This window comes from Sinohyriopsis cumingii, chromosome 13, assembly GCF_028554795.1.
Source record: "Sinohyriopsis cumingii isolate HCF-2022 chromosome 13, ASM2855479v2, whole genome shotgun sequence".
In the NCBI taxonomy this organism is placed as follows: Eukaryota; Metazoa; Mollusca; class Bivalvia; order Unionida; family Unionidae; genus Sinohyriopsis; species Sinohyriopsis cumingii.
This window is the reverse complement of record NC_142973.1, coordinates 67,337,434-67,598,460: the sequence shown is the minus strand read 5'-3', so window position 1 is coordinate 67,598,460 and position 261,027 is coordinate 67,337,434. Positions and strand designations below refer to the sequence as shown.

Below are 261,027 nucleotides of genomic sequence, written 5' to 3'. Positions count from 1 at the left end.
GCGCTTTTCCGTCTCTCGAATGGAATAGTACTTTTCAGGGTTGACTAAGGGTGGTGAACTTGGTTTAGAGGGTTCGGATTCTGGTTCACTCATGTCTTCTTCAAAATCACTGGCATGAATTTGTGCCAAGATTTCAGCCCTGGTTCGAGGCGATAGATCACGTTTCTGCCTCTTACTTTCTTCTTCTTCTTTCTTCTCGAATGAATAGGATCGTTTCATCGTGAGTGCAAAACGTCAAATGACTCAAGTTTAAACACTATAAACTAATTTTTAGTCATGGCAGACCAGCGTATATAAAAGGGTGTGTGTCTTGTCCTTTCACTATTCATTTCACTCTCAAACCGAGCACAACGATGGAAGAGACTACGCAGATGGAACGTTTCGTCAGAGCTTTGCGAGGGGTCATTAGAAAATTCTCTTCAGACCAGCCCACGGACTACTCTCCTTCCTTTCGAGATAAAAGTTAAGATACTTGCTATATCTGTCAGAAGAAAGGGCATTGGTCTTCAGAGTGTCCAGACCGTCAAAAAAGAAAAGAAACAGGGGCTAAAAAGGACAAAAGTCAAGATACCTGTTATTATTGTAAAGAAAAAGGACATTGGTCTCCAGATCGCCCAAAAAAGAAACAAGAGGAGTCAGAAAAAAAGAAGGATTCTTCAGAAGAAGAGAGGGATTCTTCAGAGGAAGAAGAGGAAGAAAGAAGACAATTCTATTTACAAGAGGCAAAGAAACAGGAGAAGAAAAGAAGAAGGGAAGAAAATGAGGAAAAAACGGTGAAGAAATTCAAAAAACAGAGAGACTAAACAAGGAGAAAGAAGAAGTCAATGAACTTTTTATTAAAGTGTTGTGTTGTGAATTGTGAATTGGATTGTAACAATGGAGAAAAGAATAAATGAATGATATAAGGTAAGTGTCTTTGAGTTTTGATTTTAAAATAAGAACGTACACTCACGCACTCATACACAGACACGTACTATAAGGGTAAAAGGGGTGGGTTTTTTTTTGAGTTATTGGCAAATTGAAATTGTATTTCTTTTCGAGAAATGTGGGTGGCCCTGAAAAGGGCCTTTTTCTCTTTATGATGTAGGGGTGAGTTTAAGCAATCAACTTTAACTGCCTTATGCCTTTGCCACGGCCAAGGCCTACTTCTGGACTGCGTAATGTTGATGATGATGATAATGATTGGGTTGAAATCACTAAGGGTGGTACGGTAGGCTTAGTCACAGGGTTGACGTGTTTAGCTCGGGAAGGTCGTATTCTCTTCGGTCGTGATAAAGAAGTCTGATACATTTGTTTCAGACTTCTTAACTCCGCTAAAATGTCCAACAGTACCGTGACCGTTTGATTTTCACCCTCTTGTTTCTTTGCTGCTACTTCTTCTTGCTGTTGTTGCTGTTGTTTTTTTCTTACCTCTTCTTCTTCTTGCTGCTGTAGGAGAAAAGCTTGTTCCGCTTCCTTTTGTCGTTGTATAAATTTCTCCAATTCTTCTTTCTGTCTCTGTCTAAAATTCTCCACTTGCGGTAATGAAGAAGGTAACGAAGGTTCCGGAACAAATTCTTGCGAGGTAAGAAAATCCACAAAATCCCAATTCACCTCTTCTGAAAGTAAGTCCGAGTTCCCTTGGGCAGTCTCCCCTGCTGGTGCACCCCAATGGATCGTTTTCTGAGTTTCCGTCATGTTGAATCACTGTCGCATAGATTGACTGCACACAAGCGCTAGCGAATCTATATAGACCACGTGACGTCACAAACTGCTCTCTTCGGATTGGATGCGAGCTGACTGAATTTTGTAACGCGTGTTCGGATTGGTGAATGAACTCAATCCGTTTCAATCCTTCCTGTACCTATAAATAAGCGCAGTTCACTACATTGATTCACCTGTTCTCGTCGCTTCAAGATGTGGACCACAGTTGAGTCATCCACCCTTGTGTCTTCCATGATGTTTAGGACGGACATGCTCATGTATGTCCGGTCCAAGTGGACTGTTGTTGATAGGACAGATACTAGTCTATGGATGAGGAGAGTTTACATAGAAAGACAAGGATGTCTCAAGAGGGTACTTGTGTATGGACCGGCAGTTAGAAGGAGTTTAAGAAGAAGAAGAAGATGTGACAGATGCCATCTATGTTAATATTAATATTAACATAAACCCAAAGGCCCTTTTCAGGGCCAGCCATATTTCTCCAAAAGAGATAGCCTTTCCATTGCCTACCCCTTTTTTAAATTTAAATTTAAAAAAAAATTTAAAAAAAAAAAAAAAAATCCCTTTGTCCCTAGACAAACCCAAACTCTATTCCCCCCCATGTTCAATTCCCCCTTGTACGTAGAGTGACCCACGATTTTTTTTTGCCATGTTCAATTCCCCTTGTACGTAGAGTGACCCACGATTTTTCGCCATGTTAAATTTCCCTTGTACGTAGAGTGACCCAGGGTGGTTTGTAATGCTAATTCCCATTGTACGTAGGGTGACCCCATTTACTACTCTTGTTCGGTATAATTTTAAACAAAGTTCACCAATGTCGATGAGAGTACGAAAGCTTGCTGGTGTCGCTAAAGATTTCTCAAACATGTGAAATTGAAATATTTACCAGCGACAGGAAATGTCAAAATTAATTTTCAAAAACAAATTGGATTTCTCTGAAATAGTTCAAAGAAAATTATATCCTGTCAGATTTCCCTATTTCTTGTAACGACTATATGGTCTTAAACTAAGTAACAGAAAGAAGTAAAATCAAAACGTTTTGTAAAACTTAACAAATAATTTAATTTTAAGATCAGAATTCAAAAGGAACTTACAGTATGGTGAATTAAATCCAACATAATAAAGGCATAGCACAAGTCCAAACGAATATAGTAATCCGAATGAATTCCAGGTCTTGAATGTGATGATGTACCAATAGCCCAGAATGTGCTGAAGTATCAACAGTCTTAATATATCACAATAGCATTGTCCGATGTGTTTGAATGAATTCACAATCATCCCAAAATGCTGTTTAGTCCAAACATTCATGTGAGCGCTTTATAATTCTAATAAATAATTAAAATAAATGATTCCTCTCAAATTAAATATAAGCACAACATTAAATAATTATGCAGACTGACAACAAAATAAATAGCAGTAATAGGAATATGAATGAATTTTGGTTTATTTCTTCCTATTTATATAAATCGCCACGATTTTATTACGACTATATTTCACAATACATTCATACTCTGATCTATGTCACAATATCATCCCACCTGATTTATGTCGTAGTTCCCAATCATACCATGAAAAATAACATCAAACTGAAAACAGGTTCATTATCAAGGCTGGGCTTAGAAATAAGATCCAAGTAAACAATCTGATTATAGCAACAATATAATCTACCTAACATGAACAAAACTTAGCTATGTAATATATTGTTAATAAATGATTATTTGTATACTCTCTTACTCAGTAAATTTCTTTCCTTCGTATGGTTTTAAATCTTTTTATTTTTAGAGCATTTTCTTCTAAATACTCGCTCCTTATATTGGCACTCAGTTATATACCTCGTCAATATCTTTTCCTGACTTTAATATTGTTCTCCTCAACTCGATACTTACTAATAGTCTTGTACCGTGGGATTTTTTGAAAACCTTTCAAAAATATGGAGAGGAGGAGCACTCATGGGAATCAGCATAATTTTAAAAAAAAAAAAATGGCGGCTTAATATTGACCAGGCATGTATCAAAACGTTCCTGACTGCATCCGTTCCTGCGAAACATGTCAGAGACCTGAACGGTTAACATGCCAGAAGATTATCGATTTTTTAAAAATGATATTATTACCCCAAAAATCGTCATTGAAAATGTTTTGTGAAGACGACATCTTACTGAAGAAAGTTCTGACTTTTTAATCTGCTCTGCACAAGAGCACATAAGCTAAATTTCTTGCATTTTCTAAAGAATTACCCAAATCGGCGTAATTCATTAGATTGTACAAATTAGATTCATAGTCACTAACTTTACTTTTTTAAGGGGGGGTGTGTGTGAATTTTATGTTAAAATTAATGATTTCCTCCATGGTTTTATTTCGAATTTCTGCGCAGCGAAGGTTTTAGGGCTGTGGGAAGCCCAGTGTGAACTGAGGATAATGGGTCCCCAAAATCTAATTTCTATATCACTGAAGACATTCTGTGAAATATTCATAGAAAAATATAATTTCGTTTTCAAAATAAGTTTATTTTGAAATAAGCTGCTTTAATCATAATCTGCTTTAATCAAACTCACAAATTTTCGAGCCGTCCTGGCACATTCGCTCCTGGCTAAGGCTGCTCATGTTATGTGAACTTAATTTTAATCCTTGCTGAACGTATCATTTTAGTATTCTGTAATGCATACCATATTTTTTTATTCATTAAATTAGGTACTAATATTGCTCACTCTTCCAGTTTCTTATTTCAACCAAAATAACTCTCCTGATAACCTGTTTACCAATCATAGATTACATTGATTGCTTCAGGTGTTACTGGATCATCACTCTGTGTATCATGTGATTCTTACGGATTTTTTATTTATAGATTAAAATCTAAAAATGATTATGGAAGGTTATCATCAGTAATATTCGATATTTCATCAATGTTTATATTTTTCTGGAACAGCCCATTTTAAAGTTTTATATGGAAGAAGTTATGCCATTAACCAGGAATATAATGCATCTGCATCAGCTTCAAGGCATATACTATACTAGTATACGAAGACGGTCTTGTGGCATCATAAACTGGCACATGTTGATTATTTCCGATTTGCGTTGGATGCTAAATCGGGACCGGTGTCTGACTGGAGACGCAATTCACATCACCGAACTCAGCTCCTTTCTGTACACCGTCACATGAGATTCAAGATAAGGTACACACATGGAGTCAGGGGATGTAGCTTCTCAGTGATTTCAGTCCCAGGAAAAAGCGACCCTTTATATAAATAACTTGGAATTGCGGAAAGTGTTCCTATCTTTACAGGAGTGTGTCAGCCGCATAAGGCATCACTGAGCTATGGTCGTCTCAAATAAAATGTTAGTAGTAGCGTACTTCGTTGTGTTCCTTCTCTTTGCATGGAAGTCTAGAATCTCCTCCGACGGGCAACCTCAGAGGAGATCACTCTACGAGTCCGCCATTTTCTGGGCAAGATGAATATTATGAGGGGATCATGTGGTTCTACACAGCATCACCCGAAGGCAATAGTAACGAGTGGACTCCGTCTAACCCGAAGGCAATAGTAACGAGTGAACACCGTCTATCAAGGACTATATTAGCAGGAACTCCACGCGTTACTCTTGTCTTGGGATGATGCTGCTTTCTATGCATGTGTCATCAATTTTAAAAGAAAAAGGCAACATATGATGGATAAACAGGTGTTCTCTTCTGTTAGGGATTACTACTAAAAAAAGCGATTGTTTTTAAGGGTTTAATGTTATGGGTGAAAAGAAGAAGGATTTTACTTACAATTCGTATGCAAAGGGCAGTCGAAATAAATTTATTAGGTAGTCCGAAAGTGTTTCTGCGGAAAGATACCTTGTGAAATGCTTACTCGCCCACTTGGTCTTCGCTACCAGAAATATCAGTGTGTATGTGTGTGTGTGTGTGTGTCTGATTTTGGATTTTTAACGTAGCTTTAACAATGTTTCAGTCATATCACTACGATGTCTGCAGTGTGACAGTTTATTGTGATGTCTAGCACTGGGGCATCATGCCGCAGACATGTGGCATGATGTCCCACCCAGACACATTATCCTCACACCAGGCCGACCAGTCCTAGCACTAACCTCTTAATGCTGAGCACCAAGCGGGGCAGCTGTTAGTACCATTTTTGTAAGTCTTTGGTATGATTCGGCTGGGGATCGAACCTACGACCATCCGCATCCGAGGTGGACGCTCTAACCACTAGGCCACCGGAGCGGTCATATACGTCTAGTAATCTTGGGGTCAGTTTAGTGCCGAGGTCTCAAACTCAAACCAACCTGAGGGCCGCATGAGGACATTTTCGATGGCCCAAGGACTGCATCATCTTTATCTCTCATGACACCTTGTGACGCCAATCATTTTGCGGGCCACGTGTTTGAGACCTCTGGTTTAGTGGGACCCGACAGTCAGTTCTCTATGTAGTTTTAATCTCATGTGCCACCTAGTGCAGCGGGTCCCTGATGGATCACCTTATATTATTGTTGTTAAAAAATGTCGGGGGTGGGGGTAAAATTAGTTACATAGTTTTCTGGAAGTTATATTGATCCAGTTTTTGTCACATTCTGTGGCTTGGCCTGATGGTCTGGACTTATGACCACCTTACACTACTTAAGTGTTTATATAGATTCTAGATTAAATGGGTAGTTTAATTTGGGCATGACACCGGTACCAAAGGGGAGATTGGGTTAATCTGGCAAGTAATCTGAAACATGTTAATTTGTTTATTGTAGATTGAGTTAATAAGTTGATATATATGGTTGTTTTTATTACTGAAAAAAGTAGTTTGTTTAATACTGTTTTTATACGACAGTAGGAGAATTTTAGTGTGAATTTGTATTAGTTGAGAGAAGTGCCCTCGTAGTCTAATTTAATGGGATCAGGAGTATCCTTCTACATCAGAGTTACGCTCATGCACACCTCCGCTGCTGTTCCTAGTAGACAGCCCGCGTTCCCTACCGCGTCAAATTGGTTCCCTCTAGTACCACCTAGACCGGTGGGAAATATCTCAATTAATAATTTTGTTGTGTAGGTATTGTTTTTATTTAAGGTTGTTTTGTTGTTTTGCTTAGTTATGGTTATTGTGTTATGGCTGTTTTCCTGTTTTCCCTATCTCTGAAATGAATTCCAGGAGGCAGGATATTTTGGTATATCTTGTCGATACTTTTAGTTCCTGGTTTAAGGAATTCAGGATAGGTCAGTGGCACCTTCGCTAGCCAAAGTTCCGATATATTAAACATATATACACCTTGGCAGATCAATCATATATTTCTAAGATTCGGGTAAGCGAATTTCACTGGATGCGGCGGCACTGTCAAAATACAACTTACTCACTGCAAGATAATGAAGATATACAAGTTCTCGATGAATATGATACCTGTTTACTTGTAGAATCGATCCTTGATTTAATGTCTTTGATAGGAACGATTTTCATATTTCCATCCAAGATAGCAAGCAAATTGGAAGAAAAGTGATATTGTTTAGTTGTCTGAAGAAAACAAAACATTTGAAACTGATTTCGGACGGTATTGGGTCAGTACACTTTGGGAGAAAAAAGTTTAGGTATATTTCAACGAATGACTGGGAAGAAGACAGCGAATAGAAATACTGAGTAACAGCTATTTAAGTTAAAGATCCAGTGCTTGCTCGGAAGAGTTAATTGTTACGTATATTGGATGTAATTTATATTTGATTTAATTTAATTGTTGGTAAGTTTTTTTAATATCTTCTTTATATGTCTATGGAATGTAATTTTGTTTACTAGGAATTTTATATTTTCCAGAAAATTCAGTTTGACCTGACTTATTTCATGAACGCCTAATAATAGAAACACTATTTCTATTTTTGATCTAGTTCGTGGCCTTGATTGAGGATCAAGTAAACAACTTTTTTAAAATTCATTTTTAATGTGTGAATGATAATGGTGAAATCGAGGCAGTACTGGACTACGTGCCATTAGACTTGTATATACCTTCTAAATCTTTCTAGAATGTGATCACGTGACCCTCATCCGGGAATCTGTTTTGCGTCTCGAGTTACTGTATAATCTTCGTTCATAGAGATTTTTCTCAGTCTGGGCTTAAAACACCTGATGTCAATGTGTTCGTTTGTTTGTGACCAGTTTGGGAATAACATTTTAATGTTTATTCGAATTATTTGGATTCAAAAGGATTAATTCTTATTCCTAGAAAAATTTGAGTGTTCATACAGAATTCTTGGACAAAGACATTTCATTAATTCAAACACCGGCTTATTGTTTGTGAATAACACAGAACTGTAGACCTTACAACACCACAAAGGATACAGTATACGTCATCGCTTTTCATCTTGGATTTTTCGTCGGGACTCGAACTTGAATTCATTAGAACAATTTATTATTAGGACTTCTAAAATTTAATTCGTGGATTATTCTATGATTATTTTTGGATATGATTCTTAAAACACAAGGGGTTTTTTTTCTTGATTTTTACAGTATTTTCCAGGGAAATAAATTATTTGTTAAATGTTTCAAAGCTTGTTGTTTTCATTTTCTTTTGTTACTGTTTATTCGAGCCTAAACATGTAACAGAGGAATTGACGGCTCGTCCGGGATTTTCGAATTTTGGCTCAAATATTTCAGAAAACTTTGGGGTTTTTCTTAATTTGAATTCCCCTTGTTTTTGAAAACCTTTCTTTCAAGTCCTACCCAAGGATCAATTAGACCTTTTGAAAAAAGATGAATTAGGTTCAACTTGCCAGAAAATATGATCTTTCTGAGGTAAAGGCTTCCTTAAAAAGGCAAGAAATAAAAAATATTGTGGTTCAGTACTTGGTAGAAAAGAATGTTTTGGATAAAAGTGCTTTAGTTTCGATCAGTAAGTCTGTCTCAGACTGACATTAAAGTAAAAGAATTAGAATTAAAATACAAAATGGAATTGGAGTTAAGGAAGCAGAAACTTCGAAAAGAAAAAAAAAGAGAAAGACAAACGCGAAGGTGTAAGACTTCGTCTGATTGGCTGATAAAAGTACCGATTATGGTAATAGCAGAAGGTAGAAATTTTTACAACAGCAGAAAGAAAGCAGAACAAGCTTTTCTCCTCCAACAGCAACAGTAAGAAGAATAGGCAAGAAGAAGGAAACGACAAGAAGAAGAAGCAGCTGCAGAGAAAAATCAAGGTCTAGGAGAGAAGGAGGACAGTGAAAGTCAAACGGGGACGGTACTCTTAGACATTTTGGCGGAGTTAAGGAGTCTGAAACAAATGTATCAGACTTCTTTAATGCGACCCAAGAGAAATAGACCTTCCCGAGCCAAATATCCCAACCCTGTAACTACACCTGCGATACCACCCCTAGTGATTTCTACCAAGTCATCAACGACAGGAGCAAGTCCAGAAGTAGGCTTTGGCCGTGGCAAAGGCTTAAGGCAGTTTAAACTGATTACATCACATTCCTGTGTTTGTTTTTTTTAAAAAACAAATACCCAACGGTCCTTTTCAGGACCTCCCACTTCTCTCGAAAATAGATATTATTTCAATTGCCAAAATCAATTAAAACACAAAATCTCTTTTTTCCCCATGATGTACGTGTGTGTGTGTGTGTGTGTGTGTGTGTGTGTGTGTGTGTGTGTGTGTTTGTGTGTGTGTGTGTATGTGTGTGTGTGTGAATGCGTGAGTGTAGGTTCTTATTCTAATAAAATCAAAACCAAGAGACACATTTCCTGTCTGGTCTATTCTGGTACAGATTTTACAATTCAATATCACAACACACTTTAAAACGTTCATAGATTTCTTCTGTGTCTTTTGTTTACTGCCCCTGTTTTTTTAATTTCTTCATTTTCACAAGTTTTTCCTCCTCTTCTTCCTCAATTTCTCCTGGTCTTTTTTTCTTTTCTTTTTTCTCTGTACGTGTCTGGGTTTTTCCTTTGGGGAGGGTAACTCTTCTTCTTCCTGTTCAGAACCCCTCTCTTCCTCTTGCTTCTGTTGTTTCTTAGGGCATTCTGAAGACCAGTGTCCTTTCTCCTGACAATGATAACAGGTATCTTGACCTTTGTCACTTCTGACACCTGTTTTGCTTTTTTCACGGTCTGGACACTATGAAGACTAATGTCCTGTCTTCTTACAGGTATACCAAGTATCTTGACTTTTATCTCGAAAGGAGGGGGAGTAGCCCGCCGGCTTGTCTGAAGAAAACTTTAGTATGACACGTCGCAAAGCTCTGATCAGAAGTTCGATCTGTGTGGGTTCTTCCACCGTTCTGGTCAGTTTGAGAGTGAAATGAATACACATGGCGTTTAAAATGTAGCCATTTGACTCTTTCAGTCAAGATCAAACAATCGCATCATGTCTTAGAGAAAGTTGAAGAAAGTAAGAGGCAGAAACGTGATTTGTCGTCTCGTATAGCAGCTAACGTTTTGGCACAAATTCATGCCAGTGATTTTGAAGATGAGAGTGAGTGAGTCCGAATCCAGACCCAGAGATTATACACACAACCAAATTTCAACACCATTAATAAACCCTGAAAAGTACTACCACATTCGAGAGACGGAAAATAGCTCCTCTAGAAAATTTAGAACGTGGCTTACACGTACACAGTGAAGTTTAAATATTTCAGGTCGCACGTACCGCTGGAGAAAGCAGAAGGGTTCATCACTTACGTGTGGGATTCTTTGTTAACCACACTGAAACAGCAATGTCAAGCCAAAGTAGACGATCGCTTGAGACTTTCCATTCATCACGAGAGTTTGAAGTACCTCGTTTGGATCGAGTTTAGCAGTCCGTCAGAACTGTCACCTTCCAAAGTCATCGACAAGATTCAACACGTGCAACAATCCAACGACTAGTTTCACATCACCGATGTAAAAGCCTCACTGTTCATGACGCACATTTCTCTTCCCCAAGGGACTGGACAAAGAAAAAGGTGTTACTGGTGGACAGCCTTCGTAGTATCAAGCGTAGCCTCGTTCAGATTAACAATCCTCAAGACCATATGTGTTTAGCACGTGCCATCTTGGTGGGACGAACGTATGCCGACAAGAACGACACGTTAGAATGAAAAAGAGCCTGGAAAACGCAATTCAAAAATCGAACGGAGCCAAACAACGAAGAGAAGCAGAACTCCTGTTACAGCAAGCTGGCCTGTCCAAAGACACACCCTGTGGCATTCCTGGAATGAAAAAATTGCAAGATGTTCTGGCTCCACGCTACACCATGAAAGTGCACCCTCAAGAAGTGCGCGGACCTCAATTGTTTCGAGGCAAATATTTCAAAGACGGAAAATACATTCACGTCTATCATCACGATGAACATTTTGATGTCATTACCAGTATCACTGCATTCATGGGATACAGTTATTACTGTGAGAAATGTGACTATGGCTATAACAATCGAGAGCAACACAAATATTGTGGATCGAAATGCTCAGGATGTTTGGCCTCTCAACCCTGTCCGGACGAAGGCATGAACGAGTGCATTGCCCTGCTTGTCAGCGCACTTTTGTTAGCCCTGCATGTTACCAACAAAATCGAAAGACGGAAGGTTCACTGAGTTTGTGTCCTACTTGTGGACAAGTCATACGTACCAACAATGCCAAAGGCACACGTATGTTTAGGGAAGAAACGAGGTCACATTTGTCACCAAATCGTGGACAAAAATACCATTCCAAACAAGAGGTGGAAGATGACCAGAAGAAAAGGAATTTCATCTTTTTCGATTTCGAATGCATTCAAGAGACCGGCATTCACATTCCTAATTTCTGTGTGGCTCATCGAGCGTGCGAGAAGTGCATCCAAGAGCATACATTTAGTCGTTGCCCTCAATACAGCAAGATTCCTGGAGGACGTGAAAAAATCTTTCGGGGACCGACCACGCTAGCCGATTTCGCCCAATGGATCTTAGACCGCATCAAAGAGACGTGGAGCCAAGAGGAGATAGAACGTTACGGAGATTGTCATCGCCATGTTACGGTGATGGCTCAGAATTTCACGGGATACGATGGGCAATATCTTTTGAGATACTATACGGAACCAAGTACCGAACGTCTGAAAGTGACTTTGAACGGAGCCAAAATCATTTCCATGCAAGTGGGTCAAGTACAGTTTAAAGATTCGATGAGTTACTTGGCCGTCGTCATGTGAAATGGAAAAGAATTTCCAAGAATTATGTCAAGGTGAGAGATAGCATAGTTTCTGCAACTGTACTAGTGGTAAATAAAGTCTACGCGTACTTTACAAACTTTTCAGTTGAACATAATGTTTATTGTCGATGCGTGGGACTTTTAATTACTTTTTCCAGCTTTACAATAGCAGTTATTAATATTACACCTTACTGAGAACTGTTCAATCTTACGGAAAAAATCAACTGCCTTACTGAGACGGACTCGTCAGGGTTGGCGGGTCTGGCAAGGCAAAGTATCGCACTCAACTTGAGAATTCCCAAACTTGAATGATGTCTGTTTAAAAGGATCTTTCCCGTTTGGTCTTGGTAGTTTCAATGATTTTTATATACTAAAGAAATATCGACGTGTCCGTACGGCAAAGTGAAGTGGTTGGGAAGCCGAACTCTCTTCTGTTACACGATTTTAAAAATTTTTTCCAAAGGCCGACTGACGATTTGGTGTGTGGGTAAACGTACAATCTTGATTGGTTTGTAGGTGGTCACTTTAAAGTTTCCATCCTGTCCAGACTGCAAAGCTTCTTTCAGCACACCAAAGTTCACCACTCGACTGGTGCGATAATTCAGAGTCAATCCTTTCATTTTACACTCCGTGTCCACTTCTCTTTGTGGTTCCCAGTATTCGTAGCCGTAATTTTTAGGACCGCCACTAGCAAAACTTAAAATCTTCTCGTCGGGGTGTTCGTCTGTCCAGGCTTCTAAACGGTCTCCTTCGATGTTAGGGTGTTGCTGACCCATGCGATCGATGTAGATGCAACTGTCCGTGTCAAAGTACAGGACGCGACCACCTAACATTGACAAAGCTTCGTAAAATTTTAAGCGAGCATGGGCTGTCATGTAGGCCGCAATGATGACATTTCCAAATTCGTCGGCTTCTACAATGTCCAGTTCTTCTTCGTAATTGACTAAGATCAAATCCTCACGAACGACGTCTAGGTGTTTCATGTATTTGGTTTTGTCGTGAAACATCTGAAAGTAACGAGAAGGTTCTGTCAAATACTCCGTCTTGGGTAAACACAGTCGTTGTGCCAATTTTACCCCACTAGCAATTCAGCAGCAGTTTGGAAAACGATCACCTTCCTTCGTTTTTCTCCACGTGGTCTCAAGTGATGCCTTCTTGCACCCAGTATTTCTCTTTGAATTTCATTTGGTCTTCGGGAGTGTGGCGGCAGGAAGGATAGCCGCTGATTTCTTGTTTTATTTTCAAAAAAGCATCCACGTAGTCTGCTAAGATACCTTTATGAGTCTCGTCGCCCTTGTGGTATTGTTCTGTCTTGGGAAAGTGGTAAATTTCGTACACTTCTAACAGTTGGTATCCCATGTCCAGAGCTTTAAACAATTCCACGCTGACCCACGTTCCCGTCAAGGAGCGTTCTTCCTGAGTGTGCTCACAAGGCTGCTCTTGGCTGCACGTTTCCGCACAAGTACAGCATAAGGGAAACATCACTTTTCCTTGGCAATGGTGAGGTAAAACTGGATGGTACAAGTCCGTGGGAGGCAAGACTTTGCACTTGATCAACCCTTCATATTGTCAAGTATTGTCCTGGTCGATGTGTTCCGCCAGCAATTGCGGTTGCCCTGCGAAAAAGCGACAATATTTGCACACCTATTTATACAGCAAACACACGTCCAAGTATTTGATTTCTTCTCTTCTCGGGATCGGTTTTGAAACGGTGATCGTATTCATGCTCCCACATTTCAACCACTTGGTATCCTTGCTGTTCTAACTTAAAACTCCGATGACAAGTGACAAGTCTTCCATGGTCCGTTGTAAAAACTGTTTTTAGTGCCACGTTGATGGTAGCAGAGGGGACATCCGTGAAATAAGCATCCGTTAAACTCGTACACGATGTTTGGGTTTTCTAAGTCTCAGCCATCAACCAAATACGGTCCGATGGTCTTTTCGCTTCCTCTGTTTCGGGCCTGTCGAATCCATTTGTCTTCCTTGTCGCACAAGTAGTATAGCCAGCGTAGGGCTTTGACCAAGTATTTGACGTTTGACAAAGTTCGTCTTTTGAGGACTGATGACAACCAGGGTGTTTTCGGGCATGAATCGTTGGCGGTATACTAAGGAACACGCTTTGGCGATGGTGCAGGCTTTTTTCAAAGGGTCGATCCCTCCGTACTCCATGAATAGTTCTCAGAATTTTCCACAACAAAACCGTAAATGTCCACGTCAGAACGACAATACTTTAACATTTCTTACTGAAAGTCGAAGGGGTCCTAGACGTGAGCCTGGAAACAAGCGTAGAAAGCTTCCCGTTGTTTGGTACGCACGTTCTCGGTGTCGTAGTAGTGAGCCTCAGGCAAATGGGATAGAACAACGTGTTGATTGGCTTCGGTATTGAAAAAGTGCGGCAAAATAGAATTTGATAATTTTTGTCATTCCTAACGTTTTAGGCATTCGACTCAATGGAATGGTCAATATATCTCCCGCAACGGGCCATACTTATTAACTTGGCACGTGATGTCCAATAAACGCAATTGTGTCCTTTCCAGCTTTTATTCACAAGATTCTGAGTACTCCTTTTTATTCTTCTCTCTCGATTATTAATACTATTCTTGAAGCTTTTTTTCCCTTTCGTCTTTCTGGACGCCATTTTTAAAAGCTCTATAATCAACGGTCTGATCATGGAGACCCTTAGCATGAACAAATAGGTGCAGTTTAAAGTGTCTGAGATGCTGCTCTAAACTTAGTTTGGTTACCTGACTAATTTCCCCAATTCTAAGATGAAACCCGGATCCAAATATAACAAGGATGAACCAATTATCCGGATTTTGCGGCAACGATCATTTTCCGCTGTTTTGTTAGTATTCCGTAAGTCCGTATTTTAAAGGTAAATTTCGTAAGACTTACGGCAAAATCGTAAGAGTCGGCAGGTCTGCCTTGCGATGAGAGCGATGCTGTACGTTGTGACCGCAGCGATGCAGTACCACATCATGGGAACTTTGCTATGACTACTACTACAATACCTTCCATGGAAAGGGATGTTGTACGTGTCAAACCTGACCGATGTGAAAGCGATGCCACTCGTTATCGTAAACACTTTACTGGTTTTTATTGTGGATGTCATTCTCCACGTGACACAATGCAGCTACCACCCTACGGATGTCATCCATAACTGAGTAAACTCCTGCGGATTTCACCCTACCCGAAATGAACCTGTGAAATACGAATACTCATTCCCTGTGTGTTTGCCTGAATACTGTGACTTTGAAAGTCGATTCCAAACCTTCCATAGAAAATGGCCTAAATATCTGGGAGGACCTACCCCCGAAGAATTTACCAGAACCGGATTTGTCAACTTGGGCACAGTGTTTCAGTTGCGGTTTGTCACTTCACGAGTGGTAGTAGAAATATTCGGCTTACCTAGAACATATTCGATGGCCTACGGATTGTCACTACCTATCTGTAGTGGGACCTAGTCATTGAAGTGGTAGACCATGTCGTTTAAGAAACCAGCTTAGCTAGGAGTCAAACGTTGGACAACACCTAGACAAGTATTTCACCCCCATATAAAAAATAATATTCAAGGTTTACCAAAAGAATTGCAAGAGAAGATCTACAAGGAAGTTTGACAGGGAATTGCCAGAGCAAAATCTCAACTGGTGACAACCACTCCCTTCAGGACCGGACTGTCATAGACATTCCTGAAAGACCATTCTGTGAGGACACCTGTGTAACTGAACCCAATGTAGAGACTGTAAGAATATTACACATTGTCCCTGGGACACCTTGGTTACGAAAAACATGTTGTACAGTGACATGTTTATATTCCACTTTGATCGTTTTGATGTGTTTCTTATTGCTGTACTTAACCCTTTGGCTTCTATGTACTTTGTCTTTCGTGTTGTTCTATTTTAAAAAAATAAACGTGTCCTGAAAAAGTATAAAAACTCTTGTAGTGTCTGTCTTCGTGTCAAACGTGACATTCCCTAGACTTATTGCTACCTCTACTATCTCTGCTCCCTCTTCCTCCACTTTCAAAGTCATTGACGAACACGTAGATCGTGCCAGTTGGGACGCCTTGTATCTTCGCCATCCCTTGAACATATTAATTGATGGACCTAGTGGTTCAGGCAAAACCGAATTTGTCAACCGTTTGATCGAACATAAACATCATTTAATCAATCGTCCACCTCAGCGGATCGTGTTGTGTTACAAAGTGTGGCAATCGGCGTACAGCCGCTTGCTAGAAAGTCAAGGCGATTATATCGTGTTTGTGGAAGGCATTCCTAGCGAAGACGACGGAATCGTGTCTGACCCCAATCAAACCCATCTGGTCATTTACATTACCCAAAATTTGTTTCAAACCCATCGCACCATCAGTCTCAATGATGATTACGCGGTCTTGTTTAAAAGCCCTAGAGATAAATCGCAAGTGCAAGTCTTAGCCAAAGAGTTAGAAACGCCTTAACTGACTCATGCGTAGGACGATGCTACTCAACCCCGAGACGTCTGTTTACTCATGGAATTAACTAACACACACACACACACACACACACACACACACACCCCGCTTATTTGCAATTTCGTGCCCAACTGTTTCACCACTGGTGCCAAGACAGAGGGCTTGTTTTGTACACGTCCTCGTCGTGGACTAAACAAAACAATCTTTAAAAACCTCGGACACTTTGGATCTGTCTCACATAGCGTAAACATGACGTCCCTTCAGTTTCATCTTCCGGTCAAATTGATTCGAGCCTTGTACGGCATCAGTCGTGAAAAAAATGCACAAATATGTGCTCGTGTCTTAGAAGCCAGTCTCAAAGAATTTTTACTATGATTTATGGTGTCAGAACGTCAATTACTGCAAGGTATCATTGTGATGTTTTACCCCAACCCCTTGTATTATACATGTATTTATAAGTCTGTAAGTTGGCTGATCCTCTTACGTAACCCAGTCTTTGTTTGAGCTCTTGAGTGGAAATCTGGCGGGAATCTTTGTACATGGGAACACGTGACGTAGACAACTTCAAAGAGCCGGAAGCCGACAATGGTAGGCTGGACAGTACATGGGGACACACAGACTGACATTTTTATGATTGACAGTTCGATCAAATGACCAGAGTCCGTCGCCATCCAATCGGGATGCGTTGTAGGTGGGACTTGATTCGAGAAACTGGCATAAGACTTGTACAAGCCTGAAATTCGTCAGTTGGTGTTTAAGAGTCGCAGTGACACACACTCCGTTAGCCATTCGTAACAATTGGCGGAATTTAGGAAATTCATGAAATAGCTTCGATCAGGAAGCTTTCGGGGGACGAAAGAATTTCAGAGAATTTCGGGGGACGAGAGAAGTTCAGAGAATTTCGGGTGACGGTGAGAGATACCGAGTGAATTTCGGGTGACCTCAAGGGATACCGTCAAGGGTTCCGGATACTAGAAGAGGAACCGGAAGTCAAGATAACGGCAAGGAACAAGGATTATAGAAGAGGAAGCGGAAGTGGAGATCACGAAAGGAGAGAAAGACGAGGGAACGAAGAGATTTAGATGAGTAGCACTCAAGAAGGGAAAAATCTCCTCACACTGTGAAATTAAATGATCATCAAAGGGATCATTGGGTGAAAGAGAGACATTGATTACTTTAAATTCTTTTAAATTTCATTTATTAAATTGTTATTGTTTAAATTTCATCTTTGTATTTCTTTTAATTTAACTGTCGGCATTGCTGACTGGGGGCTCGTAGCCATAAATATATTTAGTCCATAAATAATATAGTGTCCAGAATTAACCTTCTGAATAAGGACCAGGGGAACTTCTCATAACTCGTTAAAGTCTATAAGAAGAACCCCACCCCTAGACAACCAGGACACCCCCACAGTGGGCGCTTCGTCCGGGATATGAATTAGACATATATATTATTTTGGGACTTAAAGTTATTGGTAGAAGTATTAGTGAACAGTGTGAGATATTTTCCATTCTTTGTATTTGAAATTTTGTGATTTTCTCATCTTGTATTTTATTGTCATATGTGCAGGCTTTATAGATCTTCCATTCATAGCAGTACGTGTGAAGCAGATATCGAACAAATATCTTACCTGAACGAAACTAGTTGTTGTCGACAGGTAAGTATTTAAACTGGTATTACAAATATCTGTATATTGTTTGAATTTTGAGACAAGGTATCACTTTACATTAGTATAATGGCTACCGAACGACAAATGATAAAGGAATACCGCGCCATGGGGTCGGAAGATCTGGGATACGAGGGAGATCGCCTGGCAACCTTTATAGAAGAAAGGATCAAGGAATGGAAGGCCGAAAAAGCAGCGGAAAGAGAAGCCCAGAGAGAACTAGCCAAGATAGCAGCGGACCAAGAGTTAGCCAAGATAGCAGCGGACCGAGACGCCCAGAAAGAGCTGGAGCTAGCCAGACTCGCTCACACTCTGGAGATGGAAAGGGTCAGAGTTGAAGCTAGGACCAACGGACGGGACGACGCCAGTACAAGCTCTGGAACAACCGGCCGACCTTTCATCGACCACCGGATAGTCCAGATCAACATGTCACGCTTCAATGATAGGGAGGAGGCTATTGACGATTTTCTCGTCCAGTTTGAGAAACTCGCACGCGCTCATCAGGTCCCTGAACAGCACTGGGCCATTAATGTCTCAGCCTTCTTGCAAGGTGCAGCTCGGGAAGTCTACCACGGCTTAATTGCAGAAGAGGCTGATGACTACACTGCCCTCAAGAAGGCGCTTCTCTGCCATTACCGGCTGACCGCCGAGACTTACCGGAAACTTTTCCGGGACTCGGTGAAAAAGGTAACAGAGACCCACTCTCAATTCCACAACCGTGTTCGAGGGTTATTTGAGAAGTGGATGAAAATGGCCGAAGTCGAACGCACGTACGAAGGGCTACGCGAGGTAATACTCAAGGAACATGTCCTGGGTACTTACCGTCGCGAGTTGACAGTTTTCTTAGCAGAAAGAGAACACCGGACGCTCGAAGAGATCTCTAACATGGCGGAGCGATACGAGCAGGCGCACTCGAAGAGTGGAGGTTCCGGGGTTGCTGACCGACCCCGACCCTCTGAGTCGCGTCGTATGGGGGAGGTTGAGCCGGCTGTCCGTAACCGTCAGGGCGACGGGAAGGTCGGAGGGGCACCTACAGGTAGGGCTGCCGCCTATCGACCTGGACAGGCCTCACCCACGAAACCAGGACTTGCAAGTCGGCGAGGGCCGCCGACATGTTTTAATTGCAAGCGCCTGGGGCATTTTGCCAGGGACTGTCCCAAGGGCAGGCAGACCCAGGTGAATGTCGTAGCTAAGAAGGAATGTGTGCCGGAAGCGAGTCGCAACCCAGCCAACCTTGCGGCCGCAACTGTCAATGGTGAAGGCGCCACCATCTTGTATGACACTGGGTGTAGCGTCCCCGCGCTTGTCGACAAGAAATATGTCAAGCCGGAGGACTATACAGGGGAGGTGATAGAAGTTCAGTACGCGAACTGCGCGCGTGACTCATTACCAGTAGCTGTCATTGACCTCGATTCACCATACGTGAAGGGGAAAATTGAAGCTGCTTGCTTGGAGGGGCTATCACATGACGTCATATTGGGTTGCCGTTATGTGTTACCCCAGCCGAACCCCGAAACCTGCACACCTATGCCAGTGAGTGCTGTTGAAACCAGGGCCATGAGTCGACAGCCGAAACAAAAGCCAATCCAAGTTACATCGACACCGGTTAGTAATGTTATTCCAGCGGAGTTAAGGAAGCTGCAACAGGAGGACGCAACTCTGGCGCAGTTGCACAAACACGCAGAAGCGGGAACAGAAAGGGAAACTCCGAACGGCGCGGTGAAGTTTGTCTACAAGAAGGGAATCTTGTATCGCCACGCCAGGAAACACAACGAACACTTCAAGCAAGTCGTCGTGCCAAAGGAAAAGCGTTGCGAAGTACTGAAACTTGCACACGAGAGTCTCATGGGTGGACACATGGGAATTGCTAAGACGCGTGACCGTCTTGTAAAAGAGTTTTACTGGCCAGGGGTCCAGGGAGACGTAAAACGGTTCTGTCTCTCCTGTGACAAATGCCAGAGAATGGCACCGAAAACGGATCAGCGACCCATCCCTTTGGGGAGTACGCCCCTTATCGATGAACCATTTAGACGTGTTGCCATGGATTTAATCGGACCGATAAAACCCGCGTCTGCGCACGGAAATCGATATATTTTAACGGTTGTCGATTATGCTACACGTTATCCGGAGGCCGTTGCGTTGCGTAACATTGACACGGAAACCGTCGCGGAAGCTCTGTTTGCGATCTGGTCAAGAGTCGGAGTGCCCGACGAGATCTTGACCGATCAAGGAACACAATTTATGAGTCGGGTGATGGCGGAGGTGAATCGTCTCATGTCGATTAAACACCTCACGACTACACCGTATCACCCCCAATGTAACGGATTGGTCGAACGGTTTAATGGGACCTTGAAAAACACGCTCAAGAAATTGTGCGAAGGCCGCCCCAAGGATTGGGACCGGTATATTCCGGCCATGCTTTTTGCATACCGGGAAGTACCGCAAGCGAGTTTGGGGTTCTCTCCCTTTGAAGTCTTGTACGGGAGAACCGTACGCGGCCCAATCGCCGTACTGAGACAGCTGTGGACAGACGACCACGCTGTAGAGGAAGTACGCACTACCTACCAGTACGTCGCGGACTTGCGCAACAAACTGGAAGAGGTTTGTTCTCTCGCGCAATAAAATCTCAAACGAGCTAAGGCGCAACAGGCGAAAAATTACAATAAGCGCGCAAAACCACGTCAGTTTGAGGTAGGGGACAAATTGTTGTTGTTGTTGCCCCAGGAACACAACAAGTTGCAAGTTTCCTGGAGGGGTCCATACGTCGTCACCAAGAAGGTCGGAGGTCAAACCTACCGGATACAGCTACCGACGAAAGAGAAATTGTACCATGCCAATTTGCTCAAGAGGTACCGGGAAAGGGAGACCGCCAGCGATTTTGTTGTCGCAGCGATAGTCACCGAGGATATCGAAGGCGATACGGAAGGTGCTAACACTGTCCCGAGCTGTCCATTAACGAGGGCCGAGACTCCGTCGGACGTGGAGTGTGACCCCATGTTAACTGAAGGGCAGCGGAACGAGATAGAGACCTTGCTGGCCGGATATTCCGACGTGCTAACAGAAAAACCCGGGAGGACGACGCTTGTCGAGTTCGGGTTAAAGATGGTGGACGACCGACCAGTTCAGCGTAAACACTACCCCTTGCCCCACGCGAAACGACAAGTTGTAAGGGAAGAAATCGAGCAGATGATTGCTCTGGGAGTAATCGAACCTGCCGACTCTCCGTACAGCTCACCAGTAGTCTTAGTGCAGAAGAAGAACGGTACCCATCGGTTCTGCGTCGACTACCGGAAGCTGAATCAGGTGACAGAATTTCAAGTTGAAATGCTACCTGACCCCGAACATATCTTCGCTTCGGTCTCGAAAGCGAAATATTTTTCCAAACTTTTTGTCCAAGGGGTATTGGCAAATTCCGGTAAGGAAAGAGGACCGACCGAAGCTTGCTTTTGCTACTCCCGACGGGACATACCAATGGTTGGTGATGCCGTTCGGGGTACAAAACGCGCCCAGCGTCTTTACCAGAATGATGCGGAAGTTGTTGGAGCCCTTGCGCGATAGGGGTGTCCACAACTTCATGGATGACCTCTTGTTAGCTACAGAGACATGGGGTGAACACCTCGCTCTGTTAGCTGACGTTTTGGAGCGGCTACGTCAGGAGGGCTTGACAGCCCGCCCTTCCAAATGTCACCTTGGTTTCAGGACATTAGACTATTTAGGACATACCCTGAGCCAAGGCACGCTGTCTCCAGAGAAGTCGAAGGTGGAGCAGTTGAGAAACGCCGCACGCCCCACCACGAAAACGGAAGTGAGGTCATTCCTGGGACTGGCCGGATATTACCGGAGGTATGTCGCTAATTTCAGCGCGATTGCGGGCCCGTTGTCTGACCTAACCAAGAAACGGACCCCGAGTAAGTTCGTTTGGACAGATGCGTGTGAGCACGCATTCCAAACGCTAAAGGATAGACTTACATCCGACGCAGTTGTTCGTCTACCGGACTTGGATAAAGAATTCGTTCTGCGCACCGATGCATGCGACACGGGACTGGGAGCAGTACTGCTCCAGGAGCATGACAAGACGCTTTTTCCTGTCGCATACGGCAGCCGGAAGTTGTCTGCTGCCGAGAAGAATTACTCAGTATCGGAGAGGGAATGTCTCGGAATCGTGTTCGGCATATCACGGTTCGAGCGATACCTACATGGACGTAAGTTCATATTGGAGACCGACCACCAACCACTCGCCTATCTGGCGCAGGCAAAGTTGTCCAATGGTCGATTGATGCGATGGTCGCTGTTTTTACAGCAGTACCAGATGCAGATCAGATACGTGAAAGGATCTGAAAACGTAGACGCAGATTTCATGAGTAGAAGCGCCGAAATGATATAGATCATTTGTTATATTTTCGTGCTCATACTCAGTTTAGCATTTAGTTCATTTTGCTGATTTTGTTCTTTATATCGTGTAACACTTTTGCTTTTTTAGTTTGAGTGAATAAAATCCTGATTTTATTCTCAAGCGTGGGGGGATGTGATGTTTTACCCCAACCCCTTGTATTATACATGTATTTATAAGTCTGTAAGTTGGCTGATCCTCTTACGTAACCCAGTCTTTGTTTGAGCTCTTGAGTGGAAATCTGGCGGGAATCTTTGTACATGGGAACACGTGACGTAGACAACTTCAAAGAGCCGGAAGCCGACAATGGTAGGCTGGACAGTACATGGGGACACACAGACTGACATTTTTATGATTGACAGTTCGATCAAATGACCAGAGTCCGTCGCCATCCAATCGGGATGCGTTGTAGGTGGGACTTGATTCGAGAAACTGGCATAAGACTTGTACAAGCCTGAAATTCGTCAGTTGGTGTTTAAGAGTCGCAGTGACACACACTCCGTTAGCCATTCGTAACAATTGGCGGAATTTAGGAAATTCATGAAATAGCTTCGATCAGGAAGCTTTCGGGGGACGAAAGAATTTCAGAGAATTTCGGGGGACGAGAGAAGTTCAGAGAATTTCGGGTGACGGTGAGAGATACCGAGTGAATTTCGGGTGACCTCAAGGGATACCGTCAAGGGTTCCGGATACTAGAAGAGGAACCGGAAGTCAAGATAACGGCAAGGAACAAGGATTATAGAAGAGGAAGCGGAAGTGGAGATCACGAAAGGAGAGAAATACGAGGGAACGAAGAGATTTAGATGAGTAGCACTCAAGAAGGGAAAAATCTCCTCACACTGTGAACTTAAATGATGATCAAAGGGATCATTGGGTGAAAGAGAGACATTGATTACTTTAAATTCTTTTAAATTTCATTTATTAAATTGTTATTGTTTAAATTTCATCTTTGTATTTCTTTTAATTTAACTGTCGGCATTGCTGACTGGGGGCTCGTAGCCATAAATATATTTAGTCCATAAATAATATAGTGTCCAGAATTAACCTTCTGAATAAGGACCAGGGGAACTTCTCATAACTCGTTAAAGTCTATAAGAAGAACCCCACCCCTAGACAACCAGGACATCCCCCACAATCATTCACATTCCTCAAAACAATGCAGCATTAACGCAACTGGCTGATCCCCTCATCGACACTAAAACCAAAAAGCAAATCATTTTAAAACCCGGATGTAGCGGTTCTCTACGAGTTGTCATCATTCGCTCCCTCTTAAAATGGGATCCTAATGCCCCCAAAGTTCTCCCCCAAAGCTGTCGTCACCCTCTTCGATGGCTAACCGAGAAAGGCACCGAATATTTTAACCAAGCTTTCCAAAACGAATTAAAGAAACGTGACTTCATTTTTTCACAACGAGAATCCCAAAACCAAAGTCAGCATCGTGGAACGCTTTCAACTCACCTTGAAATAACGCATGTGGACATATTTTACGCATCAACACACTCTCAAGTACATCGACGTCTTACCACACTTGGTCCAAGAGTACAACCAATCTTACCATCGAAGCGTTGGACGTGCCCCCAAAGAAGTGACTCCCGACAACGAATTTCTCGTTTTCCAGCGTCTATTTGGTACGTCCCCGACAGTAGCTGTCCCCAAGAAAAGTGGAGTGTTGTCGGCAGCAGACTGGGTGCGCATTGCCAATACCAAACGCACTTTCGATAAAGATTACTTACCCAATTGGACCACCGAATTGTTTCGTGTCACTGGACGAGTGCTTGGTTGTCATCCTGCCGTCTATAAATTGGAAGACGTGAACGGGGAAGTGTTAAAAGGGACGTTTTACTTGCCAGAGTTACAACGCGTAACCAAAAAAGAAGACAAAGTGTACGCTGTCGAAAGCATCCTCGAACGAAGAACCCGTAAAGTGGGAAAAGGACGTGTCAAAGAAGTCAAAGTACGTTGGAAAAGATATCCTCCCAGTTTTGATTCTTGGATCGACGCTTCGTTAGTCATTGACTATAAAAGGAAGTGATGATCATACCCTTTCACACAGCTTCAGCTACCGTTACTATTGCAGTGACCGCTCCTTCACCGACTTTTTCTTTGCAAGAGCTACAAAAGCAACCTTTGTGGGTGTGGTGTGGAGAACGTGTGCCTAAAACGCAAATCGTCATTTCTGCCAGATCTTTATGGTGTATCGTGTCATTGGTGCAGCCATTGCCTATCTGAGTTTGCAACTAGGAGACAGACAATTGTGGACTATTTTACTGAGTAGTTGAATCGGTTACCTTCTTCCCAATCATTCCCTGAAATAGTCCTCGAACGGGAACAACGGGAGCCTTGCGTTGGTCACCACCCCAATAACAACAACAACATTTTGGACGGAGACACTGCTCTGACTTCGAGTGACCCCTCGGACAGCAAGAGAACTCTGGAATTATGAACAACAACAATTTTACTTGACGCTACCCAGTGACAATACCATGGAGGTGTTTCCTCACAATACTTTGTGTCGTTATACGGCCAGATTACCTCAGGCCATCCAATTAGATCACGAAGCCCATTGATAAGTGGCTTTGGTAGAAATCCATCACCCTACAGAAATCAAAAACATCACTGAAAATCAAAACAGTTTTGTGGTCGAAGTTTATGACGTTCAAGTGCAAGAATACTTGATCATTCACAAATCTGTTTTAACTTCAGCTGGTGCTATGATTGATCCAACGAGCTCCAAAATTAAATGGTATAGCTATATGTTGACCATTCCTGCAGACTATTATTTTAGCGGTGAACCTTTGGTGAACGCAAATGCTACCAGGTTTAATGCCGTGTTTTAAAGCTTTGGAGAGTGCCAGAAGAAGTGTCACTATCGAGTACCATAAAGTGGTTCGTCACCTACTGATATCATTTCAGGATCACAAAGTGATAGGTATTAGATTTTGTCCTGAATTGTTTGATAGTTTGTCTGGAGACACCAAGATGCTCAAGAATGGAGCCATACCAACCATTACCGGCAACGTGGATTTTGCAAAACATTTTCGAATCCCCGTAGAACAGAACCAAGGACTGAATTTGATCTTTGTGTACTCCGATGTGGTGGAGTACAGCGTGGTGGGACACACCTCCGTACCGTTGCTGCGTGTCATTCCTTTCAAAGTGGATTTTGCCACGAACGCTGACGAGGAAGGTGGAAACACCTATTACGTTCACCGAGAATTTGTACATACTCATTATTTACCCGTCAGTACGTCGTATTTTGACACTGTCAACATTGCTATAAAAGGAGATCTGAGACAAAATATTCCATTTACCAAAAAGAAAGTCACGGTGAAACTCCGTTGTCGAAAACGATTCTCTAACCACTCGTAAGTCATGTATCCATTATACCGAGGCGTCGCTCGACAGCGAGGACATGGTTTAGGAGATATGCTGCAATTGGCCTTTCGTTCGGTGGCCCCGTGTTAAAACCTATAGTTACCCGAGGATTACACGCTATCAATTTGTACTTGAATAACAAACTGGTCAGTAGCAGCATGGATACGTACCCTTACCAAGCGTACCTGGAAAATCTCTTGACGTACGGAATAATAGCCAAGAACACTCATCTGGATGCTTGCGTAGTATGGAAACCTGACACAGCAAACATGTTTGACGACACAGTCCTGGCTGAAGAGAAAAATCCTCACAATTGAGGTTTTAACGATCGTCAAAAGACGCAGTTTAGAACTGATGGATCGTTTGCATTTGGATATGTGGTTGCAAGAAAAGTATTTGCTGAACGGAGTGGATGTCCGCCTTAGACTGAATCTCATCAGCGCCGCTTTCCCTTTGATGGCTCGTGCCAACGAGTACAAAACCGTCATCCAAGAAGCCCGACTCTACGTACGACGCGTGGAAGTGTTACCTAAAGTGGGAAACGACATCAGTCACACTTTGAGCAGAACGAACGCCAAGTATCCGATACGAAGTGTGGAAGTAAAAACTTTCACCATTTTCGCTGGACAGCACTCTATGATCGAAGATCATCTGTTCCAATGACTGTTTCCCAAACGTTTAATCCTTGATATGGTGCGCAATGTAGCTTTCAAAGGAACCGTCACTGTCAATCATTTCGAGTTTAAATATAACATCGTGTCCAAGATCGAAGTCAGTCGCGATGGCAAAACCTTGTGTACCGGACCTTTCGAACCTAAGTTTGAGAAGAAGAATTACTTGAGATCGTATTTGTCCCTGTACGAAGCCACCGGACAGTTAGGAACCAACAACAGTAACGGTATTATGTACGACGATTACGCAAGAGGATATGCTTTGTGGGCTTTTGGTTTTACTCCGGACCAAGGCAGCGACGAGGCACATTTCCACCCTATAAAATCCGGACAGATTCGTGTGGAACTTCAGTTTTCTTCACATCTAGACCACACGGTGAACGTCATCTTGTATGCCGAATTTGATACTACCACAGAAGTCAACAGTTTGAGAGAAGTCATTCTAGACTATTCGAAACTATGGAAGACTGTAATCCCTCTTTGAATAGTGGAGAATCTATGGAAATGGAATGAGAGGAAACCGTGGAAACAGTACCCCAAGACAAAGACGAAGGGGTTATAGTCATGAAGTCCAGATGGCCAGAACAAGAACAACATTTAGAATATTGTTTTGCCAAACACTTGGCAGAAAAAAAAATTACGGAATTGATCCAGAAATATTGCTATGGATGTCAAAACGATCATCCCAGTCAAATTCAGCATGATAAATGTATGATGATGAGTCAAGTAGAAAAAATGGACGAGTCTTAGCGACCTGAATACTGGGCAAAGATATCTGTCTTAACATTCAGCCAATTAGGGACTAATCTTCGTCCTACAGCCGTCAGTTAAAGAGTGCTCCTTGAGCACATAAAAGCCTGGGGGAAGTGGCTCGAATTCCTTTTCCCAGGAGTAATTAAACAGCCTGCTGTGCATGCATAAAACAGTGGTACTTGCATGGCTGTGCGAAAACCACTTTAATCAAAAGTAAGTAATTCTAACCATCCATTGTTGAATCATCCTCCTATGAAGATGTGCTCAAGACTAACCAAGCTGAACGAAGCTTACGTGAATTTACATCGTGTCAGGAAAAGCCTGATACCGAAGCCTGAAGAGATAGAGAATGTCAGAATGTTGAAAGTGACTGAAGACCTGATAGAAGAGCTGTTCAGAGAGGAAATCAAGAAAGAAAAGGAAGAATGGACGGAGAAGTATAAACTTCAGAAGCAGAGAGATCAGCAGCAACAGCAACAGCAGCAGGAACCAGACATAGGTTTTGTCGACTGCCGTGTAGACGCGAAAAAGTTCTCCTTCTCTTTCCGACGAAGCAGACCCTATCCTGTGGGAAAGCCGGCTGCCAGACAGGGGCGCAATCTTAGACGATAAAGTTTGTCATAACTCCCTGCCCACAAAATAACAGCCCTTTGCAGGGCTACCCAATATTCTAGAAAAGAGATACTATTTCAATTGCCAATGGTATGTTAGTAAGTTAACAAATATAAGTGTGTGTATAAGCACTTTGTTTCCGTTGTTTGTCAAACATTAATCCGTATGTGATTGTGTTTGTAGTTAGTGATTGTAAGTAAAAAGTTGAGTGAGTGTTTCTTTTAAGTCCGCACCTTCCATATTTTTGGAGTAATGATATGGGTCTTGTACGTTTGGTGTCAGGGGTGTTTTCCTTCACATCCGTGTTTGACACGTATAAAGGAACGCTCGTCAGTCTGGCTACCCTGCGTTGAAACAGATGGAAAAGTGGGTGCGGAGGTAGTATACGGTTTACCGCCCGAGTAGGTGCGTGTACCGCGAAACGCGGGCTGATGCTACACCTGCACCCATCATTCACTACGGCACCCTGGATGGTTATACAAGCAATGCATTTTAGTGACAGATTCAGAGGAAGGACTTAGCAAATACCCATCTATACAATATCTGATTATTACATTACCGGGCATCCTTCTTGAAGCGACTGGGTGGGAAATTAGGGGCGGGGCTAGCATACGGTTTACAGCCCAAGTAGGGGAGTGTTCCGCGTGAGGCGGGCTGATGCTGCACCTGTACCTAACACCCACTTCAGCACCTTGAATCGTCCAAATGTATCATCAGTTAAGCAATGCAATAGGTGATCGGTAATTAAGTAACCACCATATTCTTAACAACATCCATCTGCTCTATCCTACAACTTAACAAATGATGAATCATCTTAATATACATGAATTAAAATTGGCCAACAAACTTAGATATTTTAAGGTGGCTTAAATCCCAGCCATCAGGGCACGCATGCACAATGAGGCAACAAACTGATTCATAAACTGATTAGAAATTAAAGCAAGAACCCAAAATTAAACCTTTACGGTGGCTAATAACCCAAAGTCATCAAGACCAGCTATACAAGGTGGCACCAAATTACATAATTAGGATATATGTCCTTAAAAAATTAAACTATAATGTAACTAAATCCCAGTCATCAGGCACCTCGCACAAGGCGGAAATAGAATTATTAGAATAGAAACCCAAAATATTATTCGATTAAATGACTTTTCCCTTAACATAGACTAGGAGATTCATCATTCCATCTCTACCTATTCCTACAAACAGCACAAATCATTTTCCAAATTACTAATACGGCAAAACGACGCCATTTACTATTCAGAAATTGGGGTACAAAAATCGATCCCGGATGTAGGGTGCATCCCTTCCACTCAGTCCGTCATGCCTTTGCCACTGCCAGACATGTGCCATATAAGTGAGTGTGTGTGGGCCATTCCCACTCACCATGAGTCCGGTGAGACATCAATGTCTCAAAATCGGACTAATCAAATAGCACTTCCTAAGTGCATTAATGCGTTGGGGGAAGTGGCACCATTCCTTCCCCTTCGAAAAAATCATTTATTCCCAAACAGGAAATTAACTAGTCGTACATGCCCGTAAGGGCGAAGACGACTTTAATTGAAACGACCGACCATCTGGCTACCCACGGTTGATTCATCAGCTGTGAAGAATGAGCAGCAGACTCACAAAACTGATGGCACTCCAGATGCACCTGGAATATGCCAGGCGACTCCTGGATGAGTTGGCCATAGAGGCAGTCCAGTCCAGGAAAGGGCTAGGATAGAAGAGGAGGAGAGAAAAATCAAGAAACAGGAGGAGAAGGAAAAGAAAGAATTATCATGCCTGACTTGATGCTAAGACAGAGCTGTGAAGTTATGCCCATGGTGAGGACACCTCCACAGGCAGAACCAGCACCACAACCACAACCTCTTCCACCAGTACAAAGGACCGTGAACCCTCAGACAGAAAACTGGGAGGAGGAGTTCCAAGCAACCACCAGAACCAAGGCATCCACGGGTCTGGCACAGGAGCAGACAGAGGGAAGTCTTCAGGGTCCCGCAAACTGAAAATTGGGATGATGAGGCCACAAAAGCTTTCTCCGCATTCCCATCAGCTACAGTCAACTGGGACAATGACTGGAGCCGCCGCTGTGTCTGTGGTTCCCAGCCTGGAAGGTGTCACCATTATTCACGTGCATCTGGAGTTTAAAAAAAACAAAAAAAAAAAAAAACAAAACAAAAACAACCCTTCTCAGCGTTACCCAAATCTCTAGAAAAGAGACTATTCAAGTTGCCAATTTGAGTGAGTGTGGGGCAGTGTAATTATAAACACTCACTCCTTTACTGATGTGATTGTGTGTGCGTGTTTGTGTGTGTATGTGTGTGTTTGCATAAGTGCGCATACGTTTGTGTGGATAGTAGAGTGTGTGTTTGCATAAGTGCCCATACGTTTGTGTGGATAGTAGATATTGTGGTTTTTTATAGTATAACTTGGGTTTGTTTTTTCTCCTTCCGTGTGTGGGCAGTGTATTTTGGTTTTGTGTTTTCTCCTTCCCCGTGTGTGGATAGTATATTTTGGTTGTGTGGATAGTAAATAATATGTGAAAGGAGTGTAAGGGATGTTTTCCTTCACGCCCGTGCTTGAAAAATATAGAGTCAAAGCCATCGTCGTTCGCGCCATTCAACATTGAATAAACAAAGATGGCAATAGAGTTGTTCAACGAATTGAAGGACTGTTGGTACTGGGTCATGGATGCAACCAATGTGGTGGAAAGACTTGAGAAGGAATGGAAGTATCCAGGTAGTCTAGACTTTGTGACTAGCCTGAAAGTAACCAGGGATCTGGTACAATGTATGATAGAGGAGGAAGTAGAAAAGAGGTTTCATATAGAAGAAGCCAAAGGCCCTTTTCAGGGCCACTCATATGCCTCGAAAAGATTTTATTTTTATTTGCTTAATATTTATTTAGTCGGTTGTATGGTTGTTTGTGTTTATATGTTGTTTGTGTCATATATGTATCTGTCCCGCTAAAACGTTCAAGTTTTTTTCCCCCGCTCTTTGGTCCCGATTGAGGTCAGCCCCTTGCTACATTGTTACCAGTCTTCAGTACTGTGACGTCACGTTACCTGTAATGTATTTTCCCATTGTCGCTATATCGCCCCCCTTCACTACTAACGTCAAGCATCCACCCTACACACACACACACACACATATATATATATATATATATATATATATATATATATATATATATATATATATATATATATATATATATATATACGCGCGCGCAATTATGTACATGGATGGAGGATATTGGGAAATAAGGACTCTACAAGTTAACATGAAAGCTTAATATTTTTTTACATCCTAGATGATAAGTAATAAAAATGAGCATTATGATATCAATGTTTAAACCAGGGACATTCAGTGAAATTTGTAACCGTAAACCTAAATTGCCGCTTACTGTTAATTCGAATGACACACCTGACCTGTCTGTCACTGGATATTTCAAATGGTCTTCTTTAAGGCAGTATCAAAACAGGCCGATAAATCTGCCCCTCACCCATGATGATGTTTATTTTCGGGTATGGGGCTGATATCAACTATTCGTTGTAAGCTTCAATTAGTCGCAGCCATTTTTGTCTGTACACATCGGTGTACATTTTATGCACTTACCGGTATTTCTTGTGGCTGTGGAGTTACCGTAGCTGAATGGTTCTTATGGTGACATGTAGATTGTATTTCTGGAGCAATTTCTTTGTTTAGTGACTTGTAAATCAATGTGGAATAGCACAACCATCTGTCCTATGGCCATTTTAAATTTCGCGCTAGATCTGGCTATTACCAATTACCGGTATGTGTCTAAAGTGTACGTATGATTGTTCCGGAATGATTTGCATGCAGCAAAATTGCAAATTTACAGGTGACATCAAACCGACATATCGTCCATCAAGTATAAACACAGATGTGGTGGTGGGGTTTGATTTATCGGACTATATCAAAAGTTTCCAGAAATGGGATAGGGATCCAACATGTGTCGCCTTTATATTTAAAGGTATAATTTGGTTATTGTTCAGTAATTTTAAATATTGAAGCCTGTTGTAATAATATACAATGTAGTGGATTTTACTAAAAGTATACAAGACAACATCATTTTTGATAACATGAATAATCGAATCGTTCTTTTAATATATCTATTGCATAAGCGCGGTGAACAAGTTCGACTTAATAATTATTGCCATGGAAAGTTAAGACCCTTTCACAAGTATTGCATGCAGCCCCGGTTTATTTGTCTCCTTTTTTCTTCGTCTGGTTTTACAACCCAAGCTTTTCCGTGTCCATTTCAATTATTTGGGTCTGCATCCGATTAAACTTTGGCCAGCTCGTGTTTCTCGTTCAGGTGCAAAGTGATCGCACGTCCCTCCAGTTTAATATCGTTTCTGCGACAATGGCACCATCTGATTTGTGGGTGAGTATTATGCTTACGATTGGGATTATATGTAATGTTTTATGATGATCTCCAGAAATATTGTCTCTTGCATGGTCGAGCGAACACTTATCTGGTCTTGTTAACCCTCCCCGTCGGCGTCGGTCTAGATTGAGTTTTGTTTGGTTTTAATGGTACTTTAAAGACATTAATGGAATAGTGTGCCGAGGAAATAGGAGCTGAGTGCTTTTGCCAAGGTTACACCGAGGCAGCCGACCAGGGCTGGTCTGGGCGCATATTGAACCCGCAACCCTTAGATTTCGAGTATGACGCGCTACCAGCAACTGTGCTACCAGGGCTCTGCCTCCGTTAAGACCCATATCCTCAACTAGTCCAACAATGTAAGACATAGCACATGTTGTTTTTGTTTTAGTGCTATTTCTTACTACCCAAATAACGGCATTGTATAGCGTGTTCCGATGTCGGTTGACATCGGAAGGAGTAGTCATAGTCAAAGTTTCAGGAATATCTCTCACACTTGGTAGCTTATATCAACACTTTTCCATTAATTTATGTGTGTACTTAATATACTTACTGTGCTGTCTTTATCCTGGCGGAATGAAAATATGACTCTAGCAAATGGATGTATTTTCTTGTTCCGTTGACATACATTTCAATTTGTTGCAATGTGACGGTAGTTAAAGTAAGCCGAAGTATATTTAAGTAGGTTCATGTGGGGGATATGTTTCTTGAATGAAACGAAAAGTGCTTACAGTTCCAATAGGCATAATATATTTTTTATTCATTTTGTTAAAGAATAATATTTCAACTTAACCCAAGTTCTGCATTCCCGGCTTTCATCACTTTCCTGCCAACTGAAATATATGCCAACAAAACTTGAAAACAGGTCCATTTCTTTTGTGTATATTTGAATTTATTAGAGAAAAGACATCAGGGTAAGAAAAGTCGACAAAAACAGAACTTTACTTTGTAGAAAGCGTTGTTATAGGTTGCCAGTTGTGTGTGATATTCCTGAAAATTTGACTTTTGGTACACTGTTAGTCGACATCAAAACACGCTACACAGAGCCGTTAGTTAGGCAGTAAGACGTGTCACCCACCAGAATAAAAATATCAGGTGATGTGTCTTACACTGTAGGACTAATCCTCAACCTGTCTTTTTTATGTGTTATTGAGAGACTGACCATTTAATATTGGAGGGTTGGGGGAGTGAATGAGGTCCTTGGATATCTTTTAAACCAGGATAATTTTTTTTTTAAATAAAATAAAATGAATGTTTTTACTAATATAACGGATTTAATTGGGAGTGGATAAAATAACCATAATAGAGGTCATCGCAGAAACATTGATTTCTACATTTATGCAAGTTGTTTCTAGACAACATTTAAATTTTTTATTAAACAATATGATAGATCTTATTTTATACAAAAATAACTTTAAAATTGTGTTAATAAGAATATAATTACTGAAATAGCTGTTTGCAGTTCATACGTTGCAGAGAGAAATTCAACATTCATTTGAACTAGAGCTGGGTACCGCAAAACAATTTTGTACAGTGTTATACTGCAGTATTTCTGAATATACAGCGATGCATTCCATGGTATATTGCATTTGTATTAGGGACTAACAATTTAATATTCTGGGGTTGGGGTCTGACACTCTTTTAAATTTCTGTCAGTCGATAGTTGGAAAAATACCCTGGGCTGATTTAAGCAAAATCATGACATTATATCCATTATATTATTTGGAAAAAATTGTTTACTTGTATGGGAACAAAGGAAAATAACATCTCGGCTCAAAAGGAAATCGCAGCTACTCCTCCACCTCAGAAAAATAAATGGTTAGTACCTTATAGAAGATGAATTTTTGAATAAGTTGTAACAAAAAAAATCTGTAACTAATGTGATAAATAAGTTTACATTACATCTGACATCTCACGAAAGACAATGTGCTAACATTAGGGAGCATGTTGATATATTAGGAAATGCTGACACTGAAGCTACAGTTTGGTAGCTACAATATAATATAACAGGCAGGGAATACCCAGACGATATTCATCAGAGAGGGCAGACAAATATAAACGACTTACAAATGAGAAAATATTTGCTTCACTTGAGAAATTATGTGAAATCCACACAGAAAATTACTGCTTTCCTGAAATTCAAAGCAATATGTTTATTTGCCCCCCCCCCCCCAACAATGTTTGTTTCCTATTGCACTGGTTTTAAAATTAGGGTAGATGGGTATTTTTTAAATAAAAAATATATAGTATAATGATTAGTATATATAATGTTGTAAGCACTTTTAAGTATTGGGCTAAACAGGCTAAATTAGATGCACAAATCAATTTTCAGGATTTTGTTTTAAAAATTGTTTTATATAAAGATCGGATATATTATAATGATTACTATATATAATGTACTAATCTCAGTTAGATGCAGAAATCAATTTTAAAACATCTGTCTTTTTATTTTATTTTTATCCTGGGAGGAAAAAGTGCTAGGCTCAACACTGAAAAACTTGGACAGTCAGCTGACTGGAAATGCACATTTTTTGGCCTTAACAAATTAACATATGGTCCATAAATTGGGATTTGGCCTGAATCACAATATCCCATTTGGCAACCACATTGGCATAAGTAACACATGCCAAATATGAGATTAAAGGATCATATAGTTATATTCATAAAATTAAAAATTAATTTGTGACCAGTACAATTGTTTTGTAAAATTATTTGAATTCATCATGAAAAATGAAAACATGCTGTTAAGATCACTTAATTTGTAGCCAGATTGCTCAGGAATTTCTGTAAATCCTCATTGATGGTACTCTGAAGAAGTACTTTCGTACAACAACAAAAATGCAGTGGTAAACAGTAATACTTAGCACCTCAAATTTGAACTGAAGACAGATGCATATTGATACTCCATGCTGTCTATATGCTTATGCCACAAGATTTTTAAATTGAAACTTTGCCTAATTATGAAATGTGCTGAAAATCAAAGTGGGTGGAAATATATTGAAAGTGATGATGTGTGCATGGTAGTTTTCTCAGTTTGCATACCAAAGAACATTAAAGGGAGAACAACTATGGGTGTACAGTCAATTAAAAGATAAGTAACTTTAAAGATGAAAAAAGTCCACTTATATCATTATTTATGGTCCATTCTGATGATTGTTTACACAAAATAATTCTTTCCTTTTTTTTCATAAATCAGAGCAATAGTAATTTTTTAAGCTAAATTGGGCCAGAATTTGCTTTTAAAGAAATCCCCTCCACAACTTCCCCCATGTCAAAAATCAAATGGTCAGTTCCCAAGATTCATTGTAGCACTTTGGTCATTACACGGATGTACTTCATCCATATGGCTTCAAAGATGTTATCGACTCTGTGGTAAAACAGCCCTAAAAGTTCTATCACAAGTCCAGTGTATGACGTTCCGATTGATTTCCAGTGGTATTTCAAAAAATACCAAATGTGTGTTGATATGTGTGCAGTTTTGAATGTGCTTATGTGCATATAGCCTGGAATGTGGTGATGTGTTAAGTCTTTTGATGTATCACAACAATATAATCCAAAATGTCCTTATCTAAATTCACTATAATTCCAAATTAATGCTTTAGTCCAAGAATATTATTGAGCACTTTGTCATTCCAGTAAATAATAATTTGAATAAATAATCCACCCAAATTAAAAACTGAACACAACAATGATTCTGTTTCGGATGTTAAGCCAAGGATGAATAATCCTAATGTAAAAAGTTTTTAAACCACTCTACTTGGACTTGATATCAGTTACCATTTTCTGGAAATACTGTCAACTTTGTGGGAAATTTCCTTTTTGGAAGATTCCAGGGTCAGAATCAAGACTGTATCTTTAACTCAAACTGAAGTAAACATGGTTACACTTAATAATTGTCGACTATTTAATCCACACTCATAAAGAAATATTAGCTATGTATGTTGTTTACAAAATAAATGTCGCTGGTCAGGTACACCATTACTTGATTTTGGACAACGGTCATGGTCTTAGGTCAAGTACCACATAAGTTTTAACAGATGGTAAGATTGATTTATAGTAATTGTGTATGAATATATTTAATAAACTGCCACTAGACCAGAACAAAAAATTTCTTTTGCAATCAATAATATATTACTTGTTACTGTTGTGTAGGTTATCCTTTTCTGATACGGAAAAATTGGAGAATGAACCACCCATTTAGTATGTATGCAAAAATCTGGCAATGTTTGACCTCTCCCCACTCCCTGTACATGTGCATACTTTTTTACACACACACCCACCTGAATATGTACACTTGATCCCCCCCTCCCCGAATTTTATAGAATGGCCTATATTTAATTCACACAGAAACGACCAAGGATTAATGATATTGATGTGTTTAATAAAACAGATAGTCCACTGATATTGAATATCTGACTGCATCAAAGAAATAAGCTGCATAACTTGAAAAAGAACATTGACTGAACCCAGTCAAACAGGTTACTACGTATTAGACAAACTGTTATCGAGGTTTCATCTCCCCTGTTTCCTATGTGTATGTATATTATCAGTAGACCCACCCCATATGCAAGCATGTGCATTTGAATTAACCCCCCCCCATGCTTACATACTAAATGGATAGCCCTGAACATGTACCTCACAGATCCAGTCTGACTGCACATCATAGACCCAGTCTGACTGCACATCATAAGACCCAGTCTGACTGCACATCATAAGACCCAGTCTGACTGCACATCATAGACCCAGTCTGTCTGCACATCATAGACCCAGTCTGACTGCACATCATAAGACCCAGTCTGACTGCACATCATAGACCCAGTCTAATTGCACATCATAGACCCAGACTGTCTGCACATCATAAACCCAGTCTGATTGCACATCGTAGACCCATGGATAGTAACGCTCTTCATTCTTTTCTGGACATCTTGGAAAATTTCTCACTGATGAAAAAATACATGCCAGTAGTAGTTGGGGCTATTTTGGATCATAGAATATTAATCCCTCTTCTTTAGCAAGCATTAGTCTCAGTACATTAGTTTTCCAAAATGTTCTTTTTATAGCTTGATGTGTATTTTGAGTTATTGTTTAAATGCACCTGATCCACCTACCCTTTGTAGGTCTGAGTAATTCTCGGCATAGAATTTCAGCAGTCTGTTCAAGTTACATTACTACTGTCTTGATATTCATGTTGATGAGTTTGCTTTCAATGCTGTGGTATGTGGTTACAACCTTAGACATTTTTTCCGTTTAGTCCAAAAAGTATATTTTTAAACTTGTGTGAGAAGACAGTATGCAGTGTCTCAGTCAATTTTGTAGATAATGCATGCTTCTGTTAAAAATTTAATCAATGGCTCAGATAAGCAGTGTTCACTCAATTAAAACATTTAAATACTCAATTCTTTCTTCCACTTACACAAGCATTTTTCTTTCACTCAAAAGATTGATCAAGGATTCAGATAATATCAGACAGATGCGAAGATGATCGGAAATGGGAGAATATCAATGAAGTCTGAAAGTCTGTTGAACAATTGCTTTTTCCAAACAGTTGACAGTAAGAAACGTGATTTGTGGACACATTTGTTACCATGCTTGGAAGTAATTGATACAAGTAATAAAGAGAAAAGGCTGAGATGTACCAAATACAAAGTGAAAAATGTTTGCTCTGGTGAAGGTACACCAAATGTACAAAGAGAGGTACTTGTCAAAGAGATCAAGTTTCCATGGATAATACAAGTACAGAGAAATTAATTGTACTTGAGAACATAATAAAATCATTGGATAGTTTTCAGTTTTAAGTCTTCATTTAAAACTGAAAAATACCCAGTTTAGTAAAAATTTAATTTTATGAGTAAAATACACACAGTACATGTACTTCACTCCCTCAATAACTCAATGCCCTGATAACTTGCAAACCCACTTATAATGTGGGGTCCAGTGTAAATTTCATTTATTTTAATAGAATTGACCTCTGTTTATTGACTGTGAAGAAATTTGCAATCAAAATTGGTAGCTGAAACTTTGATATATCACTCATTAGCAGATAGTACCTGGAAATTTAACTCAACATTATCAAGTTCTCAGCTTTTAATAAGAAGTCATATACAGTGAAACCCCACTTTAGCAAGGTTTGTTACAGCACAGATTCAGATAATTCACAATTGTGGCTTGGCTTCTGAAATTTCATATGTTTTATTTGTACACATTTTTTGTTTTAATGTGTAAAAAGTTAATTTTCATTTTGGGGAAGTCATGTATGAATTTGAATGTAACATGAATGTGGCATGATTCCTGTAATTTTACAATAATTTCACCAGGTTCTTGAAGTTTTGTTCCAAAATAAACAAAAGTTTAATAATTTGGCAGAATATGTTGTATTCTGAATGAAAAAGTGTTTGATTGCATCTTTGTTTATATGAAACAAGGTGTTGACTCCTTAATCCCTGGAGATTTTTGTCATTTACGCCTGAATGGGAGTAGGAAATGCATTTTGGGGGCTAATTCTGAATACATCCAAATGCAGCTGCTTCCAAGAGATTTTCCTTTAGCCTGATGCCTAGTTGTGTTAGAAACTTTGGTTTTCATTGGCTATTTTGCTCGCACATGTGCAGAAGGGTAAAAGTTGGAGTTCTTGTAATTTTGTTTGCTTATTGGACTAGTCTTTTTTGTGTTCTGACCACTTTTTACTCAAAATCCCCAACTTAACCTACTTAGTGCAAAGGTTCACCTGTCTGTGTGCAGTTCAGACCAGTCTGCCTTAGATCTCAGGCCAAAAAGTATAAAAGCCAGAAACAAAATCTGATTTAAACAATGGGCAAAGTTTTGTTGTAAAACTAAAAGCAAGGTCTAAAACACGTTTTTCCCTCAGCATTTTGTAATGCAAGCAGAAAGTCCAGAGCTTCATCTATGTACTTTTCTGTAATACCACTCACTTTGGTGTATCTGAAATGACCTTGATGCTAAAGAGCTTGGAAGTAGGGTACTACTTCCTGACACACAAATGTGGTACAAGGAGTAAATGAGTTAAACATCTCTATTCCTTTCAGATGTGTCAGTACCATAATGACTAAATCTTGGGATACTATAAGTCCTTGGACAACTAAATTTGATAAATTTTAACAGTATGGAATTTATACGGACACCATTTATTGACCTTTAGACATGCATATGCACACATACTGAAATGTAAATGTGCTTCATCTTTCATAACATAATTTTGCTATTATTTTTTTGCATTAAATTCAGACACATGTGACAAAATTAGTAAATATTATACTTTTGTGTGCATATTTTCACTGGGATTATTATGGATTCACTCTTGCATACCATGAGATCAGCTGACAAGTACACTACAGTTGTATTCATGCTATACATTAAAGATGTACTGTATATAGATGTACAAATATGTGGTTCTCTAAATAAAGTAAAATATTGTTATGTATATTTAATTTGCTTTGTTTCTTAGTTACTTCATTACATGCTATTTTAATGTAACATTGTATGATGGACTTGACCGATTCCAAATTTGAGTTAATTTCAGCTTGACCCAAATTGACATTTTTTAATTTTATTCATTGTAAACAACTAATACATAGCTGAATTATTCTCTATATTTATGGGTTTCAAATCAGTATTATTATTATTAGAAGAAGTAAATATGTTTATTTGGTCTAAGTTTTGGAATTTCTTGAGTGTAATTCAGGTTATGGTTTTGATTTTGTAAACATCAGAATCATTCCAGAAGGTTATATTCTATTAGGTAATGCTTTTTTTTATAAAATGCTAATTGTGACCTGAGGTCAAGGAGAGAACTATATATAGTGTAACAGGGGATTTTATCAGTTGCTTTTAAGATCTAGCACTTTGAAATTGTATTATATGTTGTGTCTAGTATTTGAGCTGGAAGTTTTATTTCTTCAAATTATTAAATTCAAGTGATTATTTTCTCTGAAAATACAAAAGATTTGGCACATGAACACACTAGAAGCTATAACAGACATGTCATCGCCTTCAGTTTTTAGATTTATTCAGGACTTGTGTCTGTAATTTTTGGATTATTTTGGGATTTAATTCACAGTGCCGTTAAGTTCTATTTTTCTTCTCATTTTCACTCTATATTCTAGGGAAATAAATTACTTGTTAAATTTTACAGAGCTTGTTGAATTTCACTCTTTTCTGTTATTTTAAGAGCATAGACTAGTAACAATATTATATACACAATCTCGGCTTTCACTATGTATATATTTTTCATTTAATATGCATTGATGGTAACTGTGCCAAGTAGGTTTTCTGTCCACTTTCATTATACCCCAAACCAACCGCTCGTGTGGCCTAGTGGTTAGAGTGTCCGCCTTAGATGGGGGAAGTCATGGGTTCGATCCCCGGCTGAGTCATACCAAAGACTCACAAAATTGGTACTAACAGCTGTCTCGCTTGGTGCTCAGCATCAAGAGGTTAGTGTTAGGACTAGTCGGCCTGGTGTCTTGATAATGGGACTGGGTGGGACATCATGCTACATGTCTGCAGCATGATGCCACATTGCTAGACATCACTATAAACTGCCACCCTGCAGATATTGTAGCGATATGACTGAAAATTTGTTAAAGCTACATTGTAAAAAAATCCAAATCACACACACATACACCCCACACCAGCAGTAAATATTTTCTACTCTAAGGTATTATCATGTTAACTTTGTTTTTGTATCAAGTTTTCTGTATATCCATAATTTCTGTAAATTTTATTCATCATTGTAAATTGTATTGAGTATCTATAGCTGAAATTTCATACGAGCATAGATTCTATTTTAAGATATTAAGAACATAAAATTGTGTAGGATCTATAAACTGATGTTTACCAACATGTCAGCAATTACTAATAATAATATATATAATAACAGTGACAAATTTTGTATTACATGTACTGATTTAAAGCAACATTTTTATGTTATTTGTACATTCTTGGTGGAGAGTTGGCTTTAATTCAGTTTATTGGCACAATGTATGCATATTGTTTTATATACATATAATCATAAAACATGGGGAGGAAATGTATCTTGATGGTTACAATGTCCTTGTCACATAGGTACGTCACATTGGCTATGTCATGTTTTATTGACCGAATAATTTTGTAATTCTCGTAATTACTTCATGCCTGAATCATCAAACTAGATAGTCATATGCTTCTCTACCACACCCTTAAGTTCTTTATGCACCTTATCTACATACTTGTAACCATAAAACTGACTGAGAGTATGTATCTTGACCAGTACTATACTCTTATCACCAAAGTAGGTCACTGTAACTCGTACGCTTCATTAACTTCAAATTGTATTTCAGATTTTTTCTCAAGCACTGTGCATGCTAAAATCATTAAACTAGATAAGAGTGGTCCTAATATAGGCCTGCATGCCAAATGTTGCCTGCAGGTAATATTTTTTGGTGGCCTGCACTTGTACAAATAGCAAGTTCTATTAATATACATGTTGTATGGCTCATGAACTTGACATTTTTGGTCCATGTATCCCATGATGCTGAAGATGTTGCATAATGTTGGACTCTCTTGGTATTGTACTGTACCACACCCTTACATCTTGCATTTTACTGGTTTTGGTTAAATTATTTTAATTAGCTCATTAAGACAGTCAGCAAATAGTTTGTAATTCCAATGAATAATTAAAATAACTTCACTCAAATTGCAACTTAAAATAACTAAAAGTGATAACACTAGAAGGATATTAAAATAGAAATTAATAATAATTGTGATTATCAGAACCTTGTATAAAATTCTAAGAAACAATAAAATGACCAGGTAGCAAGTGAAAAGTTGGCTTCCTGAACCATGTAAACTTCTATTTAAAAAACCCAAAACAAACTAGATCTTTAACTCAAACGTCAGTAAACAATCTATGTATAACTTACCAAGACAAAAACAAGGTATGCACCACAACTCTATCCTCAATCAAGCACACAAAATAAAGATACGTAACAGAATGGTCTACATTTATTTCAAGTGAGGCTTTTGTTGTAGTGGCTAATCAAGATTATTCCTGAACTGCTCCGGTGGCCTAGTGGTTAGAGCATCCACCTTCTGTGCAGGAGGTTGTGGGTTCAAACCCCGGCCGAGTCATACCAAATACTTTGAAAATGGTACTAACAGCTGCCTCTCTAGGTGCTCAGCATTAAGAGGATAGTGTTAGGACTGGTTGGCCTGGTGTGAGGATAATGTGACTGGTTGGGACTTCATGCTACATGTCTGCAGCATGATGCCCCTGAGCTAGACATCACTATAAACTGCCACACTGAGACATAGTAGTGATATAACTGAAAAATTGTTAAAGCTACATTTTAAAAAAATTCAAATCCAAGACAATTACTAATCTACCCATCTGCTCAACAATGTTAATCAGGTACAGTGGCTATTCTGGCAAGCGTATAAACACAGATGAAAGACCAGGATCTATGAACACTTGTGTCAACTATTTCATTTATAAAATGAACCAGAAATTTATTGGCAGAATGATTTCAAATAGTATATAAGTATGTCTGCAGTTTTTTTTTTTGTTTTTTTTTCAAATATTCTATTGCAGAACACTGAAAAATCAAAATAGTCTTTGTTTAAAGAATTAATAAAGGACATCTCAGTAGCACATTTTTTATAGTCTTCTTTTAATAGTAAACTTTTATATTAAGGACATTTGTCGTAAAGGATTTTTTAAAAATAAATCACAAATTGTATTATATAGAAGTAAACATGTTTGTGTTAAAAATGATCTTTCTTTACCAGCTGAGCAGCTCCCCCCTCCATTGGAAATGGATAAAAAGAGATGAGGTGTCACTTGTATTAATCAGATTTCTCTTCCACAATACTTCTCTCCAGCAATCTGCCCCAAAATACTAGGGTGTGGATTTATTGATCAGAGAGAAAAAATCCTTAATAAATATTTACAAACATTTTGTTGTAAAAGGGTTTGGGTATGCTTGTCATCAAGCATGGGATTATAACTGGAGAAACGGTACAAGAATTTAGTCACCTTACACTATACATGTACATGAACCCATGGTCTGTTTGCACCTGCTACGTAATGCATGGTGTACTCTGGCTTGATTCAGTATATATGAATATTGAGTTATCCAGGAGCTTTCCTTTAGGTATTATCTAATAGCCCTTTATTAAAGCTTTGATGTGAAGTCGATGAGGAGAATTGCCGGCAAAAACATCTATCTGAATTAAGCTGCAGCACTCCTCCTCTCTAGGCGACGCTGTGTGTCATTGTGCATAAAGCACAACACCTTTGACCAGTCTAGCTGAGCGATTTCATCATGACCCGTTACGTGATATTCGTAAGTAGCAGGTTCTATATAGTAGATCTAAGCCAGTGACCTTGAGTTGTTGTAGTTCATGTACTGTAGAGTTGGAATGGTTGAGTAGCTGAGGATGTCAACTTAAACTGCACGTGGTATTGGCATGGTGTGATCACAGGTGGTTGAAGTATATAGGTTTTACTTTTTTTAAATTATTGAACTGTACCCTCTATGGATTACACCGCAGTCCCAGGACCTTGACGTTAGATAGTGTTGGCTTTTTCAGGATTGTACCCTATTGAATTTGACATTGTTCGCATGAACATGCGACATCTAAGATGCGCTCTGCTATACATCAGACTTGTGTATAAAGTTTTAATTGTTATAAGTGACCCTGTAGCTTACAAGTTGAATCCTGTCTAAATGTGAGAGGAAATAACTACATGCAGGTGTATCTGTCAGCCTTGTACATGTATGCAAGCCTTTACAGTCTCTTCATATAGCCAAGTAGATTATATAAAAAATAATGCATCAGCTTATTTGTGCATAATGGCATGATGGTGCACCTTTCTGGCTTGAGCAGCAGAATATTTGTTTCCAGCTGCTAAGGGGGCATGGGCCAGTTTTTATGTAAAAATTTAATGCCACAATCAGCGACCTAGTATAAAAAATCAAATACACAAGTGAGGTAAAAAAAGGTCCATATTTTTAGATAGCTATATTAAAACAAAGCATAAGAATAGTATCCACTTGACCAGAGAAGTCAATGGCAGTTCATAGCAGAAGAAGTTTATGCACCCCAACCCCTATTTTATACATGCATTTTTCACATCCAAAGTCCATTTTTGACAGCAATTGGTGCTCACAGTGCAAACACAAGCCCTTTCCCTGGATGAAAATTTTGAAAAACACTTTCTACTAAATAGCTTGATGCAATTCAGAATAGTTGTCATCCAAGCCGTTTTTGAGATACTGAGACTACTTATCTTGAACCTACGTGTTGACTGCTATGGGAGGCTAGCTCTTCTTCCTAGCCGACTATTGGTATTTCACTATCAACATACTGCATAGCAACTATGGAAGGTGTACATGCCTGACATCAATTTCAAGAACACAAGCCCGAAACAGTGAACAATAATAGCTGAAAAGGTCACACCATAGCCTTAAATTAAGAAATTTGCCAGGGGTCAATTTACGAAACTGGACCCTGCCACCTGAGGCAAAAGGGGACAGAAAAGGCATGTCTCCATTTGTGCTTCCATCCATGTGCCTTGTGAAAGATGAATAAGGCTTCACAAAAACAACAGCTCTGTGCATTCAGCTGTTTTGCCCATATGTTCTCAGACCAAGAACATCTGGAACACTGCTGTTCCCTCCCCTACAAATGTGCGTTGCCAGTAGGCTGACAGTTCCTGTTTTGCATTTCCGACCTTGGTACTTTTTCCCACCAGGGGAAACTTCTTTTTTTTTTAAATTCCCAAAATTGATTTGTACATGTAATTGAGTCAGTTTAGCCCAGTACTGGAAGCATTAAATACATTATAAATATTAATCATTATCATACAAATGTTTAAAAACAATCCTACCTACCAATCCTAATTTTAAAATCAGTGCTATAGGAAACATTTGTTTTTGGCCTTGTCTGGTAAACCAAAAATGAACAGGTCCATGGAATTTTCTGTTACAGATCTTTCATTTAACTTTTAGTGTACACTTGATCATTATCTACCACAATTTATTATAATAAATAGCTATATTTTCTGAATTAATTTTCTTTCCAAACTAAAGAGTCAATGATTCCACGACAAATTGTGTATTTGCATAAGTAAAGATACTTTTGTCAACCTCTAAACAAATTTAATATTCCTTGGTGTATGGGTGACTTTTACCTCAATAATGCATTACACTAAAAGCCATCAAGCACCTTACATTGCAACTCTGCAGACTATTACAAATTTTGAACCTTTTCATTACCAGATACATTGTTTTAGCATATTAAGGCCCAAAAAATGTTTTCAGTTGCACTGGTTTTAAAATTAGGTTTTATTTTAAACATTATATATATATATATATATATATAAACGTAAGTATTTCAAGTACTGGGCAAAACTGACACAATGAGATGCACAAATCGATTTCAGAAAGGGGTCCCGAGTGGTCTAAAGCGCTCTCCGTTACGGATCACTGCCATCTCACCTCTGTCTACATGGGTTCGAGTCTCAGATTTGGCCAATGTGGGTATGTGAGAAAGCTTGCCAGTAGCTTCTCGAGGGTCGGTGGTTCTTTCCGGGGATTTCCCGGGTTCTTCCTCCACCATTAATACTGGCTGCCATGTATAGCCTATCGTGTGCTGAAAAATGGCGTTAAACCCTACAACAACAACGATTTCAAAAGTTTTAATTTTAAAAAAAAATCTTTTATCAAGTTTTTTTTTACCCAAAGGGAAAAAAGAGCTAGGGATGGCACCAAAAAAACATGGATGGTAAGCAAACTGGAGACATATTTTTTTGTGTGCCTAATTATCATTTTACAGTTTTATCACCTTTTTGTGACTTTAGACATTGCTAGCATCATCAGAGACGTGGGTGTTCATCCACTAATGAACAGTTGAAGGCATATTTTTTTGTTGGTGAAAAAGTATGACCAAGAGAGCACACATTTTTCAAGATTTGGGGCACATGGGATGAAAAGTCCATGAAACCTGCCAGTTTGTAGTGATTCAGTGACGTGTTCTATACATATTTCTTGGAGTTATGGCCCCTGATGGTCTTAAGAATTGCTGATGCATTACCTAATGGAAACACTTCAGCTTCCACAATTATTGATTTTCACAGATTTGCTTGGAAGTTTCTTATCAGCAACAGCTCAAAATGAGCTTGATGATGAGCAGGTTCTGTACATATTTCTTAGAGATATGGCTCATGATTGCTGATGCACAGGCTTTTTGAAGCTTTATTGCAACAGGAGCTTGCATAAATTCTATCAGGGTTTGACACTAACTTTTTTGAGTAGGAAGCCCACAGGACGTCCTGTTTTTCAAAACTGGTGATACTTCTGACTGATAGAAGGTACTTCTCCTTTACAGTTATACATGTACTTAATGAAAAAAATGTGTAATCTATTCAATAAAATAAAACACTCATACAAGGTTATTTTATTACAGTTTACATTGAATTCATCAACAGTTTATATGCTTTGTTTTGTAATGCTAACAAATCTTGTGTATGGTATTTATCATTGTCTTCAGCAGCATCACTATCACTGACACACTGTTTCCATTGCAACAATCTTTTTCATTCCAATACTTCTGACATAAGGCCAGCCATATCATGACTGATGGTTTGACTCTCTACAGCATGTACAATTTTAAACCAATAAAATTAGTTTAAACCTACGAAGAAATAGTAAATGACTGAATTAACAAAATTAAATAAACTAGAATGGATATGAGGTTAAATTCGTGGTTTAAGAGTTTACAGTATTATAAATGGAATGGATCTAAATTTAAATTTCTGGTTTAATACTTTAAGTTCAATAATATCAAATGAAAGTCAATAACATTTACCTTGCACTCAAAAGAACATATACAATTTCTGCCTTTTGGAAGAGGTGTCAGTGAAGCCATCACTAATGACTAACAAAAACTGACTGGAGGAAATGATGTGGTCCTGTTCTGACTGAGTATCGGCATAGCCCAAATAAATTTCTCACAATATTTGTCCATCAGGTAGGTACTGCCATTTCCAAACATTTCACGTTGTCAAACTCACATAATTTCACATTATTTATGATTATGAGCATCCATGTTTCACGACAAAATGAGCATTTTTAAACATGACAAGTAGTTTTACAAGGCTGCCTTATTTATCAACATAATGGACTTCTCACCTTTAGAAGAATCGGGGGCTGCCTTTTCAGCTTTCTTTTTAAGCTATTCTGTTGTGGCTCTCTGATGTGTCATGGGTTCCGACTGTACAATTTTAAATATTTTGCAGCCAACTACAAATGTTCTTGATTGTATTATATGCAAACAGGTTTTTGCATCATTCTTATCGTGGTTTAGCCACAGAAATTCCTGCTTCCAGGTATCTTGAAATTTTTGGGTTTTTTGCTTTTATCGTAGACGCGTTGTCCTTTGAGTTTCACATATTTTTTTTTTTTTTTTTTTTTTGTTTTGTTTGGGGCGGTGGAGAGACATTATCAAGAAATCTCGTGTTTCAAGCACATGAAACCACACAATAAAAAGTCCCACAATAAAAAGTCCATTTCATGAATGCTTGATGCTCTTAACAAAGTAAATGCCCAACCAACAAATTACAGTAAGTGCCCAAACGACAAAGATTATTTGGTTTAAATGGTGTGGGCGTGATCTTTGTTTTGTTTTTAACTTTGTTTCTCTGTCGAGTTTCACAGTGTTTGATATGTTTATAATTAAAAGAAAGATTTATTTGATCCTATAACATAAGGTGGATATTTTTTTTAATATCCACAAGTTAAAATAAAAGGCCCGACGGACCACCCAGCTGTAGGAAGTGGTGGTCCTTCTGGAAAACAGGTTGCCTTGGGCCAGTTCACCTGTGATAGTGTTGAATCCTGTCTATGATGAGCATGTTCTGCACATATTATTTAGAATTATTGCCAGTGATACGTTCAGTGCATGGCTATTACCAATACAGAAACTTGTGAATAATCTTTCTTCTTCATTTATGATAGAACTGTTGCAGATTTGCTGTCAAGCTTCATATCTATAAGCTTTTGGATGAGTTCGGTGATAAGCATAAATTAATGCATGTGCCTGCTATGTCCAGTCTCAGATGAATTCTCAATTTAAAAATAAAAAGGCAAATGACTGATAATTATTCATGAATAAAGTAATTTGTATAGGGTATTATCATTTTTATATAGATTCTTCACCATCAGTATTGATATGAGTATCAATATGTACAAAATATAAATTAATAGCTTCATCCCTGGTCATCATCAACAATGTGCACACCGTCAAATCAATCATGTTCCCACAATTTTTGGCTCACCTCGATGCAAATATAAGCTATTGTACTACCCCCAGTGTTGGCATCCACATGGATAAAAGCATATAAATATGTACCGCATCACAGAATCTGAACCAGTCTTATTCCCTAGGTTCTATGTTTGGGGGGAAGGAGGCTAATTTTGTACATAGATATACATTACTTGAATATTCTTGATTGAGGTTTTGCATTTAGATGGGTGTTTTACACACTGTAAATACATTTATATCTGGAATCAAGAGACTTGGCAAGGAGGATGCATCTTGATGAGTTTACTACACCCACATCACAAAGATTCATGCTTCATTGACTTTAAATTTTGTGTTTTAAGTTTATTTTTCAAGTCCTGTTTATACTAGGTCACCCATTCAGGATCAGTAATTTTCTGTGATATCAGATCTGTACTACATGTTTTGTCATTTTTCATTCCATTTTTATTTATGAATTTGGTGTATTAATACATGTAATTACTGGCAAAATCAGTTAAATAGAATTTTTAATTCTTTTTTAGAAAAATGAAAAATAATTTTAAAAAAGTTCTTTCATAAGAAAAAAATGAAAGTATAAAAGTAAGTTATTTCATTTTGGATTGACAGTGTACTAAAAGTGAGAAGGTATGAAAAATAAGAGCAATGGATATTTCCAGTCATCTTTGAGCCTGGTTTGCATTTGTTTTCTTCATGTAAAGCAGATATATTATAGACAGCTTTAAAATAGTAAATATATTTTTTAACCAGATTTTGTTACGGTTAACATGTGATTTTATACCATTTATAATATTATATCCAGACAATTCATTACATTATTTTCAACTTTAGTATGATAGTTTCATATTGAAATGCAAAGCATTTGATGGGTACTGTAGTTACTCGTTTAATACGTCAAGTCCAACTGCAGACAGCATCAACCCAGCCCAACAGTCAGCTACATAATGCACCATCAGATCTGTATCTGATCAGTAGAACAGTATAGGTCCAGATCTGCAGGTGCAGTATGTGATGGCAGATCAGGGTCTGTGTTGCTTGCATTACGATAAGACTTATAAGCAAGTAAAGATGGTACAACTATGGGAAGATTATATATACATGTATAAAAGGGACATGCCCAAATGGATGTGGGGAAATATTCTGACATGGCATATAAATCTCCAGTAACCTCCATGTTGCCATAATACAGTGGGCCCTGGGTGGCCAAGTGGTTTAAGGTGCTCATTTTTACATATTACTAAATGGCATTTCTGACCGCACAGGTTCATGTTGCAGGTTTATCAAAAGGAAGGTATGCAAGAAAGTTTGCCACCACCTACCTATGGGTCAGTGTTTTTTTTTTCTGGGATTTTCTTTGGTTCTTCCTCCACCCAATATACAGGGCATCATCTAATGCCTATCATCTGCTGACAATGGCATTAAGCCCACAACAACCACCACCATTATCAGTTTTGCAGATCCATCATTGGTTATGTGTTTGTTTCCTGTCCCTGCAACACACTTGGGAGATAGATGTACATGTTTTGTTCACCCTGTAAGTAGGGTATCCTATTAAACTATTGATCCAAACAAGACCAAACGTGGATATTAGATACCTTAGGTGGGTCCCAAGAACTGGTTAGATTCTGGTGACTAAATGTTTTTTTCAAAGATCATGGCTTTGTGTTATGATGATGGGCATGGTTGATAGAAAAGAAACCTGTTTTTGCCAGAGAAAAATAACAAAATTGGGCTGAAATTGTGTAATGCTTTAAAACTTAAAAAATTTTGTTAACAGCTTGAAGAATGCTAGAATGTATCTGCCCACATACTTGTACATGTGAACATGAAGAATGAGTCATACCTTTGCTTGCTAGACTGTTTACAGCTAAAGCCATTCATATTTAGAGAGGTACAATACAAGTACATTTCAAAGATCCTTTCATTTAAATAAATTTTCCCCACCAATCTAAAAGAATTAAAAAAATTTTTGCCCCAAGTGGAGTAATTTTTCATAAGAGCTTGACCATGCAGCTGAGAATGCTAACTTGATAAGTTGGCACAAAATCAATTTTCACCAGCTGGCCTGGGTTTGATTTGTTCAGAAATGAATTAACTGGGGTTACAGATATGGGTATCTATGGTAGATGTGTTGTGTATTCACATGACTGGATATAGCTGTGTCTGGCTGACAGATACATCCAAAACTTGGAAGGAATAGCCATGGACTCAATCTGGGTACGCATTTTTTTAAAGATATTTCTGTCAAGTAAATTTCATGTTAAAGGGGAGTTATGTGTGTGTCATGCTTCAGTCGGCAGTTGAGAGGATTTGTAAAATCAGGCTGAATGGCATACAGACATTGCCATGAGGAACATTGTATCATACAATACAGGTTTTTTTTATTTTATTGACTCCACTAATCATTTAATGGGGTAATGTAAGTCAGAGCATGTACTGTTAAGGTTTTTCACATCTTAGTGTATCTATTTAAATAATTTTGAAGGTTTACCTCATTGTCAGACGCCAAGAATGTAAAAAAGGTTTGATGCTGTCAAGGTGAATAATGGAGGCAGGAGCTGCAGTCACTCATTGTAGTCGCTGTATTCCTCTTGTATGTCTGCTGTGTTCTCATCATTTAACTGTTGTCAGATTTTGTTTGTAAATACTGTTTTTAAGGAATCTTTGAAACACGATTGAAATGATATCCACTTAACATTGCAAATCTCAAACTTGATCAAATAAAACTTAAGCAGCTGACTTTACCATAAATGCGTAGCATAATTTGGTGTTTCGTATGTTTTCAAGATATTAAATCTGCTCGTTTTCCATTAATTATAAATTCTTTTAGCTCTGTCAGGTAGAGGTAAGCAGTTGTACAACACCCTGGTGTCAGTGTCAGCATCTGCACCAATTGAAGCATATATACCCAAATGTCAATTCAGCATCTGTACAGATAAAAGCATATACACAATGGTATCGGTGTTAGCATCAGCACAGATAAAAGCATATACATCTTCTTGTTGGTGTCATCATCAGCACAGATAGAAGCATACACCCATGTACACCCCAGAGGTCTTGCTAGGATTTTAAACTACGAGTCCAGGACTCCGATTTTGGTAAAAATAGGAGTCCCACCATCAAAAGTTGCAGTCCCTTCTTTCCTACAGAATTTCAAACCAAAACTGTTTCTGTCAGCACAGACTTGTGTAATTTGGAAACAAAAAGATGCCAATGATGAGTGAAATGTTAAAAAGACTGCTATTATTGTAGACAGTACAGTCTTATGTACATAATGAGGGGCATTGTTGTGTTATGGATAGCTCACACAGGTAAGAATAAAAGTCAATACTTTATACTGTATAATGCAAGGTACTGAGTGCTATAACTGGTAAAATAAAAATAAAGGGGATGAAATTAGTCACTGTGACCTACATTTTATCCTTTAATAACAAAATATTTCTGTTTATGATTATGTTGACTCATCCATACTAGGCCTGTTTACATCCTAGCCATCTCAAAGGCCATTTTTGACCACTGAAGTTGGAAGTAGGAATAAAGAAAGTTATGTAATGGTAGATTTTCCATATTCATGACAATATATTGTATGTTGTGATGTGTTAACCACTAGAGGTTAACCAGTATTGTACATGTGAATGGGCATTTCATGGGATGCCTTGCCTATAGTGGTGGCTGTCACTCCAAGGTTGCTCAGCTTGAGACTTTCATCCATTATCGTGTTGTTTCTAGGGGATATACAATGACAATAGCTTTTTGAGCCAGTCCTGGTGGCCCAGTGGTCAAAAGCTCTCTCAGTTACTGATGGCTGACATCTCACCCCTGTCCCTGTAGGATTAAGTCCCGGGGCTTGGCCAATGTGGGTAAGTGAGAAAGCTGTCAGTCGTGTGTCATGGTTCTTACCTGGGCTTTCAGGGGTTTTATACTGACATGTATAGCCTATCTTGCACTCTGAAATGGTGTTAAACACAAAAACAATGATTGTAAGAACAACTGTTATAAAGAGTAATAAAAGAACATTAATCTTTTTTCTTATCAGCTTATTGCTTCTTTGATATTATAGAAATGGATGTTCTTTTTGTTAAATTCTTTGTTACAGTAGGTAGGTGGTTGCATATGAAGGTAGGTAGATGGTTTTAGAATATATTGGCCTCAGTACTGACCATACAGTGCCAATTAAAAGTTAAAATTTCCAACTTTTAAAAAATGATTAAAAGTTCCAATGTTTAGATAAAAGAGGGCAAAAGTAATCTTGATTAGAAAAGGAGCCAAAATAACTTTAGTCCATATACTTTCTGTATGATATTCTTGACAATGGCTGCTGGTAATTAGCGAAAGTAGAGCTGATCAATGTAGTGAATGATTAGTTACACTTAAGTTAAAAACAATACATTTGAATCATCAGTATTGTTGTTGGGTGAAATTTGAAAGAAAAAAGGATTTTATTAAGTAATTAGTTTTAGAGGAAGCCAGTGAATCATAGAAGGATAATGCTAATAAAAAAAAGCAGAAGCAAATCCAGAAATGGAACAGTCATTACCATATATACATGCTTATAAGATGAGCCCAACTGCAAACTGCCTAGACCTAGATCTGCTATCACATAATGTGCTGGCAGATCTGGGTCTGTGCAGTTTGATAGAGTAATCAGAACAAACAAGATAGACCCAAATCTGTAGGTGCATTCTGTTACAGCAAATCAGGATCTTTGTTGTTTGCAGTTTGACTTATAAGCAAGTATATGTGGTACATTTAATAATTAGGTATATCAGTCTTTTCTCTTTTTTTGGCACAACTTGTTTTATTTCCATTTAATGTTTTCCATTGAATTTCACCAGTATATGACTGCCACAATAATTTAAGGGAAAAACATCAACATAAACCATTAAAATGTTGCAGAACATGTTCAAAGATGAAAGGTTTGACCAGCACATGCTGCAGTCAACCTGACATTGGTCATAGGATGTCGGAGATATATCAAATTGTCTGACTTATTTACCCATTAAACTGTTGAAGAAGAAAAACAACTTGACAAAATTAAATATAAAGGTCACAGGGTCTAATTTACAGATTAATTCTTTGTCAGACAATCAATAAAGATGATGCCAACTAAGCTTGATTCAAAGGTGACTAGGTCTAGTTCATATGATTCTTTGTCAGACCATCAGTAAAGGTGTGCAGAAAGCTTGTTGGGTTTTCCCAATTGTTTTAAACACTCATTAGCAACAAGCACAAGATAAAAGCAGTGTGAAAGCTTCTCTCCTGGATTTGTGTAAGAAAAAACCCCATAATTAATTGATTGCCCCAGGGCTTGCACTCTACATCACTGTCCTATACATTGTTCTTAACTAGATTGTGTGGTGGTATGTCAGCACATTTTATTTTCAGAATTTTCTTATAAAGCTTCATATCAAATTAACCCTTTACCTTGTAGAGCATATTTACAAAGTGCAGCGCGCTATAAATAGAACACCTGTTACCTAGTCGATTCCATATGCATACGGTTGCCTGTGAACTGTTAAGTAATGTAGTGTATGTTATGTTTAACAGCAATTTTAACCATTTTACATTTTTGGTACACATCTATTACGTGTGGACAAATTTAAGAGTAAAGTCCGATTGTTATAGCTGTGTAATTATTTTTCATGGAAGAATTTTTTATGTGCTTTAAAATCTTGAGAGAACTCATTTACCGTCATGTCAGTGAGGCCGCGTGACCAACTATTGCTGCCATTTCTCATACTCGAAATTTACAAGTTTTTCGTCAGTGTCTACATCACTAAGACATCTGAATTTGATCATTTATAAAAACTAATTGCTGCCTACATCAGTATCAGAGCCTTTACCTAGGTTATTGAATCTTTCATAAGTAATGAATGAAATCCACGACCGCCAATTTGGAGAGTGAGATTACGACCCAGTGACTTTAAATAGCAGATATCGACCAGTGCATAAACAGTGACCACGTGATCTGACGTAATTGTCATTCGCTGAAATGAATATAGTATCTAATAGGGGGTTTTCCCCGAAGGTGGCGCTACAAAAACCAGCTCAGAATGGCTGATGTTTACAGCCGATGTCAAAAGGCGCTTCGATGCAAATGGTGTAGAGGCATCTAAAGACGCTTGCATGGGGTAAAGGGTTAAGGACAAATGATACTAACAACAGTAGCTAACACTTTTTGTCATCCTTCAATACTTTATTGAGGAACTGATGAAATAAATCTTCACCATAGACGACCAGAAATGGCTGTGAATTAGGTGTTGAGTATTTTCTCAGGTAGCAAACCTACTTCGAAATTTCAAATAATTTTAAAAAACTGAAGACTGCAATAAAATCTTCACATGAAATTCTCAAATATAGTATTTTGAAAGAACGTTTTATGAATAATTAGTTTTGAGAGGAAGCCAGTGAATCATGGAAGTGTAATGCTAATACAAAAGCAGCAGAAAAAAATTCAGAACTGAAAGTGGTAATTTTCCAGTACATTTAAAATTTTTATATATGTCTTTTCTTTTTGTCACAGCTTGTTATATCTCTTGTTTATGTTTTGCACACATAAAAAATGTAAACCACTCTGGTGGCTTAGTGGTTAGAGCATCCGCTTGGGATGTGGGAGATCATGGGTTCAAACACCTGTCAAGTCATATCAGAGACTTATAAAAATGGTACTAACAGCTGCCTTGTTTGGCGCTCAGCATCAAGAGGTTAGCATTAGGGCTGGTCGGCCTGGTATCAGGATAATGTGAATGGGTGGGATATAATTCTACATGTCAGCGGCATGATGGCAGTGCTAGACATAATATAAACTGCAACACTGCAGACATTGTAGTGATATGACGATAAAAACCAAAATCATGCGCACACACACACACGTGCACACACACACACATAAAATATATGGCTGGCACATTAATGTTTGTGGAAACCATGTCATACAGAAGCCATTCAAATTTTATGATCCCTGATATGTAGATTTGTACCTAATCAGTACATTTTTAAAAATGGCATAATGAACAGTCCATTTGTCTAACCCTTCAGTTATATATTGGCAAACTTCCAAGTACATGTAATACTGTTTTATTCTTACAGGTATTTTATGTAGTTGTATGCTGTTGTAAATTGGAAACTCTTTTCATCTGTTCTTTTAAGGTAGTTCACTTTTGTAAGATCAATGCTTTCTGCAAAGCTGGAACTGATTCATTGATTACATTATGACATTTGATGTGACAATCACTTTTAACCAGGGTACATTGTAGCACTGTTAATGATGGGAGAAGCTACAAATGACAGGGTTATGACTTATGGTTTTTGTTTTTTAGTAAAATGAAACAGAAAATTATTGTACCATTATTGATAACTGCAATAAGTCTTCAGGCAACATATAAAGTCAGCGACAAATAAATCATTAGTGATTTATGACCTGGCATACATTGGCCACGCAGGCTTTACCGGGTACTTTCTTTGTTGATTTGATAAGAGGTTCTATTATCTTTAAGTGAATAATTAAATACAGCTATTACTTTATTGACATTAGTGACAGGGTAGTTTTTTCCCATTCTCTTCTATCTGTTGGTCTGTACTTGGGGACAAATATTCAACTATGAATAGTACCAAAAAAAGGATACCCAACTTTACATATTGAACTTAATTGCACCAGGAACATTGGAGCAGATTGCTCTTATGCTTGCTTTCCATTGTGAAAATATTGTTAACACTGCTGTAGTGTTTAAATGTGGTAAAATTTGTTTTTTTTATGTTAAACTATCCCATTTTATTTGGGGGCCCTCTTTAGCTCTAAGGAACTTCTAAGAGAGTGACAGCTGTAAGGTGATGTTGGCATACCTCTTTTCTTTCATCTACTGTGGCTGAAATTATTTTTGGGATATTATACTAGTGGAAATTGCACACGCTCTAAGCACACAGCTAACTAAAATGACTGCTCCCATGTGTTCATAAAATCGGCCTGAATTAATCTATAGTACACCATCTTTAGCAGTTATTAAAATAGGGAAAACAATTTTTTCTAGACTAGACAATACCAGCTGCTGAATGTGCAGTGAATAATTTTACAAAATATATAAAATGTAAAAACTGTTATCAGTTCTTTTTTTTCTCTCACAATTTACCTCAGAAGACCAGTAAGAGAAAATGACTAGGCAGAGCTACAAGTTTTGGGGTTGATGCACATCTGAAGAAAGGCCAAGCTCTGTATACTTTAATACTAATGCCAATATTACACCCATCAATCACAAATAAAGGAAATTGAAAGTTCTTCTACTAATGCCGAAGATATAGTCTTTTTTTTAAATCACTAGTATAACCAGAGAAATTCTTTTTCTTTCAAAATCTGACCCTAGCATAGTCAAAACTAGTGTGCCACCTTTATTAAAGTAATTTCCAAGTGTTTGTCTAATTTCAGGGTATATCAGCAGTAGTGGGCGTGGTTGTAGTGGCAGCAACTGCTGTACTTGCCAAGATCTTTCTTTTTGGAGACAAGAAGAAAAAGGCAGCACCAGTGACTCTTCAAGATCCAGACACAAAATATCCGCTGAAACTTATCGATAGAGAGGTAAATTGATATAATTTTGTATGGATTGATAGGTAAATTTATATAATTTTATATGGATTGATGGAAAGGTAAATTGATATCATTTTGTATGGATTGATAGAAAGGTAAATTGATATAATTTTATATTAATTGATGGAAAGGTAAATTGATAACCATTCTGTATTGATTGATAGAGAGGTAAATTGATAACCATTTTGTATGGATTGATTGAGAGGACAATTGATAACTATTTTGTATGGATTGATGGAAAGGTAAATTGATAACCATTTTGCATGGATTGATAGAAAGGTAAATTGATATAATTTTATATGGATTGATGGAAAGGTAAATTGATAACCATTTTGTATGGATTGATAGAAAGGTAAATTGATACAATTTTGTATGGATTGATATAAAGGTAAATTCATATCATTTTGTATGGATTGATATGTAAATTGATATCATTTTATATGTATATGGATTGATAGAGATGTAAATTAATATCATTTTGTATGGACTGATAGAGAGGTAACCCAATATAATTTTGTATGGATTGATAGAAAGGTAAATTGATAACCATTTTGTATGGATTGATAGAGAAGTAAATTGATATATTTTTATATGGATTGATGGAGAGGTAAATTAATATAATTTTTTTAATGGATTGATAGATAGGTAAATTGATATAATTTTATATGGATTGATAGAGAGGTAAACTGACATCATTTTATATGGACTGATATTGAAGTAAATTGATATCACTTTAAATGGATTGATAGGTAAATTGACATCATTTTATATGTATTGATAGAGAGGTAAATTGATATTTTTTTATATGGAATGATATTGAGGCAAATTATTATCATTTTGTACGGATTGATGGAGAGGTAAATTAATAAATAATAGAGAGGTAAATTGACATCATTTTATATGTATTGATAGAGAGGTAAATTGATATTTTTTTACATGGAATGATATTGAGGCAAATTATTATCATTTTGTATGGATTGATGGAGAGGTAAATTAATAAATAATAGAGAGGTAAATTGACATCATTTTATATGTATTGATAGAGAGGTAAATTGATATTTTTTTATATGGAATGATATTGAGGCAAATTATTATCATTTTGTATGGATTGATGGAGAGGTAAATTAATAAATAATAGAGAGGTAAATTGACATCATTTTATATGGAATGATATTGAAGTAAATTGATATCACTATAAATGGATTGATAGGTCAATTTATATCATTTTGTATGGATTTATAGAGAAGTAAATTGATATCATTTTGCATGGATTGATGGAGACGTCAATTAATATAATTTTTTTATGGATTGATAGATAGGTAAGTTGATATACTTTTATATGGATTGATATAGAGGTAAATTTACATTATTTTATATGGATTGATGGAGAGGTAAATTGATATTGTTTTATATGGAATGATATTGAGGCAAATTGATATCCTTTTGTATGGATAGATAGGTAAGTTGACATTCTTTTGTATGGATTGATGGAGAGGTAAATTGATCTCATTTTATATGGATTTTGTGCAGGCAAGTATTAAATGTACAGAATGTGCAACACCTGCATTGACATGAACAATACATACATTGCCTTGATAGTTACAAATGACAATGAGTGGACTAGAGGCGGGGGTGAGGCAGATAGGTCTGAAGCTGGTAGTCAAATCATTCAAGCCCATATGGATTTTTTTATTTTTTAATCATTGAGCTTATGTTATTACCTATTTATTACTTGCTATCTGTCCTTTAGTACAAAAGTAATCACTACTGCTCCTCAGCTGCTTGGAAGGTTGTCATGAAACTTTTCACACACCTTCATTCCATGGTCTAGTTGATTCTAAATGAAAATGATGCCATTCACATATCAAGTATGGCCAACACAATGTCCATCTTGAAAATCTTGAAAATGGTATGGCATACATAGCCACTTCCCCTGCCCTGCCTCAAGATCACGCTTATGGCAGGGAAATGTTATTCTCTGACTTGCTTTCTTGTTAAACTGTAACTACTGAATTTCTGATGGAAACATCATCATATTTGGAGTGCAGTATACATATTTATCACATAGTAGGTATAGTTTTCCTATAGTATGTGCAGTTTCATATTTTTTATATTACCACATGTTAAAATATCACTTTATGTCATTTTGATTGGTCCAAATAAGCCCATGAAATTATTGTGCAGTATCATCTTTACTGATTGGCTGGGATCATGTGAATATGTTTTTAACCCCGCCTTCTGGAATGTTTTGTTTTGATTGAACATTTTTGGTGGCCATTTTTGAACTCGACTCGTGAAAGGAAATTGAGGACAAATTATTTTGGCTGTCTGAATATGGATATGTTACCCCCTCAAGGGTTTATTATCTCATGTATAACAATATCATAATGAGAAAAATGGCATATAAATACAAAACAAGAACAACAATAAGAAGTAAAACTAAGGGTGTTACTTATTTGATGGTGGGGTGGGGGAGGGTTGGTATATCTGTAACATAGATATAGAATCTACCATATATACAAGCGTGGTTTAATTGTTAACTTAACAGAAGTAAATAAACTCACCTCTGTTCACAGAAGAATTTGGACATAAATGGGTCTCTTAACTGACAGAACTTTATCCAACCACAGCTGATCTTTGTGCAGTATATATGGGATGAAAATCTGACTCAAAAAGAAATTTGTTTACTTCTTCTGTACAGTCTATTGTTCCAGTCAAATATACTGCAAATATCTGGTCACAAAAGCATGGCAGTAAATGTGGGAATTTTTGCATCCAGTAATTCTATTTCACATGAAAATTGCAACAATGTAATGTTTTGTTCTGAAAGGGACATGTCACATGAGTTGACATACATATTTCCTATCGTTTTGCTTTGTTTTCTTCAAATTGGTGTCAGTTCATAATATGGCCTGCTGCCCAGATCTGGCACGTGACCTGGTCTTGTTCATTAATTTCCAATAAATTTAACTTTATCCTTTATATTAAATGCATATCCATTCCTCCAGCATTAATGTGAAATATCATTATTTTTAAAAATTGGGTCAAGGTACAAGCATCTGCATTTATACAATGGTTTTGAGATGCCCCTCACACTATCATAATGTCCATTTTTATGCCATTTTTCATATAGGTTGGAGGCATCTAATACCATTGCAGCTGCAGACTTCATTGATCCAGATCTGCCATGACATAATGCACAAGCAGAGCTGATTCTGTGCAGTTTGTTATGAGTCATTAGTAGAACAAACAACATAGACCCTGATTCTGCCAGTGCATTTTGTGATGACAGATGAGGATCTTTGTTGTTTTGCAGTTTGACCCCATTTGTGATTATAAATGTTTACTTTTCAGGAGGTGAGCCATGATACCAGAAGATTTCGTTTTGCCCTGCCCTCACCAGAGCATATCCTGGGGCTTCCTGTTGGTGAGTTTTTTTTCTTCAAGATTTTGTTTTTGCCTTGCCAACACCAGACCACATTCTGGGGCTTCCTGTTGTTGAATTTTTTTTTAAGTTGCATTTTTAAAAAAATCATTTTAAGGAGTAAACTTCGTACAGTCTATTGTGATAATTTCATGTTTCTATGAAAAAAATTTAATATAATTTATTGGAGCTCTGCACTAACAGTATTTTTTTCTGCAGAAAGTTTTCAGGGAAGAGGTCCAGTAAGACTAAATTCATGGGAATTTTTGGTCCATACAGGCAAAATAAAATAATGCAGAACACATTATTACATACAAGTGCTTGTGAATGCTCCTACTTCATTTAAGTGTAACAGTATTTTTGTGACCTACTGCATTTCAGCATAAGAACATTTGGACATCCCTTCCATATTTCCATAAACACACTTATGAATGCCTCTGGTAAACAACAATGATTTGCATGGTAAATTCAGTCTTGCCTAGTGGAAATATACCCTTTAAAAAAACGGGCTTTCTGGAGTTTTTATGCTGTTGAAGCACATTTTGGTGCATTAGATGAATCTGCCATAGCCAGTCATGGATCACATTAGAAAGTCCCCCAAAACGCAAATGGCCATTATCTTTGCAGGTAGAATCGTCGAATCCAGTCTATTAGGTTGATTTTTTTGGGGGGGATTAACTTTTATCTCAAACAGATTACAGCAATGACAGTCGTCACTGAATTTGCTTCAAAGCATTGGGTGGAATCTAAAAACTCGGCACTTGATCTACAAGTAAATAAGTTTATCAGTTTATACAGAAGGAAACAATAAGCACTGAATATTGAATTTGAAAGCTTTAAATATTCATGCATGCATGTCAGTATTACATCTTCACTCTCAACCATGTTGGGATGTCATCAACCGGTGGCATGCTTTATGGTATATATAAAACATTGTGGCAAAAAATATTTACAGTCTTCTGAGTGGTATTGACCAGTTTTGATAGCATGCACCCTACTTAACGGTCTTTCACATTTATACAAATGATGTTGATCAAAGGAATACAATATGGACACCATTACTAAAAATAGAGACCACTCCGGTGGACTAGTGGTTAGAAAGTCCTTCTAGGATGTGGGAGGTCATGGGTTCGAACCCTGGCTGAGTCATATCAGGGACTTATAAAAATGGTACTAACAGCTGCCTCGCTAGGCACTTGGCATTAAACGGTTAGTCTAAGGACTGGTTGGGCTGTTGTCAGGATAATGTGACTGGGTGGGACATGATGCCACAGTGCTAGGCGTCACTATATAATAAATTGCCACGCTGCAAACATCATAGCGATATGACTGAAATTTTTTTAAAAGCTACATTAAAAATCCAATCACACACACTAAAAATAGAAAAACATAAAAGTATATCAGTACCAATATACCGTTTTTCACAGCCAGCCATGTTGGGATGCTTTCAACTAATGGGATGCTGCTAGTATATTGTGCAGTTTAGGTAGACACATATACTGAGGTGTAGTTTACTTAGGTAATAATAAAAGACTAACAAGTACCTATTGCTTATATTACATCTAACATCTAATGAAGGATGTATTGTTGATGATCTTATTTTTATCCACAGGTCAACATATTTACCTGTCGGCCCGGATTGAAGGTAACTTGGTTATCCGTCCTTACACCCCTGTGTCTAGTGATGATGACAAGGGTTACATGGATCTTGTCATTAAGGTAAGTTCTTTGAGGGCATATGCACATGTGTTTGCACACAAATGGCTATGTGCTTACAAACACAAACACCAGTGTAGCCATGATTGATATTTACAGCAAGAGCTGTTAAATATTTTTCAATTTCTGTTCATGGAGATTTCCACAATATAGTGACAACAAATAATAGAAACGTATGTTCTTGTTTTCTGCAGTACTAAATGGTTATGTTAAGTTTTTATATCTACTGGTAATAGAGCAGAAGAGCTTACAGGAATGGTCAGTTATCTGTTGTCCAACATTTATCCACCCATTAGTACACTTTTGTTATCACTGCTTCTGATAAACTACTTGGAGAATTGCCATAAAACTTTACACGCACATTCATTCCAGGTCTAGATGAAAATGGTGTTGCTCAGACATCCAATATGGCAATCATGGCAGCCATCTTGAAAATCTCATGGGGTTTTGCTAAATTATGATGTATAGTTGGGCCTCAATGAAAATGGAGATCTGATTTCCAATATGGCCATCATGGCAGCCATCTTGAAAATCTCATGGGGTTTTGCTAAATTATGATGTATAGTTGGGCCTCAATGAAAATGGAGATCTGATTTCCAATATGGCCATCATGGCAGCCATCTTGAAAATCTCATGGGGTTTTGCTAAATTATGATGTATAGTTGGGCCTCAATGAAAATGGAGATCTGTTTTTCAATATGGCCACCATGGCAGCCATCTTGAAAATCTTGTCACTATTCCTCCAGAAAAGAAGTCATAGTGGTTGAAAATATTGTCACTACTTCACAGACCGGATGGTCTGGGGCTTTCTTTGGAGGACTACTTACGTCTTGTTGATCCTAAACGAACATGGTGCTGATCTGTTATCCAATATGGTTACCACAGCAGCCATCATGAAAATCATGCTATTGCTATTATTGAGTGAAAAGTCAGATAAGCATGGGGTTTTCACTAGAAGTCTTGTGTTGTCTTTTAGTCTTTTATAAAAAACTGCACTGATCTCATAGCCAGTATGGCCACTGTGTTGGCCATCTTGAAATTCGTATAACTACTACTCCTAGATGGAAAGTCACGTTGACGTTGTTTTTTCACCAGAAGACTTCTTATGATGTCAGGTTGGTACTTTATGAAAATGGTTCCAATCTGGTATCAGTATGACCATCATGCATCGCCTTCAAAATCTTGTTGCTATTCCTTCTGAATGGATAGTCACATCAATATACCAGAAGATTTCTAGAGATGTCTGAATGTAAATGATGCAGATGTAACATCAATAATGGCCACCATGATTGCCATCTATAAAATGTTATTGCTACTCGACAATTGATGGTCATATTTACATATTGTTTTCACCGAAAGACTTGTGATACTTGTTTGATCCGAATGAAAATGGTATCCCATCGACATCCAATATGGCTACTACAGTGAACATATTGAATGTCAATAATCCTCCTGAATGGATGGTCATAATGGAATGGGAGTTTCACATCAAGTCCCGCCTCGTCTGTGGAGTTACTTCACCTCTGCAGAAATGTTGGACACCTCAGAGGTATTGCTAATCAAGCCATTGACCAGACCAAATTCCTAAGGGGTATGTAACTACAGTAATCTTGTAAGCAATATTCTTTCACACCCCTTCATTAAAGGAGACAGAGAGGATGGAAAGGCAAGGTAAGGAAGTATACTCACCTCACCCTTTCTCAGACCTGTTTATATGTGAGTGTGTGTGTGATTCCTTACCTCACTTGCAGTGCATCCCTCTTGCTTTAAAACCAGTAGAAGTCTTTAGCTGTCTTTTTGGACTTTTGGTTGGTCATCACAGAAGGGTCCATTCCTTATTAAAGGAGGGTTTATGTATTGTTTTGAAGAACTCACTTCTCCCTCAAGAACTTTAATCTTGTTCAACAGTCCCGTATAACCGAACCAAAGGATGAGGTGGACACCTTTCTTCAAAAGGGCACAGTTGTGAGGGTCTCTACTCTTGGATTTTTCTGATATCCCAAAAAGGCATGAAACTGAAACATACGAGTGGTCTTTTCCCTCTAAACATTCCTGCAAGAGGAATATTGAAGATGGAGGCTGCATCATCAGCGTGGATACTGGACAGTTTCTTTCGACTTTCATGATGCTTATTCCATATCCCTATCTTTTCTTCACACAAGAAATGCATTGGTTTTTGCTGTCTTAACTCTACACAAGAAATGCCTTGGTTTTTACTGTCTTTCCTCCAAACAAGAAATGTCTTGGGTTTCTGCATCACAAAAATTTTTTCAAGTCTGAGTCATACTGTTCGGTCTAGCATCAGTGCCCACGGTATTTTTCAGAATGATTGGAGTAGTGGTTGCTGGAGATCTCCAGTACTTTGATGGCCAGACAAAAGCAGAAAATGGTCTGTTACATCATATGTCCCACAGTGACTCAACTCACACTTGTATCAAACCTGAAGAAATCGGAACTCTTTCCCTCTCAGTATTTTGTTTACATAGGAATGATTTTCGAGACCTATGTGCTTGGGTTATGTTCCCCCAGACAGGATAAACAGAATCCTGGATCTTTTGAGGACTCGACAGGCCAAGACCTCATTTGCCTCTCTCTTCTGATAACCTTGAACTCTGCCATGTATTAATAACAGTGTAACTAGAGATAGATTTTATAACCTTGGTAAACATGTAGCTTAGCAATTTTGTGATATGCAAGGCATTATTGATGGATCTGATGTGTTCAGCTTAGGCATTATGCAGGCTAAACAAGGGGAAAACGATGCATGAAGATGAGGAAATTCCACTAGCATAAAGCTGAAATTAAACCAATGTAAAAGAAGCTATTAATTGTACCATAAATACAGTCGTATCTAGCACAGATACCCATCTCACAAATAGGTTTGTGACATAGCATGCATTTCGGTTGAATTGCAAAGATTGTGATATGATGAATGTTTAGGAGAAATTAACTGCCACTGCAATATGGGAAAAAAAACATGTATCCCCTCTCATCTGCACACAATAACTTTTTCTATGCTTTGAAATTGTTCATATTAAGGCAGCTAACCTTATATGTTTATTACTTTCAATTCAGCTTTGGAATCCAGAGTTTGTTCATGTGACTTCCAAGCTTAGTTTTGTTCCCAAAGATTCTGTGCCCTTTGGCTGATTATGAACATAATTAATTCATTAATTGCACATTGTAAGCCTAATTGTTAAGTCCAGTATAAATATGCATTTAGATTTGGTCCCTGATCTTTGTCTACAAAATTGTTGCATTCATGTCCACTTAAAAAGGATAATTGTGTCAAAATATAACAAATTAGTAACTAAACTGAAAAGCAATATTCACTTGACATTTGGAAACAGGTTTGCAGTATTTGTCATGTGCATTGAAAAGAATGTAATTTACCAAATGAAGATGCATCTTCATCAACTGAATATAATACAAGTATATCTCCTATTGAAAATATTAAGTGATAATTCTTCTTCATCTCTTGTACTCGTCCATTAGGTTATATAAAACTCGTCAGATGACCAAACCAGCAATCCTAGTATATTTGTTTTTAAACTGCTGTAGAATGCAGAATCATGTACTCTGTAGAATTTGCATGAACAGTAAAAGTAAATACGTGTCTAGTTCCTGAAAATATTTGTCATGTGTACAAGCCTCTTTGGGTTAAGCACTTAACAGAGGCAGGACTAGTAAAGGTTGTTCTTTTGGAGAGCTGTGTTCTTATTTCATTGTGTGAGAACATGTTAGAGAGACAGTTTAAATGTGGCTGGGGGAATTTATAAATAAATGACAGCATTTCTTCCATGTTTTTTTTCTTCTTTTGCTTGTATTAAAGCAGAATCTTTCATAAAAATTACTATCTCAGCTTCAATAATATTTTATCTTGGGCTGGTAGGAAATAGACAAAATAAGAAATGAAGAGTGGTGTATTACATTACCATTCATATTTTTAAACAGGTCTACTTTAAGAATGTGAATCCCAAATTCCCAGACGGGGGCAAAATGTCTCAGTATCTGAATAACATGGAAATAGGAGACTTTATTGATGTCAGGGGACCCAGCGGTTTGATTGTTTTTGAGGGAAAAGGTAAGAGTCAAGTATCTTTTGGTTTTTCTTGTTTGTTTTTATGCTCTGCCATGCCTATTTCTGTTCCTGAATGTATTGTGACTTCTAGTCCTACAAACATATGCCACCCCTCAACCCATGTTCCCATAGACCCAGACAGCCTGGAAATAAACATCGTTTGCTTTGGAGGACACGTGCTTAAAAATCATTTATGCCATCCCATTAAAGGTATATAACATAAACAGTGGTACTGTGAGATGAACTTGCTTCATTAAGTTGGAAAATTAGTTTGGCAGTGGTTGTAACTTCAAAGATCCATAGAAATGTACTTCAGATTTCTTCTTTCAGTTGCACTAAAATATGAAAGATTATTATTATTGTTTTTGTTGTTGCTGAATCATCACTATTGTAGAAATATTTTAATTGTTCATGTCTGTCCATATATTTATCCATGTGAACATTTGTTGCTTGTTTTTTCCTTTTGTTAACGGAAATCCATCAGCACTTACTGAGTGTAATCATATTGGGTACAGCATTTCTCAAAGGATAAGTAGATGACGAGAAGGATTTTTTATCCTAGATATGCTTTTGAGTGAGGAGAAGATGGGGGATAAAAGGTCAAATTTTCATAGGTAGTATGGATCCTTTGTGTATCCTAAACTCTGCAAATCAAAGAAGAGTGATCATATGTGGTTTGGTGTTTCATGAGGATAGAAGGAAGACAATAAATGGATGGTGGCATGGCTTTGAAAAGTGGGTGGGGAAAAAGAAAGTGGATAATTCTGATGGCTTTCTTAAGCATTACTTGTTCTTATCATCTTCATTGTCATCATCATCATCAGCAGCAGCAGGAGCATGTTCTTTTAGTTTACATGTATCAAAACAATTACTGTGCTGGCCATGGATGGAACATGGTAGTTATAGGTTGTTGCATTGGTATGGGAAAATATGAATGAGTTTTTTGGGTGGATATACTGCATGACCTTGCGATTACAATATATCCATCCGACAAAACAAGATCATATTTTCCCATACAAATGGAGTAACGTTTTTATTATGTGCTCATTTTCTTATTCTACCTAAGGTTTAATTGTATAAACAAAAATACATTTCAAGAAACAAAGAACTGAATTTATGCCATATTCTAAACTAAATACACAAGTGCAGATTCATCAGTACACAATAACAGCATTTAATTAATGCACACATAACTCCGCCCAATTAAATTTGAACTTAGTTGCGTCTTAGACGTCACTTTCAAAAGAAAATGTTGGTTTGGTTTATTTAAAATTGAAATATAAAGTCATATTGTGAATGAATGCGCATTGCCATTTAGTCTGGAATGAATAGATTTTTGTATTTTTGTCGATTCTACTAAATTTCGTAATAATGACTGGATTTATCTGTCAATTCTACATGAAGTACATTTGATTTTAGCAGCGAGGGAGCAGTGTTGATGTCTGCAAGTGTTTCTGTTCTGTCATTGAATGTTTGGAATCATAATGTAGCAAAAATATGAAGTCTTTCAATTGTAATTATCAAAAAGAACTATGGAATATAATTTTTTTATTTTGAGTGCAGTAAGGAGGGTGTAATTGCACTTGGAATGTAGTTGAAATTAAGTACAATTCGAAATGTGTAATCGAGCTTTAGAACACATGACATGGCTCATGTAATTCATATTTGCAGAACTGAGAAAGTACATTTTGAAGAAATTCAGGATGTAAACTGTTATGTATATTTTTTGCCATTCTTATTACCAGCTAAAGAATTCACTTGCACGTTATATGTAGGGACCTAGCAAATTTTTTACCTGTCTTTCGCTAGCCTAAATCCGAAATATTGCAGACCTGCTAACTCTTATTATTTTGCCATATGTCTTACGAAAATTACCCTCAAAATACGGACTTAAGGCATACTAGCAAAACCTTTGGTAAATGATGGTTTCCAAAAAATCCGGATAATTGGTTCTTTCGTGTTTTGTTTGGATTTCATCTTAGAATAAGTGAAATTAGTCAGGGAACCAGACTAACTTCACAGCAGCACCCCAGATGCTTTAAACTACACCATTTTTTTAATGAGAAAAATATGCATGATCAAACTGTTGATTATAGAATTTGTAGAAATGGTGTCCAGAAAGTGATGCATGTTTAAGACGATTGGGAAAATAAGCTTATAGAAGAGTGTTAATAATCAACACAGAAGAATAAAAAGGAGTATCTAGATTCTTATGAATTAAAGCTGGAAAGGAATCAATTACGTTTATTGGACATCACGTGCCAATTTGAGTATGTCTCCAAGAATTATGTCAAGTTGAGAGATAGCAACAAGCCATCGAGCTGCATAGGGTTTGGAACTAGAGTTTGTGCAACTGTACTAGTGGTAAATAAAGTCTACATGTACTTTACAAACTTTTTAGTTTAACGCAACGTTTATCGTCAGTGCGTCAAACTTTTTAATACATTTTCCAGCTTTAAAACAGCAGCTATTGACATTTTGTTACACCTTACTGAAAATTGGTCAATCTTACAGAAAAAAATCAACTGCCTTTCTGAGAAGGACTTGTCAGGGTTGGCAGGTATGATATTGTATCAAAAAAGTTAATGCAGATTATTGAAAAGCAGCTTTTATGTGGCAGTCCACGAAACAGCTGCTTTAGTTCATTCAGAAAAAAATTTAATCAACCAAAACATAAAGTATCTACTACATGAGCGTACATGATTTGTTTACAAAGTAGTGCCTAATACACTATTAGGCACACATGTTGTGATCATGGGTGCAATATGAAGGTGTGTAATATCGTAAAATACTGCATGATTCTGACAATGTAAAGTTAATGGAGACAAAAATGAGCATATAATAAAATACCTTACTAAACTACTGATGCCTGTAGATTAGTCTCTGATACTTAATTTATCAACAACAATTGCCTTACTTGAAGTATAATCTGTTCTCTCCCATGTACACAGGAAAGTTTAAGATCCGTGCTGACAAAAAGTCAGAGCCAGAGACTGTGGTTGCTAGGAAGGTGGGCATGATTGCGGGGGGAACAGGTATCACACCCATGTTACAGCTCGTCAGAGCAATTTTCAAGGATCCTGAAGACAAAACAGAGGTCAACCTCCTCTTTGCCAACCAGGTACTATCACTATATTTCTTGCATAGCATTTACAGGGAAATCGCTTAGTTTCAGGGCCACATATCTCGCTTATGCACAGTATAAAACTATTGATGAATTCAAGAGAGGGACCTTTCAGGTTATGCACTGTATAAGACTTGATGAATTAACGAGAGGGACCTTTTAGGTTATGCACTGTACAAGACTATTGATGAATTCAAGAGAGGGACCTTTCAGGTTATGCTCTGTACAAGACTACTGATGAATTAAAGAGAGGGACCTTTCAGGTTATGCTCTGTATAAGACTTGATGAATTAAAGACAGGGACCTTTCAGGTTATGCACTGTACAAGACTATTGATGAATTCAAGAGAGGGACCTTTCAGGTTATGCTCTGTATAAAACTATTGATGAATTCAAGAGAGGGACCTTTCAGGTTATGCACAGTATAAGACTATTGATGAATTCAAGAGAGAGGGACCTTTTAGGTTATGCTCTGTATAAGACTTGATGAATTCAAGAGAGGGACCTTTCAGGTTATGCTCTGTATAAGACTATTGATGAATTAAAGAGAGGGACATTTCAGGTTATGCTCTGTATAAGACTATTGATGAATTCAAGAGAGGGACCTTTCAGGTTATGCACTGTAAAAGACTATTGATGATTTCAAGAGAGGGACCTTTCAGGTTATGCACAGTATAAGACTATTGATGAATTCAAGAGAGAGGGACCTTTTAGGTTATTCTCTGTATAAGACTATTGATGAATTCAAGAGAGATGGACCTTTCAGGTTATGCACTGTATAAGACTCTTGATGAATTCAAGAGAGAGGGACCTTTCAGGTTATGCTCTGTATAAGACTATTGATGAATTAGAGAGGGACCTTTCAGGTTATGCTCTGTATAAGACTATTGATGAATTAGAGAGGGACCTTTCAGGTTATGCTCTGTATAAGACTATTGATGAATTCAAGAGAGGGACCTTTCAGGTTATGCACTGTATAAGACTATTGATGAATTCAAGAGAGAGGGACCTTTCAGGTTATGCTCTGTATAAGACTATTGATGAATTAGAGAGGGAATTTTCAGGTTTTGCACTGTACAAGACTATTGATGAATTCAAGAGAGCGGGACCTTCAGGTTATGCACTGTGTACTGCTGTGTTGAGGAATTAAAGAGAGGGACGTTTCACTTATTCATCTGAGGAATCAGATGACAGTTATTCAGATAACTAAAGAACATTGCCTTTTGTGTGTGGCCAGTTTAAAAATCTAAGAATATGATGAACAGACCCAAAAAAAATTCTGGATTGTTTAAACTTAACACATTAAAAGACATACGATCATGTTCATTTTCATTGGATCACTCAGTTTCAAATATACTTGTAGTCTCTAATCCATAACCTGAATGGTTCCTCTCACAGATTTATCAACATAATTATGCAGTAGACTGGTAATAAATTCTCTTCAGAATCTAGAAAATATTTTTGTGGAATGGAAAAGTCCATTTAAATTTCCAGTGTTGTTACTTCATATTCTGCATGATCTGTACATTTACGATGCAAGCCTTACTGCTTGCTGTGTGATGTGTATTTAATTGCCGAAGTTTAATGTAGCATAGCAGAGTAGATCTGGCTCCTTTCATCATGAAGTTCCCCACTCTTGATTTCTTCACACATTTGCAGATATATTGTAATAATCTGTCAGGACGTTTGTCTATCCATGATATACTGTAACCTGAATCATGACTCCAGCAATTGATGGTAATCATATTTATTTATCATGTTTTGCAAGAACGAGTCAGTCACAAACAAAAGGTTTTGTGGGGAGGGGGGTCAAAAGGGTAAAGGTCGTGTATGGAAAAGTGTTGATATTAGCATCTTTATTATAAAGATTGGTCCTTTTCTAGCAGCTTTTTTGTAATAAAGTATTTCTCTATTGATCTTAGAAAATCTTTCATTACATTATGAATGATTTGTTTAAAAATTTTGAGCTATAAATAAATCCAAAAATAACTTTTGTCTTAATCTTTACCTTACAGTCTGCAAAGCAGTTAGATCAGTTTAGTTCTTTATTCCTGTTGAACAGAAAAATTCATTTGTGTCACTTTTACAGTTAAAGATGTAGCAGGCTTTGTCTTCAACACCAGCTTTTTCTACCATTATGCAACTTTTGCCACATCTCATAAGTGTCTGAGAAAAAACTCACCTGACATTATAGTTGTGTTGTCTTTGCGATAACCATTGGCAAGAGTGGTGTCATCATGGCCTCCCATTCATTGGGTCCCTGGTCAGATGTATAAATGTTTCAAATACAGAACTGATCATAATATCTGGATAATGCCTTCTGCCTTGCAAATCCAGCACTCCTAAATCGAGCAGTATGTTCACCACATCTGTTGGGTAGTTTTACCATTAAAGTGCTAAAAAGTTGTCCTTATCCCATAAATCACCTGTGGCTTCTACTTGTGCCTAGTTGGCACACTGTTATGGGAGCCTTCACTGTATTTTTCACTTTATTACTTTGTATCAGTGCGAATTATCCTTTGGAGTTTTATAATTCTGTATAATAGTTGTATCGAATTACTGTGAATTCATTCAAAGACATTTTGGGATGAAATAATGGTGATTTCTTTTGTACTGCTAACACATCCATACATTACTGTCATTCAGAATACTTTCGGAACTCATTTGGATTACTTGAAACTTTGAATTGATAGAACAGTTAGTATTTTAGGATTTCGTTCACCATACTAGAAGTTATATTTCTTTCAGTTTGTATTTTAGGAAAATAAAATGTTCAATTATACAAAAGCTTTTGGTTTTGCTCTTTCTTGTCACTTATTTTAAGAACATAGACTCATTTTGCTCTCATCACCATAGATGTTCATTTTGTTCCTCAGCATTTGATTTCAAGCCAGAACCATCTGAATAACCTGCTAAAGGGCTGCCATTTCTTGATTTCTGACACACTTTGCCATCAAAGATTGGAGGATATAGGCCAGAACAAAATACCACTCAAACCCTCTAGCCGGTTTATCTTAATTGAAGGTCTCAGCTTATTGTATAAAGTTGAATTCATGAGTTCTGACATGGTTTAACAAGGCACCCATGGAACCACTGCCTAGAACCTCTGTGACTCGCCTTTCTTTGAAAGCCTGTTTCTTAGTAACTTTTGTAATGGCAGGTAGAATTGATGAGATTCAGGTCTTATCAATTGACCTAAACTATCTGTGGTTCTGCCATGATGGTTCATTTTCTCAAGACAGCCCCTGTTTTCATTGCTAAGAGTAGGTTCCTGCTCATTGGAATTAATTTGCTTGTCCTGATAACCACTATCTTCTTTGGATTTTTATTCCCAGAGCTATCAGCACAACCCCATCAGGGTATAGAAGTGGTACCTAAAACAGACAGCCAATAAGAAGAGGAGATTCTTGCTTGTTCTTGTCGCTCAAGAATAAAGGGAATTGGTTTTAGTTGACTTTTAAATTTTGTATGAACAAGCTTTATATGTATCATAAAATTTATGGGAGGCTCGGAGTGGTAGAAAGTGCTCACCATTACGGATCACTGCCATCTCTCCTCTGTCTGTGTGGGATCAAGTCTCTGATTCAGCTAATGTGGGGATGTGAGAAAGCTTGCCAGTAGCTTATTATGGGGCGGTTGTTCTTTCTGGGGTTTTCCTGGGTTCTTCCTCCACCATTTATACTGGCTGCCATGTATAGCCTATATTATGCTGAAAAATGATGTTTTAACTCAACGATAATAAAATATATGTGAAGCCAATTGATGCAGACAGATGAAATCAGCAAACCTTACCTTTATAACATTAACATGATGCTACATGTGCCAGAGGGATAATTACTCAACAGAGATACTATATGTCCTCTCTTACAAGTCGAGTCCAGCTGCAAACTGCACAGACCCAGATCTGCCATAGCATAATGTGCTTGCAGATTTGGGTCTGTGCAGTTTGTTAGCAGTAATCAGTAAAGCAAACATAGACTCGGATCTGCCAGTGCATTTTTATGCGTCAGTAGATTAGGGTCTGTGTTGTTTGCAACTGGACCTTACTTATAAGTGATTATATATGGTAACTAAACTGTGAGAATGGGGATGACATTCTTTTCATTGAGGATTCAAAGAGTTAATGGTGGTTTTATTGTCATAAACAACTTTGCTGATGATGCATTGAACTCTGTTGAAGAAATAAAACCCCATTTCCACCTTCAAATCATCAAATACAAGACTGCTACCTGATTCAATGTTTTTCAAGAACTTGCTAGCAGAACCACTCCAAAATTAGTACCAAATGTGAATGTATGGTCATTTACTTATGATGGTGTGTTCTATTTCCAGACTGAGAATGACATTCTCCTGCGTCCTGAACTTGAAGAACTGGAGAACACGTATGGAAGTCGTTTCCACCTGTGGTTCACCCTTGATAAACCCTCTGAAGGTACTTTGCAATTGATGGCCATTTACATTGTGAACGAGCCATCCCGGTGATTGAGCCGTCCTTTAGGAATGAAAATACTAAGCTTCATTCATCCATTGATTACATCACACTGCTTTACTCTGATTTTCATTTGATCATTGCTTTTTACAGGTCAGATTGGAGCTTAGGGACTTTCAATCACAAACGTCACATACTTTGTTTAGTCATTAATCTTGCTACAAGCTTGTGATAGGGACAGTTCAGATGTACTAGGCATAGCTGCCAACTGTCTCATTTTTATCGTATTTGTCCCGTATTTTGGACCTGAATACGGGTGTACATTTTTTTGGCAAAAAATACATTTTCTATTTAGAAAAAAAAAATATTTAAAAAATTTCCTGCAATTTCCAGTTTAGAACGGACACTCGGTTCCATTCTGATAGAAATGTATCGCATGTACATAGGAATACAGTTCTACAATATGACTCGTTCATTCAAAATCGAGGCTACAATGCCTGTCTTTATCCGCCATACTGGATTTTGCAAACAGTTACTGCTGTCACTGTATCTCATTTTCGTAATATTCAACTTCTAATCATGTTGAATAGGAAAGCAGAATATTCAGAATTTTCTCCAGGAAAGACAAAAAAACAGAACTAGAAGGACAATTGTGCCGTCTTGTTTAGATTTGTGAAACCATCTAATAAAGGAGAAAACTACATTTTGCAAGTTGTGTAACGTGATTTCACTATTGGGCGCCTATGAAATAAAGAGCACGAAAAAGCTAATAAACATCAGCTTGCTGGTTCATCATACACAACTCAGCCTGAACTTATGACGTATATAAATACCAGAGAGAACCTTGATGTAATTTGATCGAAATTCAGTTTATTAAATTTCTTTTGGAAATTAGCCTTCCTCTTTCAGTTACTAGTGTTGCTTGCGATTTATTTCGCACACGTTTTCCAGACAGTAAAATCACAAAGGATTACTCGTATGATAGAACGAAAACAGTTCAATAAGAAAATCACACAGAATTGAGATCATCAGTGAAGGTTGATACATTCAAGTCGATAATGATTGGAAAAAGATGAAGTGTGGAAAAGGCTACTATAAAAAGTCTGTGCCTGGGTGTGTTGCACTCTTGAACCTTCTGAATGGGCATCCGAATGGACTGTGGTACAACATATGCATATTTGACATTAAATAATTATGTAAAGCACTGTCCTACTTTACTGATGGTTGTATTTGTTGTAAATAGTTACTTATGCATTAAAATTTTAAAAATCAGTATTTGTTCCTGAAAATCAGTATTTTTGTCACAAGAAGTCAGTATTTTTTTACTCAGGGGTTGGCAGCTATGACTAGGTAAGACTTGTCAATAACTCTGAGAACACTATCTTGGTATTCAGAGCACAATGCAGTGCACTTGACTGCAAAAAAAGGCAAATGGTCCACGTCACTGTGACAGAGAGAAGAAGCATGGTTTCTGCATCAGAGACTATACCAAAATGTGGGGATTGCTTGGGGAGAAAGAAGCCTATTTATTGTTGGTCAAAATTCAAGGTCTTTCTGATTGACAGAAGAAGAAAAAATTCTGCACAATTTAGCTCTACGTTACAGACCTGATCAAAACTTTGAGGATGGCTTTGCATCTAGTTTAAGGTATAAACCTATTGATTTGGAGTCAAAAGGTTAAAGGTCAGTGTCACTGGCAGAAAAATGAAATATGGTTTCTACACAAATTTCAGTTCTCAACAAAAATGATTATTGATTAGGAGGTCAAAGGATTAACGGTCAGATTACTGTGACTGAACGGAGAAAAATGGTTTTTGTATTATAACTTTATTTTCAGACTAATTGCTTTGACCACATTTTGTTAGGGCTTGCACTTAAGGACGAGACCTATTAATATGGGGGTCAAATATCAAGGCTGTGGTAAGTCTGATAAGAAAATAATGGTTTCTGATTCGTAAGTTCAGTTCAAGTACAGAGGTCAAAGTCGTTCGGATGCATTGGTCAAAAATCTCCATAGTTCGTCATGCCCTGCTGGTAAAGTCAAAGATGGACATGTAGTTCACAGAACTCATATTTTCCCCGTTTTGACAAGATTTTCTGTAGTTACTCAGGAGTACTATTACAGTATGTATTGAAATTTCTAAACAATATGTTCAATTTAAAATAAGTCAGACTGGTCATTGCCAGAATTTTGGTATTGTGATGTATTGCAATACAGCAGTGTATTGTCAATCACTGCTAAAATTTGAAGTGCAAAATAATATTTAAATATGATCAAGAAGTCCCAGTTTCATACAAAGTAAATTTTTCTTTAAATCACAGTAAATGAACTGAGACCAGATTTAACTCGTACAAGCCATTGGTTTGTTTTTTTTTTAGTCATGGGGAAAATTTGACTTTTCATTTGTATTGTCAGTATGAGGTAATTGCCTCAGTATTATGAATTCTTGAAAAATGGACTGAATCTTTTGAAATTAATTGAAATGTTTTTGATGTGAATTGTTATACAATGCTTTAATTTTAAATTTTAGCAACAGCAATCTTTTATGCAATGACTTGTGCAATAATTGAAATAAAGGAAGAAAAATTTCCTTATTATAAATTCTAATGATGTGCTTAAAAATATAATATTTCTTCTAGTTGAAACTTTTAAACTGAACTTAGTGTTAGGGCCATGTTGGCAGCTGTAGCCGGATGATGTTAACAAACATAGGCAGTAACGTTTGTCACCCCACCTCTGAACTTCACTGATGCATTACGGTTCATGCAAATGGCCAGGTTATCAATTACTTATCCGTCTTGGAAGATAACTAAAATGCTGCCAGATGAGTGATTTTGCCTTTTTGTTTGGCACCAGCTGATACAAGACTTCAGTTTCCATGTCTGCCATTTTATATCATTATGCAGCTGGTGGGGTGGGGGATAAGGTGCAGTGCAAGCATTTTCTCATTGTGATCACTTTTTTCAGATATATTTATTCCCCAGCATTTTCAAGAGAAATTGTCAAGATAGTATCCACTTTTCTGTCTACTCATCACACTTTCATTTTTAGCCTCATAATTTTAAAGCCATAAGAGTAAGGAATGAAATATGGAATATTTGTACATCACCATTTGAAGATGTTTTAAGTTTTCCCTTGCATTTTCCATTCCACTTTTGAACTCTGAGATTAAGATATAAAACTTGATGTATTTGTACATCATCATTAAAAGGTATGCCAATGTAGGGAAGCCGACTCGGGTTTCTTTATACTGTTATTCACAGGAATTTCAAAAATAAATTGCAACAAGAGAAGAGTTTCAAAAGGAAAACTTGTCACAAATAATGTGACTCCTCACATTAATTGTTGCCAGTGTGGGTATGTAAGAAAGTTTGCCAGTAGCTATTCGTGGGTCAGTGGTTCTTCCCGGGGTTTTCCCGGGTTCTTCCTCCACCATTAATAATGGCCGCCATGCATAGCCCTTCGTTTCCTGAAAAATGGCGTTAAACCCCACAGCAACAACACATTAATTGTTACCAGACACCTTCCTCATATAAAGGAGAATAAATAAATAAACTATGGTATAGATCTCAGCCATGATAGATAAGTATGATACCGGAGTAAGAAAATCCATTGATCTCATACCTCAACAGAATATTGATAAGGACACGTGCTGAATTAGAGAATTTGCACATCTGGTGCAGATTTTTAAAAAAATCTTAACATCAGTCCTTGCAGTTTCTGCAGCACGGGTTGTGTTACTTCCAGTAATAATTTTTTGCAATGTGAGGGAACTAATAAGCCAGCAAAAAGATGAATTGTACATCTGGAGAAGGGTTGGGTTGACGTAGAGGTGGTGCTACAGTGGATTAGAGAAATATATCTTATGTACACAGGAAAGGAATGATGTCTCTTAATGATGGATTGCAGTTATTTTAAAACTTGTCAGCTCATCATGGTTGCATATTGCCATAGCATTTTGTCAACAAGGCATTTTTCATGAAGCATAAATCAGAACAGTAAAGTTGAAACTCGTTTTCACATGCACAAATGATTCATTCTAACCCAAGCTCATGTTCTTCCAAAAATTTGCAGTGTAAACAAACAACACTAACAGTGGCTTGATATTTTATTTTTATTTTTTTTGTATTTAAATTTGTTTGCTGTTGTTGTTGTTGTTGTTGTAGGGTTTAACACCATTTTTCAGCACAAGATAGACTATACATGGCGTACAGTAGAAATGGTGGAGGAAGAACCTGGGGAAAACCCCGGAAAGAACTACCAACCCACAAGAAGCTACTGGCAAGCTTTCTCACATAACCACACAGAGGTGAGATGACAGTGATCCATAATGGTGAGCGCTTTAGACCACTTGGGACCCTGGGATGGCATGTGTGTATTTGCCAAGATGATACTTGGTGAGAATGGTGGTATAATGAGTGGTAAATGGAGAAGGATGGACTATGTGTCAGTTTTATTTTTCTATACATTGTTTTCAGGCTGGAAGTACAGTTCAGGCTTCGTGAATGCCGAGATGATCAAGGAACACCTGCCACCCCCTGAGGAGGGAACTCTGATCCTTATGTGTGGACCACCTCCCATGGTGAACTATGCCTGTAACCCCAACCTTGACAAGCTGGGCTACTCACCCAAAATGAGATTTGCCTATTGAGAGAATTTTATTTTACTGCTTTTTTCAAAGGTTTACCACTATGTCTTTCCAGATATTGGGAGCTATATATTGAGGATAACTTTTGTACACGTTAATTTGCATAGTTGTTACACTTGTCAAATACTTCATTACACTAAAAATGTGAAAATGTAAGAGTTGCATGCCCAAAGTATTTTTGGTTTTGGTCATTCATGTTTTCCAGATATCTCATCTTTGATAACATTTACAAACTACTGACAACAAATTATGGAGTCTTGCTGAAAATGTTTGTTCTAACTTCCATATATATTTAAAGTTGAGTCCAGCTGCAAACTGCACAGACCCAGATCTACTGCTGCATAATGCAGTGGCAAATCTGGCTTAATGTAGTTTGTTTGGAGTAATCACTAGAACACACAGAATAGACCATGATGTGCTGGTGCATTATGCAGTGGCAGATCAGGGTTTATGTTGTTTGCAGTTAGACTTGACTTAGGTAGAAGCAAATATATATGGTACAAGTAATGAAAAAAGAGTGAAGCAGGAACAAATGTTTCATGGAGTTTTGTCTTAAGTTGTTCACCTCTTTGTTGCTGTTTGTTTCACAACCAGCTGAATGGGCATTTCAAACTGAAAAGTTTACTTTTATAAATTTGAGTATGGTTGTGTGAGGAATTAGTTTTAGCATGACCAGTTTAATGTTCAGTGATAAAAGTTATTTGATTTTTCATGGTGATTTACATGCAAGCAGTGACTGATGCAGCATTTCTGAATATGTGATTTGAGTTGTGCCAAGTAACCATGTGAATTTGAGTCATGCCAAGTATATATGTGAATTGTATTGAATTATAAAAGTTTAACTTTATTGTGCCATCTGGGCCATCAGCTTGTTTTGTTTTGGTTATTCCCATTGAACAAGGGTGGAAGCGGGGTCATGGTAAACCATAAAGAACTAGCTTGTTTGTACCTGCTGGCATTCCCCACCCCCATGTAATTAGCTAATTGCAAGGTGCTCAGCTTTAAAGGGGGACAAGTGAGAGTATATAATAGCTTATAGTAGTAGTTTATAATAGTCAAACTGCAAAGAATAAAGATCCTGATCTGCTGTAGCAGAATGCGACTACAGATCAGTGTCTGTTTTGTTCTACTGATTACTCCTCTCAAACTGTACTGACACAGACTCACCAGTCTATTATGACAGCAGATCTAGGTTTGTGCAGTTGGACTCATAAATGTGTATATATTATAAGTGAGTATATACAGTACTCCACGTTAAAATGTATCCTTTTCTATGGCCCAGATTTTGGTACAGCCATGATCCTACCCCCTGTGACTTGCATCATGTTAGTATTGGAGTGAAAAGTTTAGTTTTGTTATTAGCTATGTCATATCAAAAGCTGTGTATCCACTTGTTTATTTTGTACATTTTATTATCTGTATAATATTATTCATATTTATGTTGGCTGTTGTTAATTTAACAGATTTAGTATGAAGAAAAAACTTGTGATTTCTTTATTTGGCAAGATAAACCACTAGGTTACTGACATTGTAACAATAGCTGATATGGACAGGGTGATTTGAATTGTTTTCATGAGACATTACAGCATGTAAAATTGGATGCATAAAAGTGCAGTGTATGGGGCTTTACAAGTTTAGGCATTCTAAGATAGTATATTGTCCTTCATAGATAATTGGATGCTGGATGCTACTGTGTCTCCTACCATTTTACTATATTAAGTAAGTTACTGAATATATTGGACTTATGAATATGTTTTATGATCTGTAACTTTTTAAAATCCTTCCAGCTGTTAATGTACAATCCATTCATGATTCTGTAAGATAACCGAATAGACTTCATGGTTTAGCCAGTATAATTGGGTTGGATGTCAGACAAAGCCCTTGTGAAGTTTCATGGACTGATTTTTTAAGATTAAAATGTTTGATATTTGTAGTGATGCAGTATGGTCAAATATATTAAAATATATATAAATAGATATGCAATATTTGTACCTTTTCTGCATTTCAAAATGTGAGCATGAATGTGCCTTTGTTGCAGCTGGCATGACTTTATTATGTTTGTAGGTGTGGATTTTTGAAAAGGGCATTTGTTGATAGAGAAGTTAGTATCCTGCTAAGTAAGCTCTACAGGTTATGGCATATTTAATTCATATCATATCAAAGTATCAGCATTTCTTGGTTAATACAAAAAATGCTGTCCAAGCTTGATTTTTTTAAATACAGTTTCTGTTCTGAATTTTCCTGACACCAATATGGTCAATTTTGTATATGCCTGCCATATATGTTTTCAATTAGTTTCCAAACTTTGTGGATGGCTACACATGGATTAAGGAAGAACCTTATTTATTTCAGGGTCAAAAACTCAAGTTCATGGTCACTGTTACTGAAAAAAGAAAAACAGTTACTTGATTTAACTCGATAGCTTGCACTTGGGGTAAGGAAGAACCCTACCAATGTCAGGGCCAAAGGTTAAGGTAACCGTAAGAGAAAGAAAATAGGTTCCGTACAATTACTATCTACTCTTACAAGACTTTGTGGATGGTTGCACCTGGAGTAAAAAAAGTACACTATCAATTTTGGGCTTAAAAGGTCAAGAGTCGCTGTCAGTCTAAAGAAGAATAATTGTTTCTCTACAATACCGTATTCTCCATCTGCCAGTTTTGTGGAAGGTTTGTTGTTTAGTGTAAGGAAGAATCCTATTGGGGTTCAGAGGTAAAGCTCACTGTCACTGCAAAATTTCAAGTGTTGTGCACAATAACATTAGTTCCCCATGACATTTTGGCCAATCATTGTGGATGGCTTGTACGTGAGGTAAGGTATGACTATAAATGTTGGGGTGAAAAGGTCAACAATCGGTGTCACTGAATGAAAAATGGTTTCTGCACAATAACATTAGTTCTTAATCACAGACCTGGCTCAAACTTTGTGGATGGTTTGCATGTGAGGGTAAGGGAGATGCATATCAATTTTAGGGTCAAAAGAACAAAGGTTCACTGACTGAAAGAAGTAAAATAGTTTATAATTTAAGTTCTCTGTCATCTACATTTACCAAACATTGTGGATAGCTTGTATGTGGGTAAGGAAGACCCCTATTTGATTCTGAAGGTCAGAGGACAAGGTCACCATCTGACAGAGTGCAAATACCTTCTGCAAAATATTAGTTTCACATCACAGACCTAGGTCAAACTTTATGGATGGCTTGCACTTGCACTAAGGAAGTAATTATCAATTTCGGAATCAAAAGGTTCAGTGTGAAACTTGCTGCGACTTGGAGGAGACAAATGGATTCTGAACAAAACTTTGTTATTTACATAGAGGAATGTTAAACATGTGGCAAGCATATAATGTTCCATTCATGTTCCTTTTGTGAGGGCATTATCTGCTTAAAAAGTATTAGGGCCATGTTGAAATTCGTTTGCAATAAAACAGTCCATCCCCACAAGTCAGACTAGTAATGGTACCAACTATAAAATCTATACCTTTATTTAGAGTTGACTTTACTTATTTGAATAATACTATCAGTGAATTGAAAACTAGCTTATCAGATTTTGCTGTAATAATGCATAATCCAAACTTCATTTGCATATGTAGGAAAAATTGCAAGACTGTTATACCAAGTGTAGGCTATTTGTGATTTGAACATATTTGTTCAATTCTTTATTTTTTGCAATATTTATTTGTGGGCAGTCATTTTTTTACCTAGTATTTTATTACTTAAATGATTATAGTGGTAAATTTTACAATTTTTGCTCTTCATTATTTCAGCTTTTGTATTAAACATTTGTTGCAATGCTTCGTTTTGTCTTTATGAGCATGTATTTTCTCTTATGGTAGACAACTCTGACCATGGACAGCTGTAGTAACAGTTACCTTGTAGTAGGTCAGATTAAGAAAATAAGGATAATATTGCTGTATACAAGTTGTGTAAGTGAATTAAATAAGTATGCCTTGCTTAACTTACATGCAGATTAAAAAGTCCAAACAATTAACATTTTTGAAAAGTTGGAAATAATGTTTATTTATAATTACATGAAAATCTTGCAAAGGCCATCTGATTATAGATACAAGCATGCAAAACAAATTTTATTTTTCTGTCTGCAGTAGTTTTTGCTTGATCATGATAACAAGGTTTTCTTCAAAACATGTCAAAGTTTCAGACGTTTAGAAATGTGTTAAAAAGATTTTTTAAAAAGATGTATGGCTTGAAATCTGCTCAGGTCATTGTAATGTCAATAAACGTTTGCCTAGCAACTTCATTTCTTATCCTCAAGTGTTAGTTTACCTGGCTGTTACGTCGAGTGAGCTGATGGTATAGTCCTGTATGTGTCTTGCATTGTGCATATCGATTGTCCATCAGCAATGGATTGTTACCACTCTGGAATCCTAATTTCGTTATGGTAAAACCTGGATTATGGACTATTATCATCAACATATCAGACAATAATGAGCAAGGATATATTAATGAGGAGATCTTGCATCTGATTGTCTAGCTCGTTGTCACTGCGGAGTGTGTATTTCTGGTCTGAATTGGATCAAACATGGAGCGTTCTTCTTTTTTTATTTTTATAAAGATCTGGGACAAGTTCTATAATGAGCAAGATCTATGCATATTATTGAAGTAATCTTACGTTGGATTGGCTGAATCTTGTTTTAACTCCTGAAAGTATACTTGTCTTGTTATTAATAAATTGGTAAATAGACTTGAGTAATCCAGATTTTAGATAGATGCAATTATGAGCAAGACCAGTGCAAATTGCATCCAATTGACCAAGCTTATCACCACTTTGGTGATCATTTCTTGTCCGTTTTTTATCAAACTTTTGTAAACAGTTTATATCAAGATATCAAGTGAGTTTTATTATGATCATGATCTTTGCATATTCCTGAAATTTAGCTAAGCTTGCTCCATTCATGTGCCATTTAATCAATCCTTTTCAAAATGCAATAGAATGCAAGGGAAGTAATCCATGATGTTGACTATTGAGAAACATAAATGGAAATAAGGCAAACCAGATTTTGCATGGACAAGAACTAACAAAAGGCACTAAACAAATACCTTAAAAAGTGGGCTTAGCTCAACCATACCAGAAATGAGATGCATCTCAGATGCACACAAACCACTTAAATGATTTTGGAGCTCAAAAGTGCCTTTAGCAAAAGTAGCTTGAATGGGCTTGCCCCAAAAAGCCAGAATAGTGTTGTGAATCTTCAACAAGTGCCAATAAAAGAGATATTAACAGAAGAAACATTTGATTCATTGCATTTACATTGTGACTTTATACAACTGCAGGCCAGCATAACTATGTATAATATTGGAATTGGGGGATCTTTACTCAATTACAGATACATTTTTGCAAGTACAGTTGTCCCCCTGCTTCTATGGCCAGGAGTCTTTGGCATTGCCTCAAGAAGGGCCACTGACGCAACCATCAGCCAGCATATTAGTGCAGAAATTCCACAAAGCCCAAAAAGACTCAAATTTGAATCCGGTTTTCTTTGTAAATTGATTAGCCTTACTGCCATATGATCCTGAGATGTCCGGTTTAGTCGCTTTGATACATGCTGGTGATAATTGTCAAGATTATATTTTTTGTATCAACAGCAACAACTGCTCCATTGGTCTGAGTAGTTTGAGTGTCCACCTTGGATGCAGGAGGTTGCGAGTTTGAACCCCAGTCAAGTCATGACAAAGACTTATAAAAAATGGTACGAGCAGCTGCCTTGCTTGGTGCTTGCATGGAGAGATTAGTGTTGGGACTGGTCAACCTGGTGTCAGGATAATGTGACTGGGTGGGACATGATGCCCCAGTGCTAAACATCACTCTAAACTGCCACATTACAAACATCGTAGCAATATGACTTGAATTGTTAAAGCTACATTAAAAAGCCAAAATGCACGCATGTGCACACAAAATGGCAATAGCTGAGAAATGCAGTATTGCTGTGCACAAGTTGGCACCAAAAAAATTTGATAGCCTTTATGGCTTCCCTTAGTAAGATGTTGAGCTTGTTCATTTTGATAATTAGTGGCTATTACTGCTGGCAATAATTGTCAAGGTTATAAAACCTTACGGATGTGAGGTGCTATTCAGAACAAATCTGTGTGATGGTATCATGGCCTTTTTGGCTCCCCTTCCTCAGTGAAAAGAAATGTAAACACAGCAGGGTACCAGACTGTGACCAATGAATCACATGACAAGGTCACTTTCTTTAAAAAGACCAGGCATTTTGTTTAACTGCAAAAAATTGTTTTATCAGTGCTGTAGTTGGCAACATAAGAACAAGTTATTGCAAAAAGGTCAGCTTGTCGAGGAAAATAAAAATTCTCAAGGTTAGAAGAAACAAGTGAAAGTAATTTGAATGAAAAAGCGAGAGAGTTCAAGGATCCTTGCAGAAAAATTTGATGTCGGAAAGACTCAAACAATATCGTGAAAGACAAGGAAACTATTCTGGGGAAGATGGAATGGATGTTGAAAGGAAGGTTGTTAGAGCCAGGAGATGTTTGTACCCTGATTTGACAAAGATTTTTTTAATGGTTTTGGACTGCGCATCCTAAGAGCATTCCACTCATTCATTGAATGATCCAAGGAAAGGTGACAATTTTGTCAGTTGAAATGGGACATGATTTCACTGCAAGTAACGGTTACACAGATTTCAAGTCTGACATAATATCAAGTGCTCTGTCCTTAGTGGAGAATGAAGTCGATAATGAAGTTTTTTGAGGATTGGAGCAAAATTGAATGATACATGCAGGGGATATGACAGCAATTATATTTTTAATTGTGATGAGACTGGGTTGTTATTTTAGAATGTTACCAACAAAGTTGGTACAATACAAGGGACAAGTAAAGGTGGGGAAAAAAGCAAACGAGATTTCAAGTTTTGCTCTGCCAGTTATTCTGGTGAAAATCACAAAACACAAGGTGCTTTAACAAGGGGTATAGCAAAAAAAATGAGAGTTACATACGAGGCGAACAAAAATGTATGGATACCAGGACAAACACTTGAGCCATGGATCAAAAAACTAAATTAACAGATGAAAGCGCAGCACAGAAAGATCCTGCTTTTCCATGATAATTGTGTGTGTGTGATTTATATTTTAATGTAGCTTTAACAATAAGATAACTGCAGTGTGGCAGTTTATAGTGATGTCTAGCAGTGGGGCATCATGCCACAGACATGTAGCATGATGTCCCATGCAGTCACATTATCCTGACACCAGGCCTACCAGTCCTAACACTAACCTTTTAATGCTGAGTGCCAAGAGAGGCAGCTGTTAGTACCATTTTTGTAAGTCTTGGGTATGACTTGGCCAGGGATCAAACCCATGACCTCCCGCATCTGAAGCGGACACTCTAACCACTAGGCCACCAGAGCAGTCTTTGATAATTATTCTGCACACCCAAAACTGGTTTTGTCAAATGTAAAGCTTTCATATTTTCCCCTGAATTCAACTTAAAAACTTCAGCCCCTGGATGTAAGGATAATCCAAACAGTCCAAGTCATCTACAGGAAAAAGCAACTGAAGACGTGCTGTTCCTGGTGGATGATACATCAGCTGTATCAGAGATAGCACGACAGGTGACTGTTGCATGGGATGTGGTGACAGCTGAGAACATTCAAAACTTCTTTTGGAAATGTGGGTCCTTCCAAGAGGTTTCAGGTGTACCAGAGACAGAGGAAGAAAACGGGGATGAAGAGGACTATCTTTTCCTTGTACCACCTGGAACAACCCTCAATGATCATTTGTAGTATGATGACGCATTCCCTTTGTACCACCTGGAACAACCCTCAAGGATTATGTGTAGTGTGATGATGCATTCCCTTTGTACCACCTAGAACAACCCTCAAGGATTATGTGCAGTGTGAAGATGCATTCCCCTTGTACCATCTAGAACAACCCTCAAGGATTGTGTGTAGTGTGCTGACACATTAGCCACAGAGAACGCAGTTGGTGATGATTGGGAGTCATTAATCTTAGTGTTGGAAATTAGGAACCCTGCCTTGATGAAGAAAGTGAAAGTGATACAACAGGTATTGATCAAAAACCAACCCAACAGTGCATTACCCTGCAGACTGCATGGTTGTTATATTCCACACAACAGATGGATTATGGCCTTGCTTCAAATCATGATGAACCTGTGGTCATAATTACAAAAACACAAGACATTCTTAAAAAAGACAAAATGAAAGCTGTGGAAAGCATGGGACAAACAACATTGGATACATTTTTCAAACCTAAGGATTCTTAGAAACATCTGTATTGTATTAAAGTGTCTACTGGTGACAGATGATGGGATCTGAAATAAAGACAATATTACAACCATACTGATGGTTATTCACAACATTCTCTTTAAAATGACATTAAGTAACAGTTTGTTTCACATCGATTTCACAACATGTGATTTTTAAATGAAAATATTAAATGTTTCAGAATTAAATGTAATTGTGACTTTCTTTGTAATTACTATTTGCATTTGTGATCCCCCGTCAAGAAAGGCCAACCTTATAAATCTACTTCCCTGCTGCAGTAGGGTGGCCTTATCAGAGGGGGGCCACTGTATTTTTTTATTTCTTCAAACTTTTCTCTCTAAACACATTTCTTGTAAGAACCATTTCCAAGTTTATAAATTTTTTGCAGAGATTTATTTCGAAACCTATGAACCAAATTTGACACAAAGATGCATATCAATTACATTTTGCAGCTCCTTACTCCCTTTGGAAGATTCTTGCTGGGAGGTTATTTTGCCATTTAATTAATAATGTTGTCTTATTTTAAATGTATGTGTAAAATAATGTCAGTGATTTCTGGGTTTATTGCATTTCCGACTCATTTTTCCATAAATCTTTAAAAAATAATTCATCAAATATACTTTAATGGATTTAAACTCGAGACTTGTGTGAATTTTATAACATGTAGAACATTTATCTGCAAACAATCACCTTACATAACAGTGCCATGTAAACCAATAAACATGTTGCAGACAAATGGAGTATTCATTATACATTATAGATTACATCAACCAATTTCTAAACTGCTTTTTATATGAGAATATTGTGTTGTGACAATTATATGCTACAGGACACATTTCCAGGTTGATGCCAGAGTTTAGTTTGTAATCACGTTTGCCACTTCCTATTTGCTTTGATGAGCATTAAACTGTGTCTGGGGCATATTTATACAAGCTAACCTCTAAAACTTTGTGTTGGAGCATATTTATAAACGCCAACCTCGAAAGCATTGTGTTGAAGCATATTCATGCATGCCAAACCTCTAAAACTTTGTGTTGGAGCATATTTATACATGCCAACCTCTAAAGCCTTGTGTTTGGAGCATATTCATACATGCCAACCTCTAAAGCCTTGTGTTGGAACATATTTATACATGCCAACCTCTAAAGCCTTGTGTTGGAACACATTCATACATGCCAAACCTCTAAAGCCTTGTGTTGGAGCATATTTATACATGCCAACCTCTAGAGCACAAGTTGGGAGCTATTCATACCTGAAGACCTCAAGAACCATGTGTTTGGAGTATATTCATACATGCCAACCTCTAGAGCCTTGTGTTTGGAGCATATTCATACATGCCAACCTCTAGAGCCTTGTGTTTGGAGCATATTCATACATGCCAACCCCTAGAGCCATGTGTTTGGAGCATATTCATACATGCCAACCTCTAGAGCCTTGTGTTTGGAGCATATTTATACATGCCAATCTCTAAAGCCTTGTGTTGGAACACATTCATACATGCCAAACCTCTAAAGCCTTGTGTTGGAGCATTATACACGCCAACCTCTAGAGCCACAAGTTGGGAGCTATTCATACCTGAAAACCTCAAGAACCATGTGTTTGGAGCATATTCATACATGCCAACCTCTAGAGCCTTGTGTTTGGAGCATATTCATACATGCCAACCTCTAGAGCCTTGTGTTTGGAGCATATTCATACATGCCAACCTCTAGAGCCTTGTGTTTGGAGCATATTCATACATGCCAACCTCTAAAGCCTTGTGTTGGAGCATATTTTACATGCCAACCTCTAGAGCCACAAGTTGGGAGCTATTCATACCTGAAAACCTCAAGAACCATGTGTTTGGAGCATATTCATACATGCCAACCTCTAGAGCCTTGTGTTTGGAGCATATTCATACATGCCAACCTCTAGAGCCTTGTGTTTGGAGCATATTCATACATGCCAACCCCTAGAGCCATGTGTTTGGAGCATATTCATACATGCCAACCTCTAGAGCCTTGTGTTTGGAGCATATTCATACATGCCAACCCCTAGAGCCATGTGTTTGGAGCATATTCATACATGCCAACCTCTAAAGCCTTGTGTTGGAGCATATTTATACATGCCAACCTCTAGAGCCACAAGTTGGGAGCTATTCTTACCTGAAAACCTCAAGAACCATGTGTTTAGAGCATATTCATACATGCCAACCTCTAGAGCCTTGTGTTTGGAGCATATTCATACATGCCAACCTCTAGAGCCTTGTGTTTGGAGCATATTCATACATGCCAACCTCTAGAGCCTTGTGTTTGGAGCATATTCATACATGCCAACCCCTAAAGCCATGTGTTTGGAGCATATTCATACGTGCCAACCTCTAGAGCCATGTGTTTGGAGCATATTCATACATGCCAACCTCTAGAGCCTTGTGTTTGGAGCATATTCATACATGCCAACCCCTAGAGCCATGTGTTTGGAGCATATTCATACATGCCAACCTCTAGAGCCTTGTGTTTGGAGCATATTCATACATGCCAACCTCTAGAGCCTTGTGTTTGGAGCATATTCATACATGCCAACCTCTAAAGCCTTGTGTTGGAGCATATTTTACATGCCAACCTCTAGAGCCACAAGTTGGGAGCTATTCATACCTGAAAACCTCAAGAACCATGTGTTTGGAGCATATTCATACATGCCAACCTCTAGAGCCTTGTGTTTGGAGCATATTCATACATGCCAACCTCTAGAGCCTTGTGTTTGGAGCATATTCATACATGCCAACCCCTAGAGCCATGTGTTTGGAGCATATTCATACATGCCAACCTCTAGAGCCTTGTGTTTGGAGCATATTCATACATGCCAACCCCTAGAGCCATGTGTTTGGAGCATATTCATACATGCCAACCTCTAAAGCCTTGTGTTGGAGCATATTTATACATGCCAACCTCTAGAGCCACAAGTTGGGAGCTATTCTTACCTGAAAACCTCAAGAACCATGTGTTTAGAGCATATTCATACATGCCAACCTCTAGAGCCTTGTGTTTGGAGCATATTCATACATGCCAACCTCTAGAGCCTTGTGTTTGGAGCATATTCATACATGCCAACCTCTAGAGCCTTGTGTTTGGAGCATATTCATACATGCCAACCCCTAAAGCCATGTGTTTGGAGCATATTCATACGTGCCAACCTCTAGAGCCTTGTGTTTAGAGCATATTCATACATGCCAACCCCTAGAGCCATGTGTTTGGAGCATATTCATACATGCCAACCTCTAGAGCCTTGTGTTTGGAGCATATTCATACATGCCAACCCCTAGAGCCATGTGTTTGGAGCATATTCATACATGCCAACCCCAAGAGCCATATGTGTGGAGCATATTCAAACATGACAACCTCTAAAACCTTGTGTTTGGAGCATATTCATACATGCCAACCTCTAGAACCATGTATTTGGATCATATTCGTACATACCCTAGAGATGTATTTTATTAACACATTAACCCCTGGTGACGCGTTTATGTGGCAGGAAGTAGTAGCCTACTGCCGAGCTCTGTAGTGTCAAGGTCATGTATGATACACTAAAGTGGGTGGTATTATAGAAAGGTAGCTCTACAATGATACCAAATAATCTGGAATTTCTAGTTGTACTACAAAATACAGAGGGGAAAATATTATTTTTTGGATCCGATTTTTTCTACCCAAAATTCGCCCAACAGACAGATGAACCTATGCAAAAAGTAGGATAAGATGGGCATTTGGAATAAAGAGTGGTCTCGATACGAAAATAATGAGTCCATTACCCCCCAAAAAAAACAACTTTTCCGCTTCTGCTCATGCATGAGCCAAATAGCCAATGAAAAACGATGTTTCTAACACAACTAGGTAGTATGTTATTGGAAGATCACCTGGAAATTGGTGTTTTAGGATGTATTCAGAAATAGTTTTCAAAATGTGTTTCCTACTTGAATTTCAGACGAAAACGACAAAAACCTCCAGGGGTTAATGTGTTAAGCAGAATTGTTGCTAATATAAGGGATAATAATCCAAGCATAAAAAAAGTAAACTACATATCACCTGACATAATTTCAGAAAACCATGAAAATTTTACATTTATTTTTGTTACTAACCTGGATTTGCAGCTGGTTAAAATTCTTGTCACAAATCGGCAAAATCCTCGTGGATTAGTACCAGATTACAATAACAAAACATGTTGACAATTTATTTATATCCAACACTCACTTTAATTATATGTCTAACGTTTGCTGAATGAATCCTAAAATTCAGCAATGAGCATGACAGTGTTTTACATCTCTCGTATTCTTTTTAAATTTTTAAAGCACTATTGATTTGTCCTTTTTCTGATCTGACGTGAAGTTTTAAAAGATCCCTGTCTGCTAAAATTTTTAGTTGTGTAACATACTCGAGTCGCATAGATAAAGCCTGTTTCACTTGACATGTAGTGACATTTTTTAAAATATATAGACTGGTCCCACTACCTAAATATGTTATCAAAATATAATGAATCTATGAGGCAAGTTGAAAAAACACGTTTTCTTGAAAATGTGTTTTATCCAGCTGCTTTAAATAGAAATTAAAGGACTACTCTTGCACTATCCTTATGCAGCAGTTTTGTTTTTTAAATAGAACATTCTCATATTTATAGGATTATTGGGATTTAAAGAGATAATAAAAATGCTAGCATAACATTTTTGTGCCTTTTTTTTTAAAATGTACTAAAATGCATAATCCATATACAGGCAAACATAAGGCATAATTTGGTTTTAAAAAAGTTTCATGCTTACACTAAAAGCTTAAGAGTGGTCTAAAGCACTCTCCGTTACGGATCACTGCCATCTAACCTCTGTCTGCGTGGGTTAGAGTCTAGGATTTGGCTAACGTGGGTATGTGAGAAAGCTCGCCAGTAGCTTCTCGTGGGTCGGTGGTTCTTTCCAGGGTTTTCCCGGGTTCTTCCTCCACCATTAATACTGGCCGCCATGCATAGCCTATCGTGTGCTGAAATATGACGTTAAACCCCACAACAACAACCAAAAGTTTAATGGTTGGCACATATGCACATTCCATGCATAGTTTGGGCACATTCCATATGTAGCTACTGGATTTACAACATCAAGATTACCTGTAAAAGCACATCTTACCAAAATATGTTATCAAAATATAATGAATCTATGAGGCAAGTTGAAAAAACATGTTTTCTTGAAAATGTGTTTTCTCCAGCTGCTGTAAATAGTAAATAAAGGACTACTCTTGCACTATCCTTTTGCAGCAGTTTTTTTTTTATAAATAGAACATTATCAAATTTATAGGATCATTGGGATTTAAAGAGAAAATAAAAATGCCAATATAACATTTTTGTGCCCTTTTTTTAAATGTACTAAAATGCATAATCCATATACAAACTTGAGGCATAATTTGGTTTTTTTTAAAAAAAGAGTTCCATGCTTACACTCAAAGCTTAATGGTTGGCACATATGCACATTCCATGCATAGTTTGGACACATTCCATATGTAGCTACTGCATCTACAGCATCAAAATTATCCAAGATGACAACAAGATTACCTATAAAAGCACATCTTTCCAGATCTGCTGAAAAGGTTATATGTATTATGTTCAACACACAAGGAATAATTTTGAACTACATAGTACCCATATATGTCAACCATTAATTATGCTTTTGGCATAATCATTACACTTTTTTTCCACCATATTACATGTTATGCTAGACTGGATATGGATTATGCCTTTTTAGTTCATTAAAATTTTTATAACACCAGTAAAAAGTTGTTTTTGTCATTTTTATTATCATCTCTTTAATTCACTGATATAAATTTGAGAATATTCTTAAAAAGGTGACTGCTGTGTGAAAACAGCGTAAAAAGTACTTATTTGCTATTTATAGCAACTGTATATGACCCATTTCCATGAAAACAGACGGGTTTCTTCATATTTGAACTTTCTGCCTCACAGATTCGTTTTATTGGTAAGCTGTGGAAGTTGTGAACCAGTCTTTACCTTTAAAGAAAATTTTGCCAGATGTTAAGCGAAACGATTTATGGTGTGAGTTGTGGATGTTATATGTTGGAGCAGAGGGATCTTTTCAAACTTTAAAACATGACAGATCAGAAAAAAGGACAAATCAAAACTGCTTTACAAACTTTAAAAGAAGTATATGTGAGTAACATAATGCAGCAATCTGAACACCTGACCTCATTGCAAATTTCCAGTTCACTATCATTCAGCAAATTTTACACAAGTAGAAAAGATGAGTGCTGAATATAAATTTTTCTGTATATTTTGTGCTTGTTTTCTGGTTCTAATCCAGATGGATTTTGCCCTTTGTGACAAGAATTTGTACCAGTGGCAGAACCAGGTTATTAGCTAAAAGTTATCTTATTCGTACGTGCTGTAATTCAGGCATGTAAAATAGAGATTACACTTTTCATGCCCAGATTAAGTTTTTGCCCCTTATAATAGTAATAATTAACACTTGTACCTCTCAAGGAGTTGGCAAGTATGAGTACCAGTGAATGTCCCAATGAATGGACAATACTGTGCTACAGTAAGAAGATGTAATTTACATGAGACTGTTCAGAAAACGTCTGTAGACCTTTTAAAGAATGGCTTCATTTTGCACCATAATAAAGTGTGTAGACGTATTAAGGAAAGGCTTCATTTTGCACCGGAATAACGCTCCCTCCCAGCACATACCTGCAAGTCTATAATCCACCACCAAACAGACCAGATTTAGCTCTTTGTGACTTCTGGCATTTTTAAACATTAAAAGATTCATTATGAGGAAATCATTATGAAAGCAGACAAAAATTAAGCAATGCAATCGCCAGGTGTCTATGAATGCCATCATAAGACAGGCTGCTGCATGTGCTCACGGCACGGTTCACAATAAAACAGAAGTGCATCAATTCAGTAGGAAGTTACAATAGAAACTTTTCTTTACAGTGTTTGCTTTAGAAATTTTTTATCCATACTTGTGTGAATATATATATATATATATATATATATATATATATATATATATATAATTTTGTCATCATAGAAAAACTGACATCCGATAACAATTTTTAATGTTTCATATCTGCATTAAAAATGTATCCCTGTTAATATTAAGATATTTTCATGTTATGACCATTTTCTTCAGGAAAATGTGCCAAACATACTTGTAAACAATGGATTGAAAGTAAAGTAAGCATACAAGAGTATAAAATATTGGGGTGCAGTACCCCTTTCTCTTCATAAAATATTTGAGAATTTTTCTAAGACACTTTTCATATAGATAATTTATTCTGCCAGTGTAAACAAAGTACACAAATTTACGAACTAATTTAAGCTGGTATGTTTATTTGTAAGTTTTAAAACTTGATTTGTCCTTGTAAAACATGTATGCATCCTATTGCAATCCAAAAGGCCCAGATAACCATAACACTTGAACAATTAATTTCAGTGGCACTGGAATTGACATGTGCATTAAACAGGCCTATTAAATTTTAATTTGCAGTGGTCAAATAGTTTCTGGGTAAAATTGCACTCAAAAGGATCCCACTAAAAGGACTAAGTAAAAAAAGTGCAAGTAACTGATAAAAAATGACAAACTACTTAACTGGAATCAAAATTAATTAATTCATATTCAATCTGGACTGCATATAAATTGGCTTCATCCTCTAGAGATTTTTAAGTAAATGTGCAAACAAGGTTTGCATTTCGAAAGTCTTGCCAAAACTACACAAGCCTTACTATACATGACTAGACAAGTCTTACCAGACATGACTAAACCAGTCTTACCAGGCATTACTAGACAAAGTCTTACCATACATGACTTAACATGCCTTACCACACATGACTAGACGAGTCTTACCAATCATGACTAGATAAGTCTTACAATACACAACTAGACAAGTCTTACCATAGATGACTAGATAAGTCTTAAAATATACAACTAGACGAGTCTTAATATACACAACTATACAAGTCTTACCATGTATGGCTAGACCAGTCTTATCAGACATGACTAAATCAGTCTTACCATGCATTACTAGACAAAATCTTACCATACATGACAAGTCTTACCATGCATGGCTAGATAAGTCTTACAATACACAGCTAGACAAGTCTTACCATACACAACTAGACAAGTCTTACCACAGATGACTAGATAAGTCTTACAATACACAACTAGACAAGTATTAATATACACAACTAGACAAGTCTTACCACACATGCCTAGACAAGTCTACATACATGACAAGTCTACAAACATAACTTGACAAGTCAAAGCCCGATATTTGGCCTTGAAATAATGTTCTAGTTCACTGACAGATTTTCACCAATAGTTTGATGCAAAAAAGGCATATATGTAGTGTGTTCCACAACAACTGATAAAACCAGAAGAAATTTCAGTTGCATGAAATCTAAATTAGATCACCTATATATGCACATAAACATGCTATCAAATTTCATTTGCCTTGGCCAAGCAGTGTTGTGTATCCAGATTTAACTGGTTTGAACTAAAACAAATTTACCAAGTTCAAAAGGTGGGGATAAACATCCTAATAAATAAAACAGGAGCACTGTGTGTGTACTTTCTTATAGGTCAAGTCCAACTGCCAACTGCACAAACCCAGATCTGCCATAGCAGATCTGGGTCTGTCCAGTTTGTTAGGAGTAATCAGTAAAACGAACAAGAAAGACCCTAATCTACAGGTGCATTATGCTGCCAAGCAGGATCTTTGTTGTTTGTGGTATGACTTATGAGTATATACAATTCTGTAAATGGTACATTATACACCTGCCTAGTTGTTACCAGTCCTCTGTGTAGGTTCTGTTAAGACAGACTTAATCTGGAGATTACTGATTGAGTGTCCACGAACTTGACCAGTCAAGGTAATGTGGTCTTGAACTAAACTTACTGTTCAGAAACCACCACTATTTTCTTATTAGACTTGTTATGACCATAAACTTTGCCTCTAGGCCCAAATTTGAAAGGTTCTTTAGTACCCTAAGTGCTAGGCCAATAAATCAGCCCTTCACCCGTGAGGATGTTGATTTTCGGGTGAGGGGCTGATGTCACCTATTCATTAAAAGCTGCAATTATCTTTATCAAAATTTGGCTGCACACATCGGTGTACATTTTATACACTTAAGGTATTTCTCGTGGCTGTGCAGCTACCATCAGCTATAGAGTTCTTTTAGTGACATGTACATTATATTTCCAGAGCGTATCATATGTTTGGTGATTTGTAAATCCACCTAGAATAGCACAACCATCTGTTGTGGGGCCATTTTGAATTACCGGTATGTGTCTAAAGTGTACGCAGGTTTGTTCTGAAAGATTTGCATGCAGCAAAATTGCACATTTTAATGAACAGGTCACATCAGACCCACATATCGTCCATCAGTATCAACACAGATTTGGTGGGTTGATTTATTGGACTACCTAATCCCAAAAATTTGGTCAGGGAACTTACTCCAGAACAAATGTTCTTATGCTCAACCTATTTATTTGAGTCACAATGAACTTGACCTGTGACATTTCGACCCCAAAAAAGATAAGACCCTTTTCAATACCTTAAGTGCAAGTCTGCTACTAACTCTAGTTAAGGTATACAGTCTCAAATCAAAGTATTATGGAAAACATTTTTCTTCTTTCAGTCAATGACCTTGACCTTTGCTGTTTTGTTTACTCCAAAATCGGGCTTCTTTCTTACCCCAAGTATAATCCATCGACAAAATTTGGTGAAGGTGCATGGTCAAGAACTGAAATTTGAGTTGAAACCATTTCATTTTTCAACCAGTAACTATGGTCTTTTACCTCAAAATCAAAATACTTCCACCTTATCGGCCATCCATTTAGTACAGACGCAAAAATCTGGCAAAGCTTGACCCCTTCCCCCCTCCCTGTACACATGCATACTTTATTACACACACACCCCACCTGCGTACATGTGTTTGATCCCCCCCCCACCAAATTCTATATATTTAATCCACAAAGAGACAATCAAGGATTAATAATATTAACGTGTTTAATAAAACAGATAGTCCACCAACATTAAATGTCTGGCTGCATCAAAGAATGAGGCTGCGTAACTTTAAAAAGTTTGTTTTGTGTCCACTAAAATTCAAACGTCAACTGAACCCAGTCAAACAGGTTACGTTTTTGACAAATTATTATTGAGGTCCCCCCCGGTTTGCTATGCATACGTACATTATCAGTAGACCCCCCCATATGCAAGCGTATGCATTTGGATTAACCCCTTCCCCCCCTCCATGCATACGCACTAAATGGACAGCCCCTTACACCAAACACAAGCCATCCATAAAGTATATTCCAGGTCTGTGATGCAGAACTAAAGTTACTGTGCAGAAACGACTGGTCTTCTTTCAGTTGCAGTGACCTTAACCTTCAACCTCAAAATGAATAGCCTTCTTCTCTACACCACTCCAAGTCATCCATAACATTTGGACCAGGACTGTGATATATTATTACTAATGCTATTGTGCAGAAAGCATATTTCTTTTTTTCAGTCACAGTGGCTATGACCTTTGACCCTCAAATCAATAGCCTTCTTCCTTACCCCAAATGCAAGCTATTTACAATATTTGGTGATACTAAATGGTGGAGAGCCCAGGTTGAAAAAAATAGGGAACAAAAAGATGGACTAACAGATGACAGGGATAAATAGAAAACATCATAACAGGATATGCTCTGCTTTATATTGGCTGTCTAAAAATAGACTGCATGAAAATTTAATATAGTCATCTATGTTTGTGCATAATGCAAGTATGCAAACCAAACTTCATTGCTCTCTGTTGACTGGTTTATGTGTAATTACCGGTACCCTGAAACTGATAAGGTATGGGCTTGAAAATTGACAGCAAGCAACAAAACTACATGGTCCCTTACACCACTGCTGCTGGGGCATTATGTACAAAATTTCAGAATGATTCTGAAGCCATTGAATACAAAAAGAGAGATTATTTACGATTTTATTTGTTTTATTCTTTAATTACAAACATATCACATGCATACTCAAAATTGTAATGTTTAAATTCAGAACAAAAATTGCTTTGGACAGATATAAATTTCATAATTAAAGATAAATTTTTAATCCTGGTACAGAAGATAAGTTCTATCTATCCTTTTTTTTTTTTAAAAATTGTGAGAATCATTCATTCTTAGTATATTAATACTGTGAATACATTTATTTTCGTGAAGTTACTTTTGAAAAAATAAATAGTTTTCGGGGTACTTAACTTCACTGATGAGGAAAGAAGTTGAATTATATAAATAGAAGAATCATTGTTGTTTTTAAATTCTTTGTTTTCAGTATCAATAAAAACTGGTATCCATGAAAATTGGCATCTAGTGAAAAATAGTGAATTCGCAATAGAAGATAAACATTATGGTAAATTCAAATAAAACATTTTGTTTTCAAAACAGTTAAATCACTTCCAACTTGTAAAAAATATATTGTTCCCCATTTTATGCAGGTGCTAATGTTCTGTTTACATTCTAATTTATTTTTAAATCTCTGCATTATATTTATATATATATCAATTTCATTGTTAGTGCAACATCAAACTGTGTGTCTATGGTACCTAAGATTGGGTCAATCCATTTACTACAGTTACAGTACCATATTAGATTTTGTTGTTTTATTGTGGTATATATATATATGAACAGAATATTTGCATAGAATGATGTTCTATGTGTAGCATCCATGTATACAGTGCATATTCTTATCTGTTTTTATCTTCCCTCCGTCAACACCATTACTTCCATGTTTAAGTACTTTTTTATTCTAGTTGGGCACCACCATTTATATTACAAAGTTGATTGATACAATGAAGGAGAAATTTTGTATCACAGTTCATAATAGTCCAGAAAATCTGCAGCTTGTGGACAGCTCTTTTGACTGTGTCCTGTTTTATGCATATGTCAGTATTTTTGTTGCCGTAAGTAACTGCTGGACACAATCCACAAATTCATAACTGGTCTCCCTGATACGTTCCTTGGCCTCATCTGACCCAGTGGACATCAGCAAGTTGTACAAATTGGACTTAAACTGAAATTGCAAAATATTATATCTACAGTGATCTTCACTGCACTACTATGATGGTAATGATGTTTTCATTACTTCCTCCCTGACTGATCAAAGTCATTTGGAAGTTTGAATTATGATGCAAGATACTGACTTTTATTGCATACCCATTCAATCAAAACTGGTGGCTTTGTCATTTGAAAACGTGTTTTATCTAACCTTCATGTCACACACACTGGAATTAATGAGGTGTTTTCACTTACATCTATATATGATTTTCCTGGATGGGAGGGTGTTTTTCTGAGTTAAGGGGCACCTCCTGTCACTCAGAAATCTATAGTACATACAAATTTATTATTGGAAAAATATTTATTTTTTTAAATATTATGTAAACATAAAAAACTATTAAAATCATTATCACAAAATTATTAAAAATTATATCTATAAATTTAAAAATAACCTAATGACCATCAGCTCTATGAAAAGGAACTGATATACCCTGCACACCAAGATGCCCCACATGGAAGATGCAGGGTATGTAAAACCTGTATAACCCATATATGTGTGAAAAAAACACCCCAAAGTAATGTTTTCTAAGAAATCGCTAAACATTTCTCATGCAAATGGACAAAATCTAAACACATAGTGACAATTTTATTTTTCATAAATCATACTCGTAATTGCATTATAATATCAATAATAATAATTATTACGAATATGAGTAATTTATAATATAAACTAACTCTTGTGGGTGACGAGCTGCAAAATGCAACAAGCAACCACAATTTTATGCAAAATATGCGCCTGACACTCAGATGAATGACTGCATCGCAAAATCTGATATAAACTCCACTGACCTTGATTTAATCCTTTGTAAACATGACTGTAAACCAGACTAAATTATACATCATTAACTGCCATTATAATCCATAATGCCTGGGATGAATGAGGTCTTTGTCTTCATCTATAATGCTAGCAAGTGATATTTAATTTCCAGATTTGATTTTCATTATTAAAGAGTGGTGACAGTGATGAAGATGACAAAGGTATCTGCAAATTGGACTTAACCCTTTCAGCATTAAGTAACTTCAGTGGAAGACTACCATTCAACACCAAGTAACTTTCAAGATGTTTAATAATGTAGGCAACATATTTTCAGTGACTTATAAACATTTTATTTCTTGTGATAGGAATACATATATGGTATCAGTGTAAAGAAGACAAAAACTTCAGGTCTGGGAAAATATGCTTTTAAGTAAGTTTAGTTGCACACAGGTGATTATACAGGTAGATGAAAAGGTAAGTTAAAGGTAAACTTCATGGTATTCAATCAAAACTGTTAAATGAAGCATTTAGTGAGTATTATGTGGCCTATTTTTGATCCAATATCATGTTCCTACAAATCGTGGCTTGAATAATTGCAATATTGTCACATTTCAAGAACAGCCACATATGGATAATAAGATTTTTACAGGTGTTAATACAGGTCTTCATTATGGAAATAAATATGCATAAAACATTCTTCAACTGTGATCACTACAGACAAATTTAACAAAAGTCCAAGACTAATTTTGGCTAGCAAATGATTTACTTGTGTGTCACCAGTGAAATGCAGGTAACATTTTACATGGATAAACATATCACATGACACACTTTCTCCAAAACTGGATCCAACAAGCCAGAATTTCTCACTATTTGACAAATACAATTAATTCTGTCAAAAGTCATAACTTCAACCAATATATAAAGGCTATAAAACATTGGTATTTCAGATAATATAACCGAAGTCAAGCACCTTTCTCTATCTTCTGGTGTAGATTTATGTTTAAAAATCTTGCCATTTGCAAAATTAGTCATTATAAAATATCTTAAAATATTCAAGAGATATTCAAGATCCAATAAAAATGCTTGTGCTGTGCCTATGCTTTTGGAAAATGTGTGAACATTTTAATCCATGTGAGATTTAATTCATTGATGAATTCAGGTGTAGTATACATTGGCAAGTTCAAAGTACTAATTATCATCAATATAGCCAACAATATCCTCCATCCTTATTGTAAATGTTCTCTTTCTTTCTTGTGTATATTTACAAGATTAGAATTTCCGTTATTTTCAAATATTTCGTTCCAAACTATTCAGACTCGTCTGATGAGTCTGCCATTTTGGATGTACTTGGGTGTCTTCGAAGATTAGCATTTATAGATCAGAAAGCCCCTCCTTCTTGTTAACAACCTATCTTAAAGTCCAAATGTATCCAAATGATCTGCAAATGAATCATATTACGACATAATTATTTAAAAATGGGAGATCCAATCAGAGAATACAGACAGAGACAGTATACCAGTCTGTTGTGTCAAGAGGAGTTATTGTTCCTGGACCAGTTTACTGGTCTTCAGTGTTTAAAAGGTTAAAGTTACAAAAGGTATGATGGTATAATGTATGTATCTGTGCTTCATATGGAGACTCTAACATTAGAACAACGTAAGATGCAGACAGTACAAATCTTCAGCCATTCTGGCAGGCAGTCAGCAATCTGAATCTACACAAAGGCAGGAAACAATTTAAACATTTTTGGTGGATTCAAAAGAGTTTTACTGACATTGCCACACTCTAATGCAGACACCATGATGAACATTTTAGATTCTGAGAGAAATTCAGGCTGACTCCAGGGGAAACCTTTTTCAAGTAACTACATCATCTCCTAAGTGTTAAGATCAGCAATGACGAGGACTCCACCCATACAATCCAACAGTGATCTAAGAAATTCTAAAATTGCTTGTGGTACATATAAAAAAAGAATGAATGGCAACAAGTTGCAATGAATGGAAAAATAAATTTGTTAATTAGTTGTAATTTTTGTCCATATGCTTTCTAAAATTGATCTATCTTTTAAGATCAAAACTCCTGTCCAAAGTTTGGAAATGTCCTGATCTGTCCTGTATTTTTTATCACATGTATGCATCTGCATGTTGGGAACTCTGAGATGTATCAAATCAAAGTTGTATAAATTTGAATCACACTGTATAGCACAAATTAAATATAAAACTGCATTTGTATTTCATCCCAGGTTGGGGAAAGAACTTCACTGATATGGCATTTTAATGGTCAATTCCTGAAGGCATCGATGTATCCCAACACCACATCAAACTTGTTCTTTCTTCTGACTTAAATCACAACAGGCATTTAGTTTTGCATATGGATCCTAATTTGCTAGATAAAGACTTAACAAGTTGATACAATATCCAATCATCCATTTATCATATTTACTGATGAGCACATATCTGGGCATAGCACTGACCTGGATCTGCTATCACACAATGCCTGCAATTTCAAGTGAACAGCAAAGACTCTGATGTGCTGTACATCATGGAATGACTGTTCTCAGTCTAAGCTGTATGTATTGCTTGTGCATTTACTTACACCAAACACAGCTAAGAGACAGCATGTTGTCTTTTCAGTGATGATGAAATTAATTTTGGCCATAAAAACCTTTTACCCACCCATAGGCCATCTGAAATATTTATCTACAATTTTTGTATATTCAACTTGGTCCTTGCAACCTTAATATCATTTAATGACAGAAACATGTCTTAAAACCTACATTCCCCTTGCTCTATTATTATTTACCCTGGAATGGATTTTTGTTACAATGTGGTCAAAAAGTAGAACATGTTTTGCTCTTTTTCTTTTCATCACTTAATGTCCAAAGATTTTCCACTCATTTCACTTCTAATTAGCCTATATTTCTTAAAACACAACATTTGTTCATTTTTGTTCACCTTAGAACTTCATACACAAGCTGACTGGTTTTTCATTGTGGTTAATATCGGGAAGTCTTATTTTATTCTTGATTGTTTTTACATGAAAACTTATACCTAGAATTAAATATAATGTTGTGTTTACATTATGTAAATCATGTATATATATTGGCATAGTGTTACTTCAATACCTGAGTGCCTTCAGCTAGCTCTTCATTAAAGGTGTCATCAAACTCAACCATCTTGAGTTTCATGCCTCTTCTCTTGGTCATCAAATACAAAGCCCAGTCCTCCTACAACGGACAAAAGGAATATCACACTTTTGAATGTCTAATTGATATACAGTATATTCTTCCTTACCTGGATACATAGTTGATATATTTTGGAGTCTTCCTCACCTGGATACATAATTGATATACAGCGGATTCTTCTTTACTTGGAAACATAATGGCTCTTATGACAGCCTTGCATTAATGATATCTGTCATTTGTATTTGCATGTGGTATCTTTAAAAAGATCTAGTCCTTTATTTCATTGTCTAATAATTAGTTCTATCAAACAAACTGTAAGTCGGTGGCAATATAACCAAAAGGGATGTAGTACAAAGTAAGAAAGCCAGGCAATGAAGTTTTTATCACTAAATATTTGCTAAGGAATGTAATTTGCTGATGCTTGAAGGGCAAAATTATAACAAAGATTTTTCCCCTCAAATATTCTAAATCATTATATGGCAGCAATCACTAACTGTTGTTCTCTAAATGTAAAATCATGCTTACTAAGAAACTGATTCATTTTGCATGGTTTTGTGAAAAAAATCGCTATAGGAATATAAATTTGTAGATCTGGGAAGGGGTGGCATTTTGTTTCTTAAGAAGGATGATTATTGCTCACTTGATTCATGGTTTGTAACAACCATAAACTCCATGATAATTGGTAAGTTAAAAAAAAATATATACCGTGTAACAACCATAAACTCCATGATAATTGGTATGCTTTTAAAAAAAACAGTGTATACACAGTCTAACAACCATAAACTCCATGATAATTAGTACACTAAAAAAAAACAGTGTATACACAGTCTAACAAACATGAACTCCATGATAATTGGTACACTAGAAAAAATAGCTGTATACACCGTGTAACAATTACAAACTCCATGATAATTGGTACACTACAAAAAATAGACTATATACAGTGTAACAACCATAAACTCTGATATTTGGTATGCTACAAAAAAATAGTGTATAAATTCATTTATTTTTGTGGCTATTGTAAAAATTACATTTCATTGAGACTTAAATTTATGGATATGGGAAGGGTCCTATTGTTTCTACAGAAGGATTGTTGTTCACATCTAAATTTATGGCTTGTAGCAACAATGAATCCATGTACAACAAAAAATATTAAATTCACGTTATTTCTCAATCATTCAAGTAAAACGGGTGAAATCTGAAACATTCTGTCTTCAAATTACAATCAGTACTTAAATTTGCAACATTGAATGTCCCCCCACCCAATATAAGTATGTATAGATTTAATGACACATCAGCACAATACTGGCTGTGTTGTGCCAATTAATAATTAACAAGTGTCAAGATAAAAAAATGCAATCAATTTTAGGAAGATAAACTGACTATACATATGGAGGATGCATATACATGTGATGCTCAATTTTCACCATAGATGCATTAATGAGGTTATGGCAAAAATCAAAAGTAATTGTGTTCTCTTTGTTAGCAATGAGATGCGCTTGCACACAAATACATGAGCTGTACATGAGTGACAGCACATGGCACCAGCAATGGTAAAACAGTTAGCACAGCAGCACCAATTTAATGTTATTTTTTCACTATAAATGGCATGAAAATGAAAGTGCATAAATCCAATTGGCATAAGTCTCAAAACTGATGCAAAATGGGATGTGTATCATTTTAATATTGCAGTATGTGTCATGCTGAAGTCTCCAAATTGATACAAATTGTGAGATGTATCATTCTGATACTGCAATATGTATCTTGCTAAAGCCTCCAAATGAATACAAACTGTGAAGTGTTCTGTTTTATTTATTATGTATCCTCACACCTCTGATTTCCTGATGATGCACATGTCAAAGACCATGGCCATGAAAAACATCAAAATAAATCTGACTGCTAGACAAAAATGTATATGTATGTCCTTAAAATTGGCATCCATGGAATCATTCCTACTCATGCTGTAATATTAAAGTGACAAGTGCATGTCAAGAAATTATACTGATGAAATTTGACAAGTGGATGCAAGGAAATTATATTGGTGAAACTTGACAAATGGATGCAAGGAAATTATATTAGTGAAACTTAGCAAGTGGATGCAAGGAAATTATATTGGTGAAACTTGACTCTTATTGGCATTTGCAACATTTCTGCATAGGTAGAAGAAGAAAAAAACTGCGATATAATATTAGGGACATGCCAACAATTAAAAAAATATGACCATCCCCCTCCACAGCATTATTCACCAGAAAGAGTAACATTAACAATGACTTGTGCAAGTAAACAGCACCACAATACTTTATAAGTCATCAAAATATTAATAATATGAAACGGGTGTAATAAAGCCAAGAAATGGAACACTGCATGCAATTTTAGAAATCCCAACAAACGTTTCACAAGACATAGTAATAATGCTGTGATGTTATTATCACATAATGGTTTGAAAGACACAGGCAAGTGACAATCTCTTCATGGTATGCTGCGATCAAAAAATTAGTATGCTTTCGCCTGGATCAAATGAAGCAGTCTGTTTTTATTCAGCCTGAAGAAAATGACAATATCATATAAACAAAGAAGTAGTTCAGACAAATACATCAAACAATCAAAGATTTTTTTCTGTTCATAGAAAAGCTTTAAATGTTCTGAATGCTGTACCATACCTCAGGCACAGGTTCATCATACAGACATTCAGTTCCTTGGAAGAGGATTTTCTCTTTGTCCTGAACTTCACCGTTCCACTTAGACCAGGAGTATGCCATCGCTGAAGCTGTCAGTGCCATCTGCTGGTATGTCCTCTCTTCAATTGTTGGATGCTGAAGGAAACAGTAACAGTAACAGTAAAAGCCATGGTAAACTAGTGACAAAAGAAGAAAACATGTCAAATTCCTATGCTGATCCTCTAAATATGGAAGAATCAATCACAAGAAGCAAACAAGTACTGTATTTGCCAACATATAAGTTGATATGGAGTATAAGTAGATTCATCAATATGCATATTTTCCATCTTTAATCCATATATAAGTCAATGCAGAGTAAAAGATGGGGCCAGATCAATACCTTGGTTTCATATTTTTCACTAGTAACTCCTGATTTCATTAAAATTAATGTTATTATATGCTATAATTCCAGATTACCAGCAACTGGGAAACTTCATCACCAATGCTGACATGCTTTACAGAGAATAAGGCATAGGTATTCCACTGCATTTTTCTTATAATAATAATAATGATAATAATAATAATAATAATAATAATAATAATAATAATAATAATAATAATAATAATGACTTTATTTAAAGAGGGTAACACAATTAGCTGAAGAACTAACTAATCTACCTTGAGGTCTTCATACAAGGAATTTATTTATATTAACTGCATCTCTGAAGCCACTGTATTTATTGGGTTTTGGAAGATGGAAATAGAGCAGCCATTTCTAATCTCAACTGGAATACTATTCCAGGGCAAAGAGTACTGGAAACTTTTTTTGAATAATTCCTAATTTGATATGGGAATTTTATCCTGTTTGATAGAAATAACGATTGTAAATATTCAGGAGAACTATTACTGGATATCCTACACATTAATTTGGCTTTTCTCATCTTAACCCTTCACCTCATGCAAGCGCCTTGAGACACCTCTACTCCATTCACATGGAAGCACCTTTTGACATCTGCTGTAAACATCAGCCATTTTAAGCCAGTTTTCGTAGTGCCACCTTCAGGGAAAACCCCCCATTAAATACTACATTCATTTCTGCAAATGACAATTACATCAGATCACGTGGTCACTGTTTATGCTCTGGTTGATATCTGCTATTTAAAGTAACTGGTTCATAATCTCCACTCTCCAAAATGGAGGTTGCAGATTTCATTCAGTACATACAAAGTTTTCACGGTTAGAATCACAACCATGAAAGCTTCAATAACTTAGGTAAAGGCTCTGATATTGATGTAGGTAGCAATTAGTTTTTATAAATTATCAAATTCAGATGACTTAGTATGTAGACGCAAACTTGTAAATTTCGTGTATGAGAAATAGCAGCTATGGTTGGTCACACGGTCTCACTGATTTGACGGTGAACGAGTTCTCTCAAGATTTTAAGCACAAACAAAATCCTTCTGTGAAAAATAATTACACAGCTATAACAATCGGATTTTACTCGTAAATTTTTCCACACATAATAGATGTGTACCAAAAATGTAAAATGGTTAAAATTGCTGTTAAACGTAAATACACTACATTGCTTAATAGTTAACAGGCAGGCCTATGCGTAATGAGTCGAATAGGTAACAGGTGTTCTATTTATAGCGCGCTGCACTTTGTAACTATGCTCTATGAGGTAAAGGGTTAACTTGGTCTTTAATAGAAAATATTTTTTTTAAAAATTAATAGCTGCTAATTTCCAAAATCATTAAAATTAACCATGTAAATTATTTTTAAATCAGAAACTTGTGAAAAGCAAACAAATTTTCCCATATACAGTATTTACAAAATGGCCTTACAAGAACCACATAACAACAGTCATGCAGCAAGAATGTCCATCCACACGCAAATTATTTACCTTGTTTTGAATGCTGACATACTTAGATGAATCTACCATTGGGAAAACATTTATTCCAGCTAGACGACACATCTGAAATATTGAAAAAAACTGTCTAATTTGTGCATCAAAGATTACTCAAATAAAGTGTTTTCTTCACACTTCTTAATATAACAAGAGGTTCATGTGGGCATGAGATCACTCACCTGGCTGATCTCTACACTAGTTGAAAGTCAAATTCAAGTACAACTGGCCAAGATATCTAGGTCATATGATGCTTTCTTACATTTAAAGCTTGCAAATTTTTTAGTAATGGCAGCCATATTGGATGGCAGATCAGCATCATGTATACCAAAATGCTTTCTGTGAAAGTTGGTCAACAATTTTTTTTTTAAAGATTTGTCTAAATTTAGTAACAATAACCATATTGAAAAATGGATCAGCATCATTGGTATAAAATTTAAAGGCCTTGATACCAGGTTGCTCTCTGTTGAATTTGGTTAAATTCTGTTGAACAGTTTTTAAGATGCTGTCATTTTAAGTTGCTTTTTTTAAGTAAAAGCAGCCATATTTTATGGTGGATTGGCATAATTTGTACAAACATGAGAGGCCAAATTCTGCTCATTATTCTTTAAAGAAGTCATTTAAAGGATTTACTATACTTTGTATCATACTCTCCCAGTTTTATGCATAATTTTATCAATGGTACTGATATTTACAAAATAGATATAAAACAAATTGGTTTGGTCTAGCCTAAATGTCTTGTACCTTAGAAAGTTTAAACAATGACAAGCCTCCCTATGTTTAATTTCTGCTCCAAGTGATTCTGAACTGAGTGGTCAAAATATTGCATAAAGCTAGTGTGAATCTACCTTGACAATAGTTCACATCTGCAGTCTCAACATTCTAGCTTTAAACAATGTACATGTCCTAAGATTACATCATTTTCACAATTGAGCCTTCATTATATACCATCTATTTTCTTAAGTTTAACTCTTAAGGCAATCAACATATCTACCGCATATACTTGATCATGAGTTGATCTTTCAAACTGAATTGGCAAAACATTAAAAAGTGCATGACCCATGCATAAGTTGACCCATATGTCCAGCCATATTGAAAAAAATCTTGTTATTCATTGAAAAAATTTAAAAGTGACTAAAATGTCTAATAAAAATATTGCATTTTCATTATTAGAACCGTTTTAATTGGAAACTGGTAATGTTGCAGCTTTTTAGTGTTTGGGAGAAATTTTAGAGTACTGATTTGGACCTCTTTGGGAGTTCCTGCTAGGACTGGAAATTTGTATATTTTTGGTCTGGAAAAGCTTTGGAAAAAGTCAGGAATATTTTTTAAGTTTGTGGTAGGAAACTACATAGTACAGTAGGTCCTGGGGGTTCAGGTTAAGTATATGTCATATTCAGTGATCTGCATTAACACTATATATTTGTAGTCAGCATGAAAACTTATAAATTTTCAAGTTTAGACATCATCCCATGGAAAAGCTGATATCCCTTGTTCCACGCTTTTATTTTTCCAAAATTATTCAGTTTATATGTGAGTATATACAATATTTAGAATTAGTGTTTGGACTTGTGCTGACTGGTATATATTTTCAATCTTTATAATGATTATGGATGTTAATGTATATGGTACAGTGTAATGCCAGCTGATACTACTTGAAAGTTTCTTTACCAGTGACACCTACGTACTCACTAACAGAAGTGTCAAATATTTGAATTCAGAGTAACAACAACGTTTAATGTGAGCAAAAGATTAGATCAAATGCTGCCTTACTACGTGAAGTGTACATACACTTACTGATAAAGGATGATCTTTGATGGAAGTGTAGATGTCACTTTACTTGCTGTGAAAACAACACTGCATGCTGAATGATCATTTTTGTCTTAATAAAATATAAATTATGCATCTCTGAAATTAAAGGAATGTGGTATGTTTACTGTATGCTGTTTAATTACTGTTTTCTCTTTGACAAAGATTCAACTGCACAGAGATAGTAAGGTACTCTGAGCAAAATGACACAAAGGGCTCAAACATCCCTCTCATATTGGGACACATTCTATTTGGATTAAGAAGTGTAAGAATACAAAAATGACAATGGAATAATTATGCCTATGTTATAGTTATTCGCTTTTGAATTTATCTATTCTTATACACATTTATGTAACAAATTCAAACAACATTTTGCACTACTGAATGCAGCTTAGTGCAACTGTGTCCAATGCATGTGAATTTAATATTGACAATCATGTATATATTATGGACTCCTTCTCACTGTCAGTTTTTTTTTCTTTCTCACATATGATCATCTTCCCCAAAATGATAATCAATTTCTTTACACATTATTTTCATCCTTTGAATACAATTTTTTTTTCTTGAAATCTGACTAAATTACAAGAAATATTGTAGATTTTTGTTGAATGTCCTTTAGAACCAGAATCAAGTTTGGTCAAGGACATTACACTCCAATACATTTTTTCTGCAAAATCCATTTCTCCTTGAGCAACAATGATGCTGACTTTTGTTCCTTTCGACCCAAAGCCAATAGGTCTCCACCACACCTAAAGTGCAAGACCTGCAAGACCTCCAATGACTATGTTCAAGATGTATGAACTAGAATAAAAGTAAACATGTAAAACCATTTTTCTTCTTTATATCACAGTTACCTTGACCTTTGATCTTTTGACCCCAAATTCAATAGACTTCTTTCTTACCCAAATTGAAAATTACCCACAAACTTTGGTAAATAATATAAAGTTGAGAACTGAAATTTTAGTCCTGAAAACATGTTTTTTTCAATCACAATGACTTTGATCTTTTGATTTTTGAATCCAAAATCATGAGGATTTTCCCTTACATCAAGTGCAACCCATCTACACACTTTGGTCCAGGTCTGTGATGTGAAACTAATGTTACTATGTGAAAATCATTGTCTTCAGACAAAGAGACCATGACCTTTGAATCCAAAATACTCTTCTTTTGTACCATAAGTGCAATTCAACAAAGTTTGGTTGTGTTATGTGCTGTAAACTAGTTTTTGTGCATAAATCATTTTCTTCTTTCAGTAACAGTGACTTTGGACTATTCTGGTGGCTTAAGTGGTTAGAGCATCCTCCTATGATGTGGGAGGTCACGGGTTTCAACCCTGGTTGAGTCATACCAAAGACTTGTAAAAATGGTACTAGCAGCTGCCTTGTTTGGCACACAGCATTAAGAGGTTAGTGTTTGGACTGGTCAGCCTGGTGTCAGGATAATGTGACTGGGTGGAACATGATGCTATATATCAATGGCAGGATGCCTAAGTGCTAGACGTCACTATAAACTGCCACACTGCAGACATCATAGTGATATGACTATTACTGAATATCCAAACACACACACACATACACAAAGCAGTGACCTTGACCTTTGACCGTTTGATCTCAAAATCAATAGGCATCATCCTTATCCCAAGTGCAAGCCATCCACAAAGTTTAGTAATAGTAGATGGTGAAAAACTTGATTTATTGTGGGTAAATGAAATTAGTTACTGATGGATGGATGGTCAGTTTGGTTTGGTTTGGTGTTCTATGGTATATCAACAAAAGTTGGTTGCTTAGTACTGAGGCAATTGAAGTAAAGTTCCTTGCTCATGGATCTACCATGGCAACTGATCTTGGGTTTAAAATAAGCATCCTTACAGTAACAAGAACACTTCACCAACCACCTGGCTTCCATTAGTTCCATTTTATGACATGATGGAGGGCATATGAGGCCTATTCAACATCGAGTCCACAGGATTACTATTCTATATTCATTTGTGTAATGTTATTTGTTTTTGAAGAATAACTGCAGAAGGCACCTATACTATTTATTAAATACAGTACAGTTAGGAAGGGGAGTAAATTTAAGACTGCCCTGAAAGTATTTTCCCATAGAACATAAACCCTAGTGAATATATAACATAAACCAGCTGTTGGTGCATATCAGTTCTAATCCAGTGTGGAATATTTGATTACTTTTACTGTCAAGTGAAGTTTCAAACCTAATTATATTAAGGCTTACACTACAATTTGAGCACATGCAAGTCTTTTAGGAATAATTATTACATTATAGCCCTTAAACTTGTAGTGTCTTTTATGGGTAATTATATACATTATAGCCCTTAAACTTGTAGTGTCTTTTATGAGTAATTATATACATTATAGCCCTTCAACTGCAGTGTCTTTTAGGAATAATTATTACATTTATAGCCCTTAAACTATAATGTTGTTTAGGAATAATTATGACACTAGCCCTTAAACTTTAGTGTCTTTTATGAGTAATTATTACATTTATAGCCCTTAAACTATAATGTTGTTTAGGAATAATTATGACTGTAGCCCTTAAACTTTAGTGTCTTTTATGAGTAATTATTACATTGTAGCCCTTAAACTGTAGTGTCTTTAAGGAAAAATTATAACACTGTAGCCCTTAAACTAGTTTCTTAGAGGAATAATTATGACATTATAGCCCTTGAACTGTAGTGTCTTTCATGAGTAATTATTACACTGTAGCCCTTCAACTGCAGTGTCTTTTATGAGTAATTATATACATTTTATAACCCTTAAACTGTAGTGTATTTTAGGAATAAAAATTACATTATAGCCCTTAAAATGTAGTGTCTTTTATGAATAACTATTACACTATAGTCCTTAAACTGTAATGTCTTATGAATAATTATATATATTATAGCCCTTAAACTGTAGTGTCTTTTATGAATAATTATAACATTATAACCCTTAAACTGTAGTCTTTTATAAATAATTATAATCATATAGCCCTTAAACTGAAGTAGCTGTAACAGAAAAGTAGGAAAAATCACAGTATGGGTTTTAATTAGCTGAATCAGTAATTCTTTACTTATAAATTTTATTAGATCTCATGTGTACAGATACTGTTGCAGATCTATAGAGCAAAAATAATTGGCTGAAAACATTGTTTTGTTCTTACCTTTACCAGGTCTTTTGGTGTCACCCATTTTTTTCGGATAGATTCTAACTCAGGTTTATCACTGGGTCTACTCAGGCAGCACATGGAATCCTGCAACATAAAATGATTCAATCTTATAAAAAAATTACATTTCTTGATAATAATATAGAGTAATGGTGACCAATATTCTCATTTAAAAATATACCCCCACCTCTCCTGCATCACGCCCACAATGGAAATGAGTCTATACTGTCTTCATTGAAAAACAATTGGAGACAAGTTGACTCTTGCTGGAAGTCAAAATGGACAGTGACACTAAGATTCTATAGGTACAGTGACTGGTCAATATTATGATGACTATGATATGTGTGAAGTACTACAGCAGTTCATCAATACATATACAATCTGTCCTCCCCTGCCTTGGAGTCCATGCTTCATGGAAACTAAAAGACTTCATTCAGACTGTATTCTACATACAAACTTCTTGGGGCTCAGGGCCGAAAGTGGTCTTAATCACTTGCCATTACTGATCACTACCCTCTCATCACTGTCCACTGGGTTTGAGTCTCAGGCTCGGCTTATGTGGGTATGTAAGAAAGCTTGCCAGTAGCTTCACAGGGTTGGTGGTTCTTCCAGGGGTTTTCCTGGACTCTTCCTGCACCAATTATCTTGTCTGCTATATATAGCCTGTTATCTGCTGAAAAATTGCATTAAACCCATAACAAGAACAACAAACAAACTTCTAACAGACAGAGAACTACAGCTACAGCTGCTATATTTCAAAAAGACAAACTTCTAACAAACAGAGAACTACAGCTACAGTTGCTACATTTCAAAAAGACAAACTTCTAACAGACTGAGGACAACAGCTACAGTTGCTACATTTCAAAAAGACAAACTTCTAACAGACAGAGGACTACAGCTACAGTTGCTACATTTCAAAAAGACAAACTTCTAACAGACAGAGGACTACAGCTACAGTTGCTACATTTCAAAAAGACAAACTTCTAACAGACAGAGGACTACAGCTACAGTTGCTACATTTCAAAAAGACAAACTTCTAACAGACAGAGGACTACAGCTACAGTTGCTACATTTCAAAAAGACAAACTTCTAACAGACAGAGGACTACAGCTACAGTTGCTACATTTCAAAAAGACAAACTTCTAACAGACAGAGGACAACAGCTACAGTTGCTACATTTCAAAAAGACAAACTTCTAACAGACAGAGGACAACAGCTACAGTTGCTATATTTCAAAAAGACTGCAATATCATTATAAATTAAGTAATGTTACTAAACTGACACTTCTTTTACTTAGGTCTGAGACAGGATTGACCAAAGGGAGACAATAATTAGAGGACTGCAAGGTCCTTCCACAACTTAAGTTGTCAACGTAAAGAATTACAAAGCAAAGAAAAGGGATTAAAGTGGCTAATTGTAAAGCATTATAAGAAACTGAAGGGGGACTTAAATTTGTTAATGAAAAGAATAACAAATTATAGAAAGGTGATTTCAAGTTTCAAGTTGCCTGCCTTGAATTGAATATCTTGTCCATGGCAAGACACTTACAAGGTCTCAAGAAAATATACTGCATAAAATCCCTACAGCCTGATTCCATACCATTTCAAGCAAAGCAGGTATTAAGCAATATTTAATAATGCTTTCAGTGCTTCACATAGAATAGCTGAAACATTAGTTAAGACACTGCAGAACAAAATGATAATTTGATCCCTCTACCTCTAGTCTGGCTTTCTCAAAACTGTTTGACACTGACTTTAATCAACCTGAAATGCAGCTTTGAACACCCTAATCAATGATCCTTTTTATCCTGATCTAGCCCCTGTATTTACCATGTAACTCAACTGTATTTACCCTGTAACACAACTGTATTTACCCTGTAATTTGACTGTATTTACCCTGTAATTTGACTGTATTTACCCTGTAACTCAACTGTATTTACCCTGTAACAACTGTATTTACCCTGTAACACAACTGTATTTACCCTGTAACTCAACTGTATTTACCCTGTAACACAACTGTATTTACTCTTAAACACAACTATATTTACCCTGTAACACAACTATTTTTACTATGTAACACAACTGTATTTACTCTGTAAGAAATGTATTTACTCTTAAAACAACTATATTTACCCTGTAACACAACTGTTTTTGCTATGTAACTCAACTGTATTTACTCTGTAACACAACTGTATTTACTCTTAACACAACTATATTTTCTCTGTAAGACAACTGTATTCACTTTGTAACATAACTATTTATTCTATAACACAACTGTAAGCTTGCTTCTCTTTTTGGGGAAGTACTTCAAGGCCTTCACTTATGTACCCAAACAGACACCAAGTTTCCAGGAAAGAATTAAGAGCTTAGACATGCTGTTTCAGCTTTGATCAATTTAGGTCACATGGTTTAAGAACTGGAGCTGCTTCTGAGACAACCAAACAAAATTTCTGTGACAATCAAATATAGCAATTAGGCAGCTGGAAAATATATGCATATAAAACATACATCATGTAATGCAATAAGGTCTTTGCATTGTTACATAAGGATTGTTGTCCGCTACTTGTTTTTGCTTTTTTCCAGATTTTGTGGGTCTCATAGACCAGGATGAAATTGGGGTATACCATGTGTACAGTATGACTATTTCACCCTTTCACATCTACCCCTACCTGTTTAACCTGAAGTGTATCAGTGTGCTCTACAAACTTCTTAAACAGTTTCATGGATTAGACATACAAGAGTCCTCTAGCAAGTTTCCTCACTGATCTACAAAATCCAGTTTGTCTAAGTGACTCCAAGGTACAACTTTGAGGATATTTCTGATACATTTTCTGAACTGAGTGTTCTCTGCTCAGTGATGCAGACATGCAGTCTTTTTTCTTGGACCAACTTTTCCATTTACTTTATTCCTAGACTGTTTCCATGTTATTGTGTATCAGAATTTTGGACTCGTAAGATCTGGCTTCTCTGCATGTACACATGTTTATTCCTGCATGAGCCTATATTTCTATTCACATGATTCTTGGATGTTCTATGATGGCATAATGGAACTTTAATGCAATACTGGTTCTTTTGCTTTTTTTAATGTGGTATATGGCATATGTATTTATTGTTAACAAACCTCTACCACAATGATATTTGGTATTTACTTTTTTACAAATGTCTATTGATGCATGCCATATTATCCTTTTTCTGCTTCCTGAAATATGGCCAGCATAAAACACAACTTGTGACTCTGTAAGCACGTAATTTTAACTTTACATATTTGCTTTGAATGATCTGATGTGTGAAGATTTTGTCTTCACTCTAGCTCCCTTCTTCTTCAACCATTTATGATGTAGAGTGCTTGTTTGTCTGTAGTTATCTCCCTTACACACAATCTTTACATAACCTTCATGTTATATGCTTTATCTTTCTTACTAAAGCTGCACACCAACGCCTTATGATGTTCCCACCTGCTCATAAAAAAGATCTCATATAAATTACTGATTGGAGAATTTCATTCTTCTTTTTAATGACATTTGTAATTCAGCACTTGGGTTTTAATATTATTCAAATGTTCTCCTGTAACAATGTCATACATTCATCTGCACTTATACAATCAATATCAAAGTTTTGTTTTAGAATTTTTTCTACAAAAGTTTGTATATTGTTTATTTTTTAGCTTTGAGAGCAAAATCATTGTTTTAAAATAATCAGGAAGACAACAAAAACTATATTATCTAATTGAGTTTAACATGGTTCCCACGCTTTTTTAAAGATAAATTTCCAGGTCATTTCCAGGGTTTTTCCAGGTTGAAATTACTTTTTCCAAGGTTCACACATGACCATTACTGAATGGAACTAAAGAACATTTAAGATTATAAAACAGGCATTTTCTAAATCTAAAGATGTTTCTCTTTCAAGACTCTCCCAAAACACTGAAGTCAGAAAAGATCATGTACAAAACCAAAAATTCTAACTTTATTTTGCTGCATTATGTTGCTAAGTGAGAACAACATAATGAACATAAATTATGTTTTGTTTCCTTTCAAACTTTTAATTCTAAAGAATTCTATAGCAATATATATATATATCCCTGAATTTATCTGTAGCAATAAAATCCAAAAAAAAGAGTTTTCAAACAACCTCATCTCCTTAAGACGATCTGGTTCAAATGGGTTGATTTAAATTTTGACAAAAGACCTTCAAAATTATATACTGTATATGTATAAACAAGGATTGAATTTTCTGTAAAATCAACTTGTCTTCTTGTAATTCGTTAAACCAGTCTCCAAACCTGTATTGATAGAGGAGCTTGTATCCTTTTTTAATAGATACAATGCTGTCAGGCATTTCTGTGCACCTAAGGTTTCCGTCTCCAATACTATAGTAAAACGCATACCAAATTCAACCGATTGACTGTAATGCTTACCATTTGAAAAGAAGCAATTTTCACCACAATATTCTGTTCAAAGTAATATTAATTTTGGACACACGGGATACCACTTCCACGTTTTCATGACTCGCGATATGTCAGCCAATTCTGTGCCCAGCTTTGAAAAGATGTAATGTTTATCCATTGGGCTATAGAAATGAAGTACATTACTTTAGACTGTTTCTGTCAACAGTTCAGTAGAGTAATTTGATCAGGATATATGCTGGGAAATTTTGTGAGAAATCCTGTTCTAGTGGCAAGCTGACATGCTGGACAGCAAACAATTTTGTACATGTGGGACAACTTCTTGTGCATAAATTTTTTTAAGGTATACATTTCCATCTTTTATAAAATGTGTTTATTTGTATGATTCTAACAGATACATAGTAAATAGGATTTTCTGGGTTACAGGTTCAAGCACAGGAGTCTGACATTTTATCAATAAAGTACGGCAAAATCTCTGACAACATGAGATCACCTTATCGGTAATATAAATGAACACAAGGAGTGCAAGTGTGACCACAACCCTCTCATCAATTCGACTTTTCTCACGTGTCTTTTATCGCTTCAGAATTGCAAGAAGACTGAAAAACTACACATACACATTCAAAAGACAGTGACATACCAACGCATAACTCTCGGACAACCATCACATGAATCCAATCCAGTGAATTAACCTTTATTTTCATCATTATTTTCTCAGAAATGGCAAGTATTATAATTGTTACCGCAGTCAAACAAGATGAAACTACGGCATAGATGAAACCTGACCCAGGACTCACCATTTGGATTACTAGTCACATGACTTCACAAATCTCAAATGAGGACATCTGAAGTCCAATATTCACGTGATATCAACAACAAACTCCTTTACAATGTTGTACAGAAATTCAATTATATTAAATGAAAGTCAGATACTTTTTGTAAAAAAACAAAAATCTGGCCAGTCTGATTTATCAAGCAGAGATCACATGTCAATGTGGTGGTCATGTGATACAACAATACTCCAAAAGTTGTTCTCAGAATATATATATATGGAGAATTTTGTGTTCTTTCATTTTTGTATTTTTATTACAACCAGTATATGACTTTCATTTAATATTTTGTTTTCTTTCTCTACAACATTTTTAAATGTGGGTTGTTAGCAAGCAACCAAATAATCCATACTGCAACCTCCGAATATTCTGGTTAGAACTCGATAAATTTAACTCATGTTCAGTTTAGTTTTGACTCATTTATGTGATTGCTTCAGGCATCAAGTGATAGCGGAAAATTCCTGGGTTTTTCCCAATTTTCATCAATATTTGCAAAATTCCAATACTTTTTATGATCGGGAAAAAATTTTCATTTCTCTCAACTTTTTTTTATTTCCTGGTAGCGTGGAACCCTAGTTTAATGCTAGAATAAGGGGTGGGGTGGCTTAAATGTGACTTTGAAATATGTTTTTGATAAATATTTTTAAAAATCCATTTGGATCAATACATTTTCAACAAAATATAATAAAATAATAATTTATGCATTCTGGATAGACTAAAATTAGTGATTTATTGGATTTCCATTTTGCAGCAGCAGCAATAAAAAGATTTTCAAAACAGCTGTCATGGTGTCCATAATGGATTTCAGATCAGCTCCATTTTTGTTCAGTACCAACTAGACATCATAAGAAGTCTTCTGTTGAACCCCCAATATTGATATGACTTTCAATATAGCAGGATTAGCAATAAGGTTTTTCAAGATGGTTGCTGTGGTGATCATATTGAATATCAGGAGAAAAAACTATGTCAAAATTACTTCCATTAATAAATAGAAGCAATAACAAGAAATTCAAGACAGCTGTCATGGTGGCCTTACTGGATGTCCATGCTGAACCATTTTCATTTTGAACCAACTAGACATCATAAGCATTCACAAGAACTACAATTAGATTTTCAAAATGGATGCCATCATGGCCATATTGGACATCACATTAGAACCATTTTCATTCAGGACCAATGAGACAAAATAGAAGTCTTTTAGTGAAAATCCTATCCTGACATTACCATCCATTCCAAAGGAGTAACAATAACAAGATTTTCAAGATGGCTGCTGTGGTGGCCATATTGGATGTCAAAATAGCACCATTTTCATCCAGGACCAATTAGACCAGAAGAGTTAAAAACAGCAAGACTAGTTTTTTTATATATGACTTTGTCATATATGGCATCCAGTCAAAAAAAGCAGTAACTATTTTTGAAAAATTGCAGAAATAGTGACTGGTCTATATGCACATATTTAGATGATGATCATAACAAGAATCAAATTCCATCACAGCATACATGCCAACCCTGAGAGAGGTATAAGCATAATTATTACTAACATAAGTGGCAAAAAAGCATAATCTGAGCATAAAAAGAGCAATCTATATATTATATGCCATAATTACAGTACACTGTAAGAAAAATGTACAGTAGTTTTTGCTACTAGCCTTCATCTGTAGCTGGTCAAAATTCTAGTCACAAATCCACCTGGATCTGAACTAGAACTCAAACAGCAAAATATACAGACAAATTATTTATGTTTAAACAGTCTACATGTTTAACTGAATGATTGTGAAGTCCACACCCTGTGCAATGATGATGACAATACACTTAATCTAAGTGCTGTATTACACCACTCTCCTATTTTTCTTTTCAAATTTATAAATTTATGTTTTGAAGATTAAAAAGATACATCTACTCTAAAAAAAAATTAATCAAATAACAAGTCACACAGTTAATGCCAGTTTCACTTAACATCACATACCATTTTCTTTAAAAGTACAGACTGGTCCACTAACTAACTATATTATCAATGTAATGAATCTCTTTGGCAAAGTTTTGAACAAAAGAAACCCATTTGTTTTCTTGGAAATATGTCATATACAGCTGCTAAAAAAACAAAATAAGGAAAGCACATTTAGGTCTAATATCGACAAAAGTACTCTTTTGCTATTGCAGATGTCATCTTTTTTTTTAGAATAATCTTGAATTTATGTGAGAGCAATAAAAATGACAAACAGAACTTTTTATTGCTTTATTTTAATTTAATTTTTTAATGTACCAGCAAAGATAAACCACATACATGTGAGTGTAAGATGTAATCAGGTGGAAAAAAGCACAATGTCTGTGCCAAAAGCACAATGATTGGCATGTATGCTACAGTCAATCAAAAACTGCAAGACTAGTTCTTCATAAGACAGTGTGAAGGCAGGACAGATACAAGGAATCCTACATATCACCAATACATAACTCATATAAAAGGCTGAAAGCCCAAATTGTATCTTTACTTCTTGAAATACAAAACTGGAGGGGTGGAAGAATTAATAGATCAATCACTCACATACATACATTACTTTTAGTCAAGGTATGTCTCACTTGTAAATGATGACAGTACCATCAGTTAACATTAACCAGACAGGAATCCTAGCACAATGGGTTATTAATGTTAGGCATACAGAAATGTTATATCATCCACGTTACAGTAGAATACAACCACCAATGTAAATGTTCTGTGGCTACCAAAACCTTAAGCATCACTTTTATCTTTGCCACGCACACCACCCACTGCAAATGCAGCTTCACTATCTACTAAACTGATGCTTGAAAAAAAAGGTGAGTATGATTTCCAATAGTAACAGCTCAAATTATGAAAGCATCTCATTATCACTATATAAAATTAAGTTTTCATACCACTCAAAAAGATTTCTGATAAAAAAAATAGTTTGGGTCTAAGATAAGGTTCAGGGTCTCTCTCTCTCTCTCTCTCTCAGCAAAGAATAATTAACTCAGAAATGCATACAAAGTCTATAAAAATCTAAAAATAACATAAACACATGGAAAAATATGTCATAAAAAATTGGTTACGTATGTATGCATGTATGTATGTATGTATGTATGTATGTATGTATGTATGGGGTTTTATGGCATGTTTACACAATACTAGCTATGTGGTGCTGATTAAAAGACAAGTTCTAAAATTGTAAAGATGAAGAACTGCAAAAAAAACTTTAGGCACATAACCCTTCCAAATAAATATAAAGATATAGTACAACATGATAAAAGATAAATGGTAAAGATGTTAAAATTCTGTAAATAAAATAATATATATATATATATATATACAGAGGAACCCCGCTATAACGCAATAATTGGGGTCCCAAAAATTGGGATTGTATTAATATCGGGGTCGTGTTAATGTGGGTTTTTTACAGTATTTTACTTTTTTCAGAGAACAACTCATTGGCACATATACATGTATTCATGTCTAATGTATATGATGAATAGGGTATCAACACCGTTTACTATCATGCCATCGCAGCAAACAGTTCATCTATAATGCATGTAATTCCATTGAAAAATTGCACACAGATTTACAATATTCAAAACATTTTTTCCCAGATCATTGTGTCTGAATTCAACATCCAATATACAGCACGAACAGAGTATCAACACCATTTACTTGCCGTCTGATATTGTACCATCGTGGCTTGCAATTAATCCATAATATATGTAATTCCATTGCAAAAATTGCATACATATTTAAACTATTCAATATTTTGTCACACATCATTATGTGTCTGAATTCAATGGGAAAATTTCGTACTGCTAAAATTTTCTCATATGCGTTTCCATGTACATTTATCCATTGCAAATTTCCAATAATTAATGCTTGTATGCCTATTTGTTTTAACGGCTACAGCAAGAATAATTAAAAATCAACACATGCTTTCAGCATGCATATAACTTTTACTTCAGATTTTGTGAATATCGAAAGAAACATTTGAAAACTACTATACTAAACATTGCACAAAGTGCAGAGAATAACCTGTGTTTATGAACTTGCTTTTCCGAAACGGTAAAATATTTTTATAAAAAATAGGAAATTAATAATGAGTTCATAAGCAAACACCATACACATGTAAAACCTGAGAACTAAGTGCAGTAGGCCTGCAATGGTCACGAGTCACTTTCAACACATGTACAATTTCATACCCTTTCAATTTCCAACTAATAAAGCAGACATTATTTACTGGTCAACTGATTGCAACTAATAACACTGCCAAGCCCAGCAAACATGGTGGCTTTTGTTTTTTGATGTTTGTTAAACTGTGAGAATCTTTTATCAACCACTGCATTGTCTGCTGCTTGGTTGTGTATGCAGTTAAAAAGGAAACACATGTTGGCTATTGTTTGAGCAACGACTGTATACAAAATTAATTAAAGACAATCACAAAGACGACTTACTGGCTTTACTCATGGACCAGTTTTAAGTAACAGTTCCGATAATGTTTATTTTGGCATAACACTTCAATAACCTGGTGATATTGTTAAATTTCAGAAGCTACACCTCGTCCATATTATATTAAAATTCATGTGCAAACTCTTCCCCAAAATGATAATAAACGTTTTACACACTATTTCTCATACTCCCTGTATGAGAAAAATACACATGTATTTAAAATTTCAGGAACCACACCACGATCATATTAAATTCGAATTCATACACGATCTCTTCCCCATAATGATGATAAAATTTTTATACACTATTTCATGTACTTTGAACAAAAATTATTTTTTCATCTGCGAATGAATATACAAAATTTCGGAAGCCATGCCACAACTGCATTATATCTGAATTCATGTTATAGTGGGGCGTGTTATAGCGGGGTTGCACTGTGTGTGTGTGTGTGTGTGTGTGTGTATATATATATATATATATATATATATATATATATATATATATATATATATATATATATATATATAGACACACACACACAAACACAAACAATATAAACTAAAGGTAAAAAATATAAAATCCTTAAAATATGGTGTCTGCCATTAGTATACACAATAAAGTGTATCTGATTCATTGTATTTTTGTGGAGTAAAGTAAAATAGTGTTGAAATTTCCCAAATATGCATTTCTTCATCAACTAATGAAAGTAATGTTTAATTACACAAATTCATGCAATCCACATTACATCCTCAGAGTATATTAATAAGAGAATAGACCATTTAAGCAGTGTTGTAGGTAAGTCTGTCATTTAATATGACCACAATTACCATTCATTATTAAGTTTTTTTGTTTAGAAATGATCATAATGTCTTACAAAATGAAAGAATGTTATACTGTGATCTGTGCTGTTTTGATCTACAATTAATACCTTAATTTCTGCATTGTACTGTCTTTTGTGCTGTTTGACCTGTTGTTCATATCTTAATTTCTATGTACTGTGATCTGTACTGTCTTGATCTGCAATAGATACCTTAATTTCTGCACTGTACTGTGATTGATATGTGCTGTTTGACCTGTTGTTCATACCTTAATTTCTATTTCAATCTCAACAATAGCAGCTATGATGGTGAAGACAGCTGAGTTCATTTTGTGAGGTCGGATTTCCCAGGATTGGAAAGGCATGTTAATATGGGCATCTTGGAGGAGGGCCATGGTGCCAAAATGACTTGTCTTGAACTGGAATGTCCGGTTCTCTGGAAAGAAATTTGACAAATATACTAATATTGTATCTGACGAGAATGTGCGTACTTCATTTATGCTTTTAAAACCTCCTCAGCAGTGATTCTGGTGATATGACTCTTATTCATATACAATAGCAATAAAATACTCCTTATGACATTTATATCCATGGCATCAAATTTTGGCAGTTTTTTAAACTGGATATACTGCTGGAGACTTGTTTTTGTTCTGCATCATCGTGACTGAAAGTTTACAGAGTCCATTACACATGCCCATTACCAGAATAGCTGCCCAGTCATGCAAACAGTCCATCCAAAACAGGGTTGTCCAACATTTTCATTCAGGGGCCAAATTTCAATTTTTTTTCTTATTCAGGGGGCTGGTGAGCAAATTAAAAGGCATCAGAAAAGGCACAAGCTATAGCAAGTTGGCCAGCCAAGTGTTACTTATGTATGTATGTGTGTGTGTATATATATATATATATATATATATATATATATATAGTAGTACCCCCTTTGAACGCCCCCTGAACAGCGGCCACCCACTCCTTACAGCCAGAATCCATTGGCACCGACGAGTTTGTGTTCCAAAGTACCCATCACGAAGGGCCACCCGGCTAACGCGACATATTAGTGCAATAATATAAAATGTACCCCTCATAAACAGCTGCATTTTTTTAAATATGTATCCAGAACCAGTATTTTATTCATAATGTGTGTTAAGTAATCCGATTTCTGTTTCCTGATGTCAGGTTTTCGTTACTGAAAGAAGTGTTGACTAAAGGACATGTACCACTAAGGTTAATATTATATCATTTATGCCTCACGAGAAGCCACATTTATTCCATAAAGCTGAGAAAGACTCAAATTTTAATCCATACAAAAGGGTAACTACATGTAATCTGATTAGCCTTACTGCTGTGTTATCATGAGATGTCCAGTTTAATCACTCTGATAATTGTTAAGATTACAATTATTGAACAGTAGTAACAGCTGAGAAGTGGCAGTATCGATGTACATACACAAGTCAGCAGGAAAATGGTTTGATAGCCTTTATGGCTTTCTTTAGTAAGATGTTGAGCTTGTTCACTTTGATAATTAGTGGCTATTACTACTGACTATAATTGTCAAGATTACCAATCCTAATGGCCGTGAGGTCAAATCTGCATGATATTAATGGTACATAACGAAACCGTTTTGGCTTTTTCACTTGTGTAAAGAAATGTATAAAAACAATAGGGTACCAGACTACGACTAACGAATCACATGACAAGATCACTTCCTTTAAAAACACGTGGCAATTTGTTTAAATACATAAAAAATTGTTTTGTCAGTCTTTTAGTTGGCAACTTGAATAACTTACTGCAAAAGATCAACATGTCATCGAGGAAAAGAAAAATTCTCAGTATAGAAGAGAAAGTGAAAGTAATTCAACTGACCGAAAAGGGCGGAGGTTCGAGGATCCTTGCAGAAAGCTATGATGTCGGAAAGACTCAGATAAACATGGAAGATAAGGAAACAATTCTGCAGAAGTGGGAAGGTGGAACAGATGGAGAAAGGAAAATTGTTTGAGCCAGGAGATGTTTGTCTCCTGATTTGAATGACAAGGTTTTTGAATGGTTTTGCACTGCACGTGCTAAGAAAATTCCACACACCGGTCGAATGATCCAAGAAAAAGCAACAATTTTGTCAGTTGAAATGGGATATGATGACTCTACCGCAAGTAACGGATGGTTGCACAGATTTCAAGTCCGACACAATAACAAGTGTTCTGTCCTAAGTGGAGAATCAGCTGATAATAATAATGAATTTGTCAAAGATTGGAACAAAAGACTAAATGATATATGCAAGGGATATGACAGCAAGGATATTTTTTATTGTGATGAGACTGGTTTGTTTTTTAGACTGTTACCAACAAAGTGACAGATGATGTGATCTGTAACATAATTATAAAGACAGTTTTAAAACTATATCAATGGTTATTCATAACATTCTTTTGAAAATGATGAAACAGTTTGTTTTACATTTATTTCACAACATGCATGTGATTTTAAATAAAAATATTCAGTGTTTTAGAATTAAATGTACTTGTGACTTTCTTCATATGTATTTACTATTCGCATTTGTCATCCCCCTCTAGAAAGGCCATCCTCATTATAAGGCCACTTCCCTGCTGCAATAGGGGTGGCCTTATAAGAAGGGACTACTGTACATATATCGAAAGCTGCCATACATACCACTAATTTCTACAGAAGAGCTGGAAATTATCCTGAAATGTGTGTCTTTAAATCCAAGGCACCTGCCTAATGACCACATTTGCGTTTGACACCAATGTATGCTGCATGAGCTTGATCAGGCACACATAGTTGACTGATCTATGCCAAGTGAGCTTGATCAGGCACACACAGTTGACTGATATGTGCCAAGTAAGCTTGATCAGGCACACACAGTTGACTGATCTATGCCAAGTGAGCTTGATCAGGCACACACAGTTGACTGATCTATGCCAAGTGAGCTTGATCAGGCACACACAGTTGACTGATCTATGCCAAGTGAGCTTGATCAGGCACACACAGTTGACTGATCTATGCCAAATGAGCTTGGTCAGGCACACACAGTTGACTGATGTATGCCAAGTGAGCTTGGTCAGGCACACATAGTTGAGTGATCTATGCCAAGTGAGCTTGATCAGGCACACACAGTTGACTGATCTATGCCAAGTGAGCTTGATCAGGCACACACAGTTGACTGATCTATGCCAAGTGAGCTTGATCAGGCACACACAGTTGACTGATCTATGCCAAGTGAGCTTGATCAGGCACACACAGTTGACTGATCTATGCCAAATGAGCTTGGTCAGGCACACACAGTTGACTGATGTATGCCAAGTGAGCTTGGTCAGGCACACATAGTTGAGTGATCTATGCCAAGTGAGCTTGATCAGGTACACACAGTTGACTGATGTATGCCAGATGAGCTTGGTCAGGCACACATAGTTGACTGATGTATGCCAAGTGAGCTTGATCAGGCTTACATAGTTGACTGATGTATGCCAAGTGAGCTTGATCAGGCACACATAGGCCACTTGTTTTTAGTAATGCAGCCACATTTGATGGCAGATCTGATTAATGTGTATAAACTTACAAAGCCTTCTTGTCAGGAGGGTTTTTTGTGTAAAATTTGGTCAAATTCTGTTCAGCAGTTTTTGAAAAGTTGTTCAATGGTTTTCTATTTTTAGTAGCAGCAGCTATATCTGATAAAAAATCATTTTAACAAAGTTAAAAAGACTTTCTTGCCAGAATGATTTCCATCAAATTTAGTTTAATTCTGTTCAGCAGTTTGTAAGAAGCTGTTTGAAAGTTTTCCTATTTTTTTAACACTGGCTGTATATAATGGTGGATCTGCATAATTTGTAGAGATTTAAAAAGCATTGAGCCCTGAATGCTTTTTTGTTAAATTTGGTCTATTACTGCCCCAGCAGTTTTTGAAAATGAATCATTTAAAGGTTTTAGTATTTTAAGTACCAACTGCCTTATTTAATGGTAGATTGGCACCATTTGCACAAATTTAAAAGTGTTCATGTACATTTGGTCCAATTCTGCACAGTAGTTTTGGAGAGGTCATATAAAGATTGTTCTCTTTTTAATAATGGTGGTTATATTTGACTACAGAATGGCACTATCTGTATAAGCTTAAAAGCCCTTTACACCAGAGTAGTTTCTGTCAAATTTGGTCAAATTCAGTAAAGTGGTTTTTGAGAAGTCATTCGACTGCAAGAACAAACTTAAAGACCTAATAATGTTTCCTACCTTAAATATTCTCAGTAAGTTTTTTGTTTTCTAATCTCATGGTGTTTGTTTTTCTAATCATATCATTATATATGTTTTTTATCTTATAGGTGTTGTCTAATGTTATAAAGCGCTTAGAGCTTCTAAAAATTAGGCGCTATACAAAGTCCTCATTATTATTATTATTATTATTTTAATGGGGTTTCTTTAAAACTTTTAATCATAGAGATATTACTACTGGTCGATTAGCATCATTTTTATAAATCTTATAGGCTTTTATGCAAGAATGCTTTTGATCAAATTTATAAAATTCTGTTTGGCTGTTTTACAGAAAAGGTCATTTAAAGGTTTGCTTTTTTTAGTAATGCTGGCCATACTTGACAGTAGATCAGCATCATTTGCTTAAAATGGAAAGGCTTTTATGCCAGGATTCTGTCATATTTGATTAAATTCCCTTTGTTGGCTTTTGTAAGAAAAAGTGTTTTAAAGTTGTTTTTTTCTAGTTTTAGTACTAATGGCCATATCGGATGTTAGATTGGCATCATTTGTATAAAACTGAAAGGCCTTTATGCCTGGTTATTTTCTGCCAAATTTGGTCCAATTCTATATGGTTCTTTGTTTTGAACAAAAAAATATGTTTAATGGTCTTCCTGATTTCAGAAATGGAAGATAATCACGATTTGTACAAAATTTACAAGTCTTCATGCCATGTCAAATTTAGTCAAATTCTGTTTATCAGTTTTGAAGAAGTTGCTTCAACGTTTTTTTTCTTCTGTTTTAAGTAATGGTGGCCACATTTAACAGCAGAACAGCAGTACTGATATATACTTGAAAGATATTCATGACAGGCTTCATTCTGTCCTATTTGGTCAAATTCTGATCATTGGTTTTGGTAAAAAAGTTCTTCAAAGGTTTCTATTTTTTTAAAGTAACAGTGGCCATACTGAATGGTGGCCTGTAATCATTTGTAGAAGTTTCAAGGGTCTTACTGCCAGGATGTTTTCTGTCACATTTGATCAAATTATGTTCAATGTTTTTTATGGGAAGTCATTTCAGGGTTTTACTTCTTAGTAACAGTGGCCACATTTGACAGAAGATTGTCTTCATTTATACGAACTTGAAATTTAAGATCTTTGTGCTTAAATACTCCGTGTTAAGTTTAGTTGAAATTCATCTAGCAGTTTCTGAGAAGCTGAAAATTGCAATCATGATCAGTTGAGCTAAAAACTTCACATTATTAAGTTACAAGTTTAGAAAGAAAGAAAAAAAAGAATTATGTATATCAGCAACATTTCTAATTTTCATAAAGACAAAAAAAATTTTGGGTGGTGGGAGAAATACAATGCTGTAACCTCCTTCTACATTTATGTGAATTGTAGTTTACCAATTAATAGCCATAAATTTGTGATTCAAGAATTCTGTCCCATAAACATGAACTAAGTTAAAAAAACTCCCCAACCATGGTACAGAAACATGACTTAGGCAATGAAAAATGAATTTATTAACTCAACTTTACTGATCTGCTGCTTTTTATTCTCATCACAATTTTCATCTCTATCTTTCAAAATAATCATTCACCATACCTTCATCAAATTTAAGGTCTGAATAGCCGTCTGTTCTCCAGTGATTTTTCTGGTAATCCCATCTGGCAATCTGTGGTTCCTCTGTAAACATTACACCATCTGCCAATCTGAAGACAGAAAAAAAATACTAAATATGTGCTTGTAAAACAAGTATGCTCCCAAAGCAGCCAAAAAAAAGTAAAGACCAAAAATAAATTATCATAAAACCTTAAAATAAAATCATTTACTTGGCATAAAAATCTATAGTTACATGCATGCTGAATTTCATTTGTCTAGATCAGCAGTTCTGCATCATTCTGTTAAAAAAGTTGTAACAAAAATCCAAATTCACAAATACCAAAACTGAAAAAAAAATCTAATAACATATTTATAGTCAGCACTCATTAATTATTCTACATGTATAAATTTTGTTGAATGATTTCAAACTGGAAATTTGCAATGAGGTCAGGTGCTCAGGTGTTCAGATTGCTGCATTAAATTACTCTCATATACTTCTTTTAAAATTTGTAAAGCATTGTTGATTTGTCATTTTTTCTGATCTGATATGTTTTGATGTTTGAAAAGATCCATCTGCTCTAACATTTTCCATCATATAACATCCACTACTCACACCATAAAGTATTTCACTTAACATCTGGTGCCATTTCTTTAAAACTACAGACTGGTTCACAACATCCCTAGCTTATCAATAAAATGAATCTGTGAGGCAAAGTTCACATTTAAAGAAACCCAACTATTTGCTTGGAATTAGGTCATATACAGTTGCTAAAATAGCAAATAAGGAAAGTACTTTTATGCTATTCTCATGCAGCTGTTACCTTTTTAAGAATATTCTCAATTTATATCAGTGGAATTAAAGAGATGATAATAAAAATGATAAAAACAATTTTTTATTGCCTTATTTTTCTTTTATTTTTAGTGTACCAAAAAGGCATAATCCATATACAGTTTAGCATAAATGAGTAACTTGGTGGAAAAATAGCACAATGTAAATGCCAAAACCGTAATGGATGGCATGCATGTGGCAGTGACCATGTACTAAACTTGGGTAAAAATAAGAGTGCATCGAGTGGAATCGTCACAATTGAGGGCAATACGAATTTGTTTATCAGTATGCATAGCATTCATTGTGATATCACAGCACGTGACATTCAAACAAGACTCAACAAAATACTAACCATACAGTAGAAAATCTCAGTCTGTACACAGTATCACCTCTTGTTAATGCAAAATGAAATATGACCTTGAATGTGGACAACAGCTCTTTTATAGCAGGTGTCATGTGATTTTACTGATCTTTAAAGAATACCAAGCACTTCAATGAAAATGCTGATTTATATATGTGAGGCCAAAGGCTTGTGAAAAATAATACCTACAAATTTCATTTATTTTCACCATGTTGTTACATATATTAGATCTAGAGACCTATTGTGGCATGGACAAACACAGATGCAAACTATGGTGTCCTTGCTGCACTGGCAGTGGCCCTAGAGACATAAACACACATAACAATGAAATATTAAATTCTGATCACAAATATTCAGCAGATGTGTCTCCAATATTATATAAACCTTGACCATGAATTTGACTAGTGATTTATGTTTCTTAAAAATACAACTTTCATGCATTGGAATGAGAACTGGTCATCTGGAATATCAGATGTACATTTAAATGCAATAAAATAAAAACTAATAGTGTAGTGATTACCTCATAGTGACTCCTATAGGTGGTTTTTCATCCCTCTTGGTTTCTGGTTCTTTGCCCTTGTCAGCCTGTGTAGGAGAGTGGCCCTCTTTATTAGGGATCAGGACTGCTGTGTCAGCCACATAGTCCATGTACTGGATTTCTGGAGGGTCAACCACTGAAATAATCAAAGGTAATACTTGACATGCATGCTCTGTTATGTATAATTGTGTCATACATGGCTTGTATGCATATTTGTGTCGTACATGTTTTATATGCATATTTGTGTCATACATGGTTTGTATGCATATTTGTGTCATACATGGTTTATATGCATATCTGTGTCATACATGGTTTGTATGCATATTTGTGTCATACATGGATTGTATGCATATCTGTGTCATACATGGTTTGTATGCATATTTGTGTCATACATGGTTTATATGCATATCTGTGTCATACATGGTTTGTATGCATATTTGTGTCATACATGGTTTATATGCATATCTGTGTCATACATGGTTTGTATGCATATTTGTGTCATACATGGATTGTATGCATATCTGTGTCATACATGGTTTGTATGCATATTTGTGTCATACATGGTTTATATGCATATCTGTGTCATACATGGTTTGTATGCATATTTGTGTCATACATGGATTGTATGCTGAAATTCTTTCTGGAATATTAGAGGTGTCTTTAAACCTGAAAGCAAAGTCAGAGTTCAAATTCTTCTTAGATAATTAATCATCAGATCGATCAGTTATTTTCCAATGATTGATTATCAACAAGTTATTTACCAATCAACAATAAAGCTTTTGATTTCTTCTTGAATGTTGATGACTGAATAGACTATCAGTGTTTATAAATGCCTTGTTGTCAGAAAATGGATAAAGAAGTACTCATCAGCAAAAAATATGTTTACTTACAGCAGTATTCATTTTAGCAATACAACTGAAAAACAAAACTACAGTTCTTTCAACCCGACTATGCCATCTGATAATGATGGCAGTTATAGGTTTTATTATAATTTTATTTATTACTACCACTAATAAATAATAATAATAATACTAACAATAATAAGTATTTTTCTCATTTTGGTAAGAAAAACAAGTCTAAAAGCCAATTTTAGGATCAGCAAATACTTCAAAGTATTAAAAGCTCAAATATTTACAAATTGCATGTGGAATCAAGAGGTATTCCTTTTGTTGACAAACTTATAAGTCAATTACATGAAGAATCATGAACATGAATTGACCTTTGTCATCAAAATATGGATCCTCACGTTTTAGAGACAATAGCTTGCTCTATTTATCATGTTTTCAGTTTTATACTTGACAAGTTTCTATTTTTTTAAAATCATTACTTTTAGTTTGGTATCCATGGCAGATCGTTTACATGTTGGTTGACAGTGATGGCCTAATTAAAGAAGACTGTCCCTTCACTAGCATATTATCATTGTCAAGGGTCTGACCCAATGCACACATTCATTCATACACAATATATTGTTTGATATCAAAACAGCAACAGAAAATGCAATCTCTCAAAAAAGCTAGTATGTGGTATGGCTTTATATAACATGTTTAAATAAACTCCAATAAGGATAACCTAACTACCATCATCACCATCATTCTGCACTAAAACAAAGCCCTAGGATTTGGATATTAAATTGTACTTTACATCTAGTGATAATCCAATTATTGACAGTTTTGGGCTGAGGTGAGAGGTGCATTAGGTTGAAGTGGAATACTCCTCCTATCACATTATTGGCCCTCAAGTCTATCACATCCTCATCCTCATCAAAATCCTCCCACTCTGGGGGCTCTGCAAGGGAAAAGAGAAGCTTATAAAAATATGATTATAAAAGTGCTAGCTAACTAGTCATCAGCTCTATCACATCGTTATCCTCATAAGTCATCTTCATAAGAAGAGAGTGGGGTGGGGGTAGAAGGGACAAACAAGCTAGAGCTAAATATCTATTTATAACAACAACAACACCGATGATCATTTTATCTCATTACCCCCAGGAGATATTTGTCATTTTTGCCTGAAATGCGAGTAGAAAACACATCTGGGGGCTACTTCAGAATACATCCCCAAAAATCTGCCTCCAAGAGATTTTTGTTTAGCCTTGTGTCTAATTGTGCTAGAAACGTCATTTTCATTGGCTATTTCACTTGCGCATGTGCAAAAGGGTAAAAGTTTTTTTGTGCTTATTGGACCCATCATTTTTGTGTCCTGGCCACACTTTATCCCAAATCTCCAACTTATCCTACTTTTTGCAAAGGTTCACCTGCCTGTGTGCAGTTCAGACTGGTTTGCCTTAGATTTTGTGCCAAAACGTCTCAATCCAGATACAAAATCCGATTCCAAGAACAGGCAAATTTTTGGTGTAAAAAAATCAGGTCTCAAATTACATTGTTCCCTCTTTATTTTGCAATGCGAGTTGAAAGTCTCAATTATTTGTTATCATTGTAGAGCTACATCTGTCTACTTTTCTGTAATACCACCCACTTTGGTGTAACTTAAATGACCTTGGTGCTACAGAGCTTGGAAGTAGGGTACCACCTCCTGATGCTTAAATGGGGTGCCTGGGGTTAATGAGTGGCCTTTATATTGAAAGTGGATTCATAATTTTAATCAATTAGTGGCAGCATGCTAGACTTCAGATTAAAATGGTGCAGACTGAATCCTATCATGGGACAAACCCAGGTTGGCTTACTGTGGTGTGACCCTGGGCAAGTTACTTTACTCAAATTGCCTTGTCCTTGAATAACTTTCCTGTGGTGCTGAATGTCCCATAAAACACCATACCAAACCAGTCCCTGTTAATCAGAGGATCTATGGTATAGTCTCTTTTCATTTCAATGAAATTCAATGTATGCAATATTACAATGAAAGCAGCTAAAGAAGAATAATGGCTAATCATATTTATTATTAAATCCAAATAAATATCTCCATCCCAGTTATTTATCTTTGTTTCAAAATGACCCACTCTCATTCAATGTCTATACTAACATATTTAAGGTCTTCAGTGATGCACAGATAAGACACTTTTTGTTCCACCATATTTTCTCATGTATGATATGTGAAAGTCAGCTCAGCTGACAGGGCATCAGACTCAAAATCCAAGGGTCCTGGGTTTGATACTGGCCCAGACCAGTCTTGGTTGACTGCTTTTGTGTGTCCTTTGGAAAGAGATGTAGCTGCCATTTCCTTGGCATGATACTGATGTGTTTAAGTTAAGGTACCATTAAAAACCAACTAAAGTAAGATATATAATTGGTGCCCAACTGCAAGCAGTGTTGTGGCCTCCACCCACTCTCATGTTCTGCAAAATGCACTTAAGAGAAAACCATAACAGGGATCTTTCAGTTATGCATGAGTGGACATAGAATATCATACACTGCTACACGACAAAAATAGAAATAACTCCCCAAAAAAGCAAGCAATGTTACTTAATATATGCATCTTCAGTTGCCCAATATATATATATATATATATATATATATATATATATATATATATATATATATATATATATATATATATATATATATATATATATATATATATATATATATATATATATAGAGAGAGAGAGAGAGAGAGAGAGAGAGAGAGAGAGAGAGAGAGAGAGAGAAAAAAATCTAAGAAATTTCAATGTGATTTCTACTAGTTCATCACTTTCCTCTCATCTCCAAAAATATTTCTTAAATATGAAGGTTTGGTGCAATATTCTACTGATGCAAAGCCATATTGACAGCTTATGCATTGGAGGTAATAAATACATATATATATATATATATATATATATATATATATATATATATATATATATATATATATATATATATATATATATATATATATATATATATATATATATATATATATATATATATATATATAGATATATAGATATAAATATGTGCAAAACCTGTCAACATATGATAGAGACCAGGACATTTTCTAGCACAGTGACTAGAGAAAAACTAAACATAAATGGTCCAAACAAAACATGCAAAACAGAGAATGTCATTTATCTCATCACATGTAAGATCTGTAGCCTTCAGTATGTTGGAAAAACTGAAAAGCTACAGAGAAGGATCAACCTTCATAAATCTGATTGGATGACAAAGAAGCTGTACAGAAGCCCGGTTGCAGAACACTTCTTCTCCCCTGGCCATACTTTCAGTGATATAACACTTATTTTTGCTCATAACTCCAACTGGAGTTCCCAAACCAGCAAAGAAAAGGAATCTCACTGGATACACCACCTTAGAATATTGAAACCAAACAGTTTAAGAAGACTAGAAAAAGACAGCCATGCACAAATAAAATTATCTTTTGCAGCGGACACATTTTCTTTTAAATAATTCTCTAAATTTGCTTAATAGCCTATAATGACTACTATAACAATTAAATATCCAGGATATAATTTGCACTTACATAAAACTACATAAAATAACATGTCATTATGGCTCATCGATTTCTAGGTCAATAAAAATATTTTCCAGTATAGTAACAAGTTGAAATAAACTAGTTGAAACATAATCAAGTTAAAGGTTCAATTCCTGTAGAAACAGCCATGTAAAGTTTTGCAAACATAACAGTTTTTCTGTTTAATTTGTTTGTCTTGTCTATGTTTTGTATTTGCCTTTGAAAAAGACTCATTAAAGAGTCAAAAGCACTCATGATAGTCTAGTTAGATACTAGTTTCGCACTGTTCGGTGTCAGTTTATTGCATATATATATATATATATATATATATATATATATATATATATATATATATATATATATATATATATATATATATATATATGTACCATCACACTCTGAAAAATATCATTTTCTTTCAAGAGAAATATTGGCATGACATCTCCACATTTAGCAAATTTGGCAAAATAACAAAAGTGAAAAATGTGTCAAACCAGACTTAAATTTTGACAACCTGCTACAATCGATTTTGGTTTTCATTAGATAAAGAAGTGTTTAGATTGACCCCACCCATGTATATCTACAAGGTCACTCTCGTGGTTTTCTCATCACATTATTTTTGTAGTACTGTACATGAGATATTTGTGGCAGAGAGAGAAGAAGTAGATCGGTCTACTAATTTCAATTTGTCTGTGACGTCTATCAAACAGCAAAGACCAAATCTGCCAATGATTTATGTGATGGCAGATTCAGGCCTGGAAACAGCATAGACAAAATCTGCCAATGAATTATGTGATGGCAAATTCAAGCCTGGAAACAGCATAGACCAAATCTGCCAATGAATTATGTGACAACAGATTCAGGCATGGAAATTATAAAAACTCTTGAGCTCCAGTTTAAACCTGAGATTTTGTTTTGGCCAATCATAAATTACATAACACTGAAAGGTTGTTTCTGATTGGCTAATAGTGGATACTCAACCTCAGAGTTTTATGATCTCCAGATGATCTTGTGCTATATGTGTATAAATACAGTATTTTCAAACCAGATATTGTCCACTTAAATGACGGAGCAAACAGAAACAAGAGGTAAGTAAATCAGAAACAGTGATCCAAAAAAAATGTGAATAAGAAAAAGAGTAACTAGAAGAAAAAAATATCTTTTAATCAGATGCAAATGATTTAATTGATTATCATATCATCTTTAATTATTAAAACAAATTTTATGATTTGTTTCAGGTATACAGACAATTACAGTTTAAAAAAAGGGACCCTGAGTGGCCGAGTGGTCTAAAGTGCTCTCCGTTATGGATCACTGCCATCTCACCTTTGTCTGCGTGGGTTCAGGTCTCGGATTCAGCCAATGTGGGTATGTGAGAAAGCTTGCCAGTAGCTTCTCGTGGGTCGGTGGTTCTTTCCGGGGTTTTCCTGGGTTCTTCCTCCACCATTACTACTGGCCACTATGTATAGCCTATCATGTGCTGAAAAATGGCGTTAAATCCTACAACAACAACAGTTTAAAAATAACAAATTTAAGTTGTTTCATGTGTTATGATTTAAATACACTTTTTTCTAGTGTCAAATTGAGCACAAATTAGTCAAACCTGTCACTAGTGGCCACTCATGGGAGAAGGCAAAACTGGTCATTACACAAAGGTGACTGCTGTAAACAGGCTACCTTTTAAAACTGGTTTTGAACAAATACCATATACTGAATATTGACATTACATTATCAAGGTCATTTTATGTGCACAGTACAACAAAATTACAGTTACAGGTATATGTTGTGCTCTCCCAAATTTACGTTCTTTCTACACAAGATTACTACTTACTTTAATCAATCCTAAAAATGAAATCATCACTAACTTAAAAATATATGCAATCTTAGTTTGTTCATACTATAAAAACAATATCTGGATTAGTCAGTTGCTCAACTCAGCATGATCAAAAGATCATCTTATGGGAGAAGCCTGTGATGAATAGAAAATCAAAAGAAGACATATACAGCTATACATTGTGACCCATGAACTGGAACTTTACCTGCCTTTTCAGACATGTTTTGAATACTGAATACTGAAAGACCCCTGACCCTAATGAAAAGGGATGTAACTTATCTCTTCTCAAGATGAACTTTTTTCACAGACAGCTATAATTCACAGGCAAATAGACAAATACATCTAACTATACCTGTCACACTGGCACAAAAGATGAGTTCCATTTATGGTACAATAACAGAACTGCTTTTCCCACCACCCAGCAAATGAATTGTTTTGACTTTGACCTTGTATCCTAATGATAAAAAAACTGTCTAGCTTTTGAATTGGATATAATGACACCTTTGCGTTACACTGTCAATATGGCTGGAGAGTTCAACCGAGATAAGAAATGTTTTCACAATGATTCACATGATGTTCATTTATCTAAACAATAATGTGTTCCTTCTGAAGCAAAGATTTGGTTTGTATTAACTGTATAGTCAATGTAGATATGCTGTTGTGATCGCTGTTTGGTTAGGAAACACCTGGCCATTGAACATGGAGGACAGGTCACCATTACATAAAAGACATTTATATAGGCAGTTTGCCAGGGGGGAATTAGAATGGCCATTATGAATAGTTGACTGCTGATATAAATGTTAACTTTAGAAAACTGAAGTATAGGGCCATCATTCTAATATACAAGTCCTCACCTGGAGTTGATGGTTCTTCAAAATCAGGGACCTCTTCCTCTTTTTCTTCCTCCTTTACTTCTTCTTCCTTCTCCTGAGGCTCTCCTCCATCCATGGCCCTCAGCATTGCCATCAGGTCCTGGTCAAACAGGAATCCATTATGACGTGAGCTTACCATAAAAACATGTATTTCCTAGTTCAATTACTTTGTTATACTGCGTTTTAATATCATTCAATGGAGCCAAAAATTGTGCAACGTAATGTGTTGTGCCATGCATTAAACCATACACTATAATTTATTACCCTCAGTCCTGTATAAAATCAAAGTAAAAAAAATTTGAATAGCCACAATAAAAATGAATTTAATAATTAAATGGATCCCACGACCATTATATATGGGCATTATAAATCAAATCAGAGACAACTGCAAATATGAAAAATCAAACTAGATAAATGTATCTTCTGATTCAAAAAATTTTAAGTATCAAGAAATAATGATTAATAAGACTTTTAACACTCTTTTAGTAATTAATTTTAGTAATTAATAAAAATGATTGCAGGAGGATATTATTTTATATCTACAAAGTCTTTAAATCTCTTTGACACACTGGTTCATTTGGTTATATCTTGACCTGCTTCCATTCTTATCTTAATTTGTACTCATTCGGTCTGTTTTATATCTTTTTCCTCTGTCTTCCAGAGTCCAACTGCAAACTTCACAGACCCAGATCTGCCATCACATAACGTCCTGGAAGATCTGAGTATGTACAGTTTGTTACAAGTAATCAGCAGAATTAAACACAGATCCTGATATGCAGGTGCACTATTGCAAGACAGATCAGGATCTTTGTTGTTTGCTGTTTGCCTTGACTTATAAGTGAGTACATATGGTTATGTTTGTCCAATTGTACTTGAACAGTCTTTTTAGTTAAAACTTAATATTAACCGTGTATAATCAAAGACAAATGTTTCAATGAAACTTGCTGCTTTGTTTTAACAATCTGTTATTTCAGTTGTAGTTCGTCATGATAAAGTCCCATCAATTATCATAAACATAAGTGAAACCAAAAGACAAAGTCATCTCTGTCCCTTCCTTATCAAGATGAAACTAAAGCTGATGATTTCTCATCACAACTCAGTCATCTCTATCCCTGTCTTACTAAAATGATACAGTGAAGCTGATGATTTCTCATCACAACTCAGTCATCTCTATCCCTGTCTTACTAAAATGATACTAAAGCTGATGATTTCTCATCACATGGCTTGAGTCATCTGTACCTTCCTTATCAAAATGATACAGTGAAGCTGATGATTTCTCATCACAAGTCAGGATCATCTGTATCTGTCTTATTAAAATGATACCAAAGCTGATGATTTCTCATCACAAGGCACAGTCATCTCTGTCCCTGCCTTATCAAAATGATACTGAAGTTGATGATTTCATGACTTCTCATCACAAGGCACAGAGTCATTTCTGTCCCTGTCTTATCAAAATGATACAGTGAAGCTGATGATTTTTTCATTTCAAGTCCGAGTCATTTTCTGTCCCTGCCTTATCAAAATGATACTGAAATCTGATGATTTCTCATCATCAAAAGGCATAGTCATTTCTGTCCCTGTCTTATCAAAATGATACTGAAGTTGATGAGTTCTCATTTCAAGTCAGTCATCTCTGTCCCTGCCTTATCAAAATGTTACTGAAGTTGATGATTTCATGAGTTCTCATCAAAAGGCACAGAGTCATTTCTGTCCCTGTCTTATCAAAATGATACTGATGTTGATGAGTTCTCATTTCAAGTCATAGTTATCCCTGTCCCTGCCCTATCAAAATGATATTGAAACACCAAAATGCATATCTAGATTACTAGTGAAAGATATATTCAAAGTGTCACAGGAGAGAGACAGACAGATAGACAGAGACAGAGAGAGATTTGTCACTAACATGCTGCAAAAAGATTTATTAATTTGTTTTAAGGTCACAATTAGCTGATAAATACCCTAATATTGGTACAATGGGTCTATGTCTATATAGCACTGTGTCAACAGGATTTCACTTGCAATAGCTTTACAATTAGCAAGGCAATATTGAATTTTAAAAAAAAATGTAAACTTAAGTTCAACTAATATAAAATTTTGTTTCACGGCCCTTGTAATTTAAATTAAACCTTTTCAAGCTGTTATTTGCAGAAAAGACTGAATTTATACCAAAACCGAGTGGTTTTAGATCTAGGTGTAACTCTTATCAAGAGAAATGGTAAATTAAGCAGGATATACTAAAATTTAGAAGACTGGATCAGTCATTTGTCTACAACAGAAAGTTTATTAATTTCAATTCCTGAAATTTGTAGACTAGAAATATCATATTTCTTTCTTTCTCTTTCATGTGCATAAACACATGCATTTTTGTTGTTGAGTTTAATTATAGTGGCGTGTGCACAATTGTGCATGTGCCACTTTTTTCTGACTGCACCGCAGCCTGCTAGTTTTTCTTGGGGAAGGGGATGGTGCCACCTCCCCCAGGCTTTTATGGATTCAAGGAACCCTGATAGTTTGGCCTCAATCTGTGGGTCCATAAAGGTCCCTACAGTTGAATGGTTGGCTGTCATTAGTGGGAAGGAAAGCTCGGGAATGGTCCTGCTTGCTTTACATCGCTGGTTTCTTGTTGCATTTGCCTGGTGTTTCTTGCGATTGTTTTTTTGTTGTTGTTTTTTTTTCGATTTTTTTTTTTTTTCTTCTTCAAAATGTTCTAAAAGGAGGGGGGGATGTTCTATGCTGTTTATAGAGGTTCTTAGTAGAAATCATGTATGAAAAGAGATTTTCAAGGTTATTATGGTATTACTAGTTGAGGTGTTTAGGGTGTGTTTCCTACGTTATGTTATTTATAAGTTTTTAGATATTACCTCTTTAAGTTATTTATTAATTAATGTTTTTCGAGATTGAATGTTATTTATACTTTATTTAGCAAGAGACCAGAGTCCTAGCCGATTACACGGTTCGTTAAGGACATCTAGGACCAGAATCCTAGCTGATTACTTGGTTCATTAAGGACATCTAGGACATCTGATTTTGCGGTTTCCTTAGTTTTTTATAGGTGCTTCGTAAGTGAATTATTTATTAATACTTTTATAAAATTGAATGATATGTTATGGGTTTTTATGTGGTGGCTTCTAAATTTATTTAGCTAGTTACTGGGTCTTTTGGTTTTGTGGGGATAGTAATTATATTTTGTTCTTAAGTCCTGCTGAGTCTATGAATTGATTTTTATTTTTATATGCTGATTGTTTATTTTTATTAGAGTCCATAAGTAACTCTGGGTATGTGTTTGGTGATCCAATCTTTTTTTGGTTTTTGATAAATATTTTCCGAGCGGGTTGATATTTTGGGCATATATTGAATACGTGGTGTAGATCTTTGGTGGTGTGGCAGTTAAAGCAGTTAATGGTTGCTGGTTTGGGTCCTATAAACCTTCCAAAACTGCTTGCTAGTTTAGTTTTTCCAGTTATTATCCTGTTTATGGTTTTCTAAATAGGTACCCTTAGGTAGCTGTATGTTCCTATCTCTGTTTTTTTGGGGGGCCCCGAGTGGCTGAGTGGTCTAAAGTGCTCTTCGTTACGGATCACTGCCATCTCACCTCTGTCTGCGGCGGTTCGAGTCTAGGATTCAGCCAATGTGGATATGTGAGAAAGCTTGCCAGTAGCTTCTCGTGGGTCGGTGGTTCTTTCCGGTGTTTTCCCGGGTTCTTCCTCCACCATTAATACTGGCCGCCATGTATAGCCTATTGTGTGCTGAAAAATGGCGCTAAACCCCACAACAACAACAACAACAACAACAACGTTTTTTTGGGTTTCATGGTGCTTTTTACCTTTTGTGGAGGAGTTCCAAAAATCTTGCCATGTTTGGTCTATATATGTTTGTGCGAAGCTTATTGCTTCTGTAGAGCTATAGTTAAGCTTGATAGAGTTTTGATCTCCTAGTTTGGTTTTTGCAACTATGTCTGCTGTTTCGTTGCCAGAGATTCCAATGTGCGACGGTATCCACATGAGCTCGACTAATTGATGTGCTGTGGTGATATCATTGATTAATTAGCATGCTCTGTCAAGGAATTGTTCCCTAGAGTGTGTATTGCGATTTTGGATCGATTTGATAACACTTAGGGAATCGCTTATAATGACTGATTTAGGTATTTGGTTGTCTTTGATCCATTGTAGTGATTCAAGTATAGCCCAGAATTCAGTGGTGTAAATGGAGCAATAGTAATCTGGATCCTGTTTGTATATTGAATTCAGGGATGACTATTGCTGCTGCTGTTCTTGGTGGGTTGTTTGTTTTTGATCCATTGGTATATATTTTAACATAGTCCGGGTATTTTTGGTTGATTTCGTTTACCAGTACAGGTTTTAGTAAGTTTTCTTGTCCTTCTTTATTGCCTAATTTGGTAGCTTCAATGTTAATCCTTAGTGGTTTTTGTAACCATGGTGATTTGTTCTGGTCTGTATTGTTTGTTACCTGTTTTTTTAGTAGAGGTATCTTTTCTCTTAGTTCAAGGATTACTTTGCCACTTGGTGTGATGGGTATGATTTTGGGTTTGAAGACAACTTTACACTTATTTATAGCTATTTTGGTGGGATGGTTGTCTGGGTGGGTATCTAATCGAATGGAGTATCAGAGAAGCAGTTCTTGCCTACGTAATTTTAAGGGTAGTTCTCCTGTTAGTATTTGTAGTTCTTCTAATGATGTTGAGGGGAGTGTTCCTGTGCATAATAGTAAGGCTTTTCTCTGGATAGTGTCAAGTTTTTGTAGTACAGGTTGCTTAGCCGAGTTATATGCTTGGCAACCGTAATCCAGTTTTGATCTAATTAGGCTTTTATATATCGTGAGGAGGGTTTCCTGGTTGGATCCCCAGTCAGTCCCTGTGATGTTCCTGAGTAAATTGAGATCTTTGTTACAATTCTGGGTGAGTTGTTCAATGTGCTGTTTCCATGTCAGGTGGTTGTCAAAGAACATTCCTAGGAATTTTACTACTGTTACGTATTTGATTAATTGATTCTGTATATAGAAGTTTGGATAGACTAGGTTGTTATTTCATTTGGGGGTGAATATGATTGCCACAGTTTTTTCATGAGATATTTTGAAACCCCATTTGTCCGCCCATCTCCCTATGTTGTCTAGGCTCTGCTGGGTTTCTTTAACTCTGTGTTATTGGCAGGATTTCCATTCCTCCATATGCCACTATCATCTGCAAATTATGACAAGTTTATTTTTGCGGAGGCTGCATTGAGGTCAAGGTCATTTACCATTAGGTTAAATAGTAAGGGACTTATTACACTGCCTTGCGGTGTTCCATTTTCAAGTGAAAATTCTTCCAAATGGGTGTTGCCTATTCTTGTAATTTTCCGGCCTGTGAGGAAACTGCCAATCCAGTTGAACAAGCGTCCAGTTATTCCAAATTGGTTTAATTTGGCCATTAGTCCATTGGTCCATACTAGGTCGAACGCTTTTTCTAGGTCTAAAATTACCGCTATAAGGTTGCGATCAGTTTTCCTATGTGCGTTAAAAGTGAGTTTGATGTCTGTTTCCAATCTGAGAAGTTGGTCAGTGGTGGACCGTTTGTTTCGAAAGCCACATTGATTTATGGAGTGTAGGTTATTGGTTTCTAGGCAGTGTTTTAACCTATCTGCGATTATTGTCTCCATTATTTTGCAAATATTGTTTGTAAGTGAGATGGTTCAGTATGAATTTATGTTGTTGGGATCTTTACCTAGCTTGGGGATTGGTATTACTATGGCCTGTTTCCATTTGGTGGGTAGTTGGCCTTTATCCCATATCCTATTAAAGAGTTTGATTATGGCTATTGTTATACTGATAGGTAGTTTTTTGTAGATAATGTAACCTAACTGATCCTTACCAGGGGATGTTTCGTTTTTGGATCGTAGGGCTATCTTCCATTCATGTACTGAGATGTCGCTATTTAGGTGAGATTCTTTTGTTCCTTGGTCTTGAAACATTTGAGGTTGGGTTCCCTCCATTAGTTTTTTGTGTTCTTGAAAGTTTCTGGTGTGATTATTGTTGCTACTCATGTTCAAAAAATGCTTCGCTAGGAGGTCTGCCTTATCTTTATTTGTTATGGCATTTTTAATTTTTGGGGCTGAGGTAGTTGCTTTCCCTTTTATGGCTTTTATCTTGTCCCATATTTGTTCTGAGTTTGACTTTAGACTCAGTTTAGAGCAAAAGGTTTGCCATAGATTAATTTTAGCAGTTTTTATAGTTTGTTTTAGTGTTTTTTCTTTATCTTTATATTGCTGGAAATAGATAGAATTTTTGGTGCGTTTATATTTATTTAAGGCCCTTTTTTAGTCTTTATGTGCTATAGTGCATGGTACAGAGTTTTTATTTTGGATATTAGTTGTCTTTGGTATGCATCGGTTAGCTGCTTCTATAATTGTGTCTGTTATGTTATCATAATACATGTCAATACTTGGGCTTTCTAAGTTATCTGGATTTACTCTAGCTAGTAATAATTGGAATTGGTCCCAGTCTGCCTGTTGGTACCTCCATTTAGGTGGGGTTTCGTTTGGAATGTGTTGAGTTTTTGTTTGAATATTGATTGTGATGGGAAAATGGTCACTGCCTAACGTATCTTCCTGATCCACCCACCAATTTGTGATTTGAGCCAATTTTGGGGTAGTGATGGTTAGGTCTATGGCTGAGAGAGTGCCATCCTCAGGGTTTAATCTAGTGTTCGACCCGCCATTTAAGATGACCAGATTGTTCTCAGTTATCCATTTTTCAACCATTTTCCCTCTTTGATCTTTCTTTTTACCTTCCCATAATTCACTGTGTGCATTGACGTCACCACAGATCATTAGATTGTTGTAGTTGTTATTAGTGATTGCCTTTAGTGAGATTAGGTTGGTAGGGCAGAAGGTACCCCCTGGGTCGTATGCATTTATTATTTGAATTTTTGTCATTCCTATATTTATCATTACTGACATTATTTCGATGCTATTATTGATGTTTAGGTTAGGGGGTACTTCTATTACTTCATAGTAGATTAGTGTATCTATTAAAAAAATTGCTAGTCCACCCCCTTTCTGCCCCATGGGTCTGTTTTTAAAGATTCCCTGGGTATAGCCTTGTAGTTTGGGCAGGCGTTTGTGTTCTTGTGTTATGAGGGTCTCCTGTAGGCAGATTACATCTGGTTTTATGGCCATATTATTCAGTTTCTTCTGCAGTTCCATTGCCAGATGGTGATTTTATTATTTTTTGTACTATTCATTTTTGACGTTGTCTTTATCTGTTAGTCTTGTGGTCCAATCAGCTAATATGGTGAAAATGGTTTTGAGGGTTCTCATTATGCTACTGAGATCTTGCATTAGGGTTCCTGTTGTTAGGTTCATTACTTCCTGTATTAATTCTGTGTTGGGGTGTGTGTTAGGTTTGGGGATGTTTGGGGTGACAGTTTTGTTTGTATCTGGAGTGTTATCAGGGTGGTCATGGTTTGTTACAATGTGGGTTGTAGTTTTTGGTTCGTTTGTTTCCTGATTCGAGGGTATGTTTTGTGGTGCAATATTTTCCCTTCTGATTCTGCGTGGAGAGTTTTGGTGCTCATTGATTGTTTCAGAGGTAGATTTTGGTGTGTTGGGGTTGTTTTTACAAATAATGTTTTTGGCAGAATGGTAGGTGAGGTGTTTTTCGTTCATTAAGTCCACTATTTGTTTCTCTTTTATTGCAAATCTGCATTCTGCGGATCTAGGATAATGGTTTTCTTTACAGTTAGCACATTTTTGTTTAATTGTGTGGCATTCTCCTTTGTGTTGACCTCCACAGTACTTACATCTTGGTTTGAATCTACATCTGAGGGCATAGTGTCCCCAGTGCAGGCATTTGTTGCAAAATCTTGGCCTATTTATGTAGTTTTCCAGCTTATGGCACACTCCTGACTGTCCTAGTTTTATTATTGAGGGTATTGGCTCGGTAGCCTCTATAACTGCTTTGTTTGTTCCTTGTCCCTTGTGATTTTTAAGACGATATACTTTGGTGGTCTGTGTTCCATTTGCCGGTAGTTTATGAAGTAGGAGTTCATTGCTTATGTCCTTATGCATGCACACAAGCACACAGTACACATGTCAACACCAAAAGATTCTTCTGTTAATGAGTACTGATGCAATTAAATATGGTCCTAAAAATTTTCCTTGGTTTGATAATGATTACTGATGCAATATGGTCCTAATAATTTACCTTGGACTGAAAATCATTACTGATGCAATTAAAGATGGGCCTAAAATTAACTTTGGACTGATAATGATTACTGATGCAGTTAAATATGGGCCTAAAAATTACTTTGGACTGATAATGATTGCTGATGCAATTAAATATGGGCCTAAAATTTACTTTGGACTGATAATGATTACTGATGCAATTAAATATGGGCCTAAAATTTACTTTGGACTGATAATGATTGCTGATGCAATTAAATATGGGCCTAAAATGTACCTTGGACTGAAAATCATTACTGATGCAATTAAATATGGGCCTAAAATGTACCTTGGACTGAAAATCATTACTAATGCAATTAAATATGGGCCTAAAATGTACCTTGGACTGAAAATCATTACTGATGCAATTAAATATGGGCCTAAAAATTTATCTTGCATTGATGATTACTGATGCAATAAAATATAAGCGTAATAATTAACTTGGATTGATAATAATTACTGATGCAGTTAAATATGTGCTTAAAAATTTACCATGGATTGATAATGATTACTTATGCAATTGAATATTCAGCCTAAAATTGTTCTTTGGATTGATGATGATATACTGATGGAATTAAATATGGCCTAAAAATTTACCTTTGACTAATAATGATTACTGATGCAATTAATTATGGCCTAATAATTTACCTTTGACTGATAATGATTACTGATGCAATTAATTATGGCCTAATAATTTACCTTTGACTGATAATGATTACTGATGCAATTAAATATGGCCTAATAATTTACCTTTGACTGATAATGATTACTGATGCAATTAAATATGACCTAATAATTTACCTTTGACTGATAATGATTACTGACGCAATTAAATATGACCTAATAATTTACCTTTGACTGATAATGATTACTGATGCAATTAAATATGACCTAATAATTTACCTTTGACTGATAATGATTACTGATGCAATTAAATATGACCTAATAATTTACCTTGGACTGAAAGAATGTGCCTGCTTAATATACATTTTGCATGCCATAAGTGATCCACATTACTTCTTACACTTTAATATCTACTGATGAAAGCTTGCAAACTTTGTCTTTTATATAAAAAAACTGGTTTTGTTTCAACCCTCATCAAGACATATATGACTTACAACTGAGGATATCGGCAAGAAATTTATCACTGTTAGCATATGGAAATTTTCAAAGATGGCATCATCTAGCCTTCCAATACTTGTTACCCATGATGCTTACCAGTTACTACACCAGTTACTACACTTTAAAATATTCTGTGAGTATGCAGTCTATCTGCTTCAAATTATGATAAATTTTATTTTCTGAACATTTTCAGAAAGGTGACTGAATGCTGTATCAACAGTATCAAGTTCACTATGAAATAAAACTGATACAATTAAAATAAAGTATGAATAAAAAGAAAAAAAATTAATCAAAATCTGGGGATAGTGTAAATTGTGGAAAATTACAAAAAGTTTGTAATTTTAAACATGATGCACAAACATCCTTCAGTAAAATCTAAGATTATAACATAAAAAGAAAGACACTACTTTATGTTTGCCTAATTGTATGAAAGAAAAAGGAAGTTGATACAAGGAACACCATGCAAATATTTCAACAAAATTAAAATATTATCGTACCAGTTTTGATTTATCATCCACATTATGGATGGAACAGACCAAAAAAAATATATCTAAGATTTAGTATTTATCTCATTCTTATATAAAATTTAGTGAAATAGTCAAAGGCACATCATATTAAAAACAAAAATAGTCAATTTTGAGCAACAAAAAATAACAACAGTAGAATCTGCCTTAAAGGTTATAATAAGCATCAATCTTAAAAAAACAAATTTTTAAAATCACCAAAACATTTTTGAGAAGAAACAAACCTGAACTAAGCAGCCACCTGAGTTAAGAAGCTGATTTTTTTGATTCTTGGATTGGCTGCTTAAAGTAACACTGAAGTCTAGAAATAAGCAATAAGAAACTAAAAATTACGAGGTCATCTTTACATACAGAACAGTGAAACTCTGAGCCAAAATCTGTCTTGCAGTTTTGAAGTTAGAAGCATTTAAATTAAAAGATTAAACTTCTTTATTTTTTCTGATTTTCATGACAACATGAAAGAATAAAACAGATTTTCAAAAATTGCAAAAGTAATATACTTCCTATTTTTTATTTTACAATACATTAAATTTATAATCCACTAAAACCTACATGAATGGCTGCATTCACAAAATTATGTTATACATACACTGTACATGTAACTGTATGTCAAAAAGTGCAGTAACTCCTATCAAAATCATGGGACCAAAAAGATCTGTCAATATGTGCATCGTTAGATGATTCCCATAACATGCACCAAGTTTAACAGCAATCCATACAAATGCAAAACCACTAGTGTTCACAAGAATATGCAAAACACTGCATTCAGCTGCAGAACATAAAGGGCAATAACTCTAAAAAAATAAAGCAGATTGATTTATCAACATGTGAATCTTCAAATGATGTTCATGTTGTATAGAAAGCTTCATGGTGATTCAATAAAAACTGAGACTAGTCATGTTAACAAGATTCTGTCATACACTACACTATGAGACTCCAATCTAAAAAAGGCAATAACTATAAAAAAAATCACAGCAGCAGTGCTTTGTTAATATGAGCATCTTCATTTAACGATTATGTCATTTTCCAAGTTTCTGTGATTTTATTTAGGTTCATAAAAGTCTGTCACACTGCATTCAGCTTGAAGTTAAAATGGGCAATAACTCTAATAAAAATTATATGAACACAGTGATTTGATGACCAAAACATGTACCAAGTTTCATGTAAATCCATAAAAAAAACTGTAGAACTAGTCACAATGATGAGACAGTCAAACTACAACTGTGTTAATCTAAAAGATAAAATAAGCATTAACTCTAGCTAATATTTAATAGCAATCCAACAAAAACTATGGGACTAGTGGTGCTAACGAGATTCTGTCATAGACTACTACATGACAAAAAGGGTAATAACTCCCAAAAAAATTGCAGGTGCAAAGTGATTTGTCAATATATGCATCGTCTGTTGATGGCCATACTATTTAGCATGTTTCAAAAACAATGGGACTAGTTTTTCTAGCAGTATTGTCTGTCAGATGGATGGGTATGAGGATTACTAAAGAAGGGGTTGTATACAAAATTAAATCTGAATTTTTGGGACAGATGAATAAAGTAAATCTACTGATTTGGCTATATACATCATAAGCTAAAAAATTTATTAAAAAAACCCACCCAAAAACATGATAATCAACTGTCGAATATAACTGACATTTTAAGAACCTTAAATTTTATCAAAATTTGTATGAGCTCATTTCATCCAAATTATTGATGCAAATGTGTTAGTACAATTTTCACCTTTCCACTTGAATAATTTTTTTTTTTAATGATATGATCAAAACTCATGAATATTAATCAGTCTGACAGAATTTACCTCCCAAGGAACATTTTTTAAACTGTAATATCTTGAAATATCTCAATGGATTTTGATGGAATTTTCACTGTAATTTATGCTTAGATTTCCTTTCTATTTTATTAAAATTAATGTTAGACTTCAGAGTCACTTTAATGCAGATTTGACTGTATTAGCTAAACATCATTATGCACTTCAAATAACAAAAGCAAGTACAGCCATACTGCTTGTTACAATTCTGGGTAGGGAAGATTAAAATCAATCTTATTACAAAAAACAAATCAATCTTATTACAAAAAACAAATCAATCTTCTTTTGTTAGAACAATACCGCAGTAGACACTTTAACTGTGTTAAACATTTTTTAAAATTACTTCTCAAGCAGTCAACATTATCTGAGTGCAACATAAAAAATAAATGAAAATAAGCATTGTGATTAAATACCTAAATAGTAAACCTACAATTATATAGTTGAAGTAAAAGATCTGAAACAATTTGTTTCAGTCATAAATTATACCCCTGCAATCAAAACTGGTTCAGATTTGCAGAACCCGGTTCATGGGAATAATTCTGGACAATTTTACATAGATAATTATAACTTTCTATCTAAGCAAGAGTTGGATGATTAGTATTCTGAGAAAAGAACTAGACTACATCTTAATTTTCAATCCTCCCAACAACTGATGATTTTTGTAGGATATCTTAAGTTTTCATAATGAATTCCCTTGACACACTGTCTGCCATATTATAAGACATCCCATTTCATGAAAGCTTCAACGATTTTAAACATTATCTTAAAAATATAGCATAAAATTACTGGTAAAGTGAACTAATGATTTATGCAATAATATATCTATAGTCCTATCTTAACAAATAACAATTACCTGCTAATAATAATGTTTTAGGAACTTTATCCCAGAAGATGATCGACATCTGTTTGAAGGAAATGGAAATCTGACTTAATTGAAACTTGAAATTTTCCATTTGACTCTGACATTTTTACATCATTGTGATGATATATAGTTACAAATGACCAATGGTGCAGCCAAAATCTGTGTCACTTCAACATTTACATGATCAATGTTTTACTGTATATTAAACTCTCTAAAAGAAACATAATGCAAATAATATTGCATGTTTCAAGTAATTTCATCACTGTTTTTCATATTTAACAATAAATTTTATATATTCCTCACAAATGAATTGATAAATCAGAACTTCTGTTCCAAAATTTGTAAATTTTAAAATTAGGAAGTTTTCTCAACTTTTAGATCAAATACCATAAACAGGTACTAACTAATTGGCTTTTTCACTGTTTATTAACTGATTGATTAATTGGTGTTAAAATGAACATCAACACATGTAAGGGTAAGTCTTGCCAAGGCAGTCAGAGTAAAGTGTCTTGCCCAGAAACAAACCACAGTAGCGAATATAACCTGGTTTGGAGAGGATTCAAACCCACAACACTCTGGTCGCAAGTCGGGCATGCTATTAAAACTGAAATACCAACTAAAGATAAAACTTTTCACATTATAAATTGGAGAAATCTGATAACCTAAGATTTGTTATAAAACTAAAATGACATAATTGGAATGCATTACTTTTATTTGACATTTAAAAACATCTTCATTCGAAGTCTGAAACAAACTGTTTACATTCAAATATTTCAAAATGAAAATTTGTGCAAGCATGGATATTAAATAGTTTTACTCTGTATGAGATGAACTTAATGGTGAAAGAATTAGTGAAATAATGTAGAAACAAAAAAATAACTAATTGAAGTATGTGATGTCAATATCTGGTATTTTGTATCAAAAGTAAATTCAGTATTTAGGTGAGCCATCAGAGATAATCTTTTCATTGTTTTTGTTCTATTGGCTTTAATGATACTTTCGACACATTAATGGTTACATGATGCCAAAGAAATGGGAGTTAAGTGCCTTTCGGAAGGACAGTGAGGTAGCCCACCTTAGTTAGCCTAGGTTACTGCACCTCCCCATAAGAGAGGAATTGTCAACTTTTTTCCACACAATTAAAGAACCTTATCTGAACATTTTATATGCTGCCTTTCTCTCCTTTATGACCTAATTTTATGGAAATTACAATGTTTCAATGTCAACATAATTTGACTAATGATCCACGTCATTCATACCAAGATATTGAAAAACATGGTACAGAAACAATGCTTTGCACAAAACGTAAAATGCAAACAAATAAAAGTAAACAGATACAATCTCAAAATTAAACATAGATATATAAATATTGCTAAATCTCCATTGCTAATTCATTTCATATGATACTTTTCAAGGTTATGAAAGATTATATAACTTTAATGCAAAAATTAATTGACTATCGAACAATAAGCAATAAATGTCTTCCAAATGAAACAATGTCTCTTTAGCAAAAAAAAGTCTTTACAAAAGTGTAGCTGAATTACAAAATAAGAAAGTTGTCAGTTTCAAAATCATCTATTATCAGTTTTGCTTTAAATTCTAATATGAATTAGCAACAGGACAAAGAAAAATCTTGATTATATGTTATCATGGTATATCGAATTGAAAAAGTGACAATTCTTAACATTACTGACCTTTCCTTTGCCCTTGAGAAAAGAAACACATCACAAAGAAAATGAAAGAAAAGAAGATGCAAGTAATCAGAGATAAAACCAACACACATTTGATTGCAAAGAACATTTAAATCACACCACAAATTGAGCATAAAATGAACAGAAAATGGAAGCAGTAACATTCTATTCTCTAGGAAATGACAAATATATGTGTAGATGTATGTGATTTATTATGTGATGGTGTGTGCTGTTCAGGTTTCTATTATATATCAGATGTAATACAGAAGTTGTCTCCTAAATTTAAAGACTGCACAAATGCTAGTATGCAAAAGTGCAATTTTCATTCTACTATTCTGTCAGAAAACTTTAAAGATGTGAAAGAATTTAGTTTGTTAATTGGATTTTTTTAAATATAAATTCTTCCTCTTCAAATATTCTGTAGATACAATGCAAAATTTTGCTATCATTACTTGAATTCGATATTTGTTCAAGTTTTAGATGTACAAGGTCATCATTTCATGAAAAAAAAATTTCTTTACTTCCTGATGCTTGTTACAAGTATTGCTTTTTATTTTAAAGATATCACATCCAGGGGTTACACTATTACTATAAAGGCAAGAGTTATCATCCTTAACATTGAAATATTTAGGTACCAAAAAGTGAGGAATACAATTGAAAAGAATTGCATCATTATCACTTACATAATTCTATAAAGATTCATACATGACAACTTGTTTTAAATTTCCACTTTTTCCCATTGGCACAAAAAGTGGTCTCTTAAAACATATTATAAATTTAAATTTTAGTCACTGCACATAATAAAATTTGAACCTGTGCCAAATTTTATTCTATCTTTTATTAAACTTTCAAAAATCCTATACCAAGCTTTGAAATAAAGTCATTTTCTGGCATGCAAATACATACAAACTGTGCACAGATGAAAGAATGGATTGTGCAAGTATCACATAAGGGAAAAATTGAGAGAAAATGCAGCATCAATAAATTAACTACAGATATCAACCCAGGCTGATTTCATGATAGGTATGAAATCATAAGCACAATATGAAGCAAGATCACAAAGTGCATTGTAACTGTGAAAATTCTGGTGTACTAAATGAGATCAAACAATGCACCGTAACTGTGACAATTCTGGTGTACCAAATGAGATCACACAATGCACTGTAACTGTGATAATTCTGGTGTACCAAATGAGATCACACAATGCACTGTAACTGTGATAATTCTGGTGTACCAAATGAGATCACACAATGCACTGTAACTGTGATAATTCTGGTGTACCAAATTAGATTACACAATGCACTGTAACTGTGATAATTCTGGTGTACCAAATGAGATCATACAATGCACTGTAACTGTGATAATTCTGGTGTACCAAATTAGATTGCACAATGCACTGTAACTGATAATTCTGGTGTACCAAATGAAATCACACAATGCACTGTAACTGTGATAATTCTGGTGTACCAAATTAGATTACACAATGCACTGTAACTGTGATAATTCTGGTGTACCAAATGAGATTACACAATGCAATGTAACTGTGATAATTCTGGTGTACCAAATGAGATCACACAGTGCAATGTAACTGTGATAATTCTGGTGTGCCAAATGAGATCACACAATGCACTGTAACTGTGATAATTCTGGTGTACCAAATGAGATCACACAATGCACTGTAACTGTGATAATTCTGGTGTACCAAATGAGATCACACAATGCACTGTAACTGTGATAATTCTGGTGTACCAAATGATCACATAGTGCACTGTAACTGTGATAATTCTGGTGTACCAGATAAGCAGAAACAAGAAAATTGGGAGCAGCCTACATAATTTACTAGTAAACTAAATCCCATGTCAACCTGACACATTATTTTTAAATAGAGATGTGCTATATTACCAGTATACCAGTTTACTGCTGTACGTTTTTCCAGCAGTATGTACTACGGTACTTTTCCAAAATACTGTTTCTTTGGTATTTTCCATCAGTAAAGAATGTACAAAATTCTCAAGTACCATATATACTCGCATATAAGCCAATAATTTAGGAAAATATAAAGGCTTGGAAGATGGGGGGGGGGGCAGCTTATCCGCGGGCCAATGTCTAAACTTGACAATCTTTAAGTCCTTTTGTTGACTACTGTAATGGTTGTAAATCTTGGGACACAAAAAAATAATTTTTTTCCATGTCTTTAGACATAAAAAAAACAATCAGTGACCAGACACTTATTAAACTGTTATAAAGTACTATGACTGATTTTGTTATTTTTTTTGCATGTGCATATTTTCTGATTTCTCCAAAACAAAATTAAATAAAGGTACATGCAGACTTCATAATTTCCAGGCTGGTTGAGTTTATCTGGGAGACCAGGATGAACTATAATGTACAGTACTTACACAGTGCATAGCATCACTTAAATCCTTATTTATTCCCAAACATATTAGATGCAGATTTTGCTTTATTCATTGTTTCGACCAAATTACATTCTTCCAGATAATATTTCAGCTAGTCCTTATAGCTGTTTCATTTATGCTGCATCACGCACTCATGAGTTACTCATTTGCAATGATATAAGCGGTCATTCAACTTGAGGTAGTATTTATGAAAAGGTATGCACATTCAATTATGCAAGGCACATAACCAGCATAACTTACATGTTGACAAAGAGTGGTAATAATAAAGGCTAAAATTCTCATTATAGATCAACCAAGATCAACATCAAGTTTAGCTTTGTGTTTTGGCTGAACAACATCATAACTTTCCACACAATGGAAAGCTTAATGTTTTGACGTCTCCTTTGTTAATAGTCAGTAAATTTGTCTTTCTTTTTCCGACAGTAATACAGGTCAGTTAATCATTAAAACCGTTAAACTGGCTTGTGTTAAGAGGGAATTTTGACCAGCAGCTATACCAGTACACTGATGTGTAATTGCCTATTATTTCAAAATATCAGCACAATTACCGTAGTTTTGTGACACAGGTGTAAGGCATACCTGTCAGCTTTTCAAAAGCCAAGTAGGGAGACTGAATAAAAAAATAGAGAGATTGGGACCTAAAATCAAGAGGTTATTCATGGCATTTTTAAAGCCTTGTTTTCACTAACTACTGATTGATCTTCCTGGTCCAATATGCATGAAATTCGCAAAAAGACTTGCCGTTTCTCCCTGTGACGTGCCCTATTTTCCCCCAGGACATACCCTATTTTCATATTCTGGTCAGCTGTGGCCAAACTGCACAACAGCTAAATGTTAGTTTTAAATAAACAAGCAAGAAAGCCAGCATGACTAATTAAAAGTTAATCCTTATTGATGCAACCATTTTGTAAAAACGATTGGCCCTCAGTCATAATTCAAAGAAACCATGTTCTACACTAATGTGTGTTATGCAAGCAACAGCAATTGATTTGCAAATAAAGGATTCCCAATTTTGTTGAATTATTTTCCCCTCATTGTATATCTGACTTTACTCCCTTATTGTCAACTCGTAAGGCATTTAGTATTATTTACTATAAAACAAATGTATTCTGAATAATTTTTTGAGGACACATTGGCTGCGTTGTATGTATTTTCATTCCTTCTTTTAATTTAACAATGGTAATTAACACTGGTATATACGGTATAAAAATGTCAGGTGTTCACTCGTGTAAGTTTCTTTTGTGGGAACGGCGCTATAGCATATAGAGTTACAGCATTCGTAGTGATCATTCTTAGGATTCAAATTAATTGTCGACGATTTTATTGTTGTGGTTTATTTTTTGTACTGGTTTATTTATTTTTTTTATTGTTCTAGAGGTTAAAAAAATCATTAATTTACATGAATAATTTTAAACTTAACATTCTATTTAGTGAAGAAGCGAATTCTTTCCAGTAATTATTTTGTCACAACAATAATTCACAGGTGATACAATAGAACATGTGCGACTGTTCTTTTATGAGAAATGAAAATTGAAGACATAATGTAATAATCGTGAGTTCTCTGCAAAAATCAGAAGATATTCTGAAATTGGAAGGTAAGCATGGAGCGACCCCAAAAATCGGGAGCTTTTGTTCCCATCCTGGCCTGAAAGTTTACAGGTATGGTGTAAGGTCACTTACATTAAAGCAAACTACAACTCAGCTTTTATGGTATTAGCATAATTTTCAAAGCATTATTTCTGAAACTTCATTATTGTATTTTGGAGATATCATTAAAGTTTTGTGCAGTGGTGCCCATGATTCGACTCCAAGGGATGTACTTCATTCAGCGGAATGTACTTCATTCAGTGCATGTTCAAACCTACAATGTACATGCCGTGGCGCCATTATGTAAATACGTGCAGTAGCCTAATTGCAAGTGTTGAATCAAACCGTATTGCATAGGTGTCAACTTGTACGGTTTACCCATAATTTGTACGGTTTATTCCTTTTTCGTCAGTTTACAGCTGTACAAACATTTTGTAGTTTTTTCTTTCTTCATTTTGTGTGCATCCGGGACTCTTGGCATAATTTTTTTCTAGCATGAGAATTCAGTGAGACTATGGTGGCCCAAAACAACCAATCAAATCATACTCAAAACAGTGCTTTTCCTTTGATAATTAAATGAGTTTCATTCATGGTTCAACTCCAGTGTGTGAAGATCTTGTCGTTTATCGCTTGGAGATTAGATGCTCACTCAGATTTCTAATACTGACTAACTACCTGTGTAGTAAGTATGTTTTCTTATTTTATACATTATTTTTTTTATTATTTATACATATTACTATCAAATGCATAAAGTCTGCATCAACTTTCCTACTTCACATAGAGTGGCAACCATGTTGGTGTAACCGTAATTTGTCCGACTTTTCTGTGTGTAGATAAAGTCGATTTATTTAAATATTAAACAATATACTAATTAAAAATAAATACTCTACTGATTTTAGCACAGGCATTTTATCGTGCTGATATAGTTTTGAGTTAAGTTTGTCAGATAGGTAATGCAAACAGGAAGATGTACTGCAATAATGACAGACGTAGTACAGATACTGAGTAACTGGAAAATATGTAACACTGCCAATTTATATCAACTTTGTGACCAAAATTGGCACACAATATAGCAAATTCATAACTTTTCAAACATCAGATACGCAATTTTAATAGAAACGATCAACAGCTTATGAGGTATAAACTTCCAGACTGGTACTTTGTAAAAAAATGTATTTCTAAATTTCAATTTTTAGATAGCTCCTGGCGTAATATCTTGGGGTTTATGGGGACAAATATAAATTCATAAAATATTTGTAATCGCGAGATCTTCCTCTATCACATGTCAAATCTAAATTTTTAATTTTTTATTTTATTTCTCTCATCTAGCTGAAATATTCCATCCATCAAATGGCTAAGCCTAACTCAAAGAAACGCAAGCTTGAAGACACTGACCAAGGTCGTGGCAAGTTTCAGGCTGATTGGATTAAAGTCTTCCCTGGCATCAGTTAGGATCTTCACATGCTTTTTGTAAAATATGCAGTAAAGACATTAAAGTGGTGGTGTCAAGCTTACATGATCTGGAGGAACAGTTCAGAACAAAACTGCATGAAAAATTTTTTGAAATGAAGAACGGAGCATCCATCAAAAGCTTCTTTGCTAAGCCAAAGCAGGAAGATGATAGTGTTATAAGTAAAAAGAATGAAATAAAGATTCAGAAATGTAAATAATTATGTAAATATATGTCATAATAATTTGTGTATAGCATTTGTTGTTTTAAAACTGTTGTGTAAGTTGTTTTTTTTTGTCTTTGTAAGGTTTTTATTGGTCTGGCGTACAGGTTTTCATCTCAAAGGGTTGACACCTATGGTATTGTTTGTTGTTCATTGTGTAGTCATACTGGGATTACATTTTAATGAGTTAGGTATTTACAATTTCAAAGCAAAGTAAAAACATAATTATTGGTGCACTGATATAAAATGTCCACTGCAATAATGCATAAACAAACAATCGAGTCAAAAGGGAGAAGTAGTGTTACAGCAACTCATGATTGCTAAATTCTTGTCATCGTTCAATCAAATTATACACAAATCTAAATTAGGCAGAAACAATAAGAAAACATAGAATTAAATAAATTACTTTTCAAACAAGTTTATACCATTTCTTTTTAATAATCATGCACACCAACCTCAAGATAAGTATATGTGTAATTTTTGTATATATAAGTTTGCCTTAATAAATGCATTTAGAACTTAACTTGTGCATTTCGTTATGTCTCAGAGTTGAGGGTCGGATTATACGCGGGTCATGCACTTTTCAGTGTTTATACCTGTTCGGTTTGGGGGGGTTGGCTTATATGCGAATGGGCTTATACACGAGTATATATAATAATCTTGTTAAGAATTTACTCATATTGAAAGTAAGTTTTCATTTTTCATGACAAAATAATTCCAAAATTTATTAAATTTTTTTACACAAAAATAGTTGTATTTATTACAAACTAATTTTTAATAATATGAAAATAACTATTTAGGAACCTTTAGCCATGTTACATATACAAACATGGGTGCTGAATGGGACGTTGTCAATGCTATTTGGATCAAATCCAACTTTTGGACAAATTTAATATTAAAAAAAAGAGAAATAAAATGCCATTTTTCAGTTATTTACTATATATTAATGTGTTGAGTACACATATTCCTGTATAGGAATGAGAATCATCCAAAGATTTTCAGAACAGCAGTTGTTTTATGTTTGAATTTTATGTAATTTCTCTAATCCACTATATGTTATCTTGTTTGTTGAGTTAGTGTTTTTGTTTTATGTTTACTGACCTTCTCTTATAAATATCTTACCTGGGTGTCAGCATCCCACTCAAAGTTTCCCTGCCTATTATATCAATAGTCTAGCTGGCAGACTGTTGGCTTCAGTGTCAACAGTTCATTTTTAACAACAAGCTCTCCAATGTCAGGACAATGTCTTTTACAAGGTGTCAGCTATAGTGTAAGCTGAATCACCTCACTTTAGTGTTGATGTTTGATGACAAATTAAGCAACAAATAACATATTCATAGCAAATCCATCTACCATAAGGTACTAACTTTAATAGGGGAGTTTCTGTGATTTTCTAACGAGCTAGGATATTTTCTTTTCTTTTATCTCATGATAATTGTTTAAAGTAAAATAATAGATTTCTGGGGTGTTTGCTTTTTGATGCTAGAAATCAGACCAAGAATATTTTTTCAACCTATATGAAAGCAAGAATTTTGTTCTTCAAAATAATCCCAGCCCCACTTCCTTTAAATGGTTGGTCCCTAATATATTTGCAGTATACTATGGAACATATTGCTATATACTGAGAAATACCATGGTATTCTGCAGTACATAACTTTTGGTGGTACCAAACTCCACTTGGTCCAATTTGAGTAAGTTTGTGCTATTCTTTACTGAACAGAATTTTCTGCTTGTTAACTGACATTGGCAAGTACACAAGAACCCAATGGCCATCTGGCTTACAGAACTTAGAATACATATTCAAGATAAGGTGTGCTGACTTGGCACACTGTAAACTTAATAAAGTTATAGAATATTCATAAAGCTTCCAATTCAGTGAGAAAGTGACTTGTTTTATGTTAAAAAATTCATACCTCTGTGTTTTCCTTTTCAACACCCTCTTCCCCTTCCACTCCTTCTCCTTCCTTTTTCTCTCCTTCTGCCTCCTCCTTCTTCTCCTCTACTTTTTCCTCCTTCACTGCCTCCAAAATTGGCTCTAATATGGCCGGATAGAATTCATCATATAGTGACAGATTTCAAAAGTTGAATAAATAAACATTAGTAATCAATATATTTTGTTCTGAAATAATTTAAAAAATAACTTTTCTCTTTAAAAGTACAGCTGATTCCATCCTTTTATTAAAACTACCAGAGAATTCTATTGTAGAAAGGCCAATAATCACGTACACAGCAAAAAACTGTCACATTTTTCCAGAATACCAGACTGCAAGAGTTGACAAAATTTTCTGTGAGATCTGACTACATTCTGTGAGATCTGAGTAAATTCTGTAAAACTTGAGTAAATTCTGTGAGATCTGATTAAATTCTGTGAGATTTGAATAAATTCTGTGAGATTTGAATAAATTCTGTGAGATTTTAGTAAATTCTGTGAGATCTGAGTAAATTCTGTGAGACTGGAGCAAATTCTGTGAGACTTGACTTTTTGCAAGGTCATCCATATGCATTCATATAAAAATGCAAACATAAGTGGTTTTTTGAGTTCAGTTTTACCATATCTTAAAAAGTTGAAGATTGTGAGCAATATGTACAAATCATTACAGAAATTATGATCTTTGTTTCATTTCATCTACAAGTTTACTGCAGCATATAATGGAACATTCAGATGGTATATTTTAGCTCAAAATATCACATAGGAATAAAAGTGAAAGAAATCCATTATTCTGTGAGATACAGTGCTAAGATAGTGAGATTGTAAGCCAGTCAAAACTTCCATGAAAGGTACTCCACTTCTAACGGCAAAAAACCCCACCCCCAGCACATCCCCAAATGTAAGCAACATGACAAGGTTTCTCCTTTTTGTACAAAACAAAAAATGATCACCCCCAGAAGATAGATAAGTCACTAACCAATACATTAATTGACCTCATGTAGCTTAAGCTTTAGTCCACGACTCAAATTACAACAGTCCCATACTATAAAGCCCTTCTGTATGCCACTGATATTTGTAATTATTACACTTTAAGTTTTAACGGCTCATGTGAAACAATTATAACTTGATTTCACAATATTTTACCCAGCATTCTTAAAACATCACTCAATATACTGCTCCCTCAATTAAAATATGTGTCACTTTAATAGCTCTCACTAAAAGCATTATAAAGAGGGATAACTGAACATTAAATACAATGTGTATCACTATTATGGCTCTCACTAACAGCATTATAAAAAGAGGGAAAATTGAACAGTGAAGTATTACAATTATGTGATGGTATACAAGTAATGTTTACAGATACGTAATACAACACACCAGCAATTAAGTACTGTAATAAAATTCCTTAAGAATTAAATTCATGGTCACAAAAACTATTAGACAGTAAAATTTGGCTAAAAAAATTTCTGAACTTTGTGCTTAATTTTAAATGACTTTTAACAAAAATTCCCTTTTTGGCATAGAAGTTATTAGCTGGATAAAGAAAGTCAGTTTACAAGACTACACTGTATGATTCAAGATACTGCTACTAATACTAACCATCCTTCTTCTTTAGTCTTGGATAGTAACTCTTGCATTTGTCAGAGTAGTGGTCATATTTTGTGAACAGTACACGATATGCACAGTCTGAGAGGGACAAAATTTTGGGGATCTCAAAACTGAAACCTTTTTCTGCAAATTCAAAAGTCTTGATCCTGAAAAAAAAGCATTGAAAAACTATGTCAGACTAAGTTGGAGAGGGTTAACACATGGTTATCCCATGGTGGATGGGCTTTACACACAGGGGTATAAGTTCAAGTCATTTCAAACCATGGACAGCAGGATTAATAGAGTCTATCATATGCACTGGTGTGGGATGGGGATTGGGAACTCCCACCCAAAGTTCAAAACTTATAGGCCAGGAACAAAACTTAGCACATAAATTCTGATTCAGAGGGTGGAATTTCCCTATCTCATTCTAACACATAAATTGATTTATTTTTGTGTACTCACTTCCCATTAGGAAACAGTGTTGGAAAAAACAAGTTGGCACATTATTGCATGTAGCCTCATACTTATGGAGTACTTTTGGAAAAATCTGCAGGTCATTAGAAAGCAATGCATTCCTTTAAAAGCCAGGAGACAGGCGACTCACTCATTTAACTGTCAAACAGTCCTGGCTACATTTTGCCAAGATAACTTACATCAAATTACATGCATCTTGAAACAAACATTGATTAATTGTAGTTTAATATCACGGCTGCAGCAAACCACCATTGATGAAATAAATAGCTTTATGCATTCAAATATCTACATGTTTATTGTGTCAGGGTCACTCAGATGCTATAACAGCTATCCTAGTGTTACCTCCTTTCACATTATGTGGTGAGTGGTGAGTTCATGCAATGTAGAACTATTGAACAACCCAAGTAAGTTAAGGGATCCAAGTTAAGCACCTCAATGATTCAGATAAAAATGAACTCTTTTTGTTATCATCCATTACTCAGAAACAATTAACTGAGTTTAGGCATTAAAAATGTATGAAAAAGTAAAGTAGTCTGAAGATTTAATATGCAGGCAATTTTGGAGAAATGACAAACAGTTAACCCGGTACATTAAGATTTTTTTATATTATGGTTTGAATTTGTAATAAACAGATAATTTTAGAAAAATGACAACTGATGAATTCAATACATTATATAAGTTATTTTATCAAGTTAATTCAAATATATCTGGTATCAGGGCAAAGTAAAAAATATAGCTGGCATCAGGGGAAGTAAACATTATTTAGGATAAAAGCAACCAGTTCAATCTTTTTCATTTGTTTCACTTGCCCAGTATTTTTTTAATGGTTTGTTTCTCTTGCCCGGTATTTTTAAAAAATGGTCTTGATGTGGGTGGAGGGAGTGAAATAAGTATGACTCAAGATGAAAGTAGCAATGTGAAATGCATAAGTAATTAAACAGAAGAACTGTAACAGCATTTCATATAACAACAAAGAGTAACCACTTAAGAGTGTTCTTCATTCAAGCTTCAGTTAAAATAATACAGTTTGAAACTTTTCTGTTTTCTTAATTTTTTTAATATTACAAACAGGATTTAATCAAATAATTGGTTTCAAAATTTCTTTTTTTAAATAAATTAAAAATATATTTTTTACAAGTAATAACTTCACTAAAATAATCAGAAGCTGATATAGTAAATATAATTTTTCTGTTCAGAAGAGATCAGTGAAACCTCTGAAATTATTAATTGTTTTCTGCTTTATCTCCCTGATCACTTGATCTACTATGGCCCATTTACCTTCTACTTCAATTCTTGTGGAAAGTACTAAAAAAGAGCATGAAAAGTTTATTTTGGGAATTATAGAAATTGGTCAAATAAAAATATTGTGATACTGTGCTTCATGTTGTTTTCTTTCAACTGATATTGTCATACATTTGATGAACTAATTCAAATACAATAGTTTCATTTTGCTCATGGTGTCTATAGTGGGATCATATAATATTTGGAACAGCACTATAATGAAGCACATTATAATGAGAGAGAGCATTAAAAATAATACAATTAAGCTGGCTGAGTGCTAAGAGTTTCTGACTATAATTGATACCATATGAAAAACACAGACAAATAGAAACTATGATTCTAATATTCTGAAAAGCCTGAATATCATTTTAACTTTCCTACCTAGGATTTTTTATAATACTTCCTCAAAGACAGAGGCAGACACACTTTAACTTTCCTACCTGGGATTTTTGCTGATGTTTCCCCAAAGACAGAGGCAGACACACTTTAACTTTCCTACCTGGGATTTTTGCTGAGGTTTCCCCAAAGACAGAGGCAGACACACTTTAACTTTCCTACCTGGGATTTTTGCTGAGGTTTCCCCAAAGACAGAGGCAGACACACTTTAACTTTCCTACCTGGGTTTTTTGCTGAGGTTTCCCCAAAGACAGAGGCAGGCACACTTTAACTTTCCTACCTGGGATTTTTGCTGAGGTTTCCCCAAAGACAGAAGCAGACACACTTTAACTTTCCTACCTGGGATTTTTGCTGAGGTTTCCCCAAAGACAGAGGCAGACACACTTTAACTTTCCTACCTGGGATTTTTGCTGAGGTTTCCCCAAAGACAGAGGCAGACACACTTTAATTTTCCTACCTGGGATTTTTGCTGAGGTTTCCTGGAAGACAGAGGCAGACACACTTTAACTTTCCTACCTGGGATTTTTGCTGAGGTTTCCTGGAAGACAGAGGCAGACACACTTTAACTTTCCTACCTGGGATTTTTGCTGAGGTTTCCCCAAAGACATAGGCAGACATTGTCATTCTTGACCATATATTGCAGGTTGAGTGTCTCGGGGTCACACCTGTCTGTAGCCTCTTGGAGCAATTTGATAGTAGCTGCATCCAGCTTCACCTGAATCAGCCTCTGAAGGTCCTCCTTAGTCTGTTAAATAATAATAATAATAATAATAATAATAATGACCTTATTTAAAGAGGGTAACACAATTAGCTAAAAACTAATCTACCTTGAGGCCCTCATACAAAGGAATTTATTTATTTAAGCTGCATCTCTGAAGCCACTGGATATATTGGGTTTGGAAGAAGGAAATAGAGTGGGCATTTCTAATCTCAGCTGGAATACTATTCCAGAGCAGAGTTCCAGAGTATTGGAAACTTTTTTTAAATAACTCCTTATTTGGTTTGGGAATTTTATACTGTTTGGTAGACATGGATCGCAGGTGGGGAGTATTACCAGGTAGCCTATACTGGAATAGTGATTGTAAATATTCAGGAGCACTATTCTGAGATATCCTGTACATTAATTTGGCTTTTCTCAAACAGATTCGGTCTTTAATAGGTAATATTTTTAACCTACCAGCTAAACTTTCCTTGCTTTCTTTCTGGATTGATATTAGCCCAAATGCTCTTTTTTGAAGATGTGCCAGCTTTGCTATGTTTTTATCATTTGAATTACCCCATACTGTACTACAGTAGTCCAAATAGGGTTGTATGTAACTGTTATAAAATAGTTTCCTGTGCCTTTCAGGGAGAAAATGTCTTATCCTACTGAGAAGCCATAAACTTGAATTGACTTTTTTACTGGTATGTTTGATATGTTCAGTCCATGATAGGTTATTATCTACCAGAACACCAAGTAGCCTATCATGACAGACTATTTGCAGATTTGTATCCTTCCATGTCAGACATAGTTCATCACTATCAAGATTTGTCCTTCTTTGGCGTGTTGAGATAAGTAATATTTTAGTTTTACCAGTATTTACCACCATGCCATTACATGTGCACCAGTTTTCCAGTTTGTTTAGTGCATTCTGTAAAGAAATTTCGAGCTCATGCTTTGTGTTTTGGATGTCTGACAATGTTGTGTCATCTGCATAGAGATCTGTAGATGATATTGAGTCTCTTAGTAAAAGTGGTAGGTCATTAATAAATAAAATGAATAGTAGTGGACCTAGAATTGAGCCTTGTGGTACTCCATATCTAATTGTTTCAGGTTCTGACAGAACATTATTTATGTAAACATGTTGTGTTCTCTCATTTAAGTATGAAGTAAAACATCTAATTGTTCTTTCATCACACTGGTAGATTTTCAGTTTCTTCAAAAGGATTTCATGATCCACCATGTCAAAAGCTTTCCTGAAATCTACAAATACAGTTCCTATTATTCTACCTTGGTCAAGTGCTTGAAGCCATTTATCAGTTAGGGAGATCAAGGCAGTCTCACAGGAATGGTTCTGTCTAAAGCCTGATTGATTAGGGTGTAACAGCAAGTGTTTGGTTAAATATGACATGAATGAGTCATGGACATGTTTTTCAATCAATTTTGACAAGTTTGGTAGTATTGAAATTGGTCGGTAGTTATCAGCATCATCCTTAGAACCAGATTTGTGAATAGGAGTTACTTTTGCAGTTTTCCATATTTTGGGGACAGATGAGGTTGCAATACTTAAATTAATTATGAATGTTATGCTATTTACAATAGCAAAGGCAGAAGATTTAATGAGTCGTGGACCAATCTGATCAAGTCCTGTAGCTTTCTTGGTATCAAGTTCACTGAGACATTTTTTAACAAAGTTTTTTGACACTGGTGGGATAGAGAAACATACCTCCTTTGAGATTTTACTGCTGCAGAACTTTTTCAGTTCATTAAAGTTGTTTTCTATCACTGGCTCTTTTAACTTTGTGGTAATGTTGATGAAGAAATCATTGAAAACATTTGCAATGTCAGTTTCATCAGTGACTATGGTGTCATTTACCAGAAGTGAGTGAATTTTATTTGTCTGTTTTCTGTGCGTTCCTCCAGTGAGTTCATTGAAGACTTTCCAAATGGAGTTTGTGTTGCTCTTTTTGTTTTCAAGCAATGATTGATAATAAGTTTTTTTAGCTTTTTTGATCATACTTGTTATTTTATTTCTCCATACTTTATATTGTGCATGGTTTTCCATAGCCTTGAATTTGTCTCGTGTTTTCATAGCATCTAGGATTTCAGTAGTAAGCCAATTAGGTTGAATATCAGTCTTTACTCGATGTACTTTCAGTGGTGCATGCTTAGATACTACATCCATAAATAAGTCAGTCCACACCCTCATGGCTTCATCTATGTCATCCAAATTTTGGATCATACTCCATGGAACTTTATATAGGTCATTGAGAAATTGTTCTTCATTAAAAGTTTTGAACGATCTGTAAGTGATCGTTTTATGTGTATTTTTCATATTTTTCTTGCATTTAACCTTTCTTGTCAAAAAAGTAGGATAGTGGTCACTAAGACCAACATTTGGTACATTAACACAAGCCACATTGTCTGGTAGGTTAGTATAAATGTGATCAATAAGAGTGCTTGATTTTTCTGTTACCCTTGTAGGCTCATTTACCAGCTGGTCTAGGCCTAATGATTCAATAAATTCCATCCAGTTGTTCCTTATTTGAGTATTGAGAAGGTCCTTATTTATATCTCCGAGTATATATGTTTCTTTCTCCTGTGCTAGAACATTTTCTATTTGTTTCAAAAAGTTATCATTCCAAAATGCTTTGGAGGAAGGTGGTCTATAAATGAAACCAGCTAGGAAAGATTTTGCATTATTTTGAAAAATTTCCACCCAGATACTCTCAATTTCATGTGACTCCAAGTCAAGTCGCCTTTTTACATTTACATCTTCCCTAATGTATACAACAAGACCCCCCCCTGCTGTCTCTCTGTCCCTACGAAATGGTTTATTGTAGCCTTGACAGTGAAATAGATCATCATTGTGGTTAGCATTTAATTTGGTTTCAGTGAGTCCTAAAACATGTATATTATTTTCCATGGAAGACAACATTAACTTAATCTGGTCTATCTTTCCCACTATACCTTGTACATTTAAGTGACCTATGTTAAAACCTTTTGTATTTAGTTTCATATCAATTACATGTATGTCATCATGCAATGGGGTACTCACTGAGATTGTCTCCATACTGCTTTTATCATTCTGACATCCTATTTCTATATTTAAATGTTCATATATATTAGCATCTTCAAAGTCACATACAAACCCTGAAAATCCATTTACATTTGCATCTACAATAGTGTCCACTGAATAGTTAGAGTCAAGAGTCCCACTGGGTACATTTAGTTTTTTTGTAAATGAAGCGTTGGCATTCTCCTCTTTGCCAGCTTCCTAATATGTATACATTGATGGACAAAGTCTTTGTTTGTGTCCATATTTATGGCACCTAAAACACTCGATCTGTTTGCCATGATGGCATACCTGTGTCATGTGCTCAGTTTCTCCACAGTTAAGACAACACTCTTCATTAAAGTGCTTGAAAATAGGGGCATACATGTTAATATTTCTCAGTAGTTGAGAGGTTCCTTTTCTGCTTAGATGAATTTTGTCTCTGTGGTAGAGACTAAGGTTGACATCCTGATTCTGAATGAAGAAAGATTTGTATTGTGGAATGTACTGTAGGTTGAAATCTTCACATAAGTCAATTATCAGATCATTTATTTCTTTGGCCTTGGTGTCCACACGAGGAGGTAGTCCCGTTATCATTAATTTACATGTATTTGGGCTGCAATATCTAGCAGCATACAATAAACTTTCAAAATCTGTTTAAAGAGTTGATAGAAAGTAATAATGACAGATGAAGGTCCTCCTTGGTCTGTTAAAGAGTTGACAGAAAGTAATAATGACAGATGAAGCTGATATTTAATCAAAGTTCTGGAAATGTATGAGCCTCCAAAGTATTAATGTTGAAATATTTATAATGTTATTAATGATTTTTATATTATTAAATCTGTTACTTCTTTTTGTTGTTTCTTATTATCTATCATCATAATAAATTATCAGCATTGCCATAATTATCATCATCATTATTGCCATCATTATTATCATGATTATTATCACCATATCTACCACCATCATCAATATTGTACAGGTGAGGTATTCTAATTATCATGACCTGAAGTGACACAAAACATGTATAGGGCAACCCAAAAATTGGAGAATAATATTTTAAAAAGACTATTCTACATTAGGACCTTCAGTCTTCTGAGATAAAAAAATTATAATTATCGAATGTAATCACAGAATTTCTGTTGTAGAAATGCACACAGGAGACAAGAGGTCAGATCATAAATCTTGCTGACCTATTATTAGAATAAAAGAATACCAAAATATGTACATTAATTCACCAGCAGATTGAATATAAAAATGCATGTTTCTAGTATCAATAAAATTCATGTATCTAAACCTCTGTAAACATTGTATATGTTGCATATGTCCAATGGTAATGATATTTTGATCATCTGCAAAATATTCTGCTTGGTCATTCATACTTATGAACTGTACATTTTATTCTTTTTCTTATATTTACCTTCACAACTGTAAAATCAAAACAATTTCAACCCCTTTTTCTGACAAAACAAGCATGGGATAAGAACATTTTATATGACAAGTGTCACACTGCCTCAAGGAAGACTGCTCTGGTTGCCAAAGTGGTTAGACAGTCTCCACCTTGGATGCAGGAGGTCGTGGGTTCAAACCCCGGCTGAATCATACTAAAGACTCTGTAAAAAAATGGTACAGGCAGCTGCCTCACTTGGTGCTCAGCATTAAGAGGCTAGTGTTAGGACTGGTCAGCCTGGTGTCAGGATAATGTGACTGTGTGGAACCTGATGCTATGTGTCTGTGGTGTGATGCTCCAGTTCTAGATATCACTATAAACTGCCACACTGCTGACATTGTAGCAATATGAAAAATTTTAAAGTTAAAAATCCAAATCACACACACCTCTCAAGGGTCATGTCACAATTGCACTCTAATTCTGATTTTTTTTCTTCCATCAACAAAACAAATTAATGTATACACTGCCATGCTTTAGTAATCCCATTTAAACTGCTTGATTGATCCTATTTACTGTCATGCTTGAGTGATCCCCTTTACACTGTCATGCTTGAGTGATCCCACTTACGCTCTCATGCTTGAGTGATCCCCCTTACACTGCCATGTTTGAGTGATCCCACTTACACTCTCATGCTGAGTGATCCCAGTAACAGTCATGTTTGCACTTACACAGCCAAGCATACTGTTCAACGTTAACAATTTCCAAGTTGAATTGCCAGCAGTGCTTTAATGATAATGTACTTTGTTTCAAATAAAAGTAATGATGCCAAGAACAGAAAAGGAAGGATCAATCAAGCAAGCAAAGCATCAACCTGAGTTTTGTTAATTGGTTGTTCAACAGTAAAAAGCCAACCAAATAAACCTAATAGTGTAAACTGAACTGGTAAAGTACTTAATAATCAATAAGATCATATGTCTTAAATATACAAAACAAGCTTCAACACATTATGAAGAAGACACAGAGGTGATTGGGATGAAAATTTTAATGTGAAGAAGTCAAGAAGTTTCAGAATCAAATGGTCAAACTAGTTCTCATGACAAAAAGACAAAACACTGATTGCAAGGTATTTTGAGTTATGTCAAAAGCACAAGCAGTAGATAAACAATTTTTTCAGTCCACTGGTTCAAATTTGAAAGTCAGTCTTTGTCTACCACGTGGGATGTAATAAATATATACATATTCATTCCTCAAAAGATAAAATGTGGGCAAAGAGCAACACTACTAACAAAGATTTACTATGTTTGACCAAGCATGACATAAGATAGATGAAGTGATGATGTTTTGAAATGCACGTGTGCTTTTTCCATATTGAGTGTTAGTTTATACACATGCATGCTTTTTCCATATTGAGTGTTAGTTTATACATATGTGTGCTTTTTCCATATTGAGTGTTAGTTTATACACATGCATGCTTTTTCCATATTGAGTGTTAGTTTATACACATGCATGCTTTTTCCATATTGAGTGTTGGTTTATACATATGTGTGCTTTTTCCATATTGAGTGTTAGTTTATACATATATGTGCTTTTTCCATATTGAGTGTTAGTTTATACACATGCATGCTTTTTCCATATTGAGTGTTAGTTTATACATATGTGTGCTTTTTCCATATTGAGTGTTAGTTTATACATGTGTGCTTTTTCCATATTGAGTGTTAGTTTATACACATGCATGCTTTTTCCATATTGAGTGTTAGTTTATACATATGTGTGCTTTTTCCATATTGAGTGTTAGTTTATACATGTGTGCTTTTTCCATATTGAGTGTTAGTTTATACATATGTTTTTTTTCCATACTGAGTGTTAGTTTATACATATATTTGCTTTTCCCATATTGAGTGTTAGTTTATACATATATGTGCTTTTCCCATATTGAGTGTTAGTTTATACATGTTTTTTTTTCCATACTGAGTGTTAGTTTATACATATATGTGCTTTTCCCATATTGAGTGTTAGTTTATACATATATGTGCTTTTCCCATATTGAGTGTTAGTTTATACATATATGTGCTTTTCCCATACTGAGTGTTAGTTTATACATATATGTGCTTTTCCCATATTGAGTGTTAGTTTATACATATATGTGCTTTTCCCATACTGAGTGTTAGTTTATACATATGTGTTTTTTTTCCATACTGAGTGTTAGTTTATACATATATGTGCTTTTCCCATATTGAGTGTTAGTTTATACATATATGTGCTTTTCCCATATTGAGTGTTAGTTTATACATATATGTGCTTTTCCCATATTGAGTGTTAGTTTACACATATGTGTGCTTTTTCCATATTGAGTGTTAGTTTTAAATCATTATGAGTATTGGGTGCTGGAATATTCTTAGAGTATGATATTTCATGCATTATAAAAATGATGAAAAGTGATATATATTAATAATACTGTTTTTTTCTTCTTAACTTTTGTTTCTATGCAATGCAGTGATCTTGACTTTTAGCTTTTCCATTAAAAATACAACAGTACATTTTTCTTTACATCTTTATTTGGGTAATTTTTAAAAATTTCCTTTTGGATTAAATTGATCGTAAGTATGCATGACTGAATAGTTAGTGGAAATATTAATATGGTCACACTAGTCACACACACACCCACCCCACCTCTGCAACAGCTACAAACCCCACAACTGCCAAAAATGTCTTATAGCATCTCAGAAATATTCCAGATCTCAGGGGAAAATTCAGGCGAAAAGTTCACCCCACCATTTGAAGAAATGGAGGAATTTTCTGAAGATAGGAGTGATTTCATGAAGAAATAAAGGCTTTGCTTGAAATATGATGTGCAATTTTTGTGCATTCAGTTGATTTCTTTGGCTCAATTATTTAGAACTCATCAAAATCTTGCAATCACACTCTCCAGAACAGTGTCTGTGTATAACTTTATACTCACATAAAATATACTTCAACAACTCAACATTTACAGCAAATCTCTGCAGATTAAACACTACTTCTCCTCTGCCATGTTCCAATTTTACACAGATCCTTTAAAGGTAAAATATCTCTTTCTGCACCATTAAGCAGACATGCAGGAATGCACAAATTTGCAAGCAGTGACAAAGTTCAGTGAAGGGATCACATTGTCTCTACATGTCTTCAAAATGTGCACTGAAAATAATTCTTACTTACAGATTTGTATCTCGCCACATCCTGTGGATTAAGCCCAGGTGATGGGGCGTCTTCAAGGAGGAAATCCAACTCATCAATCAACTGAAAGTTCCATATTTGTATGAATTACATAACCAAAACAACATATTAGATTATTATAATGGAGAAAAATGCAACATTTTTCAGTATGAAATGTTTAATTATGCTTGCTTGTCAGGAATCCTGGAATCAAATTTTCTGAATCTAGGCAGTCTGTTGTCCTGAATGGATAACATGTTTGTTAAAATTAATAAATTTATCTGCCCAAAAACCTACACAAACTTGTACAGTTGGCAAAAATTAAGGTCCAATAACAAATATTTGGTGCAATCATTGCTCCCATTCCAGAAGCTTGAGTAACATTATGATTATTGGCTAAAATAATTACAGAACTATATTTCTAAACATTAGTATTCCACACAAATTATTGGCTTTTTTAAGCTCTTTAATTTCTGATACCATGTTTAAGCTATTTACAGTCTCACTGACTGGCTTCTTGATCAGCGCATTCTGTTTTTTATGTTCAGAAACTATATACTAAGTATCATTCTATTATGTAGGTATCATTCTATTATGTAGGTGAGGAAGTACTTGCTACCTGTCGTCATAAAAAAAAATGTTTAACATGTTATCCCACAAACTGATGAATTTCCAGAATTTCATCAATATAACTTATAATATATTATTATATATATAAATGTAGAATTTTCTATCTAAAAATTCATTATAATTCTGTAAAATCCAGAATTATTGACATCTCTGATGCCTTAGCCATTTGTGATAAAATGTATACAGTTTTATCACATAAATGACTTTTGAGTCATTAGGAATGCTCAAAAACTTTTAAAGGTGAATATACATTGGCTGGGAGAAGTGGAACAAACTAGAGTTTGTGGAATAAAGTGTCATAGGAGCACATAAGGTGAATCATAATGGATGGCTCAGGTGGTAGATTGCACATAAAGAGTTAGAAGGTCCTGGGCTTGAGCTGCAGTTGGACCCCAATTTTTTTCACCTTGACAAAAGTACCACCTACTGAAGGATGACCACAAACCCATCCAAGTGCTTGCACTAGGAATAAAGCTATAGTATTTCACAACACTGTGATTGAATCTAAAACAGCACTGTTAAAATGAGCAATTTGCATAGCAAATGTACAATCTAGGCCCCTATTATAACCAAGTTATTTTTTTATACAACTTCCTAAATTTTGTAAAAGTAGTCATGAGCCTACCATCAGAGAAATATGTTGTACTAAATGAACATTCTTAATGGCAAATTCTAAATCTCATAAAGTCATGTACCATTTTTTTTTACACACTATGTTCTCAGCTTATGACATTTTCCCCATATTTTGCATCTATCACATAACAGACGATAAAATACGGTTGCATTAAAATGGGAAAACCTTCTGATAAATACTGATAATCACATGCCGCAAATCAACATCGCAAATTCTTTATGAATTTCAAATGTACACTCAGAGTGGTAGAAAACAATTGCTGATGGACAGACAACTGAAGACAGATGACATACAAGGCACAATGATCACATACCATAACCTCAGTAGACCTTATGGTTAAACACTGAGCTTGATATTACAAAACATGTGACGAAAAGGGCAGACAGAATTTAAAAGGCTGGAAAAAGCTTAACTAAATCTTTACCAATAAATATGAAACTCGAATTAGAAGTTCTATGCCGTTATATTCCATGATATGAAAAACATTACTTGTGGTATAGCAACTAATGCTTACTAAATTCATTATCATATTTAACAGGATACAAAATATTGGTAGAGATTAAGAATTCCATTCTTAATAATGATGTATAGAGAATACTCCTTGCCCATATTTATACTTCACCTGGTATTTTAAATCACTGCTGATGAGTTATTCTTACTCTACTAGTAGCTAGTACAGCTCATATCATTTTCTTTTTGTTATTTGTCAGAGGTAAACAATTGCTTCAACGACTTTACAAATAATCACACTAGACTGATATTATTTCCCATATGGGCTGCCATTATTTTGTATTTGTGAATGGTCATGACATCTTTTTTAATACTGGCTTTTATAATTCAATAAATAAATTCAAATCCATCTGCCAAGTTAGCTGAGATAATACATTTTCTGTCTCTTCTATTCTTACCAGTTTATTTGCTCTGACACTGAGAACCTACACTGCATTTGCCAATTTAAAAATTCTGTTATATTTACTCAGACAATGAAAACCTACACAGTTTGTGCCAATTTAAAAATACTGTAATATTTACTCTGACACTGAAAACCTGCAGTGTGTGCCAATTTAAAAATACTGCAATATTTACTCTGACACTGAAACCCATCAGAGTGTTTGCCAATTTAAAAATACTGCAATATTTACTCTGACACTGAAAACCTACAGTGTGTGCCAATTAAAAAATACTGCAATATTTACTCTGACACTGAGAACTTACAGTGTGTGTGCCAATTTAAAAAATACTGTAATATTTACTCTGACACTGACAATCTACAGTGTGTGTGCCAATTTAAAAAATACTGCAATATTTACTCTGACACTGAGAACCTACAGTGTGTGTGCCAATTTGAAAATACTTTAATATTTACTCTGACACTGAGAACCTACAGTGTGTGTGCCAATTTAAAAAATACTGTAATATTTACTCTGACACTGAGAATCTACAGTGTGTGTGCCAATTTGAAAATACTTTAATATCTGCTCTGACACTGAGAATCTACAGTGTGTGTGCCAATTTAAAAATACTGCAATATTTACTCTGACACTGAGAACCTACAGTGTGTGTGCCATTTTAAAAATACTGTAATATTTACTCTGACACTGAGAATCTAGAGTGTGTGTGCCAATTTAAAAATACTACAATATTTACTCTGACACTGAAAACCTACAGTGTGTGTGCCAATTTAAAAATACTGCAATATTTACTCTGACACTGAAAACCTAGTGTGTGTGCCAATTTAAAAATACTGCAATATTTACTCTGACACTGAGAATCTACAGTGTGTGTGCCAATTTAAAAATACTGCAATATTTACTCTGACACTGAGAACCTACAGTGTGTGTGCCAATTTAAAAATATTGTAATATTTACTCTGACACTGAGAACCTACAGTGTGTGTGCCAATTTAAAAAATACTGCAATATTTACTCTGACACTGAGAACCTACAGTGTGTGTGCCAATTTAAAAATATTGTAATATTTACTCTGACAATGAGAACCTACAGTGTTAGCCAATTTAAAAACACTGCAATATTTACTCAGTGTGTGCCAATTTGAAAATACTTTAATATTTACTCTGGCAATGAGAACCTACAGTGTGTGTGCCAATTTAAAAATACTGTAATATTTACTCTGACACTGAGAACCTACAGTGTGTGTACCAATATGAAAATATTTTAATATTTACTCTGACGCTGAGAACAGTGTGTGTGCCAATTTAAAAAATACTGTAATATTTACTCTGACACTGAGAATCTACAGTTTGTGTGCCAATTTAAAAATACTGCAATATTTACTCTGACACTGAGAACCTACAGTGTGTGTGCCAATTTAAAAATACTGCAATATTTACTCTGACACTGAGAACCTACAGTGTGTGTGCCAATTTAAAAAATACTGTAATATTTACTCTGACACTGAAAATATACAGTGTGTGTGTGCCAATTTAAAAATACTGCAATATTTACTCAGTGTGTGCTAATTTGAAAATACTTTAATATTTACTCTGACAATGAGAACCTAGTGTGTGCACCAATTTAAAAAATACTGTAATATTTACTCTGACACTGAGAATATACAGTGTGTGTGCCAATTTAAAAATACTGCAATATTTACTCTGACACTGAGAACCTACAGTGTGTGTGCCAATTTAAAAATACTGCAATATTTACTCTGACACTGAGAACCTACAGTGTGTGCCAATTTAAAAAATACTGTAATATTTACTCTGACACAGAGAACCTACAGTGTGTGTGCCAATTTAAAAATACTTTAATATTTACTCTGACATTGAAAACCTACAGTGTGTGTGCCAATTTAAAAATACTGCAATATTTATTCTGACACTGAGAATCAAGAGTGTATGCCAATTTAAAAAATACTGTAATATTTACTCTGACACTGAAAACCTACAGTGTGTATGCCAATTTAAAAATACTGTAATATTTACTCTGACACTGAAAACCTACAGTGTGTATGCCAATTTAAAAATGTTGTAATAAGAGAGTGATATAATGTATGTCCTCCATGTGCAAAAACAGAAAGTGATAATGAAATCAAAATGAAACAAAACTCACAGTCAGGTCTAGTACACTGTCCTTTAACACACTGTCTATATCATTACGGGTCATCTTCTCCAGCCTCAAGTTGATGTATGTATTGATCTCCCCTGGTATCGTTGGATCAGGAGAACCATCACATCTCATGTATCGTGCCCACTTAAATGAAACAACTATGTTTATACTGAATGAATAACTATTTCTCCCTCCACTCCAAAAAAAATCAATGCGTTTGATTATTCAATACTGTAAAATGCCAAATATCATTATCCATTGGAAGAAAATGATTTTGTTCAGAAAATTTATTTTTCAGATATTTTGATTTTATAATCAAATGGGAATCAAATTTTGAATGGTGGCTTTGGTGTGTGTCAATCTTAACAAACGATTCTAATAATTGGCATTTTATTGTTTAAACATGCATATCCCCCTAAAAGCAATATTAAACTGTAATTATGGCCATGTTCTATGTGGTTTCTTAATATACATGAATGCAAACAATCAGGATGCCTATTATTCATACATGTGGCAGAACAGAGAAGTCAGTTTAGGATAAATCGGGACCCAAAGCTTGGGTCACCATGTGAGTAATTTTGTCCATTTCTGTGAGAACTTTTGTGAGATTTCCAAATCAGGGAATATTATTTCAACTACATCTGAACATGAATAAGAAATATGTAGAATTTATGTTTAAAAGAAAACAATTCATTTTATGAAAAAAGTAAATAAACAGTTAGTACAGTTCATGCTGAAAGACGAAAATGAGCTGTCAAACACAAAACCTTGTAACATTTCCAGCGTCTCTCATGTTCATTTCCCAGGATTCTACTATTTGCCTCTATCAGCCCCATAAGAGCTGTCATTTCTGCAAACCGATTTTTCTTCTCCTACAATTAAAAAATTTACATTTAATCAATATTCAAACAATGTTTTCATAAAAGTAAATAAAAAATATAAATATAACAAGTACCAAATTCCATCTATAATAAATTTGATACTAGGCAAAAAGAATTGCTATTAAATGTTGGAACCAATATCTGATGATTAATGACTAGAACAATGTAAGAATCATGCATAGTGTACAAATAGCATCTGAAGCACAAGAGTTTGAGCTCAAGAGTTAAATGTCTCTCCAGAGTATTCTGGGAAAGATCAGATCACAATGATGTATGATTATTGTTATTATATATTCTTACCATTAAATTTCCTGGGTATTAGAATGTGAATTCGAGCAAAAAATTTGCTGATATTTTAGCATTTTCTATAAGATTTTTTTCCCACTTTTTCCACGTACATTAATCCAAATTCTAAAGAAAGTTATGAAGGGTTCACTTTTGGTGGATATCACTAAGTTACATACTGCATTGTGTAAGGACAGAACAATAACTTACGTACAACTACCAGCTATACTTGCTTATAAGTCAAGCCCAACCGCAAAAAAAAAATTACCCAGATCTAACATCGCATAAGGCATCAGCAAATCAGGATATATGTGTTTGTTCTACTTTTCACTCCTAACTACATACAACCAGATGTGCTGGTGCATCATGCAATGTCAGATTTTGGTCTGGGCGGTTTTGCAGATGGACTTGACTTTTTAGTAAGAATATAGGATATGTATGTAGGTACAGGACTTGATGGCACATCAGCACATTCTTGACTATGTAGTGCAGAGTAAGTTCAAGTATGCATACAAAACAAAGGCAAAGAAGGATAAAATCCTTACAGTACAGTACAAGTCAAATTTATGATATAAACTGCAATCTGTATACAGTCTAAAGCCTCCTCTGCTGGAACATAGAATGCATCCTAGGGCAAAAAGGTCGTCTCCATTAGTCATGTCTTACTAAATGCAGGAGCAGATATCAGGCCTATTCTGTATCCCCAAGCCTGCAGTGGAGATAACTTAAAGGATTCTTATTTCATTTATCTATTGGTTCCTCAAGGACTCACAGTACTAATTCAGTTCCCATAGTAAACCTATGCAAACACCATGATATTAAAATTTCAATAACTTAAAATTTTTGAGTACTCATGATCAAACCTATATTTATCAGTATAGATGAAACCTGGATGTTAGCTTCTGTGTAGAAGAAAGGATATGAGCCGCTGCATTTTCTGGACCTGCATGTGTTTGAAACATGTGCTTTCAACTACGCACCAAAGAGTCAGGTGCTAATTTTAGTAATGAGTGTTCCAAACTCAAGACTGTTAAAGGACTGAAATTTCATCAATAAAACAATGTCTCTATTTTTTTCTTCTTCTTACAACTAGGATAAGCTCTCAAAAGATTCTTTTTCCTAACACATACCTTACATTATTAACCAATCCTGGTCAGCTAAACCCATATATGCTCTATATTATGTTTACCCATTTCCAGGCTGGTTCCCATTTTTCCATACCATTAGTACCGTGTGTCCTTAAGCAATACTCAAGCTACAACTTATTAAGTATGAAAACATAAGAAAGGCATGGTCATTAAGTTTTAACAGGATATCAGTTATCATTTACAATAAACATCAAAACATATAGGTAATAAACAAATGTAGCATAAGAATTTTATTCTGTGAAAAATCAAACTCAGTAAGACAGAGATTACCTGAAATTCTTTGAGATTATCATTTATTTATTACATGAATTATAAATCTACTAAAATAGTTTTTCTCCTGCCCATGGAAATCCAAGCACACAAGTTGGGTATGGCTGATGTAACAAAATAGCTAGCATCAAACCTGCTTCAAACTGCCTGTTTATGTAAGCATGAAAAAATGCAAAACTACCAAGGCGGCACTGCAATTTGAGAAACTGTGAATTAACTAGTTATCCAGGGCTATCAATTTTCCTGTACTACCATTTTTGTCTGATTTCATGGATGCTGCAAATCGCAAACTTAAAGACCCCAAAAGTAATCATCCTTCCAGAGAAACAATTATGGATTCCTTCCCCAATGAAATATAACTACAAACAAAAATCACCCTTCCATAGAAACAATAATGACTCTTTCTCCAATTAATAAAATTACCAACAAAAATGAGCCTTTTATAGAAGCAATAGGACTCCTTCCCCAATTAAATGTATTACCAAAAGAAACTACCCTTCTATAAAAACAATAGGACTCCTTCCCCAATAAAATACCAACAAAAATTACCCTTCTATAGAAACAATAAGACTCATTACCAACCAAATATAATTACCAACAAAACTGATCTGTCTACAGAAACAATAGAACTCCTTCTGCAATCGAATATAACTACCAAAAAAAATAATACTATAGAAAAAATAGGACTCCTTCCCTAATCAAATTTAGATACCAACATAAATTACCCTTCTGTAGAAACAACTGGACTCCATCCCCAAATAAATGCAACTACCAAAAAAAATGATACTTCTATAGAAAAAATAGTGCTCCTCCCCCTATCAAATTATAGTTACCAACAAAAATTGAACCTTCTTTAGAAACAACAGGACTCCAACCCCAATCAAATATAACTATCAAAAATAATGATCCCTCTACATAAACGATAGAACTCCTTCCCCAATCAAATATAACTATCAACAAAAATTATCCTTCTATAGACAAAATGGAACTCCTTCCCCAATCAAATTTAACTACAAAGAAAATGTTAATTTTTTTACAACCAGAAAATGGACAGTCATACAAATAAATGATTTCACAGTAACCAGATATAGCTATAAACAAGTTTAATTTAACAAATCTATTTTCCAAAGCATAAACCTGTAAAGCCTATTATAAGCATGATCATACACAAAAACAGTGCTGTACATTATCTCATACTTGACTGGGGAAGGAGTCCTAATAGTGTCTGAAGACAATCTGTACTAGAATTAAAATAGTGTCTACTCCCATTTATCTGACAAAGCCCATTCTACTAAAAGTCCTTAGATATGCATAAACAAATTGTACATAAAGGCAGCACTCACTGTTTGACACCTGTGCTGTTTACTTATCACTAATCATGCTTAATTACATGAGACAACTGTTAATCTCTTTGACCATTATGTTAGGAGCATTTGTCAGCATTTATTATTGTCACCTAGAGGCATATCAAATCAGCTCACCTGATATCAGAATGTTGGAACAATTATGCTAAGATCAATTCATGTAAGATAAATAAATTTATAAACTTAATTTCATGGCCGCAAATTGCAAACTTTATATATATATATATATATATATATATATATATATATATATATATATATATATATATATATATATATATATATATATATATATATATATATATATATATATATATATATATATAATCATAGAGGAAGGATACAGAAATTTGAATTTGTACTCTATTGAGATTTGAACCTGGCTTATGAGTCTGTAACCCACACACCTAGGTTAGAATGTCAGCAAAGTACAAATGAAAAATTCTTTAACAAGTATGATATTCTTTTTCTATATTTAAAAATTCACTTCATTTTATTACATACCTTCTGGCTGGATCCAGGTAATGTATAAAGCATTTTGTATCCAGATGGAGCCATCGGGGTCTGAATACTAATATTCAACAAATTTTCATAGTATAAACATGACTGTCAGTTAAATGGAGGTCAGATAAGGTCAGGCAGACTGTATACAAGGATAAGCAAAGTTACTTTGTAGCTATGAAGTAAGACAAGGAAACTACATATTTTCTCTGGATATTACAAAACCAAAAATTAAGAATTTTTGTTTATTTATTTTTTCATAGATCTGGATATGAAAAACTTTCAGAGATCAGGACAGCAGAGAAATCAGTATTCCTAATTTTGAATATGATCAAGCATAACTTTGCCCAGTCCTACTGCCCATAAACACACGGTGAAGTTGCTACTATTTAGGGTAAGTTTTACTAAAACAAATCTATTATGGATTTCAGCAACTGCAAAACATTTCAGAGCTCCTTGTAGCCAAGCAATATAAATTCAATTCAAACAATATTCCAAGGAATGATGAAAACACAAAAAAATGATCCCAAATAGTCATTAATTGTTTATGAATGTGAAGAAATGGTAACTACAGATGATGTGACACACAAAGTAAAATTCAAAACTTCTATCTATCAGATTTACTTTTAACAAGATAACAAGATATATAAAATTAAAGAAATTTTAATACTGACGTGCACTGAGAGACTGTCACTTATTTTGCACATGCAAAAAGAATAAAATACTTCCTAGTTACCAGTTAATCAAGAAGTTAAAAGTCAAGGCCATAGAGGTCAAGGGTAATAGACATGACAAATGTCACAGAGAGACAAAGTTGTATTCATAAATAAACGCATTAAAGGTTCTTTATCTTTATTTTTGGGATCTGAGTACAATATTCATATAATGAATTCTGAAGAAGAAACTGAGAACACTTAAACAAAATATTTCTTTCCCTTTCAATCAAAACATTTCCTTTTCCAAAATTTAAAACAAATATCATTAGAGGGATTAAAGTCAGAATAAAATATTGAAGCATTAAGTGACAATTTCCATAATAGTAATGCAATATAAACATGTTTACATTTTTGTTGTACTTTTTTCAAATGTGCAATGAAAAAAATTGTCAAATACTCAAATGCTCTTTGTTCAACAATGAATGCGTTGCCTGTATCTTGTTTAGACTTATATGTATACAAATACAAAATGAGGTAATACTGGCATAATTTACTGCAGGTGTGATTTCAACAGCACTACAGCTATAATTTTCAAGTATTCACCAGTAAGTTCAAACTGCAGTTTAAATCCTGCCTCAAGGAATTTGAAATAAAATTTGAACTATGTTTTATTCTCATAACTAGGAAAAAACATGTCCTATCAGCTCATGTTCTACCCATCACCAGTAAAGGCTGTAATGTTGAGGGTCAGTAGGGGTGTGGTAACCTAGATTCTACTCAACCATGCCAATAAAAATTGTAACCAATCTTTTTTGCATTGTATAATAATGTAATGTCTCTGGTATTCTTACCAGGATAATGTATATGAAAGAATGAATAAAAAAGAAAATACAGTAGTCCCTCATTATGATGCTGTTCAGGAGAGTCCTAAAAGTGTACAGTGATATATGATAGGTTGTCTTATAAGGAATCTTAAAAGTATAGAGTGATACATGACCGGTTGTCTTACATAAAGTCTTAAAAGCATACAGAAATATATGACAGGTTGTCTTTAAAAAAAGCCCTAAAAGTGTATAGTGATACATGACAGGTTGTCTTAATAAGAAGTCCTAAAAGTATAGAGTGATTTATGACTGGTTGTCTTATAAAAAGTCTTAAAAGTATACAGAGATTTATGACTGGTTGTACTAAAAGAAGTCCTAAAAGTGTATAGTGATACGTGACAGGTTGTCTTATAAGGTTGTCTTATAAGGATTCCTAAAAGCGTACAGAGAAATATAACACATTGTCTTATATGTCCTAAAAGTATACTGTGATATGTGACAGGTTGTCTTATAAGGAGTCCTAAAAGTGTACAGATATAAGACAGGCTGATTTATAAGAGGTCTTAAAAGTCTACAGTGATACATGACAGACTGACTTTTAAGAAATCCTAAAACATGTACAGTAACATATGTTAGGTTGTCTTATAAGAAGTACTAAAAGTGTACAGTGACATATGACAGGTTGTCTTAAAAGAAGCCCTAAAAGTGTACAGTGATATATGACATGTTGACTTATAAGGAGTCCTAAAAGTGTACAGTGACATATGACAGGTTGACTTATAATGAGTCCTAAAAATGTACAGTGATACTAGTATATGACAGGTTGACTTATAAAAAGTCATAAAACTAAAATTATATTTGACAGGTTGTCTTACAAGGAGTCCTGAAAGTGTAGATATAAATGACAGATTGTCTTACAAGTCCTAAAAGTGTACAGTGACATGTGACAGGTTGTTGTATAAGAAATCCTAAAAGTGTGCAGTGATATATTAAATTTTGTCTTATAAGGATGTACATTGTATGGAAAAATATAATTAAACTAGTATAACTGTAGTCAGTGAGAAAAATGCATTGAGCTTGAAATTTAGCATGCAACTCCTAAATCTATATCACTAGCCAGCTTCCCAAGTCAGTCATAATATCAGACCATACTGATTATAATGTGCTAAAAAAATACAATCTTAAAGTATTAAATGTATACACTGAACTGTTGACAATCAAATTAAATCAAAACTTGTACTAATGCTGCATTTATATAGAGTGCATATTGTTTTGTAAAAAGTCTTAGATCCAACTAATTTTGAAATGGCTAATGAGATGTGGATTTATTGCAATATTGATTAGATATGGTTTCAGTATTGCAAGATCAATAACTATTTGCTTAACTTAAAAAATTATACAAAGATAACCTCAGTCAATGCACTTTTTACATTTTCATCAATCATTTTAGAGTGTTTTCTATTGCATAACAAAGTCAAATGATTCTTTTCATCTAACTGGGTAAAGCACACACACACCTACAACTACATTACTAGAAGGAAAGTTTAGTGACTCGTTAATTTTACTGGACAAAGCACACACAACTCCAACTATGTCAGAAAGGATTCATGTAAAAAAAAAAAAAAACATACAAAATTTACTTCAAGACTATGAAACTTTTTCATTATAATGATTGAACAGTAAGCTGATAACACACAAAAGTAAGCCTATAACATGTAACAATTACCTCATATCTTTATATAGTTTTTCCTGATGGTTTTAATTCATTGATGTCTAGAATTACAAGTGTTACGATAGCTACAGATGAAATGATGGCCTAAATCCAAGCCTGGAGTACAGCAAATCAACAACTGTCATGTCAGAATTTGTTGGCTTTTCTTAATGTAGTTTTTGGGGGGGGATAAAACTAAGTTTAATTATGTTAAACTTACTGTTATTACAGCAATGCTATATCTTTTCCCTGTGCTGGTCCCAGGATATTATTCTCTTCTCCAATAAGTAATTGGATGTGTAGAATTAAAACAATTTATTACAGTCGGATAAGAGTCTAATCTTAGTCCACTTTCAACAATAAGAATATCTTCCTACTTTGACTTTAACTGGACTGAGACTGAAGGTCTTCAGAGCTGGCAGGGAAGAAGGAATTATGCAGGCAAGTATTACATAATTACAATTAGTTTTACCCCCACCCCCCATAAAACTACATTTTAATAGCAGTAATACATTACCTGCAATTATTGCACTGGTGAATTTGCCAACCTGGTGGCAGGCTGATGGCCTAAGATAAGCAGTGAAATGAACTTATCATTGTTGTCAGCAGGATGTCTAACTGCCAGCTGGAGGATGGCTTGTCAACTTGTTGGGCTGACACAAATCTACCCAAAGCGTAAAATAGTCACTGTGGTGCACCAGTGATTGAAGGTAAACTGACAAGAAGGTGGAGTGAAAATACCAGAAGGCACTTTCATGACACCATCCAGAGAGATATGATTCAAAAAGGACAAAGATGCAGTAATAGTCCTGACCTCATGGGCTTTGATTTTCCATGAAGAGAGATCTGCCTCATTCAGAGATTGACAAGATCTTTAATAATCTAAACAATCTACCCTGAGATAGTGGCTGCTGAAATATTAAAAGCACCTTTTAAAGGAAGAAAACGATGATTAAGACCCTTTCTTTTATCCCTTGATTTAGCTAGATACAACCCTAAAGCACACACTGGGCAAAGGAGTGGATCTGATAATCTCAAGCACAAGCCAGATAAAAATGAGACAGGATTTCAGTAGGGACAGGAGCAACAAGAGGCAGCTAATTCTTGGGTTTTGGGTATAAACCTCAGTTAGCAAAGGAAAGAACAAATAATATTTGCCACTGAAATATAAACAACCCTTTTCCACTGATAAATCATAAAATGCACCCCTTCTCCTTGCTAATGCTAAAGAGAGGAGACAGAACATTTTATGGGTAAGATTCTCAAAGGAAGCTTCACTTAATGGTTTTTAAGGAGGTTTAGATCAAAGAAGCGGTTCCACTTAATCATTAATGACTGAAGGATCAGTCTTTGGAATTCAAAGTACCTGATCAGTTCTAAACAATGTGGGCGCAATGCAATGGTGAAGCCCATAGAGAACTTAAAAGTGTTGGCAAGGGCTGCTCTGTAGTTCTTAACGGTGATAAAAAGAGAATAAAATCTGCAGTTAAAGGAGAACATAGAAGATCAGCATACTTTCTATTGCACCAGGTACATAAAATTCTCCATTTGGCATCATAACCCTTGGTAGTCAATTGCCTTCTAGCCTGAGTAATGCATTTGGTAACCTTCCTCAAAAACTAGTCTGGGTGGATTGATAATTTTATATCAGCCAATCGTGAATTAAGGTAAAGAATTGTTGGGCTGCTGTGTATATGAGGTGCCCTATGTGTTGAAACAGTAGATAACTCATCATAGAATCTTGATACTGGGAAATGAAGTAGCAACCTCCATGGCTGAGCCAGGAGATTTACCATGCACTGGAAATTGGCATCACTGAAATAAGCAACACCCATAAAAACGGAAAAGCAATACCCACAGATGACTTCCATGCACCAGGAAGCAATGTAGCCCCTTCTTTGGAATGGAAGGAGTCTTTGAAGAGAGAAAACGATGAGGCATGAACCTTCTTCCTGGTCCTATGGGCCCTGTGACTTTCTAATACATCTCAAAACCTCAAGTCACAAACAACAAATGGGGCAACAGTCTGTGTATACACATGCTGTGCATGCAAAACAGGTGGTGTGAATGCCCCACTTCCTTTTTATATTCCCATTTTTGCCAATGCCTTAAGGCATTAATAAATGCATAAAGAAAATATATAAACACAACAATAAATTGGAACAACAAAAAAGTAGACAAATTCTTATCCTGACACTAGTTACTATTAGAGAGGATGATATACAAAAAGCACTGCTTTGCTAGTGGTGTATTAAAAAACCTCAATGAAACTGGGCAACAGATACACAAAAATAAACCAATGACTGGGGAGAAAATAACTACCAACTTACAATACAGAAAAGCATATGATTGACAGTAGAAATGCCAAAAGATGCCTAAATAGACAAAGTGTTGTGTCAGTGGTCAAGAGACCCATGAATAAATTCATAAAGTCACAGGAAAAGAAGGAAAATATTCTGATTCTAAGAAGTGGACAAAGGTATCAGGCTAGGATTATGTTTTTCATTTGAGACCTCCAATTATTCATTGGAGGAGAGAATAATGACCATGGAATGGGAACTGGACTGGGGAAAACTACAGCTATGCAATAATAGCATGTAATGTCTTACTGCTACTAAAATAAACTTTTAATATGAAATCGGTTTTTGTACATACAAAAAACCAACAAGAAAAATACTGAAGTCTCATAAAATATGCATAAAAGATGCAGATTTTTGCATTATTATTCCAGTCAACATATAATGGAATCCAAGAAAATACTATGTTATATCAGCTATCATGTTATACTGATGTGCTTTATAATGGAATCCATGACAATACTGTGTTATATCAGGGATCATGTTAGACTGAGGTCCTTAAAATGGAATCATGAAAATGTGTCTTATATTAGGGATCATCTTATATTGAGGTGCTTTATAATTTAATCCATGACAATACCTGCATTATATCAGGGATAATGTTATAATGAGGTGTTTTGATGGAATCCATGACAATACCTGTGTTATATCAGACATCATGTTATACTGAGGTGTTCTATAATGAGAGGCTGTAGTAATATTACTTTATTTATAGAAAATCACTCAATCTGTACAAGACAATTCTAAAACTTAATTGACATATGTATCCTATTTCCCATGCATAAGGCTCATTTAAGTTCAAACAACACAGACCAAGGTCTATCATTACATAAATATGCCAGTAGATCATGGTCTTCAGTTAATTCACTTGAAGTCTTAAGTCTCCAAACACAATCTGCTGTCAGATCTGGATCTATGTTATTTGCACTTGGGTATGTGTTGCAAATGAGAAAATGTGATAGTTTTAAACCAACAAATCCTAAAATGTACATGTAATGCAAAACCTGCTTTAGAATACTGATTCATTTTACTACAGTCTAATCTTGTTAACACAATTCAAAACAAATAATTCCAATAAAAAAACCATCTGCTTAACCCAGAGTATTTCTGGTGGAGGCTTTTAAATGCAGAGCATTAACCCAAAAGTCTCATGGAAACTCTTTTTAAGACATTGTATGCGAGAAATAGTTAAATTAAAAAAGTTAAATTGGCAAGACCTTACAGTGTATATTGATAATAATACTTTTTTATTCACAAAAGTACCAGTACTAAAACAAAAACGAAAAACTTGTTCACAAAACTGAATTATGAATTTATGAAAGATTTAAAGAAGAACAATACAATCCTTCACCAATATATCTAATAAATTTTGACTATGCTTTTGGAAATTTTAATTCCTTCTACCATCACACCAAATATGTGTGTGTGTGTGTGTGTGTGTGTGTGTGTGTGTGTCTTTACCATTGTTTTACCATCTAACAATCTAGACCCAGATCTACTATTATATTATGTAATGTTCTGGCAGATTAGGATCCATGCTATTCACATGGTGAACAGCTGAGACCTGGCTGCAGTCACCAAAACTGTCTGACACAAAAAGTAGAACTCTTTCATCAATATCCAATTATTATGATATTATATGAATCTACCCAAAGAGTGGATAGCACAAACAAAATTATGTCATAATCTTCAAGTTTCAATCACAACATACATGCCAAATTTTAATGAAATATATATATGATATGTCATTTTGAGCATGAACTCAACATCTATGATGCAGCCTGATCTGCCGGCACAGTGTGTTTGTTTCTACACTGTTTGTAGTTGGGACTATGGGGCCTGATCTGGCAGCACAATCTGTGTTATGTTCTACATTGTAATTGAGACTGTAGGACCTGATCTGACAGCACAGTATGTGTTATGTTCTATACTGCCTGTAATTGGGACTATGGGGCCTGATCTTGCAGTACAATATGTGATAAATTCTACACTATTTACAACTGGGATGTGTTATGCATGAGTAAATACAGCATGAGTGACATTGGTCTGAGTATAATATGCAAACATTGTGACGTTTCTCTGGTTAGTATGCCAGACTAATGACAAAAAGTGTGGGTTTGAATCCTGCCACAAGATCAGTTTGGATTAGCTGCTCTGGTACAGTTCCTAGTAAAGACCTTGCTCCAATTTCCTTAGAACTAAATAACATACTTATGTTGCCGAGCAGTAAAACACCCCAATAAACCTGAAATCAATGAAACCACGGCAACCTTCACCATCGTGCTTTATTATTAAGATGATGCAACATTACTTTACAATTTTCACCTGCAGCCCAATGAATGGAAGGTAAATTCACTGATACCAGTCATGAAATAGTTGGGTGATTTTGTAGCTAAAAGTTTACTTACTGTGTTAACCTAAATCAAAGAAAATTTCAAACATTAATTGTGAAATTAAAAATGACTGCAAAAATAATAAAGCATCAACTAATGTAAAAAAAATTATATTTTTTCTGAGCATTTTATTTGGGCAATTTGGAATTGTAGTCTTTTTGAAGACTAAGGACAAATTAATACAATGCCATGCTGTGAAAATACAACCAACTGGTCTGATTGATCTGTTTCTTTTCTGTTATTATTTCGGATGAAAAGATGTGGACAGGATTTTATGTGCTCTGCTATTTCAATTTTAAAAAAATATTACACAAAGAAACCACTTGTACAACATAATAAAGTGCAAGATTTTTCTTTTTTTAACATATTTAAATTTTTTTGTATTGGTTCATTTTAAAAAATGAGTTCACTGCTGGGTCGCATTGCAGAAACAAAATGGAATGGTCTCTTTGGAATTAATTTTTGTTTTATTTTTTAAAAACCAGTCTTCAGGTACATGCAATTTGCTAAATTATACATGAAAATTCATTTATGTTCTTACCATATTTTCTGAACATTCAATCAATAAATTTTAACAACTAACACTATAAGTTAATTTCTTCTAGTCTATTCAAAATATTTTCAAAAAAAGATTTTGAATTTTTGTGAGAAAATACATTTTAAAAAGCAATGCTAAGTTTGTATCAAGAGGGAAGCAATAGCAGAAGAAACTAAGAGTCAAATAAAACTGTATAAAAAACTCATGTTTTGCCATTTCAACTTTTCTTTCCTTTTCTTCAAAATACTGCAGTGTTTTAAAATAAAGAAAGATAAGCTAGAAAATGTAATTAAAATACTATAATATGATACTTCTTTAAATTTATATAAGGTGGCAACTTTGATTGCCTTCCTTGCAGATGGATTGAAAAGCAACAGAATTTTGTGATGATCATAAAAAATAAGCCTTTTGAAAATGTGAAAAGAGGTCATCCAGTGCATACATGTGATGGCCTCATACAGCTTATGCTGGAAATCTGTGTTTCCAATGCTGGAAATCTGTGTTTCCAATGCTGGAAATCTGTGTTTCCAATGCTGGAAATCTGTGTTTCCAATGCTGGAAATCTGTGTTTCCAATGCTGGAAATCATTAGTCCAATATAGATGATCTTTTTAATTAACATAATAATCTTTCATTTATTGTATTTTTAAAAAATTATTTTTACAATGTACCAGCTTTTGAGCAAAGGAATATATTGGAAATTCAAAACAGCATTTTCTATCCTTATTTTAAAGAACAAAGACAACATTAGCTGCATAGATAAATAATAAAATTACCCACTTTATCAAACTGTGACTGTTTAAAATGAAATGTCAACTAAAGACTTACATGTTCTCCAAACAAAGTTAGATCTATCTGGACATGACAGATTTAGCAAGATGTTGCCAGACGTGGCATTTGACCCTCAATCCAGAGGACTCCTAGACAATCCTGGATATATCACACACAAGATGCACTGAAACTTGTTTTGAAAAGGATTTTTATTTAAAATCGTTGATTCTAAAAGCATCAATGTTTATTTAATGTCAACTATACACAAGTACCTCATTCTCCAACTTTTTTCTCTCTGCTTCTTCCTGCTTCTGTCTCTCCTTTCTCTCCTTTTCTTCCTGCTCAGCCCTAAGACGAGCCTCCTCTGAAATGCAATTGTCAACAGTGATTACATATGGAAATTACTTCATCAAGTATAAGACCAATGAATATTCACAAAAAGCCAATGGAATACTTTCAAGGCCCTGAAAATATATATTGTCTCTATTTCTTTTGAAAGACTGGAATGTAACTGTAGTCAAGCTTTTCAAACTTTTCCCACTACTCCCTTTTGACAATAATAGTTTCCTGGACATATCCATAATAATAATAATAATAATAATAATGCTTTATTTATAGAGGGTGACTCATTAGTCAAGGACTATTCTCCCTTGAGGCCCTCTTAAGGAGAGTATAACAATGCACATTATATGAAGATGGCAATAATTACTGTTTATTTTAACATGTTTAGTATTAAAATACTAAATTCCATTATCTGTTAGAAACACATACATGCTCATGATATCTTTTCTTAAATATTCTAATATTTTCAGCAGATTTTACATGTAGTGGAAGCTTATTCCACAGAACTGTACCAGAGTATTGAAAACTCTTTTTAAATTGCTCTGTTCTTGGTTTTGGTATTAGAATGTTTCCATGTGATATTGATCTCAACTGGTATTGTGCTGAAAAAGGCCTGAATAAGTCTTGAAGATACTCTGGTGCAGTTCCATGTAGACATTTATATAAAAGAACTGCCTTGTGAAAATCTATCCTGTCATATATTGTGAACCATTTGAGTTCTGTAAATAATGCTTTTGGGGGATGATCAACAGATGCATCTAAAATTACACGTGCTGCTCGTTTCTGAAGTTTATAAATCCTGTCAAGCTCAGATTTGGCACAGTTTCCCCATACATTAGAACAATAATCCATTGTTGGAAGAATATATGACTTGTAGTATAGATTGCGAGTTTCCATAGGTAAATATTTCTTGATTCTGCTGAGAAGGGCAATTTTGGATGACAGTGTTTTACAAAGCTTATCAATATGGTCATTCCATAATAAATTATTATCTACAGACACACCTACAAGCCTTTCATGTTTGACATTTTCTAATGGATGATTATTTATTGCAAGAGACAGTTTTGGGTTCCCTGACTTGTGTAGCTTTTGTGATGTCCCCAAAATCATACATTTTGTTTTACCTTCATTAATTACCATCCTATTTTGTTGTGCCCAGTTTTGGACTCTGATAAGGTCTGAGTTTAATTTCATTTGGATAACTTCAGTATCAGAACTAGATGTATACAAAGTTGCATCATCTGCAAACAAATCTGTGTTTGTGGATTCATTATTTAATGGTAGATCATTGATATAGATAAGGAAGAGGAGAGGGCCCAAAAGTGAGCCTTGAGGGACTCCTGAATGAATACTGCGAGTTTGAGAGCTAATATTGCCAATGCTTACTTGTTGAGACCTTTGGTTTAGGTATGATCTAAACCAGTTTAAAGAAGGATTGTCAAATCTGTAACAGTTCAACTTTTGCAGCAGAATTTCATGATCAACAAGATCAAAGGCTTTCTTGAAGTCAAGGAAAACAATCCCAGTCATATGTCCATCATCCATTTCCTTCAGCCAAAGATCAATTAATTTGGTAAGTTCTGTTTGGCACGAGTGGTACTTTCTAAATCCTGATTGAGCTTTATGAAATAGAGAGTATGTTTCGAAAAATTTATAGACCTGAATGGCTACATGCTTTTCAAATAGTTTTGACAATACAGGTAGAATTGATATTGGTCTGTAATTTCCTGGATCCTCCTTTTCTCCTTTCTTAAAGATAGGTGTAACCTTTGCACATTTCAATGTTTCTGGAAAATTACCACTCATTATACTTAAATTTATGATATGCGTTAGTGACTTTGTTATTACTGGTGCAGCAATTTTAAGAATTCGTGGACCAATACCATCCAATCCAGAGGATTTATTAATATTAACCTTAATTAGCATATCAAAAACATCAGCTTCACTAACATTAGCTATTGAAAAATAATTTTCATCAGGAATTTTAGCTTTTATAAATAATAGAAGAGCATCAAGTTCAATTGGGATATTAGTCTGGTTCTGAATACTCTTACTGGAGATGCTTATGAAGAAATTGTTGAACATTTCCACAATGTCTTGTACAGATGTTGCTATATCATCATTTTGCTTAAGTCTAGGGGGAAGGCAACTGTTCTTGCGTGGGTTCAGCTCTTTTAGATGCTTCCACAATGTTTTGGTACTCTTACTTTCATTAATAGCCTGTTTATAGTAGTTCTCTTTTGCCTTATCTATCAGGTACTTAGTTTTATTTCTCCACTTTCTATAGCTTTTCATGTCTTTTTTCTTGTGGAAATTATCTCTTAGGTGCCTAGCCTCATTGATCTCAGGGGTAATCCACTTGGGTGTAATTTGGTGTTTAACCCTTTTTGTTTTAATTGGGGCATGCTTGTCTAAGGCTGCATTGAACATCTGATACCATTTGTCCAAGGCAGTGTTGACATCAGCTATAGTGCAGACTGATTGGAAAGGTTTGCAAACTAAATCATTTAAGAACATTTCCTCATCAAACTGTTTGAAGTCCCTGTATTGAATTTCAATGTGTTGGCCATTTTTAGATGATTTTGGAACATGTCTAGTTATACAGACTGGGTAGTGGTCACTTAGTGCATACACTGGTACCTTAATTTCACTTACGTTTTCAGGTTTATTAGTATAGACATGATCAATGATAGTAGCACTTTTATCCGTTACTCTAGTTGGGGTGTTAATTAATTGAGTAAAGTTGTAAGTTTCAAAGCTACTTATCCATGTTAATGGTGGAGTTTTCATATAGTCAATGTTAAAATCACCTAATATGATAATTTCTAAGTCTTCCTTAAGTAATGCTTTTTGAATTTGAACCTCAAATCTATCAATCCAATCAGCTGTGGAACTAGGTGGCCTGTAAACCGAACATAAGAGTATTGGCTTTGATTGGGCAAGGGTTACTTCGATCCAGATGCTCTCTACCCCAATAGTCTCTAGATCAACACGTCTGTTATAACTAATGGAACTGTCTACATAGAGAAGAATACCCCCACCCCCCATGGATTCCCTATCTTTTCTTTCAAAGTTGAACCCCTGTATTTGGAGAGCCAAATCATCAGTATCGTCGGAAAGAAAGGTTTTACATAGACCTAGAATATTGACTGATCTAGTTTGCTGTAATATTAACTTTATCTCATTCAGTTTAGGGAGGATGTGTTGAATATTTAGGTTGATTACTTGCAGACCTCTTTTGAGGAGGCCAAATACATGACAATTTTGATCAGAGGATTGATCTTCAGACAAGGTAGTATGCCATATATTGTTTTTAGACTTGACAGATTTCTTTACATTGCCTTGATTATTTACATAAACATATGAAGAAGATAACATACAAGATCCATCTGTTGTACCATGACCACATGTAGTGGATATTTGAGAATGTTCAATATGAGACTGATTTACATACATACAAGAAGACATTGACATATTAGACACTTGGGGGGCCTCAGAGGGAGAAGTAACTTGAACAGTATCACACAGTTGTTTACATGTTAACAAGTTGCACTTTGTACACAAATCAGATAGTGCCTGAAACCTGTTTATAGAATTATAATTATTACATTGAAAAGTGTACACATATTCTAATGCATTTTGTTGCTGGATATGTGTTGCATAGGCCTGTACATCATAGCCTTCTACCTATTGGTATGTGCACAATTTTTGCTTATGTCCTAGTTTGTTACAAAGATGGCAGCGAATCTGTTTTCCATGCAGATATCGCTGTGTTACATGACCGTGCTCTCCACAATACAAGCAGTTGTCTGACTCATGCCTAACCCCTTTTATAAGTCTTATGTACTGGTCTATATTCCTAAAGAGCATGGCAGTACCTCTGTTGGACAAGTGGATTTGGTCTCGCTGGTACAATTGTTGGTTCACTCGATTGTCTTTGAAGAAGGTCCAGTATTGCGGAACAAAGAGTATTTGGAAATTTTCACACAACATACTTAGGGTGTCATTTAGTTGAGTCATAAGTGCATCCCTTCTTGGCGGTAGACCTGAGATGATTATTTTACACTCTGCGTTTTTGGACCTGATGGCATACAACAAACTTTCATAATCATCCTCAATGCCCTTCAAAGATTGGCCATTACTGTAATTATTGCCACCAATGAGAAGAATTACAGTATGATATGGTGACATATCCATTTCCAATATTTTTTCTGTAATAGTGTTAATAGTAGCACCTCTATGAGTTTTTACGTCAGTTTTATATAACCCTCTTGTTCTTACTCCTTTGATTATTGATGATCCTATGAGAAGAGATCTGTCTTTAACTATGTTGTTGATTTTGACCAGTGGGGGGTTCTGATGCATTGTTTGAACTTCTTGATTTCCATGACTAGACTGACTGAGAGTTTGGTGACTGCTGTATTTAGTATTTGTGTTTAATTTAGCTCCTTGTTGTGGGTAATTGGAGGTTGTCTTTAGAACAGTTTCTTCAGTACCTGGATTTGATGTCGAATGAGACACATGATGGTCAGTGTTTACAGCATGTGCTTTAGTTAACTTTTGGCTCTGCCCATCTAATACCTGTAGAAGAGACGCATCTTGTTTAATTGGTGTGGTTGCATCTGTTTGTGTGCATAATGATTTTTTTCTAATAGCTGGTTTTGGTATGGTCTGAGTGCCCTGACATGCTTTCTGGTCCTCTGACATGTTTGTGTATTGCGTTGTCTGGGTTTTCTGGCACACTTTTTTGGCACCTGGTTTGTCCATTTGAACACTGTGTAGCCTCTTTGATTTTAGTGCAGAGAGTTCCTGTTCTAACCTTTCTACTTGGGCCTGGAGAATACCTATCACTACTAAGCACTGTATGGAGGTACAAGGCTGGTTATGGGTTCCATGGAACTCAAAGGAATTTGTTGCACCTATCATAAACTGGGGTCCTGGAGTTTCCTCCACATTGATAGCAATCTGGCTTATTTCATGTAAAGCTGTGTTACTGTTGACTGGATTTGGAAATCTGTGGGCTTCAGGGATGGGTGTTGAAGCCCTTGGCTGAGAGGTAATTGATTTCAATCTGGTGTTGTCTACCATTTGCTGACAAGTGCTGATAAAATAATTTACCCATTCTGTGTAGCCTGGCCCTTGTACATGAATTTTACCAGTTGTTATGTATAGAGTTACTGTGGCAGAATCTGTATCCATGGATTTATAGATCAGTCCATTGTGTGAGTGTCCCTGCTGGAAGTGTAGATTCTCATCCAAGAATTTCTTGATTGTGGGAATTTTGTTGGAGTCAGCTGTGATTGTTATACTCTGCATATTATGTTGGATTTTAAGAAAGCTTGGAACTGAAGAGGAGTCAGAGGAGTCAGCCATGTTGGATTTTGGTGTTACACAATCTTGGTAGGTTGAATCTATTTCAAGTGAATATTTCTCTGCAGTATTGAGTGTGTCTATATCCTTTGTATCATTTAAGAGATCATCTTGGGTAAATCCTGAAATTGAATCTGATGAATCTGATTTGAAATATGAGTAGATCCACTGAGACAGTGAAGAAGTGGCCATATTTGTTTTACTGTTCTTTTGTCTGAATATGCAGAAATGCAAATCTGTACTTATATCCACAGACTGAGTTTACTAAGTTACCCTGACACTTTTTGCACTGCCTAAATTAGTAGTTGGGGTAATACAACAAGTTTCTACAAACATTGTGCCTAATCACATTGTATTCTCATCATTTCAAAGTGTATGAAATACATTCATGCATGAAATAATACTAGACAGATAAAAGCAAAGACAAAATGACCAGATAGAATTATGCTATGACATTGGATTATAGCAGGATAGCATTGGATTCCAACATGGAATAATACTAGACAGATGTAGGCAAAGACTGGATAGTAATACTTTATGGCATTAGATTATACTGTAGTAAGATGGTAATTGATTACAGCATTGGAATAATACAAGACAGATGTAGCCTAAGACTGGATTGTAATATGCGATGGCATTGGGTTATAGCATGGAATAATACAAGACAGATGTAGCCAAAGACTGGATTATAATATGCGATGGCATTGGGTTATAGCATGGAATAATACAAGACAGATGTAGCCAAAGACTGGATTATAATATGCTATGGCATTGGATTATAGCATGGAATAATACAAGACAGATGCAGCCAAAGACTGGATTATAATATGCTATGGCATTGGATTATAGCATGGAATAATACAAGACAGATGCAGCCAAAGACTGGCTTGTAATATGCTATGGCATTGGATTATGGCATGGAATAATACAAGATAGATGCAGCCAAAGACTGGGTTGTAATATGCTATGGCATTGAATTACAGTAGGATGGCATTGCATTAGAGCACTGGAATAATACTAGACAGATGTAGCCAAAGACTGGATTGTAATATGCTATGGCATTGGATTACAGCAGGATGGCACTGGATTAGAGCACTGGAATAATACAAGACAGATGCAGCGAAAGACTGGATTGTAACATGTTATTGCATTGGATTATAGCATGGAATAATACAAGATAGATGCAGCCATAAATTGGATTGTAATATGCTATGGCATTGGATTATGGCATGGAATAATACAAAACAGATGCAGCCAAAGACTGGATAGTAATATGCTATGTCACTGGATTACAGCAGGATAAATCTTATTCCTATTTAAGATTATACTGAGTTTTGGTGATGACCATGAAATGAAGAAGAGCAATATGAAATTTATAATGATTGCAAAAAATATATCAATTTTTGTTGCAATAGATATGTCATCAGTATGATGGTTCATATTCTTTTATTTGAGACATGTTTAGTCTAACATTCCAAAATTGTATGTTCATTTTTTCCAGTGCATGTTCATGTTTTCCAGAGTAGAATGCTTACATCAACAGATGAACGTTCTGCACAATAATCTAATATAAACATTAAATTATGATTAACTTCCATTCTGCAACATGCAGAAGTTATTTAAATGCTCCAAAAAATGTTCTGATGCGATCCAGGGCAAGTGACTCTAAAATCACTGACTTAAATTCCACATAACCTGATTCCAACTCCATGCAGCCAAAAGGGCCATATTTTTTAAGTATTATTCTGACACAATGTTTAAATTTCTATACTTTAAATATGAAAAGAAATTTTTGAAATAAACATTAAATTGATCATGTGTTTATTAGCCTCTCAAAATATTTCACATAAAGCAATTTTTCCTCCAGTTATGATGTCAACTATTGTCCAATTCCTCCAGAGCTCCAAGAATTTTTCAGACACATGCCAAGGGCAAGTCTCTTTAAAAATAAATTTTTAAATCACTTGCCCTGACTTAAAATCCACATGCCTGACAAGGCCATATTTTTTATTATTATTTTGATAAAAACACCACGTCATAAAATTAAATGGTCAGACCCATATATTTGTGATATTGGTCAATGGACCCATGTTCATGATCTGCTAAGGATGTCAGCATTCACATCTGTTCTTGCAATTTCTGACTGTGTGCCTTCAACTTTGCCTTCAGGTCAACGTACAGTCTGTTTTTCATCATCTGTATATAGGGAGAAGTGTTCGGTGGTCTTGGAGTTATTTCATTTAATGAATAGTGCAAAAAACTCCATATTCCTCAATCAAAGTTGAAAACAGAAATGAAGTCTATTTTATATCAATCAGTGAAAACAGCAACTTCAAGTTCATGTGATAATAATATGGATGTCCACAATTACAGACACTCACTACATATCGATCAAGTCAGCTGCTACTAACTCTTTGAATTAAATGGATTTAAATACAATGTAATGATCTCAGTTCCTTAGGGTGAAAAAAACTGACTGGGGCTTTTTAAGTCACTATTCCCCTAGCTTAGCTTGTCAATCGTCTGCAGAGGTACTGCATAATATATTTTACCAGCAATGAATTACCAAGTCAGTGTGAGCAAAATAGGACAGATTTTAATTGATGGGGCCTAGCACAGAGCCAGTATTCATAATTTATCAGTGTCCTTCAAGAACTTCAAAATTTAAAAACGCAGCATTTTATCTGCAGCCTACAGGTTCTTTCAGTCAAATTAAATAACACATTTTTTTTTCGACAGGTCCAAAGGGCACTCAGAAAGGCCTGATCTACTGTTATGCTCTTTAGAATGGCCCTGGGCATTAAATGGGCTATCAGAATTTTTGAGCTCTGTATTGTCTACGAAGACAATGCTTTGCACTGATCAGCCTAGTCACAGGTACAGATTATGGCAAAAAGTTCCATAATTATAACTGTTATTTCTTAAACTCATCTTCTCCTGACTTGAAGACTATGCTTCTGTATCACTGCACAAGCTACAGCTCTCCCACCTTATTATGTGCTAGTTGGGGCCCATAACTGCTGATCGTTATGTACTAAGCCATGTTGTAATGAGAACTGCATATGTACCAAACCATGATATATTGAGAACAGCATTATATATCAAACTGCAGTATAGCAGGAATAAACAAAATTTGTCAAATAATAGTGTGTTCAAAAAGGAAATAAAAATATAATACAAAATTCTATGTTGTTTTTGTTCAATCTATACTGTGTTATACACTGGAATGATTCTGACCATGGGATCCATAGCAGTACAGTACTGTGTTATATCCATAACTGTGAAATAACAAGTCACATTATAATGAGGGAGAAATATATCTTCAGTACCCATTTCAGATGCTGTGTATTATTATTTGGTCTTGATGACTGTTTATTTGAATGGTGATATGTGTTGAAATATTCTGTAATGTTTACACTGATAGTTCCAGTGAAAACCTAACATTTTACAATCTATTTTAAGGTAAGAAAATTTTCAATGGGTAATATGCTACTTAAAAGTTACATTAGTATTCACAATATACCATGCTGTCTTTGACAATATTTCATTTAGAAATATCAGAAGAAAAAAATCCTTTATTATACATTTGACTTAGATAGAAGAATTATATTCTCGAGAGAAGAATTTTCCATCAGACACAAGGCTGATACAAAATTCAGGTACTCAGGTGGAATTTTCCAATCCAGCAATGATGTGAATGATGGATTCCAAATACCTAAAACATTTCAGAACACTAATTTATGTGTGCATTAAGCTAAATCAGTAAATTGTATCATTTGATAAATAAAATTTTACATTTTCGCTCTTTTCATATAGAATTCAGCTATTGTATCATTCCACATTTTAAATTCTTTCCTAGCCAAGGCTTACAAAATATAGACATTACTAAATTTGTTTCATCACTTTCTCATAAAATTGAGTGCTTGTGAAAGATCAGCTGCATTTTGACCAACTATCTACTTGTATATTATCTTCAATTTACCTAGAGCTAGTAGTGATGAGCACATCATAAAGTGACAAGCTCTCTATAATTTGCTTGGCATAGCTTTATACTTCTGCTGGAAAACCAAGGCTTGGAAACAATGGGCAATCAGGAGACATAAGTCTTCCAAATAAAAATGTATGGTGATGAAAATCCAACTTATTCCAATTCTCATTAACACAAATGTGCATGATAAATTTTGCTTAAATGCAATATTTATTAAGAAAGTTAAGCCGCAGGAAGAAATGTTCAGAAGATGGGAAATCAGGGGCCATAACTCTTGACACCCCATTTCTAAATATGGTATACAGTGAATTAAAGTGTTCTCAATATTGCAGTACAATCTAAAAACAAAGAATTAAAGTGTGATGAATGAGCTCAGCAAAGCAAGATATCAAAGCACATATGTGTGTTGATAATAAATGATAAGGCACCATCAATCAATTAACCAGTTTCTTAACACATTAACCCCTGGAGTTTTATGTCGTTTTCGTCTGAAATTTGAGTAGGAAACACATTTTGAAAGCTATTTCTGAATACATGCTAATACATCAACTTCCAGGTGATTTTACAATAACCTAATGCCTAGTTGTGTTGGAAACATCATTTTTCATTGGCTATTTGGCTCGCGCATGAGCAGAAGGGTAAAAGTTGGAGTTCTTTTTGTTTTTTGTTTTTTTTATTATTTTAGTATCAAGACCACTCTTTTTTCCAAATGCCCATCTTATCCTACTTTTTGCAAAGGTTCATCTGTCTGTTTGCAGTTCATACCAGTCTGCCTTAGATCTGAGACCAAAAAGTCTAAAATCCTAACACAAAATCAGATTCTGACCACATGCAAATTTTGGGTGGTAAAAAAATCAGGTCCAAAAAATGAGGTTTTTCCCTCTGTATTTTGTAGTGCAACTAGAACTTCCAGATTATTTGGTATCATTGTAGAGCTACAACTGTCTACCTTTCTATAATACCACTCACTTTAGTGTATCATACATGACCTTGACGCTACAAAGCTCAGCAGTAGGCTACTACCTCCTGCCACGTTAACTCGTCGCCAGGGGTTAATGTGTTTAAATCAATTTATCCACCAAAATCTAGCTTATGTGACTTTACCTCATCCCATTACAATCAGTCAGATTCTGATCATTCACACACTACAAGAATGATACTCACTTTGTTGAAAAAAATCAAACAATTTTTAAAAATGGGCAGAAGAAGAAAAAAACATTGCAAACAAAGGATTCTGCTGTTGAAATTTGCATGCATCCAAAAATTAAATACACATCTATTTTTATTGGGATTTTGTCATCCTGAATAATCCTGATCCTAAGATCTGTTGGTTACAAGGATCTGGTGCAGTGGAGATTTAATATTAATGTAAAAAGGGCAATAACTGCCACATTTACCTGCAATAGTCAATTCGCCTACCAAACAGCATCCACTTATGTGAAAGGGCTGCAGAGCTATGCTGTTTACATGTACCATCCCATGTGAAGAAGCAAATTATCAAGAGACATAACTCTATCAGAAATGGAGTTGAGAAAACAAAACCCATGAAAGGTACATCTAGGTCTATCAGATGATTTCTATGCCATGCTAGTTACAAGAATCTGCTAGTGTGAAAATGTAATATGATGGAAAAAGGGCAATAACTCAAGTCAGAACTGAACCAAAAATGATGAAACCTTTAAAAGGCGCATGTACATGTAGGAGGCAATCCATCTACCATATGGCATCCAATTATGCATAATGGTTGCAGAGCTATGCTGGTTATGAGAAAGAAGGGCAAAAAGATAGGCAAACTGATGGACAGATTGATGGATGGAAAAGACGATTGCTACATGACACCCACATTTTGAGGCAGGACCCTAAGAATGGTTCACTATTTGCCAAAATGGTTATTATGCAGCAGTTTGTTCTGATTAAATCAATAAAGATGATTTAAAGTCCACCTACCTTCCTCTGCTGCTTTTCTTGCCTCTTCTTCCTGCTTCAACTTCTCCTTCTCTGCCTTGCCCAGCTTCTTGCCTGAGCCCTTCTTTGGTGGCTGAAAGCGAACAATTACCATACAGATGAACATTTTTGAAAAACTTATTCATTTTCAACACAATTATTTCTTTCCTTCTTTTCTTTCCTTCTTTCTACCCTTTCTTCTATTTTTCTTTCTTCCATATAAAGCTCTACAAGTCCCTCACTATTTTGCTGACATTGGGGGCATAAAAGCCAAAGTCAAATGCACATATATTTTCTGCAGAGATGCCAGACTCCAGCAAATGGCACATGAGGCTAGCTTGGCAGTATGTATCAATACCCAAATAAAAATCACCTTTGTATTAAACAACTTTATCTTCTACTAATTAAAAAACCCACTAAGATTATCTAAAGAGGTCATGGGATTTAAGAAGGTTAAAAATGGTTGCCATTAGTGCAGAGTGTTATTCAAAAATAAAATGCTGATAGGCTTCATACATTGTTGTTCTTTAAAATGCCTGGAATTAGCAATTAGAAATATGCTCTTTTCTTTATACAGTAGTGATTTTCATTTAGTCAAAATTAATACAAAACTTACAGCTAGCTTGAAATATAAGGCTCTATCAACTTTGCTGAAAACCTATAATTTTGTACCAAGCCCTCAATAAATCTGAGTGAATTAGTGACAACAGCAAGTCACCGTGTTAACTTTCACATAATTTCCTCACATGTACCAGCTGAACACTAATCTCTTATGTTTATTAGGTATAATAATCAATAATATTAACAATAATAATTATAATAATAATAATACCTTTTTTCTAGAGGGTGACTGATTTAATCAAACAATATTTTCCCTTAAGAAAAGTAGAATAATTATATGAAGGTAATAGTAGTTACATTATATTACCAGTAATAGTAATTACATTCACTGATCATGACTTTTGCAATTTTCATAAGAAACTTTGAGTTCACTATAATTAATGACAAAAATGTTACATTTCTTACAATGAATGAAAGGTTAGGATCAATTTTTGAGACTAATGGCAATGTACATCCTTCTTTGACATGGATACTTTTGCTTAGACCCAGATGAAGATGCCTATAGGTACAGATATCCAGATGGATATAAATACCCAGGCAAATGTACCATATATACCGGTACATGCTTATAAGTCGAGTCAAACTGCAAACAACAAAGATCCTGTTCTGTTGTAACATAAACATGACTGTAAATCAGGGTCTATGTTGTATGCTCTAGTGATTTTTCCTAACAAAATGCACAGACAAAGAGTATAATGTGATGGCAGATCTCGATCTGTGAAGTTTGCATATGGACTCAACATATAAACAAGTAAAGACAGTATCCAAGTGGAATTAACTTCTGGATAATATTGCCCGTTATAATGGTACACTTAATGACAGCCATTAAAACAAAACAATTCAAATTTTAACTCTGCAGAATAACAATGAGGTGTGGGGGTAAAAGTAATTTTAATTATGTCATACTTACCTGCTGCTATTGCAGTAATTTTTACTTTTTTCACATCAAAAAACCTTTTCCATTCAATGTGAATACACACCCCACTCTGATGCCCTGGGGTATTTATTGTTTATGAATAGATTATTGTTCTACATGCTGGCATGCTAGGTGCAAAAGTGAACTGGCTGTCTTACTGACAACTCTCCACACTGCAGTAATCAGAGAAGATTCTCCACCTGGCATCATAGTTTGAATGCAAAAATTACTTCTCTGCCTGAATGATACAACTGGTAACGCAACCCAAAAACTTGTTCTGGCAGATAGATCGCTTGAGATAAGCCAAGCATGAATGTGGAGAATGTCAGGGCTGTGTGTATGACAGATCCTTTGTGTTTGGATAGAAGACCCCTTCTCTGGGATAAAGATCTGGGTAGATCTATCAGCAGGTTTGAAAGATCAACAATAAAGCACAACAGCTGGTACCACATAGGGGCTTTGAAGAAAAAATGGGCTGTGGATGTTCTGTTTTGATAGAACTATGACAATAGTTGGGACGGTGGAAGGCATATGCAAACAGATCCCACCAGAAGCTGGATGTTTCCACTGCACATGCCCTTCAGAATTGAGGAGACATAAAAGGGAAGTCTACTGTTCTGCCTGGTCACAAACACATCCACCAGAAACTTTCTCCATTGTGTAAAAGGGATTCTGTTAAGATTCAGTTTAGAGACCATTCTGTTAGAACTATTTTGTCTGACCTGGACATACTGTCCTCTACTCCATCTTTCCTATTTCCGATAGACTGGGCCAATAAGTTCCTGTGAACTGGGAGTGTTCTTCTGAACTGAAAAACTATTGAGACTCTGCAAGAGAGAAAGCTGAAAATTCAGAAATTCAGAATATGAGGGGATGGAATCATTGTTCCTCATCCCCCAATATGAGTATGTCTGAAATCAACCAGATTCCAGCTGACCATAATTTACAAAACACACAACAATTCTTCATGTACATTTTAAACATATGGGTGAGTGTCCCAAGGGCCCTTCTTGTGGCCATAGTTTGCCACAGACTGTCTCGACATTATTCATGAATAAAAAAAATTCCTGGAAGAAAACAATGAATAATGACAATAGGTTATATATGTAGCACATGAACTCCAATGTTGTTTATATGGTATCTGCTATATACAACCCAGTGCATAAACTCACCTGTGCACAAGGTAAATAATGGGAATGTAAACAAAGGGAACTTGCCTGTCTTTCCTTATTCTAAAGTAAAATGTTCAACTATAAAAACTTTTACTGAGGAGCAATTGCAAACACACATTACAATTACACTGTGATGCATCTCACAAGAACAAATATCAATATACAAAGGCGAATAAGTGCAAAATTTGGTGTTTAGACAACTAATTAAGATGGAATATGTAATTTCTATATGCCATAGATGGGCCTCTGCTGCATCATTTCCATAACACAACTTACCTGTAACCAGACTAACTGATATGATAAATACGTGTATCCTAATCCCAAAGGGGTGGAGTACACGGTAACCTAAGAGATCATATAAAGACCCAAGCAGAGGTTACCATCATGTAACTAGAATATAGTTAGAATACATGTAACACTAAGATAATATTTGTGAATGAAGACTGCAATGCAGTGAAGCACTAATAACAATAGAAGATTTGTCACTTGTCCATGAAAAAGATGAGTATTCTGCACATGGTATACATGTTCATGAGTGGACCATGTCTTATTGACAACAACTGTCCACTCTAGGGAAATCATGTACTCACATTGAACAAACTGGCGTTTTCAACATAGTAAAAAAGGAAAAGATACACAAAAGCAACTGATAAGATATTTATATTCAAATAATTAACAACCACAAGCAGCATATCCTGTTCACAGACAGTTCAGTGCACAAATTGGCCGATCATTCACTCACTTGCTCACAGAAACCAAACCAGTTAGGGATGTCACAGTCATCTTCAAAGCACAAACAACACTTGTTACTTAAATATAGAAAGGATATGACACTGTTGTAAAACTGCACTGGCGTTTTTAAAACTATCTCACTTTGTTTCAAAAAAGTTGCCCTTTCCTCCAAGAAAATGATTACAACAGTGTCATATTTTTTCCATATTTAAATACTACTATCTTGTTTGTCTTTAGCTGCATATTTAAATATAAATTTACATGCAATAGTTGTAAATGTTCCTCATTGATGGAATTATGATATCAGATATTCTGCATTTTTTTTTCCACACATGCACAACCCTAATAATACGATGAAGGAAATAAAAGTGTACCAGTAAATTTTAGCAAAATGTGTCTGACAATATTATTCAACCAATGCTCATGTTATCTCTTCAATTAAATAGGTGTCAAATTAAAGTACCTCTCTGGCGTTTTTAATGATGTTGCTGATGGAAACTGCACAAATCAAGACAATAACCCATGCAGAAGATATCTTTTTTTAATATTGCTGGCAGTTTTTAATACTTATCATGTTTTCTTTTCATTTTCTTTTATATTTGCTCCTCATTAAATAATTTATAAACATGCTAGACAAATAAAAACTTAACCTCATATTTAATAATACTCAAGTCTTCTCGGGGCTAGGGGCTTGAGTAAATATCTCGCAGTCTCATTTGAGAGTACCAAGTTACAAGCAGGTCAGTGCGTGTCTTTGAAAGATGCATGATATTTTAAAAAAAGGACAATATAAATGTCCTATTGCCGCTTGACTGTGATATAATCTAACGACAAAAAGAAACAGATCGAGCCATTCTGCCCCATACCATGATGAATTTTGTACCGATGATCTATACTGGATGTCGAGATTGTTTTCAGTAGCAACCAAGACAGCGACTTGCCACTGATGGTTCTCGTTATAATATTACGACATATAAATATGCCACAGATACAAGTTATAGGTGATATATACAAATCCAAATGTCAAAAAAAAAAAAAACATAAAGTCCGATGCAAAAAATATCGAACTTTGAAATTTTCTCTATCACGACATAATGGTCTAGCCTAGGACAAAACAAAACGCAAGTCTCCGGGACAATACTAGACGAAGTCGTAGTTAAATTGGCAGGTGCGCGGAAAACCAATTAACATACCTGAAGCGAGTCACCTACGCCGTCGTCTTTAAAATTTGCGTCGATTAAGTTTCTCTTTATTGAAGATTATACCCATGGTTTTTTTAAATATAAAAATGTACAATTTCAGACTTTATTATTTATTTCTTTATAAAATGATTTCCAAACAAAAAGCAAGTTATCTAAGTATTTATTATATTATACTTAAGATTAATATTTAAAATATGCATAAGTCTATAGATCACCACGATCGATCCAACCTTATCTTCCAACCTTTGCAAACAAATTATAATCGAATACACTCCCGTCTTAATTTGACCAAATAACTCAGATGATAATCAAAGACAAATTTCAGATTATAGTCCGTATAATTATAAAACAGAAAAACCAGCATCATATAGATTAACATTATCAAAAGCAATAAGCAGAACAGTGGCAAATGCAACAATAATAATAATAATAATAATAATAATACACACACATACATACATACACACACACATACGTACATACGTACATACATACATGCATACATACATTCATACATAAAATTATAAAAAGGAATATTTATATAGAATTTTAAAAAATCAAACTTTGTGTAAGAAAAAATTAAAGAAAAACAAAATAAAAACACAAATCGAGGAAAAGAAAGAGGAGCATGAAATCATACAATGATATATATGACGACTTTTAACACTAGCTACAGTTAAGAGAGTCTTATCTTTTTAGGGTGAACTGTCGTCCACGCAAAACAAGCAAACTAAAATCATTAATAGAGTCAATAAAATTAGTGCAAGATCGTTATCTCATATATTACCGACTACTAAGACACTTTTCTTATTATTGCATATATATATATATATATATATATATATATATATATATATATATATATATATATATATATATATATATATATATATATATATATATATATATATATTTATTTATATATATATATATATATATATATATATATATATATATATATATATATATATATATATATATATATATATATATATATATATATATATATATATATAAAACACTTTCCTTACTACCACATATAACAAAAACCACGCTCATAGCCGGCAGTTTCCTTGCCAAAATCCAGTCTTCACACCAACTAGAAATAATAGTAGTAATATTTATTTTAATACAGAACAAGACTTATGAAGATAATGGACAGAGGTAAAATGGATTACGTCATTCCGTGTTAACGAGTATTATCACATACTCTGTACACTTTATCTATAGTGTGTGCAGTTTAATAATTTTGATATTACAACATGTTAACATCACTTTATGTGATTCTGAATGGTTCACATAAGCGCATGAAATTCTTGCGCAGTATTCTCTTTACTGATTGGCTGCGATCAAAAGAAAAATTTCTTTACCCCGCCTTCTGGAACTTTTTGTTTTTACTATTACTATGAACATTTTGGCGGAAAGTTTTTGAATCGGTTCACGAAACTGAATTGGAAAAAAAGGTCACAACTGTCTGAATATGGCCAATTTACCCCTACTAGGGTATAGCATATTCGTACTCTGAAAAATGATATGAAAACCCCAAGTCAGTTGATAGTGGGTGTGGGGTGGAAGGTATACTTGTAACATGGAATCCGCCCTATATACAACCGTGGTTCAAATGTTAACTTATTATAAGTAAATAAATTCGCCATTGTTCATAGAAGAATGTGGTCATAAACAATCTCCCAACTGGCAGAATTTTATCCAACCACAGCATTTTTATGCGATAAAATAGCTCAAACGAGCCACTGAGTAATGTTTCTTATGTGATGCAATTCCAACTCTAAATAAAATTTGTTTATGTCTTCTGCAATATACTGTTCCAAATCGAATAATGCGAATGTCCGATCACAAATACATTACAGTAAATCTGTGAATTTCTGCATCCATTAATCTTTTCAGGCCCGGCCCTAGGGCAAGGCGAAGAAGGCAACCACCTTGGCCCTGGGTTTTCAGGAAATCAACTCCGCAATGCATTTTTTTTTTTTTTTTTTTTGCTTGCCCCCCTCCTCCCCCGCTTGCTGCCTTGGGCCCCGCATGCCGCCTTGGAGTTCCGCACATCCTAGAGCCGGGCCTGAATCTCTTCATATGAATATCCCACCAATGAAATGTTTAACAGTAAAACTGACACACTTTAGTGTTGACATGGATCGTCTAATCTAACCGGTATCAAACTATGTTACATCACACGCACTGGACATTCTGTGTTGAAAAATGGTGTGTTAATGGGAGGGGGGTCTGTGTAAAATGTTCTATTTATTCTGAAGGATTTCTGATTTATAATTTGTAAAAATAAATCTAATTTTAAATGTTAATGTTTGTAGAACTGAGTCTGTGTCTACTTTTTACGCGCAACAAATGAAGTATTCCTTCTTGTTTCTCTCTGATGAATTTCCATTAAAATAAAATTATTTGATAAACAGAATCTCAAATGGATTATGATTTCATACTAAATTTATGAAACTTGTTAAATAATGTCCAGCTGGACATCATTCAACGAGTTTCATAAATTCAATATTAAATCATTACCTATTTGAGATCATCTGTTTGCACATTTTACACGCCACATTTGCTAAGGAAATAAGTGAAAGCATATGTGGCTGTTTGACAGGATTGAATATTTAACTTCACGTATACGAATTTCAATCGATAAAAGTAAGTTTCATATACAGAATGTACCGAAAGGGTGAGAAAAAAAATTATATGACAAAATATGGATGGTAGATATTCTTTTACGCCAGTGATTATGTACTAAATGCTCCATCACAAAATCTTGATAGGCCATGGATGAATACTGTAACTGGTTTGACAGGTGCCCAATAACAGTACAGTGCATTATAAATCTGAATATGATTTCTCCCTAAATGTGTATGATGTATTTGAAGATAAACACATTAGAGGAATTAGAGCGATAAAAGAATAAATTATAAACTGAAGTCACTTGTGTCATTTGAGGGATTTTGAAAGTGTACTGGTTGAACGTATGAAACTCATCATCAACACACTCATCGACAATGAAAACAGCAGAGCACTTCCAATCAGGTGTATGTATGTGTGTTAATTAAATTCAGGAATGTTACAGAGCAATAGGATCTGATTGCATACGGATGTATTATAACTGGCTGGGTAGTATATCGAGACAGACTAGTCTACACCGAACTAAAAAATGCAAAATCCATGGTATTCATAAATGAAGATCAACAATACATTCATTCAGCAAGTACGTGCCATATCTGTGAGACCAAAATATTATAAGGCAAAACTTAAGAGACAATTATTTAGCATTCATTTACAGAAACACTGCTCATAACGGGTGTAATTTCAGAAAACCTAATGAAATCTAAATATTTATCCATTATTTACCAGGTTATGCCGGTCACATGATCGTCAAAATCAAATGCTATTATTTGTTTCTCATTACACTTCTTCAGATTCAACGCACAGAGTGACCATCACTACTAATACGGCAAGGATACATTAATGATACGTCATATTTTCCAAGTGTTCAGGAATGTCTGTACGATGACTACATATTTGACCTAGGCCACTATTACAGTACATTCAGTTTAGCTCATTTATGCTTACCGAGTGTGGAATACGAGTTCTGACAGATCAAGCCACGTTTCTGCTTACTGAATGTGAAACAGAGTCCTGGCAGATCATGCCACGTTTCTGCTTACTGATTGTGAAATACGAGTTTTGACAGATCATGACACGTTTCTGCCTATTGAGTGTGAAATACAAATTATGACAGACCATGACACGTTTCTGCTTACTGAGTGTGAAATACGAGATGGTATTAGCATACTTCCAATTAGATACGCCCAGGCCAATAACGAATATTATGTTGATGATAATGAAAAGATAAAATGTGATGGTGACATTGAAAACATAAGGTTATATAGTATGTATCATGACGCGAACAATTTACACGACTGGATAATGAGGTAATACATGCATGTAAAACTCTGAACAAGTAGATGGTTAGAGGAAAAACCGGGTGTTAGTGACTCGGAGTGGATCTTAGAAGTTGAGTTCGAGATACCAAGAGTTAAGCTGTGTCCAGATGAAACTGTTTTCAAGAGCCAAAAATGTAACTCATTTCGGTGGAGGATAATCAGAGATGATCACTTGGTACTAGTCAGTCTCAAAAACAAAGTCCAAACTAATCAAACCTATCTCTGTTGGTATTACAGTGCAAACGCGATTCAAATGGGAGATGTACGAATTTCAACCACATCATAATGAAAAACAAATACGGTGATAGGATTAGACCAATTGCTACAGATACAGATTTATTGTGCATTCATGTCGAGACACACAACTTTTACAAGGTCACGAATGATGACATAAGGTTTTATGACACATGTGACAATCCCAATGACAGTTTGTTTAACATGCCACAAATAAGTCAAAATATGCGATGGTTTCTCCATGGATGAGTTAAATAGCACACCAGACATAGTTTTTGACTTAAGGTAAAAACTATATTAATACAGGACTGATTACAACAAAACAAAGTTTATAAATGCAATTTAAAATAAAAAATGCAAGTTCAAGACGAATTTACAATCTGACAACAGAGATTATTAAACTAGAAGGAGAATGAAGTGAAATGAACTTGGTCAGGTCATAAAATAACTGGAGGCATAGCATCTCAATGCAAATAGTAGCATTGTCAATGAATGATGATGGGAGCGTTTTCGACAAGTTGTGCCAGATCTAGATTTTAAAGCAATCGTAAAGACCGAGGTGATTTTTTTTTTGTTTTTTGTTTTTTTTTGTTACAAAATATATAAAAAAATCTTCTTGGAGGAAAATTTACTTACGAATGAAACTGCAAGTCAAAGGAATAATCACCAGCCGTGTGAGTAATATTTTATAAAGTTACCACCTTTTTCTCATCAAGATAAGTCTTGACATCACTATCAATGGAATTCTTTAAATCTTATATCATTATTAGCTATCTGATATTATTGTAATCTGAAACAATTTTCTTGGCTGAGCACCACTTGTCAAATAGTTGTTCTTTATCCTTTACAAATTGGACACAAGTTTGTCCAGTTTCATTTCTAAAATTCCAAAACCTATGTCGATATGCCTCAGGTAGCAATTCATAATCCTTCAAGATGCATTCCTTCACCACATCCTAATCAGCACTTCGTTGTACCGGCAGTGAAGTGTAGACTTGACGAGCATTGCCAAAAGGTACACGTTGTGATAACAAAGTCCAATGCATTATATTCGCTATTTTAAATTTTCTCAAAGTGAAGATGATATTTATCTCCTTGTTTATCCTGAAACGGGGATATTAACCTAATATCTCTGCCAAAATAAAAAGAACTTGTGTGCAAAGGGGAAGCGTGCTCCGCCTACCAGTTGTAATTATTGTAATCTATATTGCATTTCCCTTTCTGCTCTATACATTTCTCTAACTTCTTTATCTCTTTGTCTCTCCCTTTCCTCACTCTCTGCATTTGCATATCTCTCTCACTTCTCTCTCCCTCTCTCCACATTTTCATTTTCCTTTCCTTCCATCTTTATGAATTTTTATTCCTCTTTTTTTTTCTTCTCCATGCCTTGCTATTTCTCTTTCTTCTCTCTTACCTAGTCTTTCTGAATTTACATTTCCACCATTTATTTCTGAAGCTGAAGATTTATTAACTCCAATTCCATCTGGATTTCGAACTGTAATTCCTATCAAAACCTGACACAGACTTGCTAATTAAACGCACAGCATATCATCTGAACTTTCCTTTCCCACCAGACAATGAACCAAAATATTCTGTATCTCTTGCTTTGTTAAAGATGCTTTCACTTAAAAAATTCATGTCTTACAAGCCAAAGCAACTCGTCTTTTTTCATAGACTCTGTCTCAAACTGGGTAGCATTTGAAATAAAGTTCACCAGAATAGATGACATTGTGAATGTTTGCTGATTTCACTAAAGATTTCTCAAATGTGTCAAATTAAAATCTTTACCATTCCGAAATTAGCTTAATCTAAATTTTAAGGACGATTTTTAATATCTCGGAATTTTGTAAACATTCAGACCCCGAATGAAACACAAATTTCTGTTACGACTCAAGGTCTTAAAATATGTAACAGAAAAAAGCGAAACGAACAAGTTTAATAAAATCAACAAATAATTTATTTCTCTCAGTTACAAAGTGAAAATTCAAAGGACACTTAAAGTACTGTGACTGAAATAATCATAAATATTCTATCATGATTCCAATAGTATACAATCATGCTGTATCACGAGTCTTGAATGGCATGATGTACCACAATGATATAATACAGAATGTCGTTGAATGAATTCTAAATAATCCCAATTACTATTTTAGTCCAAAAAGTCAATGAACACTTTGTAATTCCAATGAATAATTTAAAGAAATAATTCCTCTCAAATTATATCTGAACACATCTATAAACTCTGTTCATATATTTTCAGAGACTGATATGAAATAGGATTGAATAGTTCCTTGAGAAACCTCTGCATATACAAATATTTACTTAACCTATGATATAATAGATTGTTCTGGAAAACGTGTTTACTACTTTAAAAATGACAAAAGTCAGGTAGGCATTAACTCCATTAACAACCCTCAACACGATCGTAAGTCATGAACACAGTATAACCTAAATATACGCAACAATTAATCACATATCAGCATGATACAACGTTCTTTTAAATACATTTATACATGTCTAAACTAGAATTTGTTTTAGCTGACGAATTTTTAATTGGCCATCGTAAATTAAATAAATATACATTTTGTAGCCTCCTGAGCAGGCAATTACGTCGGTATGAAACAGATTCTTTATCGTATGTTGGTTAATTTTAGGTCACTATCATTTAATTTGTTAGACTACTTCTCAGATCAATCCTACTGATATATGTGTGCATCTGTTGCTCATCGAGGAAATAAACAGTGGTCTCTGTAAGCTGTTGCCTCAATTGCAATCCCACAGATTAAACCATATTTGGCAGACCTTCTACCGTCAGAGATCTTCTCTATTGCTGAGTTGTAAAATTTGTTGGGACCACTTTTGCCAGTCTTTTTGCACAGGATCAAAACATGCTTCAACTTAATTATGGGATGATTAAGACTTAGGCTTGCAATAATAATCATCATCAAGGTTGTTCAAGTACTTAATTACCAAACATTGTTCTCTCAATCATTCACTCAAGTAGTCAAGCCTCTTGATCCTAATTTTTATTTTAAGTCTGTGATTTTTGAAAATATCTTGTCTCATATTCTCCTCATCAGATCAATTAGGGATTGAGCATTTCATTTTCTTGCTGGAAAGGGGGGGTGGGGGAACGACGATAAGGTTTTCTTCAAAAGATATCCGGCTCTCAGATAGCTTGAAAAATATTCTTGCTCTGATTTAGAGCAAACTTTTTAATGAAGATATAAAATAGCATACATTATATTATTTCATAAAAAAATGATTTATCTTCAGGTAAAAGAAAATTAAATATCCCGACTTGTTAAAAACCCATTGCCCCAGCCCCCAGCCTCTAGCCCCAAATAAAATTAAATGGTCGTCCCTTAAAATTAAATAACTGGAAAGGATAGCGGATCCCTCGAAATGCTATACCATTTACCTTTTTCTCCTCCAATCAAAACTGACGTTGTAGCTATTTATTGTCCTGTATTTAAGAGTATCCAGTTTTAATACTGCCGCCGGGTTTGATTATACAACGAAAGGAGCAGTATCAGGAACTATTTTCTTTTGCCATTCTATGCTTAAAATTGCTACTCTTCCAGGTACGTGGCTTTTACACTATATAAGTCAGTTGTACATGCTATATCACATTCTGTCTTAATCTCCAATGAGGAAAAATTAAATTTCTCTCCATCATGTTTTAATCTCTAGTTAGTAAGAAACAAAATGCTCTCGTTTCAAGTTTTAATCTCCCATGAGGAAAAAACAAATCGCTCTCGTACAATGAATTTGTTTAAAATTAAATTAAGTTCAAATTCTGTTTATCAAAGACATAAACAAGTTCACACCAATTTTATACAAACCCAATTTTTTTGAAAAATTTGAATGAGATAAAGCTGTGTAGCATCTTGTGTATGTATGTATACGTATGTATGCATGCATGTATGTATGTATGTATGTATGTATGTATGTATGTATGTATGTATGTATGTATAGACAGCATGTTTTCGTATCCAGCAAAATGTCAAAGAGAAAATTAAATCTACATTTTTCGGCTATATTCGGAGGTGTAATTTCATTTTTAAAGACATAAATCATTTATCATAGAGTTTTTTTGGTTGAGCTTATAATCTTCTTGCTTGTGCTATATAGCATTACAGTGCTGGTACGCCGTAACACCCCGGTCAATTAATCAGTCAATCAGTCATCCAACAACCGCCTGACTTGAATCTGAAAAGTAAAATACGGAGACTAGTGACACTAAAACAAATGAAACTACTTCTACTTCATTGCACTGATGGAGATATCATCAGGATCCTCATCACTTGGTACAGTCAAAAACTGTATAGTGGTATAGATCCTGGTATACTATAATACTGTTCATCTCAAACTAATTTTCGATTTTACTGAATTCATTTTTTATCCTTCCGTTCTGCTGCCCATTTCATTGCTCCTGTTGCCATTTTAAGTTTCGAAAGCCCCTCTGTTTGCATTTCACTGCTAACGCGATTAATTCTACCACTTAAATGAGTTTTAACTGCATCGGTGTTCAATGCAAACGTAAGTTCAAAATCGATTAAATCTTTCGTCATCCTCTTCATCCGTCTATTTGATGAATGTTGCGTCTAGTTGCCGAGTGGTCTATGGCCTTTACAAGTCATTGACATCTCAATTCTGTCAGCATGGGTTCCAGTCTCAGACTCAGACAACGTAAGTACGTCAGAAAACTTGCCAGCAGATTCCCGTTGGTCAGTGGTTCTTCTCGTGTTCTTCCTACATCAAATATACTGGCAGCCATGTATAGTCTATCATGTGCTGAAAAATGGCGTTAGACCCATAACAACAACAAACGATCCAGCAACACTCCTATAATAATAACCACTTCACAATAAACGGACTCTTTGATATCTATTTTCGAATTTTAGAACTCAGAATGCAGAGAAAACCAATACATCGGAATGCAAACGACATTGTGTGAGTTTTGTAAAATCGGACAGAGCCAAAAAAAATAATTCATATTTTTAAAAGAAAAAAAAAAAAAAAAAAAACACGAAGAGACCCTTTTTGAAACTGGCAGGAATTTCGAAAGAGGTCGTGTTTGAACCTTCTGAAATACAGGAAATTCAACAAGTGCTAGCCTCTCGCAACAAGTTGAAAGTTTACCCTCAAGTCATTCGTGGTGATCTGTTTCATGGACCCCATTTTCCAAACAAAAAATATATCCACGTCTATCATCACTAAATCATTTAAATGACATTACCAGTATATACGCCATTATCAGTATCAAAGGATGTGTTTTTGTTATACAGTTACTATTGTGACAAATGTGATCAAGGATTCAGCAATCGGAATCAAATTATTCATTGTGAAATGAGATGCCTTGGCTCTTTAGTGTCGAGACCTTGTATTCTTGAAGAAAAATAAAATGCTTCAAAGCTCTACCTGCTAACGAATCATTGCAAATTCAAGAGTGTTACGACCGACATCACATGAAGCCATTCGAATAAAAGAAAAATGGATTTACATGAAGCGTGTCTAAAATGTGGACATGTTCGTAACAATTCAAAAGCCGTTCATATTTGACAAGGACAGAAACGATTGTTCTGTTTTCTTGTCAAGTCGCAAGTTTGGATCATCGATGTTACATTCTAAGATATTTCAACGATCCAGACGAATTACTGAATCAAAAGAACCGACAGAGACGAGACTATTGCGTAGATTTTGTCCTTCTGTTCACTCTGAATGTTTTCAAAATATTAGGATTCACGTTCGTGACTTCTGTGTCGTTCTTCTACCTTGCCACGAATAAATCCAGGAACCTTCATTTGATCATGGTCAGAAATGTAGCGAGCGCCGGATGGACGTGAAAAGATATTTCTTGTAATGGTTGATTCCGATTTTGCTCTATGGGTCATGGGCCCCAATTACTACAGACAGAGATGAGGTGAATCGTTCCAACAACTGTCATCAATACGTTACAATAACTGCTCACATTTTCTCGGGATACGATGAAAAGTTTCTTTTGAAACATTTTTAAGAACAAGGAATCAAATCTTCACAAGTCAAAGTACAGTTTCAAGATTTCATGAGTTATTTGTCTATGCCCTTGAATACACTGACTTAAACATTTGGAATGAAGAAAATGGGAAAAAAGATATTTTCATCGTTTTTTTAATGTCGAATAAAATCAATACGTCGCATTTGCCGGAATCAGACAAGTACGATATTGACGGTATGTCAGCAGAGAAGCGATGATCTTTTTTACTTTTGGTACCTAGCCCACTCATCGAACCCTTTGATTTTGAAGAAGAAATCCTAAAATACTGTCCTTCAGACGTAGACATTCTACGACGTTGTTGAGAATACTCTTGACAGTTATTTCTAGAGCATGAAGGTATCTTTCCGTTGCAGGAAGCTACCAATGATTGTCAAAGCATGAGGGTGGTTGGTGTAACAAAAGAAGGCATCAATCTGTGATCCGTCAATATGCGGCCAAGGCCCTGCGTTGGTCAGAACACTTGTTCCCGACTCAAGACAAGTGGATACAACATTCCAGAAATGATGCAGAACGGAAGATTGGGTCTTTCTCCATTCATGGTTGAAATCTGGAAAACATCGTGTAAAAATTTCAAAGATGTTTAAAGCCTGTATGTTTATCCTGACCGAGAACTGAAAAATTTGTATACAGGTTTCACCAAAGAAGGACTGACCGAACTAATGCACCAAAACGCCCGAGTACGGAAATATAAGGATACAAGGTGGTGGAAATGTGGGAACACGACCAAGAAAACTTTTAAAAAGAGATTTCGATGCATCGTCGAATACTACGATATGGTAGATATCAAGCCTTTGAATCCTCGTCACACTTTGTTTCGAGTTTGAACCAATGACACCACTTGTTGTACAAAGCAAATGAATCTCAAGGAGAACAGATCAAACACATCGATGTGTTCGTTTAACCTTCGGTGTGTAAATATGCTCGATTTCCTACCAGTCACCCTGAACTTTTGACAGAATACACAGACGTCGAAGAAATTCGCCAGTAAGACAGTATATAAAATCTCAAGTTCTTCCACTTATATAAAATCTCAAGTTCTTCCACTTATGGACCTGTGCTGTCTCATAACTGCAACGGAAAACTGATACTTCCGTTGTGTCGTTCATGTGCTGATTTGTATACTCAACACGAACCTTTTCAACACGATAAGCAAGAACGCGCCTGGACAGGAATGTGGGTAAGTGTGAAATTGTTTAATGCTCTCGATCGTGGGCATAAATTATAACAAGTTTACGAACTTTGGTACTTTCCTATCATACAACAATACCAACTGGACGACAGCTCGAGTGAATGTTTCTTCTTCTTCTTCTTCTTTAGGATACGCTAACGGGCTTCTGAAATTGAAATAAGAGAGGTGTCTATGCCTCCTGATGTCTGTCACGTTGCCTGCCGCGATGACGTAAGTCAAGAACAAAGGAATTGGTTAGAAGCCATGTAAATATGTTAGAGCCTGCGGCTATAGTGGTCCTGTTCGCAATTGTTACGAGAGCCCCGCTTGCTGGATGTCAAAAATCACATGTGGACGTTGAAAGCTTTGTTCAAGAACAAAGGCCCCTTATTGGCGTCGTAAATCTCACCACGTTGACAGACGGCCGGAGCATTGTCTGCTAAGTTGAATAGAACAGGGTAGAATCGATATCCGTTCGGAATTGAGAGAGGGTGTGGTCACCATTTCAACACTAATTTAACTGAGTACTTTAGACTAGAAACCGCAGTCATTGTGAAACATCGTGCTGAGAAGTTGTAGCAATAACTCCGGGAAGCCACTCGTGAATTGGCGGGAAAACTTAGGAAATTCTAAGGAAAGACAAAGCTTCGTAAAGGTCAATGAGTTATTTGCTCAATTGTTGCAGAATATTACGGCATTGTAATTGTAATTATGTGCAGTATGTATACTTCATTACTAGAATCGTTAGTACGTAGTGTTTAATTTACACGCGTATTTGAGAAATGAGCTATGATTATGTAAAGAATTATGTAGATTGCTAGCTCGTAGTTAGAATTAATATTTTAATACGCTATTTGGTCAATTCGTAGTAAGCTAGTGCATTTATTCATGTGATATTCCAGATTTTGCAACTGTTGAATTAAATTGTAACTTTGGAAAATGGTTGCAGTGTGTAAAATTAGTTTATATGGATATCTGAATATTTGTGTACACTTGTGGGAGTGTAATGTACAGAGATGCGTCTGATTGCTGTGCTATATTTCAGTATAATGAGATTAAGAACATATATACGGATGTGACGCAGTTTAGTGATGTCTGTATGATAAGTAGTTGATACCGTGCTTTTATTACGACGTTGTTACCATACAAGAGCGTATGGGTATTTCGATGTGCACGAATGCGTGACCTAAAAATGTAATAGACTTTATCTGATGATTGATTGTTGGTTTAGTGTGAGACGAGATGGCTAAGGAAATATGCTAACATCCTTGTGTTTTCACAGGAAGCTTTTAGGGGACAGACATGCGGTGTGGTTTAGTCCCGAGTCTCCAGGAGAGAGACGGAATAGAGACTAGTGGAGAAGTCGATTGTAAATCGAAGGATAGTGGAGAGCAGAGTCAAAGAGGAAAGGAGTCGAGGAGGAGAAATTGGAGAAGGAACAGACAAGGAGAAGGAGTTAGGAGGGAAGTAGGAAGGAGAGAAGGCATTGGCGGGATAGGAGAGATACAGATGAGTAGAAAACAAGGACAAGTGGAAAAGCGATCTCACACTATAAATCACAGGATGCAATAGGCTATCACTTGGTCGAGAGGAAGAAGCGTGATTGGGAAATTATTAGCATTTGAATACTGAATTGTATTAAAGTTTATTCCTTTGAATTTCACCTTTGTGTTCTTAATAATTTAACTGTCGGCATTGCTGACTGGGGGCTCGGAGCTTTACCTCTCTCTATCACTAATTTCACTTCCTACAACATCGAGCCTGGATAGGACTTCCATAGTAATTTAAATAATATACTGGGAGCACCCCACACCAACCCCACCAAACGCCACAGTGTCACACCACTGAAGATAGTGACCAGTTCAAGTAATGGTACCGATCCATGGAAGGCGTCCTTTAGTTTGACATCGATAGTTCCCTGTACATCGATCGACTTCGAAGCTGTCGACTTCACATCGGAAACGAATACTGAGGAGGGTGGATCGACGAACATCACAAAGAGACTTTTCTGAGTTTTGTCAGTGGCGGACCAAATAATTACGGTTATCGGTACCGAGATAAGAAAGGACATCATACAAAATACAAAGTAAAACGACCGATAACTGAATTGTCACTCTAGTCGAATCATGATATTTTGTGTGTTAAAAGAAGCCTTATAATCCGGTAAAGATAAATACTTCCGCCGCAAAACGTACAACCCCAACAAGATTATACGTCTGTTTGATCACCAAGTCGTGAGTCAGCCCTTAGAAATATTATATTACATGGTCTGTGAGAAACGGGTACCCATCCACCCAATCCCCCCAAAAAGGGAAGAAATCCAAGACAATTCTGAGCAGAGACTTAGATCTAGAAAGATGAATTTGATGCATAAAAATGTACACGTCACATTCCTCAATTTCATGCTTCAGACAAATATCGTTCACGTCTTCGTCTCTGACATTATTCAGCATGACTTCTTTGCAATCTCTTCTTTCTGCCAAATTTGTTCGTGCACTGTATTCCATCAGGCGCAAAAGAAAACGCGTTCGCATTTGTGAGAAGCCAGTCTCAAAATAAGTGTGGCGATGTTCTTTTTGTGTCCAGCAAGTCAGTTACTATTATGATCAAACGCAATATTTTTTTTTGGGTGGGGGGGACATAAAGTAGCTTTGACACATTTGGCCGAGCCAGGAGCCGACACTTCTAAGAGGAGTGATCCTTCGTTCGCTTCTACAATACAATCCCAATGCTAAAGGTAAATAAGCGAAATCCCCAAATACCAAAAATTCATGAAAGGCAAAGATGAGATTTGCAGTGAATTTACAGTAGCCCAGATCCTCATCTCACAAGCGGAACAAAACAAAAAAAAGGAGAAAAACAAACAAAAAACAACAACAAAAAACTACAACTACTACTTCACCCACAAGAAAGAGTGGTACTCTTGCTAGAAACACGTGCGTACTCACAAGAACCTCGACTTTTGGGCACAACACTGACATCCGCACCGTCTGATCCTCCATTTTTTCCCGTTAGCGACGATGCCAGCTAAACATAATTTAAAACAAGTGTTTCCTAATCTGACAAAAAATAGAAACCCATCCCTTAAGGAGCTCATGCTACCCCTTCATCTTCTGCTGCTCCTGTACAAAGGTCGCACAACCAGAGAACAAGGTACGAGACAGAACATGAATGTTCCAAAGTTTATTTCTTTTGTTCCTCTTTTTGAAATAACGAAATTACTTTAGTTGGAACGAAAGCGTACTTTTTAAAATAACGAAAACATATTCATTAACTCGAGAAAGAAAAGAAAATCTTTATTCCGAAAATATTTGTGTTTCCAAATTTTTCCGACATTTTGTTTTGTTATTTCTAAAGATTTTGTCCTTATTTCTAAAGGAGGTTTTAGAAATAACTATACTATTTTCGTTATTTCGAAAATGTTTTTCCTTCTTTCAAGTGATAATAAAAAAATAATAAATAAATTACAATAAATAGTAATAAATATATACTGTTTTGGAGATAAATCAGATTTGCATATGATGTTTAGTACTTTTATGCCCAAACTGATTATTATCACTACTACTGCACCAACGCGCTTTCAAAATGAAAGTTCCACTTATCTCGTATGTATTGGCGCTGGACTCCAGCGCCTCTTGTGGCATCAAAAGCAAAGTGCAATTTTTAGAAACTCTAAAAACTTGATTGCAGTATCACCGTTTTTTTTTTTTTTTTTTTTTTTTTTTCTTTTTTCTTCTTCTTCTTCTGCATCTTCGTTAGCCAAGGTTACGATATGTTAACCTATATCTACATGGATAGGTTAACATATCGGAATCATGGTTAGCGAAAATGTCTTTTCTATTTCAGCATATGCTACGCGCTAGTTAATCTTTTGGAATCGACAGGAGTAAAACTCTACAAACACACACATACAGACACACGCGCACATATAAACACACGCACATACACGTGTTTGTGTGTAGCAGAAGCAGCAGATTAGTAGATTATAACTTTCATATTTTTTTAATATAAAATTTCGGCGATGTGATGTTAAGTCTAGAGAACAGAACAGACCAGCAGCGTCGAGTCGTAATCCAAATCTGGCAAGTTTGCTACCCGCCCAGGCCAGCCCTAGTCGGCTGCCTCGTACCTTTGGGGGAAAAAAAAGCGCTTTGCTGCTATTTCCTTGTCGTGATATAGGCAATAATGTTCTGAAATGCCGTTAAATCCAAAAAAAAAAAAACCTTTATAATCAAAAACATATACAACTGATAAATGGTTACAAAAACAAGGCCAGAACAGTAAACTTCGTAATGTCAATTATCAGTATAGTTTACACACACAACTAGTAAAAAAATATACAAAAATACAACATACAGCCACTTGAAATTTTACTCGTTTTATTGTTATGTACGTTTTTATGGGGTATTACGCACACTATGTGTACAGACACAGGCTTTTGCTTTGGTCCCTTTTCAAGGAAAGTCAGGGCCATTTGAAAATGTTGGAAACCACCGCCACTTGACGTGTTCAAGCCCCGATTTTTTGGGGTGGGTGGGTGTTTGTTAAGGTTCGTTTTGTTTGGGGGTTTTTTGGGGGGGGTGTGCTGCAGAAATACTGCTGCGGATTTAAAATAATGTTCACTTACTTCCTAGATACAACAGAAATGTGTCACTGCGTCACATAAAATTTTACACGAGTTGTATATTTGCATTTTCTTTTGATATTATACGCACTGGAAGCCACCCATTTCATAATTTATCAGTTTGAATGTCTCGTCCGACTCATGAACAGGATCTTAGACTTAGTTCCGGGAAGTTCTCTCAATATCGTCACCCATACCTTTTTTTTCATTATGTTTCACTGCAAAATAAATATCTCTCTCCTTTTCTTTCTTTTTCTGCTTTTCGTCTTTCCTTAGTTACGTATGCAAATATTCGTCTTATCTAAAGCTTCATCTCACTATTTAAATAGTACGTGGATGTTCGGCGCTTCTCGTGGAAGACACGTTGTCTAGCGAGAATTGTAGAAGAATGCCGCATGCGCAATCCCTCGTGACAGCATCATACAAGGAAGCATTCGGAGCCATATTGTAAATGCAGGTTCACACACATTTGACAGTGGAACCTACGCATAAATAGTTTGCAGCACTCAAGACTGATATTTTCAACTAAGACCCAAGTAAGTTAAATATTGAATAATACAAAATTAAGGCGCTGGATTACGAGAAGAGGATGGAATGCTTTCGTCTGCTCAACATGTGCGAGGTGTTCCGCTTTCTTTCGGTCGTTTTGGATGTCTTCGTTGAAACCTTCATCTTTAGAAGAATTCCAAATAGTTTATGTTTGTGGACGAAAACCTGATACGATCGTTTTCTCTTTATATGAAATAAATTGTCTTAACATCTTTTCAGAAATAAAATTGTGTCCATTCTAGTGTTATTGAATATAAGGTTAACTCAAGGTCATCCTTTTTACATTTTGCTACCTTAAATGAGTTCTGTAGGAATATGCTTCAGAGATGTCATGGAAATGCACTTTACTAAACTTACAATCACTTCGCAATGAATGGGTAGAAAAATAAAATTAACTCTCTTCCGTATCGCAAGCGGTGGAGGAAGAGGCTGGGCGGAGGAGGAAGTCCATGTATTTACACACATTCTTAACAGTTAAGCTCCGACAAGTTGACATCATGAACATTATTGTATAGATCATTATAAGCATATTATTATTACAGTATGGAGATCAATTGTTAGAATTCCTGATACCCTTCCCACCCCATTCTACATGTTTGGGTGTGGGGTCAGAGCTAGTCCTACATGTAAGACCTGACGCTGATATTTATGTTGTGTGCGTCAAGGTCTTAAGCTTAACTAACGACAATGTGTAGCTTATTTTGATGTCGACTAACATCGTTATGAAAGTCAAATTTTCAAGAATATTTCAAACAACTGACAACTAAAATAATGACACTTTTCTACAAAGTAAAGTCATAATGTTTTAGTCAGACTTTACTTACTCTGGTGTCTTTTCTCTAATAAATTCAAATTCTCACAAAAGAAATGGACCTGTTTTCAAGTTTTGTTGGCCAACATGTTATTTGGCTGGAAAGCCATGAATGCCAAAATTGGGGTAAGTTGAAATATTATTATTTAATGAAACGAATAAAAATATATTATGCCTATTGGAACAGTAAGCAGCGGTTCGTTTCATTCAAGAAACTTATCCTCAACATGTACATACTTGAAATTATTTTGGCATACATCGAATACTGTTGCACTGCAACAAATTCAAATGCATGTCAACGGAACGTGAAAATGTGTCCATTTGCTAGTATATTTTCATTCCACCAGGATAAAGACAGCACAATAAGTATATCAATTATACATAAATTAGTGGAAGAGTGTCAGTATAGGCTGCCAAGTGTGTTTGATGTTCCTGAAACTTTAATTACTCATTCCGACATCGGAACATGCTATACAAGACCGTTATTTGGATAGTAAGACATAGCACCTAAACAAAATCAACATGTGCTGTGTCTTACATGTAGGACTAGGGTCAGAGCCAAAGACAGTTCACTGCTGTACTAATGGTCCTAGCATATATGACCTTACATCATGTCATACCTGCATGAAATCAATAGGAAGATTTTTTCTCAGATACACTTTCTGCCTGATGAGTCTGACTTTCTCCAAGCTGATGTGACAGCAACATGTTTCTGGTCATCATTTTCTGCAGATATTGCATTGTTCTCATCTTAATATTTTCCATTTTTTTTTGCCAACAACATTGGCAAAGGGTTTATGGTTGACATCACCTGCATTGGGCCTCTGCTGTCATGGACATGTAGGTTACAAGATTTGGATATTCGTATGACTAGGAATACAAATGGTGATTACTAGGTCAGATTGCATCAGTGCTGTAATTTCATCTGTCACTGGATTAAAGACAAAATGAACATCATACAATATCTAATAAAATAAATCATCTTCCTATCAATAGGTATGGTTAGATGTGACTTGGCTAGGCCCACTAGTAAGCTGTCACTGCCACATTTTGTGCAAGTGGTCAGTTTTACCGTAAGATTTTCAAGATGGCCACCATGGTACCATATTAGAGATAAGATCAGAACCAGTTAAATATTGAACTGTAATGCTTTGTGAAAACCCCATGTAGATAATCAAATCAGGAGAGGTAGCTATGTCAAAAATTTATGATGACTTGAGGCAAAAGAAGGTTGGATCAGCATCGTTTTGATATACAAACAACTTTTATTTTAATTAAAATTATATTTTGATATAACAGTATGTAGTTGACAAGATTTTTCACAATTTGGAAGGTCGCACTGATAAGACTTGCAACATTTACACATGGATCTCGCGTAGTTTGCTTTACTGCCATGTATCTGGAAGAGCACCATGAAAAACAACAGTTTTTTTTAAATCCAAAAGCCCCACCAACACAGTTGAGTTTCTCAAAACATGCTTTCTAATAAATCTTGTGTAAAAAAAAAAAAACCTTTCTTGACACTATGATATATGTCTGTATAAACACTAAACAATCATGCTTGATGCTTATTGGAAAACTATAATGGGTGTGTTTATCACGTGATTATTTTGATAGTTGAAATAGTGTGGAGAAGCAAAAAAAAAGGTGATTAATTTTTAAGGCAATGTCAAAACAGCTGTGTTTCAAGAAAGGATGTGCATCTGTGAGGTGAACAAAGCCCAAGGTTCAGTTCTCTGTTTGATGTTTTTTGGGAAGTTCGGTGGGGGGAGGCACTGTATTTTTTTCACATAGTGCAAATGCAATACCGACATGGGCAAACTTTAATTTATCTTCTGAAAACCCAAATTTGACATTCCTCACAGCAGTGATGTTCAGAATGATCATTTTGAATGCTGACAAAAAAAATGACATTTACTCCATAACAAGTGCAAAGTTGAAAACAAATGTTACTTGCATCACCTACAAACCCTCCATTGAACTATTGAGAGCAGCAAAGTCTGCATCTGGTTAAAACTGTATTTCACAGTCAGATTGATTTTAAAGACAGAAATTTAGCCCAGCCAAGTCATATCAAATACATAACAATGGTACTAAAAGCTGCATCACTTGGCACTCAGCATTAAGAGGTTAGTGTAAAGACTGGTCGTTCTGGTGTCAGAATAATGTGACTGGGTGGGATATCATGCTTCATGTCTGCGGCATGATGCCTCAGTGCTGGACATCACCATAAACTTCCACACTGCAGACATCATAGCAATATAGCTGATTTTTAAAAAAAAGCTATGTTAAAAATCCAAAACACACAGATATTTAGTTTATTTGGTATTTAATGTCTGTAATTATAATTATGTGGGTGTATGGTGTTGATACATGCCAGTGCTAAGTCTTTCAACCATTGTTTATTTGAAAGCATATTGAATGCTTGAAAGAAAACGTTGGTTTTATTGTTCATTTTTACATTTTCTTTTGGCAGATAGGAGTAGATAACTTGTTTTCAATTGTATGTGGGTTTTTTTTTGAGCTCATGCACACACTTAAATCATAAAATGTACTTTTTGAGTCTTTGATAAACCCAAACACAGTCTGGAAGGTTGGTGGGTATACTGCTTATAAACATTTTAAAAAAACATACACATGAAATGATATATTTCTACTTCTCTGTTTAAGGAGACAGCTTAGTAAGAACAGAGCCTATGATGAGGAACATTTGAAATTTTTTTTTAAAAAAATTCAACTGTGAAAGCCTTTGTAGATCCTACAGAAGCATTTGAAAATTCTTGAGACTTTTTATGCTTTTCAGGTAAAGTTTAAACGATAAACAACTTGATATGGAGGTAATAGAGACAAAGATGGAAATGGAGGACTCCACTGGTGATGAAAGCACACACTACATGACAATTCGCGTTACACCAGAGCAGGAGGCAGCCATGGAGGCATTTTTCCAAATCAATAACTGGCCTCTCATAAAAGAAGGTACAAATTAAACTCAGCAACTTTGTATACATCCATTTAAGTTTTGTATTGAAATCACCATTGCAGAGCAAACATATTCCATGATAAAATTTGAATAAAATTATTAGTTTTGACATGTTTTTTATCTATAGGTTGTTTTGAATATAGGTTAAAAAGTCATTATTGATTGGTTGTGACACATGCATGATATTTTTGCATTAGTTTTAAATGTAAAGTCGTCAAATTTCCTGGTGATTGTGAAGACGGACTTGGCACTGTAAGTCACATTATTTCTATGTGCTTACAATCTTTGGGAATATAGGGAGCCAAGAAAGTTTTTGCATAGTCGTATAGACTTATAGCAACAATAAGCATGAAGGTTTGAAAAGCTAGGTGAATAGGGTTTAAAGTATAAAGCAGTGGGGGAATTTATAGATAATATTTATATTGCATACAAATTGGGTTGACCCTGTTACACTTTTGCTTGTGTAGGGTGCAGTTGAATTGATATTACACCATGCTGTGCTCAGCTGAGTGGAAATTAAAATCAAGGTTATATATGTTAATCAGTCATAGTTGCACAAGCACGAGATGTAAAATTGTCTATACAGATGGAGATGAATATCATAGTTTCTTATTGCATGTGACCACTCCGGTGGCCTAGTGGATAGAGTGTCTGCCTCGGATGCGGGAGGTTGCAGGTTAGTATTAAGACTGGTCAGCCTGGTGTCAGGATAATATGACTGGGTTGGACATGATGCTACATGTCTGAAGCATGATGCCCCAGTGTTAGACATCACTATAAACTGCCACACTGCAGACATTGTAGCAACATGACTGGAAAATTGGTAAAGCTATGTTAAACATCCAAAATCACACACACACGCACACTTCTTATTGCAAGTCTCTTATACTGCATTTTCCAGATCCATTAAATTCTCTATTTACTTCCTTTTCCAGTGGGTGAGCTTGAAATAGACAATGATGGTGATGCCAGCTCTAGAGTCATCACTGTTCATGTCAACCCACAGCAGGAGACAGCCATGGCAGCATTTTTTCAAATAAACAGCTGGGATCTGGTGGGAGATGAAGGTAAATACTCTCCTGGAAAATTGCATAAAAACTTGTTGAAGCTCATGTATTTTGTCCAGTACTAGGTCAGCCAAACTTGGTGTGCCAGTTTAACCGCTAAGTGTTATTATCATAGACCATTAAAACAATATATATGGGTATTACTATGAGATACTGGTGATCTTGTATATATTTGGCGCACAATGATTATTATACCTGTTTCTAGAAGGACTCCAGTCCTACCAGTTTATGTCATCATCACCTTTGTCAACAAAAATGCAGAGCCCTGGGCCTATGGTCTATTGTTAATACCAAATTTCTCATGCTTATGTCGATGTCAAGATAAAACAATATAAATGTCTATGTCAATGGATGCATTTTTTAATCGTTTATGCAGACAAGCTGCCAATTCTAAACCATACTTTGTTCCTCTGTGTATTTATTTGATGTTCACCGCTGAGCTTTAATGTTGTCGTCACATTAACAAACAGGTATTTATTAGGTCCTCCAAAGTTGGCATTTCACATTTACTTCACTAACATTATGCACCCTTCATCAAAGCAAGCAGGCTACAGTCTTCAGTAAAAACAACGCACCCTTCATCAAAGAAAGTCAGTACCAAAATTGAATAAAAACAATGGAATCTGATAAATCTTTTCATTTTCCAAAGTTATCAATGGTTGGAACCACAGGAGTATGATGTTTTTAAATAAAATACAACACAAATTTGTGACAACAGGAAATAACCTTGATAGGTTTTCATTTCCCTATGATTAGCTTCATCCACTTGGTAACTTCAGATCAAAATCCAGGTCAAACTTAGTACATATAGCAGGGGTATTCAGCCCTCATGGCAAATTAAAACAACACAGAAATCTGGCCAGTGAACAGCAATTATATTAAAGAAATTAGTTTTTGCAGCCCTTGAATGTTCTTAGAAAATACAAGCTGGCCCTTGGCCAAAAAAGGTTTTGCACCCCTGAAGCATGTAAACAACTACTCTCCAACCACAACAGTGATTATCATAGTGATTTGTTTTGTGACACGTGTTTATAGCCAGTGGGATATAGGTCAAATGAGGACTACTAGGTTGTCAACTTACAAGCTAGCTGTGTCTTCATTTAATCAGAATTTCCATTGTTTGTTTTCTCTCCGTCTAAATCCAGCTCACTGTTTACAGGTTACCATTTACAGACAAAATTCACTTGTATAAGAAATTTGATTTTTGTTACACCTTACTGAAAACTGGTCAAACTTACGAAAAAAATCAACTGCCTTACTTTGACAGACTTGTCAGGGTTTGCAGGTCTGCACTTGGATCAGATTATTGGCTATGTCATGCTGAGGAAATATTTGCTTAATTCCTTTCCCAAAGACACGTCAAGGCAGCTGATGCGGGCTGTCTGGATAAGAATCAACCGGTGACCTTTGGGTTATGAGTCCACCACTCTGCTACTTTATTAAATGTATGGCAAAAAGATCAAAAATGTTACTCAATATTTTGAAATTTGAGGACTTTAAAATACTATGAAATCTGCCATTGTTGATATTCATATAAAAAAATACATGGTCATAAAGGATACAATTTATGAACCCCTACTCTGCATTTACATATTTCACCTCTGCACAGGAAACCTGTTCACAAGCAACAAAATTTTAATCTTTTGTGGGTGTCCTTTATTTGCTAAATATCACAGTATTATCCTTTGTGGTATTTGGATTCTCAATCTGTCCAAACTATAGGCATTTTCACAAGTCTATCGAAACTAGATTCATGCTCCTGAAGTCTAAAAATTATAGACATGTTCCTCAAGTATTTACAAATATACAAACTTTAGGTATGTTGCCCACGTTTATGTAAAGTATATTATATAATAGTTCCTTGTGTTTATTCAAACGACATGTATGTTGCTTATCCAAAGTACAGGCATGTTTACAAAGTCCAACCAGACTGTATGCAGTGTTCCTCAAACATTGAGATTTTTTAACACTTAGACCATGTTTATGTCTCCCTATAACATCTGATTACCAAGGTTCCACTTTATTTGCTTGATGTTTTATTTCTTTCTTACATCTTATGATTAGGATGGTAATTCTCTGTAGCATATTTCCCATTCACGTGCATAGCACTTACAAACCAAATCAGAGTGACTGTGTTCTTGTTATGTGATCATGTTTGTATGTAGTTGATTTTCTTGGAAAATATTGGAATATCAAACTCTGGATCTTATGGATAATATATCAACGGTACGCCTGACTTGAAGTGTTACAAGTCTATGCTCTTAAAATAAATAACAGAAAGACTGAAAAGCAACAAGCTTTGTAAAATTCAACAGATAATTTATTTCCTTAGAATACAAAGTAAAAATGTAGTAAAAAGGAACTTATGATATTACAAATTAAATTCCAGATAATCCTAGAATTACAGACTCCAGTCCTGATAAGTTAAAGTCCTGAACAAAATTCAGTAGTCCAAATTAAATCCAAAACTAAAGTGATGATATGTCTGTGGTAGCTTGTAGAGTGTTGATGTGCCAGCAGTCTTCAGTTGATTCACAGTAATATAATTCCAGGTTTGAATTCACTATAAATTCCAATGAATATCTCTATCCAAGAATTTTATGAGAGCACTTTTGTTTTTCCAGTGAAAATAATCACTTGAATTCAATAAGTTGAAGAAAATAGATTCCAGCCCAAAATATTACTGGACACGACATATAAGACAACTTGATTGTGCTAGAACTTTAAGCACAAATGAATTTTCCATTCATTGACAAAATTATATGATCTTCTACTTGACCTAAGATCACAGTTAGCATTTTCTTCAAAAAACCACTATTACCTAATGGAAAATAACCCTCTAGAATGATCCTGTTGTTTACAGAATAAAAATGTTAGTTATTATTAGAAACCAGAACCAGGACTATGCCAAATACACTAAGGAAATTCCAAAACATAGACCTAGACCCATATAAACATATTTACTACTGTTAATAATAATTCTGATTTTAAGCCTATACACATAGAGAATTATTTAGTTATGTACTGTTTACAGAATAAAATTAAAAAAGTCAGTTCAGGTCAAGCAGAAAATGAAATAAATTTTGGACAAGGTCAAGTCCAACATGCAATGTTACATTAGAATAGCATGTAATGAAATTGAAAAAAATGATTCTAAAACAAACAATGCAAATTAAATATGCATAACAGGTATCACTGTTTAGGACGACCACTTTATGAAAGGCCATATTTTTCATATGTCGTGCATGGATCAAATTTGAATTTTATCTGATGACCTCAGATGGGTGACCGCTTGCCTTTTGAAACCATTGTTTGTTTGTTAGCAGAAGTTGTGGTATTTTCAGTCAGGTTTTTTGTACTGCATTATATATATCTATTTGAAGGATGCATGCATTTTACTGAACAGTAACTGTTATAGTGTTTCCAGGTCCATTACCGATCTCTGTTTATTTAGTTTCAGAAAGCAAATTTATGCTCTAGTTAGGTCAAAAAGAATTATATATGTGTGTACTTTGGCTGTCTTCATCATTGTAGCCTTTAAATTTTAGAAAGTAGAAGAAAGTGTTCAGTAAATTTCATCGGATTTTAAAAGTTACGGTGAAAGAATTCTTTCACTTCAGGTGAGAAGCTTATGACAGCAACAGGGCTTACCGCTGATGGGGAGGAAATTCAGGTACAGCAAATTCAAGACTTGCAAGAAGTTCAGGATGGAGAGGTAACTTTCCTTTAAACAATTATCTCATTTTATTAACCCTTTTTTTCATGGAAGCACCTTTGGACACCTCTACACCATCCTCATGGAAGTATGTTTGGATACCCGCTGTAAACATCAGCTATTTTGAGCTGGTTTTCTTAGCGCCACCTTTAAGGAAAATACCCTATTACATACTACATTCATTGATGCAAATGATTAAATCAGATATTGTGAATGCTGTGTAAACTCTGGTCGTGATCTGCAGTTTAAAGTAACTGGGTCAGATTCTCTACTCTCCAAAATGGAGGCCGCAGATTTCATTCATTTCTTTCCGGAGCTTGCATGATTAGAATCACTACTTTGAAAACTTCAGTAACTTGCATAAAGACTCTGATGTTGATGTAGGCAACATTGAATTTTTATAATTTATCAAATTCAGATGATTTAGTGATGTAAATATAGACAAAGAACTGGTAACTTTAGAGTATGAGGAATGGCAACTATGAATGGTCATATGGCTTCACTGGCTAGATGGTGAACAAGTTCTCACAATATTTTAAGGCGCATTAAAAATATTCTTCTGTGAAAAATAATTATACACTATAATGATCAGATTTTGCTTTTAAATCTTTCTTTAGATAATAGATGTGTATTAAAAATGTAAAATGGTTAAAATTGATGTTGAACGTAACATATACTACACTGCTGTAACAGTCAACAGGCAGGCCTATGTGTATGGAGTCAAATAGGTAACAGGTGTTCTGTTTATAGTGCACTGCACTGTGTAACTTTGGTACATGTGTATCCACTACCTTCAGAGCCGTACACTCTATGAGATAAAGGGTTAAAAGTATCATGTGACAGAATAGTTCCCCATTAATGTCATTGTAAAAGAAATAACACTTCTTGTAAAAATCATGCAGAATCCTTTATATTATCCATATAATTTGCCCTCAGCTTGTGTCATGTATGCTTAAATGAAAAATGGGATACCTCGTACAATAAAATGAAAGCTTAACCATTTTTAGACTGGAGGAAATTTCAGATTAAAGTTCATCTCTTTTTTTATTATACAAAAATACCTGTTTTTCTCTAGAAAACCAGTCATAAATTGCTGCACCTGAGTTGTTTTTCCATGATTCCAGTGAACCATCATGATTGCCAAGAGTAACTGTTTAAAATTGTTCAAATCATGTATCAGTAAAAGAAATACCTAACTGCCACCCATCACTTTTGGATTGGAGATGCAAAAGAGAAAATATTTCAAGATGACCTGAGCAAAAATATCAGGGTGCCACATATTCATTCATTCAAGTGATGTAATTTCTATTCAGTGTATTTGCATATTTTGCACAAATAAATTGATGAAAATGGATAAAGAAGTTGTTAACTGTGTTAAAGTATGCAAAACCATATAGTTTTTAAGCATTTAGTTCAAAGTTGTCAATATATTTCTCCAGTTATAAGCACAGTCAATTTTTTATTATTGTGCATTTGATCAGTGTATACTCCAGAATCAAGACAGGTTCCTGTTGTTTTGTGCATGTTTAAATTGATAGTACTTGATCATGCTGATAACACTCATCAGTTAGAGAGATATACTTGTGTACAGCCTGCATAAGTTTTTGTCCCAGAATTGTTTAACACATTTCTCAGAAGAATGATAAACATTTTGTCGATTATTACTCAGTCTGGTATTACTGGTTTTCTTGTTGTATGTTCACAAAATACCCCTAAAGAATATTTCAAATCCACATTTGTTTTAAACCAGGGAATAAAATGCCCAAGTCATTAAAATCTTAAACTCTTTGGGTTGTTGACAGATTACATCAGTGGAAGAGGTGACAGCAGCAGAGGCCCAGAGTATTCCCCAGATCATCACAGTATACACCAACAGTGCTGGATCACAGGGTGTACCACAAATTATCGTACAAAACACAGGCGAGTTAGAGAATTCCAACCTTCCCCAAATTATTGTGCAAGAGATAACTTTACCAAAGAACAGTAAAACTGGAAGAAACAAGTCTCAAACCATTACCATAATTCCATCAGAGGCCTCTCGCAGAGTCACACCCAGAGGAAGTGGTAAGATATTTAATTTGTTTCAGGTTGAAAATGGGGGGTGTGTGCATATGGCTGTCATCGAAGTTGTTTATTATTTGTTACTGAAAATTAACTTTAGCTCTTATTTAACATCATTGATACCAGTTTTCCCCAAAATTTGATTGATTACTTGGCCTTTAAAGGGTTGAGGGACTGATATACCTTGTAAACCATCATTTTAAAACATTGAACATTAAAAAACAGTTACACCTCTCATTTTTTTCACTGTTATAGTGGTCATGATGATATGTGGTTTCCTGAACAGTTGTCTTTTCAGGCAGGTTATACTGTGCTTGTAAATTATTTTCTAAACTAAGTAACAATATGAGGAACCTTGTGCACATATATTCTTTTCTGATTATCAAATGAAATGTTTCCAAAACAACCAATGTTTTAAGATCCATTCTTAAAATCATGAAGAATGTGATTATTAAAACTGAAATATGTCTAAAGTAAAATTAGAAAAGTTAGTTTCTGTACATCACTTTACCAAACCATTTTATTAGCTGTTTGACAAAATACATCTCATTTGTCCAAGTCAGTGTTTCTCAACCCACGGCTGCATGCTGCCAAATCATCACACTATTACAACCCACACGACCTCCTGTTTTTAAAAAAAAATTAAACCTTTAAAATGTGTTTGGTAGACATTTAACTGTGAAGAAATAAGAGGTATAAAAGTATATTGATTGTCAGATAACCAATACAAACATGTTTTTTTAATGGATACACAGGAAGTGGTTTGAATGCTGCAAACTTAACACATTGAGAGCTGCAAGCATGGCCCACTGTAGTAAAAAAGTTGAAACCCACTACTCCAGGTGATCATTTTACCTGTACTAACAGCATTTTTAATGGCAGCAGCACCTTTGCTGTTGATTAATTAAGTACTTGTCCAAAGTTACAATCTACTTCCTTAACATAATCAGTATTTACCAAAGACTGTTTTAGTCTCAAATAGACCTTTAATTATCATAAATCTCCTAATGCAAGAAACATTTATAGGCACACCTGAATGTACTGTTATGATGCTTTTAACTTTGGACCAGTTCTTTTGTATTGCCTACTCTAGTGTTGATGAGTCTAGTGGTAGCAGCAGGGGTCGACAATGGTTAGGGGTTTTGGTTACTTTTTCTGTATGGTCATAAGTTTTAAACCAGCATTTCCCAACCTAAGGTCACAACCCAAACCAGGGTTGCATGGGGGTCCTAAGTAGAGTCATGAATGGTCATTAAAAGAAACCATATCATAAGCCTGAGGGTCAGAAGGTCATCTTGGTGGCCTATTTATGGTTGCAGCAAGAAAAGGTTGGGAACCATTGTAATAAACACTGTGAAGAATAGCTGTCATATTTGCAGTATTGAGTCAGCAAGTGCCTCCATTTTATATCCATGCATTCATATGACCCTTAGGCAAGGTCAGTGTCATTTGAAAATCTTGGTCAAGTTTTTCTGTATGGTCATCAGCCTGAATGATTTGACTTGATAGTAATGGAGTTGTAGCAGTTATACTTGGGCTGTATAATCAAAACAATCTAGGTGTGGATTTTCACCATCATCTGATTTGGTGTACATGTCGGGGACTGATTTCTGACCAGAATCCCTATCCATGCTCCCAAATCCCACTTCTATCTGTTTAAAGATGTGTCAGATTTAGCATGTGGCACTCATGTGGAGCTGAAAGGACTGAGTCTTAGGAGTTCGTATTCCAAGAAGTATCTATCCTTTACGTCATCAATTTTGAAATAAGGGCAGTGATCTTAGCCCACCATCTAAGTGTCACTGCATGATATGGTCTCTTTGCCAACACGTCAGTGGTAGCGTACATGAGACAAGAAGACACATGCTCTCTCTGTGAAGCTTTGGAACCTCCTTTGCTGGGAAGCCATGGAAGAGATTACCCTACTGGCTTGCCACATTCTTCATAAAAAGATTTTGTGGAAGACTTTGTTTCAATTAAAGGAAAGAACGTCCTCACAGGCTGGTCTCAAAACCAATCCATTGCAGATTTTCTGTTCCAACATTTAGGGACACCATTGGTGGACTTGTTTGCAGGCTAAACAACAAGCTCCCCCTTTTTTGTTTCCCCATCCAGAGGATATGGGCAACAGAAGTATTCAGCCTGAAGTGCTGTCGTTCTGTTTTCTTACACCTTCCCATCCTTTAGGATCATCCCTCTGGTACTTCACACGTAAGAAACTCAACTGCTCAGTTCATTTTGATAGCTCATCTGTGGTTCCAACAATCATGGTTAAATGATTTTCTCATTCTGCTTGTGTACCATCCTAAGAGATTACCCCATAGTACCTCCTGTAACAGCATGGGGGCTTTCTCCCATACAACAGTCCATAAAGTCTCCAACTTTCACTTGGCTCATCTCAGTTGATCTCTCAGCAAGGACCAGTTTTCAAACAAGGCACCATGTTCATTATTCGGGCCAGGAGACGATCTGTGTCTATGGTCTGTGACGCCAAGTGGAGAGTCCTTTGGGATTGATGCAGTAAGAAAAACGTCAGTCCTAGCTGCAAGCACAGTGGCTGATTTCTCCACTTTCTTTTCCAAGAAAAAACAGCGCTTGGCTTCTACTATCAACTGCAATAAGGCAGCCATACCAGACACATTCTAATTTTTTTTTATAGGCTCACACTTTGAGACATACCTTTACTTTGCAGACCTATTCAGGTATTTCAGGCTGCCAAGAACAATGTCTTGCTTGCTAATCCCTACATGGAATTTCTTACATCTTGTGGTCTCAAACTAAACACACACACACACCCCATCCACCCCCACCCCTGATTAACTGTTGGGGGAAGCTTCATTCAAGTATCTTACCCTTGAGTCTATTTTCTTGCTATCATAAGTATCTTCACAGTGAATGAGTGAGTGTCATGGCCTGTCCATAGAACTATACTGTATAAAGTTCATTGGAAGTATGAGGTGGCTGATGTCCTTTGCCATCTAGGTTTTATCAAATACCAGATCTATCAGTTGCTCCACCCCCAGTTGAGATCCCCATTCTCAGTCATGTCAGTGAAGGGGATGATCTAATGAAACTGTTATGCCTAATTAGATCTTTGTGCTTTTCTTTGCCATCTAGGTTTTATCAAATACCAGATCCATCAGTTGCTCCACTCCCAGTTGAGATCCCCATTCTCGGTCATGTCTGTGCAGGGGATGATCTTGTGAAACTTTTATGCCTAATTAGATCTTTGTGCTTTTCTTTGCCATCTTCTAAAGGGAGGGTAGTAAAAGTCTTTTCCTCTCCCTTAAGGGTTCAGCTGATAGTTATGCTTCCAATAGTACAAGTTGGACTGCCTATCAGGATGAGCTTATGTGTCCTTTCTGGAGAGCGACCTTTCATTCATGAAATAAGGCCCATGACTTTCAACCCATTGCTACCTCATGGTCCTATCTAACTTGTGTCTGGAGGATGTGATGAAAGCTGCATTTTGGTGATCTCGTGTTTCCTTCTTCTTTTATAATGGCAAGTGGACTCACCAAATTAATGACATATATTCCTTATGTTCGATTGTAGTAGCTGAAAAAGTGATCCATGTGGATACTACTATCCAGCAGTATTCTACTGGCCAGTTTTGGGATCACCAGTCTCCCACCATGCTGACAAATTCAGCTGTGCAATAGCAACAGGTTTTGTTTTACTGATATTAAAATAATTTTCATGATGTAATAAAACTCCTATTGCTATTGCCGGATTTCCTCCTGCCACATGAGGAGGTCCCAATTTGTTTATGCTGCTTCATAAAAAAAAATTATGGTCTGTGCACATATGTAAGGTATCTGCAGTGTGGACCAGGTGCAATCTCATGTTCTAGAATATTCTAGTTCACCCTAATGGGATGAGGAATTCTCTTCATAGTTTTCCACACAGAAAAGTACCAGCTATGCAATAGCAAAAGGTAAATATTACTTCATTAAATTAGTTAAAAACTAAGTATTAAGAATGTAATGAGGCACTTGTTATGGGAAAGAATGTGTCAAAGGACATGGCCACAAGCACACTCACAAGAAAATAAATGTTTTCTTGATATTTCCGTTTACTACTTGTTCCTTCTGCCCTACTCCATAAAGCATATACCCACCACCAACACATTATGCCAAAATCCCACATCAATTCCAACATAACTCTATGTTGCCCTGAGTAAAACATGCCCTGTTAATGCCTGAACAAAGCAAACACTTTCTAGATTATTTAAGATGTGATCATACTGTATGTAAAATTTTATCCCTTGATACATGCATCAGTTTTATTATTGTATTTTAGAAATGTGTATTGAAAGTCAGTTCATCGTTTGACTGGAGTCGTTCGTGTCAATGGTGCCAATGTGGATTACAGCAAAAGAATTTCACTAAACTAATTTGCTACTAATATTGCACAAACATAAACATCACACACAATCATTTTGGATTGTTCCTTTTCGGCACGTTTCCCTCAAACTGTATTTTAGTTTTGAATTGCCATGTTGATTCTCTACACATTGTGATCTTAGATTTATGTCTTTCTTTTTCAGTCAAGCCAGGCGATAAAGTACACAAGTGCAACCTGTGTGGAAAGACATTTAAGCAAACTCCCAGCTTCAATGGCCACTACCAGTCCCATTTTGGTGACAAACCTTACAAGTGTGAAGTATGTGGTACTGGGTTCACCCTGAAAGCTGCTCTTGTTGCACACAGTTCAATCCATACTGGGGCCAAACCTTTTCCTTGCCAGCTTTGTGATAAATCATTCCGTCGCAAAGATGACATGTTGTCACATATGAGGACACACACTGGGGAAAAACCTTATGAATGTGACATTTGTGGGCGCAGATTTAAATACCGCAACCAGATTCCAAAACACAAACGTATACACACTGGCGAACGACCATACCAGTGTGACCACTGTGAAAAACGTTTTAGTTCAAACATTCATCTGCGACGCCATGAGCGAACACACACTGGTGAAAGACCCTTTAAATGTAATACTTGTGGAAAGGCATTCACACAGTATGGCCATCTTCAGGCACACAATCGAATACATACAGATTCTCGCCCATTTGAATGCCAGATTTGTGGTCGTGCCTTCAGGGAAAAGAAAGTTCTGAAAAAGCATGAGAGTATTCATACAATGGACAAACCATACAAATGTGAAACTTGTGGGAAAGGCTTCCTTAGACAGAGTAACATGGAACTGCATGCTGTAATGCACATCAAGGATGGTGATGAAAAGAAGGTGCGACCCAAGAAAAGGAAGAATCTTACTACAGAAGAAATGAGACAAATTGTCTTTTCTTCTGTAGTTAAAGTTGACTCAGGAATGCAGACAGATATGGAAGTGGGCGAAGAGCTGGTAGTGGGACCATCAGGAACCTTCACTATTAAAAGTGACATGGAATGCCAGACAGACAACATCAAGACTGAAATTCAAGAGGAGGTAATAGATGGCTCAGACACCCTTGCTGCCTTTGTACAGTTTGCTGTGGAAAATCATGAGCTTTTAGAAGCTCGTCGAGTTGAGGAACAAGGTCGGGGTAATGTAGAGTCTGGACAGCAAGACACGCTCAACACCGTACAAGCTCTTGGAGGAGGAGATTTTATTGAGGTAGAGGTTCAGGAAAGCATTCACACAACTGATGATGCGAAGGCTGAGGAAGCCATTAAAATTACAGATGCACAAACGGTAGAAATTCAAACTGGAGCATTATGTGCGGGTAGCATGCTTATACGGAATGCAGTTACAGGAGAAATCCTCAATACCTCCATAAGAGGTATTTCAGAATGCAAGTCAGAGAATAGCAGAAACCGCAGTGAACAGGTTACAGTGCTACTTCAAGGAGAAGATGGTGTAGAGGACTCGGGTTCCAATGAGATCCTTGTATCCCTTAATCCTGATGCTGCAGACATAGATGAGGATCATAGGAGTGAAGAAATTACAACAGATGGGATGACCATTGTCAGCACTTCCTTGCCAACAGTTATTCAAGAACATTGTATAGTTTCTTTGCCAACTGTAGTCCAGGATGAGATAGAGCTTGATAACTAGTAAACCATAAACTAAACAGTTAATTTGTACTGGTATGTTGGCTTGTACAAAAAAAAGTATTGATGCTGGGATTTTGAACATTTTCTCATGTTATTTTGAATACTTGCAAGTCCTGTTTTCTGTACAGTATGATGGAACTCTATGTAGATTGTTTGTTTGTTGTATGATCTTCTAAATTTTCACTATTCTCATTTTTATTTTTACTACTTTCTGGGCTGCAGCATTCTAAGTATTTCTTCATTTGTGTTTGATATTTCCTGGTATCTCAGTTTTCTCGGAATTGAAATCATATCACCATTGTACCACTCCATGATGATTTCTTACAACTCGTGCAAGCTGTTCTAAGTACTCGACATAAGTTTAGTGGGTTTTGTCATTGATATTGTATACATTTGCTGTCATCAATTTAACATCAACATTTTTAGTGACTGTTTGCACATAGCATTTCTATAATTTTTCAGTGATTTTGCATAACATTTAATGCAACTGTTTTCCATAGCTTTACAACAAGTCTTTCTTGTGCTAATAATTTTTCAGTGATTTTGTTGGTTAATTCAGCAGTTTAAGCTAATGTTTATAATACTAAAGACAGAGATGAAGTAGCTACAAGTCTTTCTTGGGCTGATAATTTTTCAGTGATTTTGTTGGTTAATTCAGCAGTTTAAGCTAATGTTTATAATACTAAAGACAGAGATGAAGTAGCTACCCACACAAAATATTTTCTTTTCGCAAAAAGTCGAAATCCACAAACATTGAAATAAAGTAGGACAGGCTTGGAGTCTGTACAAGGTGTGTGTGAGCTTTGTGATGTAGTAAAATCTGGATAGATGTGAGTTATAAAAGTACATGATCGGTTACATCAAATGTAGTAAAATTCCCTTGTAAAAATCCATGTGTATATTATGTTAATATAAAACAAAATACATCTTATTCAAAATTACTTGAATGACAATGAAATTTTGTTTTTGCGTAAAGATATGGAAGGTCTTACTGTAGTTTGGTTTGTTTTGTGGGGTTTTGGTGTTTGACAGCACAGCAGCACTGTGAGTGTTATATGTCAAGGCAAGTAAAGGGCACACCATGGTAGCTCATCCAGGACTATCCATTGGTGGGAATTGAACCTGAAACTCTCTGGTCACAAATCCAATGCCTTAACCATTGAGCCACAGCAGCTCACTCTTACATGAGTAAAAGATATGGCAGAGAGTACTTATTTATTTCATATCACATGCACCATTTTTTGTTTGTTTTTCAACTGCTAAATATATCTTTAGTGTTTTTAAGTTGATAACTATTTCAGACATTATGCTTGTACTTCTATGATGTTATATGGTCATACAACAAGTAAAACATCAATAAATGGTACATGTTTGTGGAAAATCATCCATTCACAGCCTGAAATTGCCCAATTCCCAAGACCAATCTTTTTAGGCAGTAGACACATTGTACTGTTTATACTCACTTATAACATTAGCCCAAATGCAGAGACCCAGATCTGCCACCACATAATGTACCGGCAGATCTGGGTCTGTGCAGTTTGTTAGGAGTAGTCAGTAGAGCAAAAAACAGACCCTGATCTGCAGGCACATTATGCCATGACAGATCATGCTCTTTGTTGTTTGCAGTTAGACTTGACTTTTTAAGCGATTATATATGATATATTAATAACATCAGCCTATCAGACCTTTACTATTTCTTAGTTGTTCCTCAAAAGTGAATAAAAATGTGCTGTTTAATCTTTAAAACATCAAGAAAGAGTCAAAACAGTGCATTGATTCAAGCAGATGTCAGTCATTTGATAGTGAAAGACTGGTATTATAACATATTGTTGAAAATCTGCAGATTTAGGATGCAAAACATGGAGCACCAGTCAAAGTTTAATCTTTGTCAGTTAGATGTTTTTTCTTTCCACAACCTTGGCTAAACCCAAGCATTGACCAGTCTATGGTAGAGGTTCACTGAATTTGCATGTCTGAGATTTGCTGTACCAATACTTGGCTTATGTTAAACAGAGTTAAGTAAACTCCTACTGTTCCTGGATCAGCTAGTCAGAAACTAAGGCCATGTCCATGACAGCCTGTGATGTTTAGAGATGTCTAACAGTTGAAATTTCCAATTAGCCATAACAAATCATATATTATGATGTATATATTGTGACCATTCTTAATGAGCCATTTATGGGATGAATCAATTTAGGCTCTTTATTTTATTATAAAGAGATGAACCATGAAATGCATAGATTAAATTAAAATAAAGGAAAATAACTTGACTGAATATGGAAGAGGGCTGTTGAGGTGATATATTAATTATAAAAGGTTACTTTGCACTGCTGATCTGGAGGTGGACTGCACAGGTAGATTAAAAAAAGAGAGACAGTATAAAGCAACTGAATTTGGTAAGTAGGTGTCTGGGGCAAATGGCATTACAAGAGGCTGCTTTGTCAGGTTGTTTGGCATGCATAGAAATTAGCATGTGCAGGCACATGACATTTGATGGTGTCTGGTTATGTATACGTTTTTTTAAAGACTTATTTCCTTTGCAAAGAGATTATGGAGTGATTGTATATTATTTATTGATGTTTGGATCAGTTTGTACATCATCAAAACAATGATTGTGCACATGGTACATGTTCATTTGAGAATGATATGCACTAATTTTAATGTACCTATATGTTTGCCTGGTGGTTCTGGGAATTCTTTGATTAAACTTGTAAAACATATAAATAGATCAAATATTGCCTGTTAAATTCTGTTTTTATATTTGGATGTTAATAAATCTTTAGCTTATTCTTTTTGTTGTTGTCTTATAACTTCCTTGTTTCATTATATTTAACTATTCTGTTTTGAACTTGCTTTATGTAACACTATCAATGGTACAGAGTTGTAATACGTGATTATAATGTCTAACTAGAAACATTTTATTCTTGCCCCAAATTGGTACATGTAACTTATTTCATGCCTCCTGGATTGATTGATCTCCTAGGAACTAGCTTTGTTAGATGTAAGAGTGAAGTTGAATAATATATAACATATTATGCTAAAAGTAAGTCAGTGACATGTATTGCATGATTTTTTCCTCAAATTTAGTCAGTGACCTGCATTCATACTCAACAGTTACATTTCAGAGAGTGCATAATGTGTAAATATAAAATTTTGGTCAAGGTACACCACTGCAAATCCTGTACAATCAATTCAAAATTATGTCACTTTAACCAAGGCTGATGTTTATTTCATTAAAGTACCATATATACCACATCTTCACTTAATACAAACTACATGTATACATGTTGACGATGTAATCGGTGAAAGAATGTATCTCAGTAAGAAACATCTGCCTCTTAACAGTATTCAATTTTGAATTAAATTTTTCCAAGCTTACTAAAACCCTAGTGAAAATGCTCCAACATGAGAAATATACCAGTATCCCAAAAACTGGTCCCTGTGATGTCTAAAATGTATTGTACACCTTACTGACCTTGGTTAGTATTCTCATTTGGTATCATTTTCTCATGCAAATATATGTAATAGTGTTTTACATATTTAAAGTATTGTATTTTCATTCATAATACACAGTTGCACAAAAATGTGTGACTTTAGTCAGCATTTTGAGTGCCAGTCACATACAGTAGATTGACGTGGGGGTGGGGGGCACTGTTAATAGTCAAACTGGCATTTTATCATGGAATAGTCCAGGAATAACAAATCACACATTAACTTGTATTCAGCAATAACCTGTCCAGGTTTTCTTGTGGCCATATATTTGCTCAGGAATAGAAACACCATTCACTTTGTACAGTTTAGGTTGACCCATATAGACTATAATTTGATCAATCAACAGCATGATTTAAACCGCAGTATTTTATTTAGTTTTGATGATAACTAACTGCTTGTGACTGTGTTAAGGTTCTCTATTCCTAAAATATCAAATGAAAATAATGTATTGCAAGGCATGAAGTTTTCATTATTTACTCAATCCACCTTCCTCAATTTATATATATGGGGAGAAAATGAAGACACAAAATTTTATTGTTCCATATAATTTTGTTCTGGTTATATTTATATGATTTGTCATAAAATGCCTGCATTCTGATTTGTCAGAGTACATCATGCTAGAATGCAGTTGCATTTAAATATTTACAAGTACAATTTAATGTCTCACCAGTGTCAAGTGTCAGAACCTTGATTTGGCCCTTGGACCACTGCCAATCATTTTATATGTAGTTTTACAGCTGGCAAGCAAGGATGTGAAGGAGAGTTGTTAAGGTCCGCTTTTCTGATACTTTTGCCTGTACATCCATGAAAACTTTTAAGTACTTATATCCTGAATAGTAAACAGCACACCAAAAGCAGGACAGTGTAACCTAATTTGTTATGCCAACGTTATTAGGAAAGTGAGAAACTGTACATTTTCTGGGACTAAATTCAACAGTTTATTGTATTGGTTACAATTTTCATTTCCATACTTCTTAAACCCCTTGATCGATTAGGGTATCACCATACTTAACAGAAAGCTTGCCAGTAGCTTCTCGTGGGTCACTGATTCTTTCAGGGGGGTTTCCCAGGTTCTTCCTCCATTAATGCTGGCCGCCATGTATAGCCTATCTTGTGCTGAAAAATGGCGTTAAACCCTACAACAACAACCATACTTAACATGAATCATTATGAAGCTGGCACAATTCATTCTGCGACACACTCTCCACACTGACCTTGTGACAAAGGTCACAGAAAATTTGTATAAAGATTTGATACATAATGAAGCAAAGACAATTAATTCTGTGACATGCTTGCTCACACTTTTGACTTTGGGATCAAGGTCACTCATACGAAATTTGCATTAAGGTTTTGGTTCAAATGTTTTCATTTGCTTTTTATTCTAAACCCGTTGATTATTTTCTTCATACTGTGGATGAAGCTAAGACGATTCATTCTATGATATACCCTTTTGACCTTGGGTTAAAACACCACGTTGTTTATATTTAATAAACCCCATGATCGGTTTTGTTCTTACTTGGAATGAACACCATCGTTTGTACGTTGGGTCGAGCTCTGTCATAGCAACTATTCATTAAGGTTGCAACTGATGTTAAAGTTTTTCATTTGCCTATATTTCCTTAACCTCCTGGTGGAGTTTGTTTGTACATTGGATCAGTCATTATGAAGCCAAGGCAATTCATTCTGCAGCTATTCATTCCACAACATACATGATCAAACTTTTGATCTTTGGGTCAAGGTCACGCGTTTTATGCCAATACTTTCATTGTGGGCTCGACATGCTCACATTAGCCTTTATGTTATACTTAGGTAACTGGTGACTTGTATATTAGGTCCATTTTTCGGATATTTGCTTTTACATTAATGAAACTTTGTGTGTTAGTAGAAATACCACACCATGATTCCAAAGAAACGCAAGTCTCTTGGACTTGATTTTCGCACATCACTAACGATCACGATTTTGACCGAGTACCTTTCTATGCACTGCTGCTCAGAGGCGTAGCTATGATATTTTGCGCCCGGGGACGAACTATAAAATTGGCGCCCCAGCCCCCTCCCCGTTTAATCACATTTTTGAATATTACCCTTGTTTACTTATTATAATGTAACGTTGTAAGCCTCATTTTGGCGCCCCTGTACCTTGGCGCCCGGGGACATATGTACCCCCCTGCCCCCCCCCCAGCTACACCTCTGCTGCTGCTCGTATAGCCAATAAAAACTTGATGTGCATGCATCCTGAGACCGCTCCAGTAAAGACTTACGAAAATGGTACTAACAGCTGCCTCGTTTGGCGCTCAGCATTAAGAGGTTTGTATTAGGACTGGATGGCCTGGTGTCAGGATAATGTGAGTAGTTAATAGGGATACTAGAGCGACAATGGGAATTAGCATTACAGACCCCCCTTGGGAACATATAGCGACAAGGGAAATTTAACATGGAGAAAAATCGTGGGAACATATAGCGACAAGGGAAATTAACATGGGAATAAATCGTGGGACTGTTGAGCAACAAGGGAATTGAATATGGAGAAAAATCGTGGGACTGTTTAGCGACAAGGGAAATTGAACATGGGATTTTTTTTTTTTTTTTTTTTTAAAATTTTTTTTAAAAAAAAAAGGGGTAGGCAATTGAAAAGTCATTCTCTTTTCGAGAAATATGGCTGGCCCTGAAAAGGGCCTTTGGGTTTATGTTAATGTATCCATTAACATAAAGGGCACCGCATTGGTCTTCTTCTTGTCCTTAGGCTGCGTCTCACTGTTGGCCCGTAAATCAGGACTCTTTTGAGGCATCCTTGCCTCTCCACGTAAATCCTACGTATCCACAGGCTGGTGTCCGTCCTGTGGACAACGCTCCACTTGGATCGGACATACATGGGTATGTCCGTCCGGAACATCATGGAAGACACAAGCGTAGAAGATTGCACATCGGTCCACATCTTGAAGCGACGAGAACAGGTGAATCAATGCAGTGAACTGCGCTTATTTATAGGTAGAGGAAGGATTGAAACGGATTGAGTTCATTCACCAATCCGAACACGCGTTACAAAATTCAGTCAGCCCGCATCCAATCCGAAGAGAGCAATCTGTGACGTCACGTGGTCTATATAGATTCGCTAGCGCTTGTGTGCAGTCAATCTATGCGACAGTGATTCAACATGACGGAAACTCAGAAAACGATCCAGTGGGGTGCACCAGCAGGGGAGACCGCCCAAGGGAACCCGGACTTACTTTCAGAAGAGGTGAATTGGGATTTTGTGGATTTTCTCTCCTCGCAAGAATTTGTTCCGGAACCTTCGTTACCTTCTTCATTACCGCAAGTGGAGAATTTTAGACAGAAGTAGTGAAGTGGGATACTATAGCGTCAATGGGACTTATCATTAAAAACACCCTTGGGAACATATAGCGTCAATGGAAATTTAACATGGAGAAAAATCGTGAGAACATATAGCGTCAAGGGAAATTAACATGGAGAAAAATCGTGGGACTTTATAGCGTCAAAGGAATTTAAACAGGGTGGGACTGTATAGCGTCAAGGGAAATGGAACATGGGATTTTTTTTTAAATTTTAAAAAAGGGGTAGGCAATTCAAAGACTATCTCTTTTCGAGAAATATGGCTGGCCCTGAAAAGGGCCTTTGGTTTATGTTAATATGCCCTTAGCATAAAGGGCATTTGCGACATCTTCTTGTCCTCAAACTTCGTCTTACAGCAGGGCCATACATCAGAGTCCTCTTGAGGCAACCTTGTCTCTCTATATAGACTCTTCTTATCCACAGGCTGCTGTTGGTCCTGTGGACAACGGTCCACTTGGATCGGACATACATGAGCATGTCCGTCCTGAACATCATTGTTGACACAAGGGTTGAAGATTCAACGTCGGTCCACATGTTGAGGCTCCGAGAATAGGTGAATCAATGCAGTGAACTGCGCTTATTTATAGGGACAGAAAGGATTGAAACGGATTGAGTTCATTCACCAATCCGAACACGCGTTACAGAATTCAGTCAGCCCGCATCCAATCCGAAGAGAGCAGTCTGTGACGTCACGTAGTCAATATAGATTCGCTAGCGCTTGTGTGCAGTCAATCTATGCGATAGTGATTCAACATGACGGAAACTCAGAAAACGATCCAGTGGGGTGCACCAGCAGGGGAGACCGCCCAAGGGAACCCGGACTTACTTTCAGAAGAGGTGAATTGGGATTTTGTGGATTTTCTCTCCTCGCAAGAATTTGTTCCGGAACCTTCGTTACCTTCTTCATTACCGCAAGTGGAGAATTTTAGACAGAGACAGAAAGAAGAATTGGAGAAATTTATACAACGACAAAAGGAAGCGGAACAGGCTTTTCTCCTACAGCAACAGCAACAAGAAGAAGAGGTAAGAAAAAAACAACAGCAAGAAGAAGTAGCAGCAAAGAAACAAGAGGGTGAAAATCAAACGGTCACGGTACTGTTGGACATTTTAGCGGAGTTAAGAAGTCTGAAACAAATGTATCAGACTTCTTTATCACGACCGAAGAGAATACGACCTTCCCGAGCCAAACATGTCAACCCTGTGACTAAGCCTACCGTACCACCCTTAGTGATTTCAACCCAATCATTATCATCATTACGCAGTCCAGAAGTAGGCCTTGGTCGTGGCAAAGGCTTAAGGCAGTTAAAATTGATTGCTTAAACTCACCCCTGCACCATAAAGAAAAAAGGCCCTTTTCAGGGCCACCCACATTTCTCGAAAAGAAATACAATTTCAATTTGCCAATAACTCAAAAAAAAAACTCACCCATTTTACCCTTATAGTACGTGTCTGTGTATGAGTGCGTGAGTGTAGCTTCTTATTTTAAAATCAAAACTCAAAGACTCTTACCTTATATCATTCATTTATTCTTTTCTCCATTTTTTACAATCCAATTCACAATTCACAACACTTTAATAAAAAGTTCATTGATTTCTTCTTTTCTCCTTGTTTAGTCTCTCTGTTTTTTGAATTTCTTCACCGTCACACTCTTTTCCTCTTCTTCTTCCTCCTCGCTTTCTTCCCTTCTTCTTTTTTTCTCCTGTTTCTTTTTCTTCACCTGTCTTCTTTCTTCCTCAGAAGAATCCCTCTCTTCCTCTGAAGAATCCCTCTCTTCTTCTGAAGAATTCCTCTTTTCTTCTGACTCCTCTTGTTTCTTTTTTGGGCAATCTGGAGACCAATGTCCTTTTTCTTTACAATAATAACAGGTATCTTGACTTTTGTCTTTTTTATCCCCTGTTTTTTTTCTTTTTTGACGGTCTGGACACTCTGAAGACCAATGCCCTTTCTTCTGACAGATATAGCAAGTATCTTGACTTTTATCTCTAAAGGAAGGAGAGTAGTCCGTAGGCTGGTCTGAAGAGAATTTTCTAATGACCCCTCGCAAAGCTCTGACGAAACGTTCCATCTGGTTAGTCTCTTCCATCGTTGTGCTCGGCTTGAGAGTGAAATGAATAGTGAAAGGACAAGACACACACCCTTTTATATACGCTGGTCTGCTATGACTATAAAGTAGTTTATGGTGTTTGAACTTGAGTCATTTGACTTTTTGCTTTCAAGATGAAACGATCTAATTCATTCGAGAAGAAAGAAGAAGAAAGAAGTAAGAGGCAGAAACGTGATCTATCGCCTCGTACCAGGGCTGAAATCTTGGCACAAATTCATGCCAGTGATTTTGAAGAGGACATGAGTGAACCAGAATCAGAACCCTCAAAACCAAGTTCACCACCCTTAGTTAACCCTGAAAAGTACTATTCCATTCGAGAGACGGAAAAGCGCTCCTCTAGAAAATTTAGAACTACGGCTTACAAATACACGGTGAAGTTTAAAGATTTCAAGGCTGAAGTGCCGTTAGAGAAAGCAGAAGTGTTTATCACTGGGGTGTGGGATTCTTTGCTCACTGCACTCAAGCAACAATGTCAACCCAAAGAAGACGATCGCTTGAGACTTTCCATACAACACGACGGTTTGAAATCCCCTGTTTGGATCGAGTTTAGCACCCCTGCAGAATTGACCGCTTCCAAAGTCATGGACAAGATTCAACACGTGCAACAATCTAATGACCAGTTTGACATCACCGATGGAAAAGCCACATTGGACATGACCCACGTCTCTCCTCCTCAAGGGACCGGACGCAAAAAGATGTTATTGGTGAACGACCTTCGCAGCATTAAGCGTAGCCTTGTCCAAATTCACAACCCTCATGACCAGATGTGTTTAGCCCGTGCCATCGTGGTGGGACTAACCTATGCCAACAAGAACGACACGGTAGAATGGAAAAGAACCTGGAAAAACTATTCAACAATCGGACCGAGCCAAACAACGAAATGAAGCAGAACTCCTGTTACAACAAGCCGGACTGTCCAAAGACACACCCTGTGGCATTCCTGAGATGCAAAAATTGCAAGATGCCCTAGCTCCACGATACACCTTGAAAGTGCACCCTCAAGAAGTGCGCGGACCTCTGTTGTTTCGAGGCCAAGATTTTAAGGACGGAAAATACATTCATGTCTATCATCACGATGACCATTTCGATACCATTACCAGTATCACTGGATTCCTGGGATACGGTTATTATTGTGAGAAATGTGATTATGGTTATAACAATCGAGAGCAACACAAGCATTGTGGATCGAAATGCCCAGGATGTTTGGCCTCTCCACCCTGTCTGAGCGAAGAACCAGTGCCTTGTTCAACTTGTCTGCGTACGTTTGTCAGCTCTGCCTGTTACCAGCAACATCTGAAGACGCAAGGTTCACAGCAGAAATGTGCTTGTCAACTCTTGAGATTGTGCCCTACCTGTGGACAAGGCATACTTACCAACAATGCCAAGGCACACGTATGTCGAGGAAAGAAAAAATGTCACATTTGTCACCACATCGTGGACTTGGAACACCAATGTTACGTGCAAAAATACCAACCCCCACCAGAGAAAGAGGATGGTCACAAGAAGAAAGGCAATTTCATCTTTTTCGATTTCGAATGCATGCAAGAAACCGGCATTCACATTCCTAATTTTTGCGTGGCTCATCGAGCGTGCGAGAAGTGCATTCAAGAACCTATCTTCAGTCATTGCCCTCACTGCAGCAAGATTCCTGGAGGGCGTGAAAAAATCTTTCGGGGACCGAACACGTTAGCCGATTTTGCCCAATGGGTTTTAGACCCCGTCGACAAGACGTGGAGCCAAGAGGACATCGAACGTTACGGAGATTGTCATCGTCATGCCACGGTGATGGCTCACAATTTTTCCGGATACGATGGACAGTTTCTTTTGAGGTACTATACGGAACAAGGCACCGAGCGTCCTAAAGTGACTTTGAACGGAGCCAAAATCATTTTCATGCAAGTGGGACAAGTGCAGTTTAAAGATTCGATGAGTTACTTGGCCATGCCTTTGAGTCGAATGCCTAAAACGTTTGGAATGACAGAAATGGCTAAAGGGTACTTTCCACACTTTTTCAATACGGAAGCCAATCAACATGCCGTTCTACCCCATTTGCCTGAGGCTCACTATTACGACCCCGACAACATGCGTACCGAACAACGAGAAGCTTTCTACGCTTGGTACCAGATTCACGCCTCGGACCCTTTCGACTTTCAGGAAGAAATGCTAAAGTATTGTCGTTCCGACGTGGACATTTTACGGCGTTGCTGTGGAAAATTTCGAGAACTGTTCATGGAACACGGAGGGGTCGATCCTTTGAAAGAAGCTTGCACCATTGCCAAAGCGTGTTCCTTAGTGTATCGACAACGATTCATGCCTGAAAAGACCGTGGCTGTCATCAGTCCTCAAACGACCCACTTTGTCAAACGTCAATACTCGGTCAAAGCCCTACGTTGGTTACATTACTTGTGCGACAAGGAAGACAAGTGGATTCAGCATGCTCGCAACGGAGGGGGCGAAAAGACCATCGGAACGTATTCGGTCGATGGCTGGGACTTAGAAAACCCCAAGATCGTGTACGAGTTTAACGGTTGCTTATTTCACGGATGTCCCGTCTGTTACCCTGACCGTGGCACTAAAAATCAGTTTTTGCAACGAACCATGGAAGACTTGTACCAGGACACTTGTCAGCGACGCCTAAAGTTAGAACAGCAAGGATACCAAGTGGTGGAAATGTGGGAACACGAGTACGATCACCGTATGAAAACCGATCCCGAGTTTAAACGCCTCGTGGAAAGTTACCAGTTCATGGACCCGCTGAACCCGAGGGATAGTTTGTACGGAGGAAGGACCAATGCCACCTGTTTGCTGTACCAAGCCGACGAAGAGAAAGGAGAAGAAATCAAATACTTGGACGTGTGTTCGCTGTATCCCTACGTGTGCAAATATTGTCGCTTTCCTGTAGGGCACCCGCAATTGTTAACGGAACACATCGACCTGAAAAACATTCGACAATACGAAGGCTTGATCAAGTGTAAAGTTTTGCCTCCCACGAACCTATACCATCCCGTCTTACCTCACCATTGTCAAGGCAAACTGATGTTTCCCTTGTGCCGTACTTGTGCCGAAACGTGCAACCAAGACCAGCCTTGTCATCACAGCCAGGAAGAACGGGCCTTGACGGGAACCTGGGTCAGCGTAGAATTGTTCAAAGCTCTGGACATGGGATACGAACTGTTAGAAGTATACGAAATTTGCCACTTTCCCAAGACACAACAGTACCACAAGGGTGACCCTACTCAGAAAGGCATTTTCGCCGACTACGTGGATGCCTTTTTGAAACTGAAGCAAGAAGCCAGCGGCTATCCTTCCTGGTGTCACACTCCCGAAGACCAAATACAATTCAAAGAGAAATATTACGAACAAGAAGGCATCACTTTAGACCACATCGAGAAAAACGAAGGCAGGCGATCGTTTGCAAAGTGATGTTAAATTGCTTGTGGGGTAAAATGGCACAACGACCGTGTTTACCCAAGACGGAATATTTGACAGAACCTTCCCGCTACTTCCAGATGATTCACGACAAAACCAAATACATGAAACACGTGGACGTCGTCCGAGAGAATTTGATCTTGGTTAATTACGAAGAAGATCTGGACTTTGTACAAGACGACCCTTTTGGAAATGTCATCATTGCGGCTTACGTGACAGCTCATGCTCGCTTAAAATTGTACGAAGCTTTAGAACTGTTAGGGGAACGCGTCCTGTACTTTGACACGGACAGTTGCATTTACATCCATCACCCGATTCAACATCACCCTAACATCGAAGGAGACCGTTTAGGAGCCTGGACAGACGAGCATCCCGACGACAAGATTCTAAGTTTCGTCAGTGGCGGTCCCAAAAATTACGGCTACGAATACCGTGACAAACAAGGAGAAGTGCACACGACGTGCAAAGTGAAAGGACTGACTCTGAATTATCGTACCAGTCGAGTGGTCAACTTTGGGGTATTGAAAGAAGCCTTGCAATCGGGAGAGGATGGAAACTTTAAAGTGACCACTCACCAACCGAACAAGATTGTACGTTTACCCACTCACCACATCGTCAGTCGACCCTTGGAAAAAGTCTATCAGATCGTGTACCAGAAGCGAGTTCGACTTCCCAATCATTTCACCTTACCGTATGGACACGTTGGTATAAAACATTGGTTGTAAGAGGATAGCCACCCACCAGAAAGATGACTTCGCCACAGCAAGAATCGAGTGAGAAACCCGATGAGAACTCCAAGTTCAAACCCTACCATTTTCCAGTCTTCTTACCTGACTATTGTGATTGTGCCCGTCGATTGGACACGTTTCAGAAATGGCCTACGGATAGGGAAGGATTACCTTCTTCGCATGTTTTAGCTAGAACAGGATTTGTCTACTTGGGACCTGAGTCAGGATTGGGATACGAGGTACAGTGTTTCGCTTGCGGACTGAAGTTACGAATGGATCTATGTATCTATAAAGATTCAGCTATTCTGGAACATACTCGATGGTCTCCGCACTGCCCTTACCTTTCTATGGCCTTTCCACCCATTACACTACGGTACAATGTTGACGGTACCTTAGAGACGGTACCTTCCGAAACAAGACATAAAAAACGTAAAAAAGGAAAGATGTACAAGCTGGAGACTGCATTGAGACTAGTATAAAAAGGGGGCTATGGTCAAGATCGATAGTTCATTGTGACTACCAAGACCGAGCGAACAAGATGAATACTTTGAAAAAGACATCGTTTCAGTTTGGGGATTGTAAAAAAGTTGTATCTTCCTCTAGTGTGACTAATATTGGATGGATAAGACCCATGCATTGCGACGGAAAATGTCCGGAAGGAAACTGCGATTGTCCATGTGGTTACCATTGTAATTGCGTAACGGAGTTTGCAGACGAGTGCGATTGTGAGCCTTGCGATGGGACCGATGCTGTACCTTGTGACCTGAGCGATGCCGTAAAGCATCATGGGAACTTTGTTCTCACTGCCCCTGTCATGGAAAGTGATGCTGTGCGTGTCAAACCTGAGGGATGCGAAAGCGATGCCGCTCGTCCTCTTAGACATTTTACCGGGTTTAAAGGGGAATGTTCACCTTCACGTCTACCCCCCTACGGATGTCATCCAGCCCTGAGCAAACTCCTGTTCCTGTCACCCAACCCTCATCGAAACGAACCTGTGAAAAACGAATATTCGTTCCCTGTGCGTTTGTCGGAATACTGCGACTTTGAAAATCGTCTTCAATCGTTCAAAGGAAAATGGCCAAAGTATCTGGGAGGACCGACCCCCGAAGAATTAGCCAGAGCCGGATTTTTCTACTTGGGCGAAGGAGATAAAGTCAAGTGCTTCAGTTGCGGTGTGTCACTTCACCACTGGGAACCGCAAGATTCGGCCTACGTAGAACATGCTCGATGGTCACCGAATTGTCATTACTTACCTTTAGTGGGACCGAGACATTGAAGTAACTTTTTACCATAATAATCTGTTCATGGATACTTTACAAGAGAACATTCGTGCTTTGCCTGTGGAGTTGAGAGAACGCATTTATCGAGAACTGGTCAAAATACAAGTGAAACGTAAAGAACAATTGCATCCGTTACGTCACCGGTGTTTGAACCACTGGTACCTGAAGGCTATACAAGGATTGATTCAATTGAAAGTGTTCCATCGGACAGACATTGATCAACGATCCTCTAGTTTTAAAAAGGATTGGTTTGGTATGGACGATTGTAGTTACATCATTGTAAACGTACTGCATCGAATTCCAGAGGAAGAGTTAACGAATTACCAACATCTTGAACACAATGTCAACTTAGTGAAAGAGGAAACTTCTGAACGAATTGTAATGTGTAGATTAGTGACTCAACGATTTAAATTCGACACTGAAGTGAAACCATGTTTGTGCAAAGAGTACATTTCTTGTGTCAGACCAAAGAGGATTTAGTATGACCTATTCATGGATACTTTGCTAGAGAACATTCGTGCCTTGCCTGTGGAATTGAGAGAATGCATTTACCGAGAACTGATCAAAATACAAGTGAAACGCAAACTCAAAGTGATTCGTCCGTTTTTAAATTATGCTCTGTTCCAAAGTACAAGAAGACTGATTATGAGTGGATATTACATTAGGCACAAAGTTAAACGAGGCTATTGGCTACCACCCAACGATTCCAAAAACAGTGTATATAATTATGGATCCTTTACAAGAGAACATTTTGGGTTTGCCTGTGGAGTTGAGAGAACGCATTTACCGAGAGCTGGTGAAAATACAAGTGAAACGTAAAGAACAATTGCATCCGTTACGTCACCAGATTTTTAACCACTGGTACCTGAATGGTATAAGAGAACTGATTCGTCAGAAATTGTTTCAGTGGTCAGACCTTGTTCAATACTTCCAGGCCCCCGATGATTCACGTGTTGATCATTTTGGTTACTTCGAGATTCACCTAGAGCAACCCATTGAGGAAGACGAGGTAAAGGATTACCAACATATTTTACGTGGAATCTACTTAGCGGAAGAGGAAACTTCTAATCGAACTCTGACGTTTCGGTTACAGTATGCAAGATTTACATTCCCAACTGGAGAACGAAGATCACTGGCTAGAAAGTACGTGTATTCTTTTCGAAACAAAGAGACTATAAAAACAGGCTGCTATGCCACGACTTATGTCGTATGTCATCCAACAGATTCCGTGGAAGGAACTCAATGACCATATTCAAACTGTGGATCATTACCATCGATTATTACAAGAACTATATCCATTCAATTTGGGACGACAAGTGGTGTGTGTCTTAGTGACTTGTTTTCTGGGATTTCGTTTACCAGCCGATTCCTTGTGGACTCTTTACGATCTGTACTTACCACCTCCATGGCCTTAAATGGTCACGAAAAATTCCTTTTGCTCAAAGCCTTGCGTTTTCATCTGGATACTTCTCGACCTCTACGGGAAAAAAAGATTCGTCAACTTTTAGCTACCCAAGACGTGTATGACGATGTGTGTGTAGCTTGTGACTTACATCCCCATTGGACAGATGTCCATGCCTGGAAAGAATGGGGTTTTGAGGCTTGGACCCAAGAAGTGGCCCAGTATGCACGAGAGTTGTTCAAGGAAAAAAGTTACTTTTCATCCCGTGTTAGTGACGGTGCCAGAAGAACCCGTCACCCAGGACAGGACTGTCGTGGACAGGCCTGAAAGACCCTTTCGGGAGGACACTTGTGTGACCTTACCCCCTGTTGAACTGGTTAGAACATTACCCAAAACATGTGGTTGTTGTACAGACACTTGTGTTTATTCCACATTCATCGTTATCATGTGCCTTTTATTCTTGTACTTAAGCCTTTGGCTTTTATGTATTTTTGTCTTTCGTATTCATGTTTGAAAAAAACATTCAATAAACGTGTTCTGAAAAAGTATATAAACTCTTGTCTTGTTTGTTTTTCGTGTCACAAGTGACATTTCTCACACCATGGCTACCTCTACTGTCTCTGCTCCCTCTTCTTCTACTGTCAAAGTCATCGACGAACACTTAGATCGTGCCAGTTGGGAGGCTTTGTATCTTCGCCATCCCTTTAACATGCTCATTGCTGGACCTAGCAGTTCAGGCAAAACCGAATTCGTCAAACGTTTGATCGAACATAAACATCATTTGATCGATCGACCCCCTCAACGGATCGTGTGGTGTTACAAAGAGTGGCAATCGGCGTACAGCCTCTTGCGAGAAAGTCAAGGCGATTCCATCGTGTTTGTGGAAGGCATTCCTAAAGAAGACGACGGCATCGTCTCTGACTCCCGTCTAACCCATTTGGTCATTTTCGACGACATGTTAGGAGAAGACGAAGAAGAAATTAAATTGTGGTTCACGCGCAAAGGGCATCACCGTAATGCCAGTGTCGTTTACATCACCCAAAATTTGTTTCAACAAAGTAAAGCCCATCGCACCATCAGTCTCAATGCGCATTACGTGGTCTTGTTTAAAAGTCCTCGAGATAAATCGCAAGTGCAAGTCTTAGCCAAACAGTTAGGAACGCCTTGGCTGACTCAGGCGTACGACGATGCCACTCAAACGCCACACGCCTATTTACTCGTCGATTTGAAACCTACGACCCCCGAGGATTTGCGATTTCGTACCCACTTGTTTCACCACTGGTGCCAAGACGGAGGGCCTGTCCTGTACACGTCTCCGTCCTCGACTTCATTTCACTCCCCATGAAAAAAATCTATAAAAACCTCAGACCCTTTTTCGTCTGTCTCACACAGTGTGAACATGACGTCCCTTCAGTCGCATCTTCCCGTCAAATTGATTCGTGCCTTGTATGGCATCAGTCGAGAAAAAGATCCACAAACACGAGCCCGTGTCTTAGAAGCTAGTCTCAAAGAAGTCTTACGATGGTTCACGGTGACGGCACGTCAATTACTCCAAGGAATCATTCAGATTCCTCATCAAACCCAACGCTTTTTCGATCGAAACAAAGTCGCTTTGGTCCAACTGGCCGATCCCCGCATCGACACTCAAACCAAAAAACAAATCATTTTGAAACCTGGAGGGAGCGGTACTCTAGGAGGGGTCATCATTCGCTCACTCTTAAGATGGGATCCTAATGCCCCCAAAGTTATCCCCAAGACAAAAGTCCAACGAAGCCCCAAGAAGAAAAAGACCAGGTCCCCAAGAAGAATAACTTCTCCAGTGGCAGGACCCTCCTCTTACCAGACACCACCACCCCGGAAAAAGAAAAGAAGCCCCCAGAAAAAGAAACAGAGAAAAAGTCCTCAGAAAAAGAAAAGTCCACAGAAGAAGAAAACTAGTCGCAAGAGAGGTACTTCGGCCAGGACGCAACCTTACACTTGCAAACCACGACCTGCCATAGCGTCTCCGGCAGCCTCACGTTTGTCCACTTCTCCGTTGATGTCACCAGGAACTGAAGAGTACTTGGAGACGTTGATCACACCAAGAACTTCTCCGTTGATGACCCCCAAAAGAACTTCCCCAGTGGCAGGACCTTCCAATTTAGCGGCAGTGGCTGCTGCTCACAAAGTACCTTCTCCCAAAATCAAAGTCCATGAAAGATCGGGCATGTTACAAAGTTTACTGGATTTGTCCAAGCAAGAACTGGCTCGATTTAGTCCGTTCCGTACCCCTGCACGACGTGTCATGCCTGTCCTCAAACTGATAAAACGTAAAGACAATCAGTGGCGACGCGTTCCAGTATAAAAAAGGCCTGTGACCGAGTAGGGTATCAGTGTTTTTTGGTGCTCCTAAAGACTCAAAGATGTCACCCTCCAGAAAACCCCAAGGAAAGAAAAGGAAAGGACTGCCACCACGTTTAGCTAAACATGGGGACCTGTTATCTGTCCTGTCCAAAGCTTCTCCACCCCTACGAAAAAAACTCATTCAAACGGCCTCCAAAGAGGTCATCGATACCGTGTGCGAATGTTGTTTGAACGTTTTGAAAGGCACGATCCCTTTGTCCAAACACCAGAAACAATGCTTAGGCAAACATCGTCACGTTCTTCGGAAAATGGTTCAAAAGAAAGTTCCCATTCGTCAGAAAAAGAAGATGTTGGTCCAACGTGGAGGCATTTTACCTCTCTTGTTAGGCCCCATACTGAAAGGAGTCTTGGGAACCATGTTGGGAGGACTGGTGGGAGCAAGATAAAAAGGCCTTCGGAAGTCCCAAGATCTCAGAATTCACCCCTGACAACCCCATGGAAGGACGAAAACTAGCTTTAGTGCCTTACAAACGATGGATGGAATACCATCGGTGGCAAGAACAACGCACCCCGCATTTACCTCCCAATCCCAATTTGAGCGAGATGTCCCAGTTACAACACGAATTGCAATCCTTGATGGATCGCCAAGATTTGTCCGAAACAGAAAAATCGCAAAAGTACGGTCAACTCTTGCAACGACTGCAACTCTTTCACCAGAAAGCTTTAGACGAAACAGCTCTACCCACTTTGAAAGATTTTAAGACCTTGATGAAAAGTCCAGCACCATCACCAGTACCAGTACCAGTAGCAGTACCACCAGTACCCGTGACCAAGACAGAAAAAGGAAAAGAAGAAGAAGAAGGGCTTCAAACTCCACCAGAAAAAGTACGCAAGTTAACAACACCACCTACCTCCAGAATTGGATGGATTAAAAAGATGATGGCCACCCCTTCTTCCTCACAAGAGAAAAAGAAAGTGAAGACAGAAGTGAAGACAGAAGTGAAACAAGAACCGATATCCCCCGCTCAGACATCCTCCTCCTCTTCGACACCTATTGCTGGCCGCACACGCAAAGCCTTGCAATCCAAGAAAATACCCCAAGAGAAAAAGAGTAGCCTCTTCCAAGAGTGGATACCTTATTAACACACAAACACAAAAAAATGGAAAAAGTCTTAGCTAGCATTTACTACGATCCCTCGCATCCTGCAGGTTACGCAGGAGTTCAAAAATTGTATCGTGCTGCCAAAACGCGACTGAAAAGTCTCCGTTTACCTCAAGTGCAACGATGGTTACAAGAACAAGCTACCTACACTTTGCACAAACCCATTCGCCGCAAGTTTGCCAGAAGTCGCACCCGAGTGGAAGGCATCGATCATCAATGGCAAGCCGATTTAGCCGATGTGTCTCATTTGGCCAGCTACAATCGTGGCTACAAATATTTGTTTTGTGTCATCGACGTCTTTTCCAAATTTGCCTGGGTCGTGCCCTTGACTTCCAAATCGAGCAGCGAGTTAGTGCGAGCCCTGCAACGGGTGTTGAAACAAAGCGGTCGTCACCCTCTTCGATGGCAAACGGACAAAGGCACCGAATTTCTGAACCAAGCTTTCCAAAAAGAATTAAAGAAACGTGACATTCATTTTTTTACCACCGGGAATCCCGAAACCAAAGCCAGCATCGTGGAACGTTTTCAACGCACTTTGAAAGAACGCATGTGGAAATATTTTACGCATCACCACACTCTGAAGTACATCGACATCTTACCGCACCTGGTGCAAGCGTACAACCAATCTTACCATCGAAGCATCGGCCGTGCCCCGCAAGACGTGACTCCCGACAACGAAGTGCTGGTGTTTGAGCGTCTGTTCGGTACGTCCCCGACGAGGGCTGTCCCCAAGAAAAGTGGAGAGTTGACCGTAGGAGATTGGGTGCGCATTGGCAAAACCAAACGCACTTTCGACAAAGGTTACTTACCTAACTGGACGACCGAATTGTTTCGCGTCACTGGACGAGTGCATGGCCGTCATCCTGCCGTCTATAAATTGGAAGACATGAACGGAGAAGTACTCAAAGGAACGTTTTATTTGCCCGAGTTACAACGTGTCACCAAAAAAGAAGACGACGTGTACGACATCGAAAGCATTCTCGAACGCAGAACCCGTAAAGTGGGCAAACGACGTGTCAAAGAAGTCAAAGTACGTTGGAAAGGATATCCACCCAGTTTCGATTCTTGGATCGACGCTTCGCAAGTCATCGACTATAAAAAGAAGAAGTGACCATCATGCCCTTTCACACAGCAGCAGACGCAGCTACGTCGACCACTCCTTCTTCCCCTAGTTCTTCTGTGCAAGATTTACAAAAACAACCCTTGTGGGTGTGGTGTGGAGAACGTGTGCCTAAAACGCAAATCGTCTTTTTCTGCCAAATCTTCGTGGTGTATTGTGTCATCGGGGCAGCCATCGCCAATTTGAGTTTGCAACAAGGAGACAAACAATTGTGGACCATTTTATTGAGTAGTTGCATCGGTTACCTGCTTCCCAATCCCTCCCTGAAATTCTCCTCGAACGGGAACGTTGTGTCCAGTGCCAGTGCCAGTCACCACTCCAACAACCACAACCAGAACCCCATTTTGGGCGGAGACACGTCTCTGACATCCACTAACCCCTCGGACAGCCACAGAACTCTAGAATTATGAGTCACCAAAACCAATTTTACTTAACCTTACCCAGTGACAGTTCCATGGAGGTGTTTCCCAACAACACGTTGTGCTGTTACACGGCCAAATTACCTCAAGCCATCCCCTTAGATCACGAAGCCCATTGGGAAGTGGCTTTGGTAGAAATGATTCACCCGACCCAAGTCCTCAATGTCATTCCCCAGCAAAATTGTTTTCAGGTGGAAGTTCATGACAAACAATTGCAAGAGGAGTTGGATAAGATTGGCACATATACCAATAAAACCTATAATCAAAGCACTAAAACGACCACCTACAACTTTGTGATTAACCCAGGCTATTATTTCAGCGGTCATCATTTGGTCAGCGCCATAGCCTCCAAGTTTAATGGCGTGTTTGGGGAAGCTTTTAAGATTGTCAAGAACAAAAGTGTCACCATGGAGTACCACAAAGTAGCTCGTCGCTTCTTGATGAAATTTGAACGGCCTAAAATCGTAACCATTGTATTTTGTCCTGAATTGTTTGACATGTTGGGCGGTGACAGATGACATGGAGATGAGGAAGCAAGTAGAACAAAAAGGCGAATCATCAGGCATTAGCGACAACGAGACTTTTGCGAGGTATTTTCGTACCCCGGTAGAACTGAACCAAGGACTGAATTTGATCTTTGTGTATTCCGATGTGGTGGAGTACAACGTGGTGGGACACACCTCCGTGCCGTTACTGCGTGTCATTCCTTTCAAAGTGGATTCTGCCACGAACGCTGACGAGGAAGGTGGAAACACTTACCACGTCCACCGCGAATTTGTCCATCCTCACTATTTACCCGTCAGCAAGTCGTATTTGGACACGGTCAACATTACTATAAAAGGAGATTTGGGACAAAATATTCCATTCACCAAAGGAAAAGTCACGGTGAAACTCCATTTTCGAAAACGGTTCTCTCACGACTCGTAAGCAAGTCATGTATCCAGTGTACCAAGGGGTGGCTCGACAGCGAGGACACGGTTTAGGAGACATGTTAAAATCGGCCTTTCGTTCGGTGGCCCCGGTGTTGAAACCGATGGTGACACGCGGATTGCACGCCTTGAAAGATGCGGCACTGACACAAGGCAAAGAATTTCTCCAAAATGTCATCATCGACAAACAAAACCCTAAAGAAGCCTTCATGAGGGCAGGCAAAAATGTCTTGCTGCAAACGGGCAAAGACATTTTAGGCCGACGAGAGACACCTATAAATGCCCTGCACGCTACCGAGTCAGGCATTCAGCAAGGACAAGGCAGAAAGAGACGAC

The 261,027-nt window shown here is 36.2% G+C and overlaps 3 protein-coding genes and 1 long non-coding RNA gene across 8 annotated transcripts; 3 read left to right on the top strand and 1 right to left on the bottom strand.

Moving 5' to 3' along the window:
* The first annotated feature begins 31,984 nt into the window (after positions 1–31,984).
* Positions 31,985–82,246, top strand: LOC149785775 (NADH-cytochrome b5 reductase 3-like). 3 transcript variants are annotated; one of them, XM_089979679.1, is made up of 8 exons: positions 31,985–32,139; positions 56,876–57,025; positions 60,389–60,461; positions 62,071–62,177; positions 66,129–66,258; positions 69,207–69,376; positions 73,711–73,810; positions 78,287–82,246. In XM_089979679.1, the coding sequence occupies exons 1-8, from the start codon at positions 32,119–32,121 to the stop codon at positions 78,457–78,459; spliced, it is 924 nt and encodes a 307-aa protein (XP_089835805.1). In that variant the 5' UTR covers positions 31,985–32,118; the 3' UTR covers positions 78,460–82,246. The 3 variants fall into 3 exon arrangements, with proteins under 3 accessions (XP_089835805.1, XP_089835806.1, XP_089835807.1); XM_089979680.1 differs by lacking the exon at positions 31,985–32,139 and adding an exon at positions 43,322–43,478; XM_089979681.1 differs by lacking the exon at positions 31,985–32,139 and adding an exon at positions 50,530–50,673.
* Positions 82,247–97,696: 15,450 nt separating this feature from the next.
* LOC149785773 (dynein axonemal intermediate chain 7-like) lies at positions 97,697–222,045 on the bottom strand. 3 transcript variants are annotated; one of them, XM_089979675.1, is made up of 20 exons: positions 221,888–222,045; positions 201,023–201,113; positions 189,648–189,739; positions 176,445–176,549; positions 175,681–175,821; positions 171,346–171,426; positions 163,581–163,750; positions 160,864–161,018; positions 159,248–159,369; positions 151,661–151,672; positions 137,407–137,524; positions 131,956–132,099; positions 130,297–130,450; positions 128,590–128,696; positions 123,067–123,233; positions 112,306–112,395; positions 107,335–107,406; positions 105,435–105,587; positions 102,715–102,816; positions 97,697–98,789 (listed from the first exon to the last, which is right to left on the bottom strand). In XM_089979675.1, the coding sequence occupies exons 1-20, from the start codon at positions 221,897–221,899 to the stop codon at positions 98,652–98,654; spliced, it is 2,226 nt and encodes a 741-aa protein (XP_089835801.1). In that variant the 5' UTR covers positions 221,900–222,045; the 3' UTR covers positions 97,697–98,651. The 3 variants fall into 3 exon arrangements, with proteins under 3 accessions (XP_089835801.1, XP_089835802.1, XP_089835803.1); XM_089979676.1 differs by lacking the exon at positions 221,888–222,045 and adding an exon at positions 205,327–205,426; XM_089979677.1 differs by lacking the exon at positions 151,661–151,672.
* LOC149785774 (uncharacterized) lies at positions 215,742–218,729 on the top strand. The gene is made up of 2 exons (XR_016413533.1): positions 215,742–217,075; positions 218,349–218,729. It is a non-coding gene; the product is annotated as an uncharacterized LOC149785774 (long non-coding RNA).
* A 282-nt stretch (positions 222,046–222,327) lies between the features above and the next one.
* LOC149785772 (uncharacterized) lies at positions 222,328–241,720 on the top strand. The gene is made up of 5 exons (XM_089979678.1): positions 222,328–226,026; positions 226,966–227,097; positions 230,718–230,812; positions 232,615–232,876; positions 237,423–241,720. Exons 1-5 carry the CDS (start codon positions 225,882–225,884, stop codon positions 238,931–238,933), a joined length of 2,145 nt encoding a protein of 714 aa, XP_089835804.1. The 5' UTR covers positions 222,328–225,881; the 3' UTR covers positions 238,934–241,720.
* The last annotated feature ends 19,307 nt before the right edge of the window (positions 241,721–261,027 follow it).

Excerpts from the sequence above, each read along its gene's own strand:
- LOC149785773 (XM_089979675.1), bottom strand. Across the intron at positions 176,550-189,647 it reads GAAAAAAGTTGGAGAATGAG|GAGAAGAAAAATCGGTTTGC; the intron begins GTACTTGTGTAT and ends TTTTAATTGTAG. Across the intron at positions 112,396-123,066 it reads AGATTGAAATAGAAATTAAG|GATTCCATGTGCTGCCTGAG; the intron begins GTATGAACAACA and ends TTTATGTTGCAG.
- LOC149785772 (XM_089979678.1), top strand. The coding sequence starts at position 225,882 with ATGGAGGTAATAGAGACAAAGATGGAAATGGAGGACTCCACTGGTGAT. Across the intron at positions 230,813-232,614 it reads AAGAAGTTCAGGATGGAGAG|ATTACATCAGTGGAAGAGGT; the intron begins GTAACTTTCCTT and ends GGTTGTTGACAG. Across the intron at positions 232,877-237,422 it reads AGTCACACCCAGAGGAAGTG|TCAAGCCAGGCGATAAAGTA; the intron begins GTAAGATATTTA and ends TTTCTTTTTCAG.
- LOC149785775 (XM_089979679.1), top strand. The coding sequence starts at position 32,119 with ATGGCACCATCTGATTTGTGG. Across the intron at positions 60,462-62,070 it reads TATCCTGGGGCTTCCTGTTG|GTCAACATATTTACCTGTCG; the intron begins GTGAGTTTTTTT and ends TTTTATCCACAG. Across the intron at positions 62,178-66,128 it reads ACATGGATCTTGTCATTAAG|GTCTACTTTAAGAATGTGAA; the intron begins GTAAGTTCTTTG and ends ATTTTTAAACAG.